The sequence below is a fragment of the Bombyx mandarina genome, chromosome 26 (assembly GCF_030267445.1).
Source record: "Bombyx mandarina strain Sakado chromosome 26, ASM3026744v2".
In the NCBI taxonomy this organism is placed as follows: Eukaryota; Metazoa; Arthropoda; class Insecta; order Lepidoptera; family Bombycidae; genus Bombyx; species Bombyx mandarina.
In genome coordinates this window covers 8,037,372-8,320,000 of record NC_143232.1, presented here as the reverse complement: position 1 = coordinate 8,320,000, position 282,629 = coordinate 8,037,372, and the positions used below count along the sequence as shown (strand labels likewise).

At 38.8% G+C, this 282,629-nt stretch overlaps 4 protein-coding genes across 8 annotated transcripts; 2 read left to right on the top strand and 2 right to left on the bottom strand.

Moving 5' to 3' along the window:
* Positions 1-595: 595 nt before the first annotated feature.
* Positions 596-30,049, bottom strand: dsd (attractin-like protein dsd). Its single transcript, XM_089738925.1, has 20 exons — positions 29,715-30,049; positions 27,061-27,273; positions 25,438-25,604; positions 22,669-22,749; positions 21,944-22,199; positions 19,372-19,515; positions 18,972-19,117; positions 16,200-16,318; positions 15,353-15,502; positions 14,501-14,609; positions 13,705-13,816; positions 13,291-13,398; positions 12,559-12,706; positions 11,661-11,730; positions 7,901-8,013; positions 6,437-6,562; positions 4,440-4,525; positions 3,781-3,901; positions 1,300-1,520; positions 596-806 (listed from the first exon to the last, which is right to left on the bottom strand). Exons 1-20 carry the CDS (start codon positions 30,044-30,046, stop codon positions 611-613), a joined length of 3,018 nt encoding a protein of 1,005 aa, XP_089595051.1. The 5' UTR covers positions 30,047-30,049; the 3' UTR covers positions 596-610.
* On the top strand, positions 8,519-11,516 carry LOC149499807 (uncharacterized). Its single transcript, XM_089738742.1, has 3 exons — positions 8,519-8,563; positions 9,095-9,887; positions 10,137-11,516. The coding sequence occupies exons 1-3, from the start codon at positions 8,519-8,521 to the stop codon at positions 10,184-10,186; spliced, it is 888 nt and encodes a 295-aa protein (XP_089594868.1). The 3' UTR covers positions 10,187-11,516.
* A 17,287-nt stretch (positions 30,050-47,336) lies between the features above and the next one.
* Positions 47,337-247,178, bottom strand: Eip93F (Ecdysone-induced protein 93F). Of its 5 annotated transcripts, XM_089738809.1 has the most exons (8): positions 246,971-247,178; positions 246,064-246,247; positions 180,777-180,885; positions 92,690-93,078; positions 72,724-72,843; positions 71,714-71,826; positions 54,464-54,595; positions 47,337-49,006 (listed from the first exon to the last, which is right to left on the bottom strand). In XM_089738809.1, the coding sequence occupies exons 3-8, from the start codon at positions 180,868-180,870 to the stop codon at positions 47,674-47,676; spliced, it is 2,181 nt and encodes a 726-aa protein (XP_089594935.1). In that variant the 5' UTR covers positions 180,871-180,885; positions 246,064-246,247; positions 246,971-247,178; the 3' UTR covers positions 47,337-47,673. The 5 variants fall into 5 exon arrangements, with proteins under 5 accessions (XP_089594935.1, XP_028028086.2, XP_089594936.1 ...); XM_028172285.2 differs by lacking the exon at positions 246,971-247,178 and having other exon boundaries at positions 246,064-246,598; XM_089738810.1 differs by lacking the exons at positions 180,777-180,885; positions 246,064-246,247; positions 246,971-247,178 and adding an exon at positions 172,306-172,443.
* A 13,752-nt stretch (positions 247,179-260,930) lies between these two features.
* On the top strand, positions 260,931-266,215 carry LOC149499806 (uncharacterized). The gene is made up of 2 exons (XM_089738808.1): positions 260,931-264,173; positions 264,245-266,215. The coding sequence occupies exons 1-2, from the start codon at positions 263,105-263,107 to the stop codon at positions 264,388-264,390; spliced, it is 1,215 nt and encodes a 404-aa protein (XP_089594934.1). The 5' UTR covers positions 260,931-263,104; the 3' UTR covers positions 264,391-266,215.
* Positions 266,216-282,629: the final 16,414 nt, after the last annotated feature.

The following is a 282,629-nucleotide window of genomic DNA, read 5'->3' as shown; positions in this document are numbered from 1 at the left end:
CATAAGGAACTTCGTTCCAAGAAAAGTTTGCTTTTAATCCTGATTCGTGTAATCATATCAAAGAGTGAAAGCGACATTTTTGCAATTTTACAGGAGAACCATTTAGAGTTTAAAATTTAGGCAAAAAAAAAACGTAAATAAAACTTCTTCGGCTATTTGTATGGAGTAAATTTAATTGAAGTTAAAAACATCGAACTGTTGATGCTAATAATACGGAATAAAACGCTCTTTTAATTACAAAGATAAATGCGGCGAAACGTCGCTCAAGACAAGTAGCCAGCCTTTCACTCCTCAATATGTATGAGCTTTGCATGGCTGTTTACATTGTAATTTTGTTTATATTTCTCTTTGTAAATTTAAATTGATGTATTCCAACAAATCATTACTTAATATATAAACACAAAAGACTCTCTTCTTTTGTCTCTCGTCTTTTGTGGCTCCAAGGAGCCACAAGATAGATAGAGTTTACTTTGATTTTTAATCGAATTTTAGACTTTTATTTTTTATTGCTCTTGTAGGCAGATGAGCATACGGTCCACCTGATGGTGAGTGGTTACCGTCGTCCATGGACTTCAGCATGCCAGAGGCAGGGCCAAGCCGCTGCCTACCGCTAAAGATTGTGCGTGTGCGCTGGGTACTCACGTTGGCAAAGTCCCCCGTTGAGCGGGTTGCCCCAGTGTCCGGGCGCGCACGCGTCGCAGTGCGGGCCCACGGCGCGCCCGCCGCACGGCTGCACGCAGCGCGCGCGCGCGTCGCACACCGCGTGCCCGTTGCACTGGCACGCCGGGCAGCTCGTGAAGTGCCACCTGCGCAACGGACACTATTTTTATTACCATTAAACATGAATAAAAGTAAAAAAGAAATAAAAGTAAAGAAGATTGACTTCCACGGTGAAGGAATAACATCGTGTAATAAAAATGAAACCCGCAAAATTATAATTTGCGTAATTACTGGTGGTAGGACCTCTTGGGTGTTCGCACGGGTAGGTACCACCACCCTACCTATTTCCGCCGTGAAGTAGTAATGCGTTTCGGTTCGAAGGGTGGGGTAGCCGTTGTAACTATACTGAGATCTTAGAACTTATATCTCGTCGTGAGTGGCGCATTTACGTTGTAGATGTCTGAGAGCTCCAGTAACCATTTAACACCAGGTGGGCTGTGAACTCGTCCATCCATCTAAGCAATAAAAAAAAAAGTCGCTAAAATAAATTCATTTTTAGAAATGCTTGGCGGGCTGCGTGTTGCTCATCCTTGATCTAAAGCATTTAATATAATAAAGTGTGCGTCGGTGCGCGCGTACCTGTGGTGCGAGCAGAGCGCGGGTGCGTGCGGGCCGCGGGCGCCCCCCGGCACGCAGGCGCCGCGGCCGCCGCCGCGCCCGTCGTCGCACCAGCCGCACGCCGGCTCGCCGCGACACGCCGCGCAGGACGCGTGCGCCGCGCAGCCCGCGCCCGCGCACACGCCGCCGCTCGTGGCCCACGCGCGGCACCCGCCCAGCGGGAACGACGCGCCGTACGCGTTCTGCACGGTATTACGACACACGTTTAACACGTTTTTTGTTTTCTAATATGTATGTGTTGCGATGCAGCGGTGTTCGACTCCCGCACGCGGGTAGCAATTTTTCTAATGAAATGCGTACTTAACAAATGTTTAAGTACGTAGGAGGTCTTGAGAGTCCGCGCGGTAACAAATGGTGGTAGGACGTCTTAAGGGTCCGCGCGGGTAGATACTACCACCCTGCTTATTTCTGCCGTGAAGCAGTAATGTGTTTTCGGTTTGAAGGGTTCGACAGCCGTTGTACTGAGACCTTAGAACTCATATCTCAAGATGGGTAGCGGCATTTACGTTGTAGGTGTCTATGGGCTCTTAACATTAGGTGAGCTGTGAGCTCGTCCACCCCTCTATGCAATAAAAATAATAAATAATAATAAATCTGCGAAATATATAATACTAGCTTTTGCCCGCAACTTCGTCCGCGTGGAATAGTTCACAAATAATGCTTTATTTTAAAACAAATTTGGTTAGCATATAAAAAACGTTATAGTGAGCCAACCTTAACATATAGACATATGCTGTCAGGGACTTTTTTTTAGATCTTTTAAAGGGGAAAAGTTCTGTCATAAATTATTTTAGCGAAACTTTAACCGTTTCTGCAGCTCACGCAGCGGAAGCTCTCAAAACTTCGATCAATAATACTACTAGATTCCCGATTAGCGCTTCAAAAACGGCCCGAAAAATAAGACCACAAATAAATTTGGGGTCTTATTTCAAATTAGTATGGTCCAATCATAGCCAACACTAAGACGTCAAAACGCTGCACTGCGCGTTCAAAAACTGAGTAAAAAACCACCGTAACACCAAGGTTTTGGAAGGAATATCTTTTTTTGGTAAGTTTATATTATTAAGTGTTTTTCATAAAATAATAAACACAATTATATTGTAAATAAAACACAATTTACGAATATTGTAATTGTTTGGCCAATGTTTGCAACAAGGCACCAACTATTGTAACAAACATCACCTATTCTTGAACAGGGAATGCATGTAGTTTTCTTATTATAAAAATAATATAAAAATAATTAATAACATTATAAAAATAATGTTATTTTTGTTTGTAGATTTCCTAGTCGCTGTGGACAATGGATATAATATATATTGTCGCGAAAGAAAGAGGAGGACAAATATAGAACCCTTATAAAAATTCTAGAATTGTTCAATGGTGGTGGCAAATCAATGCAAAAAAGTATTATAAAAACTTTATATGTATGTGTAAATATTTTAAGCGTATATGCTGAAAAGGATTTGTTTTCTGGGGAAACGAACATAGCCATAAAATAAGCCTAAATTAAACTGATTATAGAAAAATTCATTGATAAGATTACATTATATTTATAAAAAAGAAACCGCTCATATAAAAATGACTTCTAAAAGACAGCTTTATAACAAACTGAATCTGTTTAAAGGTAATTAAACCTAAATTATTGTTTTAATTACTTCTGTATAAAGAATACGTGGAAAACATGTTTCGTGTTTCCTTTCATTTTTTTTTTACTTTATTCAATTTTATTATTTATTACCTATTTGTTGTAATAGCGGCAATGTAACATATTATCTACTACTTTTTTGAATCGGTCAATAATAGTTGCGACCATACAAAACAAACCTAAAACAAATATATTCTGCAACTCTATGTCTTTCAATACTTACTGTGTTCTGAGCATTGAAATGTAATACCAAGAACTACATCTAGTTCCACAATACAATAAGCACGAAATTTTAAACAAATATTTCTAACCTTATAAACTAGGCTTTATGTATCATTTTAGAATAAATATTTTTGTACTGATGACTTTTTATGTTCAAGTGACATTTTAAATTTATTCCATAATATTCTTTCTCTGACGAAAGGACCTATATACATATATTTTGCAATGGTAATTAAACTTTATGTTTAAGTATTAAGGTTTATAATAAACTGAAGTCATTATTAAACTTTTTTCTAAGAAATGAAGATGTTTTCGTGTCTGCCAACGTGGCCACTCGAGCGTCTTATTTTTGTTGCTGATCCTTAATCTAGTACTATTATTGATCGAAGTCTCAAAAGGTAAAAATAACCCTGATTTTGAAACATTCTTTATCGGTGCTCCGATATCCTTATCCTTGCATTGGTCTTAGCGTGATGTTATATAGCCTATAGCCTTCCTCGATAAACGGACTACCTAACACTGAAAGAATTTAACTAAAAGAGTCCACAGTACAGGGTGTGGTCCCGGGGCTATACCTTGTCAACGCATCTGGCGGCCGAGGCGCACCATATGCACTCCTCGGCGGTGCAATTGGCGCAGTTCTGCAGCGTGGAGCACGGCGCCCGACACGCAGCGCCGCCCGCCGAACTTATAGCCCTAATAAAAAAAAAATAAAAAAAACATTATTAAGGGCAACTCCACTGATTTATGATTGCAAACAGACTGGACTGCCTCTATATAAGACACTGTTGTAATAAGCATCTGTCCTGTCTCACATTAATCTAACACAGTGGCTGGTATGGAGACGGTTACTCAGTTAACATTATTTCATTATTTATTGTATTAGAGTTCCTTTATTAATTTTAATTTTATATCAGTAGTTGACAATTTAAATTTTAATGATTTTGATTCGGTTTCATTTGATTTGGTTTCATTTTTGTTTGTGTCCAGCAGTGGAGGACTGTAGGCTGATGATGATGATGATGATAACAATCAAACCCGCAAAAAAAATGCGTAGTTACTGGTGTTCGGGCGTATGTGAGCCCGCAAGAGAAGGTACCAACACAACTCCGTTTATTTTAGCCGCGACACAGCAATGCGTTCGGGTTTGAAGGCTGGGACATCCAAGCAATAAATAAATAAAAAATCCTATTTATTTTCCGTATTTTAGTTTCACACAATTGGCAACACTAACCGCAGGTCTTCGGATGTATTGGCCGGTTTGCACTCTATAGCATCGTAGTCCCAATAGCAAGCGCGCTGTGGTAATTCCGTTGTACCCTAAAACATGCAAAATTCAATTACACCATTTCTTTATTAGGCAATCTATAAATTATATGACGAATATAATTCCGAAAATATCGTCACAGTTAAATACAGTTCAATGTTGCCAGAAACGACTTGACATAATGCTTCAAAACCACATAAAATTTGTTTTGAGCGCCGTGGTACAACCTCACAATATTATTTGTAACGAGCAACACTGGCTGTCGGGTCGCATTCGGGCGTCATCGGGTGTATTCGGAATTCCGGAACGCGCAGGTGTCACCTGACGTCAGTCGAGAGATTTGCGCACCGATTTAATTTTAACATAAATCGTAATACACGCTTTATTTACAATAAAATCATGTTTTCTTACAATATTTTTAATTCAAGTTTATTAAAATTTATTTTCTATTTTTTTATTTGGATTTTTTATAAAAGCGTATTTTGTTAGTTTTTTTAGACTATATATTATTTATTTTTCATATTTTACTTGAATTTCATTTTTTTTTTAATATTGAGTTGTCATCGGTCCTTAATAAGTATACCATTATTTGTCCTTAATAAGTATACCATTATTTGTAGTCATCGTGGCCTAACGGATAAGACGTCCGGTGCATTCGTGTTGAGCGATGCACCGGTGTTCGAATCCCGCAGGCGGGTACTAATTTTTCAAATTAAATACGTACTCAACAAATGTTCACGATTGACTTCCACGGTGAAGGAATAACATCGTGTAATAAAAATGAAACCCGCAAAATTATAACTTGCGTAATTACTGGTGGTAGGACCTCTTGTGAGTCCGCGCGGGTAGGTACCACCACCCAGCCTATTTCTGCCGTGAAGCAGTGATGCGTTTCGGTTTGAAGGGTGGGGCAGCCGTCGTTACTATACTTGAGACCTTAGAACTTATATCTCAAGGTGGGTGGCGCATTTACGTTGTGGATGTCTATGGGCTCCAGTAACCACTTAACATCAGGTGGGCTGTGAGCTCGTCCACCCATCTAAGCAATAAAAAAACACAAATTTCGAGTAAATCCGACGTTTTGAAAAAATTATGGGGTCAAAATTATTTTCAAAGATTCCGTTGCACACTAACATACATACGACAGTGTGCTTAGTACGAGTTTCGTAACGTTCTCGATAGCGTAAAAGTTAACCCAATTTTGTATACATTTGGCACAGCGCCCCTAGCGGCGATCGTACGCAAACGATCCCATTCCATACGAATATGAGCTAACTTTTACGCTATCGACAACGTTAAAAAACTCGCACTAAGAGCACTGAAGCTAGTAAAAGCGTATAAAAGAAGTGTATTGGATTTTTTTTTATTTCTCTTATATGCAGACGAGCATACGGCCCACCTGATGGTGAGTGGTTACCGTCGCCCATGGACGTCAGCAATGCCAGGGGCAGAGCCAAGCCGCTGCCTACCGCTTAATACTCTCCACAAGCCTCTTTTGAAGAAGGACATGTCATAGCGCTCGGGAAACACCGTGGAGGGGAGCTCATTCCAAAGCCGGATGGTACGTGGCAAAAAAGACCTCTGGAAACGCACTGTGGATGACCGCAGTGGCTGCAGGTAGTATGGATGAACTCTACTCCGATGGCGGGCGGTGCGATGGTAAGAACGAGATGAAGGTATCATCTCGAGCAATTCCTCAGAGCACTTATACTGCACTACATACACTTATATACTGGTGGTAGGACCTCTTGTGAGTCCGCGCCTATTTCTGCCGTGAAGCAGTAATGCGTTTCGGTTTGAAGGGTGGGGCAGCCGTTGTAACTATATTGAGATCTTAGAACTTATATCTCAAGGTGGGTGTCGCATTTATGTGGTAGATGTCTATGGGCTCCAGTAACCACTTAACACCAGGTGGGCTGTGAGCTCGTCCACACGTCTAAGCAATAAAATAAAAAAAAACTTACGTTAGTTTTGGCTGCGCGCGGCTTGTGGTGCTTGTGCGCGTGGCAGGCGGCGCACGAGTGGTGGCGCCCGCACTGCTCGCGCGCCGCCTCGTCGCTCCACGTGCACTGGTCGAGGGTCTGTACTATCTGGAACGAAAAGATTATTGATGACTTTTTTTCCTTACCAGTAGCCTCGACCAGGCTATTCTGGTCTGACCAGCCTGATAAGCAACCTCACGGGCTCGACCTGAGAGAGCTTGCTAATAATAGCTCTAAGCAATAGTAGTGTTTCACAGAATCTACCATCAGATCGGAATCGTGACGCAATGAAAAAATCCGACAAGAAACTTTTTTTTTTATTATTATTTTTTTTTTATTTATTGCCTTTGTAGGCAGACGGGCATACGGCCCACCTGATGGTGAGTGGTTACCGTCGCCCATGGACTTCAGCAATGCAAGGGGCAGAGCCAAGCCGCTGCCTACCGAAACTCATTGTGTTGCGTCAGATTTTGGTGTTGCATGAATATTTGAAGTCGAGCAGCATCAACATCAATTACATTACGGTATTTGTAAGCATTGCATATAAATCTCTGAATGATATTATAGAGGTTTTGTTGTTGATCTAAATTTTCCATTGATTCGTTTTTACGGAAATTCTTGAAAGATTCCTGGTACTCTGGATATTTTTTAAATGTTTTGTATGGTTTTAATTTTCCTTTCCTGAAGAGCGCAGGATAAATCCTATAAATGACAGCTGATGTGCAGTAAAAGATCACAATAGACTATGCACTCTATCTCGCTCACACCCGCTTGAACAGTTGCTACCTCGCGCTCGCACCTACAGCGGGCTCTCAATGTGTCTGGCAAGATGTAAGAACCATTAAAACTGTCCGGCTCTTGGGGTAACGTATTTTTATAAGTCCCTAAGTAACGTATCGACGCTTGAAAGGCAAACGTGACTAAGCGACAATGCGTGAACTTTACAGTAGACTAATTTAAAGTTGAAATACCTGAAAACAAAATTTATTTTAACGAATCTAGCTAGTAGCTGTAGGATTGAAATGATTTTAATAGACCTAGAAATATATTTTGCGCATCGAATATGGTTATTGCCTATCATTTATCTTCAAAGCAGTTATTGTCGCTTAGTCACGTTTGCCTTTCAAGCGTCGATATATAAAATTTTGCTTTTATAGTATAACGAAAGTATAATTAAAATTTATTAAAATTTAGGGATGTCTGGCAGGGGGTGGCAACTGGAAAAAGTGTCCGGCAATGGATATCTTGATTTCTAAAGATATTCTAGAGTAAATAATAATAAAAAAAAATATACTTTAACGAATTTAAGGTACTATTTAATATACCTTTACTGCCTGTTACCTGCCCAAGTAACCACAACCACATACACAGAGAAACTTTCAGCTTTTATAAAATAACGAAGGTCTGGCTGTCGCGGGCTCTTGGGCTATTAGCGTACTCACGGACCTGGTGCGGGTACCGCTTGCAGGACGTGCGGTGCGCGTGGCAGGCGCCGCACCACTGGCAGCCCGCCGCCAGGCACGCGCCGCACGCCGCCGCCGCCCCGCACAGCGCGCCGTCTGCCGACACCACGACCAGTACCAACTTATTTACCGACACTATCATATATCGAGCTTATTAGTTTGAACTCGTCGTGGCCTAAAGGATAAGACGTCCGGTGCATTCGTGTTGAGCGACGCACCGGTGTTCGAATCTCAGGCGGGTACCAATTTTTCTAATGAAATACGTACTCAGCAAATGACGAACGATTGACTTCCACGGCGAAGGAATAGCATCGTGTAATAAAAATCAAACCCGCAAAATTATAATTTGCGTAGTTACTGGTGGTAGGACCTCATGTGAGTCCACACGGGTAGGTACCACCGCCCCGCCTATTTCTACCGTGAAACAGTAATGCGTTTCGGTTTGAAGGGTGGGGCAGCCGTTGTGACTATACTGAGACCTTAGAACTTATATCTCAAGGTGGGTGGCGCATTTACGTTGTAGACACCTAAGGGCTCCAGTAACCACTTAACACCAGGTGGAATGTGAGCTCCACCATCCATCTAAGCAAAAAAATATTGTATGATCAACCTTGGACTTCAACAATCTTTTCAAGACTATAGGAATGTCACACATGAATGGATGAATTTATGTTAGTGTTCACCCTGTTTTTTCCAACTCCTAAAACCGTCACTAGAGAGCGCTGTAATACGCAAATCCGTTGTCATGATACCCTTGTCATAAGTGACACTGTATCCTAGATTATTGATTTTTTATTGAATATACAAGTTTTTCTAATCCAAGTTTATTTTCATAATCATCCCTCGGAAAGTCGAACATGGTCCAATACGAGCCAGATAAGAAAACAACTAATGATAAACAACAATTTTAAGTGCAAAGAATGTTACAAACCGTAATTAACACAAAACTATTTCGTTGCTAAGTACTAGTGAATGTGAAGAATGGGCCCGGACAGTTATATTAAAAAACCGATATTCAAAATAAGATATTTAAGGCAAAGATTAATTTCAAAAGTCACCTGCGTCTAGAATAACAAGGGAATATATCGAAACGAGATTGCAATTATTGGAACAACACTGGTTAGTTTGAAGAAAATCACCAGAATGTTATATTGGGATGCGAAAATAACGAATATAGCTATTAAACAAAAGGTACAATAACAAACGTTACATCGCGAACAGCATTCTGGCCAGGCTGGTGGGCCAAAGGGCTTTATCTTCAGAGTCATCCAACGGTGTTAAACAAATACTCGATACGACAAATGATTGCTTGCACGCTTTATCTAACCTTGGTATACCTGTATCGACATGGGACATCCTGATTATATATCTCATCACAATAAAATTGGATAATGAATCCCAGAAACAATGGGAACAAAAACTAAGCGAACAGGCTGATCGATTGCCTACACTAAGCGAGTTCCAATCATTCCTGGAATCAAGATATCGAGCACTCGAGTTTTTAGAACCAAACCAAAGAAGAGAGTTTAGAGGCAAAGATGCAGCGGATAAACCGAAGGTGTTCAGCGTGACGACGTCTGTATCCTGCCCATTCTGTTCGGGACATCACTTGCTTTATCAATGCAAGAAATTTGTACAAGAAGCCATCGGGAATCGCCGGGACTTCATCCAGAAGAGAAAACTGTGTTTCAATTGCTTCGGAGCTAACCATTCGGTAACACAGTGCAAACGACGCACGGCTTGTCGGTGCTGTGGCCAACGTCATCACTCGCTGCTGCACCAGGAAGGCGGCACTCACAATCCGACCCTGGCGGGTCCTAGTCAGCCCGCTAATCAACAGCGGGAGCCAGCACAAGAACCGCAGGCGGCGGATCACGTGGAGCGTGTTGTCAGCCATTTTTCTAACAGTGAAATGACATCAAGTAGTCAAGTAATGTTAGCTACCGCATTAGTTAATGTATCCAGCAAGGGTATGTATCACACTTAGGACATTGTTGGATCAGGGCTCTCAAGCCTCGTTTATTAGTGAACACGCAGTTCAACTTTTGCAGCTTTGAAGGTTGCCAGTTCGAAGTACCATATCTGGTTTAGGAGGAGAAAAATCTAGTATTTCAGTAAAACATATGGTTCAATTTGAAGTACAGTCCACATATAACTCTTTTAGCTATCCCGTTCAAGCCTATGTTTTAAACTGCCTAACATCCACTCTTCCTTCACAGAAAATTCAATTACAGGATTGGCCGGAATTGTTGCAATTGCAGATGGCTGATCCAGGATATGGTACACCAAGCAATATAGATCTTCTACTGGGCGCTGATGTGTATGGTCAGGTTTTGTCAGAAGGCATATTGAGAAATCCACCTGGAACCTTGACAGCTCAAAATACACAGCTGGGATGGATCCTGTCGGGACGAGTTTAAGTTAGTGGGGATACTCCTTACATTATTAGCGCACATACCCATGACAACTCAATCAATGATTTGCTGCGTCAGTTCTGGGAGATTGAAACTGACTAGCATCATCCACTTTTATCCAAGGAAGAAGAATCCTGTGAAAGATACTTTGAATCCACTACAACTAGGGACAGTTTGGGTCGTTATGTTGTAGGTCTTCCTTTTCGCGACAACAATCCACTTGCTCAAGAAGAAACTTGAAAATAATCCATTCTTGAAGCAAGAATAATCCAAGGTAATAAATGTAGCCACCTGGCTATGAATCATATAGAAGTAATTAATGACAAACAAGAAGCTGCTAAGCCAGGATGCGTTTATCTACCTCATCATGCAGTTGGTTGTTCGCGAGGACAAAAGTACAACGAAGGTCGGCGTTGTTTTCGACGCTTCGTGTAAGGGTACCAGCGGCAAGTCATTGAACAATGATTTATTGGTAGGTCCAAGGCTTCAACCAGAGTTACGACACATAATTATGAAATGGCGTACTTATCCTATATGTTTCGCAGCGGACATAGTTAAGATGTATCGAATGGTCAAGGTCGTACCAGAGCATACTGACTTCCAGATAATGTCACAAGGGTACTATCAAATGTAAGAAATCTAAAATTGTAAGACCAGTCTCCAAACTTTGCATTTTGCCTATCGCTTTTTAACATTACTTACCTGAATAACTGTAGATATTTCATGCAATGTATGTAACTTAAATGTATCTTTGGATGCATCAGCTATTAAGTATTTTGTTATTGTTTAGTTGTAAGTAAGTACGAACTGTTTAAAAGCAACCCTTGACTGAACTTTGTCGTTATTATGGTTTCTTTAATGTGTAATTTATATTTAGTTCATGTTGAGCAGTTCTTTATTGATTACTATTAGGTTAAGATGTTACGGTTTCATGGAGATGTTAATTGTACATGTAAAATTTGATGGCCTCATTGTTGGCTATGAACTTTTGTAGTTCATGGTGGGCGGAATGTTCACCCTGTTTTTTCCAACTCCTAAAACCGTCACTAGAGAGCGCTGTAATACGCAAATCCGTTGTCATGATACCCTTGTCATAAGTGACACTGTATCCTAGATTATTGATTTTTTATTGAATATACAAGTTTTTCTAATCCAAGTTTATTTTCATAATCATCCCTCGGAAAGTCGAACAGTTAGTAGGCTGAGAGAAGGCTAGACAGGGGGGAAAAGGGGAGAGGGAGAGAAGAAAACGTTGGCACTCGGTTTTGCATCGACAACACGCACAGAACCGGCGTCATAACAAGGATACAATGAAGTATACAAGCTTACCAAAGGTCGGTTCGATGGCGCAGGCCCTCACGGCATCGTCGAAGGACTCCTTCCAGCCTATCTCTTCTAGCTGGAAAAATATATAGTTTCTAAGTTTTCTGCGATAAAACAGATCATATCAAATCAAGTCAAAAAATGTTTATTCAACATAAATGAAATTACCTACTTGTTGAACGTCAAAAGAACTACCGCCAATTCACAAGAACTAGCCTCCGTCCTGAGAAGAATTGGCAAGAAACTCAGCGAGCATGTCTTTCTTTTTTCTAATATTAGATTATTATTTTTTAGATATGAGATTATTTTTAAATATTCTTTTTTACAATGAGTATTATAACGTAACAATTATTACAATATTAAAATGCCCGGAGCGAGCAACTCATTCCCACTTTGTGTAATCTTCTAGATAGAAGAGATAAATTTAGAAGTGCAGTCTACTCCAGCCGCATAATTTCCCAGTCAGCCACCATCTCTACCAAATATATTGCTTAGATTGGTGGAGATAGACATCTACAATGTTAATGCTGCCACCCACCTTGAGATATGGAGTTCGAAGGTCTCAATATAGTTACAACGGCTGCCCCACCCTTCAAACTGAAACGCATTACTGCTACACGGCAGAAATAAGTAGGATGGTGGTACCTACCCGTGCGGACTTACAAGAGGTCCTACCACCAGTAATTACGCAAATTATAATTTTGCGGGTTCATTTTTATGACACGATGTTAGGTATTCCTTTCACCGTGAAGTCAATCGTGACGATTTCTTAAGTACCTCCTACGTATTTCATTAGAAAAATTGGTACCCACCTGCGTGACTCAACGGGGAGCATGTAAGCGGCAGACGTCGTGAGCTGGTATGGTCGTTAAAACAAAGAGAAGCTCGGCTCTAGAGTACGTACTTGCACGCACAGCTGCAGGTCCTCCCGCCACGCGCACGCCACGGCCGCGCGGCGCGTGCTGTTGAGGCAGGCGTCCTCGTGCGCATGCGCCGCGCACCGCTCGCCCGCCTCGTACACCAGCGCGTCCGAGCGCAGGCGCCCGTTGAAACTGTAGCATCGGAAATTATTAATTACTAGCGACCCGCCCTCGCATCGCCCTCGAAACATTAAATTTTATTATTAATAGCAGAGTCCCACGATGTTACCCGCGGTTATTTTCTTACCGTAGGTGACACTGCGGGGAAAAGCTAGTCTAAAAAAAGTAGCCTTAGTTACTCTTTAGATCATCAGCTATCTATCAGTGAATGTCTCGACAAAATCGGTTAGGTCGTTCCAGAGATTAGCCGGAACAAACAGACAGACAGACAAAAATAAAATAAAAAATATTTTGGTGTATATACCGTATATGTATGTATTCACATGCACGTAGTAAAAAGCGGTTATTTCAATGTTACAAACAGACACTCCAATTTTATTTATATGTATAGATAATTATTAATCCTGAACTAATCTCGGTCAGTGCTTTCCTTTAAATAGAATTAATGAGTCTCATACTCATTAGCAGAAATAAAAATATTAAAAACACCAATTTGCCGAGACAATCTCTTGTCACGTCACGCCCCGCCACGCCACGTCACGCCACATTACGCAGTTCGACAATACTAAGCATTAGCCCTTCGAGTATGTACTGACCCTCCGTGCAGCAGCGCGGCCGGGCGCGAGTGCAGCGGCAGCGCGCACGCCGCCCCCGCCGCCCGCGCGCCCCCCGCCGGGCTGCGCGTCTCCCACCAGCGGGAACATCTGCACAAGGGACCGGTTAATCGACACAGAACATAATACATGTAGTCATTCCACTGTCGAATATATTATACTACAAACATAATGACATAATTTTTAACAAATATTTTTGGGCTTTGTAGGCAAGCGAACTTACAGCTCCTCGGATGGCGAGTGTTATGGACGTTTTTTATAGACCATCATCTAGCATGACAGTTCCTTGAAAGTTAGCAGCGCATTATTTATCATTTACTTCAATTCCAAGTTTAGTCAAGAAGTTATGGTTTATGACGTCACGCAGGAGTGTCGATGCGTCCGTGGCCACGCTACCTGACGTCGTAGAGCAGGGCGCCGGCCGAGTAGCAGCGCGCGCCGGTCGGGTTGGTGATGGCGGCCGCGGCACTGTCGTTGTGGGCGTTACCACCGAACACCAGCATCACACCTGGAAATGATAACTTCTAATAACTGAAATGTCTGTTCGTTTGGAGCTCCTTCAAATATCGAAAAATTACAACTACCCTCACGAACTGTGGTTCCGGATAAAATAAAGAATACGGTTTTTAAATTGAGAGAAATTCTAAATAAATATTACCAAAAAGAAAACATGTGTACAATTCACAGGTGGTAGAAGTGAAAACTTCAAAAATTAAAATACAATTATTCTAAATGTCTAAGTATATGTAAAATTTTGTCATTGGTAAATTATTGTAAATCATGTTTTATAGTATGAGCTAGCGCCCTCTGTGAATTGATGTTTTAACTTCACGTATAATCCTAAATTAAAATTCACTACAAGAGGATTCATACATACGTAAGTATTAAAAAATCTCATAGATGGCGCTGTATTAAAAAAAATACTACACTGAGAACGTCTCATGTGTTCTATCTCATTCTCTCACCGGCTGAATCCTATACATTTATGTGTTTGTGTCTCTATGGACTTATTTTTTCGTTCCATCGAGTTTCAAATCACGATTCTAAAGAAGTTTCACTTCAAAAACAATTCCCACAACTTCTGTCCCATTATATTCCCGTCAGATTCTTCTAGCGGGCTCACGTGCGTTCCCCACCCCCCGCTCCGGCCCCCCGCCGAGCCCCCCCGAAGGTTCACGCGAAATGAACATACCTGGTGATACGAAAACCGCCGAGTGCAAATATCTAGGTGTGGGAGCGGAAGGCAGCGGTTTGAACACTCTGGACTCCACATCGTATTCAAATAACGCTGCGGACGGCGCCTAGAACAATAATAATCATTAATGATGCAATATGACGTCACGAAATATAATGGACGTGCCGTACGTCATTGTTTGACAGCGCCATATTTGTCAATAAACAAAAATACTTGGTACACAATTTAATTAAATCTGCGATCACTAGCCCAAATTAGTTTAATTTTAATACAAAAAATTATACTTTTAAATATTTGCAGCAATTAGATTGGATTGGATTAAATAAATTTCAGAATATATCAAGTCACGATTCATTCTGTTATTTTTTTAAAAGTCCCGTTTAGTTCGTAATAAATATAATATCTGTTTTTCAATTATCACAAATTGCGCATAGACAATTAATACATACATGCGGTGAAACATTTTAATTCATTTTATTATATAATTATAAACGTTTAAAGACATTAAAGGGGAATTAAAAAAGGCTCTTATAACGACCGTGAATAATGACGTCATTATACAAAATCGACCTCTATCTTGCTTTCAATAATTAAAAGCCTGTCTGACATATACATTTCTTAACAGATACTCCATTTGACATGAAGTAATCAATATTTAAAAGATCGATAACCCTATTATGAACTAAGGTATTTTTTTTATTGCTTTTGTAGGCAGACGAGCATACGGCCCACCTGATGGTAAGTGGTCACCGTCACTCATGGACGTCAGCAATGCCAGGGGCAAAGCCAAGCCGCTGCCTACCATTAGGTATACAAGTATGTGTTTCTACAAACATAAAATTAGTTAACCTGGGTAGCTTCCGACTCCGAGACGAGCCCGCCGTGTATGTAGACTCGCCTGGAGAGCGCGTCCCACGCGGCCGAGTGACCGAACCCCGCGCGGGCCGGCCAGCCCTGCGTGGGGGCCGCCGACCACACGTTCTCTTCTATGTAGTACTCCTGTGGGTAAGCACACGCGAGCTGAGAGAGTAATGTCTCAATGATGATCAAATATACTTAGAAGTCGTGTCCTAAAAGATAAGACGTCCGGTGCATTCGTATGTAGCGATGCACCGGTGTTCGAATCCCGCAGGCGGGTACCAATTTTTCTAATGAAATACGTACTCAACAAATGTTCACGATTGACTTCCACGGTGAAGGACTAACATCGTGTAATAAAAATCAAGCCCGCAAAATTATAATTTTCATTTCATTTACTGGTGGTAGGACCTCTTGTGAGTACCACCACTCTGCCTATTTCTGCCGTGAAGCAGTAATGCGTTTCGATTTGAAGGGTGGGGCAGCCGTTGTAACTATACTGAGGCCTTAGAACTTATATCTCAAGGTGGGTGGCGCATTTACGTTATAGATGTCTATGGGCTCCGGTAGCCGCTTAACATCAGGTGGTCTATGAGCTCCTCCACCCATATACGCAATAAAAAAAATACTTACGTAATACGGAAACAAGAATCATTTCGTAGGACTAATACTGCCGCGAAGCTATCGTACATTCCGATCTGAAGGGTGGGGTGATCTAGTATTGGTGACGTCAATAAGCAATTTTAATACGAATCCAGCGACATCGAGGGCAAACAAGATGCCGTCGGCGTAATCGTGCGTGCGATGATATTTTCAACAATACCAGTATGATAATCACCTGAACGATATGTAAATATCCGTATATGTCCGAATGCCCGAAGAAAACGAGCATCACGGGCTTTTTGGTGGCTCCCAAGTATACCAGAACCGCTGTGTGACCGGACACGTGGAGACCTCCTGGAAATGACATAAAACATCAGGTAGTGTCACTTCCGTTCTCAGAAGTCCGGGCGGCAAGCGTGGCGCCGCCTCGCGTTGCGTCATGCCGCAGTACAAACGGCGGGCGTGGCGCCGCGTCACGCTGCGTCGTGCCGCAGTGGGAGAGAGCAGTACGAGTGAGAGTTACCGCAGTGCGCGAGCGGCGCGTGCCTGTGCGGCGAGCAGGCGGCGGGCGTGGCGCCGCGTCACGCTGCGTCGTGCCGCAGTGGGAGAGAGCAGTACGAGTGAGTGTTACCGCAGTGCGCGAGCGGCGCGTGCCTGTGCGGCGAGCAGGCGGCGGGCGTGGCGCCGCGTCACGCTGCGTCATGCCGCAGCGAGAGAGAGCAGTACGAGTGAGAGTTACCGCAGTGCGCGAGCGGCGCGTGCCTGTGCGGCGAGCAGGCGGCGGGCGTGGCGCCGCGTCACGCTGCGTCATGCCGCAGCGAGAGAGAGCAGTACGAGTGAGAGTTACCGCAGTGCGCGAGCGGCGCGTGCCTGTGCGGCGAGCAGGCGGCGGGCGTGGCGCCGCGTCACGCTGCGTCATGCCGCAGCGAGAGAGAGCAGTACGAGTGAGTGTTACCGCAGTGCGCGAGCGGCGCGTGCCTGTGCGGCGAGCAGGCGGCGGGCGTGGCGCCGCGTCACGCTGCGTCATGCCGCAGCGAGAGAGAGCAGTACGAGTGAGTGTTACCGCAGTGCGCGAGCGGCGCGTGCCTGTGCGGCGAGCAGGCGGCGGGCGTGGCGCCGCGTCACGCTGCGTCATGCCGCAGCGAGAGAGAGCAGTACGAGTGAGAGTTACCGCAGTGCACGAGCGGCGCGTGCCTGTGCGGCGAGCAGGCGGCGGGCGTGGCGCCGCGTCACGCTGCGTCATGCCGCAGCGAGAGAGAGCAGTACGAGTGAGAGTTACCGCAGTGCGCGAGCGGCGCGTGCCTGTGCGGCGAGCAGGCGGCGGGCGTGGCGCCGCGTCACGCTGCGTCATGCCGCAGCGAGAGAGAGCAGTACGAGTGAGTGTTACCGCAGTGCGCGAGCGGCGCGTGCCTGTGCGGCGAGCAGGCGGCGGGCGTGGCGCCGCGTCACGCTGCGTCATGCCGCAGCGAGAGAGAGCAGTACGAGTGAGAGTTACCGCAGTGCGCGAGCGGCGCGTGCCTGTGCGGCGAGCAGGCGGCGGGCGTGGCGCCGCGTCACGCTGCGTCATGCCGCAGCGAGAGAGAGCAGTACGAGTGAGAGTTACCGCATTGCGCGAGCGGCGCGTGCCTGTGCGGCGAGCAGGCGGCGGGCGTGGCGCCGCGTCACGCTGCGTCGTGCCGCAGTGAGAGAGAGCAGTACGAGTGAGAGTTACCGCAGTGCACGAGCGGCGCGTGCCTGTGCGGCGAGCAGGCGGCGGGCGTGGCGCCGCGTCACGCTGCGTCATGCCGCAGCGAGAGAGAGCAGTACGAGTGAGAGTTACCGCAGTGCGCGAGCGGCGCGTGCCTGTGCGGCGAGCAGGCGGCGGGCGTGGCGCCGCGTCACGCTGCGTCATGCCGCAGCGAGAGAGAGCAGTACGAGTGAGTGTTACCGCAGTGCGCGAGCGGCGCGTGCCTGTGCGGCGAGCAGGCGGCGGGCGTGGCGCCGCGTCACGCTGCGTCATGCCGCAGCGAGAGAGAGCAGTACGAGTGAGAGTTACCGCAGTGCGCGAGCGGCGCGTGCCTGTGCGGCGAGCAGGCGGCGGGCGTGGCGCCGCGTCACGCTGCGTCATGCCGCAGCGAGAGAGAGCAGTACGAGTGAGAGTTACCGCATTGCGCGAGCGGCGCGTGCCTGTGCGGCGAGCAGGCGGCGGGCGTGGCGCCGCGTCACGCTGCGTCGTGCCGCAGTGAGAGAGAGCAGTACGAGTGAGAGTTACCGCAGTGCGCGAGCGGCGCGTGCCTGTGCGGCGAGCAGGCGGAGGGCGTGGCGCCGCGTCACGCTGCGTCATGCCGCAGCGAGAGAGAGCAGTACGAGTGAGAGTTACCGCAGTGCGCGAGCGGCGCGTGCCTGTGCGGCGAGCAGGCGGCGGGCGTGGCGCCGCGTCACGCTGCGTCATGCCGCAGCGAGAGAGAGCAGTACGAGTGAGAGTTACCGCAGTGCGCGAGCGGCGCGTGCCTGTGCGGCGAGCAGGCGGCGGGCGTGGCGCCGCGTCACGCTGCGTCGTGCCGCAGTGAGAGAGAGCAGTACGAGTGAGAGTTACCGCAGTGCGCGAGCGGCGCGTGCCTGTGCGGCGAGCAGGCGGCGGGCGTGGCGCCGCGTCACGCTGCGTCATGCCGCAGTGAGAGAGAGCAGTACGAGTGAGAGTTACCGCAGTGCGCGAGCGGCGCGTGCCTGTGCGGCGAGCAGGCGGCGGGCGTGGCGCCGCGTCACGCTGCGTCATGCCGCAGTGAGAGAGAGCAGTACGAGTGAGAGTTACCGCAGTGCGCGAGCGGCGCGTGCCTGTGCGGCGAGCAGGCGGCGGGCGTGGCGCCGCGTCACGCTGCGTCATGCCGCAGTGAGAGAGAGCAGTACGAGTGAGAGTTACCGCAGTGCGCGAGCGGCGCGTGCCTGTGCGGCGAGCAGGCGGCGGGCGTGGCGCCGCGTCACGCTGCGTCATGCCGCAGTGAGAGAGAGCAGTACGAGTGAGAGTTACCGCAGTGCGCGAGCGGCGCGTGCCTGTGCGGCGAGCAGGCGGCGGGCGTGGCGTTGTGCCAGCGCACGGGCTCGGTGTCCAGCCGCGCGCGCCACACCTCGTTGCTCAGCCGGCCAGCTCTACCCTCCAATCCTGCCAACCCCCCACTAAAGGGGGCGATCGAGTGATTACTTATTTATAAATTACTACTACAAATATTTTATTCATAAGTAATATCTAAAGCTGTTTGAAGTGTTTGGTGAAGGTGTTTCTATCTAAAGATATTTGTTGTGACGCGAACTGCTGTGCGAGAGAGAGATGACAATATATACTTTTCTTTGTCTTTAATAACTTTCATTGTATAACAACTGAACCGATCAAGGAAGCTACAAGTACGATTAACACGTGAATATGGGCTCACCCCCGCTCCGGGTCGTCGCTGGCCACGGCGCCCCCGTACACGATGAGCTCGTGCCCGTACAGCACGGCGGAGTGCGCGGAGCGGGCGGCGGGCGCGTCCCCGTGCGCCGGGACGCTCTGCCACACGCCGGTCGACACTTTATACCTTGAAACAAAACAAACGAATTCTAGTCATGGCGCATATTTTTTTATTGCTTAGATATGGGTGGACGAGCTAACAGCCCACCTGGTGTTAAGTGGTTACCGGAGCCCATAGATATCTACCACGTAAACAACAGCTGCCCCACCCTTCGAACGCATTACTGCTTCACGGCAGAAATAGGCAGGACGGTTGTACCTACCCGAGCGGACTCACAAGAAGTCCTACCACCAGTAATTACGCAAATTATAATTTTGCGGGTTTGGTTTTTATTACACGATGTTATTCCTTCACCGTGGAAGACAATCGTGAACATTTCTTGAGTACGTATTTCATTAGAAAAATAGGTACAGTAACCGGCAAACTTCTTGAGCAAATGACCTTGACTGCGCAGAACCGAATTTTAGATCACTTTGGTGGTGAGGGTGAGGCGCGACGGCAGGGGAAATCGTATCGAGCGCGTTATTGGTAGATCAGTCGAACCTTGCGTCCCGCACCGCGCCCTCGTTCCGCTTGCTCCCTAATGTACGCTTGCGTACAGTGAAAAGTCTATCGTTATTAATCGTTAAGTTATTTGTTATAATTGCTTGTTGACTTTGTTGCCATTGCTATTTGTTGAGTGTTTGTTGATTTTTTATAAAAAATACGCTATGCCGCGACAAACTGGGTGTAGTATTCAAAAGAAAGGGTAGAAAAATTGTGTACGACGTATATTGCTTAATTATAAAACACGGGGAAGAATGATATGGAAAAAGTAAAACAGATTTCGGAAGCAACAAAAACATCAGTGAGTACTGTTAGGTGCATTATTAACGAAGCTAAAGGCTCTGGCTTGCTCGCCATGTTTCAGAAAGAAAAGATCAGGGAAAAAGAAAGTTACCGGAATGGATAGTTTCGTTCAATCTGTAATAAAAAGATGTAATCATCATAACTACATAACAAGCAGCGAAACTCCGTATCGTAGAAAGGCTTCAAAAAATTTAAAGAAGATATACATTTTAATGGCTCGGAATGAAGTTTACGACGAATTATAAAAGAGCTAGGCTTCAGATGGAAAAAATAATAATCGGAACCTGGTAAGTGAAAAAAGTTACATTCGATTACTACGAATCGAATATCTTCAAAAAATAATTAATTATAGACAAAAAAGAAGACCGAACCGACCGAGTTGTAAACTACACCGATGAGCCTTATGTCGACTCATCACGATGATAGCGACTCGGGTGATGAAAACAGTGGTGATGATGATGGTCAAGATTATGATAACGAAAAAAAAATTACAAATACCTGCTTCGCTTCAACTGAAACAAGACCTGGCAACAGCTCTAGTTTTGATTTAATAGAAGGAATATCTATTTTACCCCAAGATTAAATTATTACAATTATTAACCTATATTTTTTGTTGATGTTCTAATAAATATATAAATAAATACATATGTTGATTTTAATAATTTAATTGCATTATGACGCAGACTAAATAATGTTTTTGCACGTGAGTGTACCATGCGCGAACTTACCCCCACTACGTCAACAAATGCTCAAGAAGTTTGCCGGCTATTATACCCGCTTGAGATTCGACGCCGGTGCATCGCTCAACACGAATGCACCGGACGTCTTACCGGTTAGGCCACGACGAGTTCCTAAATACAAAACGAACGTCGTCTACATTAGTGTAACATTTTAACCATAGTCTATATACTAATATATAAATCTACAGTAGTTTTTACGGATATTCCGTTATAACTACTGAACCATGCATCCGATTGACTTGAAACTTGGTATTCGTGTAGAAAATACATGTACTTAATGGATAGGCTAATATTTATATAAGTGTTGGACTCCCTACACCAGTTGCGGGGGCGTTGATGATGAGAATCTTTGTGGGGGTGAGAAATAATAATGTTAATTTTAAATGCCCAGCGAAGCGGACGGGTACAGCTAGTTTTTAATAATGTCGTAACACCAAAAGTTCAATTATTTAAATGTTTTTGTTTCCTACCTAAGCTGATAAGCCTTAAAGGTTATGCCAGTGTAACCGAACGTAGGTGAGCTCACGGGGTTCAAACCTGACGACGTTGCTAACCACTGATAAGATCCGGCCAGAAGCTCAGTGGCTGTGTCTGTGGGTTAATTTACGGTGACCGGTACTTGAGGTACTTAGAACCACCGTAAGTAGATGGGGAGGATCCGAAATGACGTGTTTTTAAATCAAAATTTATCGACAACTAGCTGACACATCAAAGGGAAAACAAAATTGTCATTATTATTTAATTCCGAGCGTTTTCATATTTATCTACCTTTTAAACCCTTCTCTGGACTTCCTCCACAAATAATTCAAGACCAAAATTAGCCAAATCGGTCAAGCCGTTCTCGAGTTTTAGCGAGACTAACGAACAGCAATTCATTTTTATATATATAGATATTCACGGCTTACCTATACAAGAATTCGACTTGCGAGAATGTCTCCCCGCCGACTCGTATCAAGTCCTCTCCGTAGGCGAGCAGCACGTGTCCCGCGGACGCGGGGGGCGGAGCGTGCACGCTGTTGACGTCCTCCCCCCGCTCCCGCCACGCCCACCGCCACCCCGCGCTCGCCCTCTCCCTCCCGCAGTCCTCCCCGGCGCGGGTCGGCGCGCACTCGCAGCCGGTCGCTTTGCACCTACCCCAACCCAGCGCTGAGTTGCATTCGTCTGAAATGAAACTTCCATCAATTAATAGTCTAGAAACTCTAAAATTCTCAATTTTTTTTATTTATGTTTTATTGCTTAGACTCACTCGGACTTAGACGAGCTCACAGCCAACCTGGTGTTAAGTGGTTACTGGAGCCCATAGCCATCTACAACGTAAATGCGCCACCCACCTTGAGATAAAAGCTCTAAGGTCTCAAGTATAGTTACAACGGCTGCCCCACCCTTCAAACCGAAACGCATTACTGCTTCACGGCAGAAATAGGCGCGGACTCACAAGAGGTCCTACCACCAGTGTATTTATTATTCCACTAGGGGCCGGCACAGCGGATTTCTCTATTCCATTCTCTTCTATCAGCCGTCATCTCAACACTCACTCCTCTCTCTCTCATATTGTCATTCACACATTCCATTCATGTCTTCTTCAGTCGACCTCTTCCCCCTTTACCATGCACTAAAAAATAAAACTGACCAGGACATAGCGGTTGATCACAAGCGATTCCGGTCCAGAAGGGTTCACATTTGCAAGTTCCGTCGTCACATTCACCGTGATCTGAAAAAAAGAACCATTCTTAAATGTAATAGAGTTAATTTCAGAGTTTTATTTATTTATTAAGTTTTTTTGCTTAGGCGGATGGACGAGCTCACGATGTTAAATGGTAACCGGAGCCCATAGACATCTACAATTACGCAAATTATAACTTTGCGGGTTTGGTTTTTATTACAGGATGTTATTCCTTCACAGCGGATGTCAATCATGAACATTTTGTTAAGTGCGTATTTCATTGGAAAAATTGATACTTGCCAGCGGGATTCGAACACCGGTGCATCTCTACATACGAATTCACCGGACGTCTTATCCTTTAGGCCACGAAGACTTCAAAGTTTTACCGTTACAAAACGTTTAAAAATATTAAATATTTCGTGATACAGCTTCAAAGGACTCTAGTCCTTTTTTTACGACCGGCGGTTTCTGAAAGTAATAATGTTGTATTGCACCCGGAATTTTCAGACACTCCAACCTAAAGTCAGATAGTTTCTGACTTCAGCCCCTGTTTCCTTGACCTTCGATCTTGACAGTAATTTAACCTGTCTGAGCTGCAAGATATATTTTACATTGTGCAGCCTTCAAGAGGCATCCAAATAATTAACAAAAAACAAACCCATGTATTATATTAACCCTTTGCATTAGCAAATTCTCTCAGGTCGAGCCTGTGAGCTCACCTACCCGTCCGCGAGTAGTTGGAATAACCTCTTATCAAATCAAATCAAAACAAAAAAAAAATTAACATAAATGAAAGTCCATACTTGTTGAACGTCAAAAAGAACTACCGCCAATTCACAAAAACTAACCTCCGTCGTGAGAAGAACTGGCAAGAAACTCAGCGAGCATGTCTTTTTTTTTTAATATTAGATTTTTTTTAAATATTCACAGGCTAACAGCGAATAGGTAGGGGGGAAAAAATGGTTCTTTTTGTCGTTTGTAATTAAATCATGCGGTTAGCGAGACTCACCTCTCGAGTGCAAAGGGTTATATATAAAGAAAACTGTTTGAAATAATAATAATAAAAATAACTAAATAACCTTCACTGAATACATTTTAATATTGCAATAGCAGTTCGAGCGATTGAACCAAGCAGGAAAACGAGTTAACATATCGATTCATTTATATGCAAGACTTCATTATTTACAAACGAAAAGAATCTCAGAGATCCTCATTCAAGTATTTAGCGCGAAGTTCCGGTGCTCGCTTACATACAATATACCAATAAATTCATACGGCGAGCGACCTTAAAGCCCACTTGAGAAAAAACTGTTCAAAGAAATGTTATCCTCCAATGCTCAATTGAGATAAACATAAACGATACACACAGTGGCATAATAAATAAAGGATTTAATTGAATATGCAAATTCGAAAAGGGCACATGTCGCATATTTTGTTAAATACGTTTTTTTAATATGTAGTTTTGAGGCTTACCTACACCCATTTTATAATAATTACAGTAATTTTAAATTGCTAATTAACACTAAAATATATCTCAAAAGTTAATATTTTAAATTTGACACTGCTTTAGAAAATAATCAGTTTTTTTTTTCCTTTCCTGAACATTTTCAGAGATGTGCCCTTTTCGAAATTGCATATTCAATTTGTTTTTAACGTAAAAATGTGTTAACAAATCAGCCGGAAATTTGTAAAAGCTCATATTTTGAGAATCTTTTTTTAATACCCTTATAGGCAGACGAGCATACGGCCCACCTGACGCTGAGCGATAGCCGTTGTCCATGGACGTTAACAACCCCAGGGGCACAGCCAAGCTGCTGCCTTACCATGTTAATCTTACGAGAACATTTCAACTACTTGACTTTGCTACCACGAAGGGTCGGGTATAATAGGTCATATTACGAATTGGATATTTCTGAAACGTTTTCAGCGATAAAAGGTGACAGCAGTTTGTATAATTTTAAAATTTCGCTATCAGGTCTCATGGTGGATGGTGGTATTCAAGATGTCTGCAGGCTAGGTTCCAGCAAGCGTCCGATGGTTCGTCACTGTTTAAACCCAACCAAAGCAATAAAATAATATTAAAATTTCGATCACCGTCGACAAACAATCCACACGAATTGTTTTAACGCAGATATTTAAACCTTAATTTGATTTGACTGCACCCAATCCGTCTTTTCGTTATGGGTACACTCACTCAAGAGACTTGCCGCAGGGAATTTTTAGTATTTCAACAGGAACCTCATTTATACACAGACAATGCTACCCATACTCTTGCAAATCCTTTAGTCGCCATTTAAGGCCCCTGAGAAAGGAATGCGGTGTAGCTATTTTGGGTCGCAATGTTGTCAACGTCGCCCAAAACACGTCATTACGGATCCTCCCGATCCATTAACGGTGCTTTTAGGTACCACAAGCACCGGCCTCCGCGAAACCGTCGCTGGCGACGAAGGGCTCGACGAGCGAATTAACCCATAGATAGACACAGCTCACTGAGTTTCTCGCCGGATCTTCTCAGTGGGTCGCGTTTCAGATCCGGTGGTAGATTCTGCGAAGCATTGCTCTTGCTAGGGCCAGTGTTAGCATCACTCCGGTTTGAGCCCCGTGAGCTCACCTACATGTTAGGACGAAGCTGACATAGCCTCTCAAGGCTATCAGCATAGGTAGGAAAAAAAAGGCCGACAGCACACAGCCAAATTTCCATCGTGTTTAATAAGTATCTAACTATATCAAACTCACTTGAGCAGTTAGTAAGGTGATCATTTGACGGGCAGGAATACGCCGCGTACGTAACATTGAAACCTTCCATTACGTAGGCGTCGTCCGAGAAGAAATGCAGTAAGGCGAAACCGGAGCGCGCCACCACTTGCCGGGTCCAGCTCGAGTCTTGTTTCTCTAGAACACCGCTGAAATTATTATTTGTATATTTAGTAAATGTGTGATAGAGAATAAAGCCGGCTTTTGACTATGGGATATAATCTGATTAATACGTGAAGCAAAAATTTTGTACCCCTTTTTACGAAAATTACGCGGACGAAGGAGTATGAAATTTCCCACACTGATAGAGAATACAGAGAAGGAGAGCAGAATGTTTTTTTTTTTTTAATTATGCTTAAAAATACATTAAATCAATAAAAAAAAAACATTACACCCAGTACCATGTATTTGACACACACACGCATGCATACTGCATAGTCTGTGGTCAAATTGAGAATAGATTAAATATGTACATATTGTTTGTCTTTATTAATATTTGTCTAAAGTGTAGTCTAGGCGAAATCTATGATTATAGAAGTAGGTATAATAAATAGTATTTGACAATCGAATCATAATAGTGTGTAAACTTATAATTTCAATTAATTATAGTCGAATTTCGACTACCGGGGGACCACTATTTTTTAGTATTTTATTACTATTTTAGTATAATATATATTACAATGACATGTTGAGATATCATATTTTATCGCTCATCATACATTTTGTACGAGACCGTTCATACTGTGCTATAATATATATTACATCCCAAACTATAAATATTTTTTCGACCAAATAAGCGATATTTTGAAGGAGGATATTTTGAAGGAGTATATTTTACCTCATGTGCCCGGACACCGCCCCTCCCTCCCCCAGCCTCGTCCTCAGTTTGAATGGTGACAGACGAGTCAACTGATGACGTATTTTGAATTACATCATACAGTGTGAACAGAAATTGCGGGATGTAATATGTAGCTCAAAATGTGATATCCCATAATCAAAAGTCGGTTTAGTAGGTCAATAAATGTGTTACATACGCGGCAAACCTTCATCACCTTATAGCTTGAGCCAAAGCTAAGGTGTGTTGCCCTAAATACTCAAACCGATCACAATTCAATACATGTAGTCTCTGGGGAAATAGATACCATCATCTGAGTTTAAAGGGTTTTATTTTTCATGACAAAACAACATAATATGTATTTATATTAAAAAAACAAACCCAATACAGAATTATGTTAAAATTTTATGTCATTAAGTCGTTCAAAACCAATTACGAAAATCTATATGAGGAGACATATTTATTTTTTATTTTTTTTGTTGCCCTTGTAGGCAGACGAGCATACGGCCCACCTGATGGTGTGTGGTTACCGTCGCCCATGGACTTCAGCAATGCCAGGGGCAGAGCTAACTGCTGCATACCGTTGAGTACTCTCCACAAGCCTCGTTTGAAGAAGGACAAGTCATAACGCTCGGGAAACACCATGGAGGGGAGCTCATTCCAAAACCGGATTGGTAAAAAACCAAGTTAATAAAAATTTTGTAAGATTTTTAGAAAAATTTAGTTTAGTAGAAAAGAAAAATTTAGTTTAGTAAGAGCACATAAAATACCTGAAAACAGCTAACAATTTCTCAGCTCTAACACTGTCTCCATCATAAACATACAAATGGTCCCATCCACACTCTGTTGCAAAACTCTCCAGTCTAATTCTGATGGGGGGAGGCGTTGGCCCGACCCGCGGCGGACTCAGCAGCCAAGTGCATTGCGTGCTAACACTGTAGTTGCCAAGACCATCAGTAATTATCCCTGTCGGTGTAGTTAGACTGAAAACAAAAACAAAACAAGTATTCAATATACATATTCGAGTTGAATTTATCTTTAAATATTCACATTTTTTTGGAATTTCTATGCTGTAGTTATTCGCTGATAGCCTAAGGGGCTATACACATAGATGGGTCTTTTTTTTGGATTTTGGCACCCATGTTTCAAAGTAAACAGTGGAATAATATTGTGTGAACTGACAACTATTCGAATAATAATAATTGGACAGCAAGCCACAAGATTCAGAGCATCATAGATGGTTGTAGATACAATACAGCTTATGCACATTAGATTATTAAACCGAAAAAGAAATATTTATTTGGGTCAGTAAATGTTCCACCTGTATAAAATTCTCTACAGTTTTTGCTAGTCACAGTAGACATAATTGAAATTTCTTTTACCACTTACTTATTTATTTATTTTTATTATTGTAATTATAATTTTTCCAACATTTCAAATACTGGTTTTTGTAATGAATGAATGACTGACTGTCAGTAAGGGAAAATTTAGGCCATAGATGTAGTTGTAATTATAGTTATGTATAAATTTCTCTAAGCAAAATTTTATTTATAAAATTACTGGCTGGCTTGGAATCGTAGCTTACTACTGGAAAGTTATAAAAAAATGTGAACTGTAACAGATCTTCAAGATACTTTTTCTAAATGCACCATAATCTACTCAGATACAGAAATCAGATTAGTAATAATGACAAGCACATTTCCTTCTTTTTATAAAACTAAAGATCTAATATCATGATAACACACATTATTTAATATTCTAATAAACATAAAATTACAATGCTGTTTATTTGGTTCAAAGTTTTCAAAGTACATAGATATTATCTGTTTGCTTTGAAAAAACCCAAACTCATTTGTTATTGTGATGATAATTAATATTATCACTGTGGTTATGTGATTCATGTGGTGAGATAAACAGTTATTTTCTGTCATTTACAATTTCACAGACTTAATAAGGTCATGGCAGTATTACTGGTAATTATCATATTATATAACATTTAGCTATGCCATAATTGCCTTGTAGGGTAGCACTTATTGATAATGTATATTGTCATAAGGATCTGGTGAATTCACCCAGCAAATCAAATTCGAAGTATCAATGAAAATGTAGCAATATATGCTGTATTCTTCAAAACTTGATGGTAACAATGTACACTTTGGTACCTAACCGTTTAGGATCATGATAGCCTAGATAATTTAGTAAATTTATATATCTATCCTCTGGTTATTTACTTTTCTTATAAGCACTGTAATTATGTAGAAAAAATGTCAATCCAGAGCTTAATCCTTGGCATAGGACAGATTATAACCGTTACTATATTCTAAATTTAGAACCACTGAAGTCATGAGACACACATAATTTATAACAAAATCAAATTTACCTGTTTATGAATACTAACCTGATTTTAAATCAAGTTGTATTTCTTATTAAATACCACTTGGTTATTGCAAAAGCAAGTTTCCTTTTTTACAATCCTTTTTTTTTATGATTGAAGCATTACTAGTGGCCTTTTCAGTTTCACAAGAACAGGATAGTCTCTAATTGAGGCAGTGTCTGTGAGATATACTAAGTTAGAAAACTATGATCACATAAACCACTTTATTTAAGAACTGTGTTATAACAAATCAAGAACAGCAGAGCCACATACTTGTATCTTCTGATTAACAATAAAGATTCACCGAGTTAAAAATTGTGGGTTTACAATCCTGCTATGTCTTCTATTGTGGAAAACAAATATTTACTCCATGAAACTAGTACTAAAAGGGTACTAAGCATAACTTCATATAAATAACAGGATTCTAAGCGGCCTCTGTTAAAAATATGTATTTGGCCTTATTCTATTATTTTAGTCATATTTTTGCAGTCATTATCTTAATGTCCATTAAAAATATGATTATTGCTTTAATTTTAACTGCATTCCTTATTCAAGAAACTAAATTAAAATTTGTTAGTGTCCTGTTATGTGTGTGTGTTAATAAAACTTAGTTATAATCATTGTACTAGCATTAGCTTCTGTCTACTTTAAGAGATACAATAATCTAATGTGCAGTGGTTATGCATGTTAATTTTTTGTTTTATTTATTAATGAACAAAGCTAAATTGTTAGTGTTATAATCTAAACAAATTATCAGTTTTAGAGTGAAAATGTGAAACAGTAAATAAATATTTAAAAAACTAAAATAATACTTGTAATCTTTCTTGGAATTTCAATGAGATATTACTGTACTTCTGGGAGATTGTGTGTTAATCAGCCGGAGATGCGGTCGCGACCTTCAGGAATTGAAGAAGCCAAACAGTTTAATTGGATAAGCCTCTGTATTGCTTTCTCTCGCCAATTTTCATTCACAATGCGTATGAAAGAGGTCACTGAACTATCAATGATAGAATAAGTTTAGGACAATTTGATCTGGCTTACGGTACTTACTTGACTTTCCCGCCGCAGAACTGGCACTCAGGGCCCTGCCAACCCTCGAAACACACACAGGTATCATTGTTACACTCACCGTTCGTACAGTTATGTTCACTACACTTCGAAAGAACACCATGACAAAACAATAACACTATCAAAACGGAACAAAGAAAAGGCGAGAACCATGAACATTTTCGTCGGTACTTGGATTTGAACAAAAATAAAAACATTTGTAGGGATTCTACCATTTTGATGTATGCATTTTCAACGAGTTTTGTTAGCACGAACGTAAAGCGTCGTAAGACATAAACGTCGCTTTCGTACGGTACTGGATTTGGTGTTGTCATACGTGGTAAATGTCGGACTGTTACAGGAAATAAAATAACCAATGTAGAACCTAGAACTGACTTTATGGGATTTTAAAAATACTTCAATTACAATAAAAAAAATTATCATTATTTTTCTATCCTTGTTATTCGTTAAATATTATCTTTTCTTTGACTGTTCTAAATGAATCGAGCTAAAAACCCTAATGTAAACCAAACAGATCAAGATGTATGTAATTTTAATTAATTGAATCACCAGTGTAATTTAGATTGAATATAAACACTATCGTGGTTCTCAACAAGTTTGTGAATTAAAGATGATCAGTTTTAAAAATTATCTGAAGAATTATTCCAGATGATCCCCTCATCTCCTTTTTATCATCGCACCTACCGCCATCGGAGCAGAGTTCATCCTTATTATCTGGAACCAAAGATCTTTTTTGCCACGTACCATCTGGCTTTGGAATGAACTCCCCTCCACGGAGTTTTCCAAGCGCTATGACATGTCCTTCTTCGAACGAGGCTTGCGGAAAATACTGGATGGTAGGCAGCAGCTTGGCTCTGCCCGTGGAGTTGCTGACGTCCATGAGCGACGGTGACCACTTACCATCAGGTGGGCCGAATGCTCGTCTGCCTACAAAGCCAATAAAAAATAATTATGCAACAATTGAAAACGAATTAATTCGATTTTGACCTCATAAAATCTGGAATTTTATTTTATTAAACCAATAATAAGTTGTAAGGCCAATAGTTTCAATGATTAAATTCCAGAAATTTTGAAGTTTATGTTGGCTACACCATGTTGACATTTCGACTGTAATGCCAGAATGAAAAAAAAATATTTTTATATATTTCATTATCTGTTTTAATAATATTCTGTTGTTTATATCATATAATTATTAAACAGAATTTAATAACAAAAGTGTCAAGCAATTTTCATGTTTAAACTTCACATAAAAATAATAATTTTAATTGCCCGCCACCTAGTGCTTTGTAACGTAAACTTATTTATCAAACCTACCCTTTTGACAGATGGCTCTGTATGTATTTAAATTTATCTTGTGTTAAGATTTAAAAAAAACTAAACAATATTTGAAATTGTTCAAAGCAATAATGTCCACGAATTTTTCATCATTTTTCTAAATGGATAGAGGATCACACTGTTTTCTTGTAGCTAGTTTTACTACTAGTAGATGCCAGAGGCCATTTTTATCACGTGAATGCCACTACCTACTCTAAGATACAAGGTTGAATCTTTGTGTTTATAGTTTAATGGAACCGACTTCATTACTATGTATCAGACTATGTATCAGAATTCTGAAACCAGAATGTTTGATTGCTCCGTGGTAGAAGAATTACGAGGAATGGAACCTTCCTTCATTCACAACACATCCTACCTGTGTGTTTAATGCGAGTTTTTGAACAGTGTTCTTAGCGGCAAACGTAGGCAAAGGCTCCAACTCCATACAAATTTGAGTTAACTTTTACGCTATCGAGAACAGTAATAAACTCGTAATGAGCACACAGTTTCTTAATTGTTTATACTACTAATAGACGCCCAGCGGTCGAAATTCGATCATAATCATTAATTTAAATTAAAAGTTTGAACATTATTATGGTTCTATCGTCAAACACTGTATTGCTTCTATGATCACAGATTTCGCCAAGGCTTACACTATAGACAAATAGGCAATGTTGAAAACAAATTATTAATCTATTTTCAATTTGACGACAGACTTTAAACATTAAACAAAAGAATATATACCTATGCGTGGTGCGTCAAATACATGGTAGTGTGTGTAATGTTTTTTTTATTGATTTAATGTATTATTCATGCGTAATAAAAAAAAATTGTATTCTGCACAGGAGTGCAATCTAAAGATCCTTCTTTAGATTATGTGTGGAAAATTTCATAGTTACTCCTCTGTCGGCGCAATTTTTGTGAAAAGGGGTAAGTACCTACCTATAAAGTTTTTGCTTCACGAATCAATATAATATAGATAGATAGATTTTATTATTGTTTAGTATAATATGTTGATGATATGCAGTTTTGCCAATAAAACTATTTGTAAAATATTACTTAACTCTTACATGAAAAAAATTAGGTGGATATGAAAATACAAATTAGGTAGGTATACACCTATGATAATCTAAATCTAATATTTATTTTCGAATTTAGATAATTGAGCGAACACTCGTGTTTGTTTTTGGAACAATGTCAATGTGGTTACAAAATAAACTATTGCATCCACGAATACTTCCGTCAGGTCTATTAACTTTAGATTTTTCAGATTTTCATCTATAGATGAACACTGAGTTAAAGAAAAATTCTTTCAGACATCATCATTCTTTTGCCCTTCTCCCAGTCACCTGAGGTCCGCACAATATGTTTTCTCCTTCCATACTTCTCTATCATATACCATTTCTTCGCTTTTACACATAGGTATCGTGTTTCACACAATCCATCCATTTTTTCATAGGTCTACCTCTTCCTCTAAAGCCTTCCACATTAATAGTTTAAGCTGTCTTAACAACCCCATGGTCATTTCGTCTCATGACACGTCCATACCATCTAATACGCGCTCTTTTCAGCTTCTCTGTCACAGGTGCCACTTCCAGACTTCCTCTAACATATTCATTCCGTATTCTATCCGTTCTCGTTACTCCACACATTCATCTCAACATTAGCATCTCTGCTGTATGCAATCGCCTTTCATCCGCCACTTTAGTGGTAGCTTGGGAAAATTCCTTTTGTTGTATTTGCAAGTTGTAATTTGCGTAATTACTGGCGGCCCTCTAGTGAGTCCGCACGGATAGGTACCCACCTTGGGATATAAGTTCTAAGATCTCAAGTATAATTACAACGGCTGTCCCGCCCTTCAAACCGAAACGCATTACTGCTTCACGGCAGAAACAGGCAGGGCGGTGGTACCCACCCGCGCGGACTCTCAAGAGGTCCTACCACCAGTAATAGTTCGTTCCTTCCAGAAATTCCTTCATATATCAAGCTGAATTCAAAGCCGAAATAAACATAATTCGTTTTCAATTATACAGCAGGCAACGGCTCGACCGTGCCCTTGGCGTTTCTGTTGTCAAATGACGGCAAAAGAATATTCCAGATAATGTATTTTGAGTCGGTTAATTAAAAAGCTAAAACAACAACCACAATTTACCTACAAAAAAAACATAATAGTTAATGACCACAAATTCTTACGTACAGATAAACAGAAATTTCTACAAAAACACTAAAGTGTTCGCTTGAACGCGATTTCGACGAAATTTTATTCGAGTTTTTACGTACCTACCTAAACATTTTCAGTAATGTGTATCACACATGCGACGCTCGTAATGTTTTCGATTGTAACCAGAATTCGTTGGTTTGTTAAACGATATTTCGGACGGGCTTTTGCGACATAGTTTTCATTGTACCATGATATTTTCTGGATATTTTGACGTGATAACATCTTATAAATCGATGCGCACCGACTGCACGCACGAAAAAGTGTCACGTTCCGCCTGAGCCTGAGCGTGAACGCGAGAGAGAGGCACGATCGGCGTTGGTCTGTGACACATTTATCTCTATTCTCAAGTGATGTCAGATCTGGTAAACCGGTCATCGTTCTCGTCGAACCCGTCGCTTGCGATGAAGGGCTCGACGAGTGAATTAACCCTCAGATACAGCCCACCGCATTTCCGATCCGGTGGTAGATTCTGCGAAGCACTGCTCTTGCTAGGGTTCGTGTTAGCAACGTCGTCAGGTTTGAGCCCCGTGAGCTCACCTACTAGTTAAGGTTACGCTGAAACAGCCTCTTAAGGCTTAGTTAAGAAAAAAAAGCTAGCAGATCGAATAGTTCTGTTGCTTACGTTATCACGTAAAGCTATCGTCCGTAAACAGACTTTACAGAATCATTATATATTTTTTGGGTCATAAGGCCAAGCCTCGTCCATTAGATTTCCCTACCTAGGCGACACGTGGAGTACGTAGGTCTTGACTAGCCGCAGATTTTGGTAGCGTACCGCGGGCCCAAGGATGTTTTAGAACCCTACCCGCCAAACTATTTGCAGTGTCTCCCATGACGTCCGATCTCTGCTTGGGGCAAGAACCCGGGCAGAGTAGGGGTTCCCGCGGTCAACATTACAACCCGAACTTCCACTAGTGTTGCTAGACGCCTCGCTGAGTCAGAACCGGCCTGCTGGCTTGTTCCTCCACGATCGTCGTGTCGTAATTTAAATATTTTACTGTTTTTAATTATTGCATCTCAATCATAGCGAACTTTTTTGACGAGGATAGTAACCGGTGCTTGAGAATCCTAAAAGCACCGAGAATTAATCCGGGGGATCCGACAAGGCATGTTTTGGATGATGGCGGCTTTGCGTTGCCCCGTCGCCTGGTCGGATATATTACTAAAGGTGGCCACAATAAGAGGGTTATCGTTCCGAGCCACTATTTCGACGAAGCTTTCCGACGCTGCCTTCAGCTTACTTTCCTTTGCCTCGAAGGTAGAGATGTTCGTTGTTGGAAAAACATCGATGATGGCATCGATAGCAGAACATCGATTCTCGATCGATTAAACACAAATTATCGATGTCAACCAACAATCGATGTTTTATTCGAACATTGATCAATTAATAAGACCAATCTATACTAATATATAAATTTACAGTGGTTTTTACGGACATTCCGTTATAACTACTGAATCATCCGATTGACTTGAAACTTGGTATCCATGTAGAAAATACATGTTCTTAATGGATAGGTGTTGGACTCCCTAATAGGTAATAATGACAACAAATAATAATGTTAATTTTTAATGCGCAGCGAAGCGGGCGAGTACGGCTAGTACAATCATAAAATCACAACGTTTTTATAGTTCAAGAAAATGAAAAATAAATTGAAGATATCAGGGCATACGTACACGTTATAAGCTCCAATACTTTTTGTCAACTGACTGTAAAAATAATAACTTGGAAAACGCAGATCCTTTCAACCTATTGCGCTGTTGATATTGTGTTGAACCAGCCAGCTGAATTTCAATATATATCCGTGACATCGATGTTACGATGTTTTATATAATGTAATATCGATGTTAAAACATGGATGTTTTGTGTTTAGTATCGATGATCATCGAGCACACCTACTCGAAGGGCAGTGTTCCAACTCCAGGTATACAAAATTGAGTTAACTTTAACGTGATCGAGGAGTTAAAAAATTCGCACTAAGGACATATTATTATGTCCTTTAGCCGGTATCCCTTTTTCTAATAACTAATTAATGCCCATTAATGTATGACTCCAACTATAAAGGTTCATATCGAATACAATTACAATCCGGATTTAAATATTCGCTGTTTGTATCGCGGGCGCCATCTTTGCCGAGAAGCAGCTGTTTTCTTGTGAGTTCCGATTTGAAAGATCTCACAGTTATATTCATTGATAGAACACATTTTCACTCGATAGAAGTTAAAAAACTCTCACTAAGCACACTAAGTAGCTCATGGACGCTAAATCCACCAGATCATCAGCAGTACGTATTTATTGATATTAACGATTGTATTCGATATTTTGACGGGCATTTTGGCGCTGAAGCCAACCTACCGAGACATAGGTAAACATTATTTTCCAAGAGATCGAAATTTCACTCGAATTTAAGCTTGTTTGTAGATGTCCATATGACAACTATTTAGTGGAGACAGGAATTGTATTTCTACGAATTCATGCTGATTAGACTCGTTTTATCAATTTTCTCTTACTATTTTTTAATTACATATTTCCAAGAATAACATAATTACTGCGTTTCCAAAAATCTTAAAACCGCCATCTTGCGTACCTACATCAAAAAGGACCCGAGTCCGCAAAAAAAAAAAAAACAAAATATAATTTAAACATGGAACACGCCTCGTCGCGTAAAAAAAATTGGTAAAAATCGGTCCCCAACGCAAGCAGCTTTGCATTGTCCAAGGTCAGTGGCATTGTACAACGAGTGCATTGGCCAAAGACTGCACGCCGCGAAAAATACACGCACACAAATAAAATGCTCACGAATACATCCACCGAATAAGTATGCACGCAGACCGCGGCCAAAGACTGTCCGAATTGCAACACAAAGACTACGGGTGACAGATAGGACAGTCAAATATAGTCGTAGATTCGGTTTACCTACGCTTTAAAAAATATATGAAACTATACATAGGCAACTAAGATGTCATGATCATAGTTATTTTCGTCTACTTTTGTACCTAAAGTACCTAATCAATTATTACACTTGGTAGTTTTATGTCAAGACTCGAAATTGTGATAATAAATCCAAATGCTTAGGTATTATTTTACATAGCGCGAATGTTTTTCAATGGTTTCCTGAGAGGTTTTTTGTCAAAATTTGATGATAGGAGTCCGATTTTGACGAAATACTAAAATCGGGTGAAAATGGTCATGACTGAATTGTTAGAACGTGAATACCGGTAATACAGATATGAGGTGTCAATCCTGTAAAGGCTGTTCTACCTTCCAAACGGGAAGATGACTATTTCGCGGCAGAAATAGGCGAAAAAGGTACTTACTCGTATAGCTTTACAATATGCATATCAATTAATACACTATACCACCATGTAAAGCATTGAAACTGTCAACACTCTGTTCTTAATAAAGATCCAGTTCTTTCTGGAACTCGTCTGGTAGTAAGCGATAAGCCAAACGAAAAATGTTCCTCATTAAAGAATTAGTGAAAATTTAGTATTCTATCAAATCAATGCCTTCAGTTTCAAGCTTTAATCAGATTAGATTGGAAAACGTTTCGTCTCGTAGACATTGTCAAAAACAGAAAAACCTCTGAATCGTTACTCTGTGAGAAGAAAAAAGAAACGACAACATCAAGTACCCGAATTACATACGAACGCACACATACGCAACAAGTCAAGAGCAAGCGGCTAAGGTCAGGGTTATACTTTCGGCCGCTATTCGGGTATTTTCGGACGTTTTCGGTTTCGTTCGGTGCCGGCGCAGGCTCAGGGTTCAGCGCTGGGCGGCTTCGACGTTTTTTTTTTACTATTTATCTTCATCGAATGGTAGCATTGTTAGTTTTCGAACGTGCCATTTGAATGTAAATAATGTAAAGCTAATGTTTTAGGTATCTTATGGTTGCGTTCGAAAATGTGATTCGAAAATTAAACTCTTTTTATAATGCCATACCGATATTTTTAGGTTAAGTTTAACGTTTTTAAATTAACTTTTTAAAAGTGTAGGCTTATCGTAGTTTAGTTAATTCCGGTTTAGTGTACAGAGTTTAATCCAGAATTAATTTATGCAATTCTTTATATTTTTCTAATGAAATACGTACGATTCACATCTGCGGTGAAGGAATAACAACTTGTAATAAACCCACAAAAATTAGAAGTTGCATAAAAACTGGTGGTCTTGTGAACCCACACGGGTAGGGACCGGCGTCCTGCCTATATTTCTAGCGTGAAGTACCAATGTGTTTCGGCTTGAGGGATGCCACAGCCATTGTGCTTTAAAAAGTGAGATTTAGGACTCGCGTCTCAAGATGGCTATAGTCTCTGGTATTTAATACCAGGCGGGCCGTGCTGCGTACCCTTGTCAAAAACACAAGTCTCTCAGTGTGTCTGTTTAAAATATTTTGAACCGAAAGAAAGTACCTACCTATTATAAAGAGAATAATACTTGCTACTTCATTCGAAGGTATAGTAAATTTGTATGCGAATTGTGGTCACATTGCTCCTGTCAGGAATAATTGCCGAATTGTACACGATACAACGGCTTTAGTTTTTTTTTGGCGCCATCCTCAGGCGCCATTTTGATTTGCTTCGAAGTTTTTGATTCGTCGCGTTAAGTCAGATACGAAAGAAATCATATCTTATGGAATGTAAGAAAATGAATTAAAATTACATTCTCGGTCTAGGTACTAATCGTACTAGGTACTAATAGGTACTAATCGATTCAGATTTAATTCCTAATAGCACAATCATAGTATACTTAAAGCGGTTTCTTAATGTTTATTTAGATTTTAATATAATAAATTAATTCGTTTAGTTCTTGTTTTTAAAACAGCGCTTTTGGTAATAAACACAAAATACTTCTGACTTCAATATACCTACTGCAGATATACCTACATAAACAATTATAAGATTTAATCTCACATTTACCATTACTATCGTATTGTTTCCAACCTATTTTTGTTTTCATGTTGCTAGTATCGTCGATATTTTAATATTGTGATAACTAAAATATTATCGAATCTTTTATATAAAATGTAGGTAGGTATATTAACTTTTTAATTTATTTGTACATAGAAAGAACTAGGTTCAACTGGAATATTCTTCTTTAGTTTTGATAACATATCGACACTTGAAAGGCAAACGTGACTAAGCGACAATGCGTGAACTTTACAGTAGACTAATTTAAAGTTGAAGTACTTGAAAACAAAATTTATTTTAACGAATCTAGCTTTAGTAGAATCTAGCTAGTAGCTGTAGGATTGAAATGATTTTAATAGACCTAGAAATATTATTTTTTTGCGCATCGAATATGGTTATTGCCTATCATTTATGTACAAAACAGTTATTGTCGCTTAGTCACTTTTGCCTTTCAAGCGTCGATATGTAGATGATTTCATTACTTAAAAATGGTACATATTGTTTTAATATCGACGCTTGAAAGGCAAACGTGACTAAGCGACTATGCGTGAACTTTACAGTAGACTAATTTAAAGTTGAAATACCTGAAAACAAAATTTATTTTAACGAATCTAGCTGGTAGCTTAGGATTGAAATGATTTTAATAGACCTAGAAATATTATTTTTTTGCGCATCGAATATGGTTATTGCCTATCATTTATGTACAAAACAGTTATTGTCGCTTAGTCACTTTTGCCTTTCAAGCGTCGATATGTAGATGATTTCATTACTTAAAAATGGTACATATTGTTTTAATATCGACGCTTGAAAGGCAAACGTGACTAAGCGACTATGCGTGAACTTTACAGTAGACTAATTTAAAGTTGAAATACCTGAAAACAAAATTTATTTTAACGAATCTAGCTGGTAGCTTAGGATTGAAATGATTTTAATAGACCTAGAAATATTATTTTTTTGCGCATCGAATATGGTTATTGCCTATCATTTATGTACAAAACAGTTATTGTCGCTTAGTCACTTTTGCCTTTCAAGCGTCGATATGTAGATGATTTCATTACTTAAAAATGGTACATATTGTTTTAATATCGACGCTTGAAAGGCAAACGTGACTAAGCGACTATGCGTGAACTTTACAGTAGACTAATTTAAAGTTGAAATACCTGAAAACAAAATTTATTTTAACGAATCTAGCTGGTAGCTTAGGATTGAAATGATTTTAATAGACCTAGAAATATTATTTTTTTGCGCATCGATTATGGTTATTGCCTATCATTTATGTACAAAGTAGTTATTGTCGCTTAGTCACGTTTGCCTTTCAAGCGTCGATATTATCTGTGTTTATGTCGAAGAAATGAATGAAATCATCACAGCGCGTCACTATACTAAACTTATATTGTAAACTAGCTGAGTTCCACGATGTTATCCGCGGTTATTTTCGTACAGCGGGTGACGCCGCGGGGCGAAGCTAGTTTAAAAAAGTAGCCTAAGTTACTCCTTATATCAACAGCTACCTATCAGTGAAAGTACCGTCAAAATCGGTTCAGCCGTTCCAGAAATTAGCCGGAACAAACAGACAGACAAAAATTGTAAAAAATGTTATTTTGGTGTACTACCTATGTACCGTATCTATATATTAATACGTGAAGCAAAAACTTTGTATCCCTTTTTACGAAAATTGCGCGGACGGAGGAGTATGAAATTTTCTACACTAATAGAGAATATAGAGAAGAAGTGCACAATGGTAATATTTTTTTAAAATAATGCCTTAAAGATACATTAAATCAATAAAGAAAACATTACACACACTACATACCCTGTATTTGACGCACACGCTCATGCATACTATTTATTGTCAAACTTTTGTTCTTGACGTATGTGGTCAAATTGTGAATAGTTTAAATATTGTTTGTCTTTATTCATATTTTTTTATAGTGCAGTCTTGGCGAAATTTGTGATTATCTATACTAATATTATAGAGAGGAAAGATTTGTTTGTTTGTTTGTATTAATAGGCTCCGAAACTACTGAACCGATTTGAAAAATTATTTCACTGTTTGGAAGCTACCCTATTCCCAAGTGACATAGGCTATAATCTTTTTTGAAAAAATTAGAGATCCTTACTAAAACTCCAATAATGTAACCCAAGGTGTAAAAAAATTACCTAAATATTCTTTACATGGCGTGCCCTCCGAAAACTATTGATGATAGAATAAAATAATGTACTACGACTTTGTAGAACACATTATTATTTACTAAAAGTGTCGCCACAGCATATATCTAACTATTATAGTTATGCCGCAATAAGTGTTATTTTAATTAAAAAATAATAAAACAACGTCAAATGTTGTTGAAATTTTTGTTAAAGACCCGAGCGGAGCCGGATCGGGCCGCTAGTAGAAGTATAAAATACAATTATAATAGTGTACAAACTTACAATTCCAATTAATTATAGTCGAATTTCGACTACTGCGGGACCTCTAGTATATATGCATAGGTATGCATGTAGTAAAAAGCGGTTATTTCAATATTACAAACAGACACTCCTATTTTATTTATATGTATATCTAGATGTGAAGGCTTGGATGTTTTTGTTCGATTACGTATTAAGAACTGTGACCGGCATTGGATTTAATTTGGCACAAAGTTAGCTATCATGGTACACGAATCCGGATCGGATGCGATCTGCTATAACGCTTAAACGCGACAGAGTGTTCACTGTTTCGTGATTCTATGTACCCTGTGTGCTCAGTGCGAGTTTTTTAACGTTCTCGATAACGTAAAAGTTAACTCAAATTTGTATGCAGTTGGTGGGTAGGACCTTTTGTGAGTCCGCACGGGTTAGTACTACCACCCTGTTTATTTCTGCCCTGAAGCAGTAATGCGTAACGGTTTGAAGGGTGGGGCAGCCGTTGTAACAATACTTGAGACTTTAGAACTTATACTTATACTTCACTGGAGGTAGGACCTCTTGTGAGTCCGCACGGGTAGGTACCACCACCCTGCCTATTTCCGCCGTGAAGCAGTAATGCGTTTCGGTTCGAAAGGTGGGGCAGCCGTTGTAACTATACTGAAACCTGAGAACTTATATCTCGAGGTGGGTGGCGCATTTACATTGTAGATGTCTATGGGCTCCAGTAACCACTTAACACCAGGTGGGCTATGAGCTCGTCCACCCATCTAAGCAATGGAAAAAAAGTTGGAGCACCGCCCCTAGCGGCAAAGGTTCCAACTCCATACAAAGTTGAGTTAGCTTTTACGCTACCGGGGGCCGAAGGAGGGCGTTTGTCCAGCTCCGGTCCCTATGAGGAGGCAGTCTCCTCCCGATGATGGTCATGGGGCGACCTAAGGGGGTTGAGACTGCGCGGCACGCTACCGTCACTCTAGCGCGCTGGCACCAGGAGGACGGGACGACGCGTCGGCGGCTGCGAACTGCGATGCGGTCCGCATTTTCGTCGTCACTGTCGTCGCCGAACTGTGGAAGAGAAACCCGGTCGGCAGTGTATCGCGTTCCGACCCGGCAGGCTGGTTCTGGCCCGGGCGGCCTGGTAGGGCCGCCGTACCGCGGAGACCGACGTCGTTGGTCGTCGACTATCGCCTCGACGACCCGTTGGTCGGGCGTCCTCGGGGTGGCGCCGCGTGTCTGGTTGTAGTGTTGACCTACTTTGACCGGGTTCTGACCCCGGACGGAGATCGGACGTCGGGTGTAAGATTGCAGGGGAGTCGTTTAGTGGGTGGGCCCTAAAATCCTTGGGCCCGCTGTCTGCTCTCAACACCTGCAGATCGTTGAGTCTCAAATACCGAGTTAAAGGCTAACTACAAGTGATATCAAACGCAATAACCAGTAAGGTTTAGGTAATATACAAAATCCCGATAAATCTACCCATACTGGGACATTATTAGGGAATATTCTCAATATTTTAAACAGCAGATGTCGTATTTCATGTTCAATTCGAATCCCGACCTTGCGACCGAATGGTCCGCCTTCAGGCGACGAACATAATACAGCTCTTCAACTACAAGAAATACGCTATTTGCGGTTTAAAACTACACAATTATGTATGAGTCTTGGAGTTTTGTGGTTTTTTTTAAAATTAAATTGGCATTTGGACGTTGAACTGTCAAATTGGGAAGACAAACCGCTGTATATTTTAGCAATTAGCATAATTATGTATTAGTGTTCGCCCGGTGATCGAAATTCGACTAAGCACTGAGACCAGATTTAGAACCAGTTTTAGTTATTACAGTCCATATTTTCTTAACTAAAATTAATTAATCGAAATTTTCGAGGTTACATCACAGAACATAAGATATTTGACAGATGCCTAAATCTCGCTTACATTTACAAGATAAGCTCGCATATAAACTCTTACAAGTCTGAACAACAACCTTAGAAATAAGGTGACACTCTACAAAACTTGCATACGCCTCGTCATGACCGTAGGCATGGCGGTAGTTCTTTTGACGTTCAACAAGTATGTACTTTCATTTATGTTGAATAATTTTTTTTTGATTTGATTTATTTGATTTGATTTGACCTATGCAAGTGTAGTTTTTGCTCACGCGGCCCGCACTAACTTGACACCCCTTCAAACTATATCCCGCTTTTGCAGAATAGCCGTCGGAGCCCCGTGGTTTGTCAGGAACATCGACCGGCACGACGACCTGGACCTAGAGTCAGTAAGTACCTACAGTCGGCATCAGTGCGCCACTTCGATAAAGCGGCACGATACGTCATCCTGTCGCTTGCGACGAAGGGCTCGGCGAGTAAAGTAACCCACAGACACAGCCCACTGAGTTTCTCGCCGGATCTTCTCAGTGGGTCGCGTTTCCGATCCGGTGGTAGATTCTGCAAAGCACTGCTCTTGCTAGGGCTAGTGGTAACATATTCTCTTAGGTTGAGCCCGTGAGCTCATCTATTCGTCAAAGCGTAACTGGAGTAGCCTCTTACGCTACCAGCTAATAGGTAGGGAAAGTAAGTATCTAGCTCAAAATTATAATATAAAAGTCCATTATGTGTAATTAAATAAAATTAGGAATTAAAAAGGATCTATGAATAAAACAATTTTGGATTCAACAAATGAAAGAAATTTATTGTATACAGGTTTTTTTAATAGTCGCATTCTCACACACCTGCCATATAACGTAAGATATAAACACCTATACATAGAGGACACAGTACGATTGAAGAGAAACATGTTCCGGCATCCCTTTGCCGCATCCGAGTCCACAGAGTATACATTACAAACAGGTATAGTCTACAATTCCAAATTCAAATCGTTTTTTTTTTTCATTTAATCATCACCAACTTATGTCGCCAGGCGACTTCGCATTTTTGGACGTCATTTTTTTAAGTTTTTAGTTTTGTTTTTGCTATCAAAAAATTCAGTCGAATTGTAACTTTTTAGATTAATTTTTTTTCAATTCTAATATTTTGACTAGATATTGAATACAATAAAGTTGTGCCAATTGTATTTGCCAATCGCATTTCACGGTCTCAGCGTGAATATAAACGCTTAGATTGCGGGAATAGTAGATTTACATTATCATAATATTACCTATATAAATTTGTAATAAATCATTAACTAGCCATTATTGGGCTTAATGACATTTAAACAATAAAGATATAAAACTAAAGGAACAAAATAACAAAAGATATCAGGCGAGTAGAGGGAAGAATATTGAAAAAAAAAATCATTCAAAAAAACTTGTACTCAATAATTAAATAACAATATTTATAGTTTGATCTCAACTATTCTGCTGTTTATATATTATTCAAATAATAATAATAATAAAAAAATGTGAGCATACGATAACGTCTCTATGAATATACATTGGTCCTCTCCCTGAATTAAGAAAAAATTATCGATTATCATAGACAATATCTCTTAACGGAAACGTCCCCCAGCAATGTGATGTTAACTTCCTTAAAAGCGTCAGCTTGTAAATAAATATACGACGTTTTTAGACGAATTTACAACATCGATAAAAATAACAAATTTCACTTTCAATATTTCCTAAAAATTAAATGCTTCCAGTTGTACATACATTTTACGAATCAGCTCCTCTTAAACTTCCGGGCCGCTGCGCCTTTTAAGACACGGAACGGACAAGCGCAGAGCAAAACTTCGTTTGCTTTATGGATAAATTTCAAAAAAAAAAAAACTTCTACATAAGAAAAGGGAACAAAGGAAAGTAATTAATGATAGCTAAAAAGACGTGATTCTTAGTTATACATTGCGTCTACCGTCAGTCGAACTTGGACACGGGCGGTCACGACGCATCCATGGAATACTAAAACTGGAATATATCCCGCGACTACACGCACACGGCGCTGCCGCTCGTCTTTTAGTCCGAAAACGGCTACACGGGAACGTGCAAGCATCGAACGAAATTCGTTTTAAAAAAGAAGAAGCTTATAATTAATATCTGGCAATGTCTTTTACGAGTTTCGGCGCGAAATCCTCGTTTCTTTCGTTTGGCTGTGTTCCATTTATGAATTGTTCGAATCGAGCGGGTCGAATTTGAATTTTTCATTTTCTTTTCTCTCGGTATTTTTTTTTATATTTTTAAAAAGAGAAGTCACGCGTTTTGTTGATTAAATAGACTTAAACCCTTTCCTAGCGTTTGCGTTTCGTTACACGAAAACTTTTTGTTTTGGTTTGGTTTTTTTTTTCACTTGATTGTAAAATGCAACTTCCTTTCACTGTCTTTTGTTCCTGGATCAGTCGAGGACCGTTCAAGACTAAATACTAAAACCTTAAGAAGAAATACGTGTACGGAAAAAAAAAATTAACAAAATATTAAAGAATCACTACCGACTACCTAATTAATTGAAAAATTACACTACATACTGTATGTAATTTTTTTTTAATTAAAAATACCTAAACTATGTTGAAAAAAGAACTTATCGAACAATGTACAGTAAAATGATTCACTACACAGCGACAGTTTTGAGAAGACAGATTAAGGGCTCCCGAAATACGCACAGACAGCCAATTTAAACACCGATTGTAAAAAAAAAAACGTATGCTACTAGTCGAAATGAGGTATTCGAGCAGGAAGGTTTGATAATTTGCGTATTTCGAAAGCTTAATCTGTAATAACAAAAAAAAAAAAGAAAACAAATCGCCGTTAATAACATCTTTGTCTCTCGCGGTATCGACCGGCGTATACAATTTGTACAGACCGTGAGAGTGTTGCCACTATAACGGTTTGTTCTTCTAATACAAATATCAGTCGCGAATCTATTCAGCCCCGGGATCTCGGAGCCCGGGACGCTTCGAAAACAATCACTGCCATAACATTTCATCTTTCGCTTTTACCTACATAATTAAATTATTAAAGGGTTAAAAATAAAGCGCCTTACAAAATAACTAACGTTAAAAATAAGATTAAACAACGTAATGATTTGTTCCCGATGTAAAAATAATGTATATTATTTATAATATAATAATAATAATAATAAAAAAATTCTAATAACATTCTAATCGGAATGTTTGTTATTATCTAAATACTCTTTGCAAATTGTCCCATCCTATTAATTCTGTACAAACTTACATAAAATAACCTTTTTATTTATTTATTTAAGCTAGCAACAATGTCAGGCGTAACACATAGAATCCAGTTTACAAATAAACAAAGAAAAAAAGTAAAATGTTCGATTTGATATTCAAACGATGCGAACGTGCGGTGTTGCCGCGTATAAAACTTTAGATTTCCTCGAAGATAAATGCATGATTTTAACATTTTAGATAGATTAAAAATACGCCTAAAAATACATCGAAAAATTATACGAAGTAAGAAATCATAAAGTGAAAAAAGTATTCTATCGACTAGTTTAAAATTTTGAATATAAAAATTTCTATATATTTTTTTGTTTTTGTCAAATTTGAGATTGCATTCGACATCTCGGCACAATCGATATGTATGTATTAGCGTGGATATTCCTCTAAACTGTTTCCCGTTTTTATTATTATTGTTATGTCGAAGTGTCGAGTCCAAACTTTTTTTTTTAAATACAGCTCGCGTGGAGGAAAAACGTACGAATTTTCATTACATAAAACATTTTGTATACATATAATATAATTATGTATATGGTTTAGATAATACAAAGACATCTTAATTTCCATGAGGCGCACACGTACACATTAACTTACACAATACAAATCGTATTAGATTAATTTTGAATATTTACCTAAATTTAATTTGGGCGAGCGTATACATTTATTTTCATATCGTAAGTTTAATTTTAATTTTAATAATAATAAATATATAGTTTTTGAACACCGAGAATTTTTATTTCGCTAAATTTGAAAATCTCCTGAGGGTAGTTCTTTAACACGACATATGTATATTTTAAAGTCGACGAGAATATAATAATGGTTATTCACATATTTTTCTTGATTTTTTTTTCTTCTTTTTAATTTATTGTATAGTCGATAAAACATTTTAAAACTTGGACCATGAAAAATAAGAATATATTCTTTATATCTTAAGATACAATAATGTTACATAAAATATATATATATGTGTATGTTCACTAGATGTATCTAATGTACGTCCGTGTATAAAGCGCGGGCCGGGCTCCCCGCGTCTGGTCGCTCGAACAAGCCGCACTCGTAATACCTAAATATCACATTCAGTATAATGGAAATCCACGTGTTAGCTTAGACACAGTTTAAAAATTACTATTATTTTTATACAAAATAATAATTGCACATAAGTCCTCGCGCGTCCCAGCACGAGGGCGGCGCCCCCCGCGCCCGCTCCGCCCGCCATCAGCGCCAATCATTCCATTCAATAGATTACCTATCTAATTATAAAAAACACCGCACAAAAATCTGCAATAGTTCACTTAAAAATCGATAACATTTACATTCATAGCTAGCTTTATAATTAATTAAATTTGTTACAATGTTTTTTTTTCTTTCTTTTCTTTAACTTACACAATATTTAAATAGTTTTAAATTTTCATAACGTTAACTTTTGGTTGTCTTTTCATTTAAAACAATGTCGAAAATCGTGAGATTCCGGTTTCGTTTGGGTTCTGTCAACCCTAGCGCCGGACGTGACGTATACTAGTGCTCGTTTCGAATCTCGTACGAGTACCCTTCAATAATTTGAAATATGTTTGTCTTATTCTTTTAAATTGTACTATTTTAGTTTTATTATTGTAATTGTAAAGTTGGGTCCGATTGTAGCCACTCCCTCCTGTCCGTCCACATCGTCCTCCATGTTGCCACCGGACCGTCCCGGGGGGGCGGCAGGTCGCGACGCACGGGACGACCACGGCACACTAAATACTATTGTGATATCGCATCGGTAAAGCTGTGATTTATCGAACCGGTCAGAACTTAAGGTAACTATTGTGATATTTGGTAATACGCGGATACAGAATCGTCTACGAGAGACCGGGTCGGCACGGAAGCGGGAAGTGATCACGAAAGGCAGTAAAGGAATCGGCGGGGGCCGAGAGCGGAATGTAGTGTGTGTCCGGGCACTAGGCGCGGTCAGGCGGCGCGGGGGGCGGGCTGGGCGCGGGGGTGCCGTTCCGCGGACGGAGCTTGTCGGCGCGCAGCCGCTGCACCGCCTCGCGCATCTCCGCCGCGAGCTGGTGGTCCGAGCTGTCAAGCCGCGGCCGTCGCGCCGTCGGCTCCTCCACGTCGGCTGCGAGCCGCCGCACCAGGCTCGGGGACTCACTCGCCAGCCGCTGCATCAGCGCCGCTCCGGGCCGCTCCAGGCTTGACCGGATGATCCCCTCCAGGAACGAGCCGTTCGCGGGCGGAGGTGCTTCCTCACGCAACCGCCGCATCATGTGCGACGCGTACAGATCTGGCGTCGGCGGAGGAGCGAAGCCGGGACTAGCCCAGAACGGGTAGCCCGCCGGGTACGTTGGAGTCTCAGGCCCGTTGAGTCCGTTTGAGAATGGTTTGCCCGGCGGCTTCGGTGGGAGCGGCTTAGGAGGCTGCGGCTTCGTATCTTGCGGAGGAGGTTTTGGTTCGCGCTTCCTAGGCCGCATTAAATGTCTTTCCTTAACTTTGTATTCGAGCGTTGAGTGGGGGACACCGTAATAAGAGCCGGCGCGGTGCACGGACATCTCTCCTCGCTGGACTGCTTTCACCGCCTCAACGAGGCTGTCTCGATCGTAGTTCCTATATTTACCCCTCTTGGGTCTAGTGCCCTTGCCTCCAGCGGCCGCTTGGCCGTTATTGTTCGTAGGTACCTTGGAATTGCTCGGCATCGCGTAGTTCCTTTGGTTGTCAGATTGGCTCTTGATGACCGACACGTGTCGAGCGTCCGGCGCTCTCATGAAGGAAAGGTCCGCTTGGTGTGTCCTGTCGAGCGGCTGCTGGAATTTCTGACTTATGCTTTTCGCTATAACGTCATTCAACGACGTAAAAATGTGTTGGGATCCAGCTGGCGGGTCGGCGAACACGGACGGTGACAAGAGGAGATTCGAAGGCGGGTTCAGAGAAGGTGGCGGCTGGGAGATGAGCGGCGTGAGGGGGGTGATCGGCGTAGTAACTGGCGTCGCTGGTGACGGGCTCTTGTCATCGGGGGGAGGGAAGGTCGGTATCTTGAGTATGACGGAAGGCGGAGACTCGGCGCGGTCCTGGTCGCTGTCGGGGTCGGAGTCGTGGTTATCCGCGACGAGGCCGAACTTGTTGACCTTGTTCCGTAGGGTGGAGCGCGGGATGCCGTAAAGCACGGCAGCCCGTCGCGTGCCGAGTCGCCCCGACTGGATGTCGCGAAGGGCTGACTGCAGCTCGTCTTCCGTGTAAGTGCGCCGCCCCGTGCTATTCGATGCTCCATCTAAAGCTGTTCGTCTTAATCTGAAACAATAATCGAATATATAACTAACGTAAAGCTTATTTAAAAAATAATTAATGATATGGGTATATATTTAATGATTTTAAAATTATTGAATAGCAATAAAAGACTTAATTGCGTTTTCTGTGAAATATTAAGAAAACAACATTTAAAGCCTTTAATCTCCTTTTTAAATTATTATTATTATTATTGAATTATGTAAAACTGAACTCCCCTTTTTTTCGCACTAAGAGACAAATCAGTGAAGCTGTCTAAGAAAAACCTTTTTTTTTTAAACTAAAGAGTTTTAAAGGTTTTACATAATAAAGGTTTTTCTTTACATATCTTTTTAAATCGAGGTGTGAAAAGCTTTAAGCGACGTATCGCTTAACACGCGACATTTATCGTTGTAATTAAGGGTACGTTGTGCGTTGCAATTAAATAATATTGTAATAATAAAATTGTTAGTAAAGACATATCCACGTTATCATTGACGTGTGTCACAATTTTTCTTTTAGACAACAAACAAGCGACTGATTCATTAGTTCGTCGACATGGTCAACAGCCGGCTATCGTTAGAGCTAAATTCAAATATTTCAAAACGCCATTTAATCCTAGATAAGGTGAAATGCGAAATATTTGCGTACTGGACCGATAAAGCGGCAGGGCTGTCACACTCTAATTCAGGATACTTGCCGTGCCTGCGATCGAGTAACTAAGCAAAAGTAGCTATTCTAAGTATTATTTGGAAGTTCATTTATAAGTCACCTAACCTCAAATAAGCATAATTATTGTCGCAATAAATCCTTTCCGCGTTAGGGACACTAATGCACATCCATTTCATTTAATTATACACATAAGAAATGACAAAGTGTGTTTCAATTGAAAATAATTTTCAGACATCTCCATTTAGTTACAACTAGTGGTCCCGCAGTAGTCGAAATTCGACTATAATTAACTGGAATTGTAAGTTTGTACACTATTATGATTGTATTTTATACTTCTATAATCACAAATTTCGCCAAGACTACACTATAAAAAATATTAACAAAGACAAACAATATTTAATCTATTCTCAATTTGACAACAGACGTCAAGAACAAAAGTTTGACAATAAATGGTATGCATGCGTGTGTGCGTCAAATACATGGTATGTAGTGTGTGTAATGTTTTCTTTATTGATTTAATGTATCTTTTATGCATTATTTAAAAAAAATATTAGCATTGTGCACTTCTTCTCTATATTCTCTATAAGTGTGGAAAATTTCATAGGTACTCCTCCGTCCGCGCAATTTTTGTAAAAAGGGATACAAAGTTTTTGCTTCACGTATTAATATATAGATAACCCATAAGAAATAAATAATATTAAACAATTTTCAATATGATTTTCAAAGGGCTACAGCAGCCCTGCTACAAACAGTCATTTATCGCTTCACACTCTGAAATTGACCTCACGACATTCGAGATAAAGTTCATTCTTCACTGCAAGCGTTTCGCGTCTTCAATTTCATCTTAAAATTTAAAGTACTTTATTTTTCTGAACAATTGCTTTACACGAGCTTATGCCTTATTGCACAGATGTTAAAGTCGTTTTTGTTTCGGAGTGCGTTCGTTTGCTGCAAGGTCAATGCACCGTCAGACTGGTTTTTGTTTTCCGAGTCGACCCACATCCTTCGTTAGCGAACTATATTCAGTTATCGATTGGCCATTGTGTTTTGTGAGATGCGTTTCACTTTACTGAAGATTTGACCGATTTTTTGCTGATAGCCTTGAGAGGCTATTTCAGCTTCTTGACGTGTAGATGAGCTCAATGGGCTCAAACCGGAGTGTTGCTAACACTGGCCCTAGCGCGAGCAGTGCTTCGCAGAACCTACCGCCGGATCGGAAATGCGACCCACTGAGAAGATCCGGCGAGAAACTCAGTGGGCTGTAACTTGACCGATATTACATAGTCTAAGACTAGTTGTTCAAGTTTATATTAACATCCTAATTTTCTTCTTTCTTTTTCATTTTCTATAATAATGACCATGCAAACCTTACAAGACACGGCTGAACGCAATTGCATTGAGTGCGACGTCATTTGTGGCCAAATTTAAACCACTTACATCTCGTACATACCAATTAACCACACATGACATCATGCGCTGTGGCTTCTTTAAATTTTATTTAGCTGTTTAAGATATTTATATAAAAAAATATGCTTACGATAAACATATCGGGTTTTTGTCTACTAACTTTGTTCAATAACCACATAATACCAGGTGGGACGCGGAGTTCAATCACCCATTTAAGAATAAATAAAAAACCTCTTTCCCAAACGTATTTTTGCTTTACATTGGTGCGTTGATAAGCAGTAGCCAGTTACTGGACTATCACAAACTAGCCATGTATTTAGAAAATGAACTTCCCTAATAAAAATTGTCATCGTCATTTAACTTTATTCAGTGTGGTTTTTTTTCTCCTTTGTAGTATTGGCTATTATTGGGATATTAGGGTTGTCACTGTCGACTTAAAATATATATATATATATATTACACAAATACATTTTATGTGATGCGAAAATGTAGCCGAATGTTGATATAGTTGATTCATTTATATAATCCATAACGTTCCAGTGAAATATTGCGAATTTACAGTGACTTCAGAGGGCTTTTTGAAATAACCCGAGAGGTTATACTGAGCGGTTTTCTTTCATTATACCACACTTGCGTACTTCTATCAATGCAAAACAGTTAATAAGCCACGTTTAAACCTGAAGAAACTTTACAATCTATACATTGATACGTGAAGCAAAAACTTTGTATCCCTTTTTACGAAAATTGCGCGGATGGAGGAGTATGAAATTTTCCACACTTATAGAGAATATATAGAAGAAGTGCACAATGCTAATATTTTTTAAAATAATGCATAAAAGATACATTAAATCAATAAAGAAAACATTACACACACTACATACCATGTATTTGACGCACACACGCATGCATACTATTTATTGTCAAACTTTTGTTCTTGCCGTCTGTTGTCAAATTGAGATTAAATATTGTTTGTCTTTGTTAATATTTTTTATAGTGTAGTCTTGGCGAAATTTGTGATTATAGAAGTATAAAATACAATCATAATAGTGTACAAACTTACAATTCCAATTAATTATAGTCGAATTTCGACTACTGCGGGACCTCTTGTATAATGAAAATTAAATAGTTCACACGACTTTCCTCATCGCGTTCCCGCCAATACATCCAAAATATTTCAAACGTGGCATTTGTTTGGAATGTTTTCGTTGATAATTCAGGGAATGGGAATTATTTGATCTTCTGCGATTACTCACTGAGGGCTCTATCAATATACGATTTAAGTGACACACGTTACAAGAACATTAGTCACGTTAAAAAAAATAAAAGTAGTAAGTGCGTTGGACCGTAGAGTACTTGCGTTTTTATGATAAAAAAAATAATCCAAAGTGCATTTAATTTCGCAATGATTTATTTACACATGCATCGTGATAAACCCGTTTCTTCGGCTATGCGCTCGATAAGGGGTCCCTGAACTTCTACGAAGGGAATTGCAATTAATTTCTTTCAGAGAAACGCTCAAGCTTGTTTATTGTTACGCTTGAAATGGACATCAAGCCATTTGATACTATGCAATGTTACAAAGTCAAACATCTGATGATACAATCAAATCCCGTTTTGTTGCTTAAGATACTTTATTTATTTATTTATTTATTTATTACACTTCATGTAAAATTTACATTGGCGGACTTAATGCCTAAGGCATTCTCTATTTATTCACTGGTGGTAGGATCTCTTGTGAGTCCGCACGGATAGGTACCACCACCCCGCATATTTCCGCCGTGAAGCAGTAATGCGTTTCGGTTCGAAGGGTGGGGTAGCCGTTGTAACTATACTGAGACCTTAGAACTTATATCTCGAGGTGGGTGGCGCATTTACGCTGTAGATGTCTATGGGCTCCAGTAACCACTTAACACCAGGTGGGCTGTGAGCTCGTCCATCCATCTAAGCAATAAAAAAAAAAAAAAAAATCATATCATTTATAATAGTTACACTCAAACAACAATTCGTATATTTTTTTTGTCTTTGCTTATTTAAAAAAAAGGTTCGATCTAGCAAATAGGCTATACAGATCTGACGTCTACAGATTACTGGAACGTTTGTGATTACGCATCCCTACTCGTAGCCTAAGATCCTTAATGCAAATATCAGGTCACTCTATACCTAATCTGGTGTTGAGTGCTTACTGGAGCCCATGGACATCTACAATGTAAATGCGCCACCCACCTTGAGATATGAGTTCTAAGATCTCAGTATAGTTACAACGGCTGCCCCACCCTTCAAAATGAAACGCATTACTGCTTCACGGCAGAAATAGGCGTGGTGGTGGTACCTACCCATGCGGTCTCACAAGATGTCCTACCACCAGTAAACCTGTTATTAAAATAATAGTTTTAGTTATGTCTATGACGCGGGAAAACTGACAAACATACTAAATATTTTATTGCGTGAAAAAGTAATTTAAAATGGCTGTTATCGACCTCAACGAAGCTATATAAATAAAAATATGAGTTTAATAATTAAAAGAGGACATTAAGCTTCAGGTCACAATAGAAAACAAAAGCGTAATCAATGTTAATTTAACTGTATCAAAATACAAATTAGTTTTTATGAAGCAATAATAATTCAAAATGGCCACCGTTATCGTTAGCTGTCAATAGTTCATCGAACTATAAGACGCGTTCGGTTTAGTTTTCATAGTTTTATGGGTGCGTTCACATTATTGTTTGTGTAATCCGAGATGGCTGTAGGAAGTGGTATTATGTGAACGCGTCCGTTACGAATGCACGAAACGACCCCATGGTCAGTGTTGTGGATTAAGTTGAAATATTAGATCCCATTTTAGAACTAAAATACATAGTGTTTCAGAATAATCGAAGTTTCGCCACAATTAACTTCAATATTTATTTATTTATTCATATCATTTACCTATAATAGTTACACACAAAAAGACAATTAATGAAAAACACTAAAGCTGTGTATTTTTTTTGTCTTTGCTTATTTAAAAAAAAAGGTACGACCTAGCAAATGTCAGGTCACTCTGTACCTAATCTATGATTCACAATTTTTTTTAAACTTATTTAAAGGCCTTGATTCTTTTATTTTAAGCCAAATCAATCAATCAAAACATCCAATTTTGTCAAACAATCAACATCAAAACAATCAATTTTGTCCACTTAACACCAGGTGAGCTGTGAGCTCGTCCACCCTAAGCCTAAGCAATAAAAAAAACAATTGGTGGATGATTTGTGCCGAGAGAAATGGGGCGAAATAACGGGTGGTGGTACCTACCCGTGCGGACTCGCAAGGTCCTGCCACCAGTAACACCGATCATCGATTAAAAGCAGTTCATTAGACCCTGAAAATTATGTTGATTAACGAAGATAATGTTTTCAAAGTTTTTCTCACCTGCTATCCAAGAATTTGGGGTCAGGCGGCGGCGTACCGCTGGTGCTGGACGTGGACTTGGCGCTCAGGTCCAGCGGCTGTTCTACAGGACTTGGAGACGAAGGGGCCGCCGCTTTATCGCTTTCAGACAACCTGGGCACAAAGATTGATGTTATGCTATTGTTGATTTAACTATACCTACTTGAGACCTTAGAACTTATATCTCAAGGTGGGTGGCGCATTTACGTTATAGATGTCTAGTAGCTCCAGTAACCACTTAACACCAGGTGGGCTGTGAGCTCATCCACCCATCTAAGCAATAAAAAAATTGTCTGAAGGCTTCGTTTATTTATCGCCTGCTGCGATATTGCACATGTCGTTTAATGATACGTATTTGAATGAGTTCACGGTTCACCTGATGTTAAGTGATAATGTAAGTCGCAATTGCATTGTTCTACAAATTTTCGTGGCTGAGCGACAAAAAATACTTTTTTTATTTTCAATTTGAAATGAATTGATTAACATTGAAACGATATTTTTATATTAAATATTATATTCGATGCTTGGAATACTTTACAATTTTCTTTGTCGGACGACATAGGTGTTATTTTTTGACGTTTGAATAAAGTGCTAATTTTCTTTAAGATTCTACGTTCTTCATTTCACACAGAACGAATCTTTATGTTGTAAAAATAGGTTTTAATTATGTGTCCGACACGTAAAAACTGAAGAATAAACTATAGCCCGAACAAAATACTGCGTAACAACACTCTTTGCAATGAAATACACCAGATATTCGGTTGCTAGGCAACACGGCCTGAAATAAATAACAAAATGGCCGACACAAAAAATGGCTGTTACCCATCGCTCACACACAAGGCGCGAGACTATGCCCTTGAATTATTAACTATATAGATGTATTTTTTTAACAGTGTTAAATTTTATTAGGCATGCTTTTGTGCTTCTCGAACTTAAGTGGTACTCGAAGGAATTTAATTGATGTTACCGGCGTCTCACACACGTTAAGATCAATATGCAGTTACAATCGAGTAATGTTAAATCTTTAAGATTGGAACGTATGCTTAATTTGAGAAAGAAACAAGGCCTAAATTATTAATTGCGGTTTGAAAGTTAAAACAAGCGGTATTTCAATACAATTGATACTCCAGCTTCACATCCCAAGCTGGTGGGGTCCATACTGCGGCGTCTATGAAGCCACTAAACCAGCAGGTCAGCTGTGAATTCGTTTGACAATTTATGTAAAAAAATAAAAATAAAAATATCTCGAGTCAAAAAGTACATTTACACCATGAACAACATCCCTTTGCCGTTGTTTTGAGGAAAAGTTCTCGGCAGCTTTAAGCCATAAGCTTACGATTCTAAAAGCATTTATAAGTAGTCACCTCCAATTATTCCCGATAGGCCGGTAGCATCGGAAGAACTTGTAACACACACAGCACGGTAGGACTTGCATTTTATAAAACGTATTTCTAAATTAAAAGTAGAAACGCACGCGAAATTGTACAAAATAATAATGATATTTCAATAATTTAATTGACATATTATCGAATTGAATTAGGACATAACAACACAGTTGACTGTGAATTTCGGTGTTCTGTGCCAAATATTTAATGTAATCAACTTTTATTTGAAATTTTGTTGGGTTATTCATTCGATGAATTAAATTATATTTAAAATGCAATGTATTTCTTTTTCTTCGTTATTATATTGTACATAATAAAATTTTATATGTTTTATACGTTAAATTGACGTTTTATTTCCTTAAGGAATGTAAGGATATGCCTTGATGCGTTTTCACAAGCACACGTTGTTTTTAATCTATTCAATCAAACAACTTTGAGGCGTCAACCTAACATGCCTTAGTTTCTCAGCTTTGACGTTCTAGACACAAAGATTATTCACTATTCGATATCTTAGAAATTAATAAAAAAAAAGCTTGTTTATTGTTTATTTTTGTTTATTGCCTACTTAATGAATAAATTATTTTTTAGCGCCCCCATTTTTTCACCTAGGTACCTGAAAACCACTATAGTGAAAGCACAATCGGTGTCTAAGAGTCTTCCTAAATGAAATTACAAATCGCCTCCCAAGCCTCTACACAACGCCCCCATTTTTTTCTGGGTCTCTTACCGTCCCCCTTTAGGCCTACAGCGTCCACAAGGGGGCGTTATCGCCCACTTTGAGAAAGGCTGGATTAGATGATCGATTCTCTGAGTACCGATAATGTTGAGCAACAAAGTTCTCGAAACAGATCTTGAGCGAAACGATTTTATTTTACGAACGAAAATGCAAATTTATAAGATCAACCCTTCGCATTGAACGTTTTCTATTCCATTGTGTTTGCTCACAGAGCATTACGCCGGTTGACATCATCTGACATTTACACAGGTGCCGTGAGGTGTTACAAAAAGTGCATAATTTTATGCATAATTGATACATCCATTGAACACGATCAATATTTATGAAAAACTAAAATTTTATTTTTGTCTCTCTCTCTCTCTCTCTATCTCTCTGTGTTTGTCTCTCAATTTCTTTTCTGTCAAGTTTCATAAAAAAAAATATGTTAATCTGTGGCCGTAAATACTTTTCATAGAGCTACACTACATTTCGCGGGTAAAACTTTGAATGTCATCGAAATTATATCCTCGTTAATATTTCTATGAAAACAAATACCTACAATTTAATTGTTTTATCTATCATGTCACAATTACATCTCAGGATCTGGCCGTCTCTGAATTTAGCTTATACAGTATTTTAGCTGAAGGCTGTGAATAAGTCAGTGGAAGCTCATTAACGAAAGTTAAATAACGATGGATTATGAAAACGCGCGTTCCGAAGAAATGCGTGAATTGGTACCAACTATAATGGTGGCTCTCAATTGTATGTCTTCAGGGAGCTCTGCAGTAGTTCGGTCACACAGTCCGCAGAAATCCTGGTTAGAAAGGCTCATCCTCACTACTAAAGCATAAGGCAAAGGGCGTAGAGAGGGAAGTCCGGAGTAGTGGTCTGGCCAAGTGACTTGGCGGCTAGAAATGCCAGTCTACGAAGCTCTCTACGAACCAAAGGATAGTAGTGGTGGTAGGGCATTTTGTGATCCCGCTTGGGTAGCGTAGCTTTGAAGTCGTCGTGGCCTAAGGGATAAGACGTCCGGTACATTCGTGTTGAGCAATGCACCGGTGTTCGAATCCCAGGCGCGTACCAATTGTTCTAATGTATTACGTACTCAACAAATGTTCACGATTGACTTCCACGGTGAAGGAATAACATCGTGTAATAAAAATAATACCCGCAAAATTATAATTTGCGTAATTACTGGTGGTAGGATCTCTTGTGAGTCCGCGCGGGTAGGTACCACCACCCTGCTTATTGCTACCGTGAAGCAGTAATGCGTTTCGGTTTGAAGGGCGGGGCAGCCGTTGTAACTATACTTGAGACCTTAGAACTTATATCTCAAGGTGGGTGGCGCATTTACGTCGTGGATGTCTATGGGCTTCAGTAACCACTTAACACCAGGTGGGCTGTGAGCTCATCCACCTACCTAAGTAATAAAAAAAAAAACCAGCGGTAGATTCTGCGAAGCACTGCTCTTGCTAGAGCCAGTGTTAGCAACACTCTCGGTTTGAGCCCCGTGAGCACCTACACGTCAAAGAGAAGCTGAAATAGGCTCTCAATGCTTTCAGCATATATAAAAAAAAAAGTGCTCGAAATCATATAAAAAAATGCAACGTGTCATAAGGGAAGACTTTTACTGTTTCTTCTTCTCTTGTTTCTTTTACTTCATCAGCTCGATTACACGTGCATCAAAAAGCAAGTTATACATAATCTTCTCGTTCAGACACAGTTTTGGTTGAAACAGCGTTATCCAATCACGACATTCTTTTTTACGAACGCTTGCGTAACACTACTGAGCTATTTTTGGTTTAAAAATAATAATAATAAACATTGACAACAAATGTTGAATGTGTGTATTACTGACAACCTTCAACCGCTAACAAATGTGTTTCGCTTCGTACCGTCTGCCCTTTCAATTTATTTATTTATATTTCGAATAACTTTAAGTTTGTTTTCGATGCGCTAACAATGAGACGTTGCGCAATCGCTCTGAAAGACTGATGGTCTTTATCACTACATAGTATAAAACAAAGTCGCTTTCTCTGTCCCTATATCCGTATGTATGCTTAAATCTTTAAAACTACGCGACGGATTTTGATGCGTTTTTTTTAATAGATAAAGTGATTGAAAAGGAAGGTCCACTATTTAATGGATGTTATTATACATACTAGAGGTCCCGCAGTACTCGAAATTCGACTATAATTAATTAGGATTGTAAGTTTGTACACTATTATGATTGTATTTTATACTTCTATAATCACAAATTTCGCCAAGACTACACTATAAAAGTATTAACAAAGACAAACAATATTTAATCTATTCTCAATTTGACAACAGACATCAAGAACAAAAGTTGACAATAAATAGTATGCATGCGTGTGTGCGTCAAATACATGGTATGTAGTGTGTGTAATGTTTTCTTTATTGATTTAATGTATCTTTTATGCATTATTTTAAAAAATATATTAGCATTGTGCACTTCTTCTCTATATTCTCTCTACGTGTAGAAAATTTCATACTCCTCCGTCCGCGCAATTTTCGCAAAAAGGGATACAAAGTTTTTGCTTCACGTATTAATATATAGATAATAACATCCATTAAATAGTGGAGAAATCAATAATAAATTACGGTTTCCGAAGCGAAGCGAGGGCGGGTCGCTAGTTATTAATAAGTTTGCTAGATTTAGAAAAAAACAATTGAGTTCAAAGCGAGGGTACTCCCGAGGCAATGGCAAATAAAGTAAAAAGATATTTGGTTGTATTTACTAAGCTGAACACAGACGTTTGATCTTTTTATATGAGTTTTTATTTTTTGATAATTCAAATCGGTAAAGAAATTGTGGCATTTTAATGAGTAAAATATAGGTACGCACACGTGAGCTCACCTTCTACCCATAGCGTAGCTGGAATAGCCAATAGCCTATTATACCAGCAAATAGGTAGGTGAAAAAAACGCTACCAGTAGTTAAGGCTTCAGAGTAGGAATTCTCAAGATACTAGTGCCTCGCGAAAATATATCATTTTCCACCTTTATAAGGTCCTTGTTTAATTCAGTGCAATTTGTAATACTAGCGAGTTTCTTACATACAATCTATATATTAATACGTGAAGCAAAAACTTTGTACGAAAATTGCGTGGACGGAGGAGTATGAAATTTCCCACGCTTATAGAGAATATAGAAAAGGAATGCAGATTGTTAATATTTTATTAAATTATGCATAAAAAATGCATTAAATAAATAACAAAACATTACACTCCTACTACCATATAAGTGACACACACGCGCATGCATGCTATTTGTTTATAGTCAAACTTTTCTTATTGCTTATAGTCTGTGGTAAAATTGAGAATAGATTAATGTCGTTTGTCTTTAATATTAGTTATCTATAGTGCATTTTTGGCCGACACTTTAATTATATTAACGAAGTATAATAAAGTCTTTGACAATAGAAACATAATAATGTTCAAACTTGTAATTTCAATTAATTATAGTCGAATTTCGACTACTGCGGGACCACTAGTTATTTTTAAAATCTCATTAAACAAGTCTTCTTTAAATAATTTCTTTTTCTCAATATCATAATTATAAACAACGTTCTGAATTTACGTATAAAGAAAAAAAAATTGCCGCTTTTGCTAACCCACATTTGCGGTGAATTCAACGATATATACAATATACAGTAAGACGTGTTCGAAGGAATATCAGGACAGGTAGCAGACACAATAACAACACGCTACGCCTTTTGTGGGCAGGCAACGATGTAGCTACAATTACGACGAAGCGATGTTGAGAAACGATATTACTATCTCACTTGGCCCGGTCACCGAAAGACATAAGGTTCAAAATTCAATTGCCTGGAACTAAATACTACCCTTCAAGCAGAATGCGGATGAGCTGTTTAGAGGGGAGACTGAATGAATTAATCCAATTGAATTAAAGTGTTTAAGGATGGAGTCGTATAGAGATAATTGTCATAATAACAATAGAGTTGATGACCCTTAAACATAATAGGGAGGTGAAAAGTACTGTTACACGGGTCATTTATGATAGTCTTTTTGATAAAAGACGAAAATACACAATGTACACTATTTACTTATGAACAAAAAACATTTTTTTATTGCTTACATGGGTGGACGAACTCCCAGCCCACCTGGTGTTAAGTGGTTACTAGAGCCCATAGACATCCACAACCGTAAATGCGCCACCCACCTTGAGATATAAGTCGTAAGGTCTCAGTATAGATTTACAACGGCTGCCCCGCCCTTCAAACCGAAACGCATTACTGCTTCACGGCAGAAATAGGCAGGGTGGTGGTACCTACCCGCGCGGATTCACAAGAGTTCCTACAACAAGTAAATATGTTAAAAATTAGAATATTTAGGTTACACAAGTTAGAAAATAACAGGAGGGTCTCACGAGATGGTGGTCGATGGTAGATTAAATGCCCAAGGATGGTCTCAGGCGGCTTAAGTGTTGATGTAGCGCTTTCTATCAGCATGTCCCGATCCACTAACGGTGCTTTTAGGTACCTCAAGCACCGGCCACCGTTCTCGTCGAAGCCGTCGCTGGCGACGAAGAGTTCGGTGAGTAAACTAAACCATAGACATAGCCCACTGAGTTTTCAGCCGGATCTTCTCAGTGGATCGCGTTTCCGATCCGGCGGTAGATTCTGCGAAGCACTGCTCTTCCTAGGGCCAGTGTTAGTACGCTTCCTGGTTTGAGCCTCGAGAGCTCCCCTACATGTTAGTATTACTCTGGCATAGTCTTTCAAGGCTATCAGCTTCTTCTTCTTAGTTGAATACTTCATTGCTGAAGGTCGTGTCCCTGAAAGCCCTTCGTGGCTCTTTGTACCATCAGCTTCCATTTGCTTCGGTTTTCGGCTTCTCTCAGGGCGTTCGCAACAGAGAGTCCAGTGAGCGCAGTTATCTGATCCGACCAACGGTTTGGTGGCCGGCCGGCGGGTCTTTTCCCTTCTACCTTGCCCACCACAATCAATCTTTCAAGGTTGTCTGATGGCCGCCGAGCAATGTGACCAAAGTATGAAAGCAAAAGGCAGGAAAAAAATCAGCATCATCCATAATAATATAAATATATAAATGGGTAAGATTCCGAAAAGTATCAATAGTTCCCTGCTATTGTGTATCATTTATTGCGAGTTGGTAATTTGTACACGTATAGTCCTAATTTAGGGACCCAGGTCTTAACTTAATATAAATATGAACGATTTCTACATGATCAAAATAGTTTTGTTCGCCGCCATATATGATTAGAATAGGTTATGCTTAAAACACGGTAGGTTTGGGGATAAGCGAACAAAGGGAAGATCTTCCACCGAGCGGGTGACATTGCTCGGTAGACCGACGGTCCGAATGTTGTTGTTCGGAACTTGTATATATGCGCTTTATCTTGAAAATGTCGTAAGCGAGATTCAGGCATCTGTCAATTATCTTGCGTTGTATGATGGCTACCCGCCACATCACTCCCCTCCGAGACTGGAGGTCGTGTCATTTTTAGTTAGCGTTGTCCGTGCTGAGATTAGCTTGCAAGGGCCAGTGCTGCTCGAAGCCTGCGGTGAGTCGAGGCTAAGCTTGAATGCTGCGTGCGTGTCGCCAGTGCTGCTCGAAGTTTGCAGTGAGTCGAAACTGAGCTGAATGCTGCGTGATTGTCGCCAGTGCTGCTCGAAGTCTGCGGTGAGTCGAGACTGAGCTTGAATGTTGCGTGCGTGTCGTGCGTAGTCCATGTGATGCAGAGCTGCCACGCCGGAGATGTGTGACCCCAAGCGTTGATGATCCGGTCGTGGGCTGCGATGAACTGTAGCGGCGTGATGAGGCAGTGAAGTTGCGTGCCGTAGGACCAGGAAGCGCGGTGAATCGGCTGCGATGGTCCTGTTGAGGCTGCGATGCTGGCTTGCTGTGGGACGACTGTCAATGACGTGCTTTTATCTGCGTGAATGCGGGGATTGTGGTAGCCGAAGTTCTTGATGCGCTGATGATAAATCAGAAGGTTGCGTGTTCAGATCACGTCGCAGGTCACCAGTTTGGAGAATATACGACGAAAGGAAAGATCTTCCACCGAGCGGGTGACATTGCTCGGTAGACCGACGGTCCGAATGTTGTTGTTCGGAACTTGTATATATGCGCTTTATCTTGAAAATGTCGTAAGCGAGATTCAGGCATCTGTCAATTATCTTGCGTTGTATGATGGCTACCCGCCACAGTAGGTATGTAAAATTTACGATTAGTGTTCTTTTAATAAAATTAACAATTACAACAAAAAAAACCCAAGTCATATTTTAACGGAAACGTCAAACAATAGTTAACGAGCGACTCAGACATTATTATGTGCTTATAATCTACATGCGATCTATGTTTAATACGATTCGAAATTATAAAGGACAGGTGGAATAAATAAATAAGTAAAAAAAAAACAACAAAAAATTAACATGCAATTATAATAACGTAAGTTTTAATGGCAGCTGCTTTTGCTTGTTTCTATTTGCGCTATTATTTGATAAAGCTCTAAAAGCTTGGCTTGCTCGACAAACTTCTAATGTAAAGCTGGTTTCTTTTTCATTAAGGAAAATCGTTAATGTTATCGTTATGTTGTGATATTGTTTTAGGAAGCGTGTTCTGTTAGTTGGATGGTCTCAACAAGAAATAAACCTATGCAAAGCTATGTATAGAATTTACTTCGATGTTCATTATTCATGGACATAATTTAGACTATTTTTACGGCTCAATCACCTGAGATTTTTTTCCCTACCTATGCTGATAGCCTTCCTGATAGTTTTAGCGAGACTAACGAACAGCAATATATTTTTATATACATATATAGATTAAGTTTTATTACTGTATTTTTTTCTAGTTCGCTCTCCGGCTTTAGAGCGGTTTTCGTAAGTGGCACACGGCCGATTGTCAAGTGTGGCGGCGTTTGAAATTATAGTGAGGATGCGAGAAATTTGCGCGTGAGATGACAAGTGTCACGTGCGGTTTCTTGTAGGTAATTTTGTGTTGATTTGGGCATTTCGAGATGCTCGGAATAGCTCAACATCTGAATGTAATAATTGGGATTATAAATCCTAATTTGGGGGCAGATGACCGTGGGTTATTAATCTTCGATTATTTATAAAACATTATTATTAAACATAATTCTATGTACATCGCCACAAGGCTGTCCGGTATCAGCTTCCAACGTATTCTTTGATTCTCTTCTTCTGAATCTTATAAATAGCTTCTAATTTAATAATTTAATAATAATAAAAATTCTAATAATAGTCCAATGTCATTTTAATTTGATTGGACCAGCCCATAAGACTACGCACCCTTGACCTCTTTCCTCCTATATCTTATTTATCAAATTTGTATACTAATTTGTCTAATCTATATATATAAAAATTAATTGCTGTTCGTTCATCATCATCATCATCATCAACATCATCAGCCTATAGCAGTCCACTGCTGTTCGTTAGTCTCCCTAAAACTCGAGAACGGCTGGACCGATTTGGCTAATTTTGGTCTGAATTATTTGTGTTAGTACAGAGAAGGTTTAAAAGGTAGATAAATATGAAAATGCTCGGAATTAAATGAAAATAACAATTTTGTTTTCCCTTTAATGTGTCCCCGTCGGACGGATTCCTATTGTTTGTTTTAAGTTTATTTTATACAAAAGTTTAGGTTTTACTAGGCTGCACTAAAATTATCGGGAATGGAATATTTCCACTGTTCCTGTCATATTAAAATCTTTTTAATTGAAAACTCCTTGGTTTTAAAAATCGAATACCATTTATTTATTTAAAAAAAGATTCTCGGTCTTGTCACGAGGTTTTGTCAAACTTGTTTAGTCGTTGAGAAAATGGAATTGACTCGAGAAAATTCAAGAGCGATGATTTATTATGACTTTCGAAGTGGTTTTACACAAAAGCAGTGTGTTGACCGGATGATTTCTGCATTTGGTGATGAAGCCCCATCCAAAACCACAATTTATCGCTGGTTTGCTGAGTTTCAACGTGGACGTGTCAAGCTCAGTGATGATCCCCGTCAAGGTCGTCCAAAAACTGTAGTCACCCAAGAAAACGTTGATGCTGTGCGTAAGCTGATTGAGGAAGATCGACATGTGACATACCGCGAAATTCAGGCAACTTTAGACATTGGCATGAGTCAAATACAAATAATCTTGCATGAACAATTAGGTGTAAAAAAGTTGTTTTCCCGATGGATACCGCATTCGCTCTGTGAAGAGCAAAAAGCGGCTCGCGTTACTTGGTGCGTCAGAACTCTCGAAAGATTCCACGCAGGATCCTCAAATGCTGTGTACAACATTGTATCAGGTGACGAATCCTGGATATACGCGTACGAACCCGAAACAAAAAACCAGTCACGAGTTTGGGTGTTCGAAAATGAGTTAAAGCCAACAAAAATTGTTCGTTCACGGAGTGTTGCAAAAAAATGGTGGCCACGTTTGTCTCCAAAACCGGCCATGTTACGACTATTCCTCTTGAGGGACAAAGAACGGTTAATGCAGAATGGTATGCTAGCATTTGTTTGCCACAGGTCGTTTCTAAACTCCGTAAAGAGAACTGCAACCGCCGCATCATCCTCCATCACGACAATGAGAGTTCTCACACCGCGCACAGAACAAAAGAGTTTTTAGAGCAAGAAAACATAGAATTATTAGACCATCCGCCGTACAGCCCCGACCTAAGCCCTAATGATTTCTATACTTTCCCTAAAATAAAGAATAAATTGCGTGGACAGAGATTTTCATCATCTGAAGAAGCTGTGGACGCCTACGAAACGGCCATTTTGGAGACCCCAACTTCCGAATGGAATGGTTGCTTCAATGATTGGTTCCATCGTATGGAAAAATGTGTCAAATTTCGCGGAGAATACTTCGAAAAGCAATAAATACATTTTTAAATAGTAATGTTGTGTCACTTCGTTAATTCCCGAAATTTTCAGTGCCGCCCTCGTATTCATCGATTGAGGCACTACAAAGTCTGCCGAGTCAGCTAGTATTTTATAATCAAACAAAAGTATTACACGAGCATTAATTCTGATGTCGTTTTAACATCGTTTCTCACGGCGCAGCGTTGTCACTTGTTCCATTAACGGCATCAATACAAAAGGGGAGACTACCTACGAAATGAAGTGAATACATTTCTGCGGACTGTACACCGGATTCATTGGAAACGCGGTACATCAAACTAAAACAATGAATGTCAAATGAAGTGATAGGGAAAGGTGCCTGTGCGACTTATAGAGTTCAACTCCCCGATGCTATTGTTTTTAATATTTTAAAACCAATTAATAATTAGCCAGTTTTTAGCGAACGCTTTTGGCAGCTTTAGAGTTTTGCTGACCGTACTCTCGTATAATGTGGCCGCGCGATAATTATTATCACATCAAGAACAAGAATAGTTAATCTATCGTCATTGAATTGAGTAAATGTTGGTTAAGACTGCTGATATACTTGAAGAACACAGCCATGTGTTTTTTTTTATTCACATTGTAGGCAGACAAGCATACGGCCCACCTGATGGTGAGTGGTTACCGTCGCCCATGGACTTCAGCAATGCCAGGGGCAGAGCCAAGCCGCTGCCTACCTAATGTGTGCCTGCCTAATGTGTGCTCTAAAAATAGTCCTACGGGAAAAACAGTCCTACCCTTGGTCATTTATATAGCTCAGCCTTTCCCAAAGTGGGGGATAGCGTCCCCTTGTGGACGCTGCAGGCCTAAATGGGGGGTGGTGAGAGACCCAGAAAAAATGGGGGTGTTGTGTAGAGGCTTGGCAGGCGGTTTGTAATTTCATCTAGGAGGACTCTTAGACACCAACTGAGCTATCGCTATAGTGGTTCTTAAGTAGGTGAAAAAATAGGGGTGTTAAACAATAATTTATTGTCAAAGTGGGCAGTAGAAAAAAGAACTTTGGGAACCCCTGGTATAGCCTATTATCATTACCTTAAAATCGTTTATGATCCGGAATGAGCATTTTCGTCATCTCGCATCACAACTGTATAATCTCAAAACTTACTCATTTTACAGGAGAATATTTTAACTTGTGATATTTTTAATATTAATCATCTTTGCAACATTTATTTTTTAACAGTTACATTATCTCTCTTTTAAAGTAAGATAAAATTATATATTGTTAATAGTAGTCAAAACATAGGTAAATTAAAGAAAACTAAATTACGTTATTTTGACAGTATTTATGAGAAAAATACTGGTGATACCAAATTCACTGGTGGTAGAACCTCTTGTGAGTCTGCGCAAGTGGGTACCACCACCCTGCCTATTTCTGCCGTGTAGCAATAATGCGTTTCGGTTTGAAGGGTGGGGCAGCCGTTGTAACTATACTTGAGACCTTAGAACTTATATCTCAAGGTGGGTGGCGCATTTACGTTGTAGATGTCTATGGGCTCCAGTAACCACTTTACACCAGGTGGGCTGAGAGCTCGTCCACCCATCTAAGGAATAAAAAAAAAAGATTCCGCATATTAACTCAATTTCGAATATTTTTGGAAATTATACACTTTTTAATGCGACGGTGTGTATGGAAATCATAATTATGTACACACTATCATTAATGACACATTGTGGCTAGATTTTATTTGCGGTTGTTGGCTGGCGCACGCGTTGCGCCGTACCTTAAGTGACAGTCAAGGTCACCGCTGATAAAGATTAATCGATGGTTGGATCTGCAATTAATTAGTATTGCTCGTTTATCTCAAATGAATTCGTGTGTCGTGAATTGTTAGCTCATAAGATGACGGTATTTTCTTTGTTTATTCTTCGTTTTAGCGGATCGTGGCCACAATTAAAACTGTTTTTACTGTAAAAAATTCGTGTTTGTTATTTTTACAGTTTACGTGGTTACAGATATTGTTATTGGTAGACATTTGAATGTTGTCTACTGTTTGTCTATTTTTAATAAAACCATTATTGGTACCTATAAAACATATTGCATAGATGTTCATCTGTTTCTCACAGCCCACCTGGTGCTAAGTGGACAGCGCAACATGAATGCTGTTTTGCCGTTCTATGTGTAAATTGCATAGTGATTGCGCAAATTAGAATTTTTGCGCAATCATTCTCCTGCCCTTCTCCCAGTCACGTGGGGTCGGCGCAACATGTTTTCTCCTTCCATACTCCTCTATCATATACCATTTCTTCGCTCACTCCCCTCTTACCCATATCATCTTTTACGCATCAGTCCTTCTTAGGTCTACCTCTTCCTCTATATCCTTCCACATTCATAGTTAACACTCTCTTACCATCCTCATTGTCATTTCGTCTCATCACATATCCATACCATTCCAAGCGCGCACTTCTCAGCTTCTCTGTCACAGGTGCCACTCTTCAGACTTCCTCTAACATATTCATTCCATATTCTATCCGTTCTCGTTACTCCACACATCCATCGCAACATTCGCATCTCTGCTGCATGCAATCGCCATTAACCAAATTCGTATTAAGTACTAGCGACCCACCCTCGCTTCGCTTCAGAAACATTAAATTTTATTATTGATAGCTGAGTCCCACGATGCTACCCGCGGTTAGTCGTATCGCGGGTGACACCGCGGGGCAAAGCTAGCCTACGTTACTCTTTAGATCATCAGCTATCTATCAGTGAAAGTCTCGTCAAAATCTGTCCAGCCGTTCCAGAGATTAGCCGGAACAAACAGACAGACAGACAAAAATTAAAAAAAGTTGTTATTTTGGTGTATGTACCGTATATATATTCATATGCACGTAGTAAAAAGTGGTTATTTCAATGTTACAAACATACACTCCAATTTTATTTATATGTATAGATAATGTGTTTCTAGTTCAATTTATAGCTTGATTGTAATACGTAATCCTAATCGAAATAGCTACTAATATAAATGGATCGAAATAGCTAACCATAATTAAACGGTTACGCGAATATTATGTTAATATTTAGAAGACTTAAATCACCCACGGTCTGGAGTTACTGTGCGCCTCTTATTTAAGAAGTAGTATTATTATGTATCGCTTTCATTCAACTCCAATTGTGAGCATATGTATGTACCACCACCCTATTTCTATGCCGGTTTTAATGGTACCCCATTCTTTTTTATTTTTACTGGAGCCCATAGACATTTACAACGTAAATGCCGCCACCCACCTTGAGATATAAGTTCTAAGCTCTCAAGTATAGTTAGAGCGGCTGTCCCACTCTTCAAACCGAAACGCATTACTGCTTCACGGCAGAAACAGGCAGCGTGGTGGTACCTACCCGTGCGGATTCACAAGAGGTCCTACCATCAGTAAATGCAACTGAAACAATTTATATCCTAAGATGAGTGACATTCACGCGGTAATATCTATGGACTTCAGTCACCAATTATCAGTTAATTAGTCATCAATCATCTAAAAACTAAATAATAACGTCTTTATTATTTACATTAACTAATTCGTTTTCTAGTTTCTAATTTTTTTTTTTTTATTGCTTAAATGTGTGGACGAGCTCACAGCCCACCTGGTGTTAAGTGTTTACTGGAGCCTCTAGACATCTATAATGTAAATGCGCCACCCACCTTGAGATATAAGTTCTAAGGTCTCAAGTATAGTTACAACGGCTACCCCATCCTTCAAACCGAAATGCATTACTGCTTCACGGCAGAAATAGGCGGATAGAAATAATCGGAATATTTCTAAATATGTATCTAGCTAATTGTAAATACGTACGTAAAATAACGCTCTCGTAAGTTTAGATAAACTCGTATTGAGCAGACACCGTTCCAACGGCATTGAATTAAAGTTTAAGGTAAAATGCAGATATGCGAAGACACTGTTCATGCTTAAAATGGATCTCAAACAATATTATCGACGGGTTATATCTATGAAGGCCAACAGCTTTATTATTGTGGAAGAAAAGCGCTTAGTTAAGGAACGTAGGATTTGAATTGAATTCTCGTTTAAGTGCGCCGAAGCATGTGTCTTCTTCTTCTTTTTCTCCACCTTATCCCACTAGGTGGGGTCGGCACAGCTAATTTTTCGCTTTCATTCTCTTCTATCAGCCGTCAGCTTTACACTCACTTTTACTGATCGGAGGACCTTTTGTGAGTCCGCGCGGGTAGGTACCACCGCCCTGCCTGTTTCTGCCGTGAAGCAGTAATGCGTTTCGGTTTGAAGGGTGGGGCAGCCATTGTAACTATACTTGAGACCTTAGAACTTGTATCTCAAGGTGGGTGGCGCATTTACGTTGTAGATGTCTATGGGCTCCAGTAACCACTTAATACCAGGTGGGCTGTGAGCGCGTCCACCCATCTAAGCAATAAAAAAAAAAACACACTCCGGCTTGAACCCCGTGAATGTGAGCTACACGTTAAGGTGAAGCTGAAATAGCCTCTCAAGGCTATTAGCATAGACAAGAAAAAAAAGACTATAATAGTTCGACGCATATCGATAAATCGGCCATGAAAGGAATAAAAATCGATTGGAATGTCGTAACAATGAAAGTAAATTCTGGTCATCAACAGAAATAGTTTGCGAGATTTATTTAACACCTAACTATCCTAGTCGCCGACCGACCTCGCGACAGTTATCGTCTTTTTTTTCTACCTATGCTGATAACCTTGAGAGGCTACTGACGTAGCAGCTGTTGAGCACATGTGACACACTCATATCGTCATTCACACACTCCATCCATGTCTTCTTCGATCGACCTCTTCCCCCTCTACCTTGCACTACCATTTCCATACATCTCCTAGTCACATGCGTCTTCTCTCTACGCATCACATGTCCATACCACGCTAACCGTCCGCTCTTTAATTTGTTGATTACCTTGCTGCGCCGAAACTAGTGTAGTTCAAAAATATCCACCTCTCGCATTGAGACAAGAGTCTGGATCTGGACTAGAGTTTGGACCTATCCATCCTAGCTCAAAATACGCAGTACCAATAAATATTAGATCATTCATTTATCACTACATAGTATAAAACAAAATCGCTTTCTCTGTCCCTATAACTCTATGTATGCTTAAATCTTTAAAACTACGCAACGGATTTTGACGCGGTTTTTTTTAATAGATAGAGCGATTGAAGAGGAAGGTTTATATCTATAATAACATCCAAAATGGCGAAATCAATAATAAATTACAGGTTCCGAAGCGAAGCAAGGGCGGGTCGCTAGTCTATAAATATGAAACTAATGTTCGTTGTAAACATTAATGTATTATAGATATAATGTAGGTTAAAACGAATCTAGAATCAAGGAACACGTCAATCACAGTAAGCAATCGATTCATATAAACGATTTTGATTCGCCGTTTACGTTTCGTGAACGGGATTACCTACCGCGAATTATTAATAAACTGAATTGTATTGTGTGAATAATTTATTCCGATCGAAATGTTTGAACGTAATCACTTTAGGCTTTTGTTGGAACGAAGTTCCTTATCGCGCGCTGTGAAAGGGGGCTAGACGGAAAAAATTCTTACGAAAAGTTGTCACGACACTTTTTAGATCCGTCATTCTGACTAATCAACGTGTAGACGCTTATCGCGTGACATTGCTCGTATCCGATTGGTCCGCGTAATGAGTACAGTTTCTCGAGATCGCGTTTCAACAATAGTAGGTAATTTAGTTCATAGTATTGTTTTTTTCTTCTTCATAATGCCGTAATTTATTATTATAACTTAAAAAAAATTACAATTCCTTCACTAATTAATCGAAAGGAACTTCGTTCCATCCAGGTGTCCCTTGACACCTCTGAAGTTTTTATTTTTCGTGTTCTATCTCTAAGATCTATTTAACAGATTCAAGGCAATAGATTGTAGTGATTGGTTTTGGAAACGCGTGGCTGCAATTGCGACTGTTTTCCATTGTCGATTTAAATTTCTTTTATTGCTTAGATGGGTGAACGAGCTCAAAGCTCACCTGGTGTTAAGCGGTTACTGGAGCCCATAGACATCTACAACGTAAATGCGCCACCGGCATTGAGATATAAGTTCTAAAGTCTCAAGTATAGTTACAACAGCTGCCCCACCCTTCAAACCGAAACGCATTACTGCTTCACGGCAGAAATAGGCGGGATGGTGGTACCTAACCGCGCCGACTCACAATAGGTCCTACCACCAGTTGCAGCAGCTGAAAATTCAAGGATGCCGCCTCACCTGTCGGCCTGGTGTCGCTGCTGCGCGAACCTCTGCATCATCCAGGCCTGCGTGAGCGGTGGAGGCACCAGTCCCGTGCCCAACGCCGTCAACGCCGCTATCATCTGCTGGAACTGAAACAAGACGCTCGTATACGCCTGTCGACTTTGCAGCCCGTTTTCGAAATTTATCGGATGAGTCGGTGTATCTATCTAAGGAATTTGAAGGCCGGTATATTAAATAAGACGTAGGGAAGTGCATCGAGTGGTGAACTCTTAAACTAGAAGCCTTCTGTTATTCTTTATCTTATTTCCTACCTAAGCTGATAATAGTCTTGAGAGGCTATTTCAGCGTAACCTTAACTAGTAGGCGAGCTCACGGGGCTCAAACCGGAGTGTTGCTAACACTGGCCTTAACGAGAGCAGTGCTTCGCAGAATCTAATACCGGATCGGAAACACGACCCATTGAGAAGATCCGCCAAGAAACTCAGTGAGCTGTGTCTATGGGTTAATTAAGCGACCAGTTCGACGTCGACGGTGACCGGTGCTTGTGGTACCTAAAAGCACCGTTAATGGATCGGGACGACCCGTAATGTCGTGTTTTGGGCCACGTCGACTATTTACCATTCGGTCTACAGGATCGGGTATGTTTCGACTTCTAGGGGACCACTAGTATGAAACTGAAATTAGGGGATATGTGCATAAAAGATTTTCGCTCGAAAAGGAGACCAAACAGAAATCAATATTTTTTTATTGCTTGGGTTGGTTGACGAGCTCACAGCCCACCTGGTGTTAAGTGGTTACAGGACCCCATAGACATCCACAACGTAAATGCGCCACCCCCCTTGAGATATAAGTTCTAAGGTCTCAAGTATAGTTACAACGGCTGCCCCACCCTTCAAACCGAAATGCATTACTGCTTCATGGCAGAAATAGGCAGGGTGGTGGTACCCACCTGCGCGGACTCACAAGAGGTCCTACCATCAGTAATCTCATCTCAATCAAAATTTTAGTATCTTTATGAGACCCACCTGTGCTATAGTCTGTGGGTTCTGCGCTTGGAGCTGCAGGAGATGCTGTAGCAGCGGAGGAGCCGCCGCTGGACTATTCGCGCCGGACACAGAACTGCTATCGGACTCCGACGCGGGACTCTGAAAGAGAAACGGTACGTTATTTTTTTGGAACGAAGCTCCTTATGGGACGATGCGGAGGGGTACCCTGACCGGGAAAAAACGTCCGTAACGTAAATTTTTTATTAGTAACGCACACAGTGTACGACTCTTACTTTGTAATAACATACAAAAAATTACATATTTTTTATAAATCATTGTGAATAAAATAAAATTGATAACTCTGTAAAGTAGTTTTTTTTATCAATAAAAAAATCATAATAAAAAATGTATACCCGAACAATTATTTTCTTTATACCTCGAATAGAACTTAAAATTAATATTTTTATAATAAGTAACTTCGTTCCTATCCGGTGTCCCACAACACCACACATCTTTTTATTTTTATTGCTTGGATGGGTGGACGAGCTGACAACCCACCTGATGCTAAGTAGTTACTGGAGCCCATAGACATCTACAACGTAAATGCGCCATCCACCTTGAGATATAAGTTCTAAGGCCTCAGTATAGTTACAACAGCTGCCCCGCCCTTCAAACCGAAACGCATTGCTGCTTCACGGCAGAAATAGGCGGGGTGGTGGTACCTACCCGTGCGGACTCACAAGAGGTCCTACCACCACGTTAGATGCTTGGAAGGCAAAACTCTATCTTGACAACATGGAGAGTTAATTAACATCAATTGGATTTACTCTAAAAGAAAACAAATAGCTTCTAAGAGATGAGTGAAAATAGACTGGTCCATTGATGAAAGATCAGATTTTTTTTGATGCTTGAGTACCTTTTAACCCGGAGGTATCGGTATTGGTCCTAATCGGAACGGGACCCAGTCAGAATAACTGACAGAGTCCATTTAAATTAAAATGCTTACTCCTTTGTATCTCTAAGTAAACTCTTTGAAACTTTGACGTGTGTTTGTTGTTTTTTTAGTGTTTAGATGTAGTGTTTAGTATGGACCAGCTCACGGCCCACATGGTGTTAAGTGGTTACCGGAAATTATAGACATCTACAACGTAAATGCCGCCACCCACTTTGAGACACTGAGAAACACAGTAAAACTAAAAATCGTGCTAAACACCCGTGAAATTAAAGCTTTTAGTTTAGTTTTACAAGATTCAAAAATGTCATAGTTGGTAAATGACGCTTAAAAGACAACTAAGATTCACGCAAAATTATTCCAGAAACATCTAGAAACATTGACATTAATCTGCGTCAAAACACCGTTTCAACTAATGTTTGGGAAAACCCAATTGACTATGATGATTGATGATCCTCTGGATGCCTATATTTCAAGCGTAACACAACATTGGTAAGTGACGGAACAATACGGAAATATCAAGATTAATTATAACTGAATACAATATATTTATAATATGTAATTACAGTTGCATTGCTTAAGTTCAAATTTGAAGGTGAAAATTGTACATCATCTTAATGTCTTATGATAAAGCGTGATTTAAGATGTATCGCGCGGACGGAGGAGTATGAAATTTCCCACACTTAAAGATAATATAGAGAAGGAATGCAGAATGCTAATATTTTAAAAAAATTATGCATTAATAATACATTAAATCAATAAAAAAAAAATTACACACACTACCATGTATTTGACACACACATACTCTTACACATACTCTTTGTTTATTGTCAAACTTTTGTTATTGTTTAAAGTTTGTGGTCAAATTGAGAATAAATTAATATTGTTTATCTTTCATATTATTTGTCTATAGTGTAGTCTTAGCGAAATCTGTGATTATAATGATGTTCATAATGTTCAAACTTAAAATTTCAATTAATTATAGTCGAATTTCGACTACAGCGGGACCAATAGCTTAATAGAAATTGTTTAATATTACGGTTTAATCTCGAGTTTATTATTGCCGTAATATTATTATAGACATTTCGAAATACTTTATAGTTTTCGATAACGATATAAAAATCGTAGAAGTGAATTTGTGTCAACGGCTCGCGAAAATCTTAAACAAATATAAGTAATTGTACAATTAATTGATTTCATTTGATTTACCTATTGGTATGTCGATGTAATTACCACTTGGAGGTCGTTTGTTTGATATTTATCGATATCCCGTAAATTGTTGGCCTATCTGTGCGTCCCTAAAACTGGAAACACAGCCTTCAGTAATTTTTTTTATTTATTGCTTAGATGGGTGGACAAGCTCACAGCCCACCTGGTGTTAAGTGGTTATTGGAGCCCATAGACATCTACAACATAAATGCGCCACCCACCTTGAGATATAAGTTGTAAGGTCTCAGTATAGTTACAACGGCTGCCCCACCCTTCAAACCGAAACGCATTACTGCTTCACGGCAGAAATAGGCAGGGCGGTGGTACCTACCCGCGAGCATTCACAAGAGGTCCTACCACCAGTAATTACGCAAATTATAATTTTGCGGGTTTCACTTTTACTACACGATGTTATTCCTTTACTGTGGAAGTCAATCGTGAACATTTGTTGAGTACGTATTTCATTAGAAAAAGGTCACCACGACTTCCCGGGTTAAAGCCGTTGCTTTTTACTATCGCAAGAAAAAAGTTACGGTCACATTCTAAGACCAGAGCACAAATTTATGTTACGGCAAAAAAATAGACCCAAAATGAATGACTCCGTGCACTAATGGTCTTGGATAACCACGTGTTTCATCTTATTGGTAAATTTTCTACTAAATACTTGATTACAACTGGATATCTTACAAGAGTAGATCATCAGCAGTTACTATCCATTTAAGTCGCATACCTAGCAATTTAAAAAACAATCCATCCCGACCAACCTTCGAATGGCCCGGAAAAAAAGCAGATTGACATAAAGGACACAAAAATAAAACTATAAATGTCAAGTAAATGACTTCAAGTGCTTACAATAGTAAGCTACATGGTCCAATTGTTATTACTTAATGAATTTAAAATAAATCGAATGTTTAACACGAATTATAGTATCTAAATATCATGATTCTATAATCTCTTAAAGTCATCGGTAAATTGATTAACGAATTGAGGTAGTATCTTTTGAAGATTTTGGATTCATTATGTTAGGCTGATTTATCTATGGTATTGAGAAAGAAAGTTCTAGTTCTAATTGTTCTTAAATATTATTAGTTCAAATTAACTACACTACTCTGAGTAGTAAGTAGTGTAAATGTCTTTGAAATAACTTGCATAGACGCCTTGACCTAAGTACCTACCTTCGTATTGTTCAAAATTATACAGACATCAAAAATGTATTATTTACGTAAAGCATATTTTATTAATTCAAAACAACATTAAACAAGTAACATTTACGATTGGCATTGGACATTTTTCTAAATAACATTCGTTCGTAACTTCGTCATGATATAACAGGCTCGCCTTGAGGTTTCGCTAATCGCGTCTACCTTGAATATTAACTAACGGATTGTTTAGCCACACGGCTACACGTCACCGCGGTCACATACACGTGTCTATTTTAATGTACGTATTTTAGACTCGTAAAACATGGCAGTTTGGTTCAGAATCGTTTGCCTTAAAAGTAGTTTTCCTTTGCCATAGACAAAATAATATTATACATACTCGCATTTTGGTATTAACTAACTTCATACACTCAAATTCACTCAACACAGTAATAGTATTTTTTAAATTATTATAGTGCATAGAGATACAATAAGTTTACAATTACAGTTGCAATCACATAATGACGTGTGTACCTAAATAAACATAAGTATGTAGGATAGACTTAAACCATTATTTCTCCCGCCCACGGCATTGTCAACGGCCGATGACACTAATTTGAAAAACGAACGGCAATAATGGAAGCAGCTGCTTCCATTATTTGTATAGCGAAAAAAAAAGTTTACTGGTAACATAATTTGCCGCTCGCCAAATGGTGGGGTCTACACATTCTAATTCTAAACCGGTGGCCTCGACCAATAGCGGGCGAGGACGAGCCAGCATGGCGGTCGTGGGAACCGGTTAATGGGTCGTTTGAATTTAGAATTGTATTTTTGAATTCGTTTTGACCATTTTGTGAACACAATACTTAAGTACTTTTTATTTTTTTTGTTATTCTACTATTGTAATTATTTTTTCCGCATGATCTTGAATTTTGTAACATCTTTGTTAATTTTTAATAATGTTTAATAATTGTTTATTGTTTTATAATATATTTATGATATTTTAAAACGACCTACAGATAAGTTATTGACGTTAAATATAAAATAATGCTTTATCAATTTGTGAATTAAAATGGAAAATAACAACAAAGGCATTGTGTTATCCTTGTTTTAAATACATATTAATTGGATTTAAATTTGTTTTTAATCAAATTCTCTGTTGTTTAACATGAAATGTATATCTTTTAAAGGCATTTTAATAATTTCGCAGCCTTTATAGATGCAGGAAACCACGGGATCCTGTATACAAGGATACGGATATTGTGTTTTAGTTTTTAGCGGCGAGATAAGTTTGGTTGGTTAGCTTGGGTATTATCTGGTAGGGCATATCACGAGCCGGTACGATTGCAAAGTAATCTAGTGTTCCGGATGGTAAGCGAAGGGGGGACAACTGATGTACCGATAATTACTTGACACTGATTAAGCCATAGTAAGAGATCACTCAAGAGTTCATGAGCTCTTAAACTTTATATTCTTTCGAATACTTTGGAGTTATTTGGATTATTCGATATAATAATTCTATATTATTTATAAATATAGATGCCTTAATTTCTACTAGGTCCATAATTCCGCGGTAGACCCAAGAAACGCTGGTTGGATGTGGTATAAGTGGATATGGAGGAGAATAACCTCACCCAGAAGGATGCCGAAAACCGGGCAAGAAGGAAGAGCTTAAGTAGGAAAGAGAATCCTGGTACTAGACTAGAAAAACGCTAAGAAGATGACGTATTATTTACGAAGATTAAGAAATTACTACAGACAGTAACGGTCTTACCTACGTCCTTACCCTTGGTATATTTCAAGTTGTCTGCAAGTTTGTCAATCTTGCATGGTAAACACAAGTTATAAGGTTGGTTAAAGCTTACATTGTCATTGTGTTTGTTTCTTAATTATTCATGAGGATTTATGTTCCTTTTTTTATATTTAAAAGTAAGTATTGTGTGATGATTTGAAAGTTTACTACTTTGTTAAGATATAGGCGGCCTATTTATCGATCAGGGATGACAACTCTTTTTGTAATCTATATATTAATACGTGAAGCAAAAACTTTGTACCCTTTTTACGGAAATTGCGCGGACGGAGGAGTATTAAATTTTCCACACTTATAGAGAATATAGAGAAGGAGTGCAGAATGCTATTTTTTTTTTTATTATGCATAAAAGATACATTAAATCAATAAAAAAATCATTACACACACTACCATGTATTTGACACAGCACATACATGTAAATATACTCTTTGTTTACTGTCAATTGTCAAACTTTTGTTATTGTTTAAAGTCTGTGGTCAAATTGAGAATAGATTAATATTGTTTGTCTTTTAATATTATTTATTTATAGTTTAATTTTGGCGAAAACTGTGATTGTCTATACTAATATTATAAAGAGGAAAGATTGGTTTGTTTGTTTGTTTGTTTCGAATAGGCTCCGAAACTACTGGACCGATTTGAAAAATTCTTTTTCCATTAGAAGCCGACATTGTCCCTGATGAACATAGGCTACTTTTTTTAATTTTTTTTTAATTTTTTTTTTGTTTCTTGTATTATATAAGTATAATAGTGTTTGACAACAGAACCATAATAATGTTTAAGCTTATAATTTCAATTAAATAAAGTCGAATTTCGAGTACTGGGGGACCACTAGAGATGGTTAAAAATGCGTTTAAAATTCTGTACAATTTCGCCCCATTATACTTATTCAAAAATTGGAGTTTTTGGTCATTGGAACTGTCAGATATGGCGACATGAACTTGCCGCTAAATTGTCCCTTGAGGCAAAAGTCTCAACTGTCCCACTCTTCAAAAACACACGTCACATCGACAATAAGATCTGTCATTGAGCTTAGGATCGACTGACTTGCGAGCAACTACTCACGCGAAACCCTTCTTCACGTCAGTCTTCCAGGGTCTCGCTGGAGTATTTGGTACTACCACCAAGCTCTGCACCGACGGAGGCTTCAAGCGAGCTCACGTCCAAACCCAGTAACGTGTCGTGTGTCGGTAGCCATCGTACAACGCAAAATATTTGACAGATGCCTCAATCTCGCTTACGACATTTTCAAGATAAGCTTGCATATATACAAGTTCCGAACAACAACATTCGGACCGTCGGTCTATCGAGCAAATATGATCAGCTCGGTGGAAGATCTTCCCTTTGTCGTATACCTACCTACAGCTTCAGCGTCACCTATTTTCAAGACTGGTCGCTACGGCAGGTGAGTCTTTGCTCCTTAGCGGATTCCGACTCCCATGGCCAACGTCCTGCCTCTTCAAACCGGAATGCATGATTGCTTTGCATACATAATTCTGATTTATTGTCCTGACTTTGAATGGATGAAACGAACGGTGCTTCTCGTGGTTTCTTCTCATGGGTTTATTATTTATTGCATAGATGTGTCGACGAGCTCACAGCCCACCTGGTGTTAAGTGGTTACTAGAGCCCATAGACATCTATGACGTAAATGCCGCCACCCACCTTGAGATGTGAGTTCTAAGGTTTCAGTATAGTTACAACGGCTGCCCCACCCACCATTCAAAACGAAACGCATTACTGCTTCACGGCAGAAATAGGCAGAGTGGTGGTACCTACCCGCGCGGACTCACAAGTGGTCCTACCACCAGTAAAACGAGTTTGCGATGAAAACGAAATTTGTTTATTTTCGTTACTAATGAATTAGTATCATTGAGATATAAATGTTCTATTAGCTTAGAATCAATGTTTTAATTTTGTGCGGAATTTTTCGTTCGATCAACCTTTTTCTATCGGCTTCCGGGAAATACCATTTATCATTCTAGCATCGAGATTTTTGTTTTGCGTTCTGAATGATGATATATCGATATTTTTTAAAACTGCTCTTGTTGAATCTTATGTGAATTTATTGGCAATCAAGAAATTAAAGGAAATTTTCAACAAACAACAAAGCAACGTTTTGCCTGAAAACAATATTTTTTTTAATATATTATATGCCAAGAACAAATGCCGCGACACATATAAGTTCAATGCGGACATCAAAGAACTTTTTTCAAATTACTCTTCGCAATGAAAAAATATGTTCCACGATACAAAGTATGTTTCATGTTACCGTGTAATAACTCCAACTAACCATGAAATCGACTCATACTGCATTTTCCATTTCACACACTAAAAAAAAAAAGAAAAATAACAAAGCGCACTCAAACCACAAAGCTGCTCATTTCCAACGTTTCCGCTGCTTAAAACGGAACGCGTGAATTTAAAAAGTGAAAAGTGAACGCACTAGAGAAGTAAAAAACCCTTTGCCTCCGTTGTGGCGGCTAATCTTTACGAGCACATAATCTGTGACCGGTTGAAATTCGCGCGCGATTTTCGAATTAGAACTGTCAAATTAAAATACGTCACGCGCCATTTTCAAGTTACGTTAGCGCGAAACGGTGTTGTTTTTTTGTTTCGCGAGAGTCAATGATTAGTAAACGCGTTCGTACTGCAGCTATTTGGCGGCACGTGTTCGCGGCGAGGGGTGGGCCTTGCACGTGAATTTTCCGAGGTTTCCACCCTCTACGGACCGCCCCTATAGGCTTTTCTGTCCGGCCTATGCTGTTTAACCGATTGACTTAGGACGGGGGTGGAGTGGCCCTTCGTATTATTTTCATCGAGATTTTAATTACAAAAAGGGCGTATCTACTGTTGTTTTCTGACAAAACGTAAACATAAAATAAGGTTCATTCTAATAGATTTTAACGTTACAACACTAAGATGTTTTACTTTATTAATTTTCCATTCAACTGTCGTTGGGGCCATAACTTTTTTTTTTCTTTTTTGGCTTGCACGGTTTGTGCATTTAGCCACATACAAGCGGGCCATAATCAGACACGTGTATTTATAATTAAAACAAAATAAACATATAATCTTGTACGAACATAGCCCGATAAAAACTTTATTACCATTAAAACAACATGCATTCAGGCCTTAAGTATAAAGTCGAGTGCCATAGATCGATTTGCCCATACATTTTTACAGCTAACCCTCCCAGCCAGTCTAAGCAGAATACATTTCATGCATCAACCATTTTTGGTATGCAATTACTAGCAATTTCTTTATACGTTTAACTGCTAAACAATTGCTGGGTTTCGCTTCGGCTGCTCATCACGTAAATGCTAAAAATAATTCAGGCATTTGCTAAAATCGACGTGTACTAAAAACTCTTTTTTTTTTCGTTTCTCCATAATTACACGCTCGTCAGAATTTAGTGCTTAAGTGGATAATGTTTGATACTAAGAAGCAGGTCCGGTTTGTGTAGTTCAATTTTATTTATTACCAGCGACCCGCCCTCGCTTCGCTTCGGAAACATTAAATTTTATTATTGATAGTCGAGTCCCGTGATGTTACCCGCGGTTAATGTCGTACCGCGGGTGACGCCGCGGGGTGAAGCTAGCTTAATAAAAGTCTAAGTTACACCTTATATCATCAGCTACCTATCAGCGAAAGTCTCGTCAAAATCAGGCCAGCCGTTCCCGAGATTAGCCGAAACAAACAGACAGACAAAAATTGTAAAAAAAATTGTTTTGGTGTATCGTATGCATGTAGTAAAAAGCGGTTATTTCAATATTACAAACAGACACTTCAATTTTATTTATATGTATGGATGGTTGACAACTGGTTTTGTGAACACACGCCGTGCACATGTCGCCGAAGATATGCATATATCGTCTTTGTATATACCTATCTATAGAATTCTGCTCTAAACACAATATATAATCGAGATATTGAATAAAAATTATTTAATAATAGTCAGCATTCGTAGTAATATAATTATTAGATGAATCAACTATTATATAGTCGTATATGGAAAGGTCATTCGCGAACTCAGTAACTAAATAATCCAAAAGTGCGTTTATCGGTTACCGGTTTGACAACGAAGATATTATATCTTTTTATAATTTATGATGCTATCTATGTTTAAAATAGATGCAATTTTCTTACTCAAGGTAAGACGAGCTTTCAGATAGTTCCGTATTAAGAGGTTTTCAAACTTCGAAGGAAATAACGTCTGGCAAGGTAATCTGGAAGGCTCTGGTGGTAGGACCTCTTGTGAGTCCGCACGGGTAGGTACTACCACCCTGCCTATTTTTGCCGTGAAGCAGTAATGCATTTCGGTTTGAAGGGTGGGACAGCCGTTGCACTTGAGACCTCAGAACTTATATCTCAAGGTGGGTGGCGCATTTACGTTGTAGATATCTATGGGCTCTGGTAATCACTTCACACCAGGCGGGCTGTGAGCTCGTCCACCCATCTAAGCAATAAAATAAAAAAAAGGCAGGAGCTTGATGAGAGAAGTCGAGGATCGTGTTGCAATTGGAAAGGCAATTGTACATAGGTACAGCTGTGGACTGCTATAGGCTGATGATGATGATGATAATGAATCTGTATTGTGCATATGTCCTATCCAAGGTAGAATGCATGATTCCTATGTGCCAAAAATAGGTGGCATGGTAAAGCGTTCTCACTTCTAAGCCCTTTCACTTCCAATATTATTTTATTTTGTTGTGTGACATTCCATTAAGCTTGTATTGTACCCAGTAAGTTATTTTAATAATCACCTTGTTAATTTACTTAATATAACTAATTAATATTTGCTTCTACTTAAATCTCACATAAAACTTTAATATTAAGTTCTGAATGTTAGACGTAAATCAACTAATTTAAATTTTCAGTTTTTCAAAATAAAATTTTTGTATGACGCACAGCGATTCCACGCCACGCTCTGTCCGAACGCTGCCTACTTTTCATACTGTACGCCTACGTATTCAGTATTTCAGTAACAACAAACGTTTTCGTAGCGATTTTCGACCTTATAATTTACGAAACAAAGCTTAATATCTGATGTAGTGGCGTACGTCACGCACCCCGTCCTTGTCGCGCTTATTAATGAAAAATACCGGCTTCCTACGTTTGACGTTGAAATCACAGAAATGGATAGGGCATTGTATTTTAAATTGAAATGATGCCCAGCGTAGGTACACTGGATGATCCTTTTGTGGTGAGCGGCTTAGGAATTAGATAAATTACTATTCGAAGACATAGCAGCGAAACCCGGGTACGGATGATAGTATGAACCCTCCTTTTGTGACTAGAATGAATACATTTTAGATGTATGAAGAAAAAACTGTATAGGTTTTGATAAAACCGGCACTATAGTGATAAAATTTACGTTTAGTAAATATACTCCTGTGAATTAAATTAGCTTATACCTACTACAAACAAATTACAAAGATACACTTCATCAAAAAAAAGAGAGTTTCATGAATGTAATCGAATTTAGTGAAATATGCATTATTAATGTTATTCAAAAATTACCACTCCGATCTTGATAAAATTTAAATGGGACCACAAGAGACGCACCGACTTTTAAATTAAAAATCATCAAAATCAGTTCAACCAAGTCAACAACTCGTTCTTTTTCAAAATCGGCTAAAAAATGAAGTCAGATTCCCTAAGCTAAGCTTTTCGACAATAAGCTTGAATATTTTACGATTTAACCATCTGTGTTACGTAGTAAAACTTTTGTTACTGCTACTGCTACTGGGATAATGCGTAGGAAGTGTAGGAGATTTTTTTGTATAAATATTTGTAAATATTCATTTCTTATTTCTTTGAGGTCTGAAATGAAAATCGCGTTTGAAAAAAAAAACATATTTTTTTTTCTATTGCATAGACGGATGGACGAGGTCACGGCCTACCTGGTGTTACGTGGTTAACGGAGCCCATAGACATCTACAACGTAAATTCCGCCAGCCACCTTGCGATATGAGTTCTAAGGTCTCAGTATAGTTACAACGGCTGCCCCACCCTTCAAACCGAAACGCATTACTGCTTCACACGGCAGATATAGGCGGGGCGGTGGTACCTACCCGTGCGGACTCACAAGAAGTCCTACCACCAGTATTTAAAACTCTTCAAGATTCTTTCGTTACTCGTTATGTATACGATATTCTTTTAACATATATTATTATGCTATTGAGACATAATACACATGAGTCATCTATTATCAAAGGTGGCAATCTGTGCATTTGGACAAAAAAATGTTATTGATATGTCAATACAGATTGAATTGAATATAATCGTCTCCATCAAAGAATACGGTTCAAAACCTGCATTAAATAAAGGTTAATAATACTTAACCTGTTATTTATCTAAGATGTCGTTCAGAAGAGTTTTGTGACTGCCAATGGAATACAAAGTCAATAATTCGTTTTTTCTGATTTACCAATAATTGTCCAAAAGTCACATTGCCGGCTTTGATAATAGTCGACTCACATATAAAAAATCAAAACTCCAACGGATGCTGTTTATTTTTTTGTTTCTTAAATATAATTTCAATAAAAAGAGCAGATTTTTGGCGTTTGATACTAAATAACAGAGACGCTTTGATGCTTCTTGCTGTGGAATTGGTTAAAGTTTGAAAAAAACTAGTGTCTAGCCATCGTTAGCTATGAAATACTGCAATCACGTGAGTAGCGGTAAACGATGAATGGCAAAAGTATATTTAACTTTAATACGTGGGAGCCAAAGATAATAAGTGGGCGGTTTCAATGCTTTCTCACAGAACGGGAACAGATAGCAACGTTCTGAAACTATATCAACTATACAAGAATTTAGCTTTTGTTTGTATATTGCAATTTATGTAGTCTTCTATACTTAAACGTTGGAAGCACGAAATGTAATAGAAAAATATAGACAGGTTTGTATTTAACTAGAGGTCCCGCAGTGGTCGAAATTCGACTATTTGGAATTGTAAGTTTGTACACTATTATGATTGTATTTTATACTTCTATAATCACAAATTTTGCCAAGACACTATAAAAAACTACACTATAAACACTATAAAAAATATTAACAAAGACAAACAATATTTAATCTATTCTCAATTTGACAACAGACGTCAAGAACAAAAGTTTGACAATAAATAGTATGCATGCGTGTGTGCGTAAAATACATGGTATGTAGTGTGCGTAATGTTTTCTTTATTGATTTAATGTATCTTTTATGCATTATTTTTAAAAAATATTAGCATTGTGCACTTCTTCTCTATATTCTCTATAAGAGTGGAAAATTTTATACTTCTCCGTCCGCGCAATTTTCGTAAAAAGGGATACAAAGTTTTTGCTTCACGTATTAATATATAGATAACTCCTATAAGATGATATATAAATTTCAACTTCCCAATGGCAAATGAGAATGCGATAAATTTACAAACTATGTGGGTATTATTAAATCTAGACCATGAAAACTGAAAATGAAAGCTTTTAGAAAAAGCGACCCCTTACACGAGCTCTTATTCGAAGCTTTCAAGATGTGGTTCAAGAAAAGAATATTCATAATTCCGCTCTTTATTATCCATACGTCACTTACATGAGCATAATGATGATGATTTATTTTATTTCAGACAACAACAACAAGTCCATATGTGTACATAGTAGCATTGAAATATACATAAAATTACCAAAACAAATAAAATAAAAAATACATTATTAAAAATAATTATTAGTTGAATACATTTGTGGCGGGTGGCCATCATACAACGCAAGATAATTGACAGATGCCTGAATCTCGCTTACGACATATTCAAGATAAAGCGCATATATACAAGTTCCGAACAACAACATTAGGACCGTCGGTCTACCGAGCAAATATCACCCGCTCGGTGGAACACATTTAAAATATTCCGACGAAGCTCAACTGAAGGCTATAAGAAATTCTAGTTGTAACGCTACATACATAGAAACACAAGAGAATAACTTATCGCCTTTCGATCATCATACCTAGTCGAATAAGACGTATGTTTTTTTTTTTTTTTTTTTTTTATTGCTTAGATGTGTGGACGAGCTCACAGCCCACCTGGTGTTAAGTGGTTACTGGAGCCCTTAGACATCTATAACGTAAATGCGCCACACACCTTGAGATATAGTTCTAAGGTCTCAGTATTGTCACATGGTTAAAAACATTTTGACAACAAACGGAAACCTACGGAAATGAACCAACATGAAGATTTTGGCTGCAGCTTAGCAATATTCTATCGGACTTAGCTACATTGGTAGAAATTCACCAGGTTCGTATCCATTGCAAGACTGAATTTTGCATATATTTTTTTTATTGCGATAATGATTTCTTCCTTCAAAAAATAAATACCTACTTAAGTATTTTAGTTAATAACACTTGTTATTCGGTGAATATCTATTTATTTTGTTAATTTTTTATTAGAAGATGACGCCATGTTTACTGCCCTAATCATGAACAAAGTTTTTTAGTTTTAACAAAATTGTTAAGCTTTTTTTGTATCAATACGAAAAAAACTAGTGATAGAATTTTTTATGTAATTTAACTAACTTTATTGCCGCAATTGGCCACCGCCTCAGACGGCAGGGCCACGATCCTCGGTCTGGGTCGTACCTGGTTCAGAGATTATCCATTGCCATACAGCGTGGCAATGCTGCTAGCGTAATGGGTACTTTCGGGCCGGGTGCGATCCAGAGTGGCTTGTTTGACTAGCCGATGCCTACGCGCGCATTGCTGTTAGCGTGGACCTTTATCTTACTTATGACGACGCTTGCAGCTGAAAGTAAGTATTGTACTTTTTGACGAAGCATGTTGCTGATAACTTTATTTCTGTAATCTGACGAAGCATGTTGCGGATAATAACATGTACTTTTAGGTTAGGAATATTGTGTTCTTTTTTTTTAAATAATAAATAAAATTATCTATTTTAAAAATTTAACTAAGTTGGTCTGAGGTTGAGGTATTAGTTCTTTCTGGAAAAGGGGATTACCCGAAACAGTTTGGGAATCCCTATTCTAACACCATGTTCTCATATCTAGCCATCCGTGAACACGTATTCAAAAGCTAGGTACTAAACTTATGATCAAATTATTCTTTAATATCGGGGACGCATATAACAGAGCCATTATACATTCAATCCTTTGGATATTATTTTTAATAAAATCTCAAACGATTCAGCGAATTCAAAATTATCGTTACATTGCATACTCATTATATAGTATATTTGCATTTAAGTACGCTCACTGTGTATATGTGTTGGTGTGTTAACATTTGTATGACTGTATGATTAGCAAGTGTAATGTTTGATTATTTTAAATTATTATTCGCATACTCCTCTCGAGAATATTCTCGAAGAGATTTCTTTACAAAAATAATCGGTGCCTTAATTTTCCTATTCAGTATTATATAGCCGTGACCTATTTGAGCTTGAAATCTAAAACGGATCTGCAAAACCTAAATAGGTATTGTTAATGAGATCCGGAGTACACATAGTGAATCTATGAAGGAGTCTGAACGATTATCCAATTGGATGTTTGACTCACAAATGACGCAACAAGGGTCAAGGCTTATGCAGACATGTTATTTTGAATCATTCGGAATTTACTGCGCGCTATCCGTCAAACGATGGGATTTCTATCAGAAGTTGCTTACACATTTTTCGATGCTAAACTAAGAGGCTATTCCAGCTAGAGATTTTTTTTTATTGCTTATATGGATAGCAGAGCTCACAGCCCACCTGGTTTTAAGAGGTTACTGGAGACCATTGACATGTACAACCTAAATGCACTACCCACCTTGAGATATAAGTTTTAAGGTCTCAGTATAGTCACAACGGCTGCCCCACCCTTCAAACCGAAACGGCAGAAATTTGTGGGGTAGTGGTACCTACCCGTGTGGACTCACAAGAGGTCCTACCACCAGTTTAGTTAATTTACTAACACTAATACTAGCAAGAGTAGTGCTTCGCAGAATCTACCACCGGATCGGTATGGCCACGTATTTAGAAAATCCAGCGAGAAACTCACTAGTGTAAAACTGAAGCTGTGATCCTATACATAGATGATCATGTTTATTACCGGATTATTTTGTTTGTTTATGTACCTTTGGATTTCGTAATAAGAGTCAATTTGAATTGTACGTTTTCAGCGGCTTTTGGGAAAGACTCGTACCAAGTTTTAGAATTATGGGTTTTGATAACTCTTATTCAGATTACTCCCGTTGTCATCTTTATTTCATTACTAGCAAACCCGGCGAACTTTGTTCCGCCACACGGTTTGTTTCAAACACATCAACCAGTCAACTTCAAAATTCTACTTTATATATATTTTTTTAAGAGATTTTATGACCTGGTAACTAAGACCTTTAAGTCATGTCTTATTTTACTTTATTTTCTTAATTTTATGAAAAATGATAATATGGAGTGAAATGAAGATGATTAATTTGAGACATTAATCAACTGGGATGAAATTTAATGAAATGAGATGATATGGGATGAAATATAATCGCAGTAAAATGGTGGTCATTTACTGAGATTTTTTCAGTGGACTTTTTGGAGGAACCCGAGAAGTTACGTCCAGCAGCTTTGTTTCATTTTCCCACATTTGTGCACTTTCACACATATTAAACAGTTAATAAACCACCATTATTACACATTTAAACCTGAAGAAACACTAAATAGACAAAATAAAACAAATCACGCAACTTCACTCCTCGCGTTCCCGCCAAAAAGTCCTCTACTTTATATTAACACAATTAACCATAGAATATATTACGTTTAGCTGTCAGTTGCGTTTTGTTATAGTTACCACGTTTTATGTCAAGTCCCACGGGAATGTGATAAAAAGTATCCTATGTCCTTCTCGTGGTTCTAAGCTACCTCCTCATCAATTTTCAGCCAAATCAGTTCAGTCGTTCTTGAGTTATAAATAGTGTAACTAACACGACTTTCTTTTATATATAGATTCCAAGATGAATGCTATCTTCAACGATGTATTCTGCTGTTCCCTGGATACTGTATCTACTGTTTTTATATTACTCTACTTCGTTTTAATGCTGTGAATCAAACGCAGTCTTATCTTTGAATTCCCGTGATTGCCTCCCCCTTATTTTGTTGCAGTTTATGACCTAGCTGCTATTAATGTTAAATATGAATATATTATTTACCACGATTGCCTTTTACTTTTCCTGTGTGAACATGCGTATGTCTATAATTATTTATCACGTACATAACGACGGAAAAAGCGGAATTGTTGTAACTCGAAATACCCAGCCTTACGATTACAGTTAATATGGTAAAAGTAATTCAGCCCAAAATGCAAGTTACCAAAATGCAAGTTACGACATTTCCGCTTTTTCCCATCGATTTTAATTTTGATGTGTGTATAATTATGTTCCTTACAGACAGCGAAACGGCTAGATCTGTTTCGATGAATTTTGTACGGAATCTTCAGATCGTCTTAGCGGTAATGCTGTGGGGTTCGGTAGCGTCAAATTGCTCGCAAATCAAAATAGATCAGCAAAGCGGTACGGGTTAGTCAATATCTATATATTAATACGTGAAGCAAAAACTTTGTATCCCTTTTTACGAAAATTGCGCGGACAGAGGAGTATGAAATTTTCCACACTTATAGAGAATACAGAGAAGAAGTGCACAATGCTAATATTTGTTTTAAATAATGCATAAAAGATACATTAAATCGATAAAGAAAACATTACACACACTAGAAATCATGTATTTGACGCACACACGCATGCATACTATTTATTGTCAAACTTTTGTTCGTGACGTCTGTTGTCGAATTGAGAATAGATTAAATATTGTTTGGCTTTGTTAATATTTGTTACAGCGTAGTCTTGGCGAAATTTGTGATTATAGAAGTATAAAATACAATCATAATAGTGTACAAACTTACAATTCCAATTAATTATAGTCGAATTTCGACTACTGCGGGACCTCTAGTAATTATAAATAGACAAAGACCAAACACTGAAGTTGTGTATTGTCGATGGTACACTGCAACATGCCTACAATATTTTTATATTTTCCAGAATTTCTCTAAATTAAACGGTTGCCTGGAAGAGATCGCTTTTAGCGATAAGACCGCCTATTGTACAAATCTACCCGCTTTTTGACTGTTTTTGAATGTAAATTGTGTTTTGGTGTGCAATAAAATGTATTCTCTTTATCTCACTCTAAGTTACCGCTTTGTCTTATTGGTTTGGTTATTCTTCTCGGAGCGTCAATAAAGAACTAAAAAGAAATAAAATTGAAATAAGAAACTGATCCTTGGGGCGTCAGAGATTACGGTCGCATTTCGAACATTAGTCGAACGCTAGTACATTGAAATACATTGAATAGAAGGCCACGAAGCCATTACTATTTAAAGGACAGGACAACGAACTTTTGTACCAACACAAAAATTCAAGCTTAAACTCAAAGGTTGCCAGCGAAATTCGCATTTCGGTGTCAATGCCCCCCCGGCTAATAACTTAATACGATCTATGAGATTGTCAGCCCTCATAAATTCAACTATTAATTCTGTGCTTCTCTTCAAGATAGCCAAATAAAAATAGAATGATACACCACCAGCTATTATAAACCGACTTCAAAAAAGGAGGAAGTTCTCAATTCGACTGTATATATTTTTTTTAATGTTTGTTGCCTCATAGCTTTTGACTGGGTGAATCGATTTTAATGATTATTTTTTTATTAGAAAGCTGACGCTTTCCGTGTGGTCCGATTTCAATTTAGTCCAGTTCTGATAATGGTATCCATGAGAAAACCATATAAGTCTTAAATTTGCATTAAGTACGTGCGCGATAAATAGATGAATAACTCAGTAACTCAATACCACGCCAACCGATTTCAAAGATTATTGTTTTTAGTGTATATTAATTTGTTTTGGAATATCTTTTTTTTATTTATTTGAAGTCGGTTTTTGTTAAAGCATGTCTATTTACAATTACTAGTGGTCCCGCAGTAGTCGAAATTCGACTATAATTAATTGAAATTTTCTTTATAAACATTATTATGGTTCTATTGTCGAACACTATTAGAATTTTTTAATATAATCACAGATTTTGCCAAAACTACACTATAGATAAATAGTATTAAATACAAACAATATTAATTTATTCTCAATTTGATCACAGACTTTCAACAATAACAAAAGTTTGACAATAAACGCAGAGTACTTATATGTGTTGTGTCAAATACATGATAGTGTGTGTAATGTTTTCTTTATTGATTTAATGATTTTTTTATGAATAATTAAAAAAATATTAACATTCAGCACTCCTTCTCTATATACTCTATAAGTGTGGGAAATTTCATAGTCCTCCGTCCGCGCAATTTTCGTAAAAAGGGATACAAAGTTTTTGCTTCACGTATTAATATATATGGATTTTATGCCCTACCATTAAAAAAACTATGCGTAACCAGGACGCTTAAATTATTCTTTGTCAATGTTATTATCACACACATGTAAGACTCCATTAGTGAGCAGTTGCATATAAGCGCATGTGACCGATTCGGCGGACATGTGCTATGCTAATCACGACCGATCTGGCTCAAGGATGTATTCATATGTCGCTGTTAACTTGACGAGATTAAACGCTAAAACATTTGGACTGTGAATGAAATACTAAGGAACATATGGCGTAAGTGATGCGATCTATATTAACAGGAACAGTAGTTGTGATGCTCGGTCCTACTAAGATTATTATTTTTATGATTAAGGGATTACTGGTGGCCTCAGTCTGGAGGGCCGGGATTTGCTAACAACTACCCGAGCGCCTCCAAAGACCTAACTACTAAGAGTAGCTGCTTCGCGAATGAGTTTACTACCTGATGTTGAGTGGTTACTGGAGCCCATAGACATCTACAACGTAAATGCGCCACCCACCTTGAGACATAAGTTTAAAGGTCTCAGGTATAGTTACAACGGCTGCCCCACCCTTCAAGCCGAAACGCATTACTGCTTCACGGCAGGAATAGGCAGGGCGGTGGTACCTACCCGCGCGGACTCACAAGATGTCCTACCACCAGTTGAACCTTAATTTGCTTATAGACATTTTCAATTCTACGTAATGTATTCAATTAAAATGCAATATAAGCTTATGCTTTTGTGCTTAACTCGACAAATCAATATTATTTACCGTTTAATTAAGATCTTGTATGGTTCTTTTGAATCTTAGATGCTGTAAAAGTTTATTTATGGACGCTGACGGCTTCCACGAAATCCTTCAAAGGTTCTTATTATTGGATAGCACAAACAAGAACTTGAAACTTTCTAAAACAAATATTCTATACTCTTCGTATATACGAGTGTTACTGTGTTACTTATAATATTTTGTATTCAAGTTTAACAATATTTGCTATGTGTATGTGCATTACTATAATTCTCATGTTGTATTTGTTATTTTAGCTGTTCTACACACACACTCGTCACTTTTAATTTTTATTCTCATAATCCTCTCGCAGGTCTGCTGGAAGAGATTTTTTAAAGAAATAAGCAGTGCCTTTGTACATAATTATCCTATTACTCTGTACTATGTCTTCTTTTTTGTGTGTACATCTATATATACTTAAGTATAAAAATGAATTGCCGTTCGTTAGTCTCGCTAAAACTCGAGAACGGCTGGACCGATTTGGCTAATTTTGGTCTTAAATTATTTATGGAAGTCCAGAGAAGGTTTAAAAGGTAGATAAATATGAAAATGCTCGGAATTAAATAAAAATAACAATTTTGTTTTTCCTTTGATGTGTCCTCCGTCGGACGGATTCCTTTTGTTTGTTTTAAGTTTATTTTATACAAAAGCTTAGGTCTTTTATTAATCGATTGAGGCACTACGAAGTCTGCCGGGTCAGCTAATAAATAAATAAATATTACTTACGGTCGCGCCGACGGGTTGAGCAGCTTCAGCTGTAGCCCTGGGCTCACCATCTACGCAGAAGTAGCACTTGTCTGGCGGCTTCCAATCCGCTGGTTCCTCTAGGACTTCCACTTTCGGTTGCGTCGCTGGTCTCTTGATCAGACTCTCCAGGATCGTCTCCGGCCGTGACGTCTTCGACTCTTGGCCGTTTCCATCGCTCTCGACCCTGGGCCTCTCGTCTTCTGGCGCGTTGATTTCCTCGATGGTTTTGATCTTGAGCGCCGGGGGCGGGTCGGTGGATGGCATCGAATCGTCTGAATCGTCCTGTTCGTTTCGCTTTGGTATTAACGCGTCCTGATATAGTTTCCATTTTCTTCTACCCATCAACTCTTCCGCCACCCGTTCTAGACCTGGAATCAATAAAAAAATTAAACTGGTTTGGTATTTTATTTTTTTTAATTTTTGAAAATTTAATCTATTTGTGTGATATTCTTTATTTATTTTTCTAATTAAATTTTATTCGTTACTAGCGACCCGCCCTCGCTTCGCTTCGGAAACCGTAATTTATTATTGATTTCTCCACTATTTAATGGATGTTATTATACATATAAACCTTCCTCTTCAATCACTCTATCTATTAAAAAAAACCGCATCAAAATCTGTTGCGTAGTTTTAAAGATTTAAGCATACATAGAGATATAGGGACAGAGAAAGCGACTTTGTTTTATACTATGTAGTGACTTTTTATGTCGTGAGATTGTGTTAGTCTGAATTTTGCGTTTGTTTTCATTGAAATTATTCAAATTGTCATGTGTGTAAATGGAGCGGGATTTATCATGTACTAGAGGTCCCGCAGTAGTCAAAATTCGACTATAATTAATTGGAATTGTAAGTTTGTACACTATAATGATTGTATTTAATACTTTTATAATCACAAATTTCGCCAAGACTACGCTATAAAAAATATTAACAAAGACAAACAATATTTAATCTATTTTCAATTTGACAACAGACGTCAAGAACAAAAGTTTGACAATAAATAGTATGCATGCGTGTGTGCGTCAAATACATGGCATGTAGTGTGTGTAATGTTTTCTTTATTGATTTAATGTACCTTTTATGCATTATTTTAAAAAAAGATTAGCATTGTGCACTTCTTCTCTATATTCTCTATAAGAGTGGAAAATTTCATACTCCTCCGTCCCCGCAATTTTCGTAAAAAGGGATACAAAGTTTTTTCTTCACGTATTAATATATCAAGTATATCAATGCGTCCAGTTCACACCTTTCAACAGCTCAACACGTTTTCTTGCTGTTTTCATTAACATATATTTTCTCCAGTAACTATTGACGAGATTTAGTGTGGCCAATATCTTAGATCTAAATAATGATTGATATCCGATTTCGTCCTTAACGAATAAAATTTGCATCCAATTTATTTCATTATAATGTATTCATTATTGTCGATCAAAAATACATCGACCTAGACCTAGTTACATTATAACAGCGGCTATGACGCCGTCTAAGTTTATATCGTGCACGGCGCAAAATATTTAACTTTTTTTTTTTTTTCTTAGATGAGTGGACGAACTCACAGCCCACCTGGTGTTAAGTGGCTACTGGAGCCCATGGACATCTACAACGTAAATGCGCCACCCACCTTGAGATATAAGTTCTAAAGATCTCAGTATAGTTACAACGGCTGCCCCACCCTTCAAACCGAAACGCATTACTGCTTCACGGCAGAAATAGGCAGGGCGGTGGTACCTACCCGCGCGGACTCACAAGAGGTCCTACCACCAGTACTTTACTAATATTTGTCTAATATCTAAACTGTTTATCAAGCCTTTTACATCCTGATGAAACCGCTTCCTTTGTTCAAAGTTCCAAAATTTGAAGGGAAAAAGGGATACGAGAATGTAAAAGATGGATTATTAAAAACATCCCACAGCCTGTTTCATCGTTGGCGAAAATTTGCAGTTAGTACCACTAATTTTTTAATTAAAAAAGTACATGATCACACTCACAAATTTTCATATTTACGATATTAAATTTACTATCGACGAAACGCGAGGAATCTATTAATATTATGAAGCTGAAGAGTTTGTTTGTTTGAACGCGCAAATCTCAGGAAGTACTGGTCCGATTTGAAAAATTCATTCAGTGTTAGATAGCTCATTTATCGAAGAAGGCTAAGACCAAGCTAACACCAATACAAGCGGAGCACTGATAAATAATGATTCAAAATCGGGGATATTTTCCCTTTTGAGAGCTTCCGCTGCGTGCGCTGCAGAAACGATTAAAGTTTCGCTAAAATTATGTATGACAGAATTGTTCCCCTTTAAAAGATCTAAAAAAAAGTCTGCAACAGCATATATATGTTGAATATGTTGATATGGGCCCATCTGAAGTCCATGGGCGACGGTAACCACTCACTATCAGGTGGGCCGTATGCTCGTCTGCCTACAAGGGAAAAAAATGTACATTTGTAAATGTCGTTAGCGCGATTCAAGTCACTGTCGCGGTTTCTTCTATTGCACCAGTAAGCAGTGCAGATTCCGAAGCTGCAACAGAGTGCAAAGAAACTCTGGCACGATCATATCAGGTATATCGTTTAATACTATGACTTACGATAATTTCGTTTTAATTGGGTTCTTCTTCTCAGTCGTCGTCTTTGTAGTCGTCGTGGCCTAACGGATAAGACGTCCGGTGCATTCGTGTTGAAGCGATGCACCGGTGTTCGAATCCAATTTTTCTAATGAAATACGTACTCAACAAATGTTCACGATTGACTTCCACGGTGAAGGAATAACATCGTGTAATAAAAATGAAACCCGCAAAATTATAATTTGCGTAATTACTGGTGGTAGGACCTCTTGTGAGTCCGCACGGGTAGGTACCACCACCCCGCCTATTTCTGCCGTGAAGCAGTAATGCGTTTCGGTTTGAAGGGTGGGGCAGCCGTTGTGACTATACTGAGACCTTAGAACTATATCTCAAGGTGTGTGGCGCATTTACGTTGTAGATGTCTATGGGCTCCAGTAACCACTTAACATCAGGTGGGCTGTGAGCTCGTCCACACAGCTAAGCAATAAAAAAAAAAAAAAAAAAAAATCGTACACTCCTGGCGGAGTGGTCGTGGTTACGTACCTAAGTCTTAATGTTTGGTTGCGGCTTTTGAGAGACTTCTCCATCTTTCTCTATTTGTGGCGGTACGTGTAGGTACATTCAGTAAGGGAACACTTCATAGATAACTTAACCAAGTCTGTCCACCTTGTGGATGATCGGCCGCGAGAGCGTTGACCGTCTACTCTTCCTCACTAAACGTTCCAATGAGCTTTCATTACGAATGAAATTAATTGGGTTAGGGGATGTGTTTAAAAAATGTTAATCGATCAGGGATCGAACCAAGTGATTGTAGGTACGAATATCACACAAATCACACTGACTTTCCAAGCTTAGGCGAAATCTCGTTACATAAGTTTATAGCTAATAATATTAAAGCCATCTTTCAACACATTTCGTTACCGGAATTTTCTAGAAAAAAATAAATAAGAATCGATCGAATGAAGTTTGTTTGTATCCGAAATGTGACTGATCGTATGGACGTGGGTACCGCGCTTAAATTATAAGTTTGTCGAGTCCTGGCCTACGATAATCGCACCGCAATGCATTCTTGCCTTAATTACGATAAGCACACGGTTTACAATTACGAAAAGTCAAATTTGATGAGCGGATCGAGTCGTACAATTTTCCGCCACCTGTACTCTTAGTTAACTGAAGCGAGTCCCCGACATGCTAATAACAGAATTAATGACGGTGCCGACGAACTCGTGGCGTGGCGGAATGAAAAAAACTAATTACATACAACAAGTTACTTCTGAGCGGACCGCGGACTGAGTTCAATAAAACAATTCGTGTCTTAAACGAAGCAAAAATCAACTACGTCCAAACTAATTAATATCTAGAATGAGAAAACTAAACCCGCAAAATTATAATTTGCGTAATCACTGGTGGTAGGACCTCTCGTGAGTCCGCACGGAATACCACCACCCCGCCTATTTCCGCCGTGAAGCAGTAATGCATTTCGGTTCGAAGGGTGGGGCAGCCGTTGTAACTATACTGAGACTTTAGAACTTATATCTCGAGGTGGGTGGCGCATTTACGTTGTAGATGTCTATGGGCTCCAGTAACCACTTAACACCAGGTGGGCTGTGAGCTCGTCCATACAGCTAAGCAATAAAAAATAAAAAAAAAAGAGAAACAATAAAATCTCACCACAAAATAACGCGTTATTTCTCAATTGCATGCACTTGAGTACGATTGAAGCTTTAACAAAAGGCAATCCAAAAAATGGCGGAACAAACACGGTGACGTCACAGAATGGCTGATAAAATAAACAAAGGATGATGCCCGCGTGTGCCGACTACTGATTGGCTAAAACAGCGATTAGACTGGTCTATTCCAAGGTCAATGTGAGTCAACTTGCATTTGTGTATGCATGTTTGGTGTTGGGAACACAGCACGAGATGAAGCGGGCGCGACTTGTCATTCACTGAATGTTTTCGCTCGGGTTTCATTTTTTGGTGCACTATAATGACGCTTGTCACGTCATTTTGAATCCGATCCACTAACGGTGCTTTTAGGTAGCTCAAGCACCGGTCACCATTTTTGCAACGAAGGGTTCGGCGAGTAAACTAACCCATAGACAACAGCCCACTGAGTTCTCGTCGGATCTTTTCAGTGAGTCGCGTTTCCGATCCGATGGTAAATTCTGCGAAACATTGCTCTTGCTAGGGCCAGTGTTAGCAACGTCTCCTGATTTGAGCCCCGAGGGCTCACCTACGCATTAGGGTTACGCTGACATAGCGTCTCAAGGCTATCCAGCTTAGGTAGGAAAAAAATAATGAAGAAATTTCACAATTTTCCAAATTATAATACACGTATATGTTGTTCTCGTACTTGTACCTATAAGTATTTAATTTAAAAAAAGTCAATTGGAGCTCGTTATCTTGGAAGTCTTTATACATTCTGATGTCATCAATCTAAATGATTCATTTAGATTTAATTGAAGTGGACTATCATAATTCTAGTCATCGGTTTACAACAACAAAAACCTTTATCACCTACTGTGGAATTGTGCTATGAATTGCCCTCTGTAGAGTTCTCTCGGCGTATCAAACAATATTAGGGCAAGCTACACTGACTGACACATGATAATATTATTCGCATTGTAGGAATCAGTCGATGAAGGTCTCACTTATCGCCATTTAGTACGTTGGTTTTACTTTTCATCGACAACAAGAGAGCATATGAATAAAAACAAAACATATTAAGCATACGAATAAAAATAAAACCGGCAAAATTATAATTTGCGTTACTGGTGGTAGGACCTTTTCTGAGTCCGCGCGGGTACCACCACCCCGCCTATTTCTGCCGTGAAGCAGTAGTACGGTTTGAAGGGTGGGGCAGCCGTTGTAACTATACTTGAGACCTTAGAACTTATATCTCAAGGTGGGTGGCGCATTTACGTCGCAGATGTCTATGGACTCCAGTAACCACTTAACACCAGGCGGGCAGTGAGCTCGTCCACCTATCTAAGCAATAAAAATATTATATATTTAATATACTAGCTGACCCGGCAGACTTCGTATTGCCTCAATCGATAAATAAAAGACCTGAACTTTTGTATAAAATAAACTTAAAACAAACAAAAGGAATCCATCCGACGGGGACACATCAGAGGAAAAACAAAATTGTTATTTTTATTTAATTCCGAGCATTTTCATATTTATCTACCTTTTGAACCTTCTCTGGACAAATAATTTAAGACCAAAATTAGCCAAATCGGTTCAGCCGTTCTCGAGTTTTAGCGAGACTAACGAACAGCAATTCATTTTTATATATATAGCTTATATTTACTAAGAGACAAATCGCTTTGTTCTTCTGACAAACACCACACGAAATTGAATCAACGCGGAAACGTCAAATGTCCTTGTTTGGAACATCTCGAATATGCGCACGGAATAACAGCGATTACTGTTTTATTATCGTTATAACATAAAAACGTTTTGCCTTGTTTTTTTGATGTACCAGATCAAAAAAAGAAGACAACGGTTCGAGAAATTGTGGTAATTTTGCACCTCTGTTTTATTGTATTCGCAATTACTGTGAGCTTCGTTCTAACATTTTCCTGAAGCAAAACCGTGCATGCATTGGTTCACTACATTCCCGCGAGGACAGAAATTGGTAACCTAAGGGGCTATTGCAGCTTCCCGCGGACGGGTATTTGCTAACACTAGACCCAGCAAGAGCAATCTTCGCAGAATCTACCGCCGAAGATCCGACGAGAAATTCAGTGGCCTGGTTCTATTTTCAACTTCTGTACTAAAATGATTGCTTCAATTGTGTGATTTTATCCTCTCTTCCGTGGTATTATCACACCTCTTTTGATTACTCACGTAGTTACTAGCAGCGCTTGGAAGAAGAAACAAAGGTTACATGCAAAAAAAGCCACGCGTCCAAAGATAAGGAACTCTTACACTACACTAAGAACTTCGAGTCATTAGAATTCCACAGAAGAGACAAGTCCGGGTTCAATAAAACACATTCAAATGACGATGACGAAATCCAAGTAATCACACACAGAAAAAAAAAAAACATTATGGATCTAGAATACAGAATCCGTGTGATCTGATAGTCAAGACAATACACGGCGGTTGAACCGACCTCTAAGCAGTATGGCCTTTTCCCATGACAAAGGTGTAGGTAATATTGATACAACGCAGTTTTGTATCGATTGCGATTGACTTGCTAGTCTTAGCGCTTCCCGTGCCAAGTCCGGCTCGGTTCTCATTTGGAGGCCGTATGTTCGTCAAACACGTTTATCGTTCCCGGTCTGGTTGGTTATCTTTGTGTCATACGTGTTTCCGGCGCCCATAACGCGGGATAAAGGCCTAGCTTGCGACATTTGAATTTGGTACGTTTATTTTTCTTTATATGACTAGCTGACCCGGCAGACTTCGTAGTGCCTCAATCGATAATTATAAGACCTAAACTAAAATAAACTTAAAACAAACATTCGTGACACATCAAAGGAAAAACAAAATTGTTATTTTTATTTAATTCCGAGCATTTTTATATTTATTTACCTTTTAAAACTTTTCTGGACAAATAATTTAAGACCAAAATTAGTCAAATCGGTCCAGCCGTTCTCGAGTTTTAACGAGACTAACGAACAGCAATTCATTTTTATATATTAGGCCAAATCAAAACAATTGCATTTTGTTTTTTCCTACCTATTATCTGGTAGCTTAAGAGCCTATTCCAGCTACGTTCGGAATGGTAGGTGAACACACGGGCTCAACTTGAGAGAATTTGCTAACGTTAGCTCTAGCAAGAGCGATGCTTCGAGAATGTATTTATTGAGAGGATTCAGCTAGAAACTCAATGCGTTGTGTCTATGGAAAAACAGTGTTCGTCAATCGATTCTTTTTACTAGCAATAAGTTAAGGGTTGCGCTGTTTTAGTCCATCACTGGTGGTGGACCTTTTGTGAGTCCGCACGGGTAGGTACCACCACCCCTGCCTATTTCTGCCGTGAAGCAGTAATGCGTTTCGGTTTGAAGGGCGGGATAGCCGTTGTAACTATACTGAGACCTTAGAACTTATATCTCAAGGTGGGTGGCGCATTTACATTGTAGATGTCTATGGGCTCCAGTAACCACTTAACACCAGGTGGGCTGTGAACTTGTCCACCCATCTAAGCAATAAAAAAAAATACTTCTAAATGTAAATGGCATTGTTGAATATTTTGCATTTTTAAATTTCGCTGACACGAAACACCATTCATCACTTTGCTTAGTTTATTATGAAGAGGAATTGTGTAGATTTACTGATATTTTCATCAGCTGGGTCGTGGTGTGATGTCTATTCTATAGGATAATAAGAACAAGGTAATGCACTAGTTGAGCGTTGATTTTACCGATATTTTTTTAATGCAATGTTTCTATAATGAACAGATGAGCATACGGTCCACGTGTTGCTAAGTAGCCGACGCTTAGGTTACCTCTACTGCTAACTTACATCAATTATGCCACCTACCACGATTTTAGGCTCAAAAATATTACTAGAACTTATTTAATTAGTTCACAATTCAGAGCGATTTTTATAGAATCCTTACAAAAATTTAACATATTCATCAATTAATAATAAATAGTCCTAAATATGTTTGTAACTCAAAGCGCGATAAAAAAAAGAATCCGCGCGCCATTATTTAAAATAGTTTCCGTTAAGTGCCCGTAAATTCGAACACCAATAATTGGATATGTCAATCTCATTAAAATTCACAACTTATGTTTTTTTTTTATTCTTTTTAAATTAACATTATCTTTTAATAAACACGCAGGTAGGTATGCTAATTACATTAAAATAATTTTAATACGCAGTATACCTACCATAGTAATCAAATTTAAATATTAAAATTATTCATAGCGAATTAAGTTTGATAAACGCTGTTAACATTAAAAATGTGAATTAATGAAACATAACAATGAATTGACTTGCTAAAAAAAAACCTATAAAAATTACCATGAAACGTTGTTTATAGTTTATCTTCCCATCGTGGCTCATGCAACCGCGACCATAGCAAAAACGAATTGATCATAATCAACTACAAAAAAAACATAAAATTAAGTGCCGCCATTTTCTCCAAGTGCGTAGCACGCGTATGACATAAGGTCACTCGCCTCGACAATCGAACGTTATTTGAATTTAGAATTAGAATAAGATGGCAAAAAATTGACCATTAGAGAGCAAAAGAGACGGAATACGAAAACAGGTCGCGATTGGTCGACGGTTTTTATGCTTTAGTTCCCCCTAATCTTAGTTTCGAGCATCTGCCTCGTTGTTATTTATGCGAAAAAGAACTTTAAACTGCGGCACTAAGAACTAATTTGCGATTATTTATGTAATTTAAAATATTTTTTCTCGACCATCTAGCGGTCGTTGCACGCGAATTGTTGTTTTTTTTTTTAAAGAGCATCTCGTACATAAACGTATTCCTTAGAAGGCTGTTTGATTAAGTACTAGTGTTTGAGTTTTTTTTTTTTTTTTGTTAACGTTGGCAATGGTTGACAGTTTTGAGGCTTGAATAAATTTTAATAACAGCTTTAAAAGGAGTAATAGTATATTCATTTATGGTTGTATTCACGTTTTTACTCAAAGCGTAAATTGATCATATTTTATAGCTTAATGTACACTTTTATTGACGCTCCTTCGTGTTTTTTTTTAATTTATTTAATTAGGCAAATAAATATCTACATTTTACCTTTAGTGATGAATTGCTTCATTTACTTTTGACATGTTTATACGTAATGCGTGTCTACTGTAGTTCTTACCTGTTGTTTCCGTGACTTTTTGTGAGTCACATATAACATTTTTACGTATTTCTCGCAGACGACTCCCATATCCGAATACCTAAGTAATTTCCTGAGTAATTTTTTGTCTTGAATTTAAGTTTCCATTATCACTACATAATTTGCAATTTTTTTGCTGCTGAGAGCTAATAAGAGCGGTTCTTTGCAGAATCTATTAAAATTGTGAGAATTTAGTCAGCCTTAAGCGGACTTTTTGAAAAAAGAATATAATGGCCAAAAAGACAACAATCACATCCCGTAGTGCTACCAAATAAAGATTTTGACGTAACGATATTTAATCCGATACGATATTAAATATCGATACGATATTTTATCCGAACGATACGATAAAATTGCACGACGCTGGTCGTCACCTAAGCCTGCGTCTACAACAACAGCGCGTTACAAAAGCCAAGGAGGAGGTATAGCGATCAATAACCGATCGATAGTTCATCAGTAGGCAGAGCACGTGTGTGTGCCCACCCCGGAACGATGTAGCGTGAAGACAGATTAAATACCGAAAAACCATTGATGCGTAACCCGAAAACGAACAAAAAGGTCGTATGTATACCTTTTTTCATTAACGAAACTGTACCTTTCCATCAATGATATTAAAGGTTCTTTTCCTTTGCGTATTAAAGAACGTATTATGTTAATAAAATTTGCAACGATCAGAACTGTTTGTTTCTGTGTAATGAAAAGGTATATACAAGTAATTATAATTACGTTCATAATAAATATTTGTGGGTGTGTTAAAAACGATTGAATGACTTGCTTTTGTTTTTATTAAAGCGTTACGCACATAAACAAATAAAGGCGTCTATTTGTTGTTAAGAAATAACTCTTTTTTTTCAAAGTGAAATATTTAGGGCTGCTCTATATATATTGTTATGTAGCCTACATCAAGATAGTGTGGTTATTTGAGTCTATAAGCGTGAGTGCCGCTACCCCCTTTGAGACATGAGGTCGATGTCTCAATTGTGTTATATAACGGCTCTCTCGCTAATGCGTGACTGCATCGCAGCAGAATTAGGCAAAAAAATTAGGTAAAATTTACCAAGCTTTCTCAATCACCAGAATGTATTTTTTTATGGTTCACTAATCATCTTGAGTCACGTCCGCTGTGTCGTAAATATCCATATAAAAAACCCAGGTACTTTTACAAGTGTTATCTGTTACGCGAATATCAGCTAGTAGTGGGTGTGACTGTAATTTATCAACTGATACGGATTGATATTCCGTTGGCGAGTGGATTAGATAATCCGTGTAGGTATTAGGGGAACATTTTTGCGTGGAAACATATTTTTGAAATTAGAATGTAATTTTTGAGCTTATGAAGATTGTGTTTTTTTTTCAATTTGACCCGAACAATAGGTTTAGGGGCATCAGACATTAATCCAAGTCTTATTAAATGATTTTTTTTGTACTGATGATTTTGAGGGCTCGTGTGGTCCTGTCGAACTCATGTCTCAAGGCAACTGCTTCATATAGGAAGTGACCCATAAGTTTTATGAATCATTTAGAACATTAACAGAATAATATAGGCATATTTTTTAATTATTATAACAACAATTTCATCTTTTTTTGTTGATCTGTCGATACAGATCAGGATGTTAAAGCAAAGTTATAAAATTATTGTATCCTCATCGGTTTTTCTCGTCTTGAATCGGTGAAAATGACGTTCAAAGATTCCGTTACACACAAACAAAAATACGTACCGAGTTAATGAAAGCATTCCAAACATTGATGCTTCGCTGTCGTTCGATATGTATTTGAACGTTTTAATTATATCGAATTAAGTTTGACACATATAAATATCATCAACAATGTCAACTGTCACAAGAGACACAGTATAATCTGTGACATCGTCCACGAACGATCTATGTTCAGACTAATGAACATTTTCCAAAGGACTTTTTGGCGGGAACGCGAGGAGTGAAGTTGTGTGATTTGTTTTATTTTGTCTATTTGGTGTTTCTTTAGGTTTAAATGTATAATAATGGTGGCTTATTAACTGTTTAATATCTGTGAAAGAGCACAAATGGAAAATGAAACAAAGCTGCTGGACGTAACTTCTCGGGATCCTTCAAAAAGTCCACTGTAAAAATCTTAGTAAATGACCACCATTTTACTGAGATTATATTTCATCCCATATCATCTCATTTCATTTCATTTAATTTCATCCCAGTAGATTAATGTCTCAAATTAATCATCTTCATTTCATTTTACTCCATAATATCATTTTTCATAAAAATATGAATATAAATTAAAATAAGACATGACTTAAAGGTATTCGTTACCAGGTCATAAAATCCCTTAAAAAAAAAACATTTTCCAAATAAGATACGAACTAAATGTCTCTGTTACCAGGTCATAAAAAAAAAAACTATATTTTATAACAGATACACATTAAACATTAATTGAAAGGCTACGTTTGTAGGTATACCTATGCAATGTTCGCATCGATCGATACTAGGTATATTATCGAACCCGCAATATTCTCAACGGTGGATCAGAAAAGCAAAAACAACAGAGCACGTTACGAATTAATGAACCGGAAACACGAATATATTACGCGAATGAATTATTCCGTTCGCTTTTTTTTTTCACTAATATCATTAAATCGTTTGAAAATTAAATACGCGGGAATAATAAATTCATAGCTTACGCAAACAATGATTATGTAAATCAAGATGCTTTTTTGTCATCTTTGTATTTATTTGGTATCATGAGTGATGTTCTTTTTTTTCTTTTTCTTAGATGGGTGGACGAGCTCACAGCCCACCCGGTGTTAAGTGGTTACTGGAGCCCATAGACATCTATAACGTAAATGCGCCACCCACCTTGAGATATAAGTTCTAAGATCTCAAGTAGGTATAGTTACAACGGCTACCGCACCCTTCAAACCGAAACGCATTACTGCTTCACGGCAGAAATATGCAGGGTGGTGGTACCTACCCGTGCGGATTCACAAGAGGTCCTACCACCAGTAATTACGCAAATTATAATTTTGCGGGTTTGATTTTTATTACACGATGTTATTCCTTCACTGTGGAAGTCAATAGTGAACATTTGTTGAGTACGTATTTCTGAAATGTTACCGGAGTGAAAATTTCCAATTCATTTTGCAGTATTTATGAGCCTAATTAATCACTTCAGACAAAGTGCACCGGAATTTCATCAACAGACCTTATTAACCCAATGTGTTTCTCGCCAAATCTTCTCATACTCCTTTAGGCAGAGGGAACAAAAACAACTCATTCAATACTAAACATTTTAGTATAGTATAAATCGAGACGAAAAAACATACGATGCATCGATATATCGGGGCATTAGGTAAATATCAGTTAGCAGTATCGATATATCCACGTATCGATATTTTTAGGACAACCCTGGTAATGACAACGGTAATGTGGCAAAAGCCTTCAAAGCCAAAAGCATTTAGGAATGTAAAAACAAACATATAAAGGAACATTCATATTCAACACGAAACATTAAGTCACATTCAATTCCATATCACAGAAAATCAAAGCAACAAAATTAACACGTCAACGATATACCTATATGTTTTTTTATTTATCACGCAAAAGTGTCGTGGTATGCACAGCCACAAATCAAACTTTTTAACAATCAATGATCAATGATAACAATAAATCTTTTTTCTATTCCAGTACCTCGAGGGGTTATACTAGATTGGCCAAACCAGTCGGTGAGCTGACAGGGATAAATCCTGGTGAAATTAATAATACTAGCCCTAGCAAGCGCAGTACTTCGCAGAATCCATTACTGGATCGGAATCGCGACCCACTGAGAAGATCCGGCAGAAACTCTAAGGGTTAAATTAAAGTCCGTTGGTTACCGATCTATTGGAATAATTCGGATTAATTATTAACCAATAAATATAACAAGAATAATCTTCAACTTATTGCCAATATTCTGAATACCGGTGGTTATTTCGCAATAATGAAGTCTTTGAACTGTTTTAACTATTATTATGAGGGGACACAGCGTAATATAAAACAGAACGGTCATATGGATACAACATCGAATGTAGATGTCTCACATATATTCAGCTTCAGAATGGATCTTGGTGATAGCTGTGACGTCATATTCTTCCTTGTTCTATTCAAATACTACAGTGACATTAATAGTAAATCTTATCTTAAATATGTAATTTCAATCAACACATTTATCATTTACTAGCTGAGCCGGCAGAATTCGTAGTGCCTCAATCGATAAATAAAAGACTAAGCTTTTGTATAAAATAAACTTCAAACACACTAAAGGAATCCGTCGGACGGGGGACACATCAAAGGAAAAACAAAATTGTTAATATATTTTTATATAAATCCTAGCATTTTCATATTTCTCTACCTTTTAAACCTTCTCTGGACTTCCACAAATAATTCAAGACCAAAATTAGCCATATCGGTCCAGCCGTTCTCGAGTTTTAGCGAGACTAACGAACAGCAATTCATTTATATATATAAGATAGTTCATGCACAGAAATGACATAATAAGTACTTGAAATCCGAATTGCGAGACTAATCATTTTTAATTAAGAAATCAGGTCATTTCATTGATTCATTGATGCGGTCGTGCGAGTGAGACGGGAATACATATAAGTACGCAGATAAAGTAAGAGAAAGCTCAATTTACTTCTAAACTAAAATGAATTTATGTAATCAACGCTTTTTTATTTGTGATGACATTGTAACTGACAATGTCGAATGCAGTCCCAAGTGGAAACTTGAGCGCTTCGACGAACACGAGAACTATGGGATAATTAATTTAATACGAATTGATAAAAAAAAAAACGTTTTTAATCGAAGCGTAACACGACCTTTCGGTGACGTCAGAAACTATTTCAACTTCTTTTTTTTATTGCCCTTATAGACTGTCGAGCATACGGCCCACCTGGTGAGTGGTTACCGTCGCCCATGGACTTCAGCAATGCCAGGGGCAGAGCCAAGCCGCTGCCTACCTTCAGTTCAGAAACTCAGAAACTATTTTGCTGGTGGTAGAACCTCTTTGAGTCTGCACGGGTATATTTTATGAACAGATATGATTAGAAGGGTTATTTTGATAATATCCTGAAAAGCACCCCACGCTTTATTACAGTAAAATAATTTTTTCTTACACTATTTTTAATTCAAATTTATTAAAAAAAAATTTCTATTTTTTAATTGGATTTTCTATAAAAGCGTATTTTGTTAACTATTATTTTTTTATTTTTAGTTGATCAAAAAATTCATAGCAAAGTCTTAATTTATCCAGACTTCGAAATAAAGGTCATTCTATCGTCCTGCAATAGCCGGGTAGCCTTTGAAAGGATTCCATTCAAACATTTCTAGGATCCATCCTTCAACTTCACAAGTACCACTGAATACAATTAAAATACTTGAAAACCGTATTTAAATATATTTTATTGGCGCCGATCGAAGAAGTTGATCGACTGCCGTCACATTCCACTGTGCGGACTTCATTATGGCCGGTGTCCGTTGACAGCGGCACTTCTTAAAGTATTCTCATTTGAAATGTTTCGGTATACAACTCGGACGATAGATTCTCTATTGTTCGTGCGGTAAAAACTGAGTACGATGCGGAGCTTGCGAATAGTTTATGCATTAGTTCGAAACTTTATTAATTTTATGTCCGATGCATTAGTTGCGCTACGTGATGTGTGTATTATCTGTGGTCCGCGGACACTGGACTACCTACGAACATTTTTAGGTTGGTACACATATATGCTTGGAGCTTTATAGATTATTGTTTTATATTTCTAAAAGAGTATTCGATTGTAATTTTCGTTAAGATTATTTTGAAATCGTGATTATTCTTCTTTTGAAAATGTTAGCTAAAGAAGGCTAAGTTAGGTAGCTAAGTTAGGTTTTTTTAATATTTATATTATCTATATTTCGACTCGTGTATAATCTATAGCTTGACACATTCTTTTCATAGCTATGACTTTTTGGCGGGAACGCGAGGAGTGAAGTTGTGTTATTTGTTTTATTTTGTCTATTTAGTGTTTCTTCGGGTTTAAATGTGTAATAACGGTGGTTTCTTAACAGCTTAATGTCTGCGAAAGTGCACAAATACTGCATAAATATTCGGTTCTGAGACTTTCACACGAAATACGCCAATTATTCGATAAATGAAATTCATACGAATCGATGCGTCGTAATACTGCATAGGTTAGAAAGCGGTAGTTGACCTCTTGATCTCAAAACTCATCATTTCTTGTCTATGGCCTTAACAATGATGGCGGGAAAATTGTTATATCACATTTTCGGTTTTAATGTGGCACTTGTAAAAGGCAAGCCTTGCAGTTGACTGGCGTGGAGGAGAGAGTAAGCCTACTTTTATTTAAGTACCTATCTGCCAGTACTTTCAGGGAGATTTTATAGTTTTATCCTAATTGGTAGACAAGCTTACAGGGCTCGGCGTGACACAGTTTTTTTTTTCGCTAAGTATGTGGACGATCTCATGGTCCACCTGGTGTTAAGTGTTTACCAATAGACATCAACAACGTAAATGCTACACACCTTCAGATATAAGTTCCAAGTTTCAATTTTCAATAGGTGCCCTTCAAACCGAAACGCATTACTGCTTCACGGCAGAAATAGCCAGAGTGGTACTTACCCGTGCGGACTCAAGAGGTCCTACCAAAAGTATTTACGCAAAATAAAATTTTTGCGGGTTTTATTTTTATTACACAATGCTATTCCTTTACCGTGGAAGGCAATCGCGACAATTTTTTAAGTACGTATTTCTCTTCTTCTTTTTCTCCACCTTATCCCACTAGGTAGGGTCGGCACAGCGAATTTTTCTCTTCCATTCTCTTGTATCAGCCGTCAGCTCAACACTCCTCCTCTCTCTCTCATATCGTCATTCACACACTCCATTCATGTCTTCTTCGGTCGACCTCTACCTTGCACTATCATTTCCATACATCCCCTAGTCACATGGATCTTCTCTCTAGGCATCACATGTCCATACCACGCTAACCGTCCGCTTTAGACAGCGCAAGGTACTCACATCCTCCATTCCATAAAAGTCCCGGATATATATCCGAGTCGGAGTCGATTTTCGCCCGGATAAAAACGCGGTTATCCACGTGCGAACATTAATTAATATTATTACTTTGATGACATCCGTGTGGGTTGAAATTTAGTCTTACAGTCCCACCACCTTCTTATATTCCAATAGTAATAAGTGTTAATGTTACAATGTTTACCACAATTATCACATTTCTGCGCGGCCCGGCAGAAGCTGGTTTTTACATTGGCCGATGACCAGTATTGTTCATAGCATTTGTAACATCTTTGACAACAGTCAACAAAGTTTACGAATTGCGAATATTGATGTGCAAATAATAAACAATAAGGAAGACAAATTTTAATGAAATTCTATACAACCGACCACTACTGTCTCTGGTAGGTACTCATAACACAGACAATCCTAATTTGGGACCGGATGACCTGATGATTTGTTCCCACTTATTATTTTCATGTCAAAAATTTTTTTTTTTTTTTAATATGACGCTCCTGCTGTTTTTTTCTTTTGAGACAAGAACGAATGTTATCCAGGCTTCAAAATTAAATAAGTTTGACCATGTTATCGATTCAGATTATAATCAAACGCAGTCTCCGTGGCTTACTAGTCAAGTTACCACCAGGGCAATAAGGTGTTCAAATTATTATCAGACATTGAAATAAACGGATGGTCAATGTCAGAATACTTATTTGTCTCTGAGCTCTGTTTAATGCAACGTGGATCTGATTTAAAAACACACTCGACCCTAAAACATAGTCCTCAATTCTTTGGTCAAAATCTGATGTCCATAACTTGGTTTATGGACTATTGTTTCTGTAGTATTCAAACCTTTTTATTCATCAACGAATTCGATCATCGAACACTGTCAATAGCAATGACAACAAAAAAACGCACATTCATATGCAATCCGTAAATATAGATACGAAACATTCAGAACCTTGTATTAAGTAAACCTAGCAACTATAATAAGTGCATACATGTTGTTGCTAGGATGTGTGTCAGGGTCACCGCGTCAAACGCCGCTAGATTTATATCTCTACACGTTATATGTCAATTTGACAGTGACATTAATGTATTTTCTGACGTTTTCGATGGTGGCTTCAGGCGAAATTTTAATATAAAAAATACAAAATGGCATTTTATTCGGTTTTCGTTAGTTGCCGTATACATAATTAAAATGAATTTTCTGGTTTTATGTCAATGCCAGGGGCAGAGTCAAGCCGCTGCCTAAAGCTAAGTACTCTCCACAAGCCTCGTTTGAAGAAGGACATGAATACATCGGAAATAATATATAGATAATTAGCTGACCCGGCAGACTTCGTAGTGCCTCAATAGATAAAAAAAGAAGAATCCCCACCTTTACAAACGGCATTTTACATAGAGCGCGAATAGCTTATTTTTTATTGCTTAGATGGGTGGACGAGTTCACAGCCCACCTGGTGTTAAGTGGTTACTGGAGCCCATAGACATCTACGATGTAAATGCGCCACCCGCCTTGAGATATAAGTTCTAAGGTCTCAAGTATAGTTACAACGGCTGTCCCATCCTTCAAACTGAAACGCATTACTGCTTCACGGCAGAAATAGGCAGGGTGGTGGTACCTACCCGCGCGAACTCACAAGAGGTCCTACCACCAGTAAGCTTTGACGAATGTATGCCCGAGATAGCCCTGTGTGTTTAGTGCGAATTTTTTAACTTTTCGATCGCGTAATTCGCGTAACTAGAGTTGGTTTCCTCCCGATCCACTAACGGTGCTTTTAGCTACCTCAAGCACCGGTCACCGTCCTCGTCGAACCCGTCGCTTGCGACGAAGGGCTCGACGAATAAATGAACCCTCAGACACAGCCCACTGAGTTTCTCGCCGGATCTTCTCAGTGGGTCGCGTTTCTGATCCGGTGGTAGATTTGCGAAGCAGGGCTCTTGCTAGGATTCGTGTTAGCAACGTCGTCAGGTTTGAGCCCCGTAAGCTCACCTACTAGTTAAGGTTACGCTGAAATAGCCTCTCAAGGCTATCAGCTTAGGTAGGGAAAAAAAATAGAGTTGGCCTACGTTTGCCTACGTTTGCCGCTAGGGGCGCTGTTCCAACTGCATACAAATTCGAGTTAACTTTTACGCTATCGAGAACGTTAAAAAACTCGCACTAGGTACTCTGGTCGTTACGTATCCGGGATAACTCCACGTACCCGATTACATGTTAACTAACGAGTTACATTAGTAAAACTACAAAATTTTCCTGCAAATTTTCCTCGTCTTTCGATCGGTACTAACAGAAATTGTTCTAGTTAAACAGCCCGAACTGAAAATGTTTTGTTGTCGCTCCATTGCTGGCCGCAGACGGGAATACTGCATTAATGCCAATAGTAATGGCGCATTCGTTAACGCATCGCGTGTTCTGTGTGACTATGAAACCGAAAATGAGTTCTGACATTAATCAGAGCTACTTTTAAGGTTTGTTATAGTTTTTTTATGTCCTCAGATTATTTCTGACGTATCGAGTAGGTACATTAGAGTTTCCGAATTCGCTTACGACTGAGATTTGATATTGAATTTCGTAAAATTTTAATATTTATGCTAACTACCTTCTATTTCAATAAAAATATTTTTACTATAATAATAATTTAAAAAACCTAGCCTAATAAATCTGTTTCTGCTGCAAAGCGATTATAAAAACCATATAATTGAGACTTCTAACTCTTGTCTCAGAGCTGATGGTGGAATTCATATTATGATGCCTACAGGCTCTTGAAACCATTAAACGCTAAGTGGGTCACAATTTCTCCTGCACCTAGAGAAACTAAACTACATTTTCTAAAATTTTGTCTGTGACCTTTTACCAAAAAAGAAAATAATGCATTTTTACTACCGTAGTTTTTTTGTTTTTTTTCCTACCTATGCTGATAGCTTAAAGAGGCTATTTCAGCTTCGTCTTAACGTGTAGGTGAGCTCACGGGGCTCAAACCGGGAGTGTTGCTAACACTGGCCCTAGCAAGAGCCGTGCTTCGCAGAATCTACCACCGGATCGGAAACGCGACCCACTGAGAAGATCCGGCGAGAAACTCAGTGGGCTGTGTTTATGAGTTAATTCACTCGTCGAGCCCTTCGTCTCAAAAAGATTATTACACTATTAAACTATCGCGTGTGTTTTAGAGTTGAAATTCAAAAGATTGTATGTGATACGCACGATATGCAACTCCTTACTTAAGTACCTACAGCTTAGAGTTCAAAACGTTAGTTTTATTCAAAGTTAATACTAATAGGAAAATAACTTTAAAAGAGATAGAGTGTTTTGAGCATGACCGAATCGTAATTGTTACATAGTCCACAAAAAAACATTGCCGAAGACAATTTGGCGGGAAATAATTGGCGGTGAAAATTCGAACGCAAAAGGTCACGACCTATCGAATCAATACATAAAACTGCCCATCGAGTTAACGAGATTGCTGTCACCAAAAAAAACACATTCAAAAATTTTAATCTTAATATTAAAGTTAAAAAAATATATATATTTGTAACATATAATATATATTTACCGAAAACATTGAACACGTCATCACACACAAACACGAAACACGAAGCGTTACCGCACACTACATCGCGTATAGAATCAAATTAATTCTAAACAACTAACTTAGCTTCGAGCAGCGCTACGCCCCATTTTGTCATACCAAAACCGACCAATGCCACAGCAAAATGACGGCCAAACTAATAGGAAGAACGTTTGAACTCTATCGAGATCTATTTAAAGTCTAACATGGCTTGTCACGTGTTGTGTGTGTGCGCGTGAGTTGTGAAGCGATATGAATGGATACACACACACACACACACACATCGAAGCGCGAATGTCACAAAATGCGACCCGTTTCTAGGTTAGGTTATGCGCGAGCGGCTGTGTGTGACCATAATTTTGTAGCGGACAAAGAAACTAATTTTATTATCTACACTAATATATAAATCTACAGTGGTTTTTTCGGATGTTCCGTTATAACTACTGAACCGTGCATCCGATTGACTTGAAGCTTGGTATCCGTGTAGAAAATACATGTACTTAATGGATAGTTTAATATTTATATGAGTGTTGGACTCCCTACACCAGTTGCGGTGGCGTTAATGATGAGAATCTTTGTGGGGGTGAGAAATAATAATGTTAATTTTAAATGCCCAGCGAAGCGGACGGGTACAGCTAGTTTTAAATAAAAATGGACCCTTAGCTTCTTAAATTAAATTAAACGTAAAATAAATAGTCAATTATAATAAAAAGAGCGATTATTTTAATATGTGATAGTCAAACACTAGAAAATCTATTATTAACTAAGAAAACCACATTGAAACTTTAGCTTTAATATGTTTGCTGTATATCTAAACATTTTTTGATAGCCAAACACTAGAAAATCTATTATTAACTAAGAAAACGATATTGTATCTTTAGCTCTGACATGTTTGCTGAATACCTATTTTTTTACATTTTACATTTTAAATAAATTTTACAGTCCAAAGCTAACATAGTCCTTGACTTTGCGTTCTAATGTTTAAAAATATACGTCAATTAATATCACAATGAAATTAAATTGGGTCTGATCGGGTTTCGTAATAAGTTGATTTTTTCTTCTGTATTAAAAAGACATTTACCGTAACCTTAGCTCATTGGTTTTCGATAGTAAAAAAAGAATTAATTCCAATATTAAATATATAAAGAACATAATTGTAATTACGACAATGTTTTTACATAAATTAAAAAAAAACTCTATTGTCATATATATCATCATCATCATCATCCCAGGCAGCTTTTTCTGTTGGCTTTAGAACACTAAAACTGAAAGATAAATAATACATGTAGAGGATACTAACATTAACTTGAGTGATAAAGTGATAAAATATTTAACTGTATAATATTGATTTGAATCCATGAAAAATTACAGAGTAGTCGATACTAATTTTTTTATTGCTTATATGGGTGGACAAGCTCTACTCTTGAGCCAACTTGGAGTCAAATAGTGACAAGAGCCCATAGACATCAACCATCAACATTGATCAACTTATCGTACTAGATTTATTAAAATGATTATTTAGAAAAAAAATTTTACATGACACAGAATCGTGGTCACAGCCGTTGACCTTGCAGAGTACCGCGCGGAGCCACGCTACGCCTGCAGACAGGGTTGTTGAAGACGAATTTAAACCGGTGTGCTTAGTGAGAGTTTCTTAACGTTCTCGATAGCGTAAAAGTTAACTCAAATTTGTATGCAGTTGGAACAGCGCCCCTAGCGGCAAAAGTAGGCAAACGATCCCATTCCATACAAATTTGAGTTAACTTTTACGCTATCGAGAACGTTAAAAAACTCGCTATAACTACACAGATTGTCGCATTTGCTGGTCTCGTTAGCCGAGTGCTTGGTTTGCGATAGCCCTGGTGTCCGCAGCGACCCATGTCGGAGTCGGTAGGTATACGTTTACTTATTACTTTGTTGGCATCACACATCCGGTACCACAATTCAGGAATAACAACGTAAGTTTTTTTTTATTGCTTGAATAGGTGGACGAGCTCACGGCCCACTTGATCTTAAGTGGTTACCGGAGCCCATAGACATCTACAATGTAAATACGCCACCCACCTTGAGACGTGAGTTGTAAGGTCTCACTTTTAACAATACAACGGCTACCCCGCCCTTCAAACCGCATTACTGCTTCACGGCAGAAATAGGCAGGGTGGTGGTGCCTACCCGTACGCACTCACAAGACGTCCTACCACCAGTAAAAAACGCCTGTGAGAACGTCTTAATAGAAAAGAGAACAGTTGTGCTGTGTACCCTTAAAATTTGGCTGGACAGAACTTAATTACGTGTGACGTCATTTGAGGCCAAAATGAACGAGGAGCTACATTTGATATCTATTGGGATCCAGTAATATAGTTTTAGTGTCTTAATGAATGAGTTATTGACTTAATGTCAATTATGTATTACATTTTATGTATTTTATTACTTATTGACATTTTTGTGGGAATGGAAATAAAAAAATTTAGTTAATTTAAAATGTTTTTCTTGTTAACGCTATTAAAATGCCGATATTTACTTTGAAAAATAACTTCTATTATCGTTTAGAAGAAAACAGCGTTGTGTTTTTATTTAAGTCTATTTAAATGCGTACATATTAAGTGATATAAATCATTAAAAACGCTACAGGTTTCTGAATAAAACTAAAAAATATTAGACTGTACATAACAGCACGACGTGTAAAAATTATTTTCGTGTGCCAACCCTAACCGAGACCTGTTGCAGTTAAGTAGTTACTGTATACCAAGTGGATTTAGTTATTAATGTTTTCATACTAAAAGATACTCGACTCTATCCGGCTGTTAAATTGCGGTGTTATTAGAATTAAAAAAAAAACTGAATTTGAATACGTACGTTATAAATAAATATTTAAATATTTACTAACAATCACGCCACGTTAACTGGTCCCGTGATAAGTTCGTAAAGAACTTGTGTTACAGGTACCAGATAACGGAAATAAATGTAAGATTTTTATTATACACATACATATCTATATATTAATAGCAAAAGCTTTGTATCCCTTTTTACGAAAATTGCGCGGACGGAGGAGTATGAAATTTTCCACACTTATAGAGAATATAGAGAAGAAGTTCACAATGCTAATATTTTTTAAAATAATGCATAAAAGATACATTAAATCATCTATTCCGTGATTAAATCAATAAAGAAAACATTACACACACTACATACCATGTATCTGACGCACACACGCATGCATACTATTTATTGTCAAACTTTTGTTCTTGACGTCTGTGGTCAAATTGAGAATAGATTAAATATTGTTTGTCTTTATTAATATTATTTTATAGTGTAGCCTTGGTGAAATATGTGATTATAGTATGTGTACAAACTTACAATTCCAATTAATTATAGTCGAATTTCGACTACTGTGGGACCTCTAGTATTTAATAAACATCCATAACCCTGGAAAAGACATTTATATTTATCATACAAATATCTTCCCTCGGCGGGATTCGAACCCGCGACCCCCTTGTGTAGTGACCATGTCACTTACCACTACACCAGACGGCCGTTATAATATATCAAGTGAATTACGTCCGTGAAACTAGATAGCTCTGATGATGCGTAATAACCGTCAGAATACGGATATGGGTTACGCGAAGGCCTCATCTAGTTCTCATCGAAGCAAATTAACCCTCAGACACAGCCCACTGAGTTTCTCGCCGGATCTTTTTTTTATTGTTAAGATGGGTGGACGTTCTCACAGCCCACCTGGTGTTTAGTGGTTACTGGAGCCATGCTCGTCTAATGGCAATAGGGCAATAAAAAATCTAAGGGCAATAAAAAAAAAAGGTTGCGTGTACTTATGTACGCGCGTAAGTAGTTATACTTTATTTTTATTAAATTTATTTCTTTTTTTTTAGTATTAAATAATTAATAATAAATATTTAACAATATTTAGTATAAATTATATTAAATAATAATGTTGTCATTTATATTACTAAAAAATTAATGCTAATAACACTTTTTTACGAGTGTACATGCGCGAAAGTTCTCCTGCGGCTATATTCAGACTCGCCAAGTTACGTCGGTCGTATTTTAATGAGCGATTCAGTGGGCAACTTCATTCTGTTAATTTCGTGTCACGGTGCGCGCGCATCGTAAAATTTCACTCTCATCAATTTTTCATAACGCGCCTAAAGAAGTATAACTTCAAAAAGAGTACTCTCCGCGAGCCTCGTTTGAAGAATGACATGTCATATGTAATTCCTTCTGTTATTACCTTCTTCTTTTCTATTAAAACAACGACTGTTGAAAATGTCAATTTAAAACGCGTTGGTATGGATTAAGTCTTTGAAGAAAATGATTAACACTATCCATCGAAGCACGATACCTATAACTAGCTTAATTAACAGCAGCAAAATATAAACTTGTTAATGTCATATAAGTTGATAAATACGATCGATACGGACACCGAGAAACGATCTTAATGTTTAACGATTTAAGACACATTATTAAATAGACGAATGAATTAAATACGTTTGTCTAAAACTAAATTTCACTTTTATCGTTGTAACAGTTTTAAAGGTCTATCCGAAAACAGAACTTAACTGGTTAATATTAAAGTTTAACTTTCTGTGTGCGGCAAGAGAAGGCCTAAGATCAATCCCGTTCAAGATTTGCTCAGTTATTAGCGAGTTAGCAAGTCGTAAAACCGACAATAAGTTCCAGAGACATTATACAAGTACTAATAAGTCTTATTTGTGTGCTACGTCTTCTGTTAGGAAGCTTGTTGAGGCATGCTTAGATGAAATATTGGTTTTGCTTAGTAGAAAGTAATGTGTCGTTTAGCAAGTTTGTTTTTGCTAATTAGAAAGAATATATAATAATATCCTAGCTAACCTGGCAAACGTTGTTTTGCCTTAAATATTCTTTCTAGCAAATATTTTTGTTTTTGGTGGATTTGGCTTTTATTTTTTCTTGTTTCATTGTGGAAACAGTCGGAAGTGACGTATGAATGAGTTAGATTCAAACATCTCAATGACCGTGAGATTAGAAATAAAATCTCTGAATCAGATCCCAAAAAAAAGCGTCGATAGAATATGTTTAATACTTATATACATTTTTGGTTAGGCTTCGAAACGCGATGAAAATTGTCATTAAAATACCATTCATTCGTACTAAAACTAGACGTGTAAGACGATATAACGTTGAACAGCGAATAGTTTACTGACAATGATTAATAGCTACTTATAGTTGCTAACTGAAAAATAGGTCAAATGATAATTACGTGTGCCCAACTATTCGGTTGCACGTTGCAGTGCTGCGTTATATTTGCACTGTGCGTCTGTGTTCGAACTAAGCCCGTGTTTGATAGACCGCAGGTTGAAGACTGTCTTATGTTTGTTTGGTCAATCTCTTCACCGTGATCCTCCAAATTTCACGGAGCAATCGTGATTAGTGTCGCGTGAGAATCCCACGTCATCTTTCCAGATGGACCGCCATATTGAATGTCTATGAACACAAAACAATGCGCAAATGTTTCCTCGTAATTTCATCATCAACTGAATACTCGATCACTAAATAGCGTGATTCGTCCAATTAATCACAAACGGCAATTAGCTATGGCAACATTTTAAACGAGACAAAGACATTAATTTTTCCGCATACAGCAACACCGTATTGTGTCACTATTGTTTCACCCAATTGCTCGGAATTAAAAAAAATTCCACTGGTAACACGGAACCGTCCGTTGCCTTGTCAAGTTGAGCCTTGGTTTAATACTGTTTGAAAATCATTCTTCCCGGATGTATCGATAGTTGTTTTATGAATATTTCTGCATTATATTTCAGATTCATTTAATTGGAGTGCCAGTGTGACTCATTTTTATAATTGCGAAACAACGACGCCATTTTGAATTATTATATTCAAACAACAAACAAGTTTCGTTCTATTTTGAATTCAATTTAAAATTCTTGTTTTCCCCCGTTTTCATGATTGCCAATGGATAAATTAAGATCAGAATTAACCGTCAGCTAGCGAATAATTCCACTATTAACCTCGTTTATGGAAATCAAATTAAAATTAATGAGAAAACGAAGATAGTTGACGATTTTTAAATATTATCAAATCTGATAAATATCCACAGATCTTTATTAGATTACGACTTTTGGGCGGGAACGTGTGACGCAAGGCTGGGTGAATAGTTTTATTTTGTTAAGGCTTAAATGTGTAGTGATTGTGGCTTAACAACTGTTTAGTCTGATGCCAACCGTGGCTTCTCGATTACCAATATGTCTATTGTGGCCTTAGTCATTTCACACAATTTTATTAGGACATTATTTCGTTACATCTCATTTGGATCAATTCCGTTTAAATTCTTTTGAGATAACTTCTTTCATTATGTGCCATTTTTATTTTATAAAAAAAATATTAGTAATTACGTTACTAGTCAAATTCGGCGCGGGAATAATGGCGTCGCAAAAAAACAATGGCCATTACTAAATAAAAATCAAAATTTTAAATTACGAATCGCGAGTAGCTCTATAAACTAAACAGCATGTAGGTTTATTTGTTTCTGTTGCTTTCAAAGGCAAACGGATACAAATGACATTCAGCTATGATTCGTTTACTTAAAAAATGCCAGTAGTACCTATAGGCATATCGTAGCCAAGCCAAACAGACGATAAATACTGTCCGCGTCGTTACAAACAACTAGAAAAACCAAGCTTACACAGATTATAAACGCGTTAATACGAACAATTGATAACTTTATCACGTTCACATCTCTAATCCCTTTATCTGTCTAGTTTAAAACTCGGGATTGACGTAAGATAAACGTTAATAATATTATCAACAACGTGTTGAGAAGCGATGCTGTGGTGATTGACTAGCCCACTGAGTTTCTCGCCGGATCTTCTCAGAGGGTGGCGATTTCGATCCGGTAGTAGATTCTATTGCCGAACTCGGTTCGCAAATTATGGGCAACATCTGTCAATGCTTTAATAAGCAAGAATTCCACATGACCCTGACTACTCAGCCAAGAGCAACCGATTACGAGTGAGTGACTGAGTGAGTGAGTAGATTCTGCGAAGCGCTTGCTCTTGCTAGGGCTAGTGTTAGCAAATTCTCTCAGGTTGAGCCCGTGAGCTCACCTACCCGTCTGCGCGTAGCTGAAATAGACCCTTATGCTACCAGCGGATAGTTAGGAAAAAAGTGGTGATTCTTACAGTACCTAAGTACTTGAAGCATACATGTTGCTTTAAGAATTAAATTTGCTTAGACGATTTAATTTTGGATTTATTTATATATTTATTTATTTTATTACGCTCACAATACACATCACAAGCTAAAGATACATAAAAACACACAAATAAAAAGAAACAAAATCTGGCTTGCAACATAAGTTATGTGCGCACGACAAAACAAGACATAGGTATAGTGCTGAATTTGTATAACAACGTTCCTTACAATTATGACAAAACAACACAATAACAAAAACTAATCTAACGAATAAAGCAAGGAAAAAAAATTTATTCACAATATAATACATTAAACAATTACATTAACCTACCTATTACTAACGTGGAGGATGCCCTTGAACATTTTTCTAAACGTAACTAACCTACAAGTAAAAATATCTAACTCAGGTGACGCGACCTTCTAGTTCGTTATAGGTACGACACATTCGGGTAATGGGATTACTATATAAGATATATTGTTTTTGTAAATTAGCAATGCAAACAAATTGCTAATTTATTAATGATGCTCTACATAACAAACTCTTATTGGGAAGAAGTGGTCACGACCCTCAGAATTTAGGAAACCGATGCCAGTAGCAGTAGGAGGATACTTCGCAGTCTTTGTGGTCATTGACGATTGAGACGTTTTTTTTTTTCGATCTTTATTCGAATATTGTTTACTACCGTCTAAATTTGTTTATTAAATTCTTGGTATTTGTGTTTTTGGTTGCTTAGAACTAATAGTATCTTGAGGTCTGGTTCGGAGGATTTCTAACATTGAATGCCGATTTGGGGATGTTCTTATCGTCTCAAGACAGGTTTCGAGATAATTTCTCGCACGCAAATCAATGTATAAACGCGCATAGATTATGGAATACCGCAGTATTTCTCTCCGCAGCGAGACCGGTCAGGCAGGAAACAGGTGTACCCACCGATCTGCTTACGTTCGTTTGCATCGAAAGCTTCACGTTGCCGAGCTTATAACTTTTGTAAGCTTTTCGGAGTCATTCGTTTGGGATGCGTTGTCTGTCGCCTACGACAAAGGCTTGTGAAGGAGAAGATTCTGGACGATACTGGCCCTGAGCATCAGATGTGATGGCTATCTTATCTAATAAAGTCAAATTGTTTCAATTAAGATATCTCTAATTCTCTGTAACTTTTCTTTGAGTTTTGTTACCTAAGTGTAGGTGTGTTAATCAGGATACCAGTATTATCTGCTGTTATATTCGCTCCTGTTAATAGCGTTCACTCGACCGCGAAAACTGTGCAATATTTGAAGCGTCTGCAATAATAATAGAATCTATATATTAATACGTGAAGCAAAAACTTTGTACCCCTTTTTACGAAAATTGTGCGGACGGAGGAGTATGAAATTTCCCACACTTATAGAGAATATAGAGAAGGAGTGCAGAATGCTAACTTTTTTTTAATTATGCATAAAAATTACATTAAATAAAATAAAATCATTTGACACACACACGCATGCATACTATTTATTTATTGTCAAACTTTTCTTATTGCTTATAGTCTGTGGTCAAATTGAGAATAGATTAAATATTTTTTGTCTTTATTAATATTTGTCTAAAGTGTGGTCTTGGCGAAATCTGTGATTATAGAAGTATAATAGTCTATGATAATAGAATTATAATAGGGTAAAAACTTATAATTTCAATTAATTATAATCGACTACAAGGGGACCAGTAGTGAGAATTAAAAACGCAAGCGAGACAAAAGATTTTATAGCTTTTCATTGTATTTTTTAAATCAACACTTTCTTACACAATCCTTTGTGCTTGTAATTGAGACAACAATCATTCAGTATACCGTTTTTCCATATACCTACACTGATGCTCTAAATTAGTCTTCAACTTTGTTACGATAATAGATTTAGATAAGTGCAAGTTCCGAATGATTTTGAATCTATAAGTTCAGAGTTCGTTAGCGTTGAGTGACTATCGAAGTTAAAACCGAGAAAATGCCCCGGTCAGATATATTTTCATTGTGAATCAGTATGTCAGCGCAGCAGCCAATGATCTGATTGACGTGTCTCCGTGGATAAGCGCACCGTAACCCGATCAGGGAGACAAGGGCGCGACCTTGTCTCCAATACGCACACAGCTTCACACCTCCATTGTATGAAATTACATCTAATCTATATATTAATGCGTGAAGCAAAAACTTTGTAGCCCTTTTCATGAAAATTGCGCGGACGGAGGAGTATGAAATTTCCCACGCTTATAGAGAATATAAAAATTTAAAGAGCATCAGAAGTGAACATTATCTAATCAAATAAATTCAAATTGTTTCAATATCTCTAATTTTCTGTAACTTTCCTCAGAGTTTTATTACTTACGTGTAAGTGTGTTAGCCAGTATTGTCTGCTGTTATATTCGCTCCTGTTATTAGGACTTGACCGCGAAATTTGTGCAATATTTGAAGCGTTCGAAATAATATAATTTATATATTAATACGTGAAGCAAAAACTTTGTAGCCCTTTTTACAAAAATTGCGCGGACGGAGGAGTATGATATTTTCCACACTTATAGAGAATATAGAGAAGGCGTGCAGAATGCTATAATCTTTTTTTTTTAATTATGTTACAAAATACATAAAATCAATTTTAAAAAAATATTACACATACTATGTACCATCTATTTGACACAATACATTTTTATTTTTATTTTTTATTGCTTAGATGAGTGGACGAGCTCACAGCCCACCTGGTGTTAAGTGGTTACTGGAGCCCAGAGACACCTACAACGTAAATGCGCCACGCACCTTGAGATATAAGTTCTAAGGTCTCAGTATAGTTACAACGGCTGCCCCACCCTTCAAATCGAAACGCATTACTGCTTCACGACTGAAATAGGTAGGGAGGTGATACCTACCCGTGCGGACTGACAAGAGGTCCTACCACCAGTAATGAATATATTATAATAAATACCCACTCCCTGCTTATTGTCAAATTAGTTATTGTTTAAAGTCTGTGGTCAAATTGAGAATAGATTAATATTATTTGTCTATAGTGTAGTCTTGGCAAAATCCGTGATTATAGAAGTATAATAAGTCTTTCACAATATAACCATAATAATTTTGTAGCATATAATTTCATTCAATTGTCCTTTTCTAACTAAAATTTTAATTTCATTTTTAATATTTTAAACACTTAATTTTATTATTAATAAAATGTTAGATAACTTTTATATAAGTCGTTCAAACTATAAAGTATAAAGGTTTTTTTTTTTTAATTTCTTAGTTAGGCCACTTCCAATTGTAATATCAACAAATTAATAGCCAATAAATAATATTCGTAAAATGTAAAAGGATATTCATGCGATAAGTGGTGATTACAACCGTCATAGTCTTCGAAGGCAAGCATACGACTTACGCGATGGTAAGTGTTATTGTTACCCGTGTCAAGCGACAGCTAAAGACTCATTTCGAATCTCGCTTGAAGAAGGACATGACCTAATGCTCTGGCAGCACCGTCAATGTCGATCCGGATGGTAACTGGCAAGTCACCGCTGTATTGGTAAGCGCTGCTCCAATGGCGGACGGAACATTAGATGCGTAGTTAAACTTACATCAAACTTATAGAGCTAAATTTTTAAAACAGATAAAAAAATACCGCTTAAGGCGAACTGTACAACACAAAGAAGTATTTACTAATTAAAAAAAAAAATGGACGCAAATTAAAAAAAAAAACACCACCTTCATAAATGACGTATGAATATTAAATTCGCGCCAAACAGTTTGTAATGCTATTGTCTATTTCGAGTATGTAGTCTGTGAAATAATTATTTTCCTCTACGAATCCAAAACAGTGAGACCTAACGTCCAATTAACTATTAATTCAACAAACAAAACGATCAATACGTTTTTCCCAGTAAACAAATCAAACAAAAACAAGTTAGACGAGCAATTAATATAATAAAACCTTCATTTAGGCCAAACGAAACGCGGCGGCGAAATAACAGAAATACACCCGTCCTGTTTGCGCTTGGGGTGATGCGCGCCTCCGTCTCGCTCGCTCGGTATACCGTAAGCGAGTGGCACAGTGGGCGGGTGTTGCTATTTTTTCACGGCTAGATAACGGCCGAAACGGTTCCCTGTGCCTTTTCTAACAACGATGTTGACTTACGGCCGATAAACAAACGCGAAACTTCTATGTAGGTAAATATATATATATGTATTTTTACAGAGATAAACTTATCAGACGAGTTGGAATTAACAACGTTACAATTCGCTTCATTATTATCATGGTTGCTCGTGAAAAATGAACAGTAATTAATTCGCGTTGTATTTTCTAATTTACGCTGATCTTGTTTCGATTACGTAAATTATATTCTCAATGGCGAAGACTATGGAATTTAATTGTTGAGTTTAACCGAACTGGTTTGTTGTGGCTGTACGATGTTCGATTCTTTCATCATTTAACTTTGAGAAAAGTATTGTCGAAATCTTTAAGAAGCAATAATAATATTTCCGTATTTTTTTATTTTTTTTTATTGCTTATGTGGGTGGACGAGCTCACGGCCCATTAGATGTTAAGTTATTACCGGAGCCCATAGACATCCCCAACGCAAATGCCGCCACCTACTTTGAGATATCAGTTCTGAGGTCTCAGTATAGTTACAATGGCTGCCCCCCCCCCTCAAACCGAAACGCATTACCTAGGTAGGTACTGCTTCACGGCAGAAATAGTTAAGGTTCATTTACAAAATTTACGATGACATTGTGAGGAAATTTACAGTAAGCTTACCTACACTTAAATTTAATAGCTAGGTATTTGGAATGTGTACAGGAAAAACACCATAATAGTTTTTATCTTTTATGATAGTTCAGAAAGAAAGAACACATCGCTGCATCGTCTAGGTATATTATATTACTAGCCGTACTCGCCCGCTTCGCTGGGCGTTTAAAATTAACATTATTATTTATTGTCATTATTATTAGGGAGTCCAACACTCATATAAACATTAGCCTATCCGTTAAGTACATATATTTTCTACATGGATACCAAGTTTCAAGTCAATAGGATGCATGGTTCAGTAGTTATAACGGAACATCCGTAAGAACCACTGTAGGTTTATATAATAAGACTAGCTGACCCGGCAAACTTCGTAGTGCCTCAATCGATAAATAAAAGACCTAAGCTTTTGTATAAAATAAACTTAAAACAAACAAAAGGAATCCGTCCGACGGGGGACACATCAAAGGAAAAACAAAATTGTTATTTTTATTTAATTCCGAGCGTTTTCATATTTATCTACTTTTTAAGCCTTCTCTGGACTTCTACAAATAATTCAAGACCAAAATTAGCCAAATCGGTCCAGCCGTTTTCGAGTTTTAGCGAGACTAATGAACAGCAATTCATTTTTATATACATATAGATAGATTATCTAATTGACGATGATAATTCTTGCCTCATAATTTAATAAAACATTTCTATCAGGCAAGCTTCATGTTCGCCTGGCTACTGACAATAAAGTAATATAAATTAGCTGTAACGATTAATTATTTACCCTATAAGTAGATAATCGATTCGCCGTCACGTCATCGTAAGATAGATAGATACCTACTAATAAAAAACGGTCAGTAAATTTCAATGTTTTGTAACAAACTTAACTTACTGTATATTATGCTTGTTTTTTATTGCTTTGATGGGTGGACGAGGTCACAGCCCACCTTATGTTAAGTGGTTACCGGAGCCCATAGACATCTACAACGTAAATGCCGCCACCCGCCTTGATAAGGTCTCAGTATAGTACACGACTGCCCCACCCTTCAAACCGAAAGGCATTACTGCTTCATAAAAAAAAAAAACAATTTGACTGTTTTTTAATTTTTAAATAAACTACTACTAATTGAAAAAGAACTGTCTGATGAACTCATCTTTGTTTAATACTTCACTATTAAATTTTATTGTCTTCTGTTTATTTCACTTTTACACTAAACACAATATTGCAAATTACCCGAGCACAACGATGGCGGAGAATTTTAGGTGCGTGAGAGCAGACGTAGACGCTAACGCGCATGCGCACTTATCAGTACCCAGGGAGGAAAAGTTACACTTTCTTCCCTGTACAGCGGGAGGAAAACCGAACTTTCGGCGTAACCGGAAAACCGAACTTTTTATTGCCCTACTAACCAGATGAGCATACGTCCCACCTGATGGTAAGTGGTAACAATCGCCCATGGACTTCAGCAATGCCAGGGGCAGAGCCAAGCCGCTGCCTACCGCTAAGTACTCTCTACAAGACTCGTTTAAAGAAGGACATGAATACATTGGAAATAATATATAGATAACTGGCTGACCCAGCAGACTTCGTAGTGCCTCAATCGATAAATAAAATACTTAAACTTTTGTATAAAATAAACTTAAAACAAATAAAAGGAATCGGTCCAACGGAGGACACATCAAAAGAAAAACAAAACTATAATTTTTATTTTATTCCGAGCATTTTCATATTTATCTACTTTTTAAACCTTCTCTGGACCTCCACAAATAATTCAAGACCAAAATTAGCCAAATCGGTCCAGCCATTCTCGAGTTTTAGCGAGACTAACGAACAACAATTCATTTTTATATATATAGATATAGATATAGATAAAGAAAAGAAATGAAATCAGGCTTTAATTGTTATCACATCAAAGAAATATATCGGTCCGAAATTATCTTATATATATACATAGACTAGATTGATTGTTTATTAATATTAATCTTGCTAAATTAGTAATTAATTCATCTACCTTGATATAAGAGGTTAAGGCAACGCAAGGCACAAACAAAATATCCGGTATGATGTAAAATAATATTAGTATTTACATTGAATACTTAAGAAATATCATGGAAGATCTTTTGTCGTTTAAGAACGATTGTTTTGGTGTGTAGTTAAAAATAAATAAATAATAATAAAATAAATATGTATTTACTAACGATCACGCCACGTTAAATGGTCCCGTGCTAAGTTCGTAAAGAACTTGTGTTACAGATAGTTACCAGATAACGGAAATAATTGTAAGATTTTTATTATACACATACATATAATTAATACTAGCGGCCCGTTTTGGCTCCGCTCGGGTCTTTAACAAATATTTCAACGATATTTGACGTTGTTTTATTTTTTTAAATAAAACAACGCTTATTGTGGCATAAGTATAATAGTTAGACATATACTGTCGCGACATTTTTTGTAAATAATAATGTGTTCTACAAAGTCGTAGTACATTATTTTATTCTATCATCAATGGTTTTCGAAGGGCACGCGACGTAAAAAAATATTTTAGGCAATTTTTTTACACCTTGGGTTACATTATTGGAATTTTAGTAGGGATCCTTAATTTTTTCAAGAAAGATTTACAGTCTATGTCACTCGGGAATAGTGTAGCTTCCAAGCAGTGAAAGAATTTTTCAAATAGGTTCAGTAGCTTCGGAGCCTATTCAATACAAACAAACAAATCTTTCGGGATCTTTATCGGAGCCCTTAGACACCTACAACGTAAATGCGCCACCCACCTCGAGATATAAGTTCAAAGGTCTCAGTATAGTCACAACGGCTGCCCCACCCTTCAAACCGAAACGTATTACTGCTTCACGGCAGAAATAGGCAGGGTGGTGGTGCCTACCCGTGCGACTCACAAGACGTCCTACCACCAGTAAAATAGTTTCTGACGTCACCCAAAGTTCTAAGGTCTCAGTATAGTTACAATCGAACCAAGTAATAACCGTAGATTGCTCTAGTTTTGTTCTTTCATTGTCACCGTATTTTATGCAATTTTCGGTGCACGCAATGGTATGCACTTGACTAACGTTATCAAACGCTGATAACAGCGAGTCTCTTATCAGTTTTATTAACTTATTTGCGGCGTTGCGATGCTTGTTTGTTCCTATACAAACGGGGGGGGAGGTGTGATTTTTGCGTAATTTGCATTACTCTATCCGAATATATTGCTAAGATATTTGAGGTTACAACGCATCAGAGACCTTATACGTATTTGAGTTCAAACCAATTGATTTCTAAGGTCTCAGTATAGTTAGGTAAATCGGCTGCCCCACCCTTCGAACCGGCAGGATGTTACCCACCCTTGCGGACTCACAAGAGGTCCTACCATCAGCATATAACTCTATATCAAACCAATTGGTCAATCAGAAATCTAGTTTAAATAAACTAGCATTGAATAATTCGTAACACAAATGTCACGTTATATATAGTTACGTTACATAACATTATGAAAACACATTCAATCCAAGGACAGTGACAAAAACAATAGCGGTACGTATGAATAAACCATGCGCTTTAGGGCCGCGCTGACAACTCTGTGAGGTAGCGAACGCGTTACACAAGCGAGCGGAAGCGAGAATATAACCAAAAATCATTCGTGGAGTATGTGTTTTTCGACAAATTAATATTCAATCATGTGATCTAGCTAGTTCCTGTTATTGTCAATGTTAATGAGACGGCTAATCGTTCACTAATAACGGGATAACTAGAGGGCAGGCTTCACTAATATAAGTGCACTGTCTTAACGTCAATAGACATACTTTGATAGTTTATTAGTTATTGCTGACAGATGAGTCGGTTCAAACGCAAATGTAACTCTCATTCTTTCGGTTTCTTCTTCTTTAACAATTCATATGATTTTTCGGAATATTAATACAAAATCATGAATAGAGAGAAAGAGGGAGAGCGAGAGGGGTAGAAAGAGAGAGTATACTTTGTTGCCCATTAAAATACAATTAAACATCGAAAATAAGTCAACAGATAGGTTTAATTTATACAATAGGCGAGGGATTACAATAAATATATTTCCAGTGTTTACATATTATATAGATGGTAATTCGTTACGAACAACAACAGTCATATGTCCATGAACAATACTGACTATTTGTACGCTCAATTCAATGCGGACTATCATCTCATCTGTCCAGCTACAACTATAAACAAAAAATAAAATAATGCTCAAAAACGCTCCGCTCGTGAATATGACGTGTGCTTAATAAAAACAGCGTGTCCGTGAACTGTCGAGCGATCAATCGAAACAGGTCAGCGGTGCAGCGTCGCGACGCTGACACGACCACGCGTCAGCATAACGCACACAATTCGGTTGTATCGTAAACATAATTCACTCGCTATCAGGGTCACTGGTTCGATGCTGAGTCGCATAAGCACAACGGCTAACTGACTCGAAATGGGACGCATAATTGACAATGCGTTCACGTGAAATAGCTTAATGAATGCATATTGTCGTTGTCGTCGAAGTCTTCGTGGCCTAAAAGATAAGACGTCCAGTGCATTCGTGTTGAAACGATGCACTGGTGTTTGAATCCCGCAGGCGGGTACCAATTTTTCTAATGAAATACGTACTCAATAAATGTTCACGATTGACTTCCACGGTGAAGAAATAATATCGTCTAATAAAAATCAAACCCGCAAAAACTATAATTTGCGTGGTAGGACCTCTTGTGAGTCCGCACGGGTAGGTACCACGGCCCTGCCTATTTCTGCCCTAAAACAGTAATGCGTTTCGGTTTGAAGGCTGAGGCAACCGTTGTAACTTCATGTCTTAGATGCTAGAGACGTGACCAATATATTATTAAGCTTGGTATTTTTGGGACTGGGAGAAGCTATTCTTTAATTCGTTTACGAGCGAAGACCAGAATGAGCATTTTATTTTTTATATTTTTTATTGCGTTGATTAAGTAGACGAGCTCACAGCCCACCTGGGGCTAAATGGTTACCGGAGCCCATAGACGTCTTTAACGTAAATGGCGCCACCTACCTTGAGATATGAGTTCTAAGTTTTAGTAATGATCTCATAGTGATACAAAGTTTGATAATTATTTTACATTTTATTCGTATATATATTACATAGATTTATACGGAATGTATTAAATACGAATATTAGGTACGAAGCAGAGCACAAAGAGAACCACGAATATAAGAAACACTGTATAATGCTTTCTATCTCATTTTCTCCCACGTTAAATCCTATGAATTTATGTGTCTGTCTCTTTTTACTGTCGCTTTTTCGTTTCATCGACTTTCGGATCACAAGGATGCTAAAAAAGTTTTCACTTAAAAAAAACTTTATATCAAATAAAACCTATAGCTCTTCCGCCTGGTTTTAAGATACTTCCAGAGAAATCTGAATATTCGGTGGTGCATCTCGAATTCGCACCAGTACATCACGTATGTATACAGGAGACATGAAATCTCTTTCTATGAATAAAAATACAAATAATATAAATAAAAAACGTGTAGCACTCGGGAACTGCCGCGGTAAAGCTATTGCATAGCATTTTTTATCAACTTATGCAATTATAATTAGACAATGATAATTTAAGATTAAAACAATAATAAAACAAGACCACGCTATATTAAACATTAGTAAAAGCAAAACATTAACTGTCCCCTTCACACTCATAAGCTAGACCGCGCGAGAGAGAGATGGGCAGACTATTCATGATGCACGTGCAGTGTGACGTCACGCCACGCGCTTATTCACAAACACTACACAAGCGCAACGTGTGAATGTGTTGAACGCGAGCTACATGGTAGGCGGAGTGAGGGGTGTTAGGTTTTTTTCGTTACGGAATTTCATGATTCGGTCGCCGCGCTCAAGGCCCGCGATAAAAGCTATGCAATAGCTTCATAGTTTAAAAGAACTAACAAAATACGCTTTTATAGAAAATCCAACTAAAAAATAGAAAATAAATTAGCTTGAAAAGCGTTGGTTGCATGGTATCAGTAGTAGGTAATAAATATTTTATGAACAGATATGAGTAGAAGGGTTATGTTGATAATATCCTGAAAAGCACCCAACTATTTTTTTTCATGTTTTAGTTAAATTTCAATTATTTTTAGTATTGAATTGTCATCGGTCATTAATAAGTATACTAAATTTCGAGTTAATCCGACGTTTTGAAGGGGGTTACATGTTCAAAGATTCCGTTACATACTAACATACATACGTAAGAAGCTAAAAAAAGCGTACCTATTAAAAAATGAACATTTTCAAAGTGTTTTTTATTTATGTTAAAAACTTATAACGTTTGACCCAGTTTAGTAAGGAAATTGTTGTTTTAACATTACCTCACAAAGTCGGGAGTGAGTGAAGCCAAGGAAATTGGATTGACACGAAAATCCTTGAACATTTCATACGTAGTTAATTTTAATGCAACGTTTTCTATGTAAACGAAATCATCCTAGACTAAGGACATACTTTATTGGGTACACGAAGCTGGATCCTTTTTTTTATGATTGAAGGATTACTGGTGGCCCGGAGGCCAGTTTCACCAGGACAGGTGGGCAAGCAAAGGCTCAGCCAGGAGGGGTGGGATTTGCTAACACCTACCCGAGCGCCTCCGAAGGAGACCTAACAGCTCAAGAGTAGCTGCTTCGCGAATGAATCTACTACCGGATCGGAATCGCGACCCGCTGAGAAGATCCGGCGAGAAACTCAGCGAGCTGATTCATGGGTTAGGTTGCACGGCGAACTCTTTGTCGAGTTCGACGAGTACGGTTACCGAAGTCCCTAAGCCTGCTCCTAGTGTTAGAGCTGAAGGCGTCTAATGCAAAGGTTATTGGATCTGATAGATCTGTAAGGACGTGAGCTGGATCCTATAGACTTAAGGTTAAAAACAACTTGAAATATTTTTATTGACTTTTTGGCGGGAACGCGAGGAGCGAAGTTGTGTGATTTTAATTTTTTTTCTATTTAGTGTTTCTTCAGGCTTAAATGTGTAATAATGGTGGTTTATTGACTGTTTAATATCTGTGAAAGTGCACAAATGTGGGAAAATGAAACAAAGCCGCTGGACGTAGCTTCTCGGGATCCTCCAAAAGGTACACTGAAAAAGTAAATAGCAGGGTTTTTATTTCTATTTTTGATTGCTTAGATGAGTGGACGAGCTCACAGCCCACCTGGTGTTAAGTGGTTACTGGAGCCCATAGATATCTAGGACGTAAATGCGCCACCCACATCGAGATATAAGTTCTAAGGTCTCAAGTATAGTTACAACGGCTGCCCCACCTTTCAAACCGAAACGCATTACTGCTTCACAGCAGAAATTGGCAGGGTGATGGTACCTACCCGCGCGGACTCACAAGTGGTCCTACCACCAGTAAAATAGCAGGGTAGGGAAGCAGTAAATAGGCAAGCATAGCAACGATCCTTAGTAACGAGTGAACGACGAAGAGGATACTTCATTACTACTTTGTATTTGTTTTTTTTTTTGATCAACGCATGTCCCGTTAATGTCTCAAGAAGCGTCTACAATGAGGTTATTCGAGATAATAATAATATAATAATAATGTTTTTATTGCAAGTAACCATGACTCATATAAATTGTTAATAAGACTTAGACCTATGTTAGTAGTTATATTTACATCACAATGAATTACTGTCGTAACATCCCATGGAAGATGGCACCACAGCGACCCATGTATACACAGTCCAGCCTGCTCGCGATCATGCTCAGGATACTGTTGGAGCTGGCCCTCACTCCGCTTACCAGAGATGCACACCTCTTACGCATGGTAGCGTAAAAACAATCTATGTGCGCGTCTGCAAACATCCCTGATGCGCTACAAAAGCGGGGCAGCACCACCAGCACCCTAAACGCGTTATTATATTGAACATTATAAACATAATAAACAGATAAGAAATTGTGTACTAAGAAACGAAAACCTTCACTTAGTAAATTGGTTTGTTAAATGTAAGTAGAATGTATAAAGCAATTGTCGAGTTAACGGGCACACAGTACGGGTAGGAGCGTCTGCTGGAAAGAAAATGAACTTTCTTAAAAACTAAAAGTCGGACCTACAAAATTACTTCCTACGGACAGCGCAATAAAACTCTTTGGGGAAAAGTCGGAGTCGCACTGCGGGCGGGCTTAACTTTTTTACGGTACATTTGTTTTTATTGTTTTGCTTTTTAATATTAAAAAAAAAACCTATTTGGTAAAGTGTTCCTGAAATGAAACTCCCCGCGGACTATACTCGGGTCGAGGAACACTTAAGGAATTCATTTCTGTATTATTTTCGTTCGTATCACAGCCCAAGAAGTAGAAGTAGTCGTGGCCTAAAAGATAACTCGTCCGGTGCATTCGTATTGAGCGATGCACCGGTGTCCGAATCCCAGGCGGGCACCAATTTTTCTAATGAAATACCGTACTCAACAAATATTCTCGATTGACTTCCACAGTGAAGGAATAACATCGTGTAATAAAATCAAACCCGCAAATTTTAATTTGTGTAATCACTAGTGGTAGGACCTCTTGTGTGTCCGCACGGATAGGTACCACTACCCTGCCTATTTCTGCCGTGAAGCAGTAATGCGTTTCGGTTTGAAGGGTGGGGCGGCCGTTGTAACTATACTTGAGACTTTAGAACTTAGATCTCAAGGTGGGTGGCGCATTTACGTCGTGCGCACTTAACACCAGGTGGGCCGTGAGCTCGTCCACCCATATAAGAAATAAATTAAAAAAGTTCCGCGGTCAAGGATTAGGTACGTATTGGGAGTGATGAATACTATTATCAATTGTAATTCAAAGGTTTTTTTTCAATTCTGCCGAATTATACAATAATCCGTATAATGATATGTTCACAAATGACTTTCATATGAAGGTATATCTCTACTCTCTCTCCTCTGTCAGTCTCATTCATTGCTGTAGACTGTGTCTAGCTTGAGGCGCCCATCGCCTGATGCATCATGCAAGATGTATAGCATTGTGCAATAAAAATAAGCTAGAAAAAAATCTAGTTTGGCTTATTATTATGGCATGCTGTGAAGCCACTACATGCTACAAACCACCACACTGCTTACGAAGCAGTGCGTTCCGATCTAAGCGGTTAGATAGTTAAACGCCATGTCAGAGTGAGTGGCAACATTTCCCTTCAAATGTCTATAGACTCTGATAATCACTTCAGAGAGAAAACAGTGACCGAGACAACTGATGTACCATTTCATATTGAAATCAAGATTATTAGACGTTAATGGAACTGGTATTGAATTAAAGATTTACGTGATAACGAATTATTTTAGTGAAATCATTATTGTATGTATTCTGTGTTCGAAATAGTTAAGATTCACTGAAAGTTGAGTTATAAATGTTGTATGCGTGGTCTTTTTTGAAGGTGGAATAGAACACAAAAGATATTTGACAGATACCTGAGTTACACTAAAGAAGCTTCGATGTATATTTACACGTATGTTCCGATAATGATTGGACTGAAGGTCTACTGGGAAAACTCAATCGCTAAGTGGAATATTATCTTGGTTGATTCCCACGTATGTACCTATTTACTCGCATAATTAATTTAGGATAAACTTTCATATATCCCAGCTTAAGTCAAGTGGAAGTGTGTTTTTTTTTGTAATTATTCGTGAAGCATACTTTAAGTCTTTTCACCGTGTTAATGATACCTTAAGTATTGGCCTTTGAATCGGACACCACGATTCTATCGCCGTAAAAGCAATACTATAAAAGATCCACAACTCAATATCATTTTTCGAACAATAAAAGGTCTTGTGATATGAAATAGGTATACTTGAAAATTTTACGCGGCGTCGATTGAGCCAATTGGATGTCACCATCCTGCTCCTTGAGGTCGCAAAGCTAGCCCACACTTTGTTGAAACTGGAGCAAATGTAATTTAAAATAATTTTGATTTCACATTCCAACTCATTGCGGGCGCCACCGTATTAAGCACGTGCCAAGGTTGCTGCGGTGTAGGGACATCACCCTGTATCAAATTAGAATAGTACTTATAACCCCTTGTAAAAATAAGATTAATGACTCTATAATACTAACAATTAAAAATTTATACAAACATCTGTCCCGCTGTCAGTGGCAACGCACTCTTATCGAGGCTGGGGTGTGGGTAGGGGGGGAGGCAAGTGGGAAACGTAATTGGGACTTTTTCTTTGGACTTTGCCTTTTGTTTTGCAAAAACGAGTCTTTTCTCGTCTCCGCCACTGAATCGATTCGGATAATGAGCTTTTAAAATTAAAGCTCTTTTTTTCTTGTTATGTTACACAATATACGCGAGCTTTATTTAAAAAGTAGCTAGTTCTAACTCTATAGTGTGATCACATCGAGCTTTATTATGTCATTTATAATTTTATTTTCTAATTTTTCTCATTTCTTCTTGAAGGTGAACATGTAGCCTGAATTCTTCTTTATCCTGGAAGCTTCCACAAACAAGGACCACTTATAACAAATATACGACTGTGTTTGTATATTTCTTTGTACTAGTTGTCCCGCAGTAGTCGAAATTTATTATGGTTATATTGTCAAAGACTATTTATTATACTTCTATAATCACAGATTTCGCCAAGACTACACTTTAGACAAATATTAACAAAGACAAACAATATTTAATCTATTCTCAATTTGACTAGACCATAGACTTTATGCAATAAAAAAGTTTAACAATAAACAAATACGTGCGTGTGTGTGTCAAATACCTACATGGTAATGTGTGTAATGTTTTCTTTATTGATTTAATGTACCTTTTATGCATTATTTTAAAAAAAATATTAGCATTGTGCACTCCTTCTCTATATTCTCTATAAGTGTGGGAAATTTCATACTCCTCCGTCCGCGCAATTTTCGTAAAAAGGGGTACAAATTTTTTGCTTCACGTATTAATAAAATCAGCTATCAAAATAAATATTAGTTTTTCTTATGATTAATTGTCAGCAAAAATAGTTACATAGTATTTTTTTTTTTACTTTTATAGATCTATTCAGCCGATACAGAGCCTATTTCAGTCCTTCAATACAAACTTACATCTAAAGCATGGCTATTTACACAAAATCTAGTTAAAATTTCATAGTTTCATGCGAAAATAAATGCGGGATACCCTAATATTATCGTAATACGATTCTCTGTATCGAACTCCGAAACGCCTCGCAACGAAGCAATTCTGATGCAACTTAAGCTATGCAAGCAATCTAGATATTCATACCAATACTTCGATAACTAGTTTTTTGGTTTTTTTTTTAAATAAACTTCGGTGTTCAATTTTACGTATTTTAGATTCGAAGTCGCATTTATCGCAGGATTAAAATAAAAATTTTAGCAAACATTATCATTTAAATCATATTATATGAATTTTTCTTTTTTGTTTCGGACGGCTGGACGTTCTCTCTATTGACAGCAACAACGTTAATGCCGACACCCACCTTTAGATAAGGGTTCTAAGTTCCAGTTTTACGGCACTATGGGAGGGTGGTGGTACCTACACGTGCTGACTCACAAGACGTCCTACCACCAGTAATTACGCAAGTTAAAATTTTCGCAGTTTTTATTTTTTTTACACGACGTTTAACCTTCACCGTGGAAGTCAATCGTGAACATTTATTAAGTACGTATTTCATTAGAAAAATTGGTACCCGCCTGCGGGATTCGAACACCGGTGCATCGCTACATACGAATGCACCGGACGTCTTATCATTTAGGCCACGACGACTTATAAAGCAACATACCCATTTGTCTGTCCATTAACAGAAAAGTAATTAGAGAGACGACGTTTTTTTTTTTTTAACGTTTGCAGACGCGCACATAGATTGTTTTTACGCTACCATGCGTAAGAGGTGTGCATCTCTGGTAAACAGAGTGAGGGCCAGCTCCAACAGTATCCTGAGCATGATCGCAAGCAGGCTGGACTGTATATACATGGGTCGCTGTGGTGCCATCTCCCATGGGATGTTACCACAGTAATTCATTGTGATCTAAATATAACTAATAACATAGGTCAAGTTTTATTAACAATTTATATGAGTCATGGATACTTGAAATAAAAACATTATTATTATTATTATTATACATGTAAATGTATATTGTTATTTCGTCGTTAAGTTTCAGTAGGTACCTACATATGTACACAATTACGAAAACGTTCCGATCTAATTAGCGTATGGCAATTTAGTGAACTGAACTCCAACAGAGACTCCGATAGAGACTTCAAGTTAAAAAAAAAGTATCTATATAAATTAAAAAAAGGGTGCGTGTACTTATGTACGCGCGTAAGAAGTTATACTTTATTTTTATTAAATTTATTTCTTTTTTTTATTTAAATTTTAATCAATTTGAAAAAAAATCGATTAAACAAACACGCATGTTGGACATCCCTTTTCTTGACATCGTATACATTCGGTAATTCTCGGTACGGTTCGGAAAGTTCACCTGCTATATTCAGACTCGCCAAGCTACGTTGGTCGTATTGTAATGAGCGATTTAGTGGGCAACTTCATTTCTGTTAATTTTGTGTCACGGTGCGCGCGCATCGTAAAATTTCACTCTCATCAATTTTTCATAACGCGCCTAAAGAAGTATAAAACTTCAAAAGTTACGTTATTCTTTTTATCGACCGTAGAAACTTTAAAGTGCGCTAAACGTCGCAAATACTGTAATTAAAATAATAAAAGTTGAATTTTCGACTGTAGAAGTTGTTTTTAAGTATGTAAAGACGACTCGCGTGAACTGGTCAAGTTGTGTAGTATAGAGATAAATAAATAAATAGCTGGGAACAAATCGAGCACGGTCGTCCGGCCCTAAATTGAGATTTCTTGTGTTATTACCGGTAGTAGGACCTCTTGTGAGTCCGCACGGGTAGGTACGATCACTCTGGCTGTTTCTGCCGTGAAGCAGTAATGCGTTTCGGTTTGAAGGGTGGGGTAGCCGTTGTAACTGAGACCTTAGAACTTATATCTCAAGATGGGTGGCGCATTGACATTGTAGATGTCTATGGGCTCCAGTAACCGCTTAACACCAGGTGGGCTGTGAGCTCGTCCACTCATCTAAGCAATAAAAAAAATAGTTTAGTTTTTAATGAACTATATTTTCGTCTGCACTCATTTCTCTGTTTGAGCACAAAAGCGACTCCATTGGGTCTACTGAGATGAGCTTTAATTGGAAACGTATTTATCCACGTGACATTGTCATCTGTACCGTGTTCCATAGAAACTTTATAAACGTGTCTAGAAATTAATTTGCACCAACTTATATACGATCCTTTTAAAATTGGAAAATGCGAAAGCTTGCAAAGATTGTGAGATGTGTTTTGCGCTTTCACGAAGAAAAAAGAACTATTTTTTAATTTATTTTTTATTGCCCTTGTAGGCAGACGAGCATACGGCCCACCTGATGGTGAGTGGTTACCGTCGCCCATGGACTTCAGCAATGCCAGGGGCAGAGCCAAGCCGCTGCCTACCACAAACTGGACTAATTTTGATGAAATTTCTTCACGAAGCTTGCAGTTTGTGTATTAAATTATTAATTAAACTGTAATATCGATCAAGTAAGGGTTGGTGGTTAGGGAACTTTAAAATTAGGGTAGTTTAAAAAAAGGGTGCCTGTACTTATGTACGCGCGTAAGAAGTTATACTTTATTTTTATTAAATTTATTTCTTTTTTTTTTACTTAAATTTTAATCAATTTGAAAAAAAATCGATTAAACAACATCCTCAAACACGCATATTGGACATCCCTTTTCTTGACATCGTATAAATTCGGTAATTCTCGTTACGGTTCGGAAAGTTCACCTGCGGCTATATTCAGACTCGCCAAGTTACGTCGGTCGTATTGTAATGAGCGATTCAGTGGGCAACTTTATTCTGTTAATTTTGTGTCACGGTGCGCGCGCATCGTAAAATTTCACTCTCATCAATTTTTCATAACGCGCCTAAAGAAGTATAGCTTCAAAAAAATCCAAACATGCGTTTAAAATAAATCCTAAAATTAAAATTTAAGGCATAGCTTTATTTTATAATTTATGGTCAAAGCAAAATGTTAGGTCTTGTAATTAATCCTTCCATTATTACTGCTATACCATCAGTCATATCAAGAAACATTGTAAGCAGTGCTAATTGCTGCGTCACATTAATATCGAGACCTCAACTACGTCCAACGTCCACTTAACGCCGAATAACCTGTCAGTATAGCCAACAGTCTCAGCCATGGCTTACTGATCTTAAGCTATCCGTGTAGGAAAAAAAACTGTCATTTCAGATTTATTGGAAACGCTTTAAGCTGCACTTGAAAAGCATTAACGATTGTTTCCGATATAAAATCGGAAATATTTTCATGAGCTTACAAAAGCTCCGGTAAACTTCGGAAGCGTGTCCCGGTCCCGGCCGGGCGGATTATAACGAAACCTATTTTGTAGCAATGAATTTATTTAAACGCGATATCGGGTCAGTGTTTTAACCAATGCAGTGGAATGTTTTTAGTGGATACGTTCAGTGGTGTCAAGTGTGCTGGGAGATCGTAGGTTTGAAGCGTGTTATGAGTCCGCACGGGTAGGTGCCACCACCCCACTTATATCTGCCGTGAAGCAGTAATGCGTTTCGGTTTGAAGGGTGGGGCAGCCGTTGTACTATTACAACTCAGAGCTCTTTTCTGAAGGTGGGTGGCGCATTTACGTTGTAGTTGTCTATGGGCTCCCGTAACCACTTAACACCAGGTGGGCCATGCGCTCGTTCACCTAAGCGTACCTATTTTATTCAATTTTCAACACCCTTAAATCGTGAGTGAAGTTAATATCTATCGATACATTACAGAATTGACTCTATGCGGCTGATGTTAAGAACCACATCTTACAATTAAACACATCTGCCAATTAATCATTTTTTATTTGAAAAGTGCTACACAAAGTTAACTATAACATCTGGCGCTGGGCCGTTGATTAAACTTCCAGATATACCATAGCTATAATGTGTTCGCGAAAAAGCTCCTTTAATTCGAACAAATAGTACCGAAAGCTCCCCTAAATAACCCAGACAGGAATAAAAGCTTTAACACGTAATGCGTTTGTGTGGGTGCGCACCCTAGCTATTTTCGCCTAGGTCCCTGTCTAGGTTCCCGGTCCTAGGGTGCCTAGATCGGGTACCGACAGCAAAACGAATGATCAAAATTTTAGAGTATTTTATTTTATTGCCTTTGTAGGCAGACGAGGATACGGCCCACCTGATGGTAAGTGGTTATCGTCGCGCATGGACGTCAGCAATGCCAGCCGCTGCTGACCATTGAGTCCACAAGCCTCGTTTGAAGAAGGACATGCCATAGCGCTCGGAAAACACCGGGGAGCTTATTCCAAAGCCGGATGTTACGCGGCAGAAAAGATCTTTGGAAACGCACTGTCGATGAACGCAGCGATTCCAGATAAAATGGATGAACTCTGCTCCGATGGCGGGAGGTGCGATGGTAAAAATGAAATGAGGGGATCATCTCGAATAATTCCTCAGAGCATTCCGCATGGAACATACGGTACTAAGCACAGAGAGAATCGAAGTTCCTCCGTAGATGCTCCGTAGACTCCACTCCAAGAGATCCCTGAAAACAGGATTACCGACAATCCGAACAGCTCTCTTTTGTATGGAGTCTTTTCTTTTTTTATTGCCTTTGTAAGCAGACGAGCATACGGCCCACCTGATGGTGAGTGGTTACCGTCGCCCATGGACTTCAGCAATGCCAAGGGCAGAGCCAAGCTGCTGCCTACTGAGTCCTATGGCAGTAGCTGGTATTTGGGATCAGGCCCAGAGGTAATTACTGGTGGTAGGACCTTTTGTTAGTCTGCACGGGTAGGTACGACTTAGATAGAAATACGACCTACGTATTTCTGCCGTGAAGCAGTAATGCGGGTCGGAACCGTTGTAACTATACTGAGACCTTAGAACTTGTATCTCAAGGTAGGTGGCGGCATTAGCGTCGTACATGTCCGTGGGCTTTAGTAACCACTTAATGCCAGGTAGGCTGTGAGCTCGTCCACACATTTAATCAATAAAAAAAATATCAAAATAAATCGGCTAATCTGCTGTCGGTACTGCCATCGAGACGTTTCTGGCACCGATTTGTTGGGCGGTCGTCGCCACCCGTCCGTCACTGTCTAACAACCGCTATCAACCATCTTTCCTCTCAGCCGACGACGGTGGATAAGAAGCTACGTGCCAGCCCTAATAACTAAAGCGTTGGCTTCGCGAAATTTCAAATTTAATAAAGAGCTTTGAGACGGACGCTGTCTAATGGTAACAGTTAATCAGGGTCAATGACTCGGAAAGCTTTAGTGAAATCTGAAATGAGCTTACGATTAGCTTGAAAGAGTAATCAAATTAGCGGAATGTAGGTTTCAATCTTCTCAATTTGAATCTGTAATGCAATTAGCAAATGAACAATGACCTGAATAGTTTAAGGTATGTTAGCTTAGTCGGTTGAGTGGTCAGTGACTAGCACGCGGTTAGGGTTCAATCCGCGGTCGGAGTCAATCGTTCTTAATAAAATAATTTTCCGATTTTATATCACGTTTTTTTTAAATTGTCATTACATTATTACCGACGTATCGAGTCCATTCGACTTTTTTTTTTTATTCCTTAGATGGGTGGACGAGCTCACAACCCACCTGGTGTTAAGTGGTTACTGGAGCCCATAGACGTCCACAACGCAAATGCGCCACCCACCTTGATATATAAGTTCTAAGATCTCAGTATAGTTACAACGGCTGCCCCACCCTTCAAACCGAAACGCATTACTACTTCACGGCAGAAATAGGCAGGGTGGTGGTACCCACCCGCGCGGACTCACAAGAGGTCCTACCATCAGTACCACATTTCAATATTAACCTCTAAATTTACTAAGAAATTCATAAATTTCAATTACTTATACCTATGACTCCGGAAAACCAAAAAGTGCCTTTGTAATGTATCTGTAAGAATAGGTCAGATCGTGTCAAATAAAGAGAAAATATTAAATAAAGAGTAAAGGAGTGAAAACTGAAATAAATCCTGTTTAAATCGGATCGCCTAAAAGACGCCGACGTTGCGTGGGTCAGTAACCTAAACCGTCATTCATACTGATTCGAAACTTGAAAATTCCTAAGGAGGACGCACACTAGCCGACGCGTGTATATAGGTCGGCGCGCATACACACACACACAAATCAAACAGGGTTCCGTCGAGATAACGTATAGAATGATTTGTTTGCAATTCATTTACCGTTCAAAACCAGGTGGAATAGCCAGTCTGTGTATGTTAAATTAATAATCGCTCTATTGTAGGGCTGGTAGCGCTTTGTTTCTATATTCTGGAAATTAGTCATAAAGATGTTTGTTTGTTGGCGAAGATGCGGTGGTGGTTGAGTTAACCCACACAGATGCGTTCACACGCACATTCGCGTAGTGGGGTAGGTTAGGGAAATTGGGGGCCGAATGTTGGGTTAGGATGAGTTGCGATCACGCGTATTGGCCGCTGTTTCATTATTAATTTAAATTAAACTTTGGTATGTTCATCGAATTTGTACCCATAGATGTATTCAATAGATACTTATGTAAAAATAACAAGATGCCACAATGTGATAGTAAAAAAGCTTCATCGAACAAACTTGATCCTTATTTAACATTCGCATGTTGTCCGATGTTGATGCGGTTAACGGCATCGCGCTAAAAACTTGCTATTGCTAGTTCGAGTCCACACAAACTGGTTTCAGACGTAAATTCAAAGTATTTTTTTCACATTAGTTTGAAACACGACTTTTAAAGTGTTGCATTATATCGATGTTTTATTGAAATAATATAAAAACCATTGCAATACAATTAAAGGGGCGTATCTCAAAAAAAAATTATTACTTGTGTTTCAGTTAATTTTAATTCCCTTTTATCTACTTCCGGGCATTATTGAGATTCAATCGATTATACTATGATTTGATCTAGTATTATAAATCGATTATAACTTATATTAGTAGAACACACTTATACGCGTCTATCTGACACACGGTAGCTCAAACAAAAACTTTCCTTTCCCTACGAAAACATTACGATACACCCAACACACATTATGTATATTATATTAACGTCATTATAAACGCATTTATCGGGCACCGGAGCTAATGAAACCATTAACGAAAGTCATCGACATCGTAAACCGAGTAAACGTTACGATAAAAACACGAACCAACTTCGGTGCAAATAAATTAGCGTTCATAACTAAACGAAGAGCGAAAAGCTAAATAACAGTGACGTCACAACCCTACTCCTAAAGCGCGCAGAAATGGTACCATTAAAAAAGGACTTTGGGGGCAAAAAGATTGATATTATCGTTGTATTTAAAAAAAAAAAGTCGAGGCCAATGCTCGTCGGATGCACTGCAACGAGACCGGCCGTGTTGGCAAAAAACCCGGGTCGTTGAACCCGAGACGTGTCCTTCGTCCGGAGTCTGTGTGCGTAAGTGCGTAACGTACGTACGGAGTGCGTGCGTGTGTGCGCGCGATTCGGATGCTTCTGAGTGCGTTAACAACGTTGAAAGTGAAAAAAGCTGGCGATGTTATTGATATGCAAAAACTAGTCTTATTTCAAACGACTTATAGTTAGTTTTTGTGTGAACGAGTACTAGTCCTATCTGAATTTAAAAGGAAGATTAGCAAGAAATTTCCTTAGGGTTTTTTTTAAAGGTAACAGATCTGATGTCACACTCAGTTTTATCAGTTCAGATTCAATTGACACTGACTTTGTTTTGAAAATCGAAGAATCCCGTTATTTTCTTAACCACAGCCCAACTGATCGTAAGTGGTTACTGTCGCTTATCTGTGTGACTCATTATGTATAAAATGTAAACTTGGCAAGACTACACAAAACTATGACATGAATATTTTTAAACCAACTAAGACTGGATCATAAATACCTAGTATAATACCTAGATCATAATACCTAGTACCTAAGGTATAGTAACATAATTGATTTGGTGGCGCAGTAGCTAGCGGCCCCGACTGGCTAACCAAGGGTCTTTGGTTCGATTCACACTTCTAACATACCCCCTATGACGAACAGATAATTTTATATTTAATGCTTGAATGGGTGGACGAGCTCACCGCCTACCTGGTGTTAAGTGGTCATTGGAGCCCATAAACATCAACAACGTAAACCCACCCACCTCGAGACATAAGTTCTAAGGTCTCAGTATAGTTACAACGGCTGCCCCGCCCTTCAAACCGAAACGCATTACTGCTTCACGGCAGAAATAGACGGGGTGGTGGTACCTACCCGCGCGGACCCACAAGAGGTCCTACCACCAGTAATTACACAAATTATAATTTTGCAGGTTTGATTTTTATTACACAATGTTATTCCTTCACCGTGGCAGTCAATCCCAATACCTTGGGCTATTGACTCTGTTTACACGTGCTTATTTGAGAGCCGGATGCCACGTGCCTACCTACCTAAATCTACTTTGGGTGACCGCAGTGGAGTGATTCCGATCCGATGGTAGATTCTGCGAAGCACTGCTCTTGCTAAGTGTTAGCGAATTCTCTCAGGTTAAGCCCGTGAGCTCACCTACCCATCCGGGCATAGCTGGAATAGCCTCTTAGGGTACCAGAAAATAGGTAGGAAAAAAAAACAAGCTTGCATGCGCTCGTTACTAATTTCCATGTTGGTAGCCACTTAACATCGGAAAGGTCGTAGATCGGTCTGCTGTGGAAAGCAACAAAAGCTTATAACCGGTATAATTAACTTAAAACGCTTCAATTAGTATAAAAGTGTGCTCACACTGTCACACAAATAAAGGTGAGTGCACATGTTAGGTGCGCCCCGTGTTTGTACGAAGCGGGGCGGACACGGATATTAACATTGCTAAATAAATTAGATTGAAATTAAATTGATTTTTCTGCTGTCGGTCAATTGACGTCGACAATGCCACTGTCAGAGCCAAATTTGAGTTGGGACAGTTCTAATACAATGCAATTGAGGTTTCGACCTCTTGTCTTGAGGTAGGTGGCTTTTAATTTGTTGATGACCATGGGCTCCCGTTATTTTACATTACGTGTTTAAAAACCGTTGAGAAATATTTTCACATTTAGTTATCATTCATAGCTCCGTAGTACTTACTTATGCCTACCTAGGAGTTTAGTATTTATCCGGGTAATCAAAATGAAAGACATTAAATTTCTCCAGAATACAGAGTAGCCGGGGTGACTCTCCAGTCGATAGAATATATTTTTAATAGGCTCTTATTATCTTCAGACGTATGTATGTTAGTATGTAACGGAATCTTTGAACATGATTTTGACCCCCTTCAAAACGTCGGATTAACTCGAAATTTGGTATATTTATTAAGGACAATTCAATATTAAAAAAAAAGATTGAAAAAATTGAAATTCAACTAAAAAATGAAAAATAAATAATAGTTTAAAAAAACTATTATAACACAATACGCTTTTATAGAAAATCCAACAAAAATAATAGAAAATAAATTTTAATAAATTTGAATTAATAATAGTATAAGAAAAAATGATTTTACTATAAACAAAAAAAGCGTGGGGTGCATGGTATCAGTAGTTATAAATATTTTATGAACAGATATGAGTAGAAGGGTTATTTTGATAATATCCTGAAAAGCAACCCACCTTTTTTTCAATAAAATATTTTTTCTTACACTATTTTTAATTCAAATTTATTATGTTTTATTTTTTATTTTTTACTTGGATTTTCTATAAAAGCGTATTTTCATATAATAGTTTTTTTAAACGATTATTTTTTATTTGCCAAATATAATGACTCATCTATCACATTATAAATCATAAATAAATGTTGAACCCGGTTATTTCCTTCATATATATTACTATATGATGAGGCCAGGGTTTGGCTGAACCGTAGTTCCGTCATAATTAGGATTCGGTGGAAATGAGTATATTTCAATAAAATTCAATAAAATATATTGAATGATAATCATTGAAACTTCCAAAATCGATCTTTTTTTTTAATTGCTTAGATGCGTGGACGAGCTCACGGCCCACCTGATGCTAAGTGGTTACCGGAACCCATAGACATCTACAACGTAAATGCCGCCACCCACCTTGAGATATGAGTTCTAAGATCTCAGTATAGTTACAACGGCTTAAAATCATGATTTAAAAAAACCGTTTGTAACATCATAATTTCAATCGATGACTGACAATTGACGTTCATTTTCTTTTAAAATCAATCCAGTGTCCCAGTTGTGAACTAATGGAAAAATACCGATCATCCAACTCACATACGCAGATATAAATATGTGCCGCGAAAAACAACTTATATAACATTAAGGAGAGGTCGTTTTGATTGCTATTCAAATGTTAAGATGTTGTTTTGATTAATATAAAAAAATATGGGGTTGACGCCATCACGCCAGTATATAAAAAGGTGGTACGAGGATAGAGTCGGTGGGGTTTCTCGCCGGATCTTCTCAGTGAGTTCGATCCGGTGGTAGATTCTGCGAAGCACTGCTCCTGCTAGGGCCAGTGTTGGCAACACTCCGGTTTGAGCCCCGTGAGCTCACCTACACGTCAAGGAGAAGCTGAAACAGCCTCTCAAGGTTATCAGCATAGATAAAAAAAAACCTTCCTCTTTCCTATGACCGAGCGCTTCCGTGTGGAGGGTACAGCTATCAAGCGAATCATAATGCAGCTTTAAGCTTCCATTTGAACAAGGGGGGTTGGAATTCACGATGTTACTTCAACTACGATTCCCGATATGTGTGATATAGACAGACCAGTGTGACCCGTCCGGGCGAGCCTCCGATCCGGTAGTTGATTCAATCGCGAAGCAGTTACTCTTGAGTAGTCAGGAGGCGCTCGTTGTAGGCAGACGAGCATACGGCCCTCCTGATGGTCGCCCATGGACTTCATCAATGCCAGGGGTAGAGCCAAACCGCTGCCTATCAAAAGTTAGTAAATAGTATTTAGTTATTAGCAAATCCCACCCCTCCTGGCTGAGCCTTATCTCGCCCACCCCTCCTGGTGAAACTGGAAAATCCTCCGGGCCACCAGTAATCCTTTAATTCAATTTAATAATAAAATTATTTCACATTTATTACAGTTGATTAAGTACGAGGCTACATAAGTTTTCCTGTTTTGAAGCAAACGATTTTAAAATAACCTCGGAAATGGCGATGCCCTTATGTTTTTAACCTAACTTGATTAATATTTAATTTTGTGTCGCGTTCACTAGAATCGCACTCATTGGTCTAGAACTAGATGGGTGTTTATAGAGTGAAAGATAGAGTATGCTATATTGCCAAACCAAAATATTAAAAACCCGTTAAAAGACATAAAACTTTTAACTGGAAAAATTAACAACAAAAATTGTCATGGTGAAGTCTAGTAACTATTTATTAACAATATTTAGAGTGATCTATCAAAAAGAGACCAAGCCTTAAGCTAAATATTAAATAACGAAAGAAAAGTCGAAAAATGCAATAATAATTAAATAATTATGTAGTCTAATATTCAACAAAGCATAAAAATTATCTTTAAGACATACGCCATGCGGGTATAAATTCTAAATTGACTAGTCATGAGCCTGAACGTTTCAACTTTGATATCGACTTCCGCCATTTTAATTATTCAAATGGCGGAGTCTATGCGCGTTGCACAACGTAAGCGCAAAAAAAAAAACAAACACGTTCGTTATTTAAAAATACATTTCGCGAAAACTACAATACCGAAAACACTCCAAAACTCAACGAATGACAGACAAAAATTCCATTGTGGCCACACGTGCCGGCGCAAAAAAAAAACAATATGCCAGCTAAAAGTTGTCGTTCCGAATCATCGGTACGTTACAACGAAAAAGGTCATTGTCCACGTCAAGTCAGCGGAATTGACGCGCCCCGCCCGCGCTCGCTATTGGACGGGGCCCGTTCGAATTTCGAACAAAAACCCCAAGCTAGTTCCGCCTTCTAAAATGGTTTTTTTTTTACGAACCAAAATGGCGGCCTCCACTATCTTCACTAATAAATTTCGTGGGCCGGTGTATCTGTTCGTTGAATAGGAAATGTGATGTCGTTTAGATTATGTTCACGTGTCACCGCCTACAGCCTAGTTCTGAGACCGTTTTATTTCTACTTTTAACACATTTTTATGTTTATTCAAAATGTATTTTAACCATTTGCGTTATCTGCAAGCAGCCGAGGCTTAAATGCTATGAAAATATATCAGTAATCTGACGAGGTGACACAAATACACCACTTATTCGAAAATCTACAAATACGATACTACGATAATACGATAGTATGAAAATAGCAGTCGCTTTGATAAAATGATAAATAATCTCAACTATAAAGTCAAATAGATAGATATTACATCAACCATAATTTAAAAAGATAACAGATGAAGTCACGAACTATGCTTGTATGTGTCGACAACACCCGGAGCCGGCACGTGTATCCATTGTTTCGATAAACTTCGAAATTTAAATAAAGAATGACGCGTTCCAATTTAAAATCGGAATTTTAATTTGTCACGTTCTATTGTCAATGGCGTCTTATTGTTCTATATTTAAATTTTGACGCGTATTAATCGTAAAAATTGATTTAAAAATGAAAAAAAAAACTTAAATAAACTCACGATACACCTGACGTTACGCTGTGACAGAACTCCATCGAAACTATAACCAAAAGCCACCATCAGGGTTAGTACTTAGGGTTCAATTTCTGCTGACTAAAATATAAAATCCAAGTGATGACGCCACTAACTTAAAAAAAGTCGTCGTGGCCTAAAGGATAAGACGTCCGGTGCATTCGTATCTAGCGATGCAACGGTGTTCGAATCCCGAGATCCCGAGATCTTAGAACTTATATCTCAAGGTGTGTGGCGCATTTACGTTGTAGATGTCTATGGGCTCCAGAACCACTTAACACCAGTTGGGCTGTGAGCTCGTCCACACATCTAAGCAATAAAAAAAAAAACCAAGTGATGACGCCACTAGCTCCTAATTATCTAATTTAATCTTTAAACAAAAGCAAAATAACATTAGCACAATTATAAATCACGTTTAGGAATCACGTGTTTCGATTATAAATGAACAAATACCAATCTTTTCTATTATTATATTAATACGTGAAGCAAAAACTTTGTATCCCTTTTTACGAAAATTGCGCGATCGGAGGAGTATGATATTGCACAATGCTAATAATTTTTTTAAATAATGCATAAAAGATACATTAAATCAACAAAGAAAACATTACACACACTACATACCATGTATTTGACGCACACACGCATGCATACTATTTATTGTCAAACTTTGTTCTTGACGTCTGTTGTCAAATTGAGAATAGATTAAATATTGTTTGGCGTTGTTAATATTTTTTATAGTGTAGTCTTGGCGAAATTTGTGTTTATAGAAGTATAAAATACAATCATAATAGTGTACAAACTTACAATACTAATTTATTATAGTCGAATTTCGACTACTGCGGGAGACTCTAGTACCTATTAATTATACTATTTTTTTTTATTACATTTGTCTAACATTAAAAAAGACATACCAATTAATTTATTAGTACGTAAACTAGTGAATGCTTCTATTTGATAATCTAGTTTTTCAGAGTATTTACGGACAGTTTTTCCTTACACTTCCGTGAGCACTCATAATAATCCAACCGACGGGTAATAATAATCTATACTAATATAATAAAGCTGAAGAGTTTGTTTGTTTGAACGCGCTAATCTTAGGAACTACTGGTCTGATTTGAAAAATTCATTAAGTGTTAGATAGCCCCTTTATCGAGGAAGGCTATAGGCTATATAACGTCACGCTAAGACCAAGATAAGCGGAGCACCAATAAAGAATGTTTCAAAATCGGGGCTATTTTTTCCTTGAGAGCTTCCGCTGCGTGCGCTGCAGAAACGGTTAAAGTTTCGCTAAAATAATGTATGACAGAATTGTTCCCATTTAAAATATCTAAAAAAAAGTCCGCGACAGCATATGTCTATATGTTAAGCTTGGCTCAATATAACGTTTTTTATATGCTAACCAAATTTGTTCTAAAATAAAGCTTTATTTGTGAACTATTCCACGCGGACAAAGTCGCGGGCAAAAACTAGTTTGTTATATTATTACATTATATTGAATTGGCCGTTGCAATAAATAAATAAATTGGTTATTAATAAGGGGTGTTATATAGCCCGTTGGTTAGTGAGAATGTAAGTAACTTAACACTGGTAACTGTAGTGGACTGTAGGATTAGGATGGGCAAGTAACTTAATAAATAAACTCGCGAGGATTGCACGTAAAAAAAAAATATTTTTAGAAATTTTATAGTTCGCGTACAAATAGCACGGAAAAAAGAAAATGACAAATCTAAGTGACATTCGAAAATTCAAAAGTAATGTCAAAAATCACAACCACAACAATAAAAAAAGGTTTTATACCAATTTGTTGGGTTGCCAACAGTAACACAGTGACCGAAATATCAGTATTATTACCGACGTTCGGAGACACGCGAGAGATCCTTCACTTTTCTTTTCGTACGAGAGTGAAATCCCAGCATCAGCTGGCGTCGAGCCAACTATATACACGCGGTCCGGAGCTGGGAATACAAAGCGAATGTCCTTACGAGCGACTTCGACAAGGTCTCTTGTATGAAAAACGCAAAGCTTCCTAAGGAAGTCGCATTGAACTTAACGATTTTAAATCGGTTCCCTGTTCATCAATATTAAGCAAATTATTTTAGAAATGATTTAATTTTAATCTTAACAGAGCTAGCTATAAGATTGTGAACATCGAGCGATTTGAATTCACAGATTCACTTTTTTTGCCACTAGAGGGTATTTTTGGTTCACTGTGATTGGTGCTCACAGCCTTAGTACTTGCTAACACTAGCCCTAGCAAGAGCAGTGCTTTATTATACTACTAGGGTGGAATTTTTTAATTTACGTGCAGCGACATCTGCTGATAACAAACTAAATAGAAAAAATCTTACGTTATGGACGTTTTTTCCCGGTTAGGGTACCCCTCCGCGTCGTCCCATAAGGAACTTCGTTCTAAAAACACTTTTATTTTTCTTTTCTCAACCAGATACCTAACTAAAGACATCCTTACTTAAAAAGCGCAACAGGGCTACCTCTAAAAACATTTATGAAAACTCAACGTAATAACGAACTTTGAAAGTTTGTCTGTGTGCGTAAAAGCCCTTTCAGTTCCATATTTAACTTCCGAAATGAGATCCTAAAGCGAATACGGCTTTGTACGTTAAATATTTGTGTTTCAATGCTCAAGTTTTGATTTGTAAAAGTTGTGGTTTGAACATTTCACTATCTCATACTGACTTGGGTAGTGAACATATGATGACGTGAACGCCGCCATTTGGATATAATTATGATATCGAAGACTCAACTGTATTCTATAGGGGCTGGTCCACCAGAACCACGAGACTGCTTCTCAGCATATATAGACAGGATACAATGGTGGAATACTCAGGGAATGCTGCTGTCCATTTTTTTTTATTGCCCTTGTAGGCAGACGAGCATACGGCCCACCTGATGGTGAGTGGTTACCGTCGCCCATGAACTTCAGCAATGCCAGGGGCAGAGCCAAGCCGAAGAATCCCTCAGTTAGATTTTAAGATTCCCAGCACAAGAGATGCATTTAAAGTATTGGTATTACAGGTTAAGGGTATTTGAATCCACTAACCAAATTGTCAGCGCATACCACTGAAACAATCCTTGCGTCAAAGATTCCGTATAATTATACGTATATTTTTTGTTTTAGTATCGCGATATCTTAAAACTGCAAGGCACACTCCCCCGAAGGGATCTTTGACCGTCTGGATGAAAGTGGATTGAAATACGCTTCTCTGCTTTTTGATATGGCATTTTGACGTCGTGTCTAACTTAAAAATTGTTACTAAAGATATATCTTGGAGATTGATTTCATAATAAGGGAATTACAGAAAGGCATACGAATATTACAGGTCATAAGCCATTATTTTTGATCCAGTTTGATCCAGTTTCTTAGAAGACACTGATATACGGTTAGAACGAATTCTAATTTATTAGATCGCACGACTATCAACTAGATTTGATCAAATTCATCTCAAACACATCACAATTCGCATGGAACATAAAACACAAAACAACAAGGAAACAAAAGGATTTGAAAGTCTATCTGCTGTCTATACAAACAAATGGAATAATCTGGCAAGAATCCCTTTGGAGTAGTACTGATGATTGACTTAGCAACTTTTCAAATTCGTGGCAATTTACATTGTAAATACTTTATATGGCTATATTTTATAGGGAATATAAGCGGCCCTTGCAAAGCGTCGTGATAATGAAACGACAGGCTCCTGAAGACTCCACGACCTTGAAGGCTTTATGAAGCGCGGCAAATGGACCGCGACAAACAGTTTAAGACTGGCCACACAGTACACAACTGGCTTTGGTCTTTTGTTTAGCGAACTCTTTCAAAGAAATACCGCATCCGATTTTTTTTATATTGAATGCGATCGTTCAGTTTCTCAGCAGTTTTATAGGTCGTCGCTAGATCGGCTACTCGTCGACTATCGATCCGACCAAACCTTTGTTATACAGAATGCTGTTACTACACGTGCCTCAGACGTACGCTGTGACTATTGTCGGAAAACACGATCGACTATACTTAATTGAATAATTTTGATACTTAGCTCGGTTTTCATTTTGCATTCTGTTGATCTTCTAGTGCTGTCTGGTTCGCTCATGATGACCGGAAGATCGGGAGCGGAATTATTAAATTGAACAAGTAATATTATTCGATTTTTTTTATTGCCTTTGCAGGCAGGCGGTCATACGACCCATCTGATGGTGAGTGGTTACCGTCGCCCATGGACTTTAGCAATGCCAGGGGCAGAGTCAAGCCGCCGTCTACTGCTAATTACTCTCCACAAGCCTCGTTTGAAGAAGCTCATAGCGCGCTTAGATTTCGCGTTTGTGGATGACGGAGGCGATGTCTTTAAGTATTTAACGTAATTCAGTATAACGTCACGACTCGCAAAAAGTAAGGTAGACACTAAATTTGATTAATTTTATAGGTTTTGTTTTTAAATAATTAGCGGTTGAATCTTCGCTTGTTGCAGTGAGCTCTTCTGACTGTAGCGCCAATATTACAGTATTAAGTTCAACGATCTGCCGTTTCGTGAGGTTCTGCAAGTAGCTTTTGTACTTAGCTCCGTAGAAACTGAATTTGATATCTTGGAACAATTAATCAGAAATTTGTGGTGGTATACTGTTTTTCTTGAATGAGAACTTAAGCGCTTTCTGAGATTTTATTAATATTATTAGCTACGATTATTCATCAGACGGATAATAAACTCATATAAATAACATTGTTTTGTAAAAAACTAGTATATACAGTTTATTTCGTGAGTACGCAATGGAAATAAAAGGCTCGTTCGAGGTCGTTCACCTCGCACATCAGCTGATTATTACATTGCGTGCCGCTTAATATCCTTTTATTTTAGTTTTCCATACGCCCAGTACGAAATTAACGTAATTTCTATAATTAGGCGTGTGTCATCACATATCAGCTCCACACATACTCAGCTCAATGCGACGAACACATAATAAATTTGTCGAAGAACCCACAATTATTAACACCATCGTCAGACATCGTATCGGCAGATAGGGTGATTGAGCTAAGAGAAATATTGAGTACACCAATCATGTTTGTTGTCTTAGAGCAATTTAAAAATCTTCTCTTGACGTTAGCAAACGATAACGAATGACAGTTCTTAGGAAGGAGGCACCGCTCTTCAAGAAGGCTGGTTGGTAAGTGTGATGGCGTCTACGCGCCTCCATCGGCTAGGCTCTGTCGTAGCACGAAGTTAGCGCAGAGCTCCGACGATACCGCAACCGTGCTGCCATCTCTCGGGAATCGTGCTGGGTTTCGTTTAGCTATCAAACTAATGACCGTCTCCGACAAATCGATAAACAACAATTTAGAACAATGAAATACAAATAAAAAAAATTGCCACTGACAATGTTAACATCTAAGTGCAATATAGCGTAAATGAGTCTGAGTCGAACCCGCGATCTCCGAAGAGGAGCCTCCCGTTTTCAGCTCGATTATTTACCGGGTCAACAAACTTTTGTGATTCAGACTGAACTATTGTGAACTATTGAACGTGAATCTTGATTGATTGATTCGGTCACTGAACTACATTCAAAGGGGACGCAGTCAATACAACATAATATTATCTATGTTTTTTTTACGTAAATTATTTTCGTAATAAAAAAAAAACTTTAACTGTTATTATGCTTTATTTTTAACTAATATATCGAAACCTAACTGCGACACAATTGTAGGATTAAATATAGCTCAATAAGGCTAATAAGTAATTTTAATTTAATTTGTAAACTACTATTTTAAGTAATGTTTCTAAGAATAAAGTTCACTGACCTTACTTAGTGTCTAATTAAGTACTTTGTTTATAAACGGTAAAAATGTTTTTAATTATTTCACAAGCCCGCGAAATCTGAAGAAAATACTATATTTGTGTACTGTCATGTTTTAATTCGAGAATAAAGACGTTGACAGCTCAATTTTGATTAACAATTTAGAAAAAAAAACGCTTTCATGAGATAAATATGAATGTTTTTTTGATGACGCATAAGTGATATTTTTTTTCGCGACAAAATTAGCATTTTTTGGGAAAAGGAAGTTCGATATCACGTCTCATGAACTATAATATAAGACGTCTAGTAGACGTATACTAGACGTCTCCATTTTTAACTCAACAAAAACTTGAACGTGTCCTTATGTTCGCATAGCTTTTGCCTAATTGTTGTCAAAAAATATCATAGCACTCTATTGCATGTAGCGATTCAATCGATTCAAAGTTCCAAGTATCGAATATAGAACGAAATTCAAAAAAACAAAAAAATGAACAAATAAACTACTGGCAACCACGATCAAATCGAATGCCGAATAAAAAAAAACAAAAAAAAAAAAAAAAGAAACGACCATACGCCCACAATTCAAAAAAGGCCGTCCACTCATAAACTGACATGCTGGAACCTGCCCCAACCGCGGACTTGTTGGGTGCGTTGAACTTTCAAAGTTTTTTGCTCGCATACAAACTGTATAATGCATAATATGTGCGTAGATATAAAACATAACTCAGCCGGATGACGTTCGAAACTGGTCCGTAAGCTGGATTCTGAGAGTCAGGGATGGGTGAGGCCATAAGTAAATTTCACTTTTGTTCATTGCCGTATCATTTAGCTTTACGTATTTGGCTTGTCTTTAATGAATGTATCGACAATGATTGTAGTGAGTTTATTTTATGTTACCTAAAATTAATAACGGTTTAGAAAAGAACTTGATAAAAATTAAGTATTATTTATCAAAATCTTGAGGATTTTTATTATCAAATATAGTATTGGTTTATTAGTGTAGTAAAGCAATGAATTTCGTTATAAATGTACATAGTAGTAGTAATCATAGTAGTTAGTATAGATACCACCACGTCAGCACGGCTTGCTAACCCCAAATGGGACCGAACTATCAGCATCGGTTTTAGAATTTTGTTATATCCTACAAATGCTGTTTTACTTTCAATAATATTATCAAACTAATTCCAATTCATCAATATATTTGCTCAGCTATGTTCATAAAATAATATTAATATTTTTTAAAAGGATAAATACATAAAACTTGTAATTTTCGTGTGTCGTTTTAATGATATGAATATAGAAAAAAAATTGTTACATCCTTACATGTAATCATTTACATAGAATCTAATATTAGATAAGTTTGAGTTTGATAACCCTACAAGATAAACAAGATGGCTCTCTAGCTTTGGGCTGTCCGCCGCGATTAACTTTTATAAAACGGAATTTTATTAAAAATATCCTTCCATGCTCTTCGTCGCTGTTCATCCAATCCATCATTTATTCGTCTCATTCTTATTACACATAAATCTAAGGTTGTACTAACTTAAGGATGAGTGTTTTGTTATTTCTTAATACATATTTTCTTAATTTATATGTAATCTATATAAGTACCTATATTTAACAATATGTGTATTCTATAATACTGAGATGTTACTTTAAGGAAGATTTTTGTTTTTATTTTGTTCTTTATTTGTTTTTTGTTGTTGTTTGTTATTCTTTTTTTAATGCAGCTACCATGCATTATCTCTGTACTACCCTATGGTCGACTGGAAGAGAATGCCCATGGCATTAAGTCCGCATGTGTACAACTTTTGTATTGTGCATAAAGTATAAATAAATAAATAAATAGAATATTTTTATTTGTTGATGTTTTCTATTTAGAGTCCTAAAAATAGTAAACATTTTGATAATGCTTATTTTCATGTTGTAGTCTTTTATTTTATCGGCATTAACCTGACAGATAGGGTTGCCTCGATTTTCATAAATGCGCTTGTATTAGATAATATATTCAGTTCTACTTTTCTGTAGCTGTAATAGTAGTAGGATGTAGAAATAGAGCCAGTAAGAGGAGTAACTAAGTAATGTAAAGCTTCATGAAGTTGTCGCCTGTCTTTTTTCCGATATAATATAAGATAATGATACTTGACAGTGTACATGTCGACAATATTCTGAGAATAGATTACAGTATGATTACACAGAATTCGATAATGCAAATAAATCGGTAAAAGAACTACATAATAACATATCGAAACTTCCCAGTAGGTATGCCTCCGGTAATAAACTATTTTCCTAATATAATTTAGTATTATTAGTTGTAAGTTTTTGTTAGTAAGTTTTCAGTTAGTATTAGTAAAATCGGCTTACACAAAAAAATACAAAAGCCAACGGCTAGTAGCTATTTAAGTACGTATAGGTAGTTAATAATGGCTAACGCATATTAATCTTAAGACTTGATCGATACAATATCTGATGGTCACATCTCGAATGTTGGAAGGTGAATTAGCAGCTTTAGAACGTGTTTTTGTTTCCTTTAAAATAAAACGGAGAAATTTTTTTGACAAACATATGTAATGAAAGTATTATCAGAGTTTGTTCGACTGTTATAGAGTTGAGTTTTTTGTTTATAGGATTTTTTTTATTGCTTTATTGGGTGGACGAGCTCACACCCCACCTGGTGTTAAGTGGTTACTGGAGCCCATAGACATTTATAACGTAAATGCGCCACCCACCTTGAGATATAAGTTCTAAGATCTCAGTATAGTTACAACGGCTGCCCCACCCTTCAAACCAAAACGCATTACTGCTTCACGGCAGAAATAGGCAGGGCGGTGGTACCTACCGCGCGGACTCACAAGAGGTCCTACCACCTGTAAATTATATTCAGCTAATATGTTTTTAGGCTTGTAAAAGCTTGTCGTTACGTAAAATATTCATGCCGATACAAAATTGGATTAAGGTGCAATTTTTAAAACACATTATCTGTGGAGCGTTCGTTAGAGTTATTGAGCTATCTTGTCGCACAGGTTCAAATACACAAACATGGCCTTTACCAACTCGATATTATTGTTTCATTTTTCTCGCTGCCTATAAGAGTTCATCTCATCTTAAATAATCACCGCAACCAGCCGGTCAGGTCTACTGAACATCAAACCGGTTCGATCTCGATCTATCATGTTCGATAATGAATGCCTCGCTTTAAGTCGCGTTCAGAGGATTAGTTTTTGTTGCTTTCGAATTTATTTTTCGTTCGTTTTCAGATAGCCTGACGCGGACCGGCCGCCATCTTGTGAGCTGTACCTACACGATATTAATATTTTCTTATCGTTTGTTTACCAGTGTAGAGACGGAAAAATAACATTTCAAGTTAAAAATCTCTTTAATATTTACAATTAAATTTATATATAAAGTTATTAAATCGAGACGTTTGTGTTTATTATCGCGTTAAAGGATGTAGTTGACTTGAATGAATTCTTCATTTTGTCAATGGTTACCCTAATGTTTTTCTGTCACCCGTTATTATAAGCACTTTACAGATGCTTATACACCTAGTCACCTCATCATATTGAGTATCTTCTGTATACGGTCATATTTCTGCATACTTTCCGTTCACACCGAAATTAAATATAGAACTATGAGTATTACGAGGAAAGCATATGTGAGATGACCTTTATAACGTGCGATCCGACAATTTAATAATCGTGCCTGAACGTCCGGTCGTTGAGTCCCGGCCGATATTATAACGGACTTCAATAATATGAACTATGAAATCATCGAAATGCATACAAAATTATAATGTAGGTATGTCGCATCCGGGCTATAACTATTCAACAAGATATAAACATTGTAAAACTTAAATAGCTAGTGGCCCCGCAGTAGTCGAAATTCGACTATACCTAATTAATTGGAATGTTATGTTTAAGCATTATTAGGGTTATATTGTCAAACATATTATACTTCTATAATATAATCACAAATTTCGCCAAAACTACACTATAGATATAATAATATTAAAGATCAACAATATTATGTAATCTATTCTCAATGTGACCAGAGACTTTGAGCATTAACAAAAGTTTGACAATTGACAATAAACAAATAGTATATTTGTATGTATGTGTGTGTGTGTCGAATACATGGTAGTATGTGTAATGTTTTTTTATTGCTTTAATGCATTTTTTATGCTTAATTAAAAAAAAAATTATCATTCTGCACTCCATCTCTACATTCTCTATAAGTGTGGGAAATTTTATAGTCTTCCGTCCACGCAATTTTCGTAGAAAGGGGTACAAAGTTTTTGCTTCACGTATTAATATATAGATTAAAAATAATTCTTCTCCTTATTCCGAGTTGATATATTCATATCTGAAGGTCTTTTTAAGTTTGAAGATTGTTCACTGGCTATTCGCTCTACAATCCTGCTCGTCATGTCTCTATCTGTAATGCTTCAGGTATAAGCACGCCGGTGATGGCTCCTATCAGCCTTGAAGTGTATTTAACTCTAACTAGAGGTCCCGCAGTAGTCGAAATTCGACTATAATTAATTGGAATTGTAAGTTTGTACACTATTATGATTGTATTTTATACTTCTATAATCACAAATTTCGCCAAGACTACACTATAAAAAATATTAATAAAGACAAACAATATTTAATCTATTTTCAATTTGACCACAGACGTCAAGAACAAAAGTTTGACAATAAATAGTATGCATACGTGTGTGCGTCAAATACATGGTATGTAGTGTGTGTAATGTTTTCTTTATTGATTTAATGTATCTTTTATGCATTATTTAAAAAAAATATTAGCATTGTGCACTTCTTCTCTATATTCTCTATAAGTGTGGAAAATTTCATACTCCTTCGTCCGCGCAATTTTCGTAAAAAGGGATACACAGTTTTTGCTTCACGTATTAATATATAGATTATACCAATACTTAATGATACTTATTGCTACCATAGCGGGTAGATAACGGTATATAAGAAGTATTACTCAACAAAAACAAAACAAATAGTATTATAGTAGCTGTAGATTCATTCGTAAGAAAAGTCATTAAGTCAAATCAAATGTGCAAAAGTAATAAGACCATACGTGCATTTTCAATGTAAAAGTTCAAAATGGGTTATTCGACCCGTTATGGTATGCTTAGTGTTAAAAAATCAAACAAAAGACCAGAGATTGGGGCCATATTATTTTTTATTGCCTTTCTAGGGAGACGAGCATATGGCCTACTTGTTGGATGGTGACGTCATGGACGTTGGCAATGGCAAAGCCAAGTTTCTGCCTATTCTTAATTACTCTCCGCAAGCTTCGTTTGAAGAAGGAACACCGTGGAGGGGCTTAACGAAATTCATTTAAAGCTATTTTCGTGTTAAAAGCCCACCTGGTGTTAAGTGGTTACTGGAGCCCATAGACATCTACAACGTAAATGCGCCACCCGCCTTGAGATATAAGTTCTAAGGTCTCAGTATAGTTACAACGGCTGCCCCACCCTTCAAATCGAAACGCATTACTGCTTCACGGCAGAAATAGGCGGGGCGGTGGTACCTACCCGTGCGGACTTAAAACAGGTCCTACCTACCAGTAAAAAGTTTAATTCGAATCTGATATTACGCTTGTGATGTGCTTCAAATATTTTGTTTACACAAACAGATTACGCAAAGAAATTATTTAACGATTACATTTCGTGTTTGTTTCGTGTTACGGAAATCAAAATATTGCAGTTTTGGTTAACGAAAAATTTGTAAACATTCATAAACTGTGTTTATAAATTTGTAGTTAATATAAAACATTGTTGTGATACATACGAATGCTGTGTACATTATTTGTGGGTCTAACTAGCGTCCTATCTGATGGTATGCGAAGACAGTTAACATCACCGATATATTTACTGGTGGTAGGACCGCTTGTGAGTCCGCGCGGGTAGGTACCACCGCCCTGCCTGTTTCTGCCGTGAAGCAGTAATGCGTTTCGGTTTGAAGGGTGGGGCAGCCGTTGTAACTATACTTGAGACCTTAGAACTTATATCTCATGGTTGGTGGCGCATTTACGTTGTAAATGTCTATGGGCTCCAGTAACCACTTAACACCAGGTGGGCTGTGAGCTCGTCCACCCATATAAGCAATAAAAAAACCACTATAAAAATCTGGTTTGGTGATATAATTCTAGCATGACACGTGAATACTATTGTATTTGTACCATATGTTCCATGGGGAGTGCTCTGAGGAATTGTTTGAGATGATTCCATCATCTCGTTTTTACTATCGCACCGCCCGCCACCAGAGTAGAGTTCATCCATACTACCTGGAGCCACCGCGGTCATTCACAGTGCGTTTCCAGAGGTCTTTTCTGCCACATACCATCCGGATTGGGAATGAGCTCCCCTCCACGGTGTTTCCCGAGCGCTATGACATGTCCTTCTTCGAACGAGGCTTGTGGAAGGTCCTCAACGGTAGGCAGTGGCTTGGCTCTGCCCCTGGCATTGCTGAAGTCCATGGGCGACTGTAACCACTCACCATCAGGAGAGCCGTATGCTCGTCTGCCTATGACAATGACAAGGCCTATGACAACGGCAAAAAAAAAAAACCACTTTCGCTTGCAACTGATACATTCATATCATACCATTAGCCACGCATTATTGAGCTTTGACTAGTGGGGCGCTTTTCAGGATATTATCAAAATAACCCTTCTACTCATATATGTTCTCATAAAATATTTATAGCTACTCATACTATGCACCTCACGCTTTTTTTTATAATAAAATCATTTTTTCTTACACAATTTTTAATTCAAATTTATTAAAATTTATTTTCTATTTTTTAGTTGGATTTTCTATAAAAGCGTATTTTGTTAGTTTTTTTAAACTTTTATTTATTTTTTTATTTCAACCATTGACGTAATAAGCGAAAATTTATGAATTATCTATTTTACGTGTCACGACGATTTGAAGTCGTCAACCTAAATACTGCATTTAGTGTGCACGAATCGCGAATTTTGAATGTCTTACGATCGTAGTAAACAATAAAAATTAAATATTTAATAACTATATCGATTTATCGGTTTGCGTCAATGGATTTTATTATGTAATTAATGTTGATTGTTCTTCGCCCCCTTCGCTTGGCATTTAAAATTAACATTATTATTTATTGTCATTATTATTAGGGAGTCCAACACTCACATAAATATTAGTCTATCCATTAAGTACATGTATTTTCTACATGGATACCAAGTTTCAAGTCAATCGGATGCACGGTTCAGTAGTTATAACGGAACATCCGTAAAAACCACTGTAGATTTATATATTAAGACTAGCTGACCCGGCAGACTTCGTAGTGCCTCAATCGATAAATAAAAAAACTAATCTTTTGTATAAAATAAACTCAAAACAAACAAAAGGAATCCGTCCGACGGGGGACACGCCAAAGGAAAAACAAAATTGTTATTTTTATTTAATTCCGAGCATTTTCATATTTTACTACCTTATAAACCTTCTCTGGACTTCCACAAATAATTCAAGACAACAATTAGCCAAATCGATCCAGCCGTTCTCGAGTTTTAGCGAGACTAACGAACAGCAATTCATTTTTATATATATAGATAGAAGATAGATTATTGACCGGCTAATAAAATATGTTTCGAAATCACATCCTTCTTAAGCCATTGACCGTTTCTGCACCAACCCTGATCCATATAACGCATTCAGAAATAACACTCAGAACATCTGCCGTACTGTACACAGTGTAAATAACTTGCGGTCAGTGCAAGCTTAATTTGGAACTTTGTCGTTGTATAATTGGAGCTTCTTATTTTTAGCTATCCGATGTATGTTAGTAAGATTATCTAAGTGCTACGATTTTGTCAATTTTTTCAGTCTTGCTCTCAAGAAAATATCTTATCCATTATTATTTATTGTATAGAGGGGTGAAAGGTTATTTGTAATAAGCGACATTTCCCTTAATACGTTATATTTATCTTTCTAATTAAAGGTCCTTTTTATTTGGTACTAGCTGACCCGGCAGACTTCGCAGTGCCTCAATCGATAAATAAAAGACCGACGGGGGACACATCAAAGAAAAAACAAAATTATTTTTATTTAGTTCCGAGCATTTTCATATTTATCTACCTTTTAAACCTTCTCTGGACTTCCACAAATAATTCAAGACCAAAATTAGCCAAATCGGTTCGGCCGTTCTTGAGTTTTAGCGAGACTAACGAACAGCAATTCATTTTTATATATAGAGATAGATATAGATTAGCATCAAAAATTCGATGTTTTTAATTGAACTTCAAATAAGCTTACCCCATTCAAATAGTTGAATACCCTTTTTGTGTGTTGTGATATTTTTACTCAAATTTAAAACTTTAAATGTCTCTCTCCTGTAGAGTTGCAAAAATGTCGCTTAAGCCAAATAGCCTTGATATGTACGATAGTTATATATAGTTATTGTTTAGCTGTAAGTTTTTAAAACTATACATTATTGAAACAATAAGACCCCCGGCCTCAAAACGTAAGTAATGAACGAAGAAAAAAAAAAAGAAAAAAAAGCGTGCAGACGTCAGTGAGAGCCGAATTTGCTTGACCTCATTTTGGGCGGGAAGCTGTGTTGCCATGCTTTTATTATGTCTGAAGCTTGAACGTCGTATTTTAGTTTTTTAAATTTTTTTTTGTTGTTTTTAAAATTATTTGTCGATGTTAACGCTTGGGCACGCAGGAGGAATGAAACGACTTTCATTGTTTTTTTTTTTAAATGTTAAATATGTTGTTGTTGTTATTGAAATTATACTTTAGACCATAGACAAATATGTCTGACACGTTAAAATAGTATAACTGAAAATAGTATGTGCTTTTTTGTTTGTTTGTTTTTAAGCTGCATTGAATATTTATTTCTTCTATCCAGTGATGGATGATGGAGTAAAAGAACATTAACAGTTGTTTATATAATTCTTTACGTCCCTTGAACGTCTATAAAGGTATGATATAACTGATAATCAATGGAATTTATTTCTTATGTTTTTTTTTATATATTAATTTATTGCCCACTAACAAAAAGTTAAGTTTTCCTTTAAACATCCGTTAGACATTGTCTTTAATATTATAAAGATAAACCATAATGATAATTGTCTCAATACATTTAACAAATATATACACGATAAATACACAAAAAATAAAAAAATAAAATGTTAACTTATTAGCTTGGTTAATTTGCAATGACGTGTACAAGAGTGAAGAACAAATTCAACATGGCGTCTGCTCGTGACATTGACCGTAACGATTATTTGCGCGGGAACAGGATTATAATCACTGTTTAATTATAATTCAATACATTGTTAGTGTATATCAGGCTGATGAGCATCAGCGCATCTAATGTTAAGTGATTATCCAACAACCACAAAACTCAAATTAGATTCAATTTAAAACATCATTTGTAGGTACCTACATATTTAACCTAAAACAATTTTATTATGTTGGTATTGAAACTATATTCAAATAAGTATAGCCGTTTCTAGGCTCTATGCAAAATCATCTTGTGCTTGTAAAAACTAAAGGCTTTCAAGAAAATTAATCGTGCTTTATTATGAGTGTTCCAAAATAAAAATGTTTTCGAATATGGAACTTTTATTTGAATTGCGAACATTACTATAATATAAAATACTACAAGCCGTAAATTTTAACATAATTACTTAATTATGTGTTTACGTAACAAATATGCACGAAGTAGAGATTTAATAACAAATAAAAAGAAAAACTTTAAATTGCTGAGTTGGTTTTTAAAATTAAAAACAAAACAATAAATTAAAATAAAATCCTAAAAACAATTCAATAAATAAACAATAATAATCTATAATTCAAATTCAAAGATTCGAATATCGAACTGCAAATTCGAATGATAGAATCACAAATTATCGTGAATGCACCGACGGAGACACGCGTTCAGCCTTCAAACAGCCAGTTCTAATTCAAGATGGCGGTCGATCAGCCCAGTTACCGGCTCGGTTGTAGCCGTTGTAGGTTATGTAGTAACATTGACAGTCGGTGCTTGAGTTGTGTAAGCGGTCGCCTTGGCCGAGCGCCTGCGCAGGGACTTGTATCGGAGTCGCACAGAAATAACACTATTCTATACCTACATACTAGTGGTCCCGCAGTAGTACAAATTCGACTATAATTAATTGAAATTATAAGTTTTGAACATAATTATGGTTCTATTGTCAAAGACTATTTATTATACTTCTATAATCACAGATTTCGCCAAGACTATACTTTAGATAAATATTACCAAAGACAAACAATATTTAATCTATTCTCAATTTGACCATAGACTTTATACAACAAGAAAAGTTTGACAATAAACAAATAGTATACATGCGTGTGTGTGTGTGTGTGTGTCAAATACATGGTAGTGTGTGTAATGTTTTATTTATTGATTTAATGTATCTTTTATGCTTTATTTTAAAAAAATATTATCATTCTGCACTACTTCTCTATATTCTCTATAAGTGTGGGAAATTTCATACTCCTCCGTCCGCGCGATTTTCGTAAAAAGGGATACAAAGTTTTTGCTTCACGTATTAATATATAGATGCACAGTTTAATGTACGCCATTTAAAAATTTCGAACTACTTAAACCTGGCGTTTTTGTATATCAAAATGTTTACTAAATTATCTAAAAGTAGGTTTTAATATGCAGTCAAAATATGTGGGATTGCTTTATTATCAATATTTTTGTTTTATTATAGTATTCGTTTTTGTTAAATGTTATAAGCGTTGGAGTTATGTAAGCCTTGGCCCGAGCGCCTACGCAGAGATCACATTCAGGGGCGCAGCCGCCATTACTGTCGCAGAAACGAGTTCAAGGGCGCGAAAAGTAACGTTCGATTTTTGAATTTTGTTTTTTGTTTTTTTTTCTTTATAATCGTCAAACAGAACATGAGTTATTTTGTATTTTTAGTCTTATTCCGGACCGAGTGATTCATGATTGTGATTCAACAAAATATGGATTTTAATGTAAAACGTTTAAAGCCCATTTTAACTATTTAAGTGTTGACATTGATATTTATTTTTACGATTTCGATTTGTAAAATATATAGGTAATTCTTTTAAAAAAAACAAAGTTATATTTCTAGAGGCCAACTACAATTAATAACTTTTTTTTTTTTAATAGTCGTTTTGACTGGCACACGTTTCCAGTTTCAACTTCCTCGATCTTTTTCGCTTTAAAAAAAAAACTCACTTTAAATTTCAAACTAAAATCTCACGAAAGCCTTTTTATTTACTAAGAATAAATTACTAAAGTTTTCATTGTCGTGTTTAATTTAAAATAAACGTGGATAAATGTGTGTGTTTTTATTGGAGATTCGATGAAGGAAACAACAGAGTCGCAGTCTGACCTCCGTCGGCATTATTTTAGCCTAGCACTCCGCGAACATACGCTCTGAACTTTAACTACAGCAATCAAGAAATCATTATAGTCGAGCGAATACCCGATAAATAACCTATAAATTAACTATTAATGTGATATTTCAAACAAAACAAATTTTAACGTGAATTCGCAGGAGGATGTCGCGCCATTATTAATTACATTTATAAGTTTTGTAATGTATAGAGAAATTTAGTATTAAGAGTGGTTCGTATGTGTAGTGTAGTCTTAGATTCTAATACGAAAGAGGCGAACAGTTTTCTGTCGTCATTAGCCTTCAATCAAAATATAGGTTGCAATTTATTAACGCACACACATGTTCGGGTCACGCACACACTCCGGGTGTTTGGCGCGTCATAGAAAAAAGAGCGAGACAAACGATAATGCGATGGTGGGGGAAAGGGAGGGGCGCTCCCGTAAGAAAACACGCAAAAAATGTGCGTGAAGCCGCACGCACACACGCACGAAACGCATTTTGTATTAATGCGACGCACACGAACACACATTGAACTATCGACCTAAACGAAATTACAATTTTTTTGTTTGTTTAATTCTTTGTCTTGAGATTTTTGTAATCACGTATTTTTTGTTTTAATTTTTTTTTTTTTTTAAACTCGATATTTTTCAAAGTCGTATTTCTTTTGTTTCTAATACTGGTTACTCACATGCGTCAGAGGCGGGCGGATCTCCCTCCGTCCAGTTCGACAATTCGGTCGTAATTTTGATTAAACAATCAACTGACAAACTCAAAATAAAGTTAGCTCCGAAACGTCACGGGTCAATGGCGAATCCATTTAAGCTTGTTTCACAACATCAACACTGTCACCAAGACAATAAAAACGTAACACATCACTGTAAATATAGTCACTATACACGATTTGTAAATATTTTTGTTTTTTTTGTTGTTTTTTTTTGTTTTTGTTTGTTGTTTAGTAAATAAAAAACTTTATTTGGGGCCCTCGTTTTCCGTGTGATATGTCTCGCATCGCTCGTAGCGGCCGCACATTAAAAGTACGTGGATCAAAAAAACTCACGAATTCCCAAAAAATATTTTCTCTAATACGAAACCACTACGCGATTGATATGAAATATAATAACTTTTTTTTTTCGCCTTTTAAAAAATAGTATAGTCTGTGACCAAAATATGTTTTCTTTTTTTTAAATCGTAATTTTACTTTCCTGTTTTTAAATGCAAAAGAGAGGTTTGTAGCGGTTTGTCGCGTGTTGTGGCCCGGTTATGTCCTGGGAGCGGAAATGCGACTCTCTGCCGATTGTGCATAGGCGGGACTGCACGGGCGGCGCACACCGTACTAGACCGCGTGCGTACTTAGCCATTACCTTGTATTTACTGCGACCGAACGACGGAACGAAATGTCGTGATACTTTGTGCGCTGCATAGGCAAGACAAGAAAAAATGCTCTATCAGACCGTTTCGGCACACTGACAAATCACACAAAAAAAACTCAGTAACACTCACGAATTTATTAAGCTTTCTAGCACTTGTAAAATTTAGCAATCCTTTGAAACTCACAAAAGGTTTTTGAATGAAACCGAAAAATCATATCGACTAACTTTTGATGTTACGTAAAAAACTAGAATCTAGTTAACAAAACAGTTCAGCTGTTTCGAATAACAATCGTGTGCAATCATAAAACCCTTCAAGTATCAAGAGCACGCAGGCGCGCTACGCACGCACACACCGACGGAGTGCAGTCGACTCGACACAACTGCACCGGTGTGCAGCCCCGCGCTCGCACGAACCTCGAACAATTCACTTATACTCGCTTATCTCGCAAACAAAACAACATCTGACACACGTCTTGAAACAGGAACAACTTTAAAAAAAATTAACGAATCACAATAACAACTATGTTTTTGATGAAAAAGACGAAAAAAATATATATTTAAAATTAGAACTCCATAGTCCGTCCTTGTCTAGCGTACGTGCATTCGTATCTTTGTGTGCGGTTTTTTTATCGTTTTTTTCTTCGGCGTGTGGGTTCGTTCGATTGTGTTCGTCTGTATTGCGTTTGTGTGCGTTAAATTCGAATCGGGTGTACCGTTGTGTGCGTTAGTTCTTCTAAGAAAATGGTTCGGCGAAAAATTCTCCCGGAATCCGTAGAGATGGCGTTACAAACGCTCGTGACGTAGGGAACTTAGGAAATAACCTCGAAAATTACTATCTAGTTACCTTCAAGCGTCTCTAGCACTTACCGATAAGCGTTAAGGGCTATTTTCGTGTGGTTTAGACGCGAGTTTTCTATTCAAGTCTGACTCTAGCATAAGTTTGATAAGGCAAACGTTTTTGATAAGATAACACTTAAGTATGATGTTCATATGACTTATTGCGAATTTAAAGGGAGGGATTTTTTAATAGATTCCGTTGACAAATTAATCCGATGTGTCAAATTTGAAAGCTGTCAAAATTGGAACATTAGTTTCACAAGTATGTTAATTTTAGTTTGACGTAAGAAATCTTATCGTACGCTTCACGGTCATTTAATACATAATATCCCAATAAAAAAAGCGGCTAGAAGAAAGCGTCAAAATAATTAATAAACCTTTTTATTTATCGAGTGACCTAGAATTGTCTATTCTAATTAGGTGATGACGTAAAGTTAACTGTTTTTTTTTTCATAGTACCTAATGGGTCATGGGGTATTGAGAGCAAGGTTTTACTACAATTACGTCATATTTCAAAAATAGCATTCCTTTTTTTTTACTTTTCTTTTGTCTACCTAAGCTGATAGCCTTGAGAGGCTATGTCAGCATAACCGGACGAGTAGGTGAGCTCACGATGCTCAAAGCTGACGGAAAGCATTCATGTTGCTTATTGTTTAAACTAGTACGGTTTTCAAAATAATAATGAATAAATACATCTTATTTTTCATATCAATTTTTTGTTAATTTTGGTCGTTACTATTTTATAGTTTCTCCTGCCGATGTCCTAATACCGCAAAGCTATATAAGGCTGTGGTCACAACGGGCCCCGTCAACCGCAAATTGTGACCTATCTCCGGCGATTCAAAATCGATATCATCACACTTGCCCACCGCGGAGGCAGACAGAGAACTGTTAGTTGTGTTCCTAACTAATTAAGCGCATCTTCTGTCCTCACGTGAATTCCTTAGCGTTTTAGAACAGAACTGTAATCAATCTATGATTAAAATAACTTTATCACATATTGTCGCATTGATGTAACGCGACACGTAAGTCGCGCGTGACTGCAAACAATTTTGCGTTAATGTAAATATATACGTTATTATCAAGTATTATTTCAAGTTTAATCATCATTTTATTTAACTATTAATCAGAGGCTTCGAGTGATCTATATGTTCAAACTTAAAAGAAATTAATCCAATCTTTTTTAAGCGCAATCTATTTTCCATGGAAGAGGTAGACCTAAGAAGAAATGGATGGATTGCGTGAAAGACGATATGTGTAAGAGGGGAGTGAGCGAAGAAATGGTATGTGATAGAGGAGTATGGAAGGAGAAAACATGTTTTGCCGACCCCAGGTGACTGGGAGAAAGATAGGAGAATGATGATGAAATGCAATCTATTTTCCAATGAATATCTGAAGTGATCTCTTAAATTATTTTGTTATTGGCGTGGTATTGACGTGCTCACGTCCCATATGACGTTAAGTGGTACTCTTAAATGTTTTAAAGCGTATGGCAATGACTCCGATATGAAATATTATCTCGTCACATTATTGCTTCGCGACTTGAGCAGTATAGCGGTATCTAGCTTTGTGGGGTCTAATTAAATCCTGAAGTCAGTACTTAGGCATTATATTTTAAAATGTTTTCGATACGATAGGTACTGTTACATGCATATACAAGATTTCTTACATTAATAATACCCACTGAGTTTCTCGCCGGATCTTTGCTGGTGGTAGGACCTCTTTTGAGTCCGCGCGGTTAGGTACCACCACCCCGCCTATTTCTGCCGTGAAGCAGCAATGCGTTTCGGTTTGAAGGGAGGGACAGCCGTTGTAACTATGAGACCTTAGAACTCATATCTCAAGGTCGGTGGCGGCATTTACGTTGTAGATGTCTATGGGCTCTGGTAACCACTTAACACCAGGTTGGCTGTGAGCACATCCATCCACCTATGCGATAAGTGAGTGATGCAGCAAGTGAACTCACAGACTCAACTTGAAAGAATTGATAACACTAGCCCTAGCAAGAGCAGTGCATCGTTGAATCTACCACCGGATTGGAATCGCGAGCCACTAAGAAGATATTTTTTTATTGCATAGGTGGATGGACGAGCTCACGGCCCACCTGGTGTTAAGTGGTTACTGGAGCCCATAGACATCTACAACGTGAATGCGCCACCCCTCTTGAGATATAAGTTCTAAGGTCTCAAGTATAGTTACAGCGGCTGCCCCGCCCTTCAAACCGAAACGCATTACTGCTTCACGGCAGAAATAGACAACGTGACGTTTTTTTCGTGTCAAAGCGTAACGCCTACGTTATTTCGTATATAAATAAATACATGCATGTATAGGGTACGTCGGAGTAATATGTAATATTTAAGTGCAAAATAAAAACAATTGTTTAAAAAAAATGACTTGAAATAATTTATTATGTTATCTTACCCTCACTGACATCTTAATTCTTACACCAACTTGCCCTTAAAATAATATTTATAAATAACTAGCAGACCCGGCAGACTTTGTAGTGCCTCAATCGATAAAAGACCTAAGCTTTTGTATAAAATAAACTTAAAACAAACAAAAGGAATCCATCCGACGGGGGACACGTCAAAGGAAAAACAAAATAGTTATTTTTATTTAATTCCGAGCATTTCCAAATTTTTCAATATCTTTTAAACCTTCTCTGGGCTTCCGCAAATAATTCAAGACCAAAATTAGCCAAATCGGTCCAGCCGTTCTTGAGTTTTAGCGAGACTAACGAACAGCAATTCATTTTTATATGTATAGATAGATATAGATTTCGCAACAAAAAATTACTTTTCTACATCAAAATTAGAGTTACTTTAGTATGTATTTTGTAATACAATAAGGATTTGAGATCAGTAAGTATTCGGTTAGTTTCTAATAAACACATCCACAACAGATAAATGAAAGCAGGACATTTTTGTTCTCGTTGGGGACAGCGGGACAATCGCGCCCAAAGCGGGACGTATGGTCACGTTATTCATGAGCATTCGTGACCACAACACGTCACTACCTAAAACGGCACCTCGCATGAACTGAGTTTTTTGAGCACGTTGTAAACTCGCACGGGTGGGTACAGCTATCCCAATAATTCGGCCGCAAAGCAATCATGGATTCCGGTTTTAAGCGTGACACGCTGGTTACACTAGTGAGACACCGACCTCATGCCTCAAGGTGGGAGTCGTGGTTCACGTGATAATTTCAGCAAAACGGTTCATAAGCAGTTCGGAGTCCTAGAGGTAGACTCAAGACATGGTGGAAGGATGTAGTGCTCGGAGAGAGGTAGACCAAGACAAGGTCTAAGGATGTAGTACTGAAGGATAAAAGGGAATGCAATGTTGCTGACAAGGATGTTGAAGACAAAGCGAAGTAGAGGAGTAAAGTAAGGAAAGCTGACCCCACCACCGTGTGGGATAAATAGCTGGAAAGAGAGAGAGAGAGAGAGAGAGAGGTCATAAAACCATTAGAACAAATACTATTTTCAAAATAATCCAAAACTTCTTATGTGACGTCACAGCGTTGCTCCTACGAATTTTGGGAAACAAACATTAAAAAAATTGTCGTAGCAACTTCCGTGTATGGGCTATTCGTAGCAAGTGCAGAAAGTGCTACGGAGCGTGCTACAACAAAGCTACGGTTTATCAATTGTCACATTCGAATATTTGAATTTGTTTTTTTTTAGGTGACCTATGTTATAAATAAGTACTTACGTAATAAAATACAAAGTGACAATTTGAATTTGGAACGCTTCATTCTTTATTTGAATTCTAACCACTTCGGAGACTAGTAATAGATTATTTTTTGGCTTCGTTATTAATGCGATTTTATATTTTAAAACTGCGAATGCTCAGTTCCAAAATCGATAATTTTTAGACTTTTACATAAGTGACAAAATTAACAAACGGACTTAGTATAAAATGTCTTGATGGACGTTGATCCTAAATGTCATATTTTTGCGTAGACGCCCGACAGTGTTACTGACATCTCACGGGTGAGTGGCCGAAATACGTGGGCTATAACTGCGGGTGACAGGTTCGTGCCCGAATGGGCGGCTTTTCTACATAAATTAGATTTTTGGCAAAAAATAATATAATAAGCCGTTCAAAAAAAGTTTTTAAGTATTTAGTGGTTTTTAGGAATAATCCTACACGCATGAATTTGTCATTAAATATTAGAATACATTTTAATACCTTTGAAAAATCTAAACACAAATTATCTTTCTCCTTTAATCGATATCTCATTGCACACAATCGTTTCGCTTTGTCCTATTCATGTAACTTTACTAAAAATGAATTTAGATTTTTTTTTCATAAAATTTTATTCGAATTACGAAAACTAGAACAAAGTCTGGCCGCCATGACAGTTTTTTGTCATCGACCTAAGATGGCGTTTGTCTTAAAACAAAAGAAATCTCCCATTACCTTATCTAAGACGACTCGAACACCCACCGCTGGATTAGCGAATAAGCACATTAAACTGTATTTTTATATACAGAATTTTTTAAAAACTTATACTTCTGTGGAGTACATAGAGAAATAGAAACGTGAAAATGGATATTACTAAAAAAAAAATTTTAATTGAATCCTTTTTTTTTTGTGGTGTAGTGTGTTAGTGTGACAGTGGCACAGTTACCGGGTAAACCATCAGGCGGGAACTTGTTGCTCGACAGATCCAACTTCGCTCACGTACAACGATCGACTTCCCGTCTTCGCTTACGGTCCGAGTCGCAAAAAAAACTTCTCTCGAACACACACACACACACAATCAAAACGTAAACTCTATTATATATTTAAAAAAGCCTTTTAAAAAGCGAACTACAAAAACTATTTTATTCGAAAATACGCCTTATTATCTTCTAATGAAAGCACCTATACGCACCGCACTTCACGATTATCAAAGACACTTAATAACTTACAAGGAACTGTTCGATATACGTTTGAAAAGAGAATGTTAATTTTTTTTTTAATTCGAATTTCGTATTCCCGACGCTTCAAAAACGAACACAGTGAGCCGTTTTTTGATTATTATTTTTTTACCGTTTGAATTTCGAACTCCTCAAATCCGAACGCTATTCCGTCGAATTGTTTTATTATATCAATTTGTTAGAGTATTTTGTCGGAGAGGAGTTGCATGAGTGCACGCCGGCCGACTTGCAACAGGTTGTTTGGCAGAGCGGCTGGAACGCGCATGCGTACCGGCGCCGACCGATGCACCCGCCACAATGGTCGCAACACGTCACCGCTCTTATCAGCACCATATTTATTTGTCAGGGAGATTTCGTAAATATGCATTGTTTTGAGATTCAAGGTGAACTGTACTCATTATTCGAACTCACGTTGCTTATCTAACGCTTTTTTTTTCCTACCTAAGCTGAGAGCCTTGAGAGGCTATGTCAGCGTAACCCTAACTTTAGTAGGTGAGCTCACGGGGCTCAAACCTGACGATGTTGCTAACACGAACCCTAGCAAGAGTCGTGCTTCGCAGAATCTACCACCGGATCGGAAACGCGACCCACTGAGAAGATCCGGCGAGAAACTCAGTGGGCTGTGTCTGAGAGTTAATTTACTCGTCGAGCCCTTCGTCGCAAGCGACGGGTTCGACGAGAACGGTGACCGGTGCTTGAAGTACCTAAAAGCACCGTTAGTGGATCGGGAGGATCCGAGATAACGTGTTTTGGGCGACGTCGACTGCTTTCCATTCTGTCCGCAGGATCGGGAATGTAGTTACCGGCGGCCACGATGAGAGGGTTCTCGTGTCGTGCCGCTTTATCGAAGTGGCGCATGGACGCCGACTGAAGATACTTACTGATGGACTCTAAGTCCAGGTCGTCATGGAGGTCGACGTTCCTGACGAACCACGGGGCTCCGACGGCTATCCTGCAAAAACGGGATTGAATAATTTGAAATGTTTTTAGGTGTATGCGGGCCGCGTGAGCGAACACTACACTTGCATAGGTCATGACGGGGCGTATGCAAGTTTTGTAGAGTGTCACCTTATTTCTAAGGGACATTTTACTTCGCCTACATATCATCGGGTAGAATCTAACGCAATTTTAGCTGTTGCCTATCGATGTTGAGTTATTGTTTATATTGCGAACGATCGAAAAGAAAAATATTGTTAAGCCACTGAAAAAAAATCAATTGGTTGTCTGTAAGGCCGAATCGCTAGCTCTGACGTCACGCGAGAAGAAAGCTAAAATTAAATGTGTCACAAGCCAACGCATGGGCCGATCGTGCCTCTCGCTTGCACGCTCAAGCTCAGGCGGAACGTGACACTTTTTCGTGCGTGCAGCCGATGTTCATCGTTTTATAAGACGTTATCACGTCAAAAACCTTGAGTATTTATTGTAAAGTCACTACACGACAAATGAGGATTTATAATAAAATTTTGTATTTGTCTAGGATTGTTTGCGCACATTGTAGAAGCGCCAGGTGCACTGGTTCGCACACACACACACACACACAGTACGCGCCGAAGACACACAACGTCTTCCCGTAACACGCCGAATTCTAATCAGTACGCGCATTTCTTACATTATAATTAAACTCTAACGATTTTTCGATTGGCGTACTTTGAATTTTACTTAATAAATGTTTCCATGTGATACTTTATACAGTTATCAGTCTAATATTGTTCTTCATTGCGGATCCTCTCGATCCTTCAACGGTGCTTTTAAGTACCAAAAGCCCTAGTTACCGTCCCCCTCGAACCCATCGCTTGCGACGAAGGGCTCCACGAATTAACCCACAGACACAGCACACAGAGTTTCTCGCCGGATCTTCTCAGCGGGTCGCGTTTCCGATCCGGTGGTAGATTCTGCGAAGCACTGCTCTTGCTAGGGCCAGTGTTAGCAACACTCCGGTTTGAGCCACACGAGCTCACCTACACGTCAAGGAGAAGCTGAAATAGCTACTCAAGGCTATCAACATAGGACGGAAAAAAAAGTATATTGTTCATAAATGAGTGTGTAGTTTTTTTTGAGCACTCTTACCCTGTTATGAGCACTAAATTTAAGCTATTCATGTCGTATTTGTGAGGAGACTTACTCGTATGAGCCAAACGCGTCGTACAAAAGTTTATATTTGTACATTTAAGTTTGTTTAAAACTATTTCGGATGCGACCTCCTCCCCCGGGGCCAAAGTTCATCTCTAGTACTTGGAGTTACTGGTGTATCACAATAAGAGCTCATTTGACCACCACCATCTGTTGTTGCATCTCAGTTCACAGTATCTCACGCGTGCTCTAACACCTCTACTTTGGTGGAGGTCAATGGGTGTTTCTCTGGTTAGGAAACGGCTTGGCCCCTAGTGTAACCGGGCCAAATGGATGATGGTAATCATAGTAAGTAAGTAAGTACTTCGGACAACTTGATCCTGACAACTTGGAAAAACTAGTCGTTGTAGGTGTGACCTAAGCCTAGGGAAGGAAAGAGAAGTCGAGGAAGATTGCCAACGAGGTAGACGGACATTGTCAAGAAGGCCACAAACACCAGCGTCCCAGCCGCCATTAAGCAGACCGTTGCAGGCAACATTGGAGGAAGCTGGTGCAGAAACTGGACCAAGGTGGTCACGACCCTCAGCAATGAGGAAGCGACGAAAAAGAAGAACCACTCACCACCAACTGGTATTCTCATCTTTCGTCAATTGTAGTAACTGTACGCAGATTTAAGTGATAATACGACCGGTATCTGATATCTAGCATAGTAAGCATTTATCTAACATAACAGGTTATAGCAAGTTATTTTATATACTTAAAACTAATCGTATACGAGAGCTTTAAGCTTGGAGAGCTGAGTTGAAGTTTCTTTATCGCACGCAACATGCAATTTCACGAGAAAAGCAGTAGTTTGTAAAGCGCTAGTTAGGAGTCAACTACAGTGCAATGCAATTTGGTCTTCACAGGATACTGGACTCATGGTAGACGACCTCACGGTCTCAGAGCCCGTAGATATCAGCAACGTATACACAGCCACCTTGAGAGCTTTATAAAAAAGCTGCTTCGCGGTGGAAACAGGCAAATTTAATTGAATATGCAAATTCGAAAAGGGCACATGTCGCATATTTTGTCAAACACGTTTTTTCATATACATGTAGTTTTGAGGCTTACCTACACCCATTTTATAATAATTCCAGTTAATTTTCAATTGCTAATTAACACTAAAATATATCTCAAAAGTTATAGTACGAGATCCGACTGCAGGATTAGTGCGTTCATCGGTTATTTGCTTTATAATTAAGAGAATATATATCTACCAAGTTGCCTATAAAAATTTGGCCGCTAGTATTTTTAATTAAATTATTTTTAATTGCTTTTTGGGAAAAAAATTCGTTCACTTCTTTTTTAAATAAAATATCGTCTACATCACGGCAATTTACATAATGATTTTAAAAAATCACGGTTGCCATTGCGCACCTCGCCGCACCTCTTCGCATTCGGATCTTAGACTATTAATATATAAAATTTTACATTGCTTTAGAAAATAATCAGTTTTTTTTTCATTTCCTGAATATTTTCTTCATTTTCAGAGATGTGCCTTTTCGAAGTTGCATATTCCATTACAATCGTACGAATAGCATATCAACGCATAGTATGACTGACGAACATAACGATATACATCTTTATTATCGAAGGGGGAAAGGTTATTTTGTTTAGGCGACATTTTTGCAACTTTACATGAGAGCCATTTAAAGTTTAAAATTTGAAAAAAAGATGTTATAACAAAATAACTTCTTCAACTATTATGAATGGATTAAACATAATTGAAGTTCAATTAAAAACATCGGACTGTTGATGCTGATACCAAATAAAACGGAGCTTTAATTAAAAAGATAAAACAAATAGCCTTTTTTTTTCCTACCTAAGCTGAGAGCCTTGAGAGGCTGTTTCAGCGTAACCTTAACTAGTAGGTGAGCTCGCGGGGCTCAAACCTGACGACGTTGCTAACACGAACCCTAGCAAGAGCCTAGCAAAATCTACCACCGGATCGGAAACGCGACCCACTGAGAAGATCCGGCGAGAAACTCAGTGGGCTGTGTCTGAGGGTTAATTTACTCGTCGAGTCCTTCGTCGCAAGCGACGGGTTCGACGAGAACATGACCGGTGCTTGAGATACCTAGAAGCACCGTTAGTGGATCGGGAGGATCCGAAATGACGTGTTTGGGGCGACGTCGACTGCTCTCCATTCTGTCCGCAGGATCGGGAATGCAAATAACCTTTCAACTCTCGATTTATTTATATTGATATTCATTACAGGTCATTGACCTTTTTTTATTTTTTATTGCCCTTGTAGGCAGACGAGCATACGGCCCACCTGATGGTGAGTGATTACCGTCGCCCATCTACTTCAGCAATGCCAGGGGCAGAGCCAAGCCGCTGCCTACCACTTAATACTCTCCATAAGCCTCGTTTGAAGAAGGACATGTCATAGCGCTCGGGAAACACCGTGGAAGGGAGCTCATTCCATAGCCGGATGGTACGTGGCAAAAAAGACATCTGGAAACGCACTGTGGATGACCGCAGTGGCTCCAGGCAGTATGGATGAACGCTACTCCGGTGGCGGGCGGTGCGATGGTAAAAACGAGATGCCGGTATCATCTCGAACAATTCCTCAGAGCACTCCACTCAGCAGACCTTGCGTGTGGACTATTCAAATTAAGTTACTTAATAGTAATACCCACATTTATTTCTTGTCTCGTCTAATGAAACTAGCGCCGAAATAATAATACAACACAATGGACGCATATTTTAAATGTGACTAAATTCAGACTGACTCGGTAGTGCGGTAGCTAGCTCTGACTGTGGCGCCGAGGTTCGTGGGTTCGATTCCAACATCGGGCAAGCCATCGGGTGATTCGGTTTTGGAACTGGTGGTAGGACCTCTTGTGAGTCCGCGCGGGTAGGTACCACCGCCGACATTATTTACATACCGACATCTACAACGTAAATGCGCCACCCACCTTGAGATATAAGTTCTAAGATCTCAGTATAGTTACGACGGCTGCCCCACCCTTCAAATCGAAACGCATTACTGCTTCACAGCAGAAATAGGCATAGTGGTAGTACCTACCCGCGCGGACTCACAAGACGTCCTACCACCAGTAATTACGCAAATTATAATTTTGCGGCTTTGATTTTGATTACACGATGTTATTCCTTCACCGTGGAAGTCAATCGTGCTACTAGCAAAATGGTCTTTCATAACGGATGCAGGGTTTGGGGCATTCAAACGCAGACAAATGTCTTATAAAACGATTATTGCTTTAAAAGAGAACGGTCTTAATTGTACTGAATCGAGGGCGCGTTAAGGTCGAAATTCGCTTGCGGACAAACTTTGTTCATATTCAGAATATAATATAATGAAACATTTCATAGTGTAACAAGTGTTTGTTTGTGTTCGAGGAAGACCGCTCTTAGATATTAGAGATTTTATTTTTGCTACACTGTTAACGTATATATATATTTTTTTTAATGCTTAGATGGGTGGACGAACTCACAGCCCAACTGGTGTAAAGTGGTTACTGGAGCCTACAGACATCTACAACGTAAATGCGCCACCCACCTTGAGATATGAGTTCTAAGATCTCAGTATAGTTACAACGGCTGCTCCACCCTTCAAACCGAAACGCATTACTGCTTCACGGCAGAAATAGGCGGCGTGGTGGCACCTACCCGCGCGGTTACAAGAGGTCTTACCACCAGTAACATATATAATATAATATAACATACATAATAATCAATCGTGAATATTTGTTGAGTACGTATTTCATTAGAAAAATTGGTACCCGTCTGCGGGATTCGAACACCGGTGTATCGCTCAACACGAATGCATCGGACGTCTTATCCTTTAGGCCACGACGACGACGACAATGTGTCGGACGGTTGATGACCCCGCGCGCTATACATTGCGTTCTTAAAAATATTGAGAGCTTTCGTCTCGGAGAGCTTTAGCTTTCTTCGCGGGCACGTTACAATAATTTGATTCAATGTACAATCTATCAGACGGCCTTTGAGAATTAATTGGTTTTGGCAAATCAGTCCAAGGAATTTGTAAAATTAGAGACGTCTTGTTTGAAGTTTCTCATTTATTTAGATCTTTGCGTTTATCTAGTTGTGCGTGCCGCCATTTTTAATATTTCTGCCTTTAAGCAATCCGGCTTTTTAATTTGACGGCAATTTTGAGAGGCTATTTCAGCTTCGCCCTAACGTATAGGTGAATTCGGGGCTCAAACCGGGAGTGTTGCTAACACTGGCTCTAGCGAGAGCAGTTCTCCACAGAATCTACCACCGGATCGGAAACGCGACCCACTGAGAAGATCCGGCGAGAAACTCAGTGGACTGTGTCTATGGGTTAAGACCGTTCTATGAACATTCACCTTCCTGTCTTAAGATGTAAGTGTATGACGTGGTCCTGGTGGGCGCGTAATTGGAATAGCCCTGCTACCAACGATATATCGACGAGGTGATGACGTAATTAACATACACACGAACATACATGAAGCAGTAATGTAAGTTTCGGTTCGAAGGGTGGGGCAGCCGTTGTAACCATACTGAAACCTTAGAACTTATATCTCAAAATAGGTGGCGGAGTGTCTATGTGTTCGGGTAACCACTTTGCTACAAGTGGGACGTGAACTCGTCCACCCATCTAAGCAATAAAAAAACACACGCATTGAATTGCAGTTTACGTATTTGCATCAAAAACATTTTTTTTTGTTTTCGTATTTCTATTGAACCGACGATATTATAGTCGGAATGGTGCCCGGCCGCCGTGCCGCGTGAGTGTTCGCGAATATTTACCGCCGCCTGCCGCAGTATCGTCCAATTGACCTCGTTCGCTTCCACGGCTTTTATTTTCGGTCATCATTTTACCATTCCGATATTGGGGATTCGGAAAAAGAAATATCTCATCGTATTCCGTAAATTCGTATGGGCTTTTTTGCTGTTTGCGTTTTTGCCTCGCATTTGCCTTTTTTTTTTGGAGGGGCTATTCTGGATTTACTCTGACTGGGAGGTGCGCGCTTACCAACATCTGCTCTAGTAAAAGCTAGCTAACCGGTGCGCGTTCAAGTTAAGGGTTCGGCGAATGCTTTTGGAGAAGCTAGGAGAATTGTCATGAATTTATTAAGACTAGTGACCCTGCAGTAGTCGAAATTCGACTATAATTAATTGGAATTGTAAGTTTGTACACTATTATTATTGTATTTTATACTTCTATAATCACAAATTTCGCCAAGACTACACTATAAAAAATATTAAAAACGGCAAACAATATTTTATCTATTCTCAGTTTGACCACAGACGTCAAGAACAAAAGTTTGACAATAAATAAATAGTATGCATGCGTGTGTGCGTCAATACATGGTATGTAGTGTCTAATGTTTTCTTTATTGATTTAATGTTTATTTTATGCATTATTTTAAAATATATTAGCATTGTGCACTTCTTCTCTATATTCTCTATAAGTGTCGAAAATTTCATACTCCTCCGTCCGCGCAATTTTCGTAAAAAGGGATACAAAGTTTTTGCTTCACGTATTAATTATATAGATAAAGTTATTTGTTAAGTGAATTTATTAATATTTTCCTTTGAAAACTGTATAAGCTATTATATTTATGTGTGTGTGTACATGTATGTATTTGTAATTTCATATAAATCTCATTGCACCTACCACTATTCACTCTGTACTGCTTTTGGTTGACTGGTAGAGAATGCATAGGCATTAAGTCCGCCAATGCAAATTTGACATGAAGCGTAATAAATTAATAAAAGCACTACTTCGCTGAACCTTTGGACTGGTGGCTAATAGCGCCCGTGGACATCAACACATCGAGATATTAGCCCGAAATCTTATTGCATTAACGACCGATAAAGCTACTTTTGGCGTATCACAATTGACATCTGTGTGCTTAGTGTGAGCTTTTTAACATTCTCGATAACGTAAAAGTTAACTCCAATTTGTATGGAATCGTTTGGCTACGTTTGCCGCTAGGGGCGCTGTTCCAATTGCATACAAAATTGGGTTAACTTTTACGCTATCGAAAACGTTAAAAAACTCGCACTGAGCACACTGCACCGAACATCTCTAGTCTGGGAATGGACTTACCCAGTATGTAGACCATGTTCTTGGTCCAGCGCTGTAGCTCCTTGCGTATGGCTCTACGTTCCTGCTGGCACCGCGCGAATGAGCACTCCGCCATGGCACATCGAACACCCTGTAAGCAAACAAACACACGTAAAGCAGAGTTTCATAGAAGTTGTCGTGGCCTAAGGGATAAGACGTCCGGTGCATTCATATACCTATATAGCGATGCACCGGTGTTCGAATCCCGTTGGCGGGTACCAATTTTTCTAATGAAATACGTACTCAACAAATGTTCACGATTGACTTTTACAGTGAAGGAATAACATCGTGTAATAAAAATCAAACCCGCACAATTACAATTTGCGTATTTACTGGTGGTAGGACCTCTTGTGAGTCCGCGCGGGTAGGCACCACTATTCTTTAGTTGGATTTTCTATAAAAGCGTATTTTGTTAGTTTCTTTAAACTATTATTTATTTTTCATTTTTTAGTTGAATTTCAACTTTCTTGAATTACCATCGGTCCTTAATAAGTATACCAAATTTCGAGTTAATCCGACGTTTTGAAGGGGGTCAAAATCATGTTCAAAGATTCCGTTACATACATACATACGTCTGAAGCTAATAAAAGCGTATTAACGAGATACATAGCTTAATAATATAGCTTCAAATCTGACAACGGCTCGTATTTAAGTGATCTTTGGGGAAGTTATTCGAAATGATTCAATCATCTCTTCTCACTGTCTCCAACACTCATGATAAAGTTCATAATATCTTAAAAAACCTCATTTGTTCACTGTTCGTTTTCAAGCTCATTTTCACCCCGTATAACCCGTATACCCCCGAAGAACTGGTGGTAAGACCTCGTGTGAGTCTGCACGGGTAGGTGTCACCACCCTGCCTATTTCTCTCGTGAAGCAGTAATGCGTTTCGATTTGAAGGACCGGGCAGCCGTTGTGACTATACTGAGACCTTAGAACTTATATCTCAAGGTGACTGGCGCATTTACGCTGTAGATGTCTATGGGCTGCAGTAATCACTTAACATCAGGTGGGCTGTGACTTCGTCCATCCCTCTAAGCATTACACAAAAAAACCCATGTTCTTTTCTGAGCGTCTTGGATTGCATTATGATAATCTAAATTCCCAGGATTCCTACTCTCTTCAACTACGACAAATTAAGTTTCACTCAGCTAACTTGAAGGCTGTAGACAGAGACTATACATAAGCTACAGACTAAAAGTAGCGGGGAAATACTGATCCATAGACCATAGGCAACGGATTCTCTGTACCTACTCATATCTTTTTTTTATTTTTTATTGCTTGGTTGGTTGGACGACCTCACAGCCCACCTGGTGTTAAGTTGTTACTGGAGCCCATAGACATCTACAACGTAAATGCGCCACCCACCTTGAGATATAAGTTCTAAGGTCTCAGTATAGTTACAACGGCTGCCCCACCCTTCAAACCGAAACGCATTACTGTTTGACGACAGAAATAGGCGGGGCGGTGGTACCTACCCGCGCGGACTCACAAGAGGTCCTACCACCAGTAATTGTTTGTACCCTTAAACGAAAAAAACACAGTGTGAATTTAAAACTACCCTGCAAAGCAATTTCGATACGGTAACTTCATTCCTCTCACTGCCGCTTTCTATGATAATATAATAATATGTCCTTATTTTGAATATTCGCATTTCATTACCAAAGAACGTACCTATTTCGGTTCGTTTGAAATTAAAAAAAAAAAAAGTTCCAATTACAAAGAGTATACATTAACAGCGAATCGAAGTATCGACTCCGCCGTTCAATGACCCCAGCGAAAGGAGCTAACGAAATTCTACGAAAAACCTTCGTTCTCATCAAGGAACACCCCGACACCCCTCGAATATAACCGAACCACCCGAATCTGGCCCCCGAATTCTTATTTCGAACTCCAGACGGACGGGGAGGGGGACGGAGGAAACTATTCTCATTTTAAAAAATCTCTCCGCGGAATATGCCACGAAAGAGGTTCTTATTTTAAAAAATATCACGCTCCACCGAAAATTTTCTTACTTTTTTTTTTTTATAGCGAACGGGGGACGCGAACGTTCTTCCGAAATCCACCACCGCCCCCCACCCCGGTGGCCAGTTATGATATTCTTATTTTAAAATCGCTCGAAGCGTTCCGATCCCGATATTAAGATGTTGGTGTGTGCAAGGTTTTATGAGGTCGTCTGTACGTGAGGAAGGAACAGCTGAGACAAAACGAGCAGAAAACTCGTTATATTATACTAAACATTCGCATCGAGAGTCCTTGATAACGTTATGAAATTTCTAATAACGAAACGTAAATATAATAATAATAAATTAATATCGGGGGCGATCATCCCTGACCTACGTGACCTAGTTGGCGGCCGCTTTTTAGCCTCGTTCCGAGATCGGGCGGATGTTGTAATTCCGATTTCAAATTACGTCGAACGCGCCAAATTCGAATCAAAACCAAAAAAATTCGATCGAGTAGCTATATTATGTATTTAAAAAAAAAGTTAATTCAAATTCGGAACTCGATAAAAAAATCGAAGACTGCAACCAATAATCTTTCCCGCCAATTTCCATCGCTGTCAAATTTGGGAGCGCGTCGCCGCCGGGAGCGCCACCCCCGGCCCAGATCAATTTACGATAACTCGGTTTCAGCGCTCCGTCCCGCTCCGCCTTAAGACACGCGGCTATCCCCGTCTCCCCCCGGATAAGTTCTAGAACTGGGCATCTGTGCACGTTCAGAACCTAGCACTAGACAATTTACGAAATACTAATTAACTTTTATTAGTTTTTTTTTTTTAATTGGACTTTTAAGTTAATCGACCTGTTCAAGAAACAGTTGTCATATTTATTCAGACTAGTGGTCCCACAGCTTTTGAAATTCGACCATAATTATTAATTTAAATTAACTTAACTATAAGTTCTCATTATTATGCTTCTATCGTCAAAGACTTTATTACCTCTATGATCACAGGTTTCGCCAAGGCTACACAATAGAAAATTTATATTAAAGACGAACAATATTATTCTATTTTCAATATGACCACAGATTTTTACAATAAATAACAGAGTATAATATAATGTATGCGTGTGCGTTAAATACCTTTTTCAATAAAATAAAAATTAATTAATTTTATGTATTTTTTATACATAATTATAAAAAAATAGCATTCTGCACTCCTTCTCTAAATTCTCTATAAGTGTGGGAAATTTCATACTCCTCCGTCCGCGCAATTTTCGTAAAAAGGGGTACAAAGTTTTTGCTTATTATAGATACCAAACTCCAGCTCAGTAATACAATTCCAAATTCAAAAATATCACGCCACGAATTCAAGTCGAATCAATAAAGAAAAATAAACAAAATATCGAACGTTTCAAAATTTCAAAAACAGAATCGTAATATTCGTTTTTTAATTTAAAAAAAATTATCGGACATTAAACAAAATCGTCTACTATTTCCCTTTCTTATGCAGATCCAAGACCATTCTCTGAGGCGGATACGGTACGGGACTTATTTTTAACTGTAGTGTGCGTGTACGGCGCGCGTGTGTGTGCCGGGGGTGGCCGTGCGTGTGTGTGCGTGCGTTTGAGATATTCCCCCGCCATCGCGCGAGGAATTGATGTTTTTAATTAGTTTCCAACGGTTTTCGTCGGTGGTCAGTATCGTTTTTTTTTTTTTTTATTCTATTGTTATCGATTTTCGTTATATGATTAATATTATTTGCACATTCACGTCTGGCGTTCGTTACTATATTTAATTAAGTTATTTTGGTTTTAAATACGTATCGAATAATCTAAACGCAGGACATTGATGCGCTAACAGTGAGTTATCTATCTAGATGTGACACTCATGTTAAACAGCCAATAGATAATCTTTGACCTTTACAAAAGTAGATGACATCAATGTTCTAATAGACGGATAGGTACAAAACGAGATATTTAAAGAGAATCGAGCGGCTGGCTAATATTTTTTATTGCTTAGATAGGTGGACGAGCTCACAGCCCACCTGATGTTAAGTGGTTACTGGAGCCCATGGACATCTACAACGTAAATGCGCCACCCACCTTGAGATATAAGTTCTAAGGTCTCAGTATAGTTACAACGGCTGCCCCGCCCTTCAAACCGAAACGCATTATTGCTTCACGGCAGAAATAGGCAGGGCGGTGGTACCTACGCGCGCGGACTCACAAGAGGTCCTACCACCAGTAAAGAGGTCCTACCACTAGTAATAATTAAATAATATTTGTGTCTTACGCTGCAGAGTTAATAAATCGGCCTTCTGAAATTACAGACGGCCCTTGAACGTTAATTCAGCGCTGCAGTATAAACTTTAATTGAATACGCTATCCGTTTTCGTCAGAGTTACACTAAAATACAAAACGGCCTCAACAGGCGGTTACAAGGCGCATTTCCTGAAAAACTTTCCTTTTGTGAGCGAAAATTCAATAGTCTCGAACTTCGGACGCGCCGTTTCGCCGTCGAGAGGTTAACGTTAAAACGTCTCTATTGTTAAGCGAGTAACGGTAACAATATGCGTATTCTGTTCATTAAACGCCTTGTTTTTATTCGAATCGATAAAGGTATTCCAACTCTATCCGAATTTTAATTTAAAATTTTTCGATCATTTCGCAATAGTGGCATAATACAATAAAAAAAAAACTAAAAATATTTCGATTCAAATTTATTCGTATCGAAATAAAAATCGACATCGACCGTTGCACATAATTCAACTTTGTCTTCGGGCAATTTCAAATTTAGAACGAGTTTTTTTTTTTTGAAATTCAAATTTGCGGTATGAAAATCCGTCGCGTCACACGTTCGAATTTCAAATTCCCTCGGAACGTTCGGTGTTCGATTTGAATTCTCGTCACAGACGGGCTTATACGGTAGCGAAATGTAATCGCAGCTGAGGATTCTGTGCGGGACTCCGTTAGGCTGTGGCGGGTTGCGGAAGTGCGAGATTCGTGTATTTGCAGACTGTACCTGTTGCGCGGCGGGCTGTCGGCTTTTGTTTTTTTTTTTTTTTGATAGCCAGTATTCGCCGGCTAGTTTTGGCACAGGTTTTGTTTCGGTACAGCCGCCAGCTCGACTAAGGCACAGCTCGGAAAGCCTTCACTGATATTCGGTTTGTTCTGAATTTGAAATAGTTTTTTTTTCTCTATCTCACTCTCTCTCTATGAATCCTAAATAAAACACATTCGTAACATAACTGTGTCAAGCGTTGAATTATTTACGTTTTATCTTTTATTTATAAACTTTTTTTTGTTGAACCTAATGTTTGTTCTTTTTTTTTTGTGTGGTAACATTTGAAATTTAAATTATATGGCTCCAATAACGCAATATCAAGAATGTTGTCTATACATATGTGAATGCGTTGAATTTGCGATGAGCTTATTTTAAATATGGACCAGAAATCGAATCATAGACTTTAAAATGTTCTCATTATACGCCTTAGTCTATGCGTCTTCGAAGAAGCAAATGAAAACTGAGCCACGAGATAAAACTTTCTTATATCGTCTAAAGATTTTGTAATAATCAACAAGAATACTCGTACTCTTGTTAATTACGTACTCAACAAATGTTCACGATTGTCTTCCACGGTGAAGGAATAACATCGTGTAATAAAAATGAAACCCGCAAAATTATAATTTGCGTAATTACTGGTGGTAGGACCTCTTGTGAGTCCGCGCGGGTAGATACCACCGCCCTGCCTATTTCTGCCGTGAAGTAGTAATACGATTCGGTTTGAAGGGTAGGGCAGCCGTTGTAACTATAGTTGAGACCTTAGAACTTATACCTCAAGGTGGGTGGCGCATTTACGTCGTAGGTGTCTATGGGCTCCAGTAACCACTTAACACCAGGTGGGCTGTGAGCTCGTCCACCCATCTAGCAATAAAAAAAAAAGAATGACTGTGCTTACGATCCATTATGATTAATGATCTGATCATAGGTGATGAGCTGACTGTCGACATCATCAATTGTAGAGTTATAAGGTTCATCGTCCCAATCACTACATCAGATACCATCCTTGAATCTAGGATCTGAATCTTACCAACAACCTCTTTTTATAGGTCCTTTGAAACGATTCCATACGTTAATTTATATTTAAAAAAAAAACACAACGCAGACCTAAAAACATTCAGAGGCGCAAAAAACTTTAAAAAATATATTAAGATGACCAAACTCCCTCCCCCTCGTCTTATCCCGCGCTCATCCAAGTGCGGAGGTTGGGTGAGGGGTATCCTCCGCGCCTGTGTGAAAGAATGTCCAATCAATACAGCGGTGAGGGTTAAATTGGCCGTTAGGGGGGATCTGACCCCCATATTTCGGGGTGGGGTGTAATTTTTTTTTAAAAGTATTATAGATATGAGTTTGTCTGGTCTCTGAGTTTCTGTTTTGGCGTTATTTGAGACATATTCGGTTATTAGTTTAAGATTGATTCACACTGCGCGATCTCTGCTAAGATAATGAACAAAATAGTGGTATATTGTTCAGTAGCTTAGATCTTTCTATTTTTAATTTTTTTTTATTGCTGAGATGGGTGGACGAGGTCACAGTCCACCTGGTGTTAAGTGGTTACTAGACCCCATAGACATAAGTTCTAAGGTCTCCGGTATCGTTACAACGGCTGCCCTACACGTCAGACCGAAACGCATTACTGCTTCACGGCAGAAATAAGCAGAGTGGTGGTACCTACCCGCGCGGACTCTCAAGAGATCCTACCACCAGTAATAAAGCTTCTAGCTTCGGAAATGATTTATTTTTAACGCGGATTGTGCCCGTCTGGAGCATCGAAAGAACAAATAGATCCACAAGAAATCGCAACCTCATTTGAACGCAAACAAACAAACACTTCTTAAGTCAGAACTCTCGACAATGGCCACAGAGCGCCGTAACAATGCCATCACAGAGAACGGGGTGCAATTGGTCATAATGAGACCCCCCCCCACTTCCCGTTCAGGTGAAATAAAAATGCTTGAAAACTGAAACCGAGAAAAGACGAAATGTAGCAAGCGTTCCCATAGGGCGCGGACACACTTGCAATAATGGCGGCAAACTCGAATTAGAAATGACAATACTGGAGCATAGCAGCGTCGAGTCAAACACAAGATATAGCAGTAAATAGTTTAGTTTATTAAGCATAATTTTTTTTAAGGGATATTATAACCTGGTAACTCAGACCTTTAGGTGAAGTCTTAAATGAAAATGAAATGAAATAAGATGAGATGAGATGAAATATAAATATAATCTCAGTAAAATTTTGGTCATTAACTGAGACTTTTTCAGTGGACTTTTTAGAGGAGAGAAGTAACGTTCAGCGGCTTTGTTTTATTTTCCCACATTTGTGCACTTTCACAGGTACTAAACATTTAATAAACTACCGTTATTACACATTTAAACCTAAAGATAGTTTTTCTAGTTTCACTAAATAGACAAAATAAAACAAATCGCACAACTTCACTCCTCGCATTCCCGCCAAAAAGTCCTATTGCAAAACAAAATGTCAAAAATCAATTGACATTGACAACCATTGACGTCTGACGTCTGTTAAAACTCACCGTACGGTAATATTTTCGGCGGGAACCATAGACCTATATAGTAGGGACACGACATATTGTTCTATACGTACAATTGCTTATATAAATAGCACCCATTTTGAAGGCACACACATAAACATATATCTATCTCGTTCTTACTCAGCACTTTAACTCGCAGGAAAACAATATAACAGTATTTCAGTGCGTACATAAAATGAAACATGAATATACGTAAATGTCTCCGTCTCCGTCTAATGAGGCCGAAAATCCGCCATGTTTAGCGCGCCAAATGTCATTGTCACGTCAGTTCGGCCGTCTGTTTTGGGTTGTACATTATTTATTGACTTTACACTTGACATTGGCGAAATCTAAAAGGAAACGCCATAAACCTAAGAGATAGATAGATTTATTGACTTTGATATCGATTTAATATGATTGCTTATATAAAATTTCTAATTTTATCATGCTTAAAACATACAAAAATAATAATTAAAACATATTTTATAGGATCTCAAGAAGGTCGATGCCCCAAAACTATTATCTATATATATTTAAATTCATTATGGAGCCCTCATCCGAAACATTGATTATACACTTAATAATATATTTGAATCCGAATCTCATCAGGTTTGAGCCCCGTGAGCTCACCTACAAACGTTAGGGTTACGCTGAAATAGCCTCTCAAGGCTCTCAGCTTAGGTAGGAAAAAAAAAAAATCCGAAATATCGGACACCATTTTTCGGTCGGAATCTATTCATTATGACACTAATCATAAATACCTCTTTAAAATATGTCATCAAAACATATTTAGACATTCTGTTTAGATATTTCGGGAAAAAGGCTACTGACAAAATCTCTTCGGAACTATTTAAATAAAATAGTTTTATTCCGCAGTGAGTAAAACACTATTGTAAATTCGTTAAATATTTATTAATTAAGTGATTTTAGAGAGGAAGTCACAAGGAATGACGTTTGTAATTTCATTAACGAATAAATGTTCTGTAGGTGTTTTTTTTTATCAGGCGGTCCCTTGATAAGTTTAAAATTTGAATCACTCTCAAGTGAGAGTGATTCAAATGGTGCGGTGCACCTTCCTTGAGGTGCGCTGCGGTAGTCTGTTACGGACTTTAGAGTCAGCAAAACAATTAAAATAGATTGTAATAGTCTAAGAAAAACACGTACTCAAAATACGATAACATTCAGCATGCTAGAAATGGGCTGATGGCACTGTACTATGCCATATCTTTATGTTTTGCGGCAAACGACAACTTTATAAAATCAGTGTAGCAAATTTTAAAAATCGTCATATCGTTTACTTGGAAAATTTGAAGCACGAACTCGTCTTAGATTTCACATAATATCTAAATCACATCATCTTTGCACATAATAATATACTTAATACCTATTAAAGTATAAATTCTACAAATACATTCATACTCAACAATATTTAAAATAAAATAAGCCAAGAACGTTTATCGATAAAATCTACTAACATTAAAATCTTCTGGGCAGCACTAAAACCGCCATGTTTTGTGGCCAGATGACGTCACAGTGGCACGAATTTTTCGTTGACGTTTCATTTCCATAGGTTTCCTACTTCAGTGGTTAAAACTCACCGTACGGTAATATTTTCGGCGGGAACGCGAGGAGCAATGTGACATGTTTTTTTTTATTCCTCTTTTCTAGGCCTAGGGCTGTAATATTAGTTAATTATCTGTGAAAGTGTGAAGGGAAAATAAAATGTATTAAATGAAGACTTCTTATAAAAAATTTCACTGTCTTACCAAGAACAATGTTTCATTTAATTTTATTCCCGTGATAAAATTCAGATAACGTCTCATACGTCCAAGTACTAATATAATTATAAATTAAAATTTGGTAGCTTGCTAAGACTATTGCTGTCCCATAGCCACAACCTAATGACTTTCTCGCCGGATCTTCTCAGTGGGTCGCGATTCCGATCCGGTAGTGAATTCTGCGAAGCACTGCTTTTGCTGGGGCTAGTATTATCAACGTTCTAAGGCTAAGCCTGTGAGCTTCACCTACCGATCCGCGCGTAGTTGGAATGGCCCCTTAGGCTATCAACAATTAGGTAGGAGGAAAAAGCCTAAATAATCTCTTTGAAGTTTCCGAAAGCTTCCCAAGCTTTGGCTGATACTTGTGGCGTTATATTAAGCTCATGTTTCAAAGATTAATATGATAAATAAATAATAAATAAATATTTACTAACAATCACGCCACGTTAACTGGTCCCGTGCTAAGTTCGTAAAGAACTTGTGTTACAGATAGTTACCAGATAACGGAAATAAATGTAATATTTTTATTAGACACATAAATATATTTAATAAACATCCATTAGCCCGGAAAAAAGCATTTTATATTTATCATACAAATATCTTCCCTTGGCGGGATTCGAACGCGCGACCCCCTTGTGTAAGAACCATGTCACTTACTACTACACCAGACGGCCGTAAATATAACGACAGAGACTCTGTTATATTGTGTCAAGAAGCACTAACCAATCCGTCCTAGATTAAGAACTAAATATGTATATACGTAGGTTGAAAGATTGCAAGTGTGAACGGACCTTAACAAGAAAATGAATGGACAAAGAAAAGGAAATGAAAATTAAGATAGAATGAGGTTTCCCGCTCAACTGGCAGACAGTCGTTTTTGACTGTAAGCGAACGCTGCGTTCAACTGTCTCGTGATTCACGACGCAAATTATCATTAATTTATTGAAAGGTTTATTTTGTAAATTTGTCTGTTCGTTTGGGAGGCGGTAAGCCGTTCTGTCTGGGTTACAGTATGAATGTCCACTTTGACAACGGCTGCCCTGCCCTTCAAGCCGAAGTGCATTACTGCTTCACGGCAGAAATAGGCGCGGTGCTGGTACCTACCCGTGCGGACTCACAAGAGGTCCTACCATGAGTGATTACGCAAATTGTAATTTTGCGGGTTTGCTTTTTATTACATGTTATTCCTTAACCGTGAAAGTCAATCATGAACATTTGTTCAAAATAAAACTTTTCTGATAATATACCCGCGTGAACAGTAAGGCAATCTAAACGTCACTTATAATGAATAAAACACGGTACTAACCGGATATATTACTAGCCAAGTGCCCGGGTCGCCGGAAACTAAGTACGTACGTGTTTCATTAAAACAAAACACACAATACAGAACAACCTCCAGTTCTTATTAAGAAAAATCCAATTCGCATTTACGCTTAAAGTAAAATAAAACACTTGTACCGACTCCTGGCTTTGTCTATGCTATTCCATAATGAATCGACTAGAGTTGGGAATACTGATTGCTATTTTAAAACTCCCCTCTAGTCTCCAATAGGCTCTGGATAAGTGTTCAAGACATATCCTCAGAGCTCTAATGGCAAAAGAAAAACTTCAATGCTGTCTTATCAAGCTACACCCACAGACACAGTCCATTGAGTTTCTCGCGGGATCTCCTCAGTGGGCCGCGTTTCCGATTCGGTGGTAGATTCCGCGAAGCACTGCTCTTGCTAGGGAGTGTTAGCAACACTCCCGGTTTGAGCTCACCTACAAGTCAAGGAGAAGCTGAAATAGCCTTTCAAGGCTATCAGCATAGGTAGAGAAAAAAAAATCAAGCTGAAACCACTAGTTTTATTCAATACTAGCGGCCTGCTCCGGCTTTGCTCGGGTATTTAACAAAAATTTCAACGATGTTAGACGTTGTTTCATTTTTTTAATTAAAAAAAGTGTTCAAGCCGCAAAAGATGTTCTTTTAATAAAATGCATAACTATAATAATAGTTAGAGATATGATGTCTCGACACTTTTTGTAAATAATAATGTGTTCTACAAAGTCGTAGTACATTATTTTATTCTATCATCAATAGTTTTCGCAGGGCACGCGATGTAAAGAATATTTTATGTAATTTTTTTACACCTTGGGTTACAATATTGGAGTTTTAGTAAGGATCCCTAATTTTATGAAAAAATATTATAGTCTATGTCACTCGGTACTAGTGTAGCTTCCAAACAGTGAAAGAATTTTTCAAATCGGTTCGGTAGTTTCGGAGCCAATACAAACAAACAAACAAATCTTTCCTCTTTATAATATTAGTATAGATATGATGTCAATGTCGTCAAATTCAATATGAGATTCAGCGGAGAAAGACGCAAGCGACTCTTTGCCCCCCGACAACCTGAAGCTCTTTCTCAATAGAGATATAATAACACTTCTATTTCTGTATTACAAATGTAAATCAAGTAAAACCGCCGGAACGCTCACTAAGCGCTACCATTAATGTTAGTCAAGCAAAAACGCGGCAAAACGAATATCAGCGTTAGCGATGAAGCTGACCATTGCCAGCATCCAATATCCTTTATTTAGCGACGTTGAAATATTCAACGGGCACCGCAAAATTCAATTTGTACACGAACCTCCTTACGGACGAGCAAAACGAGATGGTTACGCGAAAAAACCCGGCACGGATCGTAGGGGGGGTAGGTCTGCACCGGGAATTAAAGTAAGGGTGGAAATAAGATGGTGGATGATTAATTAATGTTACGTGGTTGCGTGTTCGGATGTGATACGGCGTTTGAGTGGTTTGGTTTTTTTTTTTTTACCTAAACGTCTGAGTCACCGTCCAGCTGATGGTAAGTGGTTGTTATAGCACTTAGGAACGCCAGTGTGACTTCCGAATAAAAAAACGAGGTCTAAGTTTCGTGTCTACTTTGCAGCAAAAATAAAAGGGTACATCTGCCCGTGTGGGTTTAGATACCACCACCACCGATATGCATATCGTTATTACTAAGGCCTACGATTTCAACAATCTTCTATACACTGTCGCGGGTAGACGTCATACAACACAAGATATTTGACAGTCTGAATCTTGCTTACGACATTTTCAAGATAAGCTTGCATATCTACAAGTTCCGAACAACAACATTTGGACCGTCGGTCTACCGAGCAATAAAATCCGCTCAATGGAAGATCTTCTCTTCATCGTAATACTCCCATTCCCCAACATCATTCGAAAATCAGATGTAAAATACATGATTTTTTATGTAGATCCCAAAGATTAATTACCAGCTATTATTCTAAAAATATAGCTTTCTGGGCTTCGGGTACCCATAGACAGATAGATGAATGTAACTTTACGGGTCACCACACGGGACTCCACGTTCCAAAAAAGAGAACTTATCAAAATATTTCCTAATGCTATGACAAGCTTTTCCATAAAGGAAGCTTAAAAGGGAAGAGGGGTTAACTTGTGGTGACTTGGCATTATATGCGTGTATACGTCTGCCTTCTAAAGAAAATTTTAAATGATCAATTAACAAATAAAATTTTGAAACTTATAAAACCACGCTTATACGTCAAATCGAATTAAAATAATAATTTTCTATCGTGACGTTCCTAGGGAGGATAATATGCCAAAATAATAAAATTATTGTATTGCCATCGATCCTTGATGCGTGTGTGAATTTACAAGTCAATCGGACATCTTGAAGTCAGTTAAAATTACGTTCAATGATTCCGTTACATAGATATATAGATACTGGACACGTTATCAAAAGAATGTTAAAAAAAAAATCGGTTGTCTGTAAGTCGGTTTACTGACGATAGTTGAACGTGACAACGTCATAAGAAAATACTGATGGAATGGTTTCACTTTTCAAAAGAAAATTTTAATTTTATTTGTTTAATAGATATTTTGTATGGACAATTGACACCACATTCACTTTTCACTGAACTTCATACTTGACGAAAACATTTAAATGTATTATTGTATAGCAGCTGTCCACAGAGAGACAGATGTCGAACGCTGCCGAACGCGGAGGCCGATTGTGCCTCTTTGTCGCTCGTTGCGCGCTCTCGCTTGCACTTCAAGCCTTAAATGGAACGCCTCAGAGCGAGGGAACGCCGCATGAGTCATGTTTTTTCGTGCGTGCAGCCGGCTCCATCGAATTATAAGACGTTGTCACGTCAAAAAATAAAACCTCCATTGACTGGCTCGTAAATATAAAGAAATGTCTCACAGAATCATGTGAGCTTTAGCGACCAGTACAACTCCCAAATCAGTTTAAATCTATTTTTTTTTTTTATTGCTTAGATGGATGGACGATCTCACAGCCCACCTGGTGTTAAGTGGTTACTGGAGCCCATAGACATCTACAACGTAAATGTGCCACCCACCTCGAGATATAAGTTCTAAGATCTCAGTATAGTTACAACGGCTACCCCACCCTTCGAACCGAAACGCATTACTGCTTCACGGCGGAAATAGGCGGGGTGGTGGTACCTACCCGTGCGGACTCACAAGAGATCCTACCACCAGTGATTACGCAAATTACAATTTTGCGGGTTTGGTTTTTATTACACGATGTTATTCCTTCACCGTGGAAGTCAATCGTGAACATTTGTTGAGTACGTATTTCATTAGAAAAATTGGTACCCGCCTCGGGATTCGAACACCGGTGCATCGCTACATACGAATGCACCGGACGTCTTATCCTTTAGGCCACGACGACGTTAAAATCAAATAATAATATATAAGAAATCAATAAAATAAAAAAAAATCAATATAGTTAAGCTAAGAAATGCTATTCTTGTTTTATGTACAAAATTAGACCGATGTTCCGACTCTTGTACCGCCACCTTTCTCGTAGTCAAACAGCTCACAGGGGTGTAACATTATCGAATATAATAAAATTTGATTTGACACGCGACAACCCTAGACATGATTATCTTTAATATAAATTAATACTGTTAATTTTTTTAAATGTTTCTAGAAATCAAAGTATCAGATATTCACAAAAATGTACTTGTTTTCAGAGGGCTTATTTCAATATCTATCATACTTAATAAAAAATAAACTTACGAAAATTTTTCTCGTCAGCAATTTAATTATTTGAAGAACGCTATTTTGTGAATAGATTTCTAAATTACGATCTAATTTTAAAGCTAAGTCTAACTCAATGACTTCGATAATCACTTAATCTCTAATAAAATTTTTCATGTTTTTTACTGCTTTGATGGGTTGACGAACTCACGGCCCACCTGGTGTTAAGTGGTTACCGGAACCCATTGACACCTAAAACGTAAATAGTCATACTTTAATACAGTACATTTGAAGACTACGGAAAATCTACGGCTTATATGATCATAAGTGTCACTATCAAGAGATGCTTATGATGATCTAAATTGGACGTCCGTGCCTTACAAAAAGTCACCCGATGCTATAAACTTCATTGCGGCTACTGGAAATGTCTATTTTAATCTAGATTTTTAAATATAAGACTTTCGCTATCTTAGTTAGATCGAAAATTACTTTTACGCGTTGTATTCAAGTACCAGAGACCTTGTACAGGAATTTCGAGCTAGATTCAAGCTACAAATATAGATATCATTGACCTAGATATGAATTCTGGAAAATCGTTTAGGAGAAAAACAATCTATGTTTTTTTTATAACGTAGAAGATGTTTTATCATCGTGTTTTTTTTTAATGTTGAAATCTTCAACAGAAATCGTGCGTGTGGACATGTGATGCGTAGAGAGAAGATGCATGTGACTAGGTGATGTATGGAAATGGTGGTGCAAGGTAGAGGGGGAAGAGGTCGACCGAAGAAGACATGGATGGAGTGTGTAAATTACGATATGAGAGAGAGAGGAGTGAGTGTTGATATAACGGCTGATAGAAGAAAATGGAAAAGAAAAATTAGCTGTGCCGACCCCACCTAGTGGGATAAGGTGAAGACAAAGAAGAAGATTGTAACTATACTGAGACCTTAGAACTTATGTCTCAAGGTGGGTGGCGCATTTACGTTGTAGATGTCTATAGGCCCCAGTAACCACTTAACACCAGGTGGGCTGTGAGCTCGTCCACCCAAGTAAGCAATAAAAAATAAAAGAAGGTCTTCAACTGAGCGTATTATCTTACTTATGTTGTATATTAAGTGTAATATTAAGAGGAATCGACTTAATTTTGTGATAGTAGATAGGTGTAGCCTTATTACCGACGCTTCGAGATTATGTCGCAAGGTGGGTGGCGGTAATCACACTGTGATGTCTATAGGTTCCCATTTAACGCCAAACGAGCCGTGTTCTAGTTCAACTTCAATAATACAAAAATAATAGTGAATATGTGCGCCAATTGTCATTAAAATAATCGAATATACTAAATATATGAATACTTTACAAAAAAAAATTATTGCCTTTGTAGGCAGACAAGCATACGGCCCAACTGATGGTGAATGGTTACCGTCGCCCATGGACTTCAGCAATGCCAGGGGCAGAGCCGAGCCGCTGCCTACCGTTAACATGTCACTAATCATAATTTTGCTGCAACCGAAAGGAATAAAAATAGTTTTTCTAAAATAAATAAATTAAAAAAACCATAGCAGCACCTACCGAATCTAATTAACTGCGCCCCCGACAAAGACTCCTTTGTAACATCTTACGGCAAGCGAGCGAGTGGGACCGCAAGAAAAATGCATCCCCCCACCCCATTCGGGGGCGCCCCCCAAACGGGGTGGCTGTGTACATTTTTTCTTTTCCTTTTCTTAAGACGAAAATTTGTTACGGTTTTTTATACTTATACACCCGCCGGTGAGCGGGGCCCGATCAATACGGGGGTGCGCACCCTTATCATTCCCACCCCTTATCAATTTTTCGTGGTGTTTTAGGTTTTTTTTTTATTTATTTCCCAACTTATTATAACGGTGCTTTCAAATTATAATGCGCGTATGAGTTCAATGCTGTTTGTGTGCGTTGGGTTATGTTTGTGTGTGTTTATAGGGTGTTGGGAGATGGTAAAACGCGAATTGAAAGTATTAAGATGAGATATGGAATGAGCTCCCCTCCACGGTGTTTCCCGAGCGCTATGACATGTCCTTCTTCAAACGAGGCTTGTGGGGATTATTAAGCGGTAGGCAGCGGCTTGGCTCTGCCCCTGGCATTGCTGAAGTCCATGGGCGACGGTAACTACTCACCATCAGGTGGGCTGTATGCTCGTCTGCCTACAAGGGCAATAAAAAAAAAAAATAACCGTGTGTCGCGAATGTTAGCTGATTCTAATTGCGTTCCATTGCGTGCGATGTTCGTAACATACACCCTGTATTTAGGAACGGTATGCGATTTTTAATAGAATTTAAGATATATTTTTATTGCCTAGATGAGTGGACGAGCTTCACAGCCCACCTGGCGTTCAGTGGTTACTGAAGTCCATAGACATCTACAACGTAAATGCGCCACCCACCTTGAGATATAAGTTCTAAGGTCTCAGTATAGTTACAACGGCTGCCTCACCCTTCAAACCGAAACGCATTACTGCTTCACGGCAAAAATGGAGCTAAACATCCAGCAAATGCTTTCTGACATTTACCAGGAACGTGTTATGAGCTTCTTCGGAGACATCATGCGGTCTCCCAGATATGAATTAGAGAAGCTCATAATTGCGGGTCGCATAGACGGTACCTAGGCGCGCTGTGAGCAGAACACTAGTCAGATGGTCAGATCTAGTAAAGGAAGCGATTGGTGGTAGTCTGTACCATAGGATCCATGCCACCAATGATCTAACCCTGTGGAGGAAAGTCACATGTGATCGCGATCCTCAGCAGTGAGAGAACGGTGAAGAAGAAGAAGAAGATTCGATTTTGAAAAATCAATGCCACCGTCAATTTAGAATACTCGGTTGTTTCAAAAAGTGACCGCATTAATTAACCGGTTGGTTACTAAGAAAAATTGGTGCAAACAATTTCCATTCCATTTTCGAAATTATAAAATTTAGATATTTTTTTCCCTACCTATGCTGATAGCCTTTAGAGGCTATATCAGCTTCGCCCTAATGTGTAGATGAGCTCACGGGGCTCAAACCGGAGTGTTGCTAACACTGACCCTAGCAAGAGCAGTGCTTCGCAGAATCTACCACCGGATCGGAAACGCGACCCACTGAGAAGATCCGGCGAGAAACTCAGTGGGCTGTGTCTGTGGGTTAATTCGCTTAAGGACGGTGATCGATGCTTGTGGTACCTAAAAAGCACTGCTAATGGATCGGGAGGATCCGTAATAAAGTGCTTAGGGCGACGTCGACTGTTTACCATTCGATCCACAAGATCGGGTATGAGATTTCATCATCGGGCGCCTATCGGTCGAGCAAACCGATATATCTTGTCTTTAGTTAACTAGCATTTGTTTTAAAAAAATAGTCATTAGTTGATACTAACTTAGCCACCGTTAAAAATATAAAACAGACGAAATTTTTACGGAATCCTCAAGATTTTCAAATTATTATCAACATTTTAAACATCGGAGTGGCACTGAGCGTCCACTTGCTTTTTACGTTTTTACGTTTCCCGTTAAAAAGTCGCCGAGGTGAATTATTAAGATATTTCTCTTTTAACGTAACCTAAAGTAAGATAAGCTTTAGTTTTTCGTTTTGCTTTCGGATCCCTTTGCCTGGTCGAGCGGTTTCTAGACTGATGTTGGATACTGTCATCATAGCTGTCTTTTCGTGGGAACAAAATTTATTTTAGCGGGCTTAGTTTTTTTATTTATTTATTACCAACATGGAATCTTTAATGTTAATTTGAGTATTTTGTTGTTGAAAAATGTATTCGATTATATGTTTGGATTTGTATAACCTAACATCACAATTTTTACTCTTAAAACTGTCAATGCCTATGGTCATCACAGATACTATTTGATAGGCACCTTCCTCATATACAAACATATTTGCGGTACAGAAGACCGGTTGATGCCATAGTCCTGAGGTTCAACAAAAAAACACAAAAAAAAAAAAACGTTCGCATATAATCTGTGCTAAGCGCGTATCAGATTCAAAATGGCCGCCGTTATCTATGACAGCTATTGGCCTAGCGGGCAGAACTAGGAAGCGCCGGATTCCCGCTTCGCCCGCGACATACGCGTCACGCGACGCGATTGGACGGGCCATTGTAATGGCCGCCGACTCTAGCGCACTGGTTTTCGTTAATTGGACACATATTTCCTATTAATAACAGATTTCGATGCCCCAAAGGCACACACGGAAGACAGAATAAAAGATGGACCGATGATATAACAAAGACTGCTGGAAGATGTTGGATGCAATGGGCTAAGGACAGGACTAAGATGGAGGAGTCTCTTACCCAAGAAGGGGTCACATGACAAAGAAAAAATAAGAATTGATGGTACTACCGCCCTGACTATATTTTATGCGAAGCAGTAATACGTTTCGGTTTGAAGGGGGCAGCCGTTGTGACTGAGACCTTAGAACTTATATCTCAAGGTGGGTAGCACATTTGCGTTGTAAATGTCTACGGGCTCCAGTAACCACTTACCTCCAGGTGGGCTGTGAGCTCGTCCATCCATCTATGCAATAAAAAAATAAGAGACACAATTAAGTCTTTTATTGTTTATTCACTCTGAAGCATTCCAACTAATTATATATGTATTTATATAATATTGGAAATAAAGGAATATAGCCGCATGACTCTCAACACCATCATTTGGTTGACTAGTAGAGAGTGCATTAGGCATTAAGTCCGCCACTGTACTTTTGTGCGTAAAACTAAATGAATCTATACCAATATTATAAAGAGGAAAGATTTGTTGTTTTTTGTATTGAATAGGCCCTGAAACTACTGAACCGATTTGAAAAACTCTTTCACTGTTTAGAAGCTAAACTATTCCCGAGTGACACAGGTTATAATCTTTTTTGAAAAAAATTAGGGATCCTTACTCAAACTCCAATAATTTAAACCAAGGTGTAAAAAAATTACCTAAAATATTCTTTATATCGCGTGCCCTGCGAAAACTATTGATGATAGAATAAAATAATGTACTACGACTTTGTAGAACACATTATTGATTTCAAAAAGTGTTGCGACAGCATATGTCTAACTATTATAGTTATGTCGCAATAAGTGTTCTTTTATTTAAAAAAATAAAACAACGTCAAATATCATTGAAATTTTTGTTAAAGACCCGAGCGGAGCCGGAGCGGGCCGCTAGTTATTAATAAATATGTCGTCGCATTTGTAACGTTAAAACGCAAATTTGTTTGTTAGGTAACGCTTGGGGAGTGAAAGCGTGACATCTTGACCCAGGGAACCGGCGCTGCCACTGTGCCGAGCCATATGTGATTAGCAAACACGAATTGTTTAAGGGCCATTTTGGTGTTCTCTTTGTAAAAAAATAATCAGTCGTATCTTTTTATTAATAACTAGCGACCCGCCCTCGCTTCGCTTCGGGAACATTAAATTTTATTATTGACTAGCTGACTTGGCAGACTTCGTAGTGCCTCAATCGATAAATAGACCTAAGCTTTTATATAAAATAAACTTAAAACAAACAAAAGGAATCCGTCCGACGGGGGACACATCAAAGGGAAAACAAAATTGTTATTTTTATTTAATTCCTAGGATTTTCATATTTATTTTAAACCTTTTAAACCTTCTCTGGACTTCCACTAATAATTCAAGACTAAAATTAACCAAATCGGTCCAGCCGTTCTCGAGTTTTAGCGAGACTAACGAACAGCAATTCATTTTTATATATATAGATAGATAGAAGATAGATTATTGATAGCTGAGTCCCGCGATGTTACCCGCGGTTATTATTGTACTGCGGATGAGGCCGCAGGGTGAAGCTAGTCTAAATATATATAAATATATATATATAAATTATATATAAATTAGTTCTTATATCATCAGCTACATATCAGTGAAAGTCTCGTAAAAATCGGTCCAGCCGTTCCAGAGATTAGCCGGAACAAACAAACAGACAGACAGACAAAAATTGTAAAAAATGTTATTTTGGTGTATGTACCGTATATACCTACCTATATTCATGTAGTAAAAAGCGGTTATTACAATATTACAAACAGACACTCCAATTTTATTTATAGTATGTATTTTATTTATTTATCGGACGAGATTTAGCAAATACTAATCAAAATAAAATTCGGAACAACTCTTCGTCATCTTCATGCAGAAAAAGTGAACCGAAAAAGCGAGAAAATGTATAACATAAAACAATGTCTAGAGGTACCTGTTTACGCAATCAATATAACAATAGTTGTCGAAGCCCTCTGAGTTTCTCGCCGGATCTTCTCAGTGGGTTATTTTTCCGATCTGGTGGTAGATTTAGCGACACACTGCTCTTGCTAGGGCTAGTGTTTTTTTTTGTTGCTTCGATGGGTGGATGAGCTCACAGCCCACCTGGTGTTAAGTGGTTACTGGAGCCCATAGATATTATTATTATTATTATTATTATTAATACTTTATTTCAGTTTTTTTTTTTTTAAACCGTAACATTTTGTTAGTAATAATTACTTATAATCTATGTTAGTAACTTAAAAAATCTAACACATAACTATCATTATATACATTTTATACCATTACATTATTATTTTATTTTTTCTCCTTCCAAATGCCTACTGCAAAGGCTATTGATCAGCAGTCCCTCAATCTTGCTCGATATGATTCTCAAAAGACTGTTGCCACTGTCACGAACTCTACGCAATAACGATGCACTTCTCTTCCGCATTATTGCAAAGAAGTCATCGGTGTGAGATGTCGCAAACAGAGATAATGATATATGTACGACGTAAATGCACCACCCACCTTGAGATATAGGTTCTAAGGTCTCAAGTATAGTGACAGCGGCTGCCGCACCCTTCAAACCGAAACGCATTACTGATTCACGGCAGAAATAGGTAGGGTGGTGGTACCTACCCGCGTGGACTCACAAGAGGTCCTACCACCAGTAATAGTGTTAGAAAATTCTCTCAGATTAAGCTCATGGGTCCACCTAACCGTCCGGGCGTAGTTGGAATAGCCATTTAGGCTAGAAGCTGATATGTAGGGTTATTAGTTGTCAAAGTATTCTATGTTGTATGAGCGAGAGAGATTTTTAAATTGTCTTACAAATGACAAGTCCTTTATTATTTCCTCAATCTAGTGCTTAGTAAGCTTGACTACTGGATCCGGATTTGAATCCCGATCAGAGAACCACATCATTAACTTCGCTGAAAGTTTTCTAATTCCTAACTTGAGGCCATTCTATTTCGATCGCTTTATTGATAATAAAAGCTGTTTTCTTCTCAAGAATATTCTTGCGAAGGACGAGTCAAGCTTGTTTACCTCAAAGCATCGATTTCGTCGTAGCTTTTCCCAACTAAAGCCTTAATTAAGTTATTTAACAGTCGAAACTTAAACGTTATTACGTAATAGCGGTCGCCATCTTGTTTTCAGATTAAACGGCGCCACGATAAAACGCAACACTAGTAACCGACTAACTTATTAGGGATGGGGTGGTGTATCGATGTTTTGAGATGTTTTTTTTTTTTTTTCTTTTTGTTATATGATGACAGTCGCTAAGAGCTCAGAAGTAAGGCTCAAACAGGATCGCATGACAGCTTCGCGACAGGATAACTCGGATCGTGATGAATTTTTACTAGTTCTAATTTTCACACACTTTTTTTGCTTGATATTTAATTTTTGTTTGTATGTAATCTTTGAACGTCATTTTAATCGATTTTAAGACGTCCGATTGACTTCTAAATACGAACACGCATCAAGGACCGATGGCAAAACAACAATTTTATAACTTCGCTCTAATATCCTGATTAGTATCGACAGGATATAAATTAAATAGATACCGCGAATAAGATGATCAAAGATGAAAGTACCCATTAGTTCTATAGGAGCCTAGTACAGTTGATTTTACAGAGACTGAAATGAAGAAAATTGGGCCAGCAATGTAATGCAAAAGATTTTTGAAGTGAAAACTTCTTTAGAATCGTTGTGATTTCAAACCGGATGCAACGGAAAAAACGACAGGTAAGAGACACAAATACAAAAATGTGTAGGATGAAGCCAGCAAAGAATGAGACAGAAATATACATACTATTTAATACAGCGCCATCTGTGAGATTTTTTAATACTAACGTGTGTATGAAAGCTCTTGTAGTGAATTTTAATTTAGGATTATACGTGAAATTAAAATATCAATTCACAGAGGGCGCTACCTTACAATTATTTACTAATGACAAAATTTTACATATACTTAAGATGTTTAGGATAATTGTATTTTAATTTTGGAAGGTTTCACTTCTACCACGTGTGAATTGCACACATGTATATTTTTTTTTATCGATAGACTACAATTTCCTCTTCCCTACATATGTAAAATCCCATTATATCACAATCACAGAGAACGGCTAGATTCAGCCGTTTCCTACTAACTATCCGACTGAAACTTTCAACGTCTCACAGAGGAAACTTAGCTCAGTCGTGCACGCGAAAGTGCACTGTAAGTCTGTAGATTTAGATTCTTGATTCCTTCGCGTGTCATTGTTGGTTTTATTTGTTGTTTTCGGATGGAACATTTGTGAAAACAGGCCAGAACGAGACGGCCGATCGCTTTTGTATGAGCAGGAAAGAGTTAGAAATACACGAAATTTACAGAGCCACAGGTGGTGCGCTTCGAGTACGGGTACAAGAGAATTTGGACCACCAATTTTATACAATTAATTGTTAAGCACTTGAGGCTCAGGATCATAAAACTTCCTCCGAAGTATAAATTGACGCTCTATTTAAAACACTTAACGATCATTTTACAATTTTTTTTATTGCTTAATGTGTGAACGATCTCACAGCCCACCTGGTGTTAAGTGGTTACTGGAACCCATAGACATCTACAACGTAAATGCGCCACCCACCTTGAGATGTAAGTTCTAAGGTCTCAGTATAGTTACAACGGCTGCCCCAACCTTCAAACCGAAACGCATTCCTGCTTCACGCCAGAAATAGGCAGGGTAGTGGTACATATCCGCGCGGACTCACAACAGGTCCTACCATAAGCAATTACACAAATTGTAATTAGGCGGGTTTGATTTTTATTACACGATGTTATTCCTTCACCGTGGAAGTCAATCGTGAACATTTTTTGAGTACGTATTTCATTAGAAAAATTGGTATCAGCCTGAGATTCGAACACCGGTGCATCGCTCAACATGTATGCACCGGACGTCTTATCCTTTAGGCCAAGACGATTTCAAATCGATCCGGCGAGGAACTCAGTGAGCTGTGTCAGTGGGTTAATTCGCTCGTCGAGCCCTTCGTCGTAAGCGACGCGTTCGGCGAGGACGGTGACCGGTGCTTGTGATGCCTAAAAGCACCGTTAATGGATCGGGAGGATCCGTAATGACGCGTTTTGGGCGACTTCGACGGCATTCCGTCCGCGATAAACATTTAACGAACAATTTTTAAACAATTTTATACGAAGACTCTTGAATTATTTTGTAGCAATAGCTATTATAAAACAAAGGACATTGAATACCCGAATCGCACTGATGACATTCTCAAAATAAGTTTACATACATATACAAATTCCAGCCGGTGGAATATCTTGTCTATGTCGACCCCACCAAAGCTTATAAAAACCATAAATATAACCTCTCGCTACGAAAATAATATCGATATTTAAATGAAACTTTAAGCTATGTTTGGTTCATCGATACGCGAGCTTAACGGCCTAATTATATGTGTACAGTATTGAAATATAACATTTTCAATTGAAAATAACTAACTAATTAACTATTTAAAATCTATTTCAAAACTCGATGACCAGGCAGACTTCGCAGTACCTCAATCGATAAATAAAAGACCTAAACTTTTGTATAAAATTAACTTAAAACAAACAAAAGGAATCCGTACGACGGGGGACACATCAAATGAAAAACAAAATTATTATTTTTATTTGATTCTCGAGCATTTTCATATTTATTTTAAACCTTTTAAACCTTCTCTTGACTTCCACAAATAATTCAAGACCAAAATTAGCCAAATCGGTCCAGCCGCTCTCGAGTTTTAGCGAGACTAACGAACAGCAATTCATTTTTATATATATAGATAGATGTATTGTAAGCCTGCTGTATATTTTGCACTATAGTATACTCATGGTTCCGTAGCAGTTATACGATTGAGATTATGACATCGTCTCGTCATTGTGGATGGAGTTCACGTTGTGTTGTCTATGGGCTCTTGGAATCTAAGCTCATGTGGACCGTGATTGGCTCGTCCAGTGCAAAATTAGTGAAACTATCAGCCCTATAGGTTACCAGAATATAGTCTATTCGTCCACACTTCAGTCGCCCATGACCACGGAAACTGTAAATTCGATAACGTCGGAAATAATATAATGATAATAAAAAAACTCAAAATTAAATCGTGAAAGTAGTTTTAATTGTCTCTAAGCCACGGGGCGACTGAAATGCAATAGGTACAATGCACACTTACAGTATGCGCTTCGGGTATAATCTTTTATTCTTATTTTTATTGCCTAGATGTGTGGACGAGCTCACAGCCCACCTGGTGTTAAGTGGTTACTGGAACCCGTAGACATCTACAACGTAAATGCGCCACCCAGCTTGAGATATAAGTTCTAAGGTCTCAAGTATAGTTACAACGGCTACCCGACCCTTCAAACCGAAACGCATTGCTGCTTCGCGGTTGAAATAAGCGGGGTGGTGGTACCTACGCGTGCGGACTCACAAGAGGTCCTACCACCAGTAATTACGTAATCGTGTGAAATAATCCAAATGTTTTACGAATACTTTAAAAATTCACGAAAACACATTCGTGTTCGACAAGGTATATTATTAACGACATCTGGCGCTTTCTTGTTCATTCCGATTGTCGAACAAAAGGAAAACGTGTGAAAATGCCACGTTGGACGTTTGGCGACCTAAATAATTCCTTTTCATTGCAACTATGTTTTACTTAACCTAGTTAGAGTGTGGCTCACATGATGACACTGAACCGCGACCAAAACCCATTAATTTATTGGACTCAAGCATTTAGGCACATTGCACACCCCTCACAATTGTGGTCGCTCACAATGGGCCTTTGAGGCTCATGGTCATCCAAAGAGCAATGGAGAGGGCTGTGCTCGAAGTTTCCCTGCCAGATCAAATGAGAAATGAGGAGTTTCGCAGGAAAACCATGGTAACTGACATAGCCCAAAGGATTGCGACGTTGAAGCGACAGTGGGCAGAACACATTGCTCGTAGAACGGATGGTCATTGGGCCCAGAAAGTTCTTGAATGGCGACCGCGTACCGGAAGACGTAGCGTAGGTAGGCCTCTCACAAGATGGACCGACGATCTATTGAGGTTCGCAAGGATCCGCCGGATGCAAGAAGCGCAGGACCGGTCTTTGTGGCGAGACTTGGGGGAGGCTTATGTCCAGCAATGGACGTATGTGGGTTGAAAAGAAAAAGCACACCCCTACTGCGTAAATTTCGTAATAACGTTTTTTGGCATCAATTCTTGAACCCCCAACAAATTTCTTAACTAAACTAAAATGTTATTGGTAATTAAATGCTATGCTATGTTATGCTACGCTAAGATGAGGACATAGCTGAACTCATTGCGATGTTCGAAGTTACAATTGTACGACGGCACAAAAAGGCCAGGGTAGCGGTAACTGCCCGTGCGGCAGTTTGGTTCCACATCTACGAATAGGTTAGAATAAAGGACAAGTCAAAAGGAATCCATGTAGCTTGTTGCCTTACTCCAATACACGTTTTTGGATCGAAATGAAACCGCTAAGGTTCCACATAAAATCGGTATCCAATAATAAGTCTTTCTGTTACCTCAGAACCTCACTAGCCATTTTCTTGCTCAAACAATTCGCAACCCCCTCAAGCACCGATCACCGATCTCATCAAACTCGTTGATTATAACGAAAAGTTCGACGAGCGAATTAACTCATAGACACAAACCACTGAGTTCCTGGTCGAACCTTCTCAATGAGTCGCGATTCTTATTCGGTAGTAGATTCGGCGAAGCACTGCTCTTACTAGGGCTAGTGTTAGCAAGTTCTCTCCGATTGAGCCCGTGAGCTCACCCACCCGTCCGGACGTAGCTGAAATAACCTTCTAAGCTCCCAAGAATTAGGTAGGGGAAAAAAGCCACCGATAACTATTGTAGACCCGTAAAGCGTTCCCGAAAACCCGAAGAGACAGTCGGTACAAACAACTTAAGTCGTGTTGATAACAAATTCAAAATAAGCCGATTATAATATTTATGAAGCTTAATTAGACCTAGTTCTTGTCGCATTAACATCAGTCCAATGGCAGCGCCGATACGAAGGTCGATGTTTTTATGCGCGCTCATAACAAAACATCGCAGGGACAAGGTCAATAGACGTATGCACATACATGTGCAAATGCCCTGTCCTTTTGCTGATCAACCACGAATCCCATATTGGTTCAAACACGCAAATGCGTTAAGTGTACATTTTGTTTCAAATTTAAATATCACATTACTATTGGCCTATTGAGCTTTATGTTGAGCTCAATTTGCTTGTACGTATGCCTTATTAGAGTGTTCTAGTCACCGTCCTCGTCGAACCCGTTGCTTGCGACGAAGGGCTTGACGAGCAAATTAACCCACAGACACAGCCCACTGAGTTTCTCGCCGAATCTTCTCAGTGGGTCGCGTTTCCGATCCGGTGGTAGATTCTGCGAAGCACTGCTCTTACTAGGGTCAATGTTAGCATCACTCCAGCTTGAGCCCCGTGAGCTCACCTACTAGTTAAGGTTACGCTGAAATAGCCTCTCAAGGCTATTAGCTTAGGTAGGAAAAAAAATAGTGTTCTAGAAGGACGAGACGAAATAGTGATCATAAAAAAGTCAATAGACATCAAAACGCGTATACAACCAGCCGTATCGATGGTAGATTCTGCAAAATATCTTGCTAGGGCTAGTGTTAGCAAATTCTTTCAGGTTGAGCCCGTGAGCTCACCTATCCATCCGCGCATAATTGGAATAGCCACTTAGGCTACCAGCGGATAGGTAACAACTGGCCATTATCAAAGACGAGGTCAACATCATGCTTATCTCCAACTCATTTAAGTTGAACTATTTTATACGCTTCTGTCTCTGTTTTTACGTTAACATCATGTGATCACGCTGTTTTTAGCTTGATTTGTTTTTATGTAATGAAATCAACTTAATTTACATCAAGTATAAGATGATTGGCAATCTTTGACAATCCACAGAAAGGGCGAAAGGACGGTAAATTTATAACTTTAGTCTGGTTGTTGGTCTGGAACTAGGATCACCAGGAAACAACATGGATTGTTTAGTTTTAGTTGGTTTTTTTGTTTTGTTTAGATACGTGGACGAGCTCACGGCCCACCTGGTTGTACGTGGTCACCGCAGCCCATAGACATGAATTAGTCTCAGTTTTTACAGTACAACGACTGCTCTACAAACCGAAACGCATTACTGCTTAATGGCAGACATAGGAAGGATGGTGGCACCTACCCGTGTGAGCTCATAAGACGTCCCACCACCAAACTTGCTATTAAAGTGTTTATAAACTATACTTCTATTTTGTAATTATCTATTATTAGGCTTTTCTTTTTCTTTTTTTTCCTACCTATGCTGATAGCCTTGAGTGGCTATTTCAGCTTCTCCTTGACGTGTATCTGAGTAGGTGAGCTCACGGGGCTCAAACCGGAGTGTTGCTAACACTGGCCCTAGCAAGAGCAGTGCTTTGTAGAATCTACGACCAGATCGGAAACGCGACCCACTGAGAAGACCCGGCGAGAAACTCAGTGGGCGTAGGACCCTAAGCAAATTAACTTTAGATCAGGAAATCTAATCCTCCTCTGAGACCTGATGCTCTTCGTCAAAAGTCTTCTTGCGGATATTGAATGAGAGTTACAGTGATGAAAGTTAGTGGCAGTTTATCGCGCGATATTCCATCCTGCATGTGTCGTAAGTAGGAATCTCGAATTTACATTACTACTGTAAGGTTTATGATTATTTATAATATGATTATATAGAGTCCTGTAGATATTAAGAATTGTTATTAAATATGAGGTTTATATTGCAAACCATTATAATATTATTGTTTATTAGTAGCTCAATTGACCTCGATTGACCTGCCAAAAGGAGGATTGGCGGCTGAGACATATTTAAATGTCAATGCAGGCGGTCAGAAAGGGATCAGCCCACTGAGTTTCTCGCCGGATCTTCTCAGTGGGTCGCGTTTCTGATCCGGTGGTAGATTCTGCGAAGCACGGCTCTTGCTGGGGTCAGTGGTAGCAATACTCCGGTTTGAGCCCCGTGAGCTCACCTACTAGTTAAGGTTACGCTGATATAGCCTCTCAAGGCTATCAGCTTAGGTAGGGGAAAAAAAAGAAAGTCAGAAAGGGCAATTGAATAAGACGCATCAATGTAAAATTGGCAGATTTAATCAGAGTGTGAATAAAGTTAGTCTGTTTAATTTATATGTCTGACGCTCAAAGCTGCGTAGGTATCTATTATCGTATTGTCTCGGCTAGCGTACATCTGTTGCTCCTAGACTATAGTCGCACGTAGTCGAGCAAACAGTCGCACATTGTATATAAAGATAGTTGCATCGATTTTGTTCAATACGCCAATTCAGGATACAGCGTTTGATAGCTGAGATTTCAGCATAGACCGAAAGAGGCCTATAAAAATCGAATATTTCGAAGAAAAAAGCAGCTGGAATAACCTAATAGGCGTGTGGCTCTAATCTATATATATATATTATGTCCTCTTGTGAGTTCGCACGGGTAGGTACCACCGCCTTGCCTATTTCTGTCGTGAAGCAGTAATGCGTTTCGGTTTAAAGGGTGGGGCAGCCGTTGTAATTATACTGAGACCTTAGAGCTCATATCTCAAGGTGGGTGTCAGCATTTACGTTGTAGATGTCTATGGGCTCCAGTAAGCACTTAACACCAGGTGGGCTGTGAGCTCGTCCACCCATCTAAGCAATAAATAAAAAATAAAAAACACAAAGGCTTTAAGTTTCTCATCGGATCAATTCGACTAGGTTCAGTGGGTCGCGATTATGATCCCACAGTAGATTCACGGAATCATTGCTGGCGCAGATCATTTCAGATACTGTAGACCTAATGGTAAACAGTCGACGTCAACCAAAACACGTCATTACGGATCCTCCCGATCTACTAACAGTGCTTTTAGGTACCAGAAGCACCGGTTATCGTTCGAACGCGTCGCTTGCGACGAAGGGCTCGACGAGTGAATTAACCCACAGACACAGCCCACTGAGTTTCTAGCCGGATCTTCTCAGTGGGTCGCGTTTCCGATTCTGGCTAGTGTTAGCAACGTCGTCAGGTTTGAGCCCCGTGAGCTCACCTACTACTTAAGGTTACGCTGAAATAGCCTATCAAGCAAGGGCGGATCCAGCTTTGGTGCCAGGAGGGGGTCACATAGTCATGGTCAAGTCAAGAACTTATAATTTAATTTTGATAACAATAGATACAAGTAAAAAGTAGGTATTTTATTAATGTACGTAAGTACTGTACCTACTTAAAAATATTTATTCTTTATTGTACACTTGAAAAATTTAACACATCTTCTCTTGAAGACATCCAGAGAAGCACTATCACGCCCGGAATGAGGCAGCTTATTTATATTCCATAACTGTGGTCCTAAAATCATTATGTTCAATATGTGGTCCACCTAGGTCCTGGAACCAGCTCAGGGGGGGGGGTCATGACCCCCATGACCCCCCCCCCCCCTGGATCCGCCCTTGCTATCAAGGCTATCAGCTTAGGAAAAAAAAGGTGCAGATGTTGGCAAGTTCGCTCAGGCTGAGCATGCCAATCTGTCACGATGAAGCTAGAATTGCTTGAGGCTACTGATAGATAGATAGGCAGGCAAAGCAAAAATCAGTTAGACAATGGGTGTTTGCATAATGACGCAATGTTTACCTACCTACAATGCAATTTTTTTCCTATGTTGTCAGACGAGGGTACGGCCCACTTGACGGTAAATACCGTCGGTCGTCAACAGGTCGCTATTTACAACTTTTATTTATTTATTAGAGGACTTTATTAACTATCTATACATTAATACGTGAAGCAAAAACTTTCTACACCTTTCTAAGAAAATTGCGTGGACGGAGGAGTATGAAATTTCCCACACTTATAGAGAATATATAGAGAATGAGTGCAGAATGACAATATTTCTTGAAATTATGCATAAAAAAATGCATTAAATCAATAACAAAAAACCTTACACTCACTACCGTGTATTCGACACACACACACACACACACACGCATAGGTATATACTCTTTTGTATAATATTAAAGTCTGTGGTGTAATTGAGAATAGATTAATACTGTTTGTCTTTAATATTATTTGTCTATAGTGTGGTCTTATCGAAATCTCCGATTAAAGAACAATAAACAAAGAAATATGACAATAGAACCATAATAATGTTCAAACTTATGATTTAAATTAATTATGATCGAATTTCGACCACTATGCGACCAATATTATCTATAAACACGTATTTGGTTAGCTAAGGTTTTTGGATCTAATTTAAGAATGCGGTAGAAGAAATTCCCTCGAAATATTCAAGGTCCCGACGAATTTAGGCTGACCTCGACGAAGAAGCGTTCGCATCTTGAACCCGGACCTTACGCAAGACCGCCTAAACGCCGAGTCTGGAGGGACAATATCGGCGGCGCGTCTCCCTTCAAGGGTGGCAGGAAAGTGGAACGAACAAAATCAATAAGGGTGGGCGGGGTGGTTGGTTAGTCCCCGCGCTGTACTGGACAATGGCCCCTTTTCTATTCAAATATCGGGCTTTGATGTTTGTCACGAAATATAGTGTTTTAAAATTGTTTTCTTTCTTCGCAGCCGCTTGCTTGGTACGGAAAACGATTTTCTGATGTGTTATTAATACGGATGCGAGGTAAAAGGAGGTTCACACAGATTGTGAATGCCAAATGTATTTCGGAAAGGAATCTAGTCTGATTGATCTGTGTACCATGGTGTAATATCCAAAAGCAGAGCCTAAAAAAATGATACAGTTGACGACGGCAAGTCATATGACATATACTGAAAGCGTCTACACAAAAATCATTAAATTTATTTGCCTGAACCATAGAGTAAATGATGAAGCAAAGGAATCAACTAATGATTATCTATGCTAAATTACAAGGAACTTCTATTTCAATGAAACTTTTCTAAAAAAAAAAAAACGGAGAAACATTGGTTCAAATGCCATTAAAATTCTATTATATCTGAAAATCAGGTTTAGTTGAAAAAAAGTAATTATGATAATTTTTTTTTTATTGCTTAGATGGGTGGACATGGTCACAGCCCACCTTTTGTTAAGTGGTTACTGGAACCCATAGACGTCTACAACGTAAATGCGCCACGCACCTTGAGATATGAGTTCTAAGGTCTCAGTATAGTTACAACGGCTGCCCCGCCCTTCAAACCGAAACGCATTACTGCTTCACGGCAGAAGTTTCGTTTAAAAAAACGCTTAGTAACTAGCTTACAAGCCATTGTTTTATTTCTCTAAAAAAGTTTCATTACACATTTAAAACAATATTCAATGCCAACGGGCAAATGATGACATAGTATACATAATCTACTGGTGGTAGGACCTCTTGCGAGTCCGCGCGGGTGGGTACCACCACCTTGCCTATTTCTACCGTGAAGCAGTAATGCGTTTCGGTTTGAAGGGTGGGGCAGCCGTTGTAACTATACTGAGATCTTAGAACTTATATCTCATGGTGGGTGACGCATTTGCGTTGTAGATGTCTATGGGCTCCAGTAACCACTTAACACCAGGCGGGCTGTGAGCTCGTCCACCCACATAAGCAATAAAAAAAAATTAAAAATTTGAAAAGTTGCATTCAATATAAGTATTAAGTTAGTGTACCAGGAAAATACACTGAATTCTAGACGGAATATCGTTAAGATGCTAGCCTAATTAGTAATCAGCTTAGTTCATCCCCCAAAGGCTTCAAGCTTACACAAACGAAACCTAATATGTGGTGCATGTGTGCGTGCGTAGCGATGGCAACCGACGTTATAGGACATATATCTATAGTTGAGCTTAGAGAAAATCTTACAGAGTACATTCTTTCACAAAAATGCGTTGCAAGCATAGCGCGAACGTTTCTTCTTCGGCTGTCTGGGATGGATTCCGTTGCGTTTCGCGGGTTTTTTTAAGGGATTTTATGACCTGGTTACTAAGACCTTTAAGTCATGTCTTATTTTAATATATTTATACAATATATTCATATTTTTATGAAAAAAGAGTGAAATGAAATGAGATGAAATGAAGATGATTAATTTGAGACATTAATCAACAGGGATGAAATTAAATAAAATCAGATTACATGATATGGGATGAAATGTAATCTCAGTGAAATGGTGGTCATTTACTGAGATTTTTTCAGTAGACGTTTTGGAGGATCCCGAGAAGCTGCGTCCAACGGCTTTGTTTCGTTTTCCCACATTTGTGCCCTTTCACAGATATTAAACAGTTAATAAACCACCGTTATTACACATTTAAATCTGAGGAAACACTAAATAGACAAAATAAAACAAATCACACAACTTCACTCCTCGCGTTCCCGCCAAAAAAGCCCGTTTCGCGGGTCGCGTGATGCGGCCACAGATAAAACACAATCAAATTACGCGCGCTTTTTAGTGACAATTTGTGAATAAAGGGTTAGTTGATATTTGATTAAAGACAAATAGGTTATTTTTAAAATATGGACAAGTTTGACAGATATGTTTAATATAGTGAAATTGTTTGCGTAATACGTATTCCTATCACTTTAGATCTCACACGTCCAGTGCTGCGAGACTTTGTCTTGTTTTTTTCATGTAAATTCCATCTTTTATAGTAATAAAAATAATCTATAAAATAATTAATTAGTAACAATGTTATATTGGAACTCTTAGTATATCTAGCGTATACCTGGGGTTAGAAAATGCAGTGAATCCAAATTTATTGTCACGCAATGATTATAAAATGGACAACACATTTTCTGCAATAATACCATGAGAATACCGTTGGAACTCACGCGTGTTATGTACCACGCGTACATTTAATTACCTAACCTACATATCATAACCGCTGAGTTTCTCGCCGGATCTTCTCAGCGGGTCGCGATTCCGGTCCGGTAATAGATTCATTCGCGAAGCAGTTGCTCTTGAGCTGTTAGGTTTCCTTTGGAGGCGCTCGGGCAGCTGTTAGCAAATCCCACCCCTTCTGGCTGAGCCTTTGCTCGCCCACCTGTCCTGGTGAAACTGGAAAGGCCTCTGGGCCACCAGTAATCACTCATAAAAATAAACATTTAATTAATCTATAAAAAAGAACGTAGTTCAGTAACTATGGATATTTCAAAGCTTAATTTGCTTAGATTTTATTCGGCCTTCAATTAAAGTATTTTTTTTAGATGGGTGGACGAGCTCACAGCCCACCCGATGTTAAATGGTTACTGGAGCCCATAGACATCTACGACGTAAATGCACCAACCACTTTGAGATATAAGTTCTATGGTCCCAGTATAGTTACAACGGCTACTCCGCCCTTCAAACCGAAACGCATTACTCCTTCACGACAGAAATAGGCGGGGTGATGGTACCTACCCGTGCGGACTCACAAGAGGTCCTACCATCAGTAATTACGCAGATTATAATTTTGCAGGCTTGATTTTTATTACACGATGTTATTCACCTTCACCGTGGAAGTCGCATTTAAGAGTACGTATTTCATTAAGAAAATTGGTACCCGCCTGAGATTCGAACACCGGTGCATCGCTCAACACGAATGCACCGGACGTCTTATCCTTTAGGCCACGACGACTTCAAAACCTGTCACTTTATACTATGTAATCGACGAACGGATTCACCTGCGGCCAACACCTGAAGTCTGAACTATGAATAGATGCCGGTCGATTGATTCATACTTGTTGATTCTCGAAGGCTTCGTTTCGTTTCCTTTGATCTATGGTTTATTTCCCAACATGCGATATTTGTTGTGCTTGCATTTAAGCAAAACGGTGGCGTTGAGTGAAAGAAAAAACAAATGAGGTCTCGTTGTTTCAGTAAGTACATTGTATCGTGGACCAGCCACAAGGAATAGAGGTGACGAACATTTCACGCGCACACGAGGTCATCGATCATCGACCGGGCGTAAGCAGGTAAATTTGAATCATACTACCCTGCATTCATTACAAATAAATCGGAAGTCAAGAATGTTTTTATTTATTATTATTGTTATTGTGAATGAAAGGCGATTGCATGCAGCAGAGATGCGAACGTTGCGATGGATGTGTGGAGTAATGAGAATGGATAGAATACGGAATGAATATGTTAGAGGAAGTCTGAAAGTGGCACCTGTGACAGAGAAGCTGAGAAGTGCGCGCTTGGGATGGTATGGACATGTGATGAGACGAAATGAAAATGAGGTTGGTAATAAAATGTTAACTATGAATGTGGAAGGATATAGAGGAAGAGGTAGACCTAAGAAGAAATGGATGGATTGTGTGAAAGTGGATATGTGTAAGAGGGGAGTGAGTGAAGGAATGGTATATGATAGAAGAGTATGGAAGGAGAAAACACGTTGCGCCGACCCCAGGTGACTGAATGAATGAATTGATATTGTTATTGTGTATTGTATCAATAAGTAAATTGATTAGATTGTACTTTTCTACCCACTTATGTAAAGCTCTCCCTCTTTAAGATCTGTTAGCTCTGTAGATAACTCAATTGTTGGGTTAAGCTCGCCATTTTATAACTTTTCGCAATTATTGTATTGTATTAGCTGTGTGTACAATTCTCTCGGAGCTATTGCCGCCACACACCTTGAGATATGAGTTCTAAGGTCTCAGTATAGTTACAAAGGCTGACCCACCCTTCAAACCGAAACGTATTACTGCTTCACGGCAGAAATAGGCAGGATGGTGGTACCTACCCGCGCGGACTCACAAGAGGTCCTACCACCAGTAATTACGCAAATTATAATTTTGCGGGTCTGATTTTTATTACGCTATCGAGAACGTTAAAAAGCTCGCATTAAGCACCCTGGACTTAAATTTGACGTACAGTACCCGGCATTAAATAGTGCACAGCGACCTTTCATCGACCAACTTCGGCTTCATAGAGCGCTATCTCTGTCGCGCACTGGCAATGCGTGACGTTTGCGACAGAGATAGCATGCCGATGTGCAATGTTTATCGGCAGGCACTGTAGAGCCAATTCAATGTTATCCGACGTTTTAAATATCAAAAAAACTAATTCGCAATCAGAAAATTTTTGTCGAAATAAAGAACTGAATATGTTTACATTACAAAATAACAATGGACGAATGTTTTTAAATCTATGCACGTGTAGGTGACCTAGGCAATGTTTTGAAGTCTAGACGTAACTCATAATGGTGTTATGAATAGTACCAATCGTCAAGATAACTAAAATTAAATAATATGATGTCATATGCTAGGTGATGTTTTTAAAATTGTAATATTGTGAAATCTCTCATGATGCATTGTATTACGTGGAGTTCTGAGTTAGCTGTGGACTTTTTTGTATGAGGCTTACCGCTAATTGATAAGTTTGTAACCTGATAAGTTTGGATCAGATTGAAAGTTTGGGAATTACGTATCTACGTAAAAACTTATTCGCGCTTCCTTCATTCGCGTTTTCACTATTTGTGGATTAAAAAAAGACGCGACCCAATTTCTATATATAAAGATAAAGGCTAAATGGCTAAAGATTTCTTTATTATCAGATCCAATCGGTATATACACATTGAGAAAAAGGATTCCAAAATATGTAGGTATCCAACCGAATATCCTTTGTACACGTGCTTTTTTATAATCACAGTTTCTGTATTCGCGGTATATTTACGGAGCATATATCCTGCTAGTTTTTTTTTTATTATCCTACCTATGCTGGTAGCCATGAGAGGCTATTTCAGCTTCTTGACGTGTAGGTGAGCTCACGGGGCTCTAACCTAAAGTTGCTAGCACCGGCCCTAACGAGAGCAGTGCTTCGCAGAATCTACCACCGGGTCGGAATCGCGATCCACTGATAAGATCCGGCGAGAAACACAGTGGGTCATCGTCGCAAGCCTTGAACGGTGACCGGTGCTTGTGGTACCTAACAGCACCGTTAATGGATCGGGAGGATCCGTAATGACGTGTGTAGGGCGACGTCGACTGTTTACCATTCGGTCAACAGGATCTGGTATGTAGTTAGCGGCCACCACGACAAGAGCATTTTGGTGTCTTGCATTCACTGATGCCAAGTGAAAATACTTACTGATAGATTCAAGCTCCTCGTAGCGTAGATATAATAACAACATAATGTTAATTAATTAAATGTTGTTTTCGTATTTTTATTTTATTTATTTAATATATTTTGTACACACAGCTGTTGGAAAAAACACGACAATAAGGATACAGAGTACAAGGGCACTAATTATTTCATGTTGAAATCTCTTCCAGTGGGTAAGTTCAGTTTGTCTTCCAAATAAAATAAAATAAATAAAATAAAAATACCCACAGGCGAATGAACTTTTTTTTGTGTTAGATGAATTTATTATAGTATTAATTTTATATTGTCAATAACTTGGTGTTTATATTACAGAAAACGCAGTTAAGTCTTTCATTGTCTACAGTATTTGATATCGATAGATAAATATTCGTAAAATATACTCTCCTTATTCCTCACGACTTATTTTTTTTATATTTGCTAAGATGAGTGGACGAGCTCACAGCCCACCTGGTGCTAAGCGGTTACTGGAGCCCATAGACATCTACAACGTAAATGCGCCACCCACCTTGAGATATAAGTTCTAAGGTTTCAAGTATAGTTACAACGGCTGCCCCACCCTTCAAGCCGAAACGCATTACTGCTTCACGGCAGAAATAGGCAGGGTGGTGGTACCAACCTGCACGGACTCTCAAGAGGTCCTACCACCAGTAAAATTTCATCAATTTTCATGGTGACATCTTTAGCCTGAGACAATTCGCCAATAACAAAACCAAAGTCAATCTCGCTTAGTTTTAAATAGATGTGGACAAATGAATATCAGAGTATCTCCCGCGTTCTGTGGGTCAAACGAATTAGCATGATTCGGAGAAACTGCATAATGTCGTTCGCACGGAAGCCGGCAGTGACCTTGGACTACACTTACATAGTCTAGACGAATATCAATAAGGCACTCAACATGCATCAGTCAGGTATACGACCCGACCTTTGTCTTATGGTAGGTCAAGTTGGGCTCAACATCAGCAGATCGTCAAGTCCCACATACGCACCCCCTTAGAGGCAGGGACCTCGTAGGAGGATCGCCCCCAGTCCCGAAAAAAAAATACAAAAAAGGAGGTCAAGTTAGATTATTATTTTGTTAGTTGCGAAGACGAGCGAAGGAGCTCACAGGTCCACCAGACCTCAACCGTTATCAGGGCTGATAGAGTTCACATATTATTTGCATATTAAATGCCGCCATCTCCTCAACTAGACCTCATCTGGTCATCTTAAGCATAGTAAACACTACTAGTTTTCGGCCTTATGTTCCAACGTGAATAACAGTATTCATGCTGATCCATGGGCTCTCCAATAAACGCTCAACACCAGTTAAACGAAGCAAGAAAAAAAATCTTTCAAATATGACGAAAAATAATCACGGCATTAGGTTTGATTGTAATTAATTCCTGCAATAATAATATACCGAATGTAATTATCTCAGAGCTTCCTCGAAATGCACCTCAGTCGAGGCGAGAAAGCGTCTTTCAAACTCAACGTCAGAACTCGATGAAAAATAAATCGAACTTTTTTTTTTCCTTATAGGCGGACGAGCGTACGGCCCAACTGAAGGTGAGTGTTTACCGTCGCTCATGGACCTCAACAATGCCAGGGGCAGAGCCAAGCCGCTACCAACCTGCCTGCCTTATTTACGTTGCATTTGTTATATTTATAGAAACTAGGTTAGAATATATAAAACTAAATTATAATTTGCGTAATTACTGGTGGTAGGACCTCTTGTGAGTCCACCTGATTTCTGCCGTGAAGCAGTAATGCGTTTCGGCTTGAAGGATGATGAACTGAGACCTTAGACGTTGTAGATGTCTATGGGCTCCGATAAGCACTTAACAGCAGGAGGGCCGTGAGCTCGTCCACCTATCTAAGCAATAAAAAGCACCACTGTGAGTCACCGCTGAACTGGCCCATGAGGAATAGCAGTGCAGATATTCACGTATTTGAAGTCCAGGCGACTTGCCGTCATATTTAGAATACACCCAGAACGCCCATCTCTTATGCGTTTGAAAAACATTGACGAGCTTAACTCCACGTCACGAAACTCTGCTCTGAGGAATTGTTTGAGATGATCCCCTCATCTCCTTTTTATCATCGCACCTCCCACCATCGGAGCAGAGTTCATCCATATTATCTGGAACCGCTGCGTTCATCGACAGTGCGTTTCCAGAGGTCTTTTTTGCCACGTACCATCCGGCTTTGGAATGAGCTCCCCTCCACGGTGTTTCCCGAGCGCTATGACATGTCCTTCTTCAAACGAGGCTTGTGGAGCGTATTAAGCGGTAGGCAGCGGCTTGGCTCTGCCCCTGACATTGCTGAAGTCGATGGGCGACGGTAACCACTCACCATCAGGTGGGCTGCATGCTCGTCTGCCTAAGAGCTATAAAAAAAAACTCGGTCACGTAAGGAGCTTTAATGACCTAATACCAAGACTTCGAAGGCAGCACAAGCTTTCGTCATGAGCTCATTAACGAAGGTCATATTTCATTAGCTGAGTGAGTTATATTTTATTAGAACACTTTCCCACGGTGCGATGGCTCGTTGCGATGTTGCCTCGTACCTAAACGTCGCGTCAGCTATCCGTTACGTACGATAGCGTGATGTTATCGGGTTACGAATGAATTTAGCGTCAACCGTCCGGTCCAATATCTGCATTTGAATTCTAGCCGGCCTAAGCACCTGGAGTATTGTGAAACTGAATTTGAAGTCGTCGCGGCCTGAAGGATAAGACGACCGGTGCATTCGTGTTGAGCGATGCATCGGTGTTCGAATCTCAGGCGGGTACCAATTTTTCTAATGAATTACGTACTCAACAAATGTTCACGATTGACTTCCACGGTGAAGGAATAACATTGTGTAATAAAAATCAAACCCGCAAAATTATGATTTGTGTAATTACTAGTGGTAGGACGTCTTGTGAGTCCGCACGGGTAGGTACCACCACCCTGCCTATATCTACCGTGTAGCAGTAATGCGTTTCGGTTTGAAGGGTGGGGCAGACGCTGTATTGTAAAACTGAGACCTTAGAACTCATATCTCAAGATGGGTAGCGGCATTTGTAAACATCTATGGGCTCCGGTAACCACTTAACACCGGGTAAGCTGTGAGCTCGTCCACCCATCTTAGCAATAAATAAATAAAAACTTCACTCTCGGTTTGCTCAAGTAATTAACCTAGTTCAGAACAAATTCAAGTTCAAATAATTTGCAAGTGCGGGCATAATTCGACACTGCAGTTCTCTGAGCAAAGCATTTTCATCATAAAAACATAATTTTAATTAATCAATATAATATACAATCACTACATAGTATAAAACAAAATCGCTTTCTCTGTCACTATATCTCTATGTATGCTTATTAAATCTTTAAAACCACGCAACGGATTTTGATGCGGTTTTTTTTAATAGATAGAGTGGTTGAAGAGGAAGGCTTATATGTATAATAACATCCATTAAATACTGGAGAAATCAATAATAAATTACAGTTTCCGAAGTGAAGCCAGGGCGGGTCGCTAGTTTAACTATAAAATGTATTCAAATTTTCCGACATTTTAATTAATGCGACTCATTCGCGGCCCGCGATCGATCAAAACTAATCTATACCTAGTTATATATAAAAATGAATTGCTGTTCATTAGTCTCGCTAAAACTCGAGAACGGCTGGACCGATTTGTCTAATTTTGGTCTTGAATTATTTGTGGAAGTCCAGAGAAGGTTTAAAAGGTAGATAAATATGAAAATGCTCGGAATCAAATAAAAATAACAATTTTGTTTTGCCTTTGATGTGTCCCCCGTCGGACGGATTCCTTTTGTTTGTTTTAAGTTTATTTTATACAAAAGTTTAGGCCTTTTATTTATCGATTGAGGCACTACGAAGTCTGCCGGGTGAACTAATAACATAATAAAATCCAAACGAAACCCTTCAATATAATCATTCGTAACAAACATTGATAAATGCGATGGCAACAGCCCGACTAGACTGGATCTAGTCCAAGGCTAGATATCTAGGTCGTGCGTTTTGGTCTGAAACATCGACACACGGACTTTTGTCGTTTATAAAGTTTTTTTTTATTATTAAACAGAAGGTGCGGGTAGTAATTTAATTAAATAGATAACTGAATAACTGGGAACAGATCACGCACGGTCATTCAACCCCGAAATTAGGATATACCTTGTATTATGGGTACCAGATACATATTTTTTTTCTATTTTGTTGCCGTATACGCAGACGAGCATACGGCCCACCTGATGGTGAGTGGTTACCGTCGCTCTTGGCCGTCAGCAATGCCAGCGGAAGAGCCAAGTCGCTGCCTACCGTTATATATACCTACTTAGTGATGGTAGAGCTCTTCTGAGTCCGTGCGGGTAGATAGGTACCACTCCTATTTCTGCCGTGAAGCAGTAATGCGTTTCGGTTTGAAGGCCGCGGCAGAAGTTGTACTATAGAACTGAATTTAGAACTCGTGGGCTCTGGTAGCCACTTAACATCGGATAGGCAGTCGTTCATCCGTCTAAGCATTAAAAGGGAGAAAGATAAGTAAATAAACAAAATAAATACAAATTTTCAATGTAGGTATTGTTAAAATTTTGTAAAGTGTGCAATCAACGCAAAAATATGTAGGTACTTTTATGTTTGTCACTCAATTTTGTTGAAGCGAACTCTGAATATTATTTGAAACCACAAAACCAAATCGGAATTAGTTCATTGTTGAGATTAGAGCGTACAGTGACGAACAGACAGTCAGTTTATTATTATACTAGCGGCCCGCTCCGGCTCCGCTCGGGTCTTTAACAAAAATTTCAACGACGTTGTTTTATTTTTTTAAATAAAAGAACTCTTATTGCGGCATAACTATAATAGTTAGACATATGCTGTCGCGACACTTTTTGTAAATAATAACGTGTTCTACAAAGTCGTAGTACATCATTTTATTCTATCATCAATAGTTTTCGCAGGGCACGCGATGTAAAGAATATTTTAGGTAATTTTTTTACACCTTATTGGAGTTTTAGTAAGGATCCCTAATTTTTTTCAAAAAATATTATAGCCTATGTCACTCGGGAATAGTGTAGCTTCCAAACAGTGAAAGAATTATTAAAATCGGTTCAGTAGTTTCGGAGCCTATTCAATACAAACAAACAAACAAATCTTTCCTCTTTATAAGATTAGTATAGAAGTACCATATATATGGTGTGTTTACATCAATTGATAACGGTATCTACTGTATTTATTTTCTGACGAATCCTTTTTCTGCGAATGCGCAATGAAAATCTAAGTGGATAGCTGTGGGCCGATAATAATGGTGATTTTTTTTATTGCTTAAATGGGTGGACGAGCTCACAGCCCACCTGGTGTTGAGTGGTTACTGGAGCCACATCTACAACGTAAATGCGCCACACACCTTAAGATATAAGTTCTAAGGTCTCAAGTATAGTTACAACGGCTGTCCCACCCTTCAAACCGAAACGCATTACTGCTTCACGACAGAAATAGGCGGCGTGGTAGTACCTACCCGCGCGGACTCACAAGAGGTCCAACCACCAGTAATTACGTAAATTATAATTTTACGGGTTTGATTTTTATTACACGATGTTATTCCTTCACCGTGAAAGTCAATCGTGAACATTTGTTTAGTACATAATTAATTAGAAAAATTGGTACCCGCCTGCGGGAGGGGGAGGGTGATGGGAGAGATGTGCTCCGCACTAAAACACTCATGCGAGGTTTGGACGTTGGTTGTTGAGCGATAGGAGGTTGTAGTCAGTTCGACTCTGACATACCCCGCCCAGTATCCCCAGAAAAGGACGGAAGTCCGGCGTTTTGTTCCTGACCAAAAAAAAAAAACCCGCCTGCGGGATTCGAACACCGGTGCATCGCTCAACACGAATGCACCGAACGTCTTATCTTTTAGGCCACGACGACATATAGAGTAGGACTAAGACGACTAAGACTATGATTGGTTCCAACTGTCCAAATTCCCACAGCATAAGAAGGAAAAACTTCAAAGCCCAAATTATTCGAGTGAGAATCAGACTTGCGTATTCATTCGTCTGTTATCCGAGATTAAACGTTTGAAACCATTTATGGATCTGCAAAAGGTCGAAAAAAGATATCCGGGCAGCGGGCCGGTCCAAGCGCGACAGCGGCACGTGTCGTTTTTCGTCAATCCAAACGTTTTTCAACCGGTTTTTGCTCGTTTTAACCGGTTTTCGGTGCTTCGAATCATTCCTGGAATGGTTTCAGCGGTCGCCCGGATTAGCTTGGGTCTCACTAGTTTTGTTCACTAGTTTGAGTTTAGCCGCGGTTTTTGGTGAGAGTCCTATAACTAATCCACTTAATGCTTAACAGTTTTGATTGGTGAAACTGCTAGGTTTAGACAAACTCACGGCAATTAAGTAGGCTTTTGGTAATCTTAGTATGCAATACCGCGAGATACGAGGTGAATAATGTCAATTTTATTTTAATAATAACATCCTTAAAAGCCAATAGGATTGCTTTGCGACACAAATAGTCGTGAAGGGTTTTTGTCACTGTGTTGAATGGGTGACGAGTTATCAATAATGTACAATACAAAAAGAATGTCATCTGATTGAGGCGAAATCAGATTTGTCGGAAATAGGCAGAGCAGGCAAACTTGGTAATATTTGTGTTTGCACATCGACTAGGTACATGATTCCCAAAACACGTCATTACGGATCCTCCCGATCCATTAACGGTGCTTTTAGGTACCTCAAGCACCGGTCACCGTCCTCGTCGAGCGAATTAACCCATAGATACAGCCCACTGAGTTTCTCGCCGGATCTTCTCAGTGGGTCGCGTTTCCGATCCGGTGGTAGATTCTGCAAAGCACTGCTCCTGCTAGGCCTAGTGTTAGCAACACTCCGGTTTGAGCCCCGTGAGCCCATCTACACGTTAGAGTGAAGCTGAAATAGCCTCTCAAGGCTAGGAAGGGAAAAAAAGTACAGAATTGATTTGAAATTTAATACATTAAGTATTGATAAATTTAAAAAGTATTTATGATTTACTATCAAAGGAAATTCGCCCGGGCGATGCATTAATTTCTACATTACAGAACAAAGATAAAACGTGGTATGCATTGAAACATCCGAAAAAAGTACGCTGGCACACGAAAGCGCTTGAATTTCTCCGTATAATTACGGATAGTGCAATTTCACAGTCGCAGCACCGAGTTAAATACTCTAGTTTAACCAAAAACCGTCCGTAAAGAAGCGAGAGCCGACGTGCTTTTTGTGTATAGTACGTATGTAGTAAGTACACTCTGAATGAAACTTTTTTACGCGATGTAAGCATTTTAGGTTATCAAACATAAAGTTTTGTGTTTTTTTTTTGTTGATGGTCCGTATTGAGATTGGATTTTTCGTTTGATTCATCACGAATCCTTCGTGATTTTGTTTGTTTTTGAAGTTATACTTCTTTAGGCCCGTTATGAAAATTTGATGAGAGTGAAATTTTACAATGCGCGCGCACCGTGACACAAAATTAACAGAATGAAGTTGCCCACTAAATAGCTCATTACAATACGACCGACGTAACTTAAAAAATATTGCTTTGTAGATTTTTAGGTTAGGTCGGTCATGCGGTGAGTTGAGACGCTAAGCTGTTTCGACGCCAGCTTGTTTTATTTCTACATGAAGTTATTTAAAATTCAAATATGGTAGCACTAATCGCTTTGTCATATCTTTCTTGGTCATGAATATATCTATGTTTTGGGTCCTAATGATAGAAGGTACCTGATAAAAAGAGTACTTTTTTAATTTCATAGTAAAATATCTCTGTGGTCACCTCAGTAAATTAACCCACAGACACAGCCCACTGAGTTTCTCGCCGGATCTTCTCAGTGGGTCGCGTTTCCTATCCGGTGGTAGATTCTGCGATGCACGGCTCTTGCTAGAGTTCGTGTTGGCAACGTCGTCAGGTTTGAGCCCCGTGAGTTCACCTACTAGTTAAGATTACGTTGAAATAGCCTCTCAAGCTTAGGTAGAAAAAAAAGTCATCTCAATCCATAGATCTAAAAACATTTAGACACGGATTAAAAATTAAAAATTGACTTTCTTGAATATTATATCCCTAGCACAAGCCGTAGCGCCACCGGAACGTATCAAATAGACCAAACTAAGAGCAACAAGTTACGTAAACACTGAGATTCAGTTAGCTTTACGTGCGCGGTTCGATTCTGTATAATCTCACCAGATTTCGCTGACGGCAGCCAAACGTTTGTACGGTGTACAGGCGAGAACAAAACTTTTTGATATTTCGGTAATTATTAATTAGTAAAGTGGGTAGATTGACGTCGTCGTGTCTTAAAGGATAGTACGTCCGGTGCATTCGTATGTAGCGATGAACCGGAGTTCAAATCCCGCTATCTAATGAAATACGTACTTAACAAACGTTCAAGTTTGACTTCCACGGTGAAGGAATAACATCGTATAATAAAAATTAAACCCGCAAAAAATAAAATTTGCGTAATTACCGGTGGTAGGACTTCTTGTGAGTCCGCACGGGTAGGTACCACCAACCTGCTGAACCTGCCTATTTCGACCGTGAAGCAGTAATGCGTTTTGGTTTGAAGGGTGGGGCAATCGTTGTAACTGTACTGAGACCTTAGAACTCATATCTCAAGATAGGTGGCGATTTTTACGTTGTCGATGTCTATATGCTCTAGTAACCACTTAACACCAGGTGGGCTGTGAGCTTGTCAACCCATTTAACAAATAAAAAAAGACTATTAGAGAGGAAGCAAATGTTTTTTTTTGTGGGTAGCACAGAACTATTCATTTTATCGAGCCTTCGGATAGCCTTATGGACTGTGGATGTCCCTGATGACGATGACCATCAATCTCACGACCCATCTTGTGATAAGTAAGCTACCGGGTCCATATAGATGACAGCAGAAATACCCAACTCCACCTTGAGATAGAGGTTTAAGTTTACATTTCACTATGACCGTTTTGGGGCCAGAAACAGGCAGTGGTTAATGATTTGCCGCTTATTTATGAAGTTTAATCAATGACTAGGTAACATTTTCATGGTATCTCAGGATAAAAGTAGAATAATGAAAATAAAAACCGAACGCCTCCACGTCATTTGCAACGACCTTTTTGTATGAAAGGAAAAAAAGATGTGTGGTGTTGTGGGACACCAGATAGGAACGAAGTTCCTTATTATAAAAATATTAATTTTATGTTCTATTCGAGGTATAAAGAAAATGAAACTGGAGGTTTCGCAACAACCGACGGTCATTCGGTAACGTGCGAACTTATTGTGGTACACTTCATTCACGATTGTTTGCATAAGAGTTAGTGTATTGCGCAAACGAACGCTCTGAGATCGTGGTCAATGAATGATAAAAAAATATGTTATTTTTGTACGTTATTACAAAGTAAAGTCGTACACTGTGTGCATTACTAATAAAAATCTTACGTCACGGACGTTTTTCCCGGTCAGGGTACCCCTCCACATCGTCCCATACGGAACTTCGTTCCAAAAATTTCCTAATATAGTCTAAGCAGTTTTGTGCTCGTCAGTACAGCGAGACATCAGTGTGTAGGTAGTAGCTCTCTGTACGCGATTTCGCCGTTGGAACGATATAATCGTGTGAACCCTCTCTTCGCTCGGCTGTCTCCTACACACGGACGAATACAATGCGCATTTAGTATTAGTTGTCATGTGTAACGGACGAATGTCATTTTAATTTAATGGTACTTTTCCCAGCGCACGTCGAGAGGAAGCGGTACAGTGCTTGTCAAAGTTTTCACGGACTTGTTTGGCTATATTTTTAACGTCTCGTCCTGCTTTCGTTTATACGTTACGTGGATTCACTCAAGTTAGGTATTTTTTTCAAATTTTTGGTATTTATACCAATTCGGTATTTATACCAATAAATATATATAAATAAATTTGTATTTTTTTTTATTTCCTCTTACAGATTCCAACTCGATTTGTGATCATGTGATAATATTTCTATGATGTAAATCAATTCGGATTGAAGGATGTATCAGCCTTGTTTCAACTGTACAGTTGAGATTTAGAAGTTATGTCTCAGGGTAACCGCTTAACACCGGGTGGGCCGTGAGTGCGTTCAACAATCTAATCAAAAACAAATGTATGCATGTGATTTAATTACGTCGACAAGTAGACTTGAGTTTCCACTGTGAGGTCTATGGACTACGGTGACCACTTACAGGGTATGGGAGCTCACTCAACCAATACAAAAATTTTGTTACTAGATTCAATTGCGATAACAGATTCAAGTAGCCCACATTTCGGCATAAGCTATATTATCTAGGTATACTAATATTATAAAGCTAAAGAGTTTGTTTGTTTGAACGCACTAATATCAGGAACTACTGGTCTGATTTGAAAAATTCTTTCAGTGTTAGATAGCTCATTTATCGAATAAGACTATAGGCTAAGACCAAGCTAAGACCAATACAAGCGGAGCACCGATAAATAATGTTTCAAAATCGGGGTTACTTTTACCTTTTGAGAGCTTCCGCTGCGTGCGCTGCAGAAACGATTAAAGTTTCGCTAAAATAATGTATGACAGAATTGTTCCCCTTTAAAAGATCTAAAAAAAAGTCCGCGACAGCATATGTCTATATATTAAGGTTGGCTCACTATGACGTTTTTTTATGCTAACCAAATTTGTTCTAAAATAAACGAAATCGCAGACGAAAAAGCTAGTCCATGATATTCGGTATTTTAAAATTATAATAGCCACATTGTCCATTCGAATAAACAACGGAAAAATCAGAGCTTCTGGAATAAAGCTCGCTTAAAAGAACGTAAAGCCGGACGGTCGGAACTTTAATTTCCTAACTGGCAACACCGGCGACATCTGAAACGCGAACAATGAAACATTTTATTTAATAATTTACAATAACATAAGTGTTACGTGCGCGACTGTACCGCTTGTGACTGTCTGCTTTTGTGTTTGTAATTGACATGAATGTGGTTTTTTCATGTTCGTTTACTTGACGAGGTATCTATTTTTTTGGTCTTTATTTTTTTATTGCTTAGACGGGTGGACGAGCTCACAGCCCACCTGATGTTAAGTGGTCACTGGAACCCGTAGACATCTACAACGTAAACGCGCCACCCACCTTGAGATATAAGTTCTAAGGTCTCAGTATAGTTACAACGGCTGCCCCACCCTTCAAACCGAAAAGCATTATTGCTTCACGGCAGAAATAGGCGGGATGGTGGTACCTACCCGTTGTGGACTCACAAGAGGTCCTGCCACCAGTAATTACGCAAATTATAAATATTTTGCGGGTTTCATTTTTATTACACGATGTTATTCCTTTACTGTGGAAGTCAATCGTGAACATTTGTTGAGTACGTATTTCATTAGAAAAATTGGTACTCGCCTGCGAGATTCGAACGCCGGTGCATCGCTACATACGAATGCACCGGACGTCTTATCTTTTAGGCCACGACGACTTCTTCGAATATCGTTCATATATCAATCTTGTTTTGTTTACAAGCTATGTTGGGCAGCTAATCGTGCCCATAGTAATTGCAACTCACCTTAAAGTTAGCCTTTGGGTATAATATATTTTTTATAATATATCTTCCTCAGACCGTAATAGAAGCTATAATTATTCGGATATTATGTGATAGGATTAACACGTTGAACAATGTCCCATGTCCCAATGTCTTTCAACACGAATTCTGATTAAAACAATCATGTTCTGTTTTGTTTTTTCGCTAAAAAGGACAGTTTCCCGAGCGTCGCAGAACGTTAATAAAAAAAAACTAACTCTTTAAATCTACTAACAAAGTTATCGCTGCCAATATGAAAATACAAATTTCAAGGTTCGCGTACCTGTAAATTTTGCATTACGAACCGCAGACGTTAAGTTGGCGAAACTGTTTCGCCGAAAGCGTTCTGAATTCAAACAATAGCTCAAGTGTCCTTCTCCGGAATTGGCGCGGAAATTTTTGTTATCTTTTCGTGTTCCCCGAACGGATTTTAAATTGAGAACACGAATGTTGGAGTGCTAAAATGACGCTTCATTCGATATTCTACTGTATATTAATTTTTTTAGTAATTTATTGTATTTTAGAAATTGACTATCCACAAATATGGAATTATAATTGTGGAACCTTTGTCAATGGTATTGTTTTATACTGTCACCTGCCAGCTAATAAGCTATGTCCTAGTCGTTTTGTCGAGTATTGCTGTATTTGCGATCCTACCGGGTAACATCTTAGTATCCGAAGTGCGCGAAACAGTCTGCTGGTTTATTTTAATATAAATATTACTTTAGTTTTTTTTTACTGGTGGTAGGACCTCTTGTGAGTTCGCATGGGTAGGTACCACCGCTCTGCCTATTTCTGCCGTGAAGCAATTATGCGTTTCGGTTTGAAGGGTGGGGCAGCCACCTTAGACCTTAGAACTTCTATCTCAAGGTGGATGGCGCTTTTACGTTGTAGGTATATATGGGCTCCAGTAAACAACTTAACAAAAAATATATTTAAAAACGTTAAAAGTTTGGGTGTACTGGCGCAACCCGTTTTTGCCATTTCAGAATTGTACGTCGACAATGATCGGACGCTTGGGAAAAAACGTTCTACTCTCTGTTATAAAATAATATCACCCCACATTCTAGACAAGTGAAACTATACATTATTGACGTCGAAAAGTAAATAATTTAGATATTTAGAAAACAAGAATATGTGAATTACGGCTTACAGAGAAAAATTGTGTTATTGATTTCGAAAAATGATTATTCAAACTGTTTTCTCTTGATTTATATGAGCATTTATTTAAGCACCTAGGTGAAGGTTGATAAAAAAATAAAATTCGCCTCAAAAAGCGGCATATTATGGTCGCGGTTTCGCGTTGCCAACATAATAACATGTGATAAGGGCGCATTGTTGGTAAACGTTTCGATTCACGCGCCACTCCGGACGTGACCGATCAATTTTAGTCAAATCGTTTTTCGAATTGAATATCGATTTAAGAATTCGATTATCAAAATGTATTTTCAAATGCATTTGTTATTTAACCCGACGGGTATTTGTTTGTCAAACCATCAACTTTAGCTTTCTCTTTACAATGTAATCAGAATTGTTGTATTTCGTATCAAAGTATTTAGTGATGTGTTTGACTGTATCGATATAATTAAGATCGTATGTACATATGCTCATTATAAATTATATAGAGAACAGATAATATTAGAAAAAAAAAGGGTGCGTGTACTTATGTACGCGCGTAAGAAGTTATACTTTATTTTTATTAAATTTATTTCTTTCTTTTTTTTTAATATTAAATTATTAATAATAAATATTTAACGTTAATAATTTAATAATATTTAGTATGAATTATATTAAATAATAATTTTGTCATTTATATTACTAAAAAATGAATGCTAATAACACTTTTTTTTACGAGTGTACATGCGCGAAAGTTCATGCTATGTTCAGACTCGCCAAGTTACGTCGGTCGTATTGTAATGACCGATTTAGTGGGCAACTTCATTCTGTTAATTTTGTGTCACGGTACGCGCGTAAAATTGGTAAAATTTCACTCTCATTAATTTTTCATAACGCGCCTAAAGAAGTATAACTTCAAAGAGGTAGTGTACCCAATGCCACGTTTTTAAATGACCTCATTGTCCATCCGGTAATAAGTGGCTGCATGAGCGAAAAAAGTGAACATACAGCCACCGAATTTTAAGTTGCACAAATAAGCACATCCAAAAGTTCACTAGAACTTATTTTCGTCTTGTAATTAATTGATTTATTGTAGCTAATTTTAAATTAATATTTTATATAATAATATATAATAATATTTTATACTTTATTGTATGACACACATACACACACACACACACACAAACACACTAACACACATACACTCACACACACACTCACACACACACACACACACACACACGTACGTACTATATTCTTACAGATCGTTCTTCCTGGTTAACTTTCTTTACCTGGTGACCTAGCACTGAACCACTGACTTTTGTAACACAGGTTTTCCTAGCATAAAAGTCAGGGAATATTGTTATGGTATACCTCATAAAAAAGCCATGTATATTATTATACTAGTGTTAAGTATTTTTGTACGTGTTTGTATTTTAAGAGGCTTGAATAAATATTATTATTATTATTATTATTATATTATTATTATTTCAATGGCGCATTTTGGGACACATGACAATATTTTAACATATTTCCGAAAGCTGTACGTAGGATTGTGAACGGGTATAATATCGACTTTCTGTGTAGTTATTTATGCGCTTTGAAGAGCTGAAAATTGAGGCCTTGTTTAGGGCATTAAATGAGTGCAGTAGAATGGCCTCGAGCTGGGAGAGATGGCGCGACATCGTGAACGCATCAAGTCTGCCCCTTCCAACACTACATGACGATCACGACCACTCTGTCAAGAGTGACACGAGTGAGAAGAAGAAGTTTAGCGGCTACCCATTCTACCACCATCAACGCTTCTAAAAAGTATGCATCATTGTAGGATTGATGTAGCACAGATACGTAGTCTAATTCATGTCAATTCACCTAATCTTTTTTTTTCAGTATGGCAATCGCCTTCCTGTGATGCCATTGTTGCCAGTTTAGAATTTATAAAAACCAAATATTTTATGAAAAATACGCTGGAATGAAATGAAGTTTACTGATTTGGAATTTTCTGAATTGAAAAATTGATTTGAAATTCTATGAAACAGTATGAAAGAAGATGAGATGAAACGAAATAGCGGTCAATGAAACGGTAGCAATTTACTAAGACTTCATTATTTTTACACAGCTTCGATCCTCGCGTTCCAGCTCCTTTTATTTTTTAAGGGATTTTATGACCTGGTAACTGAGACCTTTAAGTCATGTCTTATTTTAATTTATATTCATATTTTTATGAAAAATGATATTATGGAGTGAAATGAAATGAAGATGATTAATTTGAGACATTAATCAACTGGGATGAAATTAAATGATATGAAATGAGATGATAAGGGATGAAATATAATCTCAGTAAAATGGTGGTCATTTATTAAGATTTTTTCGGTGGTCTTTTTGGAGGATACCGAGAAGCTACGTTCAGCGGCTTTATTTCATTTTCCCACATATGTGCACTTTCACAGATATTAAACAGTTAATAAACCACCGTTATTACACATTTAATCCCGAACAAACACTAAATAGACAAAATAAAACAAATCACACAACTTCACTCCTCGCGTTCCCGCCAAAAAGTTCCCAAAAACTCCTTAATCACTTGTTACCACAGTTGCGACACTAATAAAATATTAGCACAGATAAATAATAAATTTTTACTGGTGGTAGGACCTCTTGTAAGTCCGCACGGGTAGGTACCACCACCCCGCCTATATCTGCCGTGAAGCAGTAATGCGTTTCGGTTTGAAGGGTGGGGCAGCCGTTGTGACTATACTGAGACCTTAGAACTATATCTCAAGGTGTGTGGCGCATTTACGTTGTAGATGTCTATGGGCTCCAGTAACCACTTAACACCAGGTGGGCTGTGAGCTAGTCCACACATATAGGCAATAAAAAAAAAAAACAGAAATACGCAGAAACCATTTAGTTAATCTATGGAACTATTAATATAATCTGAGCTACTACTAAAAAAAAGTGATCAAATACCTCAGAGCACCGCAAGAATACATTGACCTAACATGATATAACATTACTATAGTAAATTAATAATTATTCATTTCGCGTATTCTATTTTTAAAACTATATTCAAGGAACGGAGCCGGTGAGAAACAGGCGGGTAACTAAGTAACGGACATGGACGATAAAATATCTATTAAGCGTCTTTAATAAAGTAGTCAAACTTCTATGGAATCGTATTTTTAAAGTTACGCCTAACGAAGTTGTGGAAACTTAATGCAGATAAGGGTTTTGTTGTGACCTACAATGACTACCTACCACGACTGCTCTGCCAAGAGCAACCGACTATGATGATGACAGTGACAACAATTTAGAAGATTCTACATAATAATATAATGATGGTGTAAATTTGTCTATCGCACACTTTTAAATGCAAACCTTGTACATTTCGTTCAGGCGATTGAGATTTGTTTTATCTTTACAAATTAATAAGGCCAATAACAAAAAAATCAGTTATAACATCGCAAGCACGTGATAGATGAGTTCCTCGACGTATAAATTATTTGGTTCAGGACAGACTTCAATCCTTAAATAAATTTCATGCTCTACCTATGAAAAAAGAAACGGTTCGCCCTAGAAAAACCGTATCATCATACATATACCGAGTCAGCCAAGTTGAACTACCCCAAAACGTTCAGCTGAGACTTAAAAGTACATTCAGGATGTCTGATTTTGTATAAAGACAACGATGAATACATTAATGATGTCGGCAACGCATACAAAACGGTTGCATCTCACGCTATTTTGCTATATATCTATAAATGTATGTATGTCAGAGTTAATCGATTTCCACGGATATGCGACGTCACTTGTTTTATTAGAATGGCAACACTGCACAAAACGACTGACGTTTTACAAGTTGTCAGTTGTCAATGTCAAGGTATCAGTCAGTAGTGCGTGTGAGCATTTGCCTGTGCGCAACGTACTAACCGATTAAAATAAAACACCATGTCGAGCGACGATGGCGGCCATTTAAATGGCAATTAATTGAAATCTGCGACACTTCTGCGACAGTCACCTCTTTGAAGGCAAATGAACTTATTGACGATGGGGGTTTAACTTTCTTTTTTCTTTTCTACCTATTCACTGGTAGCCTAAGAGGCTATTCCAGCTACGCCCGGACGGGTAGGTGAGCTCACGGGCTCAACCTGAGAGAATTCGCTAACACTAGCCTTAGCAAGAGCAGTGATCCGCTGAATCTACCACCGAATCGGAATCGCGACCCACTGAGAAGATCTGGCGAGAAACTCAGTGGGCTGAGTCTATGGGTTAGTTCGCTCGTCACACAATGCACATTAACGATTCCCAAACAGTCAAGCCAGTGATTTCAGATGAATTTTTGAAGATTGGTACATACAAAGCCCGCTACTGTGTTAGCTTCTACTCACAGGCGAGGCTATATGAAGCCGTCAGCGCAAAAGTGGCCTAAGCTTACCATAATTAGTATAGAGGCTATTAGGTTTGAATTTTCACGAATTTGAATTTGAGCAGGCAAAAAAACAATACTTGCAAAAATTATGTTTACAAGGCTATCTGTTATCTATGGGTGAAACTATAGATAGGCCGGTTTTGCATCAAAATTTATTATTTATCTATACATATAAAAATGAATTGCTATTCGTTAGTTTCGTTAAAACTCGAGAACGGCTGGACCGATTTGGCTAATTTTGGTCTTGAGTTATTTGTGAAAGTCCAGAGAAGGTTTCAAAGGTAAATAAATATGAAAATGCTGAGAATTAAATAAAAATACCAATTTTGTTTTTCCTTTGATGTGTCCCTCGTTGGACGGATTTTTTTTGTTTGTTTTAAGTTTATTTTATACAAAAGTTTAGGTCTTTTATTTATCGATTCAAGCACTACGAAGTTTGCCGGGTCAGTTAGTTTTAAATAAATTCCAATATACGTCATATAAGCTTGAACATAAAAAATTGTGGCTTAGGCCACTTTTGCGCTGATGGCCTCATATCCAGTCGCGAATGTCCCGGTGGCTAATAGCACAGCGATTACCGTCTTCAAACTCTTATTTATAACTGTATGTAAATGACGGCTCAGTGTGAAACGACCGATTAGGTCGACGCGCGTTCTGTGAGGAGTGCGTTGAGTCTCTCGATTGATCATTCGGGACATCTGTATACCAGAATGCGATGTGAACGACACAATTGTCAAGAAAACAATTAAAAAAAAAATGTGCACGCATCACTGACTATAACGTCCATGTAGGTTCGCATTTTAAAGGATCGATTAAAACCGGATATTCACAGACGAGCATGCTGCGATACAAGTTGTTTAGTTCGTGGAGCCTTTTTGTCTCAACGATTACGTACGTTTTTTTATTGAAGACTGGTCTTTTATTTAGCCATTAGTATTTTATTACAGTTTTCCTATAGATTTATGCGTTATTAATCAATTTTAATCAGATGCACTGTAGGACAGTCACTATGTCACTGTCACTCTGCTAACGGTTTTGTAAAGCATGAGCACTTATGAACATACTTCACATTGTCAATATATAAATTTTTTCTACTCTATAAACAAGTTCACGGATAACTTGGTGTTAAGTGGTTGCTGGAGCCCATGGACATCAACAACGTGAATGCCGTCAGCCACCTCGAAACACGAGTACTAAGTCTCGGAAATAAACGAAGTGGTGGTACATACCCATAGGCTCATAAAACACCCTAAAACCAGTAGGTACTTCGAAAAAATACTACCACTTGACTATGTCGAGGAGTGCGACTTTTTTATTGCCCTTGAAGGGCATACGAGGATACGGCCCACCTGATGATGAGTGGTTACCGTCGCCCATAGACTTCAGCAATGCCAGGGGCAGAGCCAAGCCGCTGCCTACCATTTGATACTCTCCACAAGCCTCGTTTGAAGAAGGACATGTTATAGCGCTCGGGAAACACCGTGGAGAGGAGCTCATTCCATAGCCGGATGGTACGTGGCAGAAAAGACCTCTGGAAACGCACTGTGGATGACCGCAGTAGCTCCAGGTAGTATGGATGAACTCTACTCCACTGGCGAGCGGTGCGATGGTAAAAACGGGTATCATCTCGAATAATTCCTCAGAGCACTCCCCATGGAACATACGGTACAAAATAAAGAGGGAACCGATCGCATCGCAATACTGCAGTAATATTTAATTCCGTCGAAGGTAATGTATCCTGCATCTGACATTACTGCTTAACACAGCACTCAATCGAATGCGAACAAGGCGACGCGTGCGCTCTTATCACGCAGCAGGTGCGTGGTTTTTATTGCTTAGATGGCTAGACGAGCTCACAGCCCACCTGGTGTTAAGTGGTTACTGGAGCCCATAGACAACTACAACGTAAATGCGCCACCCACCTCGAGATATAAGCTCTAAAGTCTCAAGTATAGCTACAACAGCTGCCCCACCCTTCAAACCGAAACGCATTACTGCTTCACGACAGAAATAGGCAGGGCGGTGGTGCCTACCCGCGCGGACTCACAAGAGGTCCTACCACCAGTTATTACGCAAATTATAATTTTGCGGGATTGATTTTTAATACACGATGCTATTTCTTCACCGTGGAAGTCAATCGTGAACATTTGTTGAGTACGTATTTCATTAGAAAAATTGGTACCCGCCTGCGGGATTCGAACACCGGTGCATCGCTTCAACACGAATGCACCGGACGTCTTATCCTCTAGGACACGACGACTTACTAACTATCTTCACTTAAGATCGCGGACTAACACTGGTTTTTCTTTTTAATATCTATTTATTTCCTCCACATTAAGACCGTGGTAGGTATTATTAATTGATGTTTAAAACTTTGCCGTAAACAATTTCGGTGCGTAATTAAGCTTCAACTTCAATTGGGGTTGGAATTAAGTTGGCCATTACTAGGTCTGCCGTCGGTATATCTATACAAAAGCTGTACGTGTTTCATCTCAGTTTTTTTTTTTGCTTAGATGGGTGGTCGAGCTCACAGCCTACCTGTTGTTAAGTGGTTACTGGAACCCATAGACATCTACAACGTAAATGCGCCACGCACCTTGAGATATAAGTTCTAAAGTCTCAGTATAGTTACAACGGCTGCCCCACCCTTCAAACCGAAACGCATTACTGCTTCACGGCAGAAATAGGCAGGGTGGTGGTACCTACCCGCGTGGACTCACAAGAGGTCCTATCAAATTAAACGTGCTTAATGCAGCTAAGGTGTCGCAAACAGTTAATCCTTAAGCCTGTGATAGGAGTTCGTAGCTGGATGGTGTCGGCACTGCCCTATCTCTTCTCATGGGTGTCTCAAGAAGCAACTAAGACGTTGTCCTTCTTATCAGGAGTAGGATGTCCTTCTTCAAACGAGGCTTGTGGTGAGTACGGTAGGCAGCGGCTCGGCTCTGCTTGGCATTGCTGTAGTCCATGGGTGACGGTAACCACTCTCCATCAGGTGGACCGTATGCTGGTCTGCCTACAAGGGCAAAAAATACCCCCTTTGTCGCCACATGCCCGACTTTGAATTAGAAGGTTTTCTAGTTTCTTCGGCAAGCAACACGCCTAAGTAGCTCGTTTCGTCTATCAGACAATTAAAATTAAGACGATAGTTGTACATATAACTCTCTTATATCATAACATTGATGATAGGCCCACTTAGACAATGTTCCCAGTTTCCACGGATTAGTATTGAAATCCTGGCAACATTTGTCGGGAAACTACCGAAATTCTGATTTAATTTGAAATTACTTTCTCGGTATAATCTTGCGTTTTTTTATTGTAATTAATATGATTCTCTTAACGTGAAGATGGAGAGCTTATGGTTCTGTGTGAAAAGTAATGAATTTTTTTTATAGAAGATTTGACAGTAGTTAATAATGTATTCAAATGTCGACGAATAACGCGTCAATCGAACGCGCCCACTGAAATAGCAATGTGCTCGATACATCGGTATAATGTAATGACAATAAAGAAAAAGAGATTAAACCGTATAAGCAGCTTAAGCTTAATTATGTACGTAATTAATACGCACTTGACAAATATTCACGATTGACTTCCACGGTGAAGGAATAACATCGTGTAATAAAAATCAAACCCGCAAAATTATAATTTGCGTAATTATTAGTGGTAGGATCTCTTGTGAGTCCGCGCGGGTAGGTACCACCACCCTGCCTATTTCTGCCGTGAAACAGTAATGCGCTTCAGTTTAAGGGTGGGGCAGCCGTTCTAACTATACTGAGACCTTAGAACTTATATTTCAAGGTGGGTGGCGCATTTACGTTGTCTTGAAATGTCTATGGGTTCCAGTAACCACTTAACACCAGATGGGCTGTGAGCTCGTCCACCCATCTAAGCAAAAAAAAAAAAAAATATACCACTCGCAAAAATAGAAGGAAATACGATGTTATAATTCAGATGTCAGATGTCGACATGCTCGTGATGTTGTCCATGAACTCAATTGACCATCAGCAGTCCGCTTGCAAGTTTCTTTTGGTAAAACCGAATAAAACTAATGTAAATAACTCATACTTGATCGGTAAAAAAGTAACTAAGAACCAAAAATGGCAAAGCTGTTATACCATAGTGAGTGAGGTAGCAGTAATCTTAGCGAATAGACATGTTTTATAATTAGAATTATACGTTGAGAATCGACAACGATCCGCCATTAATAGATAAAACTAGGAAACAGAATGTTGTAAGCAAACGAAAAACGTCTTTCCCGTTCTAATCATAAAGGCTAGTCGAGGCGCAAAACCATTGTTTGCTTGCTAACTTTGAAATGTCAAACCTTAACCTCAAAACCGTGACGCCATTTTACCCGCCTTCGACGATCTTCGGTCGCGTTCGGAAGCGCTCGTGTAACTGGTTTAACGTGGACCCCGGTCGTGTTCGCGTTTGAAACATTATTACTGCGAGTTGTAGGTCAAGTTTAGTTGGTCAGTTTGCGGGAAGGGTGCCGAGATAAGGACACCTTGTATCATGAACTATCTGATATTGGCGAGGTCTCGGTATTGAGTACGCTTATTGCACATTTAATTTAATTTGCTAATTTATTGTTGTTTTATTTGCATTTAGGTTGTTGTTGGTGACTTCACGCTTGCTTGTACATCGTGGGGTACGCAGAGAGGCTTAAATTTTGCGTTTTATTTGAAAAAGACAATTATTTTTTTTGTATTGAGATGTCACCATCTTGACCATAAAAATACTTTTAAAAATGATTTTGTCTAAAATACAAAAAAAAGCGCTTAAAATGTAACAGCTTATGGCATCACTAAAAATCGCATGTTCCGTTACAACTCTCGGATCGTGGAATAGAAACCGTTATTCTTAGAAAGTTCATAATTTATGAACTCGGCTTAGAAAGCCGCTGTGGCCTTGGACATCACCAATAACGTAGCGTGAATGCCTGTGAGACTGCCAGCTTTTACGTGGAGAAACAAAATTGTATATAATTATTATGTGGAGCATACTTTTATTCGTGAGCCCACAGGTGCACTGCGGGGGTGAGGGGAAGGGGAAAGAGAGGGAGGGAGAATGTCATCGCTCTGACGAAAATGCCATTCTTCTATTTTCAAACGTCCCATGTAAACGCAATCGTTTCCATTTTTAAATCCACAATCGCACACTCGTAAAGTTGAATTTCGAACGATGATCGTGAATGTTGAGGAAAAAAAGATTCAAACGAAAATGAGCTTTAGCATTCTAAGTCGGTTACGACGTTATCATTTCCAGATCCTTTATTTTTCCATGCGAGATTGGTTTAGAAGGTCGTAAGCGAGGGGAGCGTTAAAGACGGTTATCGTTCGAAATTTAATTCAAAAATGACTTGGCGAGCCTAATGACAAGGTTAGGTCGAAACCGGTTCTAAACATTCTCTCGGCCGTTAGTGAATAGACGAAAAAAAAAATATCGGCCGCCATCTTGTCGTGGGATGATTAGTTTTCTTGCTGTATATGTAATTACGTATTAGGCGTAGTTGTCGTTCGAGCGGATGTCTTGCATTTAATATTATTAGGTTGGTAATGGTTTTGACGCGACTTTCGAAATGGCGGTAATAATATTTTTAGGTTATATTTTCTGTCACTAATAAAAATGTCTGAATTTTGTGTGTTCATTTTCATCGTGTGTTACGCAAATTATGCTTGAGAATGAAACAAAAAGGTAGGTCATTATTTTATTAGTTATGGATACATATAATCACAGAAATGTTCGTATTGAAATGGTTTTTTAAGCGAGGCGGTTTTTAAATAGAAATTATTTGTATCTACAGTCACAACTTCTCTACCAGAATATATATATTAACAATTGCTTTAACCAACTGTCTTAAGGCTATAAATGATTACTTCCGGGCAACCTAGGATGTAATAATTATTATCGAGAGGTAAAAGAAAGGATATTTGGTTTAAACAACATTTTTGCAACTTTACTGGAGAGCCATTTAAAGGTTAAAATTTGAAAAAAAATATTTTAACTTAAATAACTATTTTACCTATTTGAATTGGGTAAACATAATTGAAGTTCAATTAAAAAAATCGAATTATTGATACTAATACCAAATAGAATGGTGAAGGAACACTACTTATCTGCTTAGTGCTGTTTGCATCATTATCATTTATAATTTCCATACTCTTGATTTATTATATGTACCTATGTAAGTATATTACTACGTTTTGTATGTAAGTATGTATATTGGTATATAAATCAGTTAGCTATATATTTCATATTATATGTAAGCGGTATATATCTGTTTATTGTATGTATATATTTTCTATATTAATATATTGTCTTTAGTACCTACCTGCAATATTTTTATATTTTCCAGAATTTCTCTAAATTAAACGGTTGTCTGGAAGAGATCGCTTTTAGCGATGATACCGCCTATTATACAAATGTATCTGCTTTTTGACTGTTTTTTTGAATGTGAATTGTGTTTTGGTGTGCAATAAAGTGTATTACCTCCCTCCCTCCCTCCCAAATAAAATGAACTTTTAATTACAAAGATAAATGTCCAAAGCCTTTCACTCCTCGATATTAAACTTATAAAAACAAAGTATTTTGAAGATAACGATTACGCTTACAACAGAATTACGATATTAATTAATCTCTTGAGGCTTTTTCTGTCGATGTCCATGGACATCACGACACGAACGCAATATCCGTCTTGAGATTTGAGGTCGAACTCTCAAACGTACAGCCACCGTACTAGCTCAAGCCGCTACCAGTAATTTCCATTTGGGTGTCGCAGTTAATACCTTACGAGGATCCTTTGATTGTCCAACATTGGGTCCAACGTTGGCGATCGCATGTCCGCTGCATTATCGATCGAGCGCCCTCGAAAACTAACCCTTTCAATTATTAACCAAAAACGCCTTTCGACAATTTTGTACGCGATCAATATTATTTCATTCGAACATCGAAAGGGACATTGCCTTCTGTTAGCCAAACGTGCGCTACTAATAGTTTTGACTTGGCGACCATAGTTCCCCATACCTAGCCACTGCTATCGATAATGCATGTCTTGTGCGTTGGCTTATTACAGCTTTCAGAGCGCGACTAAAGCTCTAAATACAGTCACCGGTGGTAGGACCTCTTGTGAGTCCGCGCGGGTAGGTACCACCACCCTGCCTGTTTCTGGCGTGAAGCAGTAATGCGTTTCGGTTAGAAGGGTGGGGCGGTCGTTGTAGCTACTCTTGAGACCTTAGAACTTATATCTCAAGGTGGGTGGCGCATTTACGTTGTAGATGTCTATGGGCTCCAGTAACCACTTAACATCAGGTGGGCTGTGAGCAATTGACGTTAGCAAACGAAATCGAATTACAGTTCTTAGGACGGAGGCACCGCTCTTCAAGAAGGCTGGTTGATAAGTGTGATGGCGTCTACGCGCCTCCATCGGCTAGGCTCTGTCGTAGCACGAAGTTAGCCGAACTCCGACGATACCGCGATCGTGCTGCCATCTCTCGGGAATCGTGCTGCGTTTCGTTTAGCTACCCCAAACTAATGACCGTCTCCAACATATACCTATAGCTAAATAACGGAATCTTTGAATGCCATTTTCATTGACTTCAAGACGTCCAATTGACTTGTAAATTCGCACACGCATCAAGGACCGATAGCAAAACAACAATTTTATAACTTCGCTTTAATACCAGGATAAAATAAAGGATTCCGTTTCGGTTTATTAATATGTATTATCTATTTTTTTTAATATTTCAGAACACAATGTATTTTGGCGTCCCATCCAAATTTCCTCGTAATGATTCAAATTTGACAATTAGTACGTCACGCTTATCATTGTTATTATGAATCAAACAATCCTGAGCGCAAAATAAATTTGAATGTTTCCTGTTTTGTAAGCGCTACTTGCACAGCGCTGGTAGAATGTGTTTAGCTGTATTGCCTGGCCAATGGGTTCGATTTTCGGTCGACGAGCTAACAGCCCACCTGGTGTTAAGTGGTTACTGGAGCCCATAGACATCTACAACGTAAATGCGCCACCCACCTTGAGATATAAGTTATAGGGTCTCAAGTATAGTTACAACGGCTGCCCCGCCCTTCAAACCGAAACGCATTACTGCTTCACGGCAGAAATAGGCAGGGCGGTGGTACTTACCCGCGCGGACTCACAAGATGCTAGTAGTTACGCAAATTATAATTTTGCGGATTTGATTTTTATTACACGATGTATTTATTAAGCACACAATACACATCACCTGCTAAAAATATACACAATAAATAATAACAATTAAAAATCTGGCTTGCAACATAAGCCATGTGCGCACGACTAAACAAGACAAATGTGCTGAGTTTGTACACAATGGCCCTTACAACTATAGTAATAAGCAGTTGAGCTCGTGACCGGATGGTGGGTGATCGCCGATGCTCAAAGACACGATCATATTTGACGACGTAAGATATTTAGTTCGAATGACAACGCCCGAAATAAGACCAGAAAGATCGCGGAGAGGTTATCTGCTATCATCCTACCCACATTGTTCAGAATGTGTCACAGTCAGTCAGATTAAACCGGTCACCGTCCTCGTCAAACCTGTCGCTTGCGACGAAGGGCTCGACGAGTGAATTAACCCACAGACACAGCCCACTGAGTTTCTCGCCGGATCTTCTCAGTGGGTCGCGTTTCCGATCGAGTGGTAGACTCTGTGAAGCACAGCTCTTGCTAGGGCCAGTATTAACAACACCTTCGGTTTGAGCCCCGAGAGCTCACCTACACGTTAGGGTAACGCTGATATAGCCTTTCAAAGCCATCAGCATTGGTAGGAAAAAAAAAACAGTAAACATTTTGAAAAAATCCTGACCCGACATGTTCCGACGCCTACATTACAGCTGACAATCCTTTCCTATCCATAACGAGCTATCTGACCTATATAATAAAAAAAAATCATAATAAAAAAATATGAATGTTTTTTTCTAACAATCATCACATTACGAGCTCACATAACTGATGATTAACGACTAAAGCTATTAGCCAAATTCAACGAATGGACATATACTGAACCAAAACACATCGTAAAACAATAGCTTGCTTTAAAACAAATTTACCTATATAATTAAATAAAATAAAAAATTAAAATTAAGTCTGTTATTTGAAAGTTAAACTATAGATACGGTACTCGTAATTCTAGAGTACTGGAACAGTTCTTAGTGTTTCCGTTTTCTACATCGTATTAAATGGACGAAATAGATGTTAATGTTGAGTGGTCACCATAGGCTGTAAGCATCCTGAATCCGTCACTAACGTAGGGAGATAAGGTCGAAATTTCAATTGGATTGACGACTGCCCCCAAGAGATCCATCGCGAATTGCTGCTTTGGGCTGTGAAAAGGGCGTATTGGTAGTGCTAGATGCTCATCTTGCATCGATCAAGTCAATACTGGACATTAGTTCAGTACGTATTGCCATTGAAATTTTGAAATCGGCACACGAAGCGACTTTAAAGACATGAGTAGCTAAAAAAAGTCATTTTATAATTTACTAGCGACCCGCCCTCGCTTCGCTTCGGAAACTGTAATTTATTATTGATTTCTCCACTATTTAATGGATGTTATTATACATATAAAGCTTCCTCTTTAATCACTCTATCTATTAAAAAAAACCGCATCAAAATCCGTTGCGTGGTTTTAAAGATTTAATAAGCATACATAGGGATATAGGTACAGAGAAAGCGACTTTGTTTTATACTATGTAGTGAGGACATGAGTTGATGAAAGTGAAGAGAGAGAGAAAGAGAATACACTTTATTGTACACCAACACAATTTAAATTCAAAAAAAACAGTCAAAAAGCACATACATTTGTACAATAGGCAATTGAAAGGGATTTGATACAATTTGTATCATACTGAAAACTGGCAACAAACTTTTGTTACTTGTTTTTAAGGTATTAGCGTTTGTAGCTGTTATTTTTATTATTTTAAATGTGAAATCATAGTACCTCCATTTTCTTACAAAAAAAAATAATCTCATGTCACTTTCATTGAACGTGATAATATTTTTTCTTCGCACATAACTCTTTCATCATATACGATTTCTAAAAATAGCCTTTTATTATGGAGTCTTAGGGTCTAATATGGTCTATAGAGCCTGGTACACTCATGTAAACAGCCGCCAACTGCCGATTTGATCTGGTCGGTCCATCGCATGGGCACCCTTCCACGCGGTCTGGTGCCTTCTACTTTGCCCTGAACGACAAGGCGCTCTATGGAGTCATTTCCTCGCCGGGAGACATGTCCAAAAAATTGTAGTATGCGTCCATGCACAAGCGCCGAAAGACGCTGCTTAATGCCGAGTTCTTGAAGAATGGAGATATTGGTGCGGAGTGGCGGTTCCTCGTGAGGCGCATAGCATCTGCCCACAGCAATGATGCTGGACGACGACCACGACCGCTCTGATAAGAGTGTTACGACATACGAGATGGTCTACAGGCATATAAAACCTTCATTCAATGTAATAACTCAAAAATCTTAAAAATTGTACTTAACCCCTTCTTCGTCCGCTCGTCTTTTCAATTAATTTAGTTCTTGTTCCTACGCGTCTAATATACCTAACTAAAGTTTCCTTGTTTTTCGGCAATATATTTAATTTAATTGCAATGCGTTGACCGCATAAACACTCATAGGGATTTCCCTAATTCAAAACGATTGAATCGCCCAAAATAATTTTGTTCCGAAAATTTACGTCCTAAAAACATAGTACATAACAATATGTACTCAACAAATGTTCACGATTGACTGCCACGGTGAAGGAACAACATCGTGTAATAAAAATCACAAAATATTTTGCGTAATCACTGCTGCTAGGACCTCTTGTGAGTCCGCGCGTGTAGGTACCATCACGCCGCCTATTTCTGCCGTGAAGCAGTAATGAGTTTCGGTTTGAAAGGCGGAGCAGCCGTTGTAACTATACTGAGAGCTTAGAACTTATATCTCAGAGTGTCTATGGGCTTCAATAACCACTTAACACCAGGTGGACTGTGAGCTCGTCCACACATCTAAGCAATTAAAAAAAAAAGTCCCAGTCAACATTGCATCGTTGAGATTGTATTGAATTCAGCTTCAGTTCCTATCGGACTCCATACTGTATGCAGCTAACTGTGTTGGCTCGAAGGCCAATGCATCCGCAGCATCGCGTATGTTCAAAGCGAGCGCGAACGAAAAACAACAGAACAGTTCGTCAACCCGAAACCAGTGCACGCGAAAAACAACGAAAAACCCTCCCAGCCCGATAACCGAGAAGGGTCATAATCGTTTGCCTTTAAGTACAGAAGCGAAGTTCGCATACGCGATGTCGAGTCGCGCACTAGGAATGCGACCGGCTCGCGGCTGATTTCGTTTCGCTCCAATCAAGTTCATAGATTAAGATAGGCGCTTACGCAGAGCCGTCATCCGATTGATAGGCGTTAAGAAACATCGCGCAACTTTGACAAACAATGGCACGTCTTATCGTATAGCACTCACCTAGACAAAGCGCAGTATTTGTCCATTCACGACGTGCTCCATTCCGGATTCAAACGTTTCTTAATAAGAACATATAGTTCGCAAAATACACTCTGATTAAACTAACTATTTTAATTAACTTAGTTTGCACTGTATCATCACAATATTCTTCAAGTTTTTTTTTGTACGGCCAAGGCACTAAAGTCTAAATCACAATATTGAGCAAAGTGAAAGAGGAGCGAAAATTAATTAGTTTCACTTTATGAGGTCATCGAACGCGCGCTGCGTTGTATGAACGGATTCGAAAATGGAACGCTTCGAAGTGGTTCGCACAGAGTTCGGCTGGTCGCGTTTCGGCGGGACTCGAGGCCGAATCGGGACACATTCGGTGGTTTTTCGGCGGTTTTCGTTTCGTTAGGGGGACGCGAGGCGCGTGCGGGGACAGCTCGCGCGCAACTGAAGATCGCCGTAGGTAAAGTTTGGAATTACAAAAAAAAAAAAAAGTATCACCACCGCTAGCTCAATTTTCTGCGCTACGAGCCGGCCGCGGTTCCGCCGCGCCAAAAACGCGTCACATCACACATCATAAATACATTGTACGTTAATACGTCCACGAGGTTCCTGCCATTGTTGTGACAGGTCCGTGAATTACAATATTTACGACCGTGTGTACTACTACTACACACAGTCGCGTTGAGCACACGATCCGTCCAGAGGGCGCCACTAGTTCCGCTGAGATGTCACGCCGATTCGAAAAACAAAAAAAAAAACGAACGAAAAAAAAAAAAAAGAAACCGCCGTCAACAAAACAAGCCAGCACGACGCGTAAACACAACGAAATTACTGAATAGTGAATGCCACTTTTCATTATTATTTCTCTATGCACCGGCCGACGTCACCGAAATAGCAGACGCGCGAAGATATATACCGGTCTCTGTCGCGCGCGCGCTCCCGACCATTCCGCTCCTAAATTCGAACATTCGGAATTCGAATTCGAACTGTCATCTTATGGCTTATTAATTATAGTCGGGCGTTATTAGCGCGCCGCTGCATAGATCGTGCGGACATGCACGGGCCTGCAGTTGTACTGAGGGCGCTCGCTAGGTGACATTCGCGGGGGCTTACTTTAACTCGCAAGTTCAGACGGATGTGTGGCGTCAATAAACCGAACGCGATGCTCGTCGCTCGTAATGTGTTAACTATGTAATTTCGTATCGGTCAGCTGCGGAGGTACGCGTTCGTACCGGACCCGGTGAAGGCCGGCGTAGGACGAGTCGCCGACACGAGAATAAACCCCCGAATCAGGGAACAATGTAAATGTGCCATGACGCCATGTTTTTTTCTTCTTTTTTTTTTATATCATACGCGTATAAAACGATATTAATTTTAGCGTTATATATGTAGGTCATACAGCGCGACATTCTAAACACAAAATGCACATTTCCGCAAAAAATTTCTATTAATTTTGTGTGCACGAATTCGAGGAACTCACCGACCTAGTATTCTAAAACTGCTTACCTACGGATTCAAGGAAAACCTAATGAGCGCGCCAAAAAAATATAATCTACTTAATTAGATACGCGCTCATCAATTTCGAAACAGGAAAACGCGTTCAACCGCAAGTAGCCATTCAATTTAAAACAAATCCCGGTATATATTTTTTTATAATTTAATCTGTAGCTACTAATATATAATATTATAAAGAGGAAATATTTGTTTGTTTGTTTGTATTGAATAAGCTCCGAAACTACTGAACCGATTCGAAAAATTCTTTCATTTTTTGGAAGCTACATTATTCCCGAGTGACATAGGTTATAATATTTTTTGAAAAAAATTAGGGATCCTTACTAAAACTCCAATAATGTAACCCAAGGTGTAAAAAAATTACCTAAAATATTCTTTAGCTCGCGTGCCCTGCGAAAACTATTGATGATAGAATAAAATAATGTACTACGACTTTGTAGAACACATTACTATTTACAAAAAGTGTCGCGATAGCATATGTTTAAATATTATAGTTATGCCCCAATAAGTGTTCTTTTATTACAAAAATTAAAACAACGTCAAATATCGTTGAATTTTTTGTTAAAGTCCCGAGCGGAGCCGGAGCGGGCCGCTAGTTTTATATATAACGCGAACGAGTTTCGGAATCGATTGTTTCAAAATTTTGAGGTTTTGAAGTTTCATTCGCATTAAACAACGGTTCTTAAGGAAAAGAACTCACGAAAACGAGGCACTGACGTCACTCTGCAAGGTTACGTGACGCAAAGGGATCAGAATTTAAAAAATTAAATTAAAAGCTGTATACACATTTGTATGAATAAAATATTTGACAAAGTCTGTATCGACATTTGGTGGTAGCCATCATACAACGCAAGATATTTGACAGATGCCTGAATCTCGCTTAGGACATTTTCAAGATAAGCCTGCATATATACGACCAACAACCTTCGGACCGTCGGTCTACCGAGCAAATATGACCAGCTCGGTGGAAGATCTTCCCTTTGTCGTACCTATATCTCTACAGACGCACCTAGCGTTAAGTGTGACTCACCAATTCCGAACAACGAAAACAACTATGTTGTTATGAGACACAAAATAATTTAACTAGAAACTTACATTTACATGGCGGATCGTGTGCTCCCTTGTTTATTGGGCATTCGAACAGTCTCGACCCACCAGCTGCACAAAGGGCAAGCTATCCGTGAACAGGGAGCATGCGACTGTGAAATACTCATCAAACAATCTATTAACCAGCAAAATTTAGCCGCTTTACCGGATAACCGGGCACACGAAGTGCATTAAAAATAAGCTTGCTCAAAAAGTTTTATAAAATAAAATGGCAACATTGACGCATTAAAATTTTTTTTAATTTTAATGTCACATAATGTTTTATCTTTATGATTAAATGCGTCCTAAAAATAGCTGGCCGTTCGAAAATTGAATTCGAAATTCGGAACGAAAATTCAATTTGCGAATTCGGCTCTCGTTTTCAATTCGAAGCGAAAGTGATTTTGGTTATGTTCTTTTTTTTTTTAAACGAGTCCTGCCGAATGCATCGTGCACATTCGGCCTCGGGCGGTGTCGCCGGTCATCGACCCCCTGTATTCGGCCGTATGTAGTCCTTATGTTGAGAAAGGTCAGTGTTGTATACAAATTTTGTGAGTGTGCGTGTGGGCTTTTACTTTCAATTTATTGACATTTTCGAATACGGAACGATTCGGATATAATATTCAAATGACGAACGGCGATGACAGTGTCGTATGAATCAGCTAGACAAGGCTAGCACAAAATACAGAGTTAATAACATTTTTAACTTACAATCTACCATAATACCATAATCGCTCTTAGCGATAAGACCGCCAATTCTACTTTTTTGTATTTAATGTATCGCAATGTTTATTTGTTTTTGGTGTACAATAAAGAATACTCTCTCTCTCTCTCTCTCTCTCTCTCTACCATCATTCTGATATAATTATATAATTTTAAAAACGTCCGTGACCGAACACGTAATATGTCGACATAACGTTATTTAAGCTATGGGTTATTTTTGATGTGTCCTAATTAAATGCATAGGGATATTGAGTAAATATACAAAATACTTCTACAATACCACTTCCACGATATATTTTCAAAAAGTGACATGAGGAATACATAAGAGCACCGTAGACCACAGAAGGTACATAGACAGACCAGTTGAAATTACCTGATTTTTTTTTTAATCAATGGATTAGTTGTGGCTTGCCTTTCTAGTTTCACCAGGACAGGTGGGCGAGCAAGGGCTCAGCCAGGAGGGGTGGGATTTGCTAACAGCTGCCCGAGCGCCTCCAAAGGAGACCTAACAACTCGAGAGCAGCTGCTTCGCGAATGAATCTACTACCGGATCGGAATCGCGATTCCCCGGATAGAGAGTTGCTTACGTCACTCTCCGGCGCATATAGAAACAGCCGATCTGATGCGTGGTGCGTATTGTAAGCCCGCACGAATAGGCACCGCGGTCTGCCTATTTCTATTTGTCTGCCTGTCTATTTCTGCCACCGTCGAGTTGTTGAAGAGTGAAGCAGCTGTGATACAGCATATAACACTTCAGTCATCGAGGGTGACAGCAACAGGTCATGAGCACGTTTTTTCACTTGAGCCAGTGCTCGGGAACCTATGACTCTTCAACTCCTCAGCTACGATTCCTCCTCCTTTAGTGAAGACACGGAATAATAATTCATTCGGTGGTAGGACCTCTTGTGAGTCCGCGCGGCTAGGCACCACCACCCTGCCTATTTCTGCCGTGAAGCAGAATGTGTTGAAGGGTGGGGCAGCCGTTGTAACTATACTGAGACCTTAGAAGTTATATCTCAAGGTGGGTGGCAGCATTTGCGTTGTAGATGTCTATGGGCTCCAGTAACCGCTTAATGCCAGGCGGGCTGTGAGTTCGCCCAGCCAAATAAGCAATAAAAAAATTAATTTAAAAATGATGGCTCTCCGAATAATAACTAAATGTGTAAAAAAAATGTCTCTCTGAATAATAACTTCGATTGTTTGTTATCTATATTTGGCTGTCAAGGTCGCCGACTACCTACTGGACTTTGTGATAATGAATACGTTAAATCACGAATCAAGGAACCATCGTATGTATATAACAGCAGATATATATAGTGATGACACGCTATGTGGGTAGACGAAATTATAATAGTGGCTGGTAAAGATTGGCTGAATATCGCCAAGGATAAGAAGAAGTGGAGTACCTTAGAGGAGGCTCTTACCCGAAGGGGGTCCATACAGAAATAATGTAAATAATATTAAAATTAATATAAGAAAAAAAAAAAAAAAACTAACTTTTTTAATCCTAAACTAACTTCTTAATTAACTTTTTGAACTTTAATATTTACTTTTTAACTGTTTAATAAAAAAAAAAAAAAACAAAAAACCATTAATGTATCTTCAAATTGTTTGTAATTAAGTATTTTTGTGTGGAATAAAGAAAGCTTTATTATTATTATTATTATTATATGTAGTGATGATCGCATCGACCAGCTGAGATCTTGGCTTAAAATAGTCACCGGAGACCGTGGGCATCGGGAATCCTTTTTTTATTGCTTAGATTGGTGGACGAGCTCACAGCCCACCTGGTCTTAAGTGGTTACTGGAGCCCATAGACATCTACAACGTAAATTCGTCAACCACCATGAGATATAAGTCCTAAGGTCTCAGTATAGTTACAACGGCTGCCCCACCCTTCAAACCGAAGCGCATTACTGCTTCACGGCAAAAATAGGCGGAGTGGTGGTCCCTACCCGCGCGGACTCACAAGAGGTCCTACCACCAGTAATTACGCAAATTATAATTTTGCGAGTTTGATTTTTATTACACGATGTTATTCCTTCACCGTGGGAGTCAATCGTGAACATTTGTTGAGTACGTATTTCAATGGAAAAATTGGTACCCGCCTGCGAGATTCGAACGCCGGTGCATCGCTACATACGAATGCATCGGACGTCTTATCCTTTAGGCCACGACGACTCTGATTTCCGACATAAGAAAAAAAAACTTAATTGTATTTCTAGACTCTTACTGTTAATTTTGTCCAGAATAAAGGGATAAGGTCTAAGAGTCTGGTAGATCGTTTGAATCAGGTCCTCGAATTAGGTCCTCAACTGCACGAGAGTCGCGCGTGACGCACTCGCCACTCATGAAAACAACAAGCTCAACAGAACATAATATCTTAACCAAAGCATCTGTTCAAACAAAATTAGAGCAGGCCAACGAATGTATGATGAGGCGAGAGCGAAAGAGACGCCGCACAAACCCTGACCTTACCCAACGTTCGCCGAATTGGCTGGTCAGTGACACGATAACTTCGCTTTTATCACATCTATAATATGTGTATTTTTTTTCGGCATTTATCATTTAATGACGTTCGCTTATTATCGGAAATGTCAAATGACATTCACCTAGATTGTGTAAATGTGAGTTTATAAGTCAGGAGTATTTTTTTACTTTTTTTTTATATTGGATAACAAGATTTTTTTTTGGGAATTTTATGACCTGGTAACTAAGACCTTTAAGGTCAAGTCTTATTTTAATTCACCTAATCTTTTATACACATTGATATTAATGATTTGATATTAAGAGGTGAAATGCAATGAAGTTGAATAATATGAAACATGACCTGAAAATGAAATGAGATGAGATGATATGGGATGAAATATAATCTCAGTAAAATGGTGGTCATTTACTGAGACTTATTCAATGTGCTTTTTGGAGGATCCCGAGAATTTACGCGTCCAGCGGCTTTGTTTCATTTTCCCACATTAGTGCACTCTCACAGATACTAAACAGTTAATAAACCACCGTTATTACACATTTAAACCAAGAAGAAACACTAAATATACAAAATAAAACAATTCACACAACTTCACTCCTCGCGTTTGCGCCAAAAAGTCCTCGGGTAACAAATTATCAGAACTTCGAAATAGGATGTCGGCTTCGCGATCTGGGTACGGAGAAAGCGCGTTACTAACCCGTTAGCGACAATGACTGTTTTCGCTTGGGTGCCACTTAGAAGATGGATTAGAGAGTGTCCTTCCTAGTCCTAGTTCCTTGAGTGGTCGTGGTCATGCACCAGTCGAATTCTGCGATACCAATGCTCTCGCGATGCGACTCCATATGGCACGGTGTTTGGCAGAGTGAGAGCAATAATTTATGTTGGAGTGAGTCGCAGATCTTACTGGTGGTAGGACCTCTTGTGAGTCCGCGCGGGTAGGTACCACCGCCCTGCCTATCTCTGCCGTGAAGTAGTAATGCGTTTCGGTCTAAAGGGTGGGGCAGCCGTTGTAACTATACTGAGATCTTAGAACTTATATCTCAAGGTGGGTGGCGCATTTACGTTTACTACTTCACGGCAGAAATAGGCAAGGTGGTGGTACCCACCCGCGCGGACTCACAAGAGGTCCTAGCACCAGTAAGTCGTTTGAAGAAGGACATGTCGTAGCGCTCGGGAAACACCGTGGAGGGGAGCTCATTCCAAAGCCGGATGGTACGTGGCAGAAAAGATCTCTGGTAACGCCCTGTGGATGAACGCAGTGGCTCTAGGTATCATGGATGAACTCTACTCCGGTGGCGGGCGGTGCGATGGTAAAAACGAGATGATGGGATCATCTCAAAAAAATTCCTCAGAGCACTCCCAATGGAACACAGGGTACAAAACATAGTCATAACCAAGTTCCCTCCATAGGCTTCCGATACAATGGGATTTTCATTTGCTCCACTTATCATCAAATGAGCCGCGAGCACGTTCACCTAAAAATTCAATACAATTCAATTCACGTTTGTAAAGCAGTCAGTCAATGTTAGCCAATAACAGTGACACATTTTTTACACAAAGATAATCCAGATAACGCACGAACGGTCTAGTATTGAAGGGCAAACCGATGTTTAGGCTAAAAACCTATGCTCTTAGGTCACTGCTCTTTCGGTACGAGCCTGACTCACTTATTTGTCACTTAATAACTAACAAGATATTTTTTATTTGACTGTCTTACGTACACCCAATGCAATACGTACTTAACAAATGCTCACGAAAGACCTTCAAGGAATTACATCGTTTATTATTAGTTTTCGTGAGCACAATCGAAAGACGTATTAACCTCAAGGATCAAGATGACAGTCCTTTTAAACAAAAAAGATAAATAATAAAGAAATACAAATAATATATAAATAATAATATGGCTCCTACGATATAACAGTATAAGTTGCTACTTATTTTGTATTTACTTGAATATTTTTAGTATTTATTTGTATTTAATCGTATGTAAGTCTATCTTATATCGTATTTATTTTTCACATGTGTAGATATATAATTTGGAACGCCTTGTGGTGACCGGTAAAATAGAGGGAAAAAGGCCTAGGGGTGGAGGTCCCAAACGATGGTCGGACCAAATAGCGGAGGAACTGGGGATACCTATCAGCAACGCACTCCACCGGGCTACAGGGCGGGATCGATGGAGACAGTTGGTTGACGAAATCGGACGGAGTCACGATCCTCAGTAGTGAGGAACCGATCGAAGAGAGAGAGAGTAGATATATAAGTATATATTTTTATGTAAGTTTATTAAGATATAGCACCTTCCATGCTAGTTTGCTTATTCCTCGCCCTGCAAGATAAGGCCGCCAATTTATGTCACCGTCTATTATTTATTTTTATATGCTTACTCTGTACATGTGGTGTCAAATAAAGAGTTATTATTATTATTATTGTAGAATAGGGATTGCAGCGCATAAAATAAAAGTTCCACTATTCCAAAACCTTCTTTTATAATAATAACTAGCGACCCGCCCTCGCTTCGCTTCGGAAACATTAAAACACACATGAAACCAAAAAAAAAAAATAAAAAAAAAAATAAAAAAAATTAGCCTATGTTCATCAGGGACAATGTCGGCTTCTAATGGAAAAAGAATTTTTCAAATCGGTCCAGTAGTTTCGGAGCCTATTCGAAACAAACAAACAAACAAATCTTTCCTCTTTATAATATTAGTATAGATATAGATTAACACTATTATTACGTCTTGATCATTTTTCAACCGTCTTCGCCATCTTCCAATTTCCAATTCTCTGTCATTCTATCTGTCATTCTCTTCTCTCTTTCTTACCGTTTTTTCTCACTCACATCTTAACGCTCCGTTTCACGCTCTTTTCACACGTTCCGTTCTTACCAATCCTACATTATTATTATTTATTTTCGCGGGTAGGTACAAATATCTTGTCTGGAATCAAAGACTTTAACCTCACCTAACAAATCAGGATCCTTACCGGTGCTTGAGCGTCAAACGCCACGAATATTGCCAGAGGATGTGCCCGGAATCGAACCCGTGACAAAAGCGAATCCAACGACCACTCCCCATCGCCACACAGCGTAGTTCGCCTCGAGTTCAACGACCCGTTATCGTTTATAGCATTTCGTGTTTACAAAAAGGTTTATCACTGCTAATCTCGCCTCGACGTTCCTTACCGAGGCGTTTCCAATGTCAAAAAACATATATGTATTATATATGCTATGTATATAATAAATACATTTAACGTATGTGCGATTTCTAATATGCTTAAACACTTATTTATAATATGATTGATAATAATGTAAACATTAAAGATTAGATTAATACAGACGGGCCTTTTTTTTTATTGCTTAGATGGGTAAACGTGGGTAGGCCTGGTGTTAAGTGGTTAGTGGAGCCCATAGACATCTACAATATAAATGGGCCACCCACCTTGAGATATAAGTTCTAACGCATTACTGCTTCACGACGAAATAGACAGGGCGGTGGTACCCACCCGTGCGGATTCACAAGCGGGCCTACCACAAATAAGTTTCTCGTCGGATCTTTTCAATAGATCGCGATTCCGATCCGGTGGTAGATTCAGTGACGCACTGCTCTTTTTAAGCTAATGCTAATGTTAGCAAGATCTCTCAGGCTTAGTCTGTGAGCTCACCCACCCGTCCGGGCGTAGCTGGAATAGTATCTTAGGCTTTCAGTGAATAAATAGGTAATTTTTTTTAATTATTCACAGTTGATCTCTTGAGAGAAATAACCAACAAGGAATCCAAAGGTCATCACCGTAATTGAAATATCCAGTGCCTCAGTGATCAGTTCTGTGTTATCTGTATCTATCAGATTCCCGGCGTCCTCAATACGTCCTCGTGAGGTCTACTTATGCGTATTCCATCACGCGGTTGCCATTCGCGATCTTTTCGGCCCTGACCGCTTAAACTCCTGGAACAAACACACAGTTAGGCAATCAAAGAGTATACAGTGGCCCGTCTGCGTCTAAATAATCTATAAAAGGTGTTCAGAAAATTTGTTGACGATCGATTGCAGATATTCGCCGTGTTGAACCAGATGCGAGCGTCGTGTTAACAAACTGTTGACTTACCGCGAACCAAGGCAATGTTAAATAAACAAATTGGTGGCAATAACCCTTGGAGAGGGCTCAGACAGGCGCGGCGGCGGAGAAGTGGCCTAACTCCAAACAAAAGTACACCATAATACTAGTAGTGGGACAATTACGAAGGGCTTGACGAGTAAATGAACCCACAGTCGCAGCCCACTGAGTTTCTCGCCGGATCTTCTCAATGGGTCGCGTTTCCGATCCAGTGGTAGATTCTGCGAAGTACAGCTCTTGCTAGGATTCGTGTTAGTAACGTTGTCAGGTTTGAGCCCCGTGAGCTCACCTACTAGTCAAGGTTACGCTGAAATAGACTCTCAAGGCTATCAACTTAGGTAGAAAAAAAGCAGATGTAGGTATCCCATCTGTGATACCCGGGTAGATTTGTTACATGTCGATTCATCGCAAACCAGAGAATGCACTGTCGTGTTGCAGCAGGTAGACCCGGCATTGTCAGAAACCGTGTCATTTAAATTAATGAATATCCTATTTGTTGACGCAGGTTAAGAACTTGTTTTTAGGCTGGAGGCATTACCGGTGGTCAGAGGCCTTTCCGCTTTCACCAGGTGGGCGAGGACAGGCATAGCCAAGAGGGATAGGATGAGGTAACAGCAGCTTGAACGCCCCCGAATGAGACCTAACAGCTCAAGGGCAGCTACTTCGCGCATCTACTACCTACTGAGACGATTTTTTTTATGATTGAAGTATTTCTGGTGGCCCGGAGGCCTTTACAGTTTCACCAGGACAGGTGGGCGAGCAAAGGCTCTGCCAAGAGGGCTGAGATTTTCTAACAACTGCCCGAGCGCCTCCGAAGGAGACTTAACAACTCAAAAGCAGCTGCTTCGTGAATGAATCTACAACCGGTTCGGAATCGCGAACCGCTGAGAAGATCCGGGAGAAACAACGGGCTGATGCATGGGTTAGGTTGCACGTCAAACTCTTTGTCGAGTTCGACGAGCACGGCTACCGGGGTCCCTCATCCTGCTCCTAGTGTTATAGCTGAAGGTATCTAATGCAAGAGTCATTGGATCTGTGGATCCATAAGGACGTGTAACTGAGAAGTCCTGCCAAGAAACTTTCTGTTGCACTCAAACAGACAAACCTCCACATTTCTAGTATTAGTCAATCCTGTTCTTCCTTAGGCGCTGACGGGAGTCGGAGTCTGAGGTCGAAATAAAAACAACAAAAAAAAACCGATTTGATCTTCAAGACGAGAACGGGGTACATAAGTAGTCCCAGAAATGTAGCTGTCAATGCGCGTTTTTGAGAAATTTACAAAATTACCAGATCCGCTGGTGTACCTAGGCTATTTCTGCCGCGAAGCAGTCACGCGTTCCGGGCAGCCATTATAGAATTAATACTAAGACTTCTATGGGCTCCGGAAACCACTTAACTGGTAGACCGTGAAGTCGTTCACCTGAAAAAGAATCATAGTAATTACTGGGATTGTTGTAGTCCGTGTTTACGCTTTGTACCATCGGACCTCTTATGATCTAGTTATAGACTGTATGTAGGTATGTACATCCACAGACCGTATGCCTATCATCGTCTTTCCTGCTTTTTTCTTTTTTCCCTACCTATGCTAATAGTCTTGAGAGACTGTTTCAGCTTCGCTTTGACGTGTAGGTGAGCTCATAGGGCTCAAACCGGAGTGTTGCTAACACTAGCCCTAGCAAGAGCAGTGCTTCGCAGAATCTACCACCGGATCGAAAACACGACCCACTGAGAATATCCGGCGAGAAACTCAGTGGGCATTCCCTGCTTATTTCTAATCTAACCCTCTTCTTAATACTACCAAGTGACCTCAAAACTTACCTGCGTATTTAGGTACGCAATCTATAGGGTCAACGTAGAGTCGAACAAGCGACTAAAAAAAATTGGGCGTTTCCCAAAATCTCCGATGATTCGTCTTAGAGGCGACCATTTTAATTTGTGTCATTAGACAGAGACGGCTGTAAGCGTGATAAGGCGAGTGCGAGCGCGACGGACGAACACAAATTACCATTGTGACGTCGTGATTCACAGAGTTCGTTGACACACTTCGTTTTGATGATACTTCGGAGCATGAAGTTAGTCATATCGACAAAAAACCAATACATAGTAGTATGTACCCAGATATTTATTTTCAGTTTTCACGATTCGTAGTGATAATTAAAGCTAATTTTATGTTTACTGTCATTAGACAAAAGGTTGAACAAAAAAAGCTGTGTCAGCGAAACGTAACGAAAATAAAAAATTAAAATTACAATAAATAAAATACAAGCTTAAAGCGCATAAATCAGTTTTAAATGAACCAATACTTAATCTTTCTTATACATTTAAAAGAGCAATTCTTATATATAATTATATAATCTGAATCTCGGAAACGGCTCCAATGATTTTCATAAAATTTAGTATACAGGGAATTTCGGGGGCGATAAATCGATCTAGCTACGATTTATTTTCAGAAAATGTTGTTTTATTCGTGTTTTCAATAATCAACTCTTCCCGACATCTATTGGCGAATAATAATACTATTTTTCTTAATATAGGGCAACTAACCAAGATGGCATTATCAAAAAAAAAAACCGAGCAGAGTTCGGTCATCGTCTAGTTAATATTTAATTTGTTCGTGTGCTTTGTGCGATTTGGCAGAGAAGGCAGTCCAGCAAGACGCCTGTGCCATTAAAGACAACCTCAATGACAGTTGAAACTCTTTCAACCTCTTTTAACTATTCGAAAAAAAAAAAAAATTACACTAATCCGATTTTGAACTAATTCGTTCATGCCATTGATAGTGCGGCCGAACTTGCGGACCGAAACCTGCTTCATAAATAGTAGTTCATTGTAATCCCGTTCGTTCCATCGTTCGCGGCGAAACATCGAACCCACGATTATTGTTAACGAATTAATCGTATCGCGTATACAGAGAGCCGTTCGAATTACAAAATTGTATTTATAAAACACGAGGTCGATGACACCGGACCGATAGGGCCATGTTGAAAAAGGAACGTAGGTACCTACATACATACATTTAAGGAATATTCGTAATACAAAATTTAATTTTTATTTTTTAAGATTTATTTTCGATTTGATCACGCTTGCGCGAAATGCGGTTTTAGTCACGTAGACAAATGCGAAATTGAAAAACAAAAAACATTTAGAATAGGATCGAATTAATTTTCAAAAATCTATTTTATATCGACTCGGTTCGTTGGTACTATTCAAAGATATTGTTTGTCTTCATTTTTCTTTATACGTGTAAAATATGAAAAAAAAAACAAATACATTATTTTTCATTATAAAAACAATGGTAATCTACTAGACTCGATCTAGTTTTCGAATAAACAAAAAAAAAAAAAATTACGCAAAGCAGTCAGCTGCCTACGTGACGGAACAATCAAATTTGAAATTCGAACAATCCAGAAATCGGTTTCGAATTTCGAAACATATTGTATGTACATAAATAAAAAGCGCTCGATTTTTAAACCGCGTCCCACAAAAACGAAAACAAACTCGTGAACGCGGGGAGCGATTCGTGGAAAACGAGGCTCCCCAAAAGTCGGCCCAGTTCGCGGGGAGACAATGAACAGCCGAATTTGGTCGGTTCGTTTCAAGGTCGCCGTGAGGCAGGTCAGTTCCGTGACGTCATCGGCGCCCTCCAAAACAAAGGTCGTCGACCGCGCCGCCATTGCGGAAACTGTGCTGTGCGCGTACAGAATTCGAATTGGGGCTTTTCGTCAGTGTGTGCGTGTCGCACAATAACAATGTGTAAACGAGACGTGTTTTTGTAGTCTGGCCGCGTTTGTGTGCGACACGCATTTTGGCGCTGCGTTTTTTGTTTTTTTTTTTTTATCATTACAATAACGAGCACCGGGTTTTTGGTCGTATTTCCTTATTGTGTTTTTCAAGTTCACTTCGTTAAACGTTCTTAATTTTTTCGATGAAACGTTTCCTGGTTGTATGAACGTCCAAATAAAATTTAAATTTGTTGAAAATTATATTGGATTCTCAATACAAATACGTAGGCGCTTAGACAGTACAGCCGCTTGGCCTTGGCATTGTTAATGTCCGCTTAGGACAGTGACTACTGATCATCAGATGTGTGCTCGTCGTTCTACAATGTCAATAAAAAATTCTTATATTAATAATGTCATCATTAAATAATACCTACGTCTCTTAAATAAGTCATGAAAGGAAGTCTCAAGTCAACACTACCTACTAATAACATAACATTTCTTTTAGGTACTTATAAAAACCTAATTAGTTATTTCCGTACCAACAAAACAATAAAGATAATTCGAAAATAGAATCAAAACTTAAACTAATTATTTTTTAACCGATAACAATTTACATAAGAAGCCGAATTCAAAATTCGAACGTCGGCCATCATTCTTATTCTAAGCAGAATGAAAAAAGTAAATAAGCGCCGCGGAACTCGCAACGCCTCGTCAAACCGGTTCGAAAAAAGAACGCCTTCGACCAATCATCTAACGCTGTTCAAATTTCGGATGCGCAGGAGTGGGGGGCGGGGGAGAGCATTAGACGCACACCAACAAACGACTACTAACCGTATAGTAGTGTGTTAATGTGTTTTTTTAGTTTGAATGTGTGCAAATAGGGGTCCTTTTTGTTAGACGTTAGGAGCCATTTTGAATTTTTTTATTTGGATAATTTTATAGCATGGAGCCATTTTGAAATACGAAGCCGTTGCTATCGATTGTAAGTGGAAGTTTGCGTCTATGTTATTAATATAATTTACTATCTGCTTCCACTATTTTGATTCGTTTTCTATTATTGTTATATTAACGATCAACTATGATTAATATGGTTTGGGTAAGAATTGCATTTAGTATTAACCTAGCAGCAAATATAACTTACCACAGAAATATATATAACAGAGGTATACCGCCGCGAAACTTATCAAAAATATATTTGGAGCTCAAACAAATCAACTGATTATCTTTAAAAAATATATTGTAAGGAATACCCTACAAAAAGGGTATAAAACCGGCGCGCAGCTCCGTCACCCGCGCATTTGTCGGTTGACATTCGTCGAGAGAACATCATTCAAAGACTTTAAGTGTTAATTTAGGAAACACGAATTTTATAATAATGTTGAAGGTACAGTGCCTATAAATAGCAACGTCTTTGCTCGAAACATTCATTCGATCGGCGGCGTTCGTGAGAGAAGGAAGTCGTGGACATGGTGTGCGTGAGTCATTGTTTTAAGTCTCTGTAAACGTGTGCTAATTGTTATTTTTTTTAATGGTTTTTCTTCTGATTCCTAATATCAGAAGTGGGATAAAGGACTCAAATAGCCCACAGTAGCGTAAAAACTCTGAACTTTGTTTTGTTTTACAAAGACTGCTTACTTTGATGCTTTCATACTTTATTTGTTATTTTTCTTGTGTGATTGCAAATTTTAACTGTGATAATGAGACATACTGAAACTCCTAGTACACGGAGGCGACCGTCTCGAGATGATTCTCGTAATCGAAAACGATATTATGCTCTCGCGATCACAGAGATGATAGACAGAATCGCGATACGAACGATGCGCTCGCGCACGATAGACCTGTCGCGACACGTTCTAACGATAAGGAGCACGCTGAACAGACCACCGGTATTCTACGGACAGTTACGACTCCCATGTCGAATATCGTTGGTTCGCAACAAGGCCACGTAGAATCTAGTATCCCTGGTTCTGAGTCGTCTACCCTCACCAGTGCTTTGATAAAACTTTAATAGTGATACGGGGCATAATGGGCCCTCAGATTAGAGCCGCGAACGCTAATCTACTCACGATTTGATTTCATTTTTAGTGGAGGTCAGGTTTGGCCGAGTCCTCATAGGGTTCAGGCACTAGTTGAATCACCAGTGACTCGTAATGTTACACAGGTAGATAATTCCTGAGGTTGACTGCATACTTCCGAAGGTGAATTCGGGACTATGTTGGCAATGGTCAACTCAACTTTTGAGATTACAGCTCATTCTGAACATCGCAAAATGCAAGACAACAGACATCCGCCCTGCAGCTTCTGGTACAAAAGACGCCACCACACCTGTGGTGAGGACTCTAATTAATGATGTCACGACTGAGGTGTTTCGGAGCCGTGAAGTTCGTCGAGAACTAGGTCAAGGTAGAGCTTATCAATTGGTACCACGGAGTGTAAAGCGACATGATGCTCGCGTGGACGGGCACCGACGAGTAGCAGCCGTTTTTAATGTCAATAATCTTGTTTTGGTAATAACTCACAGTCGACAGGAAATCTAGATCCGGCAACCCATGGACCTTACCCAATGGTGAGGATGGTGCCTCACGGGCATTGCCGCCAGCTCGGGCCCCTCGATGGTTCCTGCGGCAGTAGCACGCAAGCGACGTGCCGGTAGCTGCGTAATATCGGTCGGCAGATATACGTATTCCTATGGTGAACCTGAAGGGTGAGCTATAGATGATTGCTCTCTAGTTACGTATCCCTCACTCGGAGTCACGGTGAGATGCCTCAATACAATCTGAGCCGTATTGAGAAGCCTCGGCACGTTTGAGTATGGTCGGCGTGCCGGGAAGCTTCACACGTTTGAAAAAACTCTGCGTGTGGAATGCACTCGTACGTTTTTAATACGATCTTCGTACGAGTGGGTCTGGGACCATTTTACGTATCCCTCACTCGTGTGGTTAATTCTACACGGTGAGATGCCTCAATACAATCTGAGCCGTATTGAGAAGCCTCGGCACGTTTGAGTATGGTCGGCGTGCCGGGAAGCTTCACACGTTTGAAAAAACTCTGCGTGTGGAATGCACTCGTACGTTTTTAATACGATCTTCGTACGAGTGGGTCTGGGACCATTTTACGTATCCCTCACTCGTGTAATTAATTCTACACGGTGAGATGCCTCAATACGATCGGCCTAGACTGGCGTATTGAGAAGCCTCGGCACGTTTGAGTATGGTCAGCGTGTCGGGAAGCTTCACACGTTTGAATACGCTCTGCGTGTGGAATGCACTCGTACGTTTTTAATACGATCTTCGTACGAGTGGGTCTGGGACCATTTTACAGGGATCACTGGTAACCAAATGCAGAAGACACTTAACGAAGGGCGACGCGCACTGGCCCTTGGATAATAACAGGAATATGCGCATTAAGGATGATTGCCACTGCGCGTGCTGCTCGCGTGCCGCTGGCTGCGCGCGCTCGCGTGCTTCAGGCGTGCATACTGCGCGTACTGCTCGCGTGCTGCTGGCTGCGCGCGCTCACCTGCTTCAGACGTGCATACTGCGCGTACTGCGCGCGTGCCGCTGGCTGCGCGCGCTCACCTGCTTCAGACGTGCATACTGCGCGCACTGCGCGCGTGCCGCTGCCTGCGCGCGCTCACCTGCTTCAGACGTGCGTACTGCGCGCGTGCCGCTGGCTGCCGGCGCTCGCCTGCTTCAGACGTGCATACTGCGCGTACTGCTCGCGTGCCACTGGCTGCGCGTGCTCGCCTGCTTCAGACGTGCATACTGCGCGTACTGCTCGCGTGCCGCTGGCTGCGCGCGCTCATTTACTTCTGGCGCGCATACTGCGCGCACTGCTCGCGTACCGCTGGCTGCGCGCACTGCTCGCGTGCCGCTGGCTGCGCGCACTGCTCGCGTGCCGCTGGCTGCGCGCACTGCTCGCGTGCCGCTGGCTGCGCGCACTGCTCGCGTGCCGCTGGCTGCGCGCACTGCTCGCGTGCCGCTGGCTGCGCGCACTGCTCGCGTGCCGCTGGCTGCGCACACTGCTCGCGTGCCGCTGGCTGCGCGCGCTCATCTACTTCTGGCGCGCATACTGCGCGCACTGCTCGCGTACCGCTGGCTGCGCGCGCTCATCTACTTCTGGCGCGCACACTGCGCGCACTGCTCGCGTGCCGCTGGCTGCGCGCGCTCATCTACTTCTGGCGTGCATACTGCACGCACTGCTCGCGTGCCGCTGGCTGCGCTCACTGCTCGCGTGCCGCTGCCTGCGCGCGCTCATCTACTTCTGGCGTGCATACAGCACGTGTTGCTCGCGTGCCGCTGCCTGCGCGCGCTCGCCTGTTTCTGGCGTGCCTATCACACGTGCTGCTCGTGTGCACACTGCACGTGATGCTCGCGAGCCGCCGACTTCCGGTGCCGTACGACTGGCAGTGACGCAGAGGGCGATGTCGCTCGATCTGCGGCCTGCTGCTTCACTCGTTGGGGACTATGATGCCTTTGGTGAGTAGTTCGTTTGCAGTCCTGCTGAGCTACTTATGCGCTCCGCCTGCATTTTCAGGATTATCTATCAGGATGGTCGAGCGGGACGCCCGCCACACGTGGTGCAGCCTCACATCGTGGTAGCAGACTGGAGCTGGGACGGCTGCTTTGCCGAACTTTCGGGAGGCGTGGACCTAACAAGATCTTTCGCACGCTTCCGCATCATCGTTACGAGTGACGAGTGGACCCCAGTTATGTGGTCGAGGACGAACCACAGTCAGGAGAGGCCGTGTAAGGAATACCCTACAAAAAGGGTATAAAACCGGCGCGCAGCTCCGTCACCCGCGCATTTGTCGGTTGACATTCGTCGAGAGAACATCATTCAAAGACTTTAAGTGTTAATTTAGGAAACACGAATTTTATAATAATGTTGAAGGTACAGTGCCTATAAATAGCAACGTCTTTGCTCGAAACATTCATTCGATCGGCGGCGTTCGTGAGAGAAGGAAGTCGTGGACATGGTGTGCGTGAGTCATTGTTTTAAGTCTCTGTAAACGTGTGCTAATTGTTATTTTTTTTAATGGTTTTTCTTCTGATTCCTAATAATATATTAAACTACAGAACTCATGTTTACAAAAACTAAGTGTACATTTCCAAATTTAAAAATCCTCACAACGAATTAATCATAAAAGTCAATAAAAAACGACCAATCGCGTGCCAGCGACGGTGGGCCTTCTATTTTTTTTCTAATTTCAAATCGACCAATCGTGGCCTCCCCGAATTCGGAGATGCGCGCGAGTGGCCCGAATTACTAAACCTGTTTAGACGCACACACGCACAAAAATTCTAGTACAGTGCTGCGTAACGCAAATGGAGTGTCAAATTTGAAATATTAATGTTTCTAGAAAACATTTTTTTTTTTTGCAACGCATAATGAATTGCTTGGTGAACAATAATTAGATGGGTAAAAACATTTTCGCTACCCATTCTAGTTTTGTACAGAATTATAAATAATAGATTATGACCAAATAATGCTAACAATAACGTTTGGTGAAATTGGAAAATTAAATTAATTTTGGCACCCCGCGCGATTTCAGTTAACTCTAGCAGCACTGTACAAGACTGACGTTGATACAAGCTGCGTTAGTTATGCAAGTGTGCGTGGCATTAGCATTTAGTGAATAGAGGTGACGACTGGCCGTGCCTCGCATGTAATAAATAATATAATTTAGACGGTTTTCGGTAATGGAACATTAAATGTTCTTTTTGAGGAGTTTAAACAACATTGACACTTAACTCAACCAAATAAGCGTTAATTTCTCGTGTAGAGCTATGCATTCTATTTTTGTATTTTAATTTTTTTTATTTTTCAATTAGTGACTGTTTGGTTAAGACAGCGTATGATTGCGATTTGTTAGCGCCTGGAAATAGTGTATCTGATTTTGATCTTTATTCCCGTTGGGGTAAGCGTCATAATAGTAACTCATAATAAAAAATTTTAACATCTCAATTTTTGATGTAATATTTTGATATTTATGCTGCGCTAACTTATCATGATATATTTATGTAAATATATTAGTGTGACAAAAAGATTAAAATTTAAGAGCATAAAACTTTAAAACACAATTATTTCGCTTTTGCAAAATACAATAAACACATAAATTCCTCGTATTTCTTGTAAAAAATTGTATGTCATAATTTGAATTTTGGTTGATTTAAAAAATTTGAACTTTAAATTAGCCAATGGCCAAATGGTACTTATCTCACTGGGATTAATGAAACTAAACCTTTTTCTATATCGCATCTAACAATAGCAAATCATGAAACTTTTTTTTTTTTTTTTAATTCTTTATTAGAGCCATACACATATTAGGTTAAGTCGGATAGTTAAAACTTTAGTTAAGTAATTTAAATTTACAAGAGCAACACCTTGAAGAATGTTTCAAATCGTTTAGTACTACAACTAGCGCCATCTCTTATAATATAAACGAACTAAAATGAAGTGTAAATAAAATTCAAATGAAAAGTTACGTAATTAAATTTACCACATGGTTTTAAAGTGATTAAAATTTATTTTTTATTAACAAAAAGTCAAATCAAAATAACTTAACATAACTCAACCCACACAGTAGAACAGATCTTCCAACGCGCTTGAAGGAGGCACAGTCCCCAAGATACTGGCTACGTTGCCTCGTTGGACAGCAGTTTTAAAGTTAAATTTTCTAATTTCAAATGAAATATGCTCATATCTGCTCACGAGGGATGCTAAACATTGTTATATATATTGCCAGTTGAAATTATCTGTTTATTATATTAAGCACATATTAAATAATGGTTTTGCAGTTTTAATCTCCGCTAATGTATTAACGGGTCTGTTTGTGGAGTCCAGTCCGGCTAGACTCCCGGGGCAATGTTCTTTTATTTAGTACCGCAAGTACAGTGCAAGACAAAATAATCGAATAATTTTTTTATTTTTAGTTAGCCCCCTTATTTTGTATGTGGTACGTGTGATAGTTGAAGTTAGATTATATTATTATCTTCGTTAATAACGGCCTGTCTGGATGTCAGCTAAGGGTTGGGGGTACAATCCTCCCGAGTCACAACAAGCTATGGCTTTAGTTGAATTAATTCGACTTTTGCGCCGAGGGTCGTGGATTCGATTCACGTTTTGGGAAAACATTCGTATGATGAACAGATTTGTTTGCTTTTCGTCTAGGTGTTTATCATATATATAAGTACTAGCCTTACCCGTACGCTTCGCTGGGCATTTAAAATTAACATTATTATTTCTCACCTACCCTCTCATCATTAACGCCCCCGCAACTGATGTAGGGAGTCCAACACTCATATAAATATTAGCATATCCATTAAGTACATGTATTTTGTACATGGATACCAAGTTTCAAGTCAATCGGATGCATGGTTCAGTAGTTATAACGGTACATCCGTAAAAACCACTGTAGATTTATATATTAGTATCGATTTTCCCGTTCTGGTTATGTCCTTCTCCTGGGAAACTGGTTCATAATGAACTTGAAATCCCTTCCAGCAGTGAACGTTTGGAAGCTGACGAGAAGTTGTGTCTCAAGATTGCATCCAGGCTTTAATGGAATCCTGGAGTGAAAGTTTCAGAGATATCTTTTTGAAATTTCACTGGCAGAGCCCACGAGGGGCCACCACCACCTGAGATTTAGATTTCTCAAGGTGGGTGGCGAGGTTGTTGATGTCGATGGGCTCATGTAACCACTCAACACCAAATGGACAGTGAGCGCAATCATCTGTCCCAACAATAAAAAAAATACAATATTATTTAAAATAAAACATTACATTCCATTATTTTTGTCCGCCACTACACACGATGTTCGGGTAATTTTTAAGAGTAATTATCGGCGTCCGTCAGTGTCGCGTGGTGACACTTCGCATTTGTTGCGCTGACTGTGAGCCGACAATTGCATTACGTAGCTACAAAACACTTTATTTTTTAATTCGGCTTATCAGAACGATCTGACTATGAGGTATGAGGTCGGAGACTCTGGAAAGCATAGCCTAATACTGCTTTGCGGTATATATACTTAGGACAGTGTGCCCTACCCGTGTGGACTGCGCACATCATCATCATCATCATCCCACAGTCGTCCACTGCTGGACATAGACCTCTTCACGATCCACACCACTGATCCCAGTCTTCAATTCTCCTCATCCACCTCTTGTTGGCAACCATTCGGAGTATTGATAACACACTTAAATTAATTATAGATAAGCGATCCGTTTCCGGTATTGAAAGTGTCAACACGTACGCTAAAGACCTCCGCGTGAAATAACTTATAAACAGTGCAAAAATAGTGAATACAACACTATTCCAGTGACAATCTAATAAAACGAAGAGTATTAAGTTACTTAGAAATAAAAATCAGTGCGGGCGATTACTTACTACGAAAATAAATAAATTCATTCACTGTCATTATAACCTAAAAAGTGATAATAAATAGAATAGACTCGTCACTTACATAGTGCCAACCTTACAACATCTCATACAGTGTCAGTCATAGATTATACACTTAATATATTCGAGTGTCAGTGACGGTAGTCGATATCAACATCGGGGCTGCCAGTAAAATAATTAAAAATCTCTACAAAAAACAGTGAAAACACCACAAAACTAGAAAGTTACCAGAGTAGTAAACCAATATGGATAAAAATATGGAATTACTTCTACGTAAACTCGAAGAGAAATTAGATAAACAAGCCGACCAGATAACAAAGGCGGTAACTAAGAACGTCACAGAAGCTATAGACGAGAAAATAAATGCGATAATTGAAGAAAATAAACTCCTCACAAACAAAGTATCCGAACTAGAGTTGAAAATTAAATCCTTAGAAAGAGAGAAACGAAAAAACAACCTCGTCTTCTTCGGAGTAGACGAAATAGGAAAATCCGAGCGAGAATTAGTAGATTATATAAAAGATACCATAGAAGATCTAGGAGTGCAAATGAACAGCCAAGAGATTAGTAACATATATAGAATCGGAAGAAAGACGGAAAACAAAAACCGACCAGTCGTAATTTCTTTAACAACCCTGTGGAAGAAGCATCTTATACTCAAGAACAAGTCTAATCTCCCGTCAAATATATATGTTAAAGAGGATTACTCCAAGGAAACTCTGGAAAGGCGCAAAAAACTACAATCCCAAGTGGAAGAAGAAAAAAAGAAAGGTAACATTGCATATCTAAAACATGACAAGCTCATAGTAATAAAACCGGACGACAATAGCAGAGAAAAAAGAAGGCGAGTACCCTCAGATTCTCCCAATCAAGCAACACAGAAAAAAATCAGTACAAGTAATTTAGCCAGAAATACAACCAAACCAAGTACTAAAATACAGAAAAATGAAATTATAAGACCAAACATACTGAGTTATATAGAGAAAACAAGATCCGATACCTGCCCCAATACCCCAAAAAATTAATTAAGGCCCTAGAAAACCGGAAACAAATAGAAACGGCTAAAACAATTAGACTTAAGCAAAAACAACGAACAAATTGTCTCCCACAACGGCTGGTCTCCGCGGGAGCACTAGACCAAAACCCTCCAGCAAAAAGAAACGAAACATTCCACATTGCAACACTCAACACAAGAACTCTGCGAACACAGGAAAGCCTACTTGAACTGGACAAGGCGTTACAAAATATAAAACTGGATATCCTGGGAATATGTGAAATGAGAAGGCTTGATGAAAAAATAACTGAACGAAACAACTACATATTATATCAGAAAGGTGAAACAGCAGGCCAAAGAGGTGTGGGCTTCTTAATTAAAAAATCATTGAAGAACTTTATACAAGAACTGATAGGCATTTCAGACAGAATAGCAATACTCAACATTAACTTACCAAGATACAAAAAACCCTGGACAATTATACAAGCATACGCACCCACAGAATTAGCATTGGAAAGTGAAAGAGAGGGATTTTACTGCACACTATCTGATATTATAAAAAAATATTATAAGAACTTTCTCATAGTCATGGGTGACTTTAATGCACAAGTTGGCTGTAGAGAACCCGGAGAAGAACTGATAATGGGCAAACATGGATTTGGAAAGAGGAGTGCAAACGGACATCGACTAATTGAATTTTTACTACAAAATAACTTAACAATACTAAATTCGCTCTACAAAAAAAAACCCAAAACCAAGTGGACTTGGATATCACCTGATGGCAAATATAAGAATGAAATCGATTTCATAATAACTAACAAACCAAAGTTTTTCCAAGATACACACATTATTCAAAACTTAAATTTTAATACGAACCACCGTATGATACGTTGCCGTTTAGAAAAGCATCAACCAAAAAGAAGTAGAAATAATATTAAAAATAAATTGACATTAGAACAACACAAAGAAAAAATAGATTCATCGTCCATCAACACACTGAAAGAAATAGTAAACTCGAACAGAAGTGTCACAGAAAAATATGATCTCATGGTCACACAACTGTCAAAATTGAGGAAAGTAAATGCAACAAAAGATGTGAAGTTTGGTGCGAAGACAATGGAGCTCCTAGAAGAACGAAAAGTACTTATAACAGACAAATCAAAAACTGAAGAAAACCGTAAGTTAATATCTAAACTGAGCAAAGAGATTCGGGAAAGCATAAGAAAGGATAGGAAATTAAGAAGAACGAAAAAATTAGAAGATGAAATTCTAAGAACAGGGGGAACAAGAAAAGCTTTTAAGGAATTAAGAGAACATGGAGTGGAATGGATACCAAAACTAAAAAGCAACAGCTCCAAACAAGCAACAAATCGCAGAAAAATTCAGAGTCTTGCTACAGATTACTATCGAACTCTTTACTCGGACAATGACACCGACCGAGAAAAGACCGCCGTTAACGATCCTAGTACGAATAATAAAAAAGTACCACCAGTACTCTTGCAAGAAGTACAGAAAGCCATCATGTCTCAGAAGCCAGAAAAATCTCCAGGACCCGACAATATATCAAATGAGCTGATTAGAGGTAACGAAGAAGAAATAAGCCCAATCCTAACCAAGCTATTCAATGATATTGTAACAACAGGTGTCATCCCAAAACAATGGAATGAGTCACATATCATCCTCCTCCATAAGAAAGGAGATAAAGATGATATTGGCAACTACAGACCAATCAGTCTAATATCAAATGTGTACAAAGTCTTCGCAAAAGTAATTCTAGAAAGAATAACAAGGGCTTTAGACGAAAACCAACCGATCGAGCAGGCAGGATTTAGAAAGAACTACAGCACTATAGACCACATCCACACAATCAAACAAGTTTTGGAAAAATACAATGAATACCAGAAGACTTTGTATATCTGCTTTATAGACTACTCCAAAGCATTTGACAGTATAAAACACAAATTTATTTGGCTGAGTCTAAAACAACAAGGAGTGGACGATATATATATAGAACTAATCAAATCCATCTACAAAAAAAGTAAAAGCAGTATTAAATTAGAGTCAAAAGGAGACCCCTTTCCAATAAACAGAGGCGTAAGACAAGGTGACCCATTATCTCCCAAGCTGTTTAATGCAGTACTGGAATGCACATTTAGAAGATTAAACTGGGATAACTATGGTATTATAATCAATGGAAGTCGCCTCAATCATTTGAGATTTGCAGATGATATTATCTTGCTAGAAGAAGATCCTAAGAAACTTGAACACATGATTAAAGAAATAGTAGAAAAAAGCAGAGAAGTAGGGCTAGAAATTAATGCAGATAAAACGAAACTAATGACGAACTCAACAGAAAGGAACATAGAGGTAAACGGAACCAAGTTCGAATATGTGAAGGAATTCGTTTACCTAGGACAAATTATATCTTCTGAAGACTCCATGTCCAAGGAAATAAACAAAAGAATAGCATGCGGTTGGAAAAAATACTGGTCCTTGAAAGAGATAATGAAGAATAAAGATCTAGGTATACATATTAAGAGAAAGACTTTCAACACTTGTATTCTCCCTTGCATGACTTACGGATGTGAGACATGGACACTAACTGACAAACATAGAGAAAAACTTGCTAAAACAGAGAGAGCAATGGAAAGAAGCATGTTGAGTATCAGACTTAGTGACAGGATTCGAAATTGGGAAATAAGAAGGAAGACAAAAGTAACGGATATAATAACTCGTATAGAAAATCTTAAATGGAGTTGGACAGGACATATGCTACGTTGCAAAAAAAACAAGTGGAGCAAACAAGTTACTTTATGGTATCCAAGAGGGGACACCAGAAGACAGGGGCGACCAAAAACGAGATGGAGCGATGATATACGCCTAACCCTAGGACCATACTGGACCAGAGTTGCAGAGGACCGAGCCCAATGGAGAGAGCTGGAGGAGGCCTATGCCACGAGGCACGCCGAACTCCGAGATATACTATAAGAAATAAAATGTAAAAAAAAAAAAAAAAAATTGCACAAAAATGTTAAATTTCATGGTTGTAGTTCGGAAATAAAGGGCTTTATTATTATTATTATTATTAATTATAGATAAGCAACCCAAGCACTCATCAAAAATGTTTACGGGCGTCGGCCACTAGATGGCTTCGCTTCGATTAGTTTATCATTGCTCCTGTAGATAACAGTAACATAATTATTAACTATCCTATATTTTATTTTTAATGAAGGATTTTGTAAATTTTCAGAAACCGCAAATTGATAATATTTAATCAATTTGTTTATAACAAATAAAGACTTGTATGATATATATATTTTTTATTTTCTGTGTATAACATATAAGTTTAGGGGCATCCGCTACAATATGTCACTAGTTTCTATACAAAAAAATATTTGTTTTAAAGTATCGCAGTCTCAAGGCCCTGGTATGGAGGACATCGCATCTACTAAAATTAAATGTGTACAATAAAAAATTGTTTACATAGCAATTTATATTATATTTTTTATCACATATATTGATGAACGAGATCACAGCCCACCTGGAGTTAAGTGGTTATCGGAGCCTATAGACATACACTATAATTATGTAATATACAGTCAAACCTGGATAAGCGAGAGTTCAAGAGAGCACAATCCCATTCTCGCTTATAGAGGTTTCTCACTAACCCGAGCTTCTCGCTAATGCACCCTCTGAATTTCATTTCGCGATTTTCCGGATTCAAACGCATTCATTATTTTAAGTTTATCACTGACATGATGCAGAACAGAACTTTCCTTCGCAATTGATTAACGATAAACTGAGTAAGGCCGACAAACAGGACGGTACACAGGCACACGTGTTTATTCGAAAAGAATGCGATAAAATAGCAACGTAATTTAGTTCCACGAAATAGAATAGGTTCAATATTGACGAGAAAACAATTCAAAAACAATGGTATTAAGTTCCACGAAAGTTAAGAATGAGTCATAAAATAGCAGATTTTAAATTTGTATTTTGTTTTGTCATTTGTTCCTCCTAAATATTATAAATAATCAAAGCTCGACTGTCGCTTATAGAGGTATAGATAAGTAGCAGTCTCACTTACGGAGACCCATGAGGGAAAAACGACTCTCTCTTATAGAGGTTTCTGTTTCTCGCTAATAGAGGTTTTGGGAGCTTAACATGACGGGTTCTGGCCATTACTCTCACTTATAGAGTTTTCTCACTTATCCAGTTCTCACTTACCCAGGTTTGACTGTATATCTAATATCATGCATGTATGCAGTCGAAGACAAAACTATGGGTCGAAACTTGGAAAAAAAATTTCATGGGACCACATGAGAAGCCATTGCTTTCATAAAAAAAAACATCAAAATCGGACATAAAAAAATCGTTCTAAAGCAACGTACACATAAACGAATGCAAATTCAGAGCTTCCTCTTATTTTTTGAAGTCGGTTTAAAATATTTCCAGCCTCGAACCTGCAACGCATCTTCCCACTGAGCTATAGGTACCTGTGACGTTGCTTAATATTTAGCCGGTGAAGAGTAATGGAGAACCAGTATCACAACTTTCACCGATCGCTGTAACCATACGTTTTAGAGTTTAAAGGATATTCCTGATTAATAAAAATACTTATTTTAATTATTTTTCTATTTGTATTTTAATTAGTGATTTGTTTATTTATATATTAATACGTGAAGCAAAAACTTTGTATCCCTTTTTACGAAAATTGCGCGGACGGAGGAGTATGAAATTTTCCACACTTATAGAGAATATAGAGAAGGAGTGCAGAATTATATATTTTTTTAAATTATGCATAAAAATACATTAAATCAATAAAAAAAAACATTACACTACCATGTATTTGACAACACACACGCATGCATGCTAATTGTTGATTGTCGAACTTTTCTTATTGCTTATAGTCTGTGGTCAAATTGAGAATAGATTAAATATTATTTGTCTTTATCGATATTTGTCTAAAGTGCAGTCTTGGCTAAATCTGTGGTTATAGAAGTACAATAAGCAATAAGTCTTCGACAATAGAATCATAAGTGTACAAACTTATAATCTCAACTAATATAATATAGTCGAATTTTGACTACCGGGGACCACTAGTTATTATAATTATTTTTGAACGACAGGAAACACCCATTGCCTTTGACTCAGGAATTCCGACAAAATAAATCCTCCCAAGAAAAAATAGTCATTAATAAAATAAATAAATAGAACCTTGTAACTATACTTGAGACCTTAGAAATTATATCTCAAGGTGGGCGGCGCATTTACGTTGTAGATGTCTATGGGCTCCAGTAACCGCTTAATACCAGGTGGCCTGTGAGCTCGTCCGCCCGTCTAAGTAATAAAAAAAATAAAAAAAAAAAAAAACCTTTTTAACTATACTTGAGACTTTAGAACTTATATCTCAAGGTGGGTGGCGCATTTACGTTATAGATGTCTATGGGCTCCAGTAACCGCTTAACACCAGGTGGCCTATGAGCTCGTCCACCCATCTAAGTAATAAAAAAACATAAAGAAATAAAAACGATTCAAGAACATGGTCACCCTAATCTATCTCGTGACACACAAACATCCTTGCTCACTGGAAATAACGTATGTACGTTATTTATTCCTGCTAATTAATTATAATTCAGAATGAGCTGGGTGTGCCCGGCTGCTTCAACCTGGCCAAATCAGAGGGTATCCCGGTCACGTTTCCGCCGTCACTTCGACCTCATTTGAGGCTTGGATCTCACGTCTCAATGGCGGTTTGGCGCTGTGATGACCATGGGCTCAAGACTCAATCTATTTTCATGATCCAACAGGTATATTACAGCTTCCTACAAAATTAAGTACCGACCGCAAAACAGCAATCGTTTCTTAACGCCACAACATCCTTTTTTTATTGCTTAGATAAGTTGACGAGCTCATAGCCCACTTGGTGTTAAGTGGTTACTGAAGCCCACAGACATCTGCAACGTAAATGCGCCACCCACCTTGAGATATGAGTTCTAAGGTATCAGTATAGTTACAACGGCTGCCCTACCCTTCAAACCGAAACGCATTACTGCTTCACAGCAGAAATAGGCAGGGCGGTGGTACCTACCCGCGCGGACTCACAAGAGATCCTACCACCAGTAATTACGCAAATTACAATTTTGCGGGTTTGAATTTTATTACACGATGTTATTCCTTCACCGTGGGAGTCAATCGTGAACATTTGTTAAGTACGTATTTCATTAGAAAAAATTGTTACCCGCCTGCGGGATTCGAACACCGGTGCATCGCTAGACACGAATGCACCATACATCTTATCCCTTACGCCACTAATAATTAACTTCAATTAGGCCTTTAGAACTTATATCCCAAGGTTAGTGGCGCATTTACGTTATAGATTCAATGGGCTCCAGTATAAAACTTAACACCAGGTGGGCTGTGAGCTCGTCCACCCATCTAAGCAATAAAAAAAAAAAAAAAAAAACCTTCGATGGATTACATGTGTGCCTGATTGACAGCCTTCTGACATATTGACAGACTGTCAATCGCTAATCACTATCAATAGTGTCAAACTATGTTTATTTTTCGGTCAGCCAACACAGATTGTTTCCAACGTTGCGAGATATTAATTTGTACGATTGACTTCAAGGCCAATCCACTTGAATATTATTTAAGATATACTCGACTGTGTAACACGCGATCTATATTAAATAGGGCTATTTATTGCTCGGATGAATAGACAAGGTTACGGCCCACCTGGCGCTAAGTGGTTACGCCAGTCTATGTTCATCAAAAAAACGTAAATGTCGTCAGCCATCTTGGGGTATGAGTTCTAAGTCTCCGTTTTTAATACGCTTTTATTAGCTTCAGACGTATGTATGTTAGTATGTAACGGAATCTTTGAACATGATTTTGACCCCCTTTAAAACGTCGGATTAACACGATATTTGGTATACCTATTAAGGACTGACGACAATTCAATACTAAAAACAAATATTGAAAAAATTTAAATTCAACTAAAAAATGAAAAATAAATTTTAATAAAGGACAATGCCCATTTTCTATGGGCGTTTGGGCCCCTAAAAAAAGTTGTCGTGTCATGATGGATTTAACTTAATTTGATAGACAAAGAAATATCGTTTCATATTCAGAAAACGATTTTTATATTCTCATCCAGGTTTAAGAGAAATCTGTTTTTTTCTGCAGCTAAAATTAAGTTGTTAATTGTTTTTTTCGAAATCAATAATCGCTCTCATCATTATTTTCAGTATTAAATAAGTTAATTGTGGTTAATGTTGCTAGAAATAAGCCCTTACGTGCATTTTATTATTATTATATCCTCATAATAATAATAACATGAAATGAAATCCGGAAGTCGGCAACGATATTGTTGTTGTTGTTTTTAAATTCGCCAATAAGCAGGCAAAGAGAGTAGCCTATACAGCCTAGTCTGTCGTAGTTATATTTTTTTTATGTCGTTAATCGTGAACAATGATTATTGACGTTTAATACACAAAACAACACCCAATTTATATATTAACATCACAATAAACTATTAAAAAACATTAAAATAAAACTTCAAGTGACGCTTCACTCGGGTTGCTGCCAAAACTCTGATCATATATAATAAGAATAGAGTAATGGTAGGCCATTGAGATTTTTAATAATGGAATCATTCATATCTAAAGATATTCAAAAATTCATGGTATTAAGTAATCATTATTATAACAATATATAAATATTGAATTGAACAAAAATAAACTAAAAAGTCTGCGAATTATAACCATTAGCTATTTTTTTTAATTTGTTGTTCAAGTCACAGGCAACTCTTTCGTTTGGCAGCATATAGGTTTACTTTAAGGCTGTATGGGCTAAGCCCTTTGCCTATTGGCGAATTTAAAAACGATTGCACTCAGTTTTGGGATGTTAACAATAAAGTAATTTATTTTTTTTGTAAAACAATGCCAGGGTGAAAGAAATGTTGATACATAAACTAAACAACGTGAAAAAATAAGTCATAGTTTTTCAAGTACAAATAGTTTTGACATAAAGTTGGCCCACTTCTTCGGCATTGTCCTTTGAATGCATGGTGCACTTTTTTTTTTTAAATAAAATCATTTTTTTTCTTAGACTATTTTTAATTCAAATTTATTAAAATTTATTTTGATATATTGTTTTTTCGTGCAGAGAACTGATTTTCATACATGAGGTTTTCACGCCTAGGAGGCACGCAGTTTCTTGACGGTCCGCAGATGTTGGGACCGAACCACTGGCCCAAGGATGTTTTTAGGGCCCTACCCACAAAACGACTCCTCTTGCGCTCTTTCATCCGACGATATCCACCCGTGGTCATAACCTGAGCAAAGTAGGTAGCTTCACGCGGTAAACACTACTACCATACTCGCATTGCCAATCCGAAGACTCCTAACTTAGGAGTCGTGAATATGATCATCGACGACCGATGACGCCTTTGCGGTGAGTCGGCCCATCAGGCTGCAGCAGTGACAGGTTCGGTCTTATCTTCACGACGAGGATGGGACGCGAAAGCGTGGCGTCGTCGTGGCCTAAAGGATAAGACGTCCGGTGCATTCGTGTTGAGCGATGCATCGGCGTTCGAATCCGGCAGGCGGGTACCAATTTTTACGTACTTAACATTAATACGTACGTATTAAAATTTATAAATACGTACTTAACAAATGTTCACGATTGACTTCCACGGTGAAGGAATAGCATCGTGTTATAAAAATCAAACTGGCAAAATTATAATTTGCGTAATTGGTACTGGTGTTAGGACCTCTCGTGAGTCCGCGCGGGTGGGTACCACGGCCCTACCTATTTCTGCCGTGAAGCAGTAATGCGTTTCGGTTTGAAGGGTGGGGTAGCCGTTGTAACTATACTTGAGACCTTAGAACTCATATCTCAAGTGGCTGACGCATTTACTTGGTAGTCGTCGTGGCCTAACGGATAAGACGTCCGGTGCATTCGTGTTGAGTACATCGCACTGGTGTTCAAACCCCGTAGGCGGGTACCAATTTTTCCAATGAAATACGTACTCAACAAATGTTCACGATTGACTTCCACGGTGAAGGAATAGCATCGTGTAATAAAAATCAAACCCGCAAAACTACAATTTGCGTAATTACTGGTGGTAGGACCTCTTGTGAGTCCGCACGGGTAGATATCACCGCCCTACCTATTTCTGACGTGAAGCAGTAATGCGTTTCGGTTTGAAGGGTGGAGCAGCCGTTGTAACTACCCTGAGACCTTAGAACTTATATTTCAAGTGGGTGGCGCATTTACGTCGTAGATGTCTATGGGTTCACTCGTCCACCCATCTAAGCAATAAAAATAAAAAAATATTCCGGATAGACTTACTGTTTGTTTTCGAATCTAAATCGTTAGTAAACAAACAGACAGCGGCGCGCATAATTAGTTGATGTTTGAGGCTAGCGCGCGGTGCCTCGTGGCATTAGCACTGGAGCGGCTTCGGCTCCACGTTAAGGCAATTTATTTCGTAAGCTACAGAACTGTACGGTAGCTTCACTCACAACTTGAAATCATATATAAATAAATAAATATTAACAATCACGCCACGTTAACTGGTCCCGTGGTAAGTTCGTAAAGAACTTGTGTTACAGGTACCGGATAGCGGAAGTAAATATAAGATTTTTATTATACACATACATATATAACTAGTCAGGTCATAAGTATTGTCACACAGTAAAAGCTTTTCTTTTAGAATGCTGGCCACAAAAAAGTTTATTGAATTCGAATATCGAATTGTTCATGAAAATAAAAATGTATACTTTTAGAATTTTACTCATTTTTAAATATGGAGTGGACGCTTAAAGAAGACCGTGTTGCAGTTATTGCGTTGCATCATTGCGGTTACGCGCCAATTCAAATTTTTAATATACTGAAAAATTTTAATATAACCAAAAGATTCGTTTATCGCACCATCAAACGATTAAAATCTGTGAAGGCGCGAATTCAAAGAAATCCCAAACGTAAGCAGAAACTGTTGGCCCTTCAGATGGGGTTAAGCAGAACCACGGTGAAAAGGGTGTTAAATGAAGACTTAGGCCTCGGGCATATCGAAGAAAAACAGGACATCGTTTGAATGCTCGTCTAATGGACCTGAGACTGAAGAGATGCCGCGCTTTGTTGAAGCGGTACGCGGGAAAAAAAAATCGAGAAATTCTTTTTTCGGATGAAAAAATTTTTACCGTAGAAGAGAGCTACAACAAACAAAATGATAAGGTGTACGCACACAGTAGTGAAGAAGCGAGCAACCGTATTCCGCGTGTCCAACGAGGTCATTTTCCATCCTCGCTCATGGTATGGTTGGGAGTTTCTTATTGGGGCTTAACAGAGGTACATTTTTGTGAGAAAGGTGTAAAAACGAATGCAGTTGTGTATCAAAATACAGTCCTGACGAACCTTGTGGAACCTGTTTCTCATACCATGTTCAATAACAGGCACTGGGTATTCCAACAAGATTCGGCGCCAGCTCATAGAGCGAAGAGCACACAAGACTGGCTGGCGGCGCGTGAAATCGACTTCATCCGGCACGAAGACTGGCCCTGCTCCAGTCCAGATTTGAATCCGTTAGATTACAAGATATGGCAACACTTGGAGGAAAAGGCGTGCTCAAAGCCTCATCCCAATTTGGAGTCACTCAAGACATCCTTGATTAAGGCAGCCGCCGATATTGACATGGACCTCGTTCGTGCTGCGATAGACGACTGGCCGCGCAGATTGAAGGCCTGTATTCAAAATCACGGAGGTCATTTTGAATAAACTTTAGTGTCATAAGAATCTATGTTTTGTTAAATTCATTTTGGTATATGAATGGTTACATAATGAATAAAATTGTTTCAATTATTTTACATTAAACATGTGACAGAATTTATGACCTGACTAGGTATAATATGCATCCATAGCCCTGTAAAATGTCCCGTTTCTACTGGTGGTAGGACCTCTTGAGAGTCCGCGCGGGTAGGTACCACCACCCTGCCTATTTCTGCCGTGAAGCAGTAATGCGTTTCGGTTTGAAGGGTGGGGCAGCTGTTGTAACTATACTTGAGACCTTAGAACTTATATCTCAAAGTGGGTGGCGCATTTACGTCGTAAATGTCTATGGGCTCCAGTGACCACTTAACACCAGGTGGGCTGTGAGCTCTCCACCCATCTAGCAATAAAAAATAAAAATAAAAAATCATTTTTCATATATTTATCATACAAATATCTTCCCTTGGCGGGATTCGTACCCGCGACCCCCTTGTCTAGTTACCATGTCACTTACCACTACACCAGACGGCGGTATGTTTATTGTTTGAGGGTGAACGAGTCACGGGCTGACGATTCAGGCTTGAAATACCATAAACGAACCCTAGTCCATTATAGGCCCCAGCGGGTTGTGATGGTTGAAACATGACCAACTAATCCTTTTTTCCTACCTTTATTAATAACTTTGGGAATATACGACGAAAGGAAAGATCTTCCACCGAGCGGGTGATATTGCTCGGTAGACCGACGGTCCGAATGTTGTTGTTCGGAACTTGTATATATGCGCTTTATCTTGAAAATGTCGTAAGCGAGATTCAGGCATCTGTCAATTATCTTGCGTTGTCATAGGCTACCCGCCACATCACTCCCCTCCGAGACTGAAGGTCGTGTCATATTTAGTTATCGTTGTCCGTGCTGAGATAAGCTTGCAAGTGCCAGTGCTGCTCGAAGTTTGCGGTGAGTCGAAACTGAGCTTGAATGCTGCGTGATTGTCGCCAGTGCTGCTCGAAGTCTGCGGTGAGTCGAGACTGAGCTTGAATGCTGCGCGATGAGGCAGTGTAGGTGCGTGCCGTAGGGCCAGGAAGCGCGGTGAGTCGGCTGCGATGGTCCTGTTGAGGCTGCGATGCTGGCTTGCTGTGGGACGACTGTCGATGACTTGTTTTTATCTGCGAGAATGCGGGATTGTGGTAGCCGAAGTTCTTGATGCGCTGATGATGAATCAGAAGGTTGCGTGTTCACATCTCGTCGCAGGTCACCAGTTTGGGAAGATATATACGACAAAGGGAAGATCTTCCACCGAGCGGGTGATATTGCTCGGTAGACCGACGGTCCGAATGTTGTTGTTCGGAACTTGTATATATGCGCTTTATCTTGAAAATGTCGTAAGCGAGATTCAGGCATCTGTCAATTATCTTGCGTTGTCATAGGCTACCCGCCACAATAACCTCTAGGGTTCATTCTAGATTCACAGAATTAGTAGGTGAACTCACGGGGCTCAAGCCTGACGTTGCTAAGACTAGCCCTAGCAAGGGCAGTGCTTCGCAGAATTTACCACCGAATCGGAAACGCGACCCACTCACAAGATCCGGCGATAAAATCAGTGGGCTGTGTCTGTGGGTTGGTTTACGACGAAGGGCGAAGAAGGGCTCGACGAGGACGCTGTCCGGTGCTTGAGGTACCTAAAAGCACCGTTAATGGATAGGGAGGATCCGTAATGACCTGGTTGTGGCGAGCAGTGGCGACGTTGACCGTTTACCATTCGGTCCGCAAGATCGGGAATGTAGTTACCGGCGGCCACTATGTTAGGGTAATCGTGTCGTGCTGCTTTTTCCTAAATATCATTTCCCTTACATATTTTTTACATATGGAAGAGACATCGTTAGCGCAATTTAATTTTGCAGCTAACTTCTATCACTCTCACAACGGAGACGAATCTAATGACGTTTTATCTATATATTAATACATGAAGCAAAAACTTTTCACCGCTTCTTACGAAAATTGCGTGAAGCAGTAATGCATTTCGGTTTGAAGGGCGGGGCAGCCGTTAAACTGAAATCTTAGAACTCATATCTCAAGGTTGTAGATGTCTATGGACCCCGGTAACCACTTAACATCAGGTGGGCCGTGAGCTCGTCTACCCATCTAAGCAATTTAAAAAAAAAACCACATAATTCGTTTACACGCGAAAAATAACTTAATTAGTTCGTCCCAAATACCAAAGGAAGGCTTTAAAAAACTCACATTCTCATAGTGTCTCGTCCCGGAATCGATCCCCGACCTATCGAAGCTGACAGCACTTAACCAGCCGGTAAAGTTTGTTTAGTATTTCGTCCGTCTAATCTTATTACCTGCTGCATATCGATTGGGTTTCCCAACTGATTTGTGCATATGTCACGTTATTGTGCTGAAGCACGTGGTTCGGACGCGAAGTACGCTTAGTGCGAGTATTTTAACGTTCTCGATAGCGTAAAAGTTAACTCGAATTTGTATGGAATTGGAAAGTTTGCTTACGTTTGCCGCTAGGGGCGCTGTTTTTACGCTATCGAGAACGTTAAAAAAATCGCACGAAGCACAGTGAATTTTTTTTCTTCGTTTCCGTTTATTAACGACCTGGATTCGAGTCCTTTGAGCCAAATCAGAATCCCTTTATCTAACTTAAAATGGAACAGACCAATTTTTTTAAATACTTTTTTTATGGCTTAGATGGCTGGACGTTCACCTGGTGTTAAGTGTTTACTGGAGCCCATAGACATCTATAACGTAAATGCGC

What these genes read in the sequence shown, in the direction of transcription:
- LOC149499807 (XM_089738742.1), top strand. Translation starts at nt 8,519, where the DNA reads ATGATCAACCTTGGACTTCAACAATCTTTTCAAGACTATAGGAAT. An exon ending in CTTTTCAAGACTATAGGAAT is followed by an intron (nt 8,564 to 9,094) that starts GTCACACATGAA and finishes TAACGAATATAG; the next exon opens with CTATTAAACAAAAGGTACAA. An exon ending in AGTTAATGTATCCAGCAAGG is followed by an intron (nt 9,888 to 10,136) that starts GTATGTATCACA and finishes CTTCCTTCACAG; the next exon opens with AAAATTCAATTACAGGATTG.
- dsd (XM_089738925.1), bottom strand. Translation starts at nt 30,046, where the DNA reads ATGACAACACCAAATCCAGTACCGTACGAAAGCGACGTTTATGTCTTA. An exon ending in TCACCTTACTAACTGCTCAA is followed by an intron (nt 22,750 to 25,437) that starts GTGAGTTTGATA and finishes TCTTTTTTTCAG; the next exon opens with ATCACGGTGAATGTGACGAC. An exon ending in TGATCAACCGCTATGTCCTG is followed by an intron (nt 22,200 to 22,668) that starts GTCAGTTTTATT and finishes GTTTCATTTCAG; the next exon opens with ACGAATGCAACTCAGCGCTG.
- LOC149499806 (XM_089738808.1), top strand. Translation starts at nt 263,105, where the DNA reads ATGATTGCCACTGCGCGTGCTGCTCGCGTGCCGCTGGCTGCGCGCGCT. An exon ending in TGGGGACTATGATGCCTTTG is followed by an intron (nt 264,174 to 264,244) that starts GTGAGTAGTTCG and finishes ATTATCTATCAG; the next exon opens with GATGGTCGAGCGGGACGCCC.
- Eip93F (XM_089738809.1), bottom strand. Translation starts at nt 180,870, where the DNA reads ATGGCGGAGTGCTCATTCGCGCGGTGCCAGCAGGAACGTAGAGCCATA. An exon ending in CTCAACCCGTCGGCGCGACC is followed by an intron (nt 72,844 to 92,689) that starts GTAAGTAATATT and finishes TTTCTCTTTCAG; the next exon opens with AGTCCCGCGTCGGAGTCCGA. An exon ending in CAGCGACACCAGGCCGACAG is followed by an intron (nt 54,596 to 71,713) that starts GTGAGGCGGCAT and finishes CTTTGTGCCCAG; the next exon opens with GTTGTCTGAAAGCGATAAAG.